Here is a 242,786-nt window from a genome sequence, read left to right on the forward strand (position 1 = left end):
ATTGTTGTTAGTATTGTTATATCAATTTTCTTATTACAAATTAAAAGAAAGAAATTTTGAAAAAAACTAAAACCATTTTCTTATATAACTACAAATAAATACAATAAAATTAATACAACAAATTAAAACAAAAGGTTCATTATTATTATTTATAATGGAACTGCAATAAAATTTCAAAAAACATAAAAACAATTTATTATATATTGCTTGCAGATCATATTGCACAAGATACATACCATTAATTATAACAATAACAAAAAAATATACAATTTACTTTAATATTATATAACTATTAATTTATTATTATTTATAATAATTGTGCTATTAAATGTATAATACATTTATCTCATTAATCGATCTTTCTATAATAAGTAATATCATATTATAGAAGGTAAATGACTATTTAATTTATATAATAATTAAAAATGTCTTTTTTTAAATCCTTTAATTAATTGATATTTTTATAATAAGAAATATTATACATTTTATAATTATACCTAATAATCGTTTTAATACCTGTATAATACATTTCTTTTATTAACGGAGTGTTCTATATTAGTTAATCTTATAGAAGGTACATTTTTATTTTTATAACTATTAAATTAATCATAATATCACATGAATATAATTTAAGTATGGAAAGTAAAATAAATTTATTATGGTTAATCATAGTTACACTTCATAATAAATAACTTTAAATTTGAATAGAAGGATTTATAATTGATTTGACCATATTTTATCTTGAAAAGAACTATTTATAATTAATTTCAATTAATTTCATAAAAAATTATAATGGAACGGAAAAAAAAACTACTTCAATGAAATAACCTACCTATAATAAACAAATTAACACAAAATATTATACTATCACTGAACCAACTTAATAGACATATTGGACCAAGATAATAGACATACTTTGTATCAATTTAACATTTTCAAAGTGATAATTAATTTATTTTGAAATGGGATTGAGAACATTTAAAGGATTAAAACATTTATTTTTACAATCAATTTATATGATCTATTTCTATTTTTTTTTTATTAATTGACCAATTAGTTTTAATAATTGTTTTTTATTTTCTAACTACGGATTGATTGTTTTTTATTTTATAGGTTTTGAAATCTTTTAAATTTATATATTTATAATTAATAATTACATATTTAATTTATAAATATTTTTTATCAATTAGTTAATTTCTTTAATTATTTTAAATTTCTTTGATTGTAAATGAAGATTTTAAGTTCACACATTCTTATTTGTTGACTTATTTAAATATTTTAAATTTCTTTAATAATGTTCAGAAACTATTTGTAAAATTATATTTTGTAAATATATTTAATTATATTTACGTTATGTTCCTCACTTTGTAATATATTTATCATTAATATTATTGATATTATAATTTTATTCAATAATTTTATTTCATTTTAATATTTTTTTTCAATTATTAACGTTATTTTTATTATTATTTGTTATTATAAATATAATGAATTGTTCTATTTTTGTATTTATTTCTTTATTTATTAATATTATTATTTTAATAGTCAGTGAAAGTTGAATTTGTATTTATTAAAGATTGGAAAGATTTATTATATTTTATTTTTGTACCGGATCATATTATAGAATATGCTTACATTATACCTCACATTTCATTTTTAATATAATTTTATTTAAAAATTATCATCAATTTCACGTTTATTTATTTTATACGGAACCATATTACACGGTTTGTCTAATTTTTACTTTAACAACAATCTATGTATATGCATTTCAAAAACTATTTGTAGAATTATATTTTATCAATATGTTTAATTATGTTTACATTGTTTTCCTTAATTTGCAATATATTTATCATTATTGTTATTGATATTATAATTTTATTCAATAATTTTATTTCATTTTAATATTTTTGTTCAATTATTAATGTTACTTTTATTATTATTATTTGTTACTATAATTGTGGAGAACTGTTCTACTTTTTTTAATTAATTTATTTATTTATTAATACTATTATTTTAATACTCAATGAATGTTGGATTGTATTTATTGAATATTGGAAAGATTTATTATATTTTATTTTTGTACGTGATTATATTATACAATATGTCTACATTTTATTTTAACAGCTACCGGTGGATACGTATTTTATTTTAATATAATTCTATTTAAAAAATCTATTATCAATTTCACACTATATTTATTTTATACAAGACCATGTTACATATTATGCCTAAATTTTATTTTAACAACAACACATGCATATGCATTTCATTCTAATGTAATATACATATGTTTGTATCTACATGTGTTTCTATTTAAAGATGTTAACATCAGATTCATGTTATATTCTTTTTTGTATTTGACCATATTACATAATACAACTAGGGATGTCAACGGGGCGGGTAGGGTACAGGTAGTAGTTCCCCCGTACCCTACCCGCCCGCTGAATAAATATTCGTCCCATACCCGTACCCATATCCGTCGGGTATCCGTTATGCGGGTACCCGTCTATTTTTTTCATATCCGCGGGTATCCACGGGTACCTGCGGGTATTTACAAATATTTAAAAAAAAAATTATTTAACCATAATTATTGTTTGGATCAACAAATCCCCTTTCTCCGATTGATTATTGAAAAACAAACAAATAAAAAATCACTACCAATTTATATTGTAGTTTATCTTTGAATAAAATATTAAAGAAATTACTAACTTCATCAATGTCTACCTCTTGTAACATTGTATAAAGTTTCATGTTGTCCAATTTTAATCTAGAGGAGCCTTAAAACATAAGGAATTCAGTAAAAATTTCTAACAATCACTTAATTAAAATATCTAAGTAGAAGTGTTAATTTCATTACCTTCCATGTTGGTCCATAACTAGTCTTAGAGACACATCAATACCTCCACAGTATATGGAAGTAATTTACTCATTTGTGAGGTAAGAATCTGACCACCATTACTGAATGAAGACTCATAATATTTTTACTAATATATATATATATATATATATATATATATATATATATATAATTTTTCTGAATTAAAATTTTTACTAATATAATGAAGACTCATAATGTTTTGACTCATTTGTGGGGTAATAATTTTTCTGAATAAAGTTTAGCGGGTACGGGTATCCACGGGTACGGATACTATGATACCCGTACCCGCCCCGTTAACATGCGGGTATCAAAAATACCCATATCCACGGGTAGCGGGTATCCATTTTGAATATTCATTTCTTATCTGTTGCGGGTTTTATCCGTGGATACCCGCGGATACGAATTTTTTTGACATCCCTAAATACGACAACATTTGATTTTAGTAGCAATTTGTGCATACGTATTCCATTTTAATATAACATTCAAGGGTTTTTATGTACATGTGATTCTATTTTAAAATTTTATCATCAATTTCACCATGTATTTATTTTATATAGGACAATATTACACAATATGCCTAAATTCTACTTTAACAACAACTCATGCATGTGCATTTCATTTTAATGCAACATACATGTGTTTGTATCCACATTTGTTTCTATTTAAATATGTTAACATCAATTTCATATTATATTTATTTTCTACAGAACCATATTACATTTTACTTTAGCAACGATTTGTGCATACTCATTTCATTTTAATATAATATACATGTGTTTATATCAATGTGTGTTTCTATTTCAAAATATTAACACAATTTCATGTTGTATTATTTTATACAGGATATTATTATATAATACGTCCACATTTTACTTTAACAAGAACCCATGATTCACATTATATTTTAATATAATATACATGTGTTTATAAGTGTTTCTATTTAAAAATTTTAACATAAATTTTATCTTATATATATTTTGTACGGGACCATATAACATAATATGTATACATTTTATTCTAATGTAATATACATGTGTTTATATCTACATATATTTCTATTTAAAATTTTTAACATCAATTTCACATTGTATATATTTTGTACATGACCATATAATACCATATGCCTATATTTTATTATACACATTTCATTCTAATATATCATACCAATTATGCATCTTATTTTAATATAACATACAATGTTTCTTTTTAAAAATTTTAACATCAATTTCACATTGTATATATTTTGTACATGACCATATAATACCATATGCCTATATTTTATTATACACATTTCATTCTAATATATCATACCAAGTATGCATCTTATTTTAATATAACATACAATGTTTCTTTTTAAAAATTTTAACATCAATTTTATAGTATTTAATTTATACATGACCATATTACATAATATGCCTATATTTTACTTTCACACCGACCTATTATTATTACAAATTGTTATGGTTAAATAAATAAATAATATATTTAAACAATAAAATCAATCTTGTATAATTAAACCAATAACAATAATAATTATTCAAATCATTGAAAAAAAAAACACAACCTGTGTGTATGCACGGGTCTCCTGCTGGTGAATGTTAACAAATGATCAAAAGACCAGTATTTTGGACACGTGCCCGAATAGTAGATATGAGTTTTCGGGTAACATCTCCGGTAGTTAGTTTTCTTAGTTTTTACGTAGATAATTAAAGTATAAATCATTTCATTAATCTCACACTCTTGAAAATATTTAACAAATGCTTGAGTACAATTCATGTGATACATGCATTATGCTAGAAAGACATTAACAAACCTCAACACAAAGAAAATTTTCACTACTTTCGGTTTCAACTTTAATCATTTCATCTCCTTCGTGGGCTCTCCAAAACCCCACCTGCTAAAAACCTACAAAAAAAAAAAAAGAATTAAGGACACATAATAAAATCCACTAAGTTATGATATTCGTTTTCACACTAATTTACTCAAACTGATATTTACATATATTTGTTTCTTCTGTTTAAAGAGCTTACCTTCTTAATGTCAAGGTCATTACCATTACTTGAAGAATCAATATGCTTAAAGGCACAAAATTTCCATGAATCATTGTAAAAGAAATTTCTGTCTGATCCATTAACCACGTTGCTGCAGAAAAATACTTTGATGAAGGACACCGATAAAAACGAAACAAAAATGGAGTTCGGTTACAAAAATATAAGAAGAACCTTTTGTGAAGAAGGTAAAATCAAGCTACTGAGTTTGAATGATACCTACCTACCGTCAATCCGATGTATTTGAATGATACCTACCTACCGTCAATCCGATGTGAACTAATTAAGAAACAGAAAAAAAAACTCTTAGATCAAGATGAAGAAGGAAAGTTCATAGAAGAAATAAAAGAAATAGAAAACTATTTAATGAATATCGAGAAGGAGATCTAAAAAACAAAGTTGAGTTATTATTTCATCAACAGAAAAGTAAACGAAGAAGAACCTAGTAAAAACCAAGACAAATATCTTACCTCAACAGATGAGTAAACAAATAAATTTTCTTCCTTCCACAATTTGACATAAAAGAAATATGAAGCACAATATTAAAACTATTTTGGAAACTGGCTCTAAGAATGAATAAAAAAAATATGCAAACCAATGACAAAGTCCAATATCTCTCTTACACAAAATAAACTTGGAATTTCTAAGAATTTTACAAAAAAAAAAAGAAATCTAAAATATCTTTAAGACACTTGAAAAATCTCTCAATGAAAATAAAAATATAAAATGTGAAGACTTAAGATTCCAAAGATACGAACTTTAATTTAAAAAAAAATTATAATAACATTAAAATATAATTATTTTATTATTTAATTTATATTTAATTATTTTGTTAACTTTTTATATGTTTATCATTATTTTTTGTTATTTGTTCTATTAATTTAAACTCTTTTTATTTTTAATTATATTTTAATTTTTAAAAACAGTGAAATATAATTATTTTTTTAAACTTTTTATCATTGTGCATTAAAATATGAAACACAATTATAAATCCTTATAAGTATTTTTTATCTAAATAAAATAAAATAAAATAAATAATTATTAGATCAGAATTTATTTAATATTTGGTATATATTAATTATTCTTAATTAATTTAATTAATATGTCATAAAATTACACTTAGGCACAAATTTGTTCAATAAATAAACTAAAAATTAAAATATTTGATAAAATATAATTACAACAACAAATGCAACGTATACACTATAACTTATTTTTGTAGATTAGCATAACACAGTCCATTTCCACTGTATGGTTTTAACCTAAATGTATAAAAGAACAATTTGATTTAAAATAATAAAATAATAAAAAAAATAGAGGGGAGTAAGTTGGAAGTGATGCGAAAAGGTGGTCTGTCTGTCTTGGAAACAAAAGAAAGAACAAAGACTTTATAAGAAAGAGAATCAATGTTGGGTCACACAAGAGTCGTCAGTGGCCGTGCTTACCAAGGTAACTCTTCTGGGCTGACGACTCCTTAAGAAAGAAAAAATATTGGGAATTGAAAGTAAGTCTCTCTCTTCAGTTCTTTGATCCCGTGAACCCTCCCATCATAATAGGGTAATGCCTGACGGAGAGTCCTCTGTGGCGGTCGGCGACCAATCCTCCATGGACCCTTCTTTAAGTCTCTCTGAGCAACAACTGTCCCTCAGTCTTTCCCAAGTTAAACTTGACGATGACTCAGTCAAGAAAGATCCCCGGAAAATTGCAAGAAAGTTAGTATCTTTCGCCACCCCTTTTTTCTTTTGATAATGTTCTTCACCGGGACATGCAAGTGGGTTAGTGGGGTTTAGTTCTTTAGATTATCTTTCACTGGGGTTTATCGGATTTGTTTGGCGGTGTTTACTGTTGTGGTGAGTTGGTTGATCTTTGTTTGGCTGATGAGAGATAGAGTAAAGTAAAGAAAAACTCTTGTTTCATTATTCTACTAGGAATGTGACTATTTAATTGCGTCAGCAAGTTTTATTGTTTATGCAGTGTGACTTCTTGCTTCTGTGAACTTTTCATCTAGTCATTTTATTTTGAAAAGTAATTGTTCTGTTAAAGTTAATGCATGATGATCTGATGTATGAAGAATGGTTTTGACTGTGCTTATGTTTTTTATTCCTCACTTGTCTTCTGAAACTCCAAGACTCTTACGAATACTTTTCTTTACGAATACTTTTTCTTTCGGAAGGTATCAGTTGGAGTTGTGCAAAAAAGCTATGGAAGAAAATATAATTGTATATTTAGGGACAGGGTGTGGGAAGACTCACATTGCTGTGCTTCTTATGCATGAAATGGGCCATTTGATTCGGAAACCGCAGAAAAACATATGTGTCTTTCTTGCCCCTACTGTGGCTTTAGTTCAGCAGGTGAATTGGTATTCATATTCTACTAGATAAATATATTTATTTGGATGAATTGATTTGTTCTTGTGTTAATCTTCCACCAAATTTTAGTTTTATTATGTTGGTCAATTCCACATAATGTGGTTTCTGAAGCCTATTTTTTGTTTATATAGCAAGCAAAGGTTATAGCCGACTCTACTGATTTTAAGGTTCAAATTTTCTGTGGAGGTTCCAAGCGCTTGAAACGGCATCAAGACTGGGAGCAGGAGATTGGACAATATGAGGTGACAATGCTAGTTAGATCAAGTTGAAATTAATCACGTTTCTCTCATAATGATTTTATTGTGCATCTGGAAATTCTGTTCAGGCAAAAAATTAAAATTGTCTCCTGCTGTGTTAGAATCTTAATTTCAATCTAGTGGAGTTTGTTGTTTCTAAAATTGCACCTCATGTTTTTTTTTTCCCCTTCAGGTTCTTGTTATGACCCCACAAATATTACTTCACAACTTATCTCATTGTTTCATCATGATGGAAATGATTGCACTTTTGATATTTGATGAATGTCATCATGCTCAAGTCAAAAGCAACCATGCTTATGCAGTAATCATGAAAGTATGCTGTACTTTTGCACAACTTCAGACATTCAAAATGAAGTTACACAATTTTCTCCATAAAATCTCTCCATTTCCATAGTTTTTATTTTGACAATATTTAGTTTGACAATATGTCAGATGTTCTACAAAAGTAATTCCTCAAAGGTTCCTCGTATATTTGGCATGACCGCATCCCCTGTTGTTGGAAAAGGTAATATGACAGTTTTAATTTCAAAAAGTTGAGTGCCAACAAGAGCAAAGATTGTTAATACCTTTCAATATTATTGAATTACAAGATTTTGGTAAAGAACGGGAAAATAGAGAATAGACTTTTAAAATTGAACGGATAAGATGTATTATGGTGTCATGTGACTCAAAAGAGCACAGAAATTAAACTGAGCATTATTAGGCTCCTACCTCAAATCAAATAAAGAACAAACAACTTACTAGAGATGTGAATAAGATAAGGTTCTTAAACAGATAAGATCTGTAATGTGAAGTTCTCTTTAATATTGTATAGGTTATCCTGGGTTTCATTATCTCCTTCTAAGATATTCAAAATTGATACAAAATTTTCTCATCTACACAGTTCTTCCCATTCCTTGCCTTTTAACAAACACACCAGTGAGAAACCAAACCAAAACAACTAACTAACTGATTAGAAAGTAAGTGGGAGTTAAACTCACAAAAGCCTACCCTTGTGGAAACTTGTCCTTTAGCTATGGAGGGACAGCTTGTGATGACTTCAATATGAGGTCTCTCCATATGATTTTAAGGAGGGAAGGGACGAGGGAGGAAGAGAGGTCCGCTTGTTTGCTATGGTTTAAGGGGCAGAGTGGAAAAGGTCACTTTGTTTGGTTCATTAGGTAGAGTAGCTAAATTTATTGTTATTGGATGAAAGATAAAATGAAATCTTTGGACAACTTAGTTTGTGCAATGCAAAAATTATAAACTGCTTTCCATTCCCTCCAGACCCCCCTAATGAAACAAAAATGTGCTGGATATATAAAATTGATTCCAAGTGAAACACTTTTTGATTCCAAATGGCTAACTTGACACACTATAAAAAAATAAACAAAAGGAAAACGGTGGGATGGAGAAAGGGAATTTGTCAGCCACACAGAGGAAGGTCAATATTTCCTTCTACATTTTAATTACATGATTAGGAGATTTAATTACATTCCATAATTAGGAGTATTAATAGGCTACTAATATATTTTATATTTATGGTATAGGATCATTGATCCTGAATTGTAGGAATAGATTATATTCACCACAAACTTGGATTTTCAGTTATTAAGTCTTTGTATTCTATTTAAGAACAATTGCTCCTCTATGAATAATATTAGAAACAAATTTTCTGACATGACAATGTGTTAAATATTCCCCATTGAGTTTATTATATTTATGTTAATAAACCTGTTAGATTAACAGGGCTTAGGCCCATCCATCTGTATTTTTCTATTTATAGATACATAATCCTGTGGGAACGGATTCAGTGACCCTTTCCCAGGAGAAGTCACGTAACTTTAATTAATTTGCTCAATTTTTAACTAGTTTCATTTATACTTTTTTGTTTTGGAAAATTGAAGTTGGTCATTCAAGATATAAAAATTAACTAAATCCGTTCCCGTGTTCTATACACATTAGGGATTCATCTTATGTCTCTTTCTTTTTATTTCAACATGGTATCTAGAGTTAAAGTTAATCCTTGCCTCTCCAGGGAACCCACTGTTCGTTGGTGCTAATTCTTTTCCTAAAAGCTTTGTTATTTCTGGCACTGTTCTTAGTTTCTTTTCCAGCCATTGTTTTTCACCACCACTGAGTCTGGTCTCCCCTCTGTGTTGCAACAATGGCTGTGTTGCGGATAATTCAGCTTAAGATTATAAAACCAAGCATGTTGAATTAGACAAACACTTTGTAAAGGAGAAATTGGATAATGACCTCATACCATTTGTATCTTCTGGAAAGGACTAAGTGGTGTTACATTTCAGTCTATTGTTGGCAAGTTGGGAATGGATGACATCCACTCACCAACTTGAGGGAGAGGGTCAGAATCCAATGATTTATGCTGCAAATAATATTTCCTTGTACAATTTTAATTACATAATTAAGATATTTAATTACAGTCTATAATTATGATTAATAGGCTGACAATATATTTTATATTTATTGTACATAATCATTGATCCTGAATTGTAGGAATAAATCATATTTATCATAAATTGGGATTTTTGGTTATGAAATCTTTGTATTCTATTTAAGGACAATTGCTCCTTTATAGATAATTAGAAATAGTTTTTCTGACAGGTTGTGGTCTATTAATTCAATTTTATACATGGCTGGAAAAGCATGAAGTATCTCAATTTAAAATTGGAAGGTTTTATTAATCCATTATTGCATATAGTTGAACTAGATTTTAATCCAATTTTATACTAAATGAAAATTTTTATACATGGCTGGCAAAAAGCATGAAAGGTACTATTAGTCCATTTTCCATATAATTGGATTAGAAGCCATTGGTTAACACTGAAAGGTTAAAATGCCGCGAGAGAGAAAAATATATAATGTGGGGGACCTTTTTTCTTGAGTGTGGGACAGGAAGGTAGTGAAAGGGACAGACTAAGGTCCCTGACATTTTATATAAACTTTATAAGTATTGACCTGAAATTTTTAAGGAAAAATTTAGTGTTAGTTAATTTTTCTTTTTGTAAAACTCATTAGTCATCTCTATTTACATTGGCCATCATCACATGAAAATTTATTAAATAAAAAGAAAAGTGAAGGAGCACAAAACATTGGGAGACTAAACCAAACACCCATGTAAAACAAATGAAACAACTTCTCAAAAAAGTATTTGTTTAGATTTTACCTTTAACTTTGTTTATATTTCTTAACCAGGACTGTTCCATCTGGTCCTTAGAAACAATAAATGATATGCATGTCTGTGCAGTTTCGAATGTATCCTTGGGCTTTCTGTTTATAGATATAAATGAACTTATTTTAATATTGTATTTAAAAAAGATTAACTGTTTTCTTATCTGGTGGTTCCTCCATATTAATGTTTTTTTTTTTTTTTTTTTTTTATATATCCCATTTTTGTCTGTTTTCCATGAGTGTTACCCTAAATTTTCCTACATTGTTGATAATTGATCCTTTCATATTGTCTATGCTTATTTCAATAAGCATAATAACTGAGTTCTTGTTGTAGTTTATTACAAATATGTCAAATCCTTGTCACAATTTCATAATTTGCTGGTTCTTTGCATTTTCAGGAGCTTCTAGTGAAGCAAATTTGGCAAGAAGCATCAACAGTCTTGAACATATGCTTGATGCTAAGGTAGGTCTATTTTGTACAACATGTTGAAATACTTAAATCCATGTGCATTTGTTGTCTGTTAAAAGATATTAAAACTTTTGCTGTCCTTTCCTGGAGAGAAAATCTTCTTTCCAGTATTTGATCTCCATAGAAAGATACTGGTGTCTGAACTCTTCTGAATTCTTTATATTTAACTTGTATGCAAAGTGCAGGGTTCTTGTGGATAATTACCTAGTTGTGCTACTGGTTAGATACCAGACATGGTTACCAATCTCTCATGGTTTAATCTGATTTGTAGGTTTACTCTGTTGAAGACAAGGAATTGAAATCATATGTGACCACTCCTGTGATTAATATATATCGTTATGCTTCAACTGCAAGTGGGGAAACTAGCATGTACTTAATTGAAGAGATTAAACGCCAGGTGCACTTTTGCTATGAGTTTTGAGATGACTAGATAAATAAGGTTTATTGATCACTTCATAATTTTATTTCAATAGTGCATAGCAACCCTTGGTAGGAGTTCAGAAGATCACCAGAAACGGATGAATACAAAGAAACTTCTGAACCGAATGCATGATAATGTGGTTTTCTGTTTACAGAATCTTGGCATTTGGGGAGCACTGCAAGTAAGACTCTTGATTATAAATTTTAGTTCTGTAGGAATTTGACTAAAAATAGATTATTTAGTCTATATATTTTTTAGCATAATCTATATATAATACATAATAGTTTGCTGTAATTTGTTCCATTTTGTTGGTTCCCCCCTTTACAACTGATTTTGCTAGTATAGATGTGATATCTAAAGATAAGGGAATGTTATTTAGAATTCAGTTAGACAAGTCTTCTGATTACATGTTTTCCTTGGTTTTGGTCTAGTCCTAATATATCCTTTTGCATTTAGTTATAGATCTCGGAATATCCGTTTTTTCTTTTGTCCATTCCTGTGGTTTTCCATCATATTTATTGTTTTCTTCTCTAATATGCGTTAACTTTCCAAGGCTAGTCATATGCTTCTGAGTGGTGATCGTTCTGAGAGGCATGAATTAGTGGAGGCAGAAGGAAATTCAAGTGATGACTCTGTGTGTGACACTTATCTAGCTCAGGCTGCCGAACTATTTACTTTACAGTGCATTAGAGGTATTTTTACATCAACTGGTGTTTTTTAATCACACCGCAGCTGTTAGTAGGTTTTCTCTTTTCTGGTTGCTATAGCCATCCATTTTGCTCGATATTAGGCTAACCTTTATCTAGCACTAAATTAGTTTTTTCATTGTTAATTTTTACTATATGTTTAAAACAGATTTCTTGTTGGATAGATGATTCATTTTATTGCAACTAAACATGTCTTTTGTAGGTGACAATGTATCTGATGATTTATCTTCTTCAGAAATATTGAAAGAGCCATTTTTCTCAGCTAAGCTCTTGCGACTCTTTGGGATACTTTCCACCTTTAGGTTGACAAATCTATGCTGTTTAATGCATGTTTTTCATATAGCACATGTCTCATTGTTATTAGGTTATGAAGCTAATACATTTGGGCAAATTCTGATGTCACGTTCCAACTTCAGGTTGCAAAAGAACATGAAATGTATTATTTTTGTGAATCGAATTGTGATTGCGAGATCCCTGTCATACATACTTCAGAAGCTCAAGCTTCTAAGACAATGGAGGAGTGATTATCTAGTAGGAGTACATTCTGGGCTGAAGAGTATGTCCCGAAGAACCATGAACATGATTCTTGACAAGTTTCGCTCTGGAGAGGTACTACTGTTGGATTTCTCTTTATTTTGGGAATGTAGAAGCCATTACTATCCTATATGCTAGTTTTTGTTTCAGTTGAGATTAAAACAGAAAAAGATATGCTTGAGGGCTTGTTGAGACCCCTCTACTGTTCCTGATATTTATATAAATGATAAAGGAGATACAAAGGAAGTTGAAACATTAAAGACTACAACTAGGTGCTAGGTGTAGAGGTTATTCAACACTCAACCTCCTAGCTTACACATAATGATTGCCTGGATATACTAACTATTTCTACAGTTTCAACAACTGAATTAAGCTATACTTGTGTGTACAAGTTGCTAATTGTCATAGGATATTCTTTGATTTTACCTGATTATTCATTATAGTGAGAAGAGTGTTCATTTACGGTCTTTGCTCACTTTAGCACCTTTTCCTGGAAATGATTTCTCTAAACTGTCGTAGCTGATCCCTGGATGCTGCCGATAGAAGTCTTGACAAAACATAGTGCCCAGCTAGTTTTCTTTGGGAAGACAAACATCTTGGCTAAAGTTGATTGGATTCTTATTGATAAACTCTAGGGAAGAGAGAAGTATTGAGTTGAAATCACGTCTTTCTAAGACAGCAAGAGAGCTTTATTGTTATTGACAAAAAAAAAAAATGAATACAATAAATAGAAGAGATTTGATATCATCTAGTAACAAAGATATGATACGAGTATAACAAAAAAGTTCATAATAATACATATATGTTGTGGAATAGTCCAAGCATACTCACTACAAGATCCTCTACTAACACAAACAGAATTTGATAACAAAGAAACAAGCTGCAAAGAATCCGTAGAAGGTTAACAATGGAAGCACCAACACAAAAAATTAACTTTGCTCAATTGAAGTGTGAACTTCAATCTATGTCCGTGACATAATTCACTATCACAGATTACATTTCGAAAATTTTCTCTTTACAACGAACTCTCGCTCAACTCATTCTCTTAGTCTTTTAGTTGACAACAACTCTTAAGTTAGTTTTAACTACCGATACAGGTTCCTATGTTAGTTCATAACTATCGTAACTAACTTTCTTGAAACATGCCTAAACACGTAGAGAAAAAAAGTGAACAATGCTTCACACTTCTGAGTAAAAACGTCACTGAGATAGGTGGCTTCACTAGACGCTCATTAGTCACTAAGTACTAGATGCCCTACTCTGGCAATACAAGATGCACGCCTTCTATAAGATGACTTGTATGAGGTTAGACATTTCTCTGGTTACATAGGATGAACTGTTTATTTTTATAATTAAATAGTCGTAATTATACATGATCAATTACTTATTATATAGAATTGAATATCTGATAGATATCGAAATTACAATAGGAGGAAATTCAGAGAGGAAGCTCTAATTACAATGGAAATTGCAGGAAAAATTGTGAAAACTGAAAAGAAATAAATTAAGAATCAATGCTTCTCTGCCCTGTGCTCACTGCCAAAGTACACCTTCATCCTAACTCCCGTGCATATCCCTATAATCAACTCCCATCAATGCGAAGTAGACTTTATTAATCTTAGAAATTCAATTATGTAATGCATGTGGCAAAGTTTTGTAATCATTTGCTATTATAAACTAAAGAAATGGTTATTTGATTGTTTATTAATATACTGATGTGGCATTAAACGTATTGTGGGAATGTTAAATGTATCTTATATTGCAAAACTATGGAATGGTTGGGAGATACTGGGGGAGTTTTGTAAAATATATAATGCCTAACCTTTCTGCTCATACTTTTGAGCCTTATTGGTGTTAAAGGTGGTAGATGGTATACTGAGGAAAAAGATAAATGTGATCATGGCTTAAATATGTAAATATATTTCCTAGCTTGTCAGATAGTTAGTTCCACTAATGTGTGTGCCGATGTTTCTCATGCTGTTAACAGTTGAATTTATTGGTTGCAACCAAAGTTGGTGAAGAAGGACTTGACATTCAGACATGTTGCCTCGTCATACGGTTTGATCTTCCAGAAACTGTTGCCAGCTTTATACAGTCAAGAGGCCGTGCACGCATGCCTCAGTCTGAATATGCTTTTTTGGTGGACAGGTACTCTTGCTGATAGATTTCAGAAGTAATTTAAACAAACCCATCCATTTGGTTATTTTTGAAATCTTCCTCTTGTTGCAGTGGTAATAAGAAGGAGCTTGACATAATTGATGGTTTTGAGAAAGATGAACACCGAATGAATATGGAAGTTACTTTTCGAACATCTGATGAGACACACATCATCCCTGAGGAAAGAATTTTCAGAGTTGAGTCGACTGGTGCTTCTGTTAGTTCTGGATATAGTATCTCATTGCTTCACCAGTATTGTTCAAAGCTTCCACATGATGAGTATGAGCTTATTTAAACTGGACCTTGTTTTAATTTTTTATCCAAATTATATACCTAATAAGGAGTTTCAAGTAAATAAAATACAAACACTGTTTTAAAATATAATAATCTATCTTTGCAGGTATTTTGACCCCAAGCCAAATTTTTATTTCTTAGATGATTCAGAGGGAATTGTTTGCCACATAAGATTGCCTTCCAATGCACCAATACACCAAATTTTGGGTGCGCCACAGTTGTCTATGGAGGCTTCCAAACGAGATGCTTGCCTGACAGCAATAGAAGAACTGTATAAATTAGGCGCTTTAAGTGATTGTCTCTTGCCAAAGGAAGATGATGCAGAACCAGAAGAACAGGTTTCTGGCTCTACTGATGAAGATGAATGTGAAGGTCAAACTTCAGCTTCATTCCTATTAGCCAATACTTTCATTGTCTCAGTGGGTTTTCAAAAGTTTACCATTTAAGTTGTATTTTATTACAAACTGTCGAGCATATTTAGTGGTCAATGAGCGTATTAAGTAGAATGACTTATCCAGCATGTTGCCATACAATTCACTTCCTGTCTTTTGAAATTCTACACAATCCCATTTTGGTAATTATTATTGTAACATACATGTCTATGGATTTAGTGTTAATCATACTGTCAGTGTATAAACTCTTTTGGTGATGCAGTAACACATGATTGGAAGATTGTGTAAAGTTTTTCATACCAAAATGGATCAAATCAAATTCTTCGTGCATCTTTACCTGTTTATAGTCTCTAATGGGAAGATTTTTATCTGTTTTCAGATGTAATACTATTACCAAGTGGATTTTTATCAACTTATGCCTGTAAATGTAACTATATCACTATGTTGTGTTCTACTATATTTAATTTCCTTTTTTTGCAGATGCCATCTCAAGAGGAGAATTACATGAGATGCTAGTTCCTTCTGCCTTTGGTCAGTCATGGACTAACGAGGATGAAATCACCCATCTCAACTCGTACTACATAAAATTTAGTCCATGTCCAGAGGATAGGGTCTACAAAGAGTTTGGTCTTTTCATCATGGCCCCTCTTCCAATGGAGGCTGAGAAATTAGAACTTGATCTCCATCTTGCTCATGGACGATCTGTGATGACAAAATTTGTCCCATTTGGAGTTGTAGAATTTGACAAAGACGAGGTAAATGACATTTTTTTTATCAAAATAAAAACAGAGAATTTAAAGTTAATGCTTGGAGTTTTCCATCCCGCAGATTAAGATGGCAGAGAAATTTCAAGAAATGTTCCTCAAAATTATTCTGGATAGATTAGAATTTGTTTCCGATACTGTAGACTTGGGTATGGCTGCTGCAGCTCAGACAAGCTCGTCGACCTTCTACCTTTTGCTTCCAGTCGTATTGCAAGAATATGGAAATGCCATGAAAGTAGATTGGAAGACAGTGAAAAGATGCCTTTGGTCACCAATCTTCAGGCATCCAAAATATACTATGGACAAAAGAAAAAGCCCTTTTGATATTCCCCTGCAACTTGCCAATGGTTACAGAAGTGTAAGAGATGTGGAGAATGGTTTAGTGTATGCCCCACATAAAAAGACATTTTATTTTGTCACAAATATTGATTATGAAAAGACTGGATATAGTCTTCATAAAGAATCAGGCACTTCAAGCTACGTGGATGACTTAATTGAAAAGTGGGTATCTGGTTATTATTACGGCTTTATTCTTATTCCATTTTAATTTTGAATACCCAATTCTTCTATATTGGTAAAAACATTCATATTTATGGGCATCTTTCAGATTCCTGATTAACTGATTTAGTTAGATATCTGAATGTGTATGCATATAAGTTGGAATATCATATATTGCTTATGCTATTTGACAAAAAAATATGTGCATGCTTGATATCAGGTTTTCCATTCATCTCAAATACCCAGAACAACCGCTTCTGCGTGTAAAACCACTCCCCAATTTGCACAACCTGCTACACAACCGAAAGCGTGAGGATGCAGGTACTGAATATGTTATCTTGACTAGAACTGTTTTAATTAAAAGGAAAAATTGTTAACACTTCTTACAACCATGAAATATTTTGAAATACATGGAATGTTATAGCCAGCAACACTAGGAAATAAATCTAACTGAAAAAAACAGACCAGGAAACTCCACAAAATAAATCATGATGCACCAAAACTGTCTTGAATGATCGCATCATCCCCTGTTTTTCTTTTGTGGTCCTCTTGCTGCAAGTGCAAATCTTTCAATGAACACATGCCATCAGTTTCTCCACTCAACATAATTTTCTCCTGATTTCCTCTCTTCTAACATCAACAAAAACCTCATGGATATTAGTAACTTAGTGCCCAGAATTCTTCCTCTGACCTCATCCAAATTCTTGTTTAGTTCGAGCAGGATGGTATATATGGTGCTTGTTCTCCGGGAGCTTGTACTGCTTGCTATCTCCAAGACACTACCACACCATGTGTTCATAAATGTTCAGTTGCTGCCAGTGCCTTGTGAGAGAGTGGTAGTATTCAGTGGTAGAAGTGTCTCCTTGTCGCAGTTCATGTGTTAGAGGGGTAGTATTCTCCAGGAACAGTTTGTTTTTACAATTCAGGAAGTTATTTATGCCATTTATATCACCCATTTCAGTATATGGGAATAAACTTAGTTGTTACAATTCAGAAATTTGCTTTGATACCATGAAAATAAGTTTATTCCCATATACTGAAATGGGTGATACAGATGACATAAAAATCAGGACCTTAATTAGGGATATTAAATTATCTACTTTACAGACACGGAAACAAATCAAAACTGCTATTACTCCCTTAATTGCATGTGTATAATTAATTAGAATGTTTGCTTTGTGAATTATTAGAATTATAATTTTAAATCCTAGACCTGAATTCACCTAATCTTTTGTTGGGATAGAGTGGGCTAAATTTGTCCACAAAAGCCCATTTTACAACATCATAATGGTGCAAATGCATCAGATTTTTAGTTCGAATTAATATTTTTTGCTACCTAATTGCATCTATATTTAACCCTTAACTTCACTGGTCTAGATTTATAGCTTCAAATTAGATTTTATGGTTTCACTCATCTTTTGTGTGCTGATCCTCTTTATTCTTTGTTGCACCACTGTGATGGGCCATTACTTACTACTCCCCTTCACCCTCTTCTCTCCCCTTTCCCACTAGTCAAGCCACCTTGACAAAGCCTCGCATCACCGTGACGAGGGCATCACAGTACATTATGTCATGAATGTATCATTGCAACTTGTCTATTGCAAAATGAAGCAGCACCCTTGTGCCTCTCCATCCTTGAGCTTTTGCCACAATCTCATCTGCATGTCTAGATATTATACATTTATTGGAGGAAACTTGGTAATCTGGAGAAGTAAAAATCAAAATATTTTAGCTATATCTAGTGCTGTAACTGATTTCTTAGCTATGGCACATGTATTTGTGATTTGCTTAGGCTGGATTATGTCGTAGAAGGCTTGAAGATTAATTGGGTGGGATGGACCTATGAAGCTCTTTTGTGATAATAGATCAGTAATCAACATAGGTTATAATCCTGTTCCGTGCTATAGGGTTTTATTTGTACTCTATATGTACCTTCACAAGTCAACTTGCATATATTCTGACTAAAGGATTGCACAGTCCAAATTTTGAAAGAATAATATGCAAACTGGGAATGAAAAACATTTATCCTCCAACTTGAGGGGTATTGTTGGAAAAGGACCATTTGATGTTCTATATCTTTCCAAGTAGCTTAGTATTAATTGGGTTCAGTGTATCTTGATACCAATTCTGATTATATATAGATAAATCACTTGAGGGTATTCAGAAAATACTGACTTTGTTTCTCTCTTCTCACAGTATACAGATATAAAATCCAAAATTCATTCTTAAGATTGCTTTGAATGAATTCTTCTATAAATAATGAAGATATTCTCATTTCTTCTAACAGTGAGCTCTGTGAGGGTTTCTTTATGATTTTTGTGTTGGCAATTTAAAAAGTGTACCTTGACTATGTTCAGATTTGTATATTTGATTTTTGGTTTTTGAGTTGTATTATATGCTGATAATTCATCAGAATTTTATTTAAATGTTGGTAACTTTTGAATGTCTGACAGAACCACAGGAGCTGGATGAATATTTAATTTATTTACCTCCTGAGCTATGTGAACTGAAAATAATGGGCTTTTCGAAGGATATTGGCAGTTCCATATCTTTGCTACCTTCAATTATGCATCGACTTGGAAACTTGCTGGTGGCTATTGAACTAAAGCAATTGCTATCTTTTTCTTTTCCCGAGGCAGCCGAAGTTAGTGCCCTTAGAGTAAGTCATATTAAATTAAATGTATTATTTACATTACTTTCTCATTAGTGTATTATCTAACAATTGTGAACATATTACCAGATTTTAGAGGCTCTCACCACTGAGAAGTGTCAGGAGCGCTTTTCCCTTGAAAGACTTGAAGTACTTGGTGATGCTTTCCTTAAATTTGTTGTTGCACGCCATTTTTTTCTCATGCATGACAGCCTTCATGAAGGAGACCTAACAAAAAGGCGTTCCAATGCTGTAAATAATTCCAATTTGTTGAAGTTGGCCATTAGGCGCAATTTGCAGGTAAAACTATACTAAGCATCAAAATATGGGTATAAATATTATACATTTACTATGTACAATAAATATAGATTGATTCTATTAATAAATATAGATTTGTTTGTAGAAAATTCATAAAATTAAGGGATTGAAATTAGGAGTTTATTTGGCATATTTACTCTTGATTTAGAGTCTTTGTTTCTGCCAACAAACACACCATATTGGCGAACTCGCATGGCGGTCTGGAGCAACCATGGCAGAAATTGTGAACTGCACAGTGCTCCCTTTCAAAATGAAGAAGAATAAGCCTTGAGTTTGTGCAACCCACCCAAGGCACTAAAATCCCTAATTTTCTTTTCGGGTGGTTACACATAGTGTTGGCTCAGTAGGTTTTTTTTTTTTTTTTATATAAAAGAGGGTTGGGCAATATAATCTGAACCAAATCCAACCATCGATAGCAGAAAGTTTAACCTAATTGCATCCTAGCCTTAACCTAAAGCTGTCCTACCTAGTGACCTCCTCTCATGCTTGTGCAGTGTCGTTGTTGTCACACATTTGCTGACATCCCACAGCTCCATCACCCCATATCGTTGTGGTCCTGTAGTTGTTGTCATGCTATTGGCATTCCACACTTGTTGTCCAGTTGTATCTGACGTGCTACCACCATGTTGTTGTAGTCATTCCACTGCAAGTCTTTCCTTTTCTTTTTATTTCTATTTCCTTTCCTTTTAGCGCCATCCTACCTTCTTAATTTTTCTTGTTTTTTTCCACTCAATACTTATTCTCTGAATTTATGAAACAAATGATCTCCTACTTTTCAACAACTACAATGGCAATTGAACAGGTTTGTTCAAGAACATCCCATAGAAATGACTCGAGTTGGAAACATTGTCATCTGAATGAATCAAACTTGAACACAATCCATTTGTAGTTATTGTGGAAAAATTATGAAAGTAGAATTACCAAAGCAAAAGAACATCTAATGGCAAAGAATGTTGTAGCCTGCACTAAAACTCAAAAACATGTGAAAGAAGAGCTTTGGAAATTATTTAAAGAAAAAGTTGTCTTTCAGAAATCTTACACCGTGCGGCTGATGATAATAATGAGTGAAGATGAAGTTGAAATTTCCACAACTAGTAATGATACAGGGAGCAATAGCAGTGGAAAAAAAGAGATCAATGGATATGTGTTGTGGAAATAACTGAACAAATTGACTGTAAAAGCGTCCACCATAACAAAATCAAATACGATAACCGTAAGAAGTCACAAACTATTTGTAAATGGTAAACGAAGGAAACAACAAGAAAGAATCAAGCATACAAAAGTAACCTGCTTCAATTGAAGAGTTAACAAACTTCAATGCCTTTAAAGTTGGAATATTATTCAACTTCAGATCTCCCTTGACAAACTTCCTCCAATATACCTTTTGGTCTCCCACTCCACTTTTTCACAAAATTACGAGTCATGACATCTAGTTTTGTGATTGCTGTTTCTTGTGGCTTTCATTGTACACGTTGAAATCACCTTAACCAATTTTCTGTCATCTTTTTTCCTCAATCGATGTTACAACCATTATTAGAGTTTTAAAATAAAGTAAAGTATATACTGTATCGGGGCAAGAAAAATAGGATTGGGCTAGTCTGGAATTGAAGAAAGAAATACAATATATGAGAAGAGTATTCACATCAGCTTCATGTGTATTATTCAATCTCATGTGACAAGTAAAAGCATCATACAAGATTAAAGTTAGATATAAATTTTAAATTAGATTTGAAACACAACCTTAGATTCTTCCTAGAAGATAAAGTATAAACACAACTGCTAATACTGGATATGCTATTGTATATTAGATACTCCCAATAAATACAAACCCAGTACAAATCTTAACTGACGATTGAAGGCACTAGAGTACCCCTCGAACTGAAATATAGAGATTGACTAAACAATTTAGTAAGGCTTATAATCTGGATACCATTTTTCTATCTTGAGATCTGGCTTTAGAATGGGTTCATGTAATTAGGTTGTATTGTTATATTAGTTTGAGTCATTCAGCCTGGGTCATGATATCTACACACACAAATTTTTTGTAATCTTTCATTTTTTTTATTGATAGAACACTTTCTCTTTCAACTTTCTTAAGATTCAAAATTATGTTTATTGTCTTCAACTTTATCTCCCTGTTCTCTCTTGCAGATCTATATATGCGATCAGACATTTGATCCCTCTCAATTCTATGCATTAGGCCGTCCTTGCCCGAGAATTTGTTGTAAAGAAACTGAAGAAAGCATACACTTTTGTGCAAATTCTGTTAAGGAGCAAGGAAAAGTAACTGAAACCCGATGTAACAAAAATCATCATTGGCTACATAAGAAAACAGTTGCTGATGTGGTGGAAGCTCTGGTTGGAGCATTCCTAGTTGACAGTGGCTTTAAAGCCGCAATTGCCTTTCTTACTTGGATTGGCATACGAGTTGATTTTGAAGCTTCACAAGTTGTTGATATTTGCATGGCAAGTGCTGGCTATTTACCTCTTTCTTCTGATGTGGACATTCCTTCCCTTGAAAGTAAGCTAGGACATCAATTTTTTCATAAGGGTCTGCTTCTCCAGGCATTTGTGCACCCTTCTTACAATAAGCTTGGAGGAGGCTGTTATCAGGTTTGTGCAACTTCTCTTTTTCCTCCTGGTTTTGACTTCATAAAAGAACTAGTTTCCTTTACTTTATAGTTCTATGAATTCCAGTGAGATATTTGGTCTTTAATTTTTTTAAATGTGATAATTCCTTGCAGCGATTGGAGTTTCTTGGAGATGCTGTCCTGGATTATTTGATTGCTTCATATTTATTCTCAGCTTATCCCAAACTAAAGCCTGGTCAATTGACAGATTTGAGATCATTATCTGTTAACAACAAGGCATTTGCCTGTGTAACAGTAGATCGCAGTTTTGATAAATATCTTTTATGTGATTCAAATGACTTGTCTGAGGCGATAAAAAAGTATGTAGACTACGTTCGAGGTCCTACAACAGAGAGTGGCATTAAAGAAGGCCCAAAATGTCCCAAGGTATATAGTACAGCCTTTATACAAAGTTACTACACCTTGGTGCTGTTGCTGCTATTATTATTATACATTTACCAATTTCAGATGAAGTTAGTAAAACATCTGGATCCATTTTAAAGTTTGGTTTGGCTATTTTATCTGGAATAATGCTCTACTCTCTCTCTCTCTCTCTCTCTCTTACATGCACACACACACGTCACAACACATGTAAAGTTTTCATATTTTACTTCTTTTTTGAACACATACAATTTTTATTCTGCCATAGATGCTTGTTGTAAGGTGATGCGATCCACTAGCCCTGGCATTATGCTCTTACTAGGAATATTAAAAGAGCAAATAAATGGAATACTAAAAGAGAACCTGAGCTCTTGTTCAAGGAAGTAAACCCCAACCCATCCAAATGATTGCCAATATTTTTGAAAAAATCACAAAAAAATAAACCAGTAAATGCTGGGTAGGGAAGCCCAGGAGTCTTTTTATTGTCCAATTGAGATAAGATGGATTTAATTAATGTCATGAGTAACTCTTCTAAGAGAATTAGGAAACTTTTTACGTTAGATTCTATGCATCTCATAATTTTCTGATAGGTATGTCTTGCTTTTTTATTTTGCATAAAAAAATATGATTTATAAATTTGACATCATTGATTGCTTCAGGCACTGGGTGACTTAGTGGAATCTTGTGTTGGTGCCATCCTTCTAGATACTGGGTTCAATTTGAACAAAGTTTGGGAAATTATGACTTCGTTCTTGGACCCAATCATGAAATTCTCATCAAGCTTGCAGCTGAGTCCTATTAGGGATTTGCGAGAACTTTGCCAAGCTCATAATTTGGAGTTGGAGTTTCTGTCAGTGCCATTAAAACTGACTAAAATGTTTTTAGTTGAAGCCAAAGCGAGTGGGAACAATGTATGTGAAACAGCTTCCGCAACTGGCCAAAATAAAAAGGAGGCTTGTAGAATTGCTTCACTTATGCTTTTTTCAAAGTTCAAGGTAAAACAATCATGTTTAGTTGTATGTTTTTCATCCTCTTTTATCAACTCAACACCATAGAATTTACATTTCTTTGTTGTCTGGTGAGATACCCCAGGTGAGTACTGTTCTGAAATCAATAGTGCTTATCACCTTTAAATTTTTAAATACTCTACTGTTTTTTTAAACAAGTGTTGAAGTCTTAAGATGTTTCTTATTTCTTCGTTTGGAGCTTTACACTCTCGGAATAATGATGTCCATTACTATGGAGAAATTTTCATTACAATTTTTTTTTCTTTTTAGGTATTCCGTAGAGTCATCTAGTGAATTGTGTTTTATTATGTCTGTCAATTTCTGCTCTTTATATACTTCAGTTTGCACTGATGGAAAGTAGTATCTTCTAAGCTCATTCCTGTGCCTTAACACAATTATAGTTTTTTTCCTTTTTCAACAACTATTTTTCTTGAAATTGGGATTTAACTCTTGTACCATCTTAAATTAGATTTGTATCTAACTCAACTCCACAAAATTGGTTTTTAAGACTTTTTTCACACTCTATTGCTAATCGTTGTAGGACTTGAATTTTTCCAATAATTTCATGAGATTTTTTTTAAAATAAATGAGGTGGGGTTTAAATACAAAGTCCGGAAGCCTAGTCTTGGATTGCTGTTATAAAAAACAATTGGAAAGATGCATTTTTATCTTCCCCAGCTGCAAGCCCAGGAGCTATATATTGTTTGATTTTAAAAATTGATTTGAGCGGTAATGGGTATGGATGTGCAGGCTCAAGGCTGGAAAGCAAAGTCAAAAACTTTGGAAGAAGTTCTGGAATCAACTTCTAAAATGGAACCAAAACTTATTGGCTATGATGAAACTCCCATTGATGTAACAGATACCAGTATTGCCAAGAATATAATGGTAACTGCAGACTTGTACAGCAAATCAAACCCAGAAATTCGACCTATCCAAGATACAGATGAAATATGCTCTCCATGTGTGAAACCTATTGGCCAACTGCTTCAATCTTCTGCGAGGGAAAAACCCAGTGAAATATTTGAAAATCATTGCAGCAGTGAATCATCAGGGACAGGTAGTGTAAAATCATTGTATTCTCACTGAGCCTGTGTCTTGTTAATCCTAAATACTTTTTTATATTCTTTGCAAATAGGAACCGCAAGATCACGACTGTATGAATTGTGTGCTGCTTATTGCTGGAAACCTCCTTCATTTGAATGCTGCAAAGAAGAGGGACCAGATCACCTCAAACAGTGAGTGCCTTGTTATTTTTTTTATTGACCTAGAAATTTGTTTAGCCTGTGATGTAACTGGGATAGGAATAGGACATTACATGTTTAAAGGAAAAGATTTTTTGACACTTTTTTTGACAATTTTAACAATTCAATAGCACTCAATTGGATCAATATTTTTTTTTTTAGATAATTTATCATGATTTGGAAAGAGAAAAGAAAGGTTTGGTGAAGAGTTTGTCAAAGTTTGTTAACAAAAACTTTGTCAAAGTATCAAAATCCAATCTTCATTGTTGGTATAGGACAAGAGACACTTTAGATATTCATACTATCAGGTTTAAGCTTGTTTGGAATTTGACTCAAAATCTTTATTTCATCAAGCTTGTTTGGAATTTGACTCAAAATCTTTATTTCATCCACTGGTAGAAGTTGAGAAGTAGCTATCAACGATAATTAGAACCATAGAAAAGACATAAGAAAAATATCCATAACGTTATTATTGTTCCATTTTTAGATTCACTTACAAGATGACCTTGGAGATAGAAGAGGCCCCTGATACTGTTTTAGAGTTTGTTGGCGAACCTCGGACGAAAAAGAAAGATGCTGCAGAGAGTGCGGCTGAGGGTGCATTTTGGTACCTGCAACAGGTAGGCTACTTTTGCTAGTGGTAGTTAACATGTTCCAGAACAACTATCATGTCTCATAAGTCTGAGGTAATTTGTTCTAGTAATGTCTTCATTATTGAGGCTGTCATTTCCAATTTCTGAATGCTCTCATTCTTTAGGTAATATATTGGAAAGCATAATTTATAGATATGTATTGTTTTGGTCTCATAGTTAGATCTTCAACTTGTATGTAAACTGCACCTCAGATATAACCGTGAATTTTCTATACATTTGAAATATAAATGATCATTGTTTGACCGTTGCTCTATATGATCCTTTTTTCTCGAAGGAAAAGTTGGTTTAGAGTTACAAAAAGTCATTATATTGGCTTCCTTGTTTAGTCAAAAGTCATAATAAATTAGTCCTAAACTTAAATTTCCTTCATCTATGGATATCACTATACTACTACTCTGTGATTAATAGTTGGCTCGACTCAAAAAAGGAACCATTCTAAAAATCTCTACCCACACATACATAGAATAACAATTATGAAAATTAATAGATACGATCTGATGAGGGTTATGAATAATTAAGTACTAAATGACAATATTTTGTACAAACCACAATCGAAATCACACAAGTTTGTATTTTTTAGGAATTATGTCGAGCACGTGCTTACGTGACATTCAATAGACAAAATATTGCATACATGATTCACAAAATAAACACCCATTTCAACCTATGTTAAATATAAAGGACGGAGAAAACAGAGTGTAATCATAAATTTACCTTCGAGAGATAAGTCGCGGAAAAGGGACAAATTTGAAGAGATGAAAACAAGTTCTTAAGAGATAAAAAAAGAGGAAGAAAGAGAATAATGTTGTGATGTGATGAGTTGCTAGCTTATATATTGTTCTTTTGAGTGTGTAAGTTGTCATTTATTTAAATATATCCTAATTTCAATCTCTATTATTCATGTACTCCCCACTCCTTTGAAAATGTATCTTTATGGCCAAAACAAAATATTATGATTTTCTAATCCTCTTCATAACTTCACAAAGCTTTTATTTTGTTCCTTCACCCATATTATTATAATCTTTGACGGCTTGCTAAAAATGGATTTTTAGAAAGGTCGAGAGATAAACATAATTTATCTAGAAATGTGAGATGTGATGCTAGACAAATTGACACTTTAGTTATCAGTTTATCATAAATTAATTCTAGAAACTAAAACATTTATAAAAAAAATAAGACTGATATCTTTTTCCAAGAATTAAGAGTGTAATTTAAAAAACAAGGACTTAAGTGGTGTAACATGTTGTAGTTCAATGTTTAAATAGCTTCAAAACAGAGTATTCGAGTGTATCATCTAGGTCAGATTTGTCTTATTTTATAAGAAGATTTTTCTTAAATTCTCTTTGGATGAGATTCAGGTACTTAGAAACAAATTTTTATAACGAAAAATTTAGAGTACTGAAAATGTTAACCCTTGTTTTTTTTTTTTTCATAAAGAGATTTTAATTGGTCAGTCCACTTTGATTTGTTTCGTTCCGTTTATTAATTTGATGGATAAAAATATGGGATAGTATGTTGGCCTGCTTTTTTTTAATTAAAAATTTAAATAAAAATACTTTAAAATAATTTTTCTATATTATTTTTTTTCAAAAGTGTAAATATATAATAATATTGTAATTTAATTATTAACACTTATAAATTAAATTTCAATTATTAGTTATGTTAGAGTAATTTAACATGTAAATACAATCATTTTTAAATTATTTAAATAAAAACATTAACTATGATTTATTTATATTTTTATGTAAACAAAATTAAAAAAAAAATCAAAAGAAATAAAAAAAAGGGGCAAACCAGTTTGGCCAGTTGGTTTGCCATCTTATTCACGTGTGAATGAGAAAAGCTATAATTATTTATACTCGATATATCAAAGTTTACCTAATTTATTTTTTCCTGAGAGTACCTATCCTACTTGTATATATATGAGTAATGAAAAATAAAATAAAAAAAATATTAAAACAAGTGCACGTCCATTTTTTATTTTTATGTTTATCTCTTTATCGTGTAAGTGGATATCATTCATACACACAAACAATAAAATTTGATTTCATGTTTTTATTCTTTGTTTTGTTAGATAATGGGCCATGAAAAATGGATATTTATAACAATATTAAAATAAAATAAAAAGTTAGTTAAAATTATTTTCATGATTAGTTAAAATTTAGGCTTAATTTTTTTTTCTATTTTCGTTTTCTTTGTTAATTTAGTTATTATTTTCGTTTTATGTTTAATTAGATCCTATTTTTTGTTAATTTTAATAAATTTAGTTTTTTTTTTCAATCATATATATTAATTACTATTATATATATATATATATATATATATATATATATATATATATATATATATATATATAATTCTGATTCAAAGTTTAAATGATTTAAAGTTAGAGTATTGAAGTGTTCCGTTTATGTTAAAATTATCTTGTATTTATAAATAAATATTTCTTAAATTCTTTTTCAGTGAAATGTTGAGTAATGAAAACAAGAAAATTAAAACACTAAAAAACAAATTCATAAAGAGAAACCTTGGAATACTAAACAATAAATCCTTACTCAACTTTGTTAAATCCTTATTATTTTTATAACAAAATATCTTCCCAGAGTTGAGATGAATTATATCAAGACCAGACTAAGTTGATCTCAAAATCATTTACATTCGGATTATAAAACCACTCAGTTCCTTATTTTAAACTTTCAAACCCTATATAGGAGGAAAAAAATTAAATTAATTATACATTATTACGAATTTGGATTCTGTTGAATTTTTTTTGTGTTGGTTTCTTTATTGTCTTTACAATACACTAATTATTATTATTTTTAACGTTTTAAAATATATTAAAAGGATATTTAAAATGTTAACACAATATATTTATAATGCTCAACACAAAAAAAAAAATAATAGAGAACCTGAACTCATGTTATCGGTTTGAAATTTGTGTTTGTAAGATTTTGGGAGTATCTCCAAAAGGTAGGTTGGTTCAGTTAATAGAATATTAACTTCTAAAAGATTTTTCAATCTCTAAGTAGGTAAGAGATTTAGGCGGTGTTTACTTGCGGGAGAGTAATTGAGAGAATGAATAGATAGGTTTGAGTTAATTTAAAAGTGAATTTTGTATTGTTTTTTTAAGAAATTTAGAAGTGATAGTGATTAAATTTATAAATATTTTTTGTTAAAGTTTGTGAAAGATTTGATTGATGTGATAAATTAAAAAATGTGTTTTAATAGAAGTAATAATGAGATTACCATTTTGCCCTTAGTTTAATAAGTATTATAAATTGATCTTTGTGTGAGTAAATTTATTTTCAATTCATTTCAGTTCATAAATATTTGTTCTGTACATGAGCAAAAAATGTTGTCTACTATCATGCTCAATGAAAGCATGACAATTGGGGTCTAAAAAAGAGAGAATATGCACAATGAAAGCATGCTGCACTATGGTTGCACTATGGTATAAAAAAGGGGTTAAATTATATTGTGCGCAAAACCCTGTATCCGATCTGCATTATGTGGATCCAATCTGTATCCAATCCATGCCAAGAGGATCGAATCCTCAACACCAGGTATCCGATCCAAATCATGCATTGCACATGAAAGAGAGAGAGAGGAGAGGGTAAACTTGTAATAACGTAACATAATCTACGCAAATCAGCATATAATGGGTGAGATCACTAATCTATGCATCCCTATAATCATTGCAATGCCTTTCCCACAAAATCTCATAAACGAACATGATATTCACTCTAATTTCCATCTTCGATAATGCACTCTCCTTCAAGTGAACACAACATGAAAGATCTTTATAATAGTAGTCAAGTATAAATGACAATATTATTGAGTTATACTCCCTAATCAAGCTCTTTATATAAAAGAGTTAAATATGTTTTTGGTCCCTCAAGTTTCAGTGAAATTTGGAATTAGTTGCTGATTGAAATTTTTGACTAATTTAGTCATTCATCTTTATAAATATATGGATTTAGTCATTAAAATTATGAATATATGAAACATCCAAGGAATAATGGAAACTCCTGTTTTTTTTTTTTTTCAAATTATTATCAAATATATGAACAAAATTATTTTGTGCCTAATAACCTTATATATTTGTTCTCACGATTTTGTTTTCCCGATTATTTTTTATACTTGAAAATATTATTTGATTGAAATCCAAATAATTTATTATTGTCTATATTAATTTAGAATCTTAGATTCGGACACTGACCACAATGGTTATATAACTTTAATGTTCATTATGAATAAAAATTGTCGAACTTTGTATTTCATAAAAAAATTAAAAAATTGAAATAGTAATTGAATTTTTTTGAGTTTTTATCTTTCTTACACTTTTATAAAATTATATATTATTTATATATTTTTAATTTTAAATGTTTATTAATAATTTAATTAATGAACCAAAGATAATTTTTTATTTTTTAATATAAAATATTTTTCATTTTAATTTGTTTAAATAATTTTATTATTAATTTTTTATATATAAATATGTTTTTTTAAAATATTAACTTATTTATCAAATTATTAAGAAAATATTGTTATATAATTTTAATATTATATAAAATTATTCATCAAATTATTAAAAATATTAAATTAAACTTTATATTAATAAAATTATATAATAATATATTTTAATTTTATTTTATTAAGAAATTAAAACTAAAAATACATATATCAATTTGTTAAAAAGTTAAAATTTGTAAATATAAAAAAAACAAAATTCTAAAAATTTTAAAATAAATAATATTAACACATAAAATAAAATAAAATAAAAACATAACATATTTTGTATAAAAATATAAATCTCAATTCTTTGTTTAAAATATTTTTCTTTAAAATTGACCTATTTTAATAATATTTTTAAAATATGTTTAAATAGATAATTTTAAAATAAAATTACACTATTTTCTGTAAAAAAACCAAGAAAATATACAGACAAATAAGTTTTTTTTTTTCATATTGTCATAATTAGCCTATCGCGTTTTATCCGAATATTTTGGGATGGACTTTAAGTTTCAGACTTTTTTTTATATTTAATATATAATATACTATATAATATAAATAATGCAAATATTTATGTCATATAAATATCTTAATTTTATAATTATACGCTCTAATCACATGCCACAGACGCTTAACCCTTACACGAGGCACGTGCGAGCACCAGTGTCACCCGCCAACACTTTCCCGCTAATAGTTTCCCGCCAAAAGCACCCTTCTTCTTGGTCTCTTTCTATCTTCTTTTTACTTCATTCGAAGAAATCGAAACCGTGGGAGATTGGTTCTTCACTCTATTTGTCATTCTTTCCTTCAATCCAACCCAAACGAAACCCTAACGTGCCTCAGAGCTTGAGCGAAGATGTCAGGGTGGGACGAAGGAGCCGTCTACTACAGCGACCAAGCGCTCGCCGGAGACGACGGCGCCGGCGCTCGTGGGGAGGCCGGCACCGATTCGAACCACTCCCTCCTCCAGAAATTCAAGGAGTTCATCCGAAACTTCGAGACCGCCAACAACGTTTTCCCTTACAGAGAGAGCCTACTCCACAACCCTAAGTTCCTTCTCGTCGATATGGGAGATCTCGACACGTTCGACTCCGATCTTCCAGCCAAACTCCGCTCTTCCCCCGCCGATATTTTGCCCCTGGTACTGTTGGTTTCTCCCTCTCTCCTCAAACGCTGTCGTTTCCGATTCTGACATTCTTTCTTGCTTTTGTAGTTCGAAACGGCAGCGGCGCAGGTTCTCGTGAGTTTGAAGACCAAGGTTGCTGGAGATACTGGAGCCATGGAGGATCCTATTCCCGGTGATGTTCAGATTTTGCTCACCTCCAAGGAGGATCCGATTTCCATGAGATCGCTCGGGGTATGTGGATTAAATATAATTCAGTTTACAATTTGAAATTTTGTGCATATGATGCTTTTGGTTAAAATTGGGGTGTTTTGTTGTTGAGTAGAGTTGAATTCGTGGAGTCATAGGGGTGTTTTCTTTATACAGGCTCAGTACATATCAAAACTTGTTAAAATCGCTGGGATTACTATTGCTGCCTCCAGGACTAAGGCAAAGGCCACTTATGTTACCCTGATATGTAAAAACTGTAAGAAGGGGAAGCAGGTTCCATGTCGGCCAGGACTTGGAGGAGCCATTGTTCCTCGATCTTGTGATCATGTTCCTCAGGTTTAGTTTGTGTTTATATTCGATGTCTTTCTTTGTTTGGTGTTATATGTTAATGATTTACTTACGGGACAAGGGGCTTCTGTAGCCTGGAGAAGAGCCTTGCCCAATTGATCCCTGGCTTGTGGTCCCTGACAAGAGCAGATATGTTGACCAACAAACTTTGAAGCTGCAGGAAAATCCAGAGGTAGCAATACGCATTTATTTGTTAAAAAATATTTAAGTTCTCTTGGAAATCTAACCATATATGGTGTTGTGATCATTGAAGGACGTTCCAACTGGAGAGCTTCCTAGAAACCTGCTTCTCTCTGTTGATCGACATCTGGTTCAGACAGTAGTACCTGGCTCAAGACTGTCAATCATGGGAATTTATAGTGTCTACCAAGCTTCTAACTCTTCTACATCGTGAGATTCATCACTCGTCGTTTTTTTTTTCATTTAATTTGTTTCAATCTCTCATCCTCTCATCTCGAACTGATGTCTGGCTTGAAATATTGTGTTATATGCAGCCACAAAGGAGCCGTTGCAGTTAGACAGCCTTATATTAGGGTTGTAGGCATAGAAGAAACAAACGAGACCAAGTCTCGGGGTCCAGCTGCATTTACACAAGATGAGGTCAGTGGTGAAACATTTATGAATTGATGGTCTCTTCCCTGCCGGGTCCTGTGCAGCCGCATACCCAGGACCCTGAGTTTGCGGGGGATATTATAGATACTGAACTCAGTGGGTTCAAATAGAGTTATATTATAAAAATAGGAATATAATTTAAATTAGAGTTTATTTGGTGGTTTTCAGTATAACAACTACTATTAATCTTTCTAAAAGCACATAAGCCGTTATTCTTTAGGTCCATCAATGGTTCTGTGGTTCTTGTCAAATTTCGGTTACAGTGTAACTTAATGAGTATAGTGTCCGAAGTATTGTACCCCCTCCTACTGCATTCCAGTTATGATTTCCCAACTCTAATGAATTAAAGAATACTTTTCTTCCCCCATTTTATGAACCTTGACTAAATTTTTAATCCTACATAATGTCATAGTCCCCTCAACAATGATACTCTTTGCAGATAGAAGAATTTAAAAAATTTGCTGCTGAACCTGATGCCTATAAAAATATCTGCTCCAAAATTGCTCCATCTATATTTGGACATGATGATGTCAAAAAGGCTGTAGCCTGTCTTCTGTTTGGAGGGTCAAGAAAGGTATACCGTTGTCTGAGTATCCATTTTTTTATTGGGGGGTAAAACACAGCAATTGATCACATGACCATTTTGTTTTCAAACAGCATTTGCCTGATGGAGTCCGGTTAAGAGGTGACATCAATGTATTGCTTCTGGGGGATCCATCTACAGCTAAGTCACAGGTTAGCTATTGTGTTTCTCCACTGGATTTGAATTTCAGTCAAGTTTTGGTAATTGTATTATTAGAAATTGTTTGTGCTAATGCTGCTTGTTTATGGATAATTTTGAAACTAAAGTGGAAGAATTTTTCCATTCACTTTATAGTTTGTGTTTTCTAATGCGTGTACCATTGCCTTTTATAGTTTCTGAAGTTTGTTGAAAAGACTGCTCCTATTGCTGTTTATACTTCTGGAAAAGGTTCATCAGCTGCTGGACTTACAGCTTCTGTAATACAGGATAGCAGTACGGTAAGTTCTTTCTCTTTTAAACTGTTTGTATCAGGTAGCAAATTTTCATTATACTACTCCTTAACTTCTAATCATAAGCTTTTACCTTCACCTATCTTGTTTTAGTAGTCTCTGATTTATGTTGTGTACTTCAGCGTGAGTTTTATCTTGAAGGAGGAGCCATGGTCTTGGCTGATGGAGGTGTTGTATGCATTGATGAGTTTGATAAAATGAGACCAGAAGATAGGTATACATTTTTGTCATTTTGTTATGTAAGTCGTAATCGTAAATTTGTGATGAAACTCATATGTTGTTTTTTATGCAGAGTTGCTATTCATGAAGCCATGGAACAGCAAACTATATCCATTGCCAAAGCGGGAATAACAACTGTTCTTAACTCACGAACTTCAGTACTTGCTGCTGCCAACCCTCCATCTGGACGTTATGATGATCTCAAGGTCTACTGTAAACCCTAGTTTATCTGTTTTCATTTTCTAGAAAAAACATACTGTAGTTGTACAAGATACTGATGGAAGAAGCCTTGAATGTTTTTGCAGACTGCACAGGATAACATTGACTTGCAGACTACCATTCTTTCTCGGTTTGACTTGATTTTTATTGTGAAAGATGTCAGAATGTACAGTCAAGACAAGGTACTGTTTACTTTTTGCAATATGCATTGCGTTGCAACTATTGAATGTTCCTTGTTCAGTTAAGTCAAATTTGTTTTCTGTGTTGTGACACGGTCAAAACAAATATTTTATCATATAGACTATTTTTGTATTGTTATTCTAGTGTAACATTCAGTTGTCAACAAATGTGCTGTGTAGAACGTCTAGTTTTGCAGACCATATTCTTTACACGTAAGGATTGATTTGTCTTCAATTGTGGATGATTGGTTTCAGATAATTGCTAATCATATCATAAAGGTCCATGCATCGGCTGGACGGGCTGGTGCATTGATGGGTGAGAGCAAAACTTCTAAAGAAGAGAATTGGCTGAAGAGGTATGCAATGCTGTTGACTTTTCGTTCAGTTATTTCAACCATTTGTTCTTTCAATCATTCCAGAAAATGAGTCTTGACCTTGTTTAAATAGGTATTTACAATATTGTCGAAATGAATGCCACCCTCGCCTATCTGAATCTGCAACTACATTATTGCAGAATCATTATGTGAAAATCAGACAGGTATACATGAATTTATTATCGTTTAGTCTAAATAAATTTGTATTTGGTCTTTAAACGTAGTCGCTAGAAGTTGAAGATTCGTTCGGTCCTTTATTTGTTTCGTTTTATGTCTTGCATAAATTAATAATTTATTGCTAGTAAATGTTGCCATATTTCTCCTGTGAATGCTGATTTGGTGTAATGAATCTTTAAGGAATATAATTCACTTATTTTGTTTTTGGAAAAAAATGTTTATACAGGATATGAGGCAACAAGCGAATGAAACTGGAGAAGCTGCAGCAATACCGATAACTGTAAGGCAGCTGGAAGCAATTGTTAGGTTGAGCGAAGCACTTGCAAAGATGAAACTGTAAGTATTGCTATTATTTTTTATTTCAACGGTCCCCTTTCTCCAAAGCTCGAAGTAAAATTTCTTGGAAAAATATGACTCGGTGCATGTATAGGATATTACTACCTATGGTGCAAGAAATTTCATAATGCATGTCTAAATTTGATCAGTAGTTTTAACAATATGGGAATAATCTAAGTGAGTCAAAGTTTCATATTAGACAGAAAGCTTTATCTTGTGTTTAGATTAAAAATATGGTCAATCTCTTACAAGGGTTAGACTTATCTTACACACACACACACACACACATATATATATATATATATATATATATATATAATAACCCATCAGTCAAAACACGTTTGTTCAAAAAATCACATAAAAATGGGTGTCATTCTTTAGTAGCTTTCCTAAACTTTCTATAAATTGGTTGGATCAATGGGCCGACGAATTGAAGTTTTAGTCACCTATGTTTTCCGGTAGAAAATAATTCCATCATTACATGTGATGTTTCCCCAAATGTTTGACTAAACAATATTACTAGTGTTTGTAAAGTTAATCATTTCTTTTTTTCTTTCTTGGAGTGTCTTTTTGTTTATTCTTGTGATGATCCATGCATCTTTCATATAAAGAAATGTACCTTGATTAATTCTTGCACCAGATCTCATCTTGCTACTGAGGAAAATGTACAAGAAGCAGTAAGGCTTTTCACTGTGTCCACAATGGATGCAGCTAAGTCCGGGATAAACCAACAAATAAATCTTACACCTGATATGGCAAATGAAATAAAGGTTTGTCTTGTTACGAGGGTCATCTTGCTTTTTCCATCTTGCTTATCCTGATGGATTGATTTACATTGTGAGCAGCAAGCTGAAACTCAGATAAAGAGAAGAATTGGGATTGGAAATCACATATCAGAAAGGAGGCTGATTGACGACCTTAGCAGAATGGGGATGAATGAGTCTATCGTAAGTATCAAATATCCACTTAACTTCTCTTGGCTGGCATAATTTATCGAGAGACTCGTAGTTTAGGTATTCATTCACTTAACTACGTTTTGCAGGTGAGAAGAGCTCTTATAATCATGCACCAGAGGGATGAAATAGAGTACAAGAGAGAAAGACGTGTTGTATTTAGGAAGGCATGATATATCTATTTCTCGACACCAGTTAGTTGTATGCAAAATGCAAAGGTATATCATAATTTAGACGAAATTAGAATGACCTTGAAATTAATTAAATTCTCTGTTCTACTGTTTTCTAAAAGCAGTTAATATTTAACGTATAGCGTAATTTTGTGAACTTTTAAACAATTTTTTTATCCTGCAAACTGCAAATACCAATGGTTATTTCAAAACAAATTGCTTCCATCCTTATTACTGATAATAAATCTTACCTTGCCGTCAAATCAGGTCCCAGTATTAGTCAAGCCATTGATTGTGGATAACTCTGATCCTGTTTTATGGTAATCATATTTTAAAATAATGTATATCATCATATAAGAAATTCTAGTTGGTAATTTAGCCGTAATCAAGTATAAGATGGAAAAGTAGTGGTGGCTAAAACTTTCATATGAATTAAAAATATACAAGGATATATTTAAATGTTAATTTAAGGATCTCTTTCATTTTATGAAAGTAAAAATTTGAACTTCCCTTTTCTTTAGATTCTTAAGTTATACTAAAGGTAAACACCATTTGGTAGATAAATAGACGTTTTTTAGTATGTTAATTTTATTTTATGAAAAAACTGTTAGGATAAGTAAATTTGCCATTGTAAGAAATTGCTAATAATTTATACTTTTTTAATTGGTCTCTGATTATTGTTTGAAGAATATCTTGGTAAAAAAAATAAAGTTCATTGCCCTTTTTTTAAATTAACAAAAAAATATTATTGCTATAGAAAGATCAAACAAAATATAAACATTACACTTATAATGGAAATATTACTCTCTAAAGTAAATGTAAGATTAATAATTATAATGAATTAAAAAAATGTTACCATTAAATATTTTATATTGAATATTTCATTGTGTTCGATAAGTTACTTTTACAAGTTTATAAGAATAAATTTTCATATTACCTATAAACGTAAGTTATCTTATCAAGTTTTACTAGGCAAATAATATAATATGATCAATTGATCATTGAACCTATTATAAATAAGTATTTTCACTTTTACCATGGACAACAAAATTTTAACATTTTTTATTGAAGGGATTTTTTGTAACTTAAACTTTTATCAAAGTTAATTATTTCAAAATTACTTTATAGAAAATTCCTTTAGAGAAAATTATTTCTAATTTTAATTAAATTTATAATCAAATGTTAAAATAATATAACTTTTATAGATATTCGAATATATCCTAAACCTATTTAGTTAGCCTTGAAAATTAGACTTGAAAAAAACAAGTATAAAATTGAATAAAACACTTTCAAATTAAGTACGAAAAATGATACTTTGACACCCCAAACTTACCACTTTCATTACCACTTTCATAGGTTACAAGTTAATTAGTCTTGAGTTACAAGTTAATTTTAAGGTGGTAATGAAAGTGGTAAGTTTGGGGTGTCATCCTATCATTACCCAATTAAGTACAGCTAACAACAAATATGTCAAATCAATTCGGTATTACTATTTAATAAAAAGGTTACAAGTTAATTAGTCTTGAGTTACAAGTTAATTTTAAGGTGGTAATGAAAGTGGTAAGTTTGGGGTGTCATCCTATCATTACCCAATTAAGTACAGCTAACAACAAATATGTCAAATCAATTCGGTATTACTATTTAATAAAATCTCCTTTTATTTTTAATTGGCTAATACAAACATTGGATTAATAAAAAATATTTAAAAGGCTAAAATGATAGCCCAGATAGAACATTCACCGATCGATTTAGTTGATAACATTAAATTTATAGAATAAATTTATTATTTTTAAAATGATATTCTTTCTTATTTATTATTGTTTTTTAACCTAATTAATATATATTAGTTATATTTTTCAATGAGACAAGTAATGGATATATCTTGATAATTTATAACATTTATTGTAACATCATTACGAATAATTTGGTAAAGAGTCATGTAAAAATACAATTTCTTTTAGATGTCATAAATACAACTTAAAGTATTATTAAGGCTATGTTGTTCGTTTGAGAAAGATGAATTTAAGGAAGAGTGTGAGGATGGATTTATGTAGATTTGTGTAGATAAATATATTTTTTTGAATGGATTTAGAGAGTAAAATAAATAGATCTAAAGATGAATTTTGTGAGAATAAATGAATGATTTGAGTGATGTGATAAATTAAAAAAAAAGTTATAATAAATAAAATTTGAAAATTACCAAACTACCCTTTTGATAAAAATAAAATTAAATAATTTTTAAATAAATAAAAATATGAAATTTTAATAATATTTTAATTTTTATTATTAATTATTATATACGTATCTTATTAATAACAATTATATATATTATTAATTATTATGTTATATATACATATTTATAATTATTAATTATTATATAGATATATTATTAATGACAAGTATATAAATGAGAATAAAAAGAAATACATGTAAGGAGTAAATCAGTAAAATGTAGTTTTATTCCTCCAAATCTGTTCATAAATAAGGAAATGAAGTTTTCATTACATTTGAAAAATCCATCGTTTCAAATCACAATATTTCACCGCAATCGAACACAAATATAATTAAAAGTTCATCACTCTCAAATATGCTCATTATTCAAATCAGTTGAACCAAACATAGCCTTTTAAGAGTTGAGTTACATTTCAAGTATTAGATAATGGAGGATTGAGAAAACGTCTTGGCATTCGTGCTAGTCATTCACTCTAGGGAATTTTGTTACCATTTCTGGTTACATAGGGTGGAATAATGAAACAGACACAATGGATAGTCTTTTGCATGCAAATCAAGAGGAAGCTACTAATATTAATGTATTATTGATTTTCATGTTATTGGATTAAGAATTAACCATAATATCGAGCGAATACTTAGAGAGAATAAAATAAATGCTTATATTTTTCCATAAAATAGAGTTTGAATTTACATGTTGAACTAGAACTAAACACAATTTTTTTAGTTTGATTCATGATTGAATATGGACTTATCTCAAAACTTATCAAAAGTATTAAATCTTAGGTTTTTGTAGAGATGGAGTTCATTCTAAAAGTTCAAATTAAATGAGTTTTTCTGTTAAGCCAGATTCATTACAAATCACAATTCGAATTAAATCACATCTGGTTTTGTAATGACATTATAAGATTTCATGTAAGACATCTCATTTTCTCATCTTTGTCATTGCTAGGTTTTAACAAGCTAAAAGGTTTTTCAATGGTGTACAAGGATTTACTAGAAGGTTTAGACACAAAGCTTGTGATATCCTACTGTAATATGTGAGAATTAGATCTTGAATCTGTAAGGCTAAATCTTGTTAATTTTCATGCTAGACAATTGGTTGAGGGGATTAAAAGGTATCCACCCTTTAATGAATTTTGTTAAAATAATACGTGGAAGAGCTTAATTTTCTGTTCCTATTCAAATGTGGCATTGGAAAGTTAAAAAAAGATTAGGATAAATCTTAGTTTATCTTCATTCAAATAAATTTTCTCCATAAAACTATCCTTAACTAACTAATTTTTATATATAACTATAACCCAAGAGTATAACACAATCCACAAACCATGACTAATTATGGCCTGGCAAAAGAACAAAGCACATGAAATCATGTCTACTCAATTATAGCTCATAACTGATAATATACGACCTAAAACAATCTACAATCAGAAAATGTAGTAGTTCCATACCATACACAAGAGAAATCATGTTAAATAACATCCTAGCGTGATGTCCATACATAAAGCTGCCCTCCACTTGTAGCTCCTACAAGCATCCCAACCTCATAACAGTTTATATCGAATCTGCAAGGAATGGCTGACATGTGTGGGCTCTCTAACGTCATAACTATTTTCCTTTGAACTGCTGAGACCACATCAACCCCTCTATTCATATTTCCAATGAAGAGATATTTGTCATCCCAACCCCATTTCGCTCTGCAACAGTAAGATCACGCTCACAAAAGTTAGCCTTTTCAGAATAAATAGGCAATTTATAAGGTATATCAAGTTTAAAGTGGCATCACAAATTCGTATTACACACATGTTTCAGTTCATGCCAAATAAAAATTCCTCTCTGCGTGCTAAGAGTTTAAGCGTATTTGAAATGTAAAAACCAGCTCTAAAGAGTTTGAAATACCAGGGTTTGATTTGGAAAAAAACTTTTGCATAATTGAAAATGAGAAGCATGATTAGTTAACCTTCACATACTTCCCAGATACCATACCTGAATGTAGAAAGCCATCTGCCAGTCTGATTAAAATGAGAAATAAGAGCCGTATCCTCCAAGTTAACTCCACTGTGAATACCAATAGTGTTGTCCAAGCTGCATCAAGGGAAGAGATTATATTAACCTCCGGCCAAAATCACAATTACATAAACACCAGGTTCGATACAATTGGATAAAGAAAAAATTGGTATCAAATTGACATGTGCTTCTAAAGTTAGTACAACAGCAACAATAGTCTTTTTCCACTAGGTAAGATAGAGAGTAGTGTACTGAAAATAAAAGATTGCACGATTAAGAACACACAACATAGCACATTTTCAGTATCGAAAAGTCGTAATTTATTTAATGGAACAAACTCCATACCTTGTAGTTGCAAGGCTACTTCCAGAAGGAGAGAAGTAAGCAGATTGGACAGATCTTTTGTGGGTAAATGTCCTCAAGGCTGTGAGATCCTTCCTATTAGTATATCTCAAATCCCAGGTGCAGGCAGTTGCATCAGAGGAACTAGTAGCTACAATGTGAGGGTTTTGACAGTTGAAATCTATGGTGTTAATCCTACTGTTATGCAAATCCCAGTGCGACGAACGTTTTCCCACCCTGTTATCCCAAATAGTCAAACCTCCAGAACCCTCGGCAAGATATAGGCAGTTTGTGTCATTCGGTGGTTGAGAAAGAGCATATATTTTTTCATCACTCTCAAACACCAGATCAAAGATTTCCTTCTCAGCATCCATTAGCCGAAGAACTCCATCATAACAACTTGTGTATATCTGCATATAAAACAAATGACAACATCAGACAATCCTACAAAAGAGTAAGATGTAAATCGTATGAAGTGATTAGAGTGGAAAAGGGGTGAGGACAGTATACATCTGAAATAAAAACATGCCACAGAAACACTGTTAAAATGCATTATATGTTCATGGCAATTGCGAAAAGAAAACAAATATACAATAAGAGAGTTTGAGTCTCAAGTCAACCAATAACGGGTAGAGTTACAAAACAAACTTAACAAATATACAATAATTGTTGCAAAATGAGACAGATCAATACATCACGGTACCTTGGAACAACAATGCGGTTGAATCAAAATCCCAGAAATGGGAGCATTATGAGGACGGTATAAATGAACCTCGCTTTCTCCCATATTCCAAAACCCAATATTCCCAAACTTGTTACCCGCGGCAATCATGTTGACACTACTTGAAGGGAAAAACCTGACATTGGTTATCCTTCCAGAAACAACCCGCGCAATATTCTCGGGATCCAAAGACAGAGATTTCAATTCAAGGGAGCCCCCCACATCCCCTTTTGGAACATTGCCATCTTGGGCCATACCCATCAGCGATTCAATGAAGGAACTATCAGAGTGAGCACTTTCACGAGCATTGGCCATGGAAAGGGGACCCAAACTTACGACGGAAGGTGGATCTTCTTTGGAGGGAGCGGTGGGGGCGACGGAATCTCCGTCAAGACCTTCAAAATCTGGTGGAATACCCCTGGTTCGCAGGGAGCGCCTGACTCTGATGACAATTGGGGTTTCGGTTTTAGGTTTCTTTTCCAATTTCACGCGGGTGGATTTGGCTTCAACTCTGAGGATTTCAAGAAACACAGTAAGTCACAGAAATTGAACCCTTTGATCATTGGGAAGTGAAATAAGAGAGAGAAGAGGGAAGAGTGAGTACCTTTGACGCTTGAAATTGGAGAGTTGGGTGGCTCTGGAATGGAGTTTGAGGGCTGCCATCATCTCATCGTTGCGGCGAATGTTCTCGAGTCGCTTGAGCTCGTAGTCGGTGAGTTTCTGTGGCTCCATTGAAGAGAGAGAAAGTTAGGGATTTAGTTTTCAAATCACTCTTTTGTATTTCTTCCCTTTACTGTTACAGTTTCTTTATATATAGAGGAGAGAGATTTTGGCGCCAACTCATTTTGGCGGGAAAGTATACCGTGTAATAAATAAATAGTTTATTACATTTGTTTGTGTTTGAGTTAGTAGTAATGTGGCTTCTCAGTTTCAAAATTCAAACCCATTTTATTAATTTTGTTTCAAATTTAACTAATACTCCAAATTGAATCAGATTAATATGTGCTAATTGGTTTTATTCATGGGATATGTGACTGTCATTTTTCATCAACTTTAACTAATCGAATGTGTGTGAACTTTTATATTATTAATTATTATGCTTCAAATTTTAAATATAAGTACATGTTTTCACAACTTTTATTATTATTATTATTTAGTTTATATGAATCAATAGCATTAAAATAAATTGTTGATCAGATTATATATAAATTTTAAATAAATAATATGCACTGTTTTCATATATAATTTTATACTCAATTCGTATGAATAGGACTAACTTATTGTAAGGAACAAAAATTAATTAAAGGGTAAAAACTGTAATTAAGAATGGAGCTTGAATATTTTTATTAATAGAAGTCAAACCTTTAACCGCATCATCAATTAATAAGTTATGTTCACGTGACATTTAAGTACTCAAAATAAATATTTATTCGGTTAAAATTGTTAGAATATGAACAAATTATTATTCTTAGTTGTTTGTAAATCATTATTCTTAGTTGTTTGTGTGAAAATAATGTTTTATGATGTATAGACAGATATTTTGTGTTAATGACTTGTAATCTAAGTAAGAGAAGCTAATATTTTGACTTTAATAGACATTTAGTCTTTACTGTTCAATTTAATCTTTATTTTGGTGTTTAATTAGATCATAATTTTCATTAATTTAATATTTTTTCCTAATGATATTTAAATAATTAACAATACATGTTACCTATCGATTCCTAAAAATATGAAATATGAGTTTTTACCTTGTGCATAATTAAAAATGATAATCATCATGTTGAAAACAATGATACTTAAACAGTTAATTTTGAGCTTCAATTTTAAGTTTTTGAATTTAAATGTAGTTTTTAAAATTTATAGAACAATATTTTCATAATCTAATACTATATACAATTCTAATACTATATATTACTATATATTAAGAATTAACAAATGAAAACTTTTTTAATAAAATAATAATTTTGCAAAACAAGATTTCAAATTTCTATTGTCACAATAAAAAAACACTGATGTGTCAACCATTCAAAATTTTGAGATTCAAAAAAAAATCAATAATCAATACACAAAACTATCTCTTTCTCACCATTCAATCACAATTTCAAAATCAATCTCTCTTTCTTTCTCTCACACTCCATCTCACTTCCTCTCTTGTTCACTCTCACCGTCTCAAACTTCTTTTCTGTTGAAGATAGAAGATTTTCTTCTTTTGTGCAATATTTTATTCTTCTTCTTCTTCTCCTTGATGTGTGTAAGTATTTTCCTCTGTTGAACACATTCACTTTCTTCTCTTAGAAGCTTTTCTTCTACGAGATATATGTATTTTTTTCTAAATTTTGATTTTATTGAATGACTACATTCGTCTATTCTCTTTAAGCTTTTCTTCTTCTACTAGAGTTCTTTCTTCTACAAAAGTATGTATTCTTCCTCTACCAAAGTTTTTTTTACAAGAAATATGTATTTTTTTTCTTCTAGAGTTCTTGTACAAGATATCTGTATTTTTCTATGATTTTTTTCTCTGAAATTTTCGATTTGTACTTATTGAACCCATTCACTTTCTTTTCTCATAAGCTTTTCTTCTACAAGAGGTATGCAGTTTTCGATGGTTTTATTCTCTAATAAAAGTTTTGAGATTTATTCGACAAGATATATGTATTTTTTTTATTTTTTTCTCTGAAATTTTCGATTTGTACTTATTGAACCCATTCACTTTCTTTTCTCATAAGCTTTTCTTCTACAAGAGGCAGTTTTCGATAGTTTTATTCTCTAATAAAAGTTTTGAGATTTATTTGACAAGATATATGTATTTTTTTTGAGTTTTTTTTTCTTTGATGAAAGTTTCGATTTTTATTGAATGAGCACCTTCATTTTTTTCTCTAAAAGCTTTTCTTCTTTTACTTCTACTAGAGTTCTTCTACAAAAGTTATGTATTTTTTCTTTTTTTCTTTGATGAAAGTTTTGATTTTTATTAAATAAACACCTTTTTTTTTCTTCTTTTGAAGCTATTTTTCTTCTACAAGATATATGTATTTTTCTATAATTTTCTTCTTATGAAAGTTTCAATTTTTTTCTTTGATTAAAGTTTGGATTTTTACTAAACGAACACATTCATATTCTTTTCTCAAAGCTTTTCTTCTTTTATGTGCTACAACATGATTTCGTCTTTTCTATTCAAATTAAAAAATATATTATGTTGTGATCATTCAATAAAACTCATAGAAAAATCAAAACTTCAATTTGAGTGACAAAAATCCATAGTAAAATACATATATCTCGTAGAAGAAAAGCTTTTAAGAGAAGAATTCAACAGAGGAAAGTACTTACATACACATCAAAGAGAAGACAAAGAAAATATTGGATAGGAAAAGAAAACCTTTTGTCTTCGACATAGAAAAGTTTGAGACAATGAGTGTATGAAAGAGGAAGTGAGATAAAGTGTAAGAGGAAGAAAGAGAGATTGATTTTAAAATTATGATTGAATGATTAACAAAATATGATTTCGTGTATCAATTATTGATTTTTTTTTAACTTCAAAATTCTGAATGATTGACACATCAGTGTTTCTTCTGATTATGAAGACAAAAATTTGAAATCTTGTTTTACAAATATATTATTTTATTAAAAAAATTTCGTTTATTAGTTCTCGATTGTATATAAATAGTATTAGATTCATTATGTACTCCCATAGAACCCATAAATCCAATATTACTACTTTTTAAAAAATGAGTGGAAACCTAAATCCTCATCCCATTCATCCGTTTTGGTTGGTGAGAAGCTTTTCTAATATCATCCCATTCACCGTGAGAAGCTTTTCTAATAAGAGGTAGTTTTTTTTATCCGATTTGGGATTAGAAATCCAATTATGCAGGGTTTTTGAAATATATTCCTTCTGGAATATACATTTCGTATTTCCATATCATTTCAGAATAGATGTTTATTTTGAAAGCATATATATCAGTATGCAACAAATGTTATAATGGGCAGAGTTATAACTAGGATGAGAGGTTGTTGAAAAAGCCAAGGTGAAGGCAGATAACTGCAAAAAGGAATAATGCATATCTAATGGCTAATATGGAATGAGTTACAAGAATGATGATCATTAAACCCTTATTTGCTACTTAATCATACTAATTATAAACATGTGACATGTAGATTATAAAAATTTAACTGTAATTTTTATGATGATTTTATAATTTACATAGTATAACACAAAAGTATTTGTTAGGATGGAAAATATTTGAAATTGGTCATTCAAGCAGTAACTTTATCATATTTAATTATGATTTATTGCCTTTTTACTCTATAAATTGTGAACAAGAATGACAAAAATATCCAAGAATATATATAGATAAAATACACAACGAATAGTTAAGTACTCACAAAACGGATAATTTTCATTTTACAAATTGGTTTGTAGTGATTCACTTAAGACAAAAAAAAAAACTCTACTAATTTTGGACACAAGTATGCCCGTCTAGCTCAGTTGATAAATTGTAGAGCGTAAGGCTCTTAATCTTGTGGTGGTTGTGGGTTTGAACTCTACAGTAGACGTTTTGTTTTTGAATCTTTGAATAGAGGTTTGATAGATTTAGACAACGATTTGTTTTTGAATCTTTGAATAGAGGTTTGATAGATTTGGACAACGTTTTGTTTTTGAATCTTTGAATAGAGGTTTGATAGATTTAGACAAAAAAGGTGAAGAGATTTTAAGTTTACCCTACCTACTAGTGAAAAAAAAAATTAGGTAAAAAAAAGAAAGGCAGCTTCAATGTCCTACCATAATGTTCACCAATATGCATAAAACCACCAATCTTTCAGTGTGATAGCATTATTTACGCATTATTTACTGCATGCAAGTCTCCCTCACTATTGCTTTAATTCTAGTGAACAGACTCAACCTCGCAAAAAAATAAAAAAGATACAACAACCAACTTCAATAACTACATCATGAAGAATGAATGAACACGTACAAACCTTTTTGACGTTGTATTCCCTAATGCATAACCTTGTCTACTTGTATTCCCATATGCATCACCCTGTTGTCCAGCCTTAATAAACTTTTTCTTTTCAGGAATGATCCATGTCATTCTCATATTCAACATAGCAACAAATGACTTTAGAATTTGCACATGCTCCATAACAACTTCCATGCCTCCAAAGAATCCACTCACATTTTATTTTTAACATTTTCATTAACGTGGAACCACCACACCAGGTCATAAACCTCAAGAAACACAATGTTGATAACATTTATCAGAGCCTATCACCAACAACTAGAGGGAACATATCAGATCTCAAAATGAAATTGTTTTTTTTTTTCACTTGATAGTAACACAAAAGTTGAACAAAGTCAATAATATTGATGTCACACCTATTATCTCAAGTAACAAGAGTATTTCTTAGTTTTGTAGGTGTTGTCCATCAATAACAATAATACAATATTAAATGCATTCAACAATTTAATTATACTTATGCATTCAACAACTCCTCTCACTAACAAATGAGAATATAAGATTAATTTGATGAGTTTAATAAGAAAGGTAAGAGAAGTTGTGACAAATACTAAAAATTAACATTGTCTATAAAAATAAAATAAAATTAGCTGATGCATTTCAACTTTAGACCCTCTTAGTGATCTTTGGTTTGCATATCATTGTACAGTTACTTTATTGTTATCACATTGTCGTGATTGTTTTCTTTTAGAATAAGGAATATGTTTACTAACTTCACGAGATTGTTGTACAATATGCACGGGGAACATCTGTATTTCAACAAAATACAAGAATAAAATCAGCATTTGAAAATACCTCTATATTCCAACAGAATATTTGACAATCATATCCCATATTTCAAACCGTTGGTACTTGGACAATCCTAATCCAAAAAAACCAGACCTACGCTGTCAAAACAACGATCAAGAATGATAGCTAGACAAAACGAGCATACATCAACACAATGATGTTTTTTCATACTTGTACATACTCCAAATGAGAGCTAAATAAAAGGTGGAACCTCAGATGAAATTAGGTTATCATGAGCTACTGCCGTTTATTCCAGAAGAATTTGTCTACAAAGGATATCCAATTAGAATAGGATATACCGGTAGATCATATAAAAAATATTATTTAATACTAAAAGGTAACTTCAAAGTTTCAGGGTAACAAAGTTGTCTCATACAGATCCAACTTTAGAAACTTAATGCCTTAAGATTGGATCAATTCCTGATAAACAACAAGGAAATACCTGACAGCTTACCAACCAACCCAAAACTCACAGAAGATAACAAGTCCAGAATGACCCCATAAAACCAAGGTAGCCTTAGTCGCTCCTAATAATAAATTAAGATCGGTCATCCCGCGCTATCATATATCATAAGCCGTTTTAAACTCTTCCAGTTCAATCAACACCTGGATTTGGTAGAGAAATAGAATATTTAACAAAGAAAATTATTTTATCCGGAGTTGTTAGCCGTTCTAATTCGTTATATCACTACAAGAATCCATCCTGAAATTAACATATTCTTCTCCAAAACTCTAATATCGCTCTTGCTTGTGAATGGAAAGATATGGAAAACCAAGAAGCAAACCATCAAATCAAAGACTAAAGCCCAACAGCACTTGTCCCATGCTCATCCTACAATGCCTTTCATAAACCCAGAACTCGTAAAATAGTAACAAACAAATCCTCCAAAAATGTCAGTTTGTGGTAACTGTTACCAACTCCCACACTTAAGGCATACACCATCAATACAAACAAGATCAGAACCAAACCAATAAGTTCAGCCAGTTAAAAATTAATGCAGAAGAACACAACAATGTAAAGGTAAATAAAAACCTTTAGCTTCACAGATTGCAGTATTTCAACACACCATTTGCACATCTACACCACAATTCATTGCTTGGCTTCCATGTAAAGTCCATGTGTAAAGTCCATGAATTCAAGCAAAGTATAATCAACTGGGTAGACAATGAAGGACCTGGACGATAAGATGAATTCGTGAATTCAAGAATTAAAAAACTATAAGAGAAATTTCCATAACAGGCTCAATGATCATAATGTTCAGTGATCAAGTACCGCTCATGCTCAGACCACAATGACTGATACAAGTACCTCCCTATAGCCAAAAAAAGAGACTACAGCCATTCCATATCGTAGAAAAATAGTGAATGGAAGCATAATAAAACGAGAGAGTACTACCATTCCAAACAGAGCCATTTACCTTCACACTATTCAACCAAGGAGAGAGACTACGGCCATTCCAACAAAAATCTACGGCCATTGCCTCCACGACCATAGAAAGTCTAGTCTTCACTGCAAAACTGGCCATTGCCTCCACGACCATAGAAAGTCTAGTCTTCACTGCAAAACAAGCCAAAGATCCAACAGTACAAATCCCAAAGCCGGGCATAATCATAGTGCGTGTTTACAAGAACTACCATTCCACAAGTTTAGCCAGAAGAATAACCAATGGTACAAATCCCGAAGCCCCCTCATAATCATAGTGCGTGTTTACAAGAACTATCACTCCACAAGTTTAGCCAGAAGAATAACCGCAAAGGAAATAATGAATGCAAAGATAATAAAACTTAAAGTTTCCCTGAATCTCCTCCCCTGTTTCCCAAACCTGCACCCACATATCTATAAGCAAATTAACAAACTTTTGGGATTAAAAAAATCAACATGTGACTAAGATTGAGAAATATAGTCAGCATAAGATCTGAAAGGAATAAATAGGGCTGTATGATATGTTGGAGTAGTGAATAGTGCAACATATTTAAGATCCAGTACTAAACTCCCTTCTAAGTTTTTAAATGCTCTATTTTAGGTTTTTAACTCTTCAACCGGGCAAATGAAAACTCAGACTCGAAGACATGCTAACAAGAAAAGAACATAAACATGTAGCAACCAAGATCAGATTCAAACAAACAAGTTTAGCCAATTAAGAATTAATCCAGAAAACACAGCACTGTACCAGTAAATGAAAACCCTTAGCCTCACAGTCCACAGATTTTCCATGCACCATTTGCACATCTACGCAATAACAGTATTGTTCCTGACTGATTGACTGATACATGTACCTTCCGACAACCAATTCCAGAGACTAGAGCCATTTCAAATCGACCACATAAGAACAATAGTGAATGCAAACGTAATAAAAGGAGAGAGACTACAACCAATGAGAGACTACTGCCATTCCAAACAATAATCTCCCGCCGTTGCCTCCACAACAGACATCCATAGCAAGCAACTCTTTCGCTGCAAAACGAGTCAAAGACACAACTTTTGAAATGCAAACGAGTCAAAGGCACAACTTTTGAAATGCCAAACCCTTTCATACTCATACAGTGAATGTTTCCAAGAACTCCCACTCAAAAAAGAAAATAATTAATGAAAAGATAATAGAACCAAAAGTTTCCCCGGATCTCCATCCATTCCTTCCAAAATCCGTCCCCTATATCCTTCCAAAAGCTTTTGAGATTGAACAAAACCATAAGGGACTAAGATTGATCAATATAGCCAGCCTCCACATCCTATCACAAATAGAGAGACCCAACCAGAAAGGCGTTGTGATGTTGAGTAAACCCCAATCACAGAACATATTTCAAACTAGTACGTACACTGTTGGTACTTGGAAATATCCTAATCCAAAAAACCCAGAAGACTTCTGACTCTGCTCAGAACTGCTGTCAAAACAACAATCAAGAATTGAGGAAACCATCCAATCAAACGAGATCTACAGGGTTCTACATATGCTGGATATTGCTCCTTTAAAAAAGGTCTTTTGGTCAAAGAAAGAATCAGAGATTCATTGGATTATCAAGCCAAATTATATGTATAAATATATACCTAGAAAACAAGTAAAACCCCTAAAGAGGCTCTCTCTAATCAATTTTACGACAAATTTTTGTTCTAGGATAAAAAAACTAATTAAATCCTTTTTCTTTTACCAAATCGCTCTTTTTGATTTTGAAAAAATATCTTCATCAATATAAGAACAACAAACCTTGTCAATAACGCTCATCCCAAAATGCCATTCATAAATTCAGAACTAATAAAAAAATAGCAGACAAATCCTCCTCAAATGTCAGTTTTGTGGTGCCCGTGACAAACTCCCACATTGTCGGCATACCACCATCAACACAACCAAGATCAGAATCAAACTAACAAGATCAGAATCAAACTAACAAGATTAGCCAGTTAAAAATTGAATCAGAAGAGCACAACAAAATGACGGTAAATAAAACCTTTAGCTTCACATATCACAGAACTTCAATGGACATTTTGCACATCTACACCACACTTCATTGCGCTTGGCTTCATAGGAGATAATAAATTCAATAATTATAAAACCAACCGAGAGATTCCCATAACAGACTCGATGATCATCATGTTTAGTGATCAAGTACCTTCCTACAACCAATAAGAAAGGCTACAGCCATTCCAAATCAAGCGCATAAGAAAAGTAGTTAATGGAAACGCAACAACACGAGACGCACAATTATACATCTTCCCACTATTCAACCATTAAGAGAGACCAGTCGTTCCAAACAAAAATCTACCTCCATTGCGTCAATCACCAACCAGACATCCAATTTAAGTATAGTCATCACTGAAAAACGAGTTAAAGGCCAAACAATACAAATACCAATGCCTCTTATATACATATAGTGTCTGTAACCACTCCACAAATGTAGACAGAAGAATACTTCAGAGAAATAATGAATGCAAAGATAATATAAACCTAAAGTTTGCCTGGATCTTCCTTCACAGCTTCCAAAACCTATGCCCACGTATGTATTAGCACAAGTTTTCAGATTGAACAAAATCAGCAAGGGCCTAAGATTGAGTAAAATAGTCTGCAACAACATAGCATCTGGTTCCCACATCCTATCACATGCTAATAATAGGCTAACAATACAAGAAACAAATCCAAAATACCAGAGAAATATATAGAGAGCAAACTCAGATATTAGGTTCCATGTCGTAATCCTGACTGAAGATTTTTTATACGCAATCAGCAAAAGAAATCTTAAAGGCTAAGCAGCGTGTGCTGAAAAGGGATGAATGCAATCATTTCAACCAACTCTTGGATTTATTAAGAAACAAAGTAACGTCCAATAATCTACCGTCATAGTGTCAATGACCCAACATACATTCACAGTAAGTCTTCACTGCAAAAAAAGAATAGAAGATAATCAAATCAAATCAAAAGAGTCAAAAGTCTAAACAACACAATGGACTATGGCTCTTACTACATAATTGCATAGAAAATAATGAATGTAAAGATAACAAAACCTAAAATTCACAACAGGCACCAAGATTTTTAGATTTTTAAGTGTTTAAATTTTTAAATCCTCAAGTGGCAAATGAAAATAAAGGCAACATATTATTGATAGTCTGAAATACATTTGAAATACAAGGCAAAATTCATTTGTCAATGCTGCAAACAAAAAACCACAAAATGAAGTTTCGAAATCAAATTGTCCAATGCTCTTAATATTTAGTAAAATGAAGTAAAAACTCTAAGAAACTTACTTAAATTTTGCTACACCTAAGAAAATAAATAAATAAATCAGCACTACAAAACTAAAGATCAATAATATCTCCTTTCAATATTCAATTGCATCATTTAAAAGGGTCAAATTTCACGATAAATCCTGAACTCATGAAAGCTAAGAGAAACCCAAATTACTTAGAAATGTGCAAGAGTCCAAAAGAAAAAAGAAAAAGAAATTGGAAACATATGTGGCAATAGAGAGAGAAGCAAGAGAGCACTCACAACACGAGAAACAGAAACCTTAATGGCCATTATACAACGATCATAAAAATTTTACAAAAACTACTGCAATATCCTTTGTTATGGAAAGGGATTAACGCAATCAATTCAATGAACACCCGAATTAGGTAGACAAATAGAATAATTAAAAAAGAAAATTATTTTATCCAAAGTAGTTAGGAATTCTAATTCATTATATCATTTCTTGAAGAAACGTTTTCCAGCTCAACTGAAATTAACAAATTCTCCTCCAAAACGCCTACATCGCTCCCAGCCCAATTCAAACAATTGCAGAAAACAATGAATAGAAAGGTTTTGAAAAATTATAAAAAGAGTCAAAGATCTCAATTACAAAAAGTTATTGAGAGAGACGACACCAAAGATCATAGAATTTACACCTACCATTTGCACCCCTTGCACCCACTTCAAATCCTAGTTTCCTTGTAAAGCCCAGGAATTCAAGAAAACAAAAATCAGTCTGGGAAGAAGTTGAAAGACCTAGATAAAAGATAAGATGAGTTACAATAATTGAAAAACCGATGGAGAAGTTTCCATAACAGGCTCGCTGACCATATTGTTCAGCAATCAAGTACTGCTCTCGCATAGACAATCACCATCACTGACAAATGTACCTTCTTACAAACAATAAGATAGACTACCTTGATCACATAAAACAGTAGTAAATGAAAACTTAATAAAACATTTAGTAATAATAATAATCTACACCTACTGCCTACACGATCCAATAGACATCCTCTTCACAGCAACACGAGTAGAACATAATAAGTCCAACAACACAAATGTCAAAGCCTCTCAATCATATAGTGCCTACATGCAAGATCTACCATTCCACAAGTTTAGCCTAAAGAATAACAGAAAAGAAAATATTGAAAGCAAAGATAATAAAACTATGTTCAGTTGTATTGCTCTTGCTTAGACAAACATCATGGCTTACACATGTACCTTCCTACAACAAATATGAGAGACTACACCCATTCCAACTCGAACACGTAAGAAATAGTAAATTGAATCATAATAAAACATAAAGCTTCCTAGTAAGTTAAATAATCTAGAGTTGTTGGCTGCACAACCCAATAGACATCCTCTTTGCTGCAACAACAGTAGAAAAAGATAATTAAAATCATCAGTATCACCTGTTGCAACGAGACAAATGTCAATGCCTCTCACTCATACAATGAAAATAATAAATGAAAAATAATTAAACCTAAGTTTTTACCAGATCCCATACACTGTTTCCAAAAGTTGTCCACCACCCACCATTTGCACTCCCTGCACCCATTTCATTTCTTAGTTTTCCTGTAAAGCCCAAAGCCCATGAATTTAAGAAACGTAAAGCCCACAAATTTAACAAACTACAATCAATCAACGTAAAAGAGAAAGGACATAAATGATAAGATGAATAAACAAATTCAAGAATTAGAAAAACCAATTGAGAAATTTCCTTTACAGGCTTGATGATCATAATGTTATGTGATCAAGTATTGCATTTGCTTAGACAAACATCATTACTGACACATGTACATGTACCTGCGACCACCAATAAAAGAAACTACAACCATTCGAAAACGAGCTCAAAAGAATTATAATAAATGGAACGTAATCAAACTTAAAGCTTTGTAGCAAGTTCAAAAATTTACAACTTTTGCCTCCCCAATCCAACAGACATCCTCATTGCTGCAACACGACTAGAAGAAGACAATCAACATAAACAGAGTCAACAGTCAAACAACAGACATGTCAAAGCCTCTCACTCATATAGTGCGTATTTATAGCATATCTTACTACACAAGTTTAGCTTGAAGAACGACGACAACAAAATAATGAATGCAAAGACAATGAAACTAAAGGTTTCACCAAATGTCCATCCACTCTGTTTCTAAAACCTGCAAACCACCCTCTATTTGCATACCTTGCACACACTTCATCTCTTAGTTTCCCTGAAATGCCAATGAATTCAAGAAAAATATAATCAATCCGAGTAAAAGATGAAAGATCTAGACAATAAGATGGATAACAAATTCAAGAATTAAGAGATCAGTGGAGAAATTCCCATAACAGGAAGATTGAGTACTGCTCTTGCTTAGACAAAGGCCACGGCTGACACATGTACTTTCCTAGAACAAATGAGAGAGACTACAACCATTCCACTCGAGCACTTAAGAAAAATAAGAAATGGTATCGTATTAAAACATAAAAAAGCTCCGTAGTAAGTTAAATAATCAACAACTAGTAATAAGTTAAATAATCAACAGCTATTCGTAAGTTAAATAATCAAGAGCTATTCGCTCCACGACCCAATAGACATCCTCCTCACAGCAACACGTGTAGAAAATGATAATTAAAATCAACAAAGTCAACTATGCAAAAAAAGATCATTGAAATCAACAAAGTCAAGTCTTGTCAAAGCCTATAACTCATACAGTTTATAGTTACAAGATCTCCCACTCCAGAAGGTTAACATGATGAAAAACGACCCAATAGACATCCTCTTCGCAGCAACAAGTGTAGAAAATGATAATTAAAATCAACAAAGTTTATAGTTACAAGATCTTCCACTCCTGAAAGTTAACATGATGAAAACGGCAATGAAAACAGTGAATGCAAACGGGATGCCGATCCAAAACCTTCCCACCACCCACCATTTGCACAACCTGCACCCACATCATTTCTTAATTTTCCTGTAAAGCCCAAAGCCCACAAATTTAAGAAACGTAAAGCCCACGAATTTCAGAAACTAAAATCAATCAGGGTAGAAGAGGAAGGACATAGACGGTAAGATGAATAAACAAATTCAAGAATTAGAAAAATTAATAGAGAAATTTCCTTAATATGCTTGATGATCTTGATGATCATGATGTTATGCGATCAAGTATTGCAATTGCTTAGACAAATACCATGGCTGACACATGTACCTGCCAACAACCAATATGAGGGACTATAGCCATTCAAACTCCAGCACACAAGAATGACAATAAATGGAGACGTAATCAAATATAAAGCTTTGAAGTAAGTTCAATAATTTATAGCTGTTCCTCCATGATCCAACAGACATCCTCATTGCTGCAACACGACTAAAAGAGGACAACCAACATAAACAGAGTCAATAGTCGAAAAACTCCCATGTCAAAGCCTCTCACTCATATAGTGCCTATTTATAAGATATACCACTGCACAAGTTTAGCATGAAGAACAACGACAAAGAAAATAATGAATGCAAAGATAATGAGACCTAAAGTTTCAACGGATCTCCATCATCTCCATCAAGAAAATAATGAATGCAAAGATAATGAGACCTAAAGTTTCAACGGATCTCCATCATCTCCATCCAATGTTTCCGAAACCTACGAACCACCCACTATTTGAACACCATGCACCCACTTCATTTCTTAGTTTCCAAAACCTGCCAACCACCCTCTATTTGCATATCTTGCACCCACTTCATTTCTTAGTTTCACTGTCGCATCCTCTGTTTACAAGATCACCCATTCCACAAGTATGCCATGAAGAATAACGACAATGAAAATACTGCATACAAAGATAATAAAACCTAAAGATTCACCGGGTCTCCATCAAACTGTTTCTGAGACCTGCCCACCACCATTTGCACACTCCGCACCCACTTCATTTCTTAGTTTCCCTGTAAAGCCCATGAATTCAAGAAAACTAATCAAACTAGGTAGAAGATGAAGGACCTAGATGATAAGATCAATAAACAAAATTAATAATTAAAGAAACCCAATGGACAAATTTCCAAAACCAGCTCGACAATCATAATGTTCAATGATAAAGTATTGCTCTTGCTTAAACAAACACCATGGCTGACACATGTGCAATCCTACAGTCAATAAGAGAAACTACAACCATTCTAACTGAAGCACACATAAGAAAAATAGTAAATTGAATCGTGAGAACCGTGATAAAAAATAAAGCTTTGTAATAAGTTCAATAATCTACAGTTATTGCCTCCACAATGAAATAAACATCATTTTCACTGCTACACTAGTAGAAGAAGATAATCAAAATGAAGAGCCAACCGCCCAACAACAAAATGACAAAGTTTCTCACTCATATAGCGAGTATTTACAAGATCTCCCCACTCCACAAGTTTTGCCTGACCTAAAGTTTCAGGGGATCTCCATTCACTGTTCCCAAAACATGACCACCACCACCACCCATCATTTGCACACTATGCATCCACTTCATTTTGTAGTTTCCCTATACAGCCCATGAATTTAAGAAAACTATAATTAATCTGGGTAAAAGATGAAGGACCTAGACAATAAGATGGATAAACAAATAAACTTTCTAAAAAACCAATAAAGAAATTTTCTGAAGAGGCTCGATGATCATAATTTCAACTATGAAGAATGACTCCTCCTTCGACTAATACAATGGCTGACCATGTACCTTCCTACGATCAATAAGAGAAACAATAGTCATTTCAACTCCGAACACATAAGAGAGCTACTAAATGAAAACCCAATAAAACATAAAGCTTTGCAGTAAGTTCAATAATTTACAGCTATTGCATCCATGATCCACTAGACATCCTCTTAACTGCAAGAGGAGTTGAAGATAATCAAAATAACAGTCAAACAGCATATATGAAATGGCCACCATATTTTATCCTCTTATCCTTTTTTTTTCACTATGAATCCCGTACTACATATATGAAATTAGAAATTCAAATCACTAAGAAATGACAAAAAAAAAAAAAACAATAAAATGACCAAAAATCTGAAAGAAATTATTTAAGAGAAGTTTCCATTTAATCATCTAGTTGCCAGACAAATCCTCCCCAATTTATTGTGCCTCCAATAGTCTGATAGTGCATACAGAAAGCCACACTGCAAGGTCAGCAATGAATCCAACCAAACTGCAGAGACATCTTCGCTATTAATATATGCTCAATGAGACAAATGTTACACTAAACAAATCCCCAAACATTGCTGCGGAAAAACAAGATCAGGTTCAAAGAAATTAAATAATAGAAATGAAACTCATCCAAGAAATTATATTACCTTGGATATTGTATTATTATTTAATCCTCAACTGCTAATGTGCTGAAAAGGAATTAACACAATTGCAGATCACACCTAGATTTGACAGATTTCAAAAATCAAATAAGAACTATATTCACATTTATAGTTTTTCAAAAATCCGAGGAACAAATCACAATTCAATCCTCATGTTTGGTAATCAAGTCGAGAGAAAGAAGATAAGAGAGAACATTCATCGAGAAATTAGGATATTGAGAGCTACAGCGGTCAAAACTCGATTCTACATCCTCAGCCGCCAAAAGAAATCTCAGAGATTCGGGACATACTGCAAAGGAATAAACATAAACAACAAATCTGATAGGTTCCGAAATCAGAATGTCTTAAGAAAACATAAGTGTAACAAATCCTAATACTTACATGATCTCCTACACCACACATCCATACACTGTCCTGTACACACCCAAAATTCAAAAAAACGATAACGGGTCTTAATTCCGGATGTTACAAAATCATTCCAAATACCACTGCAGATAAGCACATCATGGTTCAATCCTACATTCGATGATCAATACCAAAAAGCTTATATTATAACAGAAAGGAGGCACAAAGAACACTTAGGTTATGCTGAGCCCTTGCTGTTCTGAACTATTATGCTTTCCATATCATCCATATGCAAAAGAAATGTCAAAGAAAAGGCGACAAAGAAAAGGCGATCACTAGGTGTAAAGAAAATACGCAAAAAATCCAAAACTCGACATTATCAGAAAAAGAATTATCTTCAGAATTTGCGTATAATTATTGTTCTTCAATCCAACAATCCGACAAAGACACTGATAATGCTTGCGTTCTTTAATCCGACAAAAACACATTCATTCCGACAAGAACAAATTGATCGATCGTAAATTCGAAAACCCTGAAAAAACTTGATCGAGGAGGGAACCACAATACCCAAAGCCATTCACGACAATCATCGAAACAAGAAACAAATAACATGTATGTCAGACAGAATATGCCAGAAGGAACTTTGGCACTGCAATAACTACGAGGGCAGTGGAATATATATAGAAAGGGAAAGTCAACATTGGCCGCTGAGATTACGCGGTGGGAGGAGATTTACACGGTTATGATGCAATTAATATTTTGGTCCTTATCTTATCTTTTGGGTTAATTATAAAGAAAAATATTTTTTCCACAATTTTTTTTGAAAAACTTAACAAAGTTTCTAAAAATATAATTAAAATAGATTTATTTTTTATTTTTTAATTAAAATAAAATAATAAATTAATATTTTTTTACTTAAATAGGAAAATTTGTCTTAAAAACATTGTTAATCTATCGTAACTCTAATTATAAATAGCTGTTAACCGAGTTATAACAGAACAAAACATTTTAATTTATTTTAAGGTACTATCTCTACGATTAACTAAAAAACCATTTTACTCATTTAATTTTATTAACTGAACATTTATCAATATTTGCTTTTATTGTGATTTTGTTAATAATTTTTTCCGTTAAATATATTTATAATTTTTAAATTAAATAATGGAATTAATCTTTTTGACCACATAAAATATTTTCTCTGTATGTTTATTTTATCTAATAATATAGTTAATAAAAATAATTATTATTTAAAACTATTGTTATAAATACTACTCATGAGTGCAATATATCTTAATACATTACCGTAAAATTTAATTATTATTATATTAAAATAAGACAAAAGAAAATCTAGAAAGTAGGAAAAAAAAAACCCGAAGGATTTAAGGAAGGTTTGATGTTCTTCTAATTCTAACAACTCTCACTATCCACACACAGCCTTCAATAGGTTTGCAACTTTCCTTCTCACCCTCTCCTTAACAGTAGAATCCCTCTAACAAAATCACTATGTTTTCATCACTTTATCTTCCCAACCCCATTTTTTTTTCCTTCCTCTTATCCAAGTAACATATTAACACAACAACAAAATAAATAATGATGGAGAGTATATGCTAGAAACAGAAGAAGAATGACTATACATCAAATGCAAAACAACTATCTACAATAAGAACCTGTAGACAAAGAATAATCAACATTAATCAAAATACCAAAGATTGCTTCAACTATGAGATTAACATTTATTCCACATAGAGGTGTTAAAAGTGGATTAGAACACGTGAGTTAACCTAATTTATCATTGGGTTTGGGTTGGGTTAAAATTGTTTACAAATTTTATTACCGGTTAATTTTTGATGCGGTCTACCAAGAACTCGATTCGCTTTAGTTGAACCTGTGGTGAGCCAGGTTAGTTTGTATTTGGGTTGAGTTGGGTTATTTTTTTTAGTCAACATATTGGGTTGGAAAATTCAAACCTAATATTTTTGTGGTTTTGGTTTGTATTTGGGATTAAACATTATTTTAGATTGTATTAAAGTTTATTTAGATTTTAATCACAATTATAATTTAGTTTTTTTTGTACCGAAGAAAAGGAAATTGTACTTTTTTAAAAAAATTAAGTAAGCCAATGAATCAACCTGTTTAACTCATCAACCCGTGGTAAGCTGGCCAAAAACAAATTTTTTTAACTTGCTGATAAGTTAGTCAGGTTGGATTGACTCACTAAGTGATTAACCCGTGATGGGATAGGTCAAGCCGGGTCGAATAGCCCATTTTGTTAACTCTAATTCCACATGTGGTTTGCTCAATAAATAATTGATTAAATATGTCTTTGGTTCTTCAACTTATAGTGAAAATTAGAATAGTCATTCTTGGAAACTAACCAATTTAGTTCCTCATCTTTAGAAATTCGTGAATTTAGTCCTTTAAATCTTTTTTTTTTCATTATAATACTTTAATTTGTTTATATTCTTTGACACATGATCGCTGTAACATTAGCCGAGAAACGTGTTTGAAACCTCAAATAACCTTAAAAAATATTGATTTAAATGACTAAATCTATATATTTACAAATTTGATGGACTAAATTGATTCAAAGTTTTCAATAAAAATTAATTCTAATTTTTATTAAAAGTTAAAGAATAATAACATATTTAATCCATAAATAATTGAGGTACGATACAAAAGTAATATTACCAAATATTATTTCAATATTATTCTCTTATTTTTGGTTATAATTATTGTCTTCATTTATAACATCGACTATCTATTCATCTATATATATTTCCCTTATTCAACAACTTTTAAACAATTGAAATTCTTTCTTAGTAAAATAAATTTATAACACAATGGAATGACGAGTATTTTTTCTCGCATTCATTAGGCCAATTGATAATAAGGTAGTAAAAGTAATTCAAGTGTGCTATGCGTAGGGATGTCAAAAATATCCGTATCCGCGGGTATCCGCGGATAAAACCCGCAATGGATAGGAAATGTATATTAAAAATGGATACCCGCTACCCGCGGGTACGAGTATTTTTGATACCCGCATGTTAACGGGGTGGGTACGGGTATCATAGTATCCGTACCCGTGGATACCCGTTTCTTTTATATATATATATATATATATATATATATATATATATATATATATATATATATATATATATATATATATATTAGTAAAAAACATTTTGATCTAGTTTGTCTTTTTCCAAGTACACCCCTTGACATTCTTCTCATTCCCTTCTTTGAAATTGGGCATATACATCAAATCTTATATAGACAATGACGTTTATGGTATGTGTGTTGTTAAATGATAGAATCAAAATAAGAATACTTGACACGTGGCATTTGGGGTTTATTATTTGATTATTTTTTAGGAATCAATACGAGAAAGTGAGTTGGTTGATCAAAACACTAATTAAAGAATATCCATTTTGTTTAACGTCATTTTATATTTATTTTTATAATTATTTGGACTTGTATAGATTTGAGTTTGTTTGAACTTTATTTAAAATTTATGACAGTGATGTATTTTATTTTATTTTATTTGAATTTATGATTAAATATTTATTTTTTAAATAATTTTGTAAATACCCGCGGGTATCCGTGGATATAAAAAAAACAGACGGGTACCCGTATAACGGATATCCGACGGATATGGGTACGGATACAGGACGAATATTTATCCAGCGGGTAAGGTACGGGGGAACTACTACTCGTATCCTATCCGTCCCGTTGACATTCCTAGCTATGTGAATGTCATTGTTATACTTAGATATATGCTTTTTCATATAATGCTTGTATTCAATCAAGAAGATATTGTCATGTCTTTTTCATTCGGATCTTATTCTTCATATTGCAAATTTATTTATTGGTTGAGCTTCCACACTCGTAATACATAAGACTCAAATTTCAAGTATGATAACACTAGAAATTACTCTCGCAAAGCTTATACATGTAATATCCACATCCTCAATTATTTTAATTGTTCACATTTACATTAGCCAAACATGAAATATTTATGTGTAAACCATTCCACCTGGAAGTAGCGGACCTTCAGCATGACACACGGCTCCCCCAATTTTTTTTTTATTTAATTTGTTATATATATTTAAATTTTTATTTATATATATTTATATATTTATATATTATTTATATTAAGTTTGTAAGTTTTCTTTTAAAATATCATACATAGTTTCTTTCTATTTTTTTTATTTTGTATCTCTATCTCTTTTTTTTATGTCAATTTTTACTTTCAATATCACTTTTTTTTTAAAATAAAACTGAAACACGATAAAATTGATGAGTTAAAGAATATTTTAAATCAATTAATTTATTTTTTTGAATTGATTTATTTTGTACTTTTTTTAAGTATATGTTTTTCTCTTGCATGTGATAAATTTGTCTAGTGTGTACTAAGTGGTGACAAATTCATATTTTTCTAAATAAGTGAGAAATGATAAATTTATATTAGAAAAATTATGACAGAGTAAAATAATTGATTTTTTTTAAGAAGAGTTATTTATGTACATCAATCAAACTTGAAAAATTTCATGAGAATCCAAAAATGTCCTTCTGTTCGGACAGGATTAGTGAAGTATTAGCAATTATTACACCTCCAAGCATGACTTTTTTGTAACTTTTACTTACATGTGCAAACTAATTAACGTAGGTTAGCAATTATTTAGTGAGAACTTTTCAGAATTAGTACAAGTGGAGGTCGTTGAAGTCACAGTAATAACATTATCACAACAAGAGATCCATCCAAAAATAAGTCCTGGCCAAAATCGATTCCAACAAACGAAACACACCTTTCATAACGTTGGTAAGAGAAAAACCTTTCCACCAACACAAAAAATGAGGAAAAAAAAAATAAGCGAACTCAATTTTCGTCAACGACAAACACTAAACCCACCACTTAACGCCACTATATTCACCGGACCATTACAAACTCCACAAAAAATGAGTCCTTTTTGCCAAAATTGATTCCAACGGCCAAGCATATACCTTTCGTATGTTGGGTAAGAGAAAAACCTTTCCACAACTAAAAGAGGGAAAAAGAAGAATGAAACAATTTTTCATAAAAGTAAAGCCTTTGCACATTTTCCAAACCTTAGAGAAGACGAGAGGTCGAAGGAATGAAAGAAAACAATTGAAGATAAAATTTTTACAAAAATCACTTCTCTTTTTCTTTGATGATTTTTTAGTTTCTCAGTAGTTTCATTAAATATTTAATAAATAAAAAAACTGTCACGTCACATTGTGAGAAAAGTGGTTATTTTTTAATTGTTACTGTATCATTAATAATGGCCAAAAAAAGTCTACATGACCGAAACAGTTCACAAAACCCAAAAGACCTGCACAAGAAAAATCTAAAATATTAAAATGTCATCAATTTGATTAACATGACCGACACCTTTATGTAAAGTATGCTCATGTACAGTAAACATTTATTAAAGGAGAGGCTTGGTGTCGGTCAATAAAGGTGTCGGTCAATAAGGAAATTAAACAAATTTCAGGTTGATATCAATCCAATGTAAGGCAATCTTTTAGAAAGGAAGATCATTTATTAAAAGCTAACAACTTTACATATTCTATGAAAGGCTAAATGAGAGGCTTGGTGTTATCAAGGTTATTAAAGGAAAAATTAAAAGATTTGAAAATATACTTTTCCAGATCAGGAAATACATTCCAAATTAAACAATTAAAAAAAATGACTTTCTATTAAACAACGGCAATACAAATAACTTTCTACAAATAAATTTGAGTGCATACAAAGCATTAGTTCAATGATTACTAAAAAAAATTTTATGAACCAACATAAAATTTTTTTACAAAAATGAGAATCATCAGGACTTCTGATTATTTTTCAAACAGAAAAACTATTAAAGACAATACATCAATCACAATAATTTTATAAAAACCAGTGTAACAGCTTAATAAACAAGTAATATAAAACATCTATATACCTAGAAAATATCTGACAAGCACATCACATTTAAAACTTGCACATACCATTTAAAATATCTTCTCCAAAACTCCAGTATCGCCCATGCTTATAAATACAACAATTCCCATCCAAATCAAACAAAAATGAAAAATAATGAATGGAAAGGATTTGAGCAAACCATCAAATGAAAGAGTAAAGCCCAAAAGAACGACAAGTCCACTTCAAATGTCACTTTGTAACAGTTCTCTTGTAGTGCAAGTTACAGCCAAGATCAGAATCAAACAAACTAGTTTAGCCAATTAAACATTAATCCAGAAAACACAGTACTGTACCTGTAAATAAAACCTTTAGCGAGCACAGAATTTCATGCATCATTTTCACATTTACACCACACTTCAATGCTTGGCTTTCATGGAAAGCCCATGAATTCAACAAAAATATAATCAACTGGGTAGAACATGAACGACCTACAGGAGAAGATGAATTCATAAATTCAAGAATTAAAAAAGCAACGCAGAAACTCCCATAACAAGTTCAAAGATCATAATGTTAAGTTATCAAGTATTCTTGAATAGAAAAAAAGTGACTGATACATGTACCTTCCCACAACTAATACGAGAGACTACAACCATTCTAAATCGACCACATAAGAACAATAGTGAATGGAAATGTAATAAAGCAGTCATTCCAAACTCACAATCATGTACCTTCCAAGTATTATTCAAGCAATGAGGGAGACTACAGCCATTGCCTCCACAACCCAACAGACATCAATAGCAAGTCTTCACTGCAAAGCTAGTCATACGCAGAACTATACAAATGCCAAAGCCTCTCATACTCATATGGTGTCTGTTTACAAACTCCCACTCCACATGTTTAGGACGAAGAATAACTGTGAAGAAAATAATGAATAGAAAGATAATAAAACCTAAATTTTCCTGGATATTATCCATCCACTGCTTCCAAAGCCTGTCCCACACACCAATAGCAAAATAATAAGCTTTTGAGATTGAACAAAATCAGTAAGGGACTTCGACTGAGAAACATAGCCAATAAAAGATAGCATCTGCCTCCACATCCTATCACAAAAAGTGAGAACCCAACCAGAAATAAGTAAATAGGTGTTTATGAGGGTGAAGAGTGCAAACCATATTCAGAATTAGAATAGAACTAGTACTAATGAAAACTCAAGAAAGAGCACAAATACCACACATCGATTGCTTGTCTTCCTAGTACATGTTATGTTACTATAGAAACTGAGGTGAGTTTAAAAATTCAAGAAGAAAACCAATGGAGAAACTCCGGAGAGAAACAAGTAAGAAATCAATCCTTATGTTTGGTGATCAAGTCCAAAGGAAAAGAAATATGAGAGTAGAGCCAACTTAGAAGAAATTAGGTTATCATCCAAAGCAATGATCAGGTTTTCCAATCCACCCCGTAGTGTGCTGATGAAAGAAAATGACAAACAGTTCAACACACAGATTGATAGATGTCTATTGTCAAATAAAATATCACATCCAATTGACTTAAGCTGACATACTATTAATTCAAGACTTCTTCAATCTGGGCACATTCAATTTTTCGCAAACACCATATACTTCACCCAAACCCAACACAACCTTGATGAAAACAGAAACTAGGAATATAAAATCACCAAGTCATTTTATTGGAGAGCCAACTTCTTCCACAAACGCCCACACTTACTTGAGTTCACTGTGAGAACAAAACCAAGCACAACAAATTGATGAAATGAGATCATGCTACACCAATAAAAAGAAGAGAAAACCACTTCTTCTATATAAAAACCCACTTCAACTGCATAAACACCTACAGAGAGGCAAATGGCAGCTAAATGCTTATGTTTATGATCAAATGCCAAACCCGAGTTGTTCAATCAACACGTGCTTAAAAAAATTAATCAAAACATCTCAACACCTAGATCGGATCAACAAATTGTTGGCCATAATTGCATCCTTATGATTGGTTATAAAATCCAAACACTTAACACTTTTGTTTTTCATTCCTCGCATGATGAAATGGTATGAACAAAAATGAACACTTTTGGTAGATTTTTGTCATAAAATATTTGGCCACGAATAACCCATTAGATAATGTACGGGTAAAAAACCAAAACACCAAAACGTTCACAGGATCTCAGAGACTAAATGAGATGCAGATCATTGCACAAAAATCTATCTAAACACTGGCTGCAGAAAAAACAAATCACAACTCAATCCTAATCTTTTCTGATCAAGTGCAACAAAGCGAAGAATGGTTATTGAATCGTTCCATAAATTTTGAATCATGAATTTGAATAATAAGATACATAACTTATATAATATAAGAAAAATTGTACATTAATTAATTTTTTTATAAAAATATTAAATGAAAAAGTTCATAAATAATGATTAATGTAAATAAAAAAATAAGAAAAAAACATTAGAAAAATATAAGAAAAAAATTAGAAAGAAAATATTAAACAATAATCGAAGGATACAAGAACACTTATATATTAATTTAAATAGAACTAAATTTTTCAGTGATAATATTATTTTTTTTATAAAAGTTAGAATAAAAAATTAAAATATAAATATAAATGATTACTGTCACTTTAAATGATAAGAGTAGGGAAGTATGATTAAAATTGTTAGATAAAAGAATATGAGAAAACATTTTATATTTAAAATATTATCTCTCACTTTTATGTTCATCTCATGACTTCATCTTCTTCCCTTCTCACTATTCATCTTCAAATTTCTTTTTACTTTGTATTCTGCAATTCTATTAGTTGATTATCTTTTTCTTTACTGTTCATTTTCTTCACTGTTTATCTTTTTTCCTGAATTTTCATCTTCTTTGAATTGTGACCCAGACCGAATCGCGAATCACACGATTCACATCTGATTCAGCAATTCATGTTACGATTCAGGTTACAGAATGATTCATTAAACGATATATATATCGCTGAAGGAGAATTTTGATTCGGATCGTACTATTCTTACGATTCTAAGTACACTGCAACAAAGTTAAATAACAGACAGAACTCTTAGAAGAAATGAGCTTATCTAGAGCAAAACGTTCTAAAGTTAAAAGATAAATCAGAAGAGCACAGCAAGCAATGGTAAATAAAACATTTGGCTTCACATATCTAAGAACTTCCACGCACCATTTGCACATCTACACCACACTTCATTTCTTGGCTTCCTTGTAAAGCTCATGAATTCAAGAAAAATAAAATCAATTGGGTAAGAAGATGGACCAAGGCCATAAGATGAATTCATAAATTTAGAAATTAAAAAACAAATGGAGAAATTCCCATGACAGGCTCAATGATCATAATGTTTAGTGATCAATTACCTTCCTACAACCAATAAGAGAGGCTACGACCATTCCAAATCGAGTGCATAAAGAAAATAACAAAACAGAGACAACACACATTCCAGATGCACTATCATATACCTTCCCACTATTCAACCATTAACAGAGACAACAATCTACCTCCATTGCCTCCACCACCCAACAGGCATCCAAAGTCTAGTCATTACTCCAAAACGAGTTAAAGGCCAAACAATACAAATGCCAATACCTCCTATACTCAAATAGTGTCTGTCACCACTCCACAAATTTAGCAAGAATCAGAATGCATCCATGTCGCACTAAACTCTCTTTCAAGTTTTTAATTACTCCCTTCTATGTTTTTAACACCTCAACTAGCATATTAAAACTCAAACTCGAGGGCACACCGACAAATAAAGAGCACAAACACCAAATCTGATAGATTGAGAAAACCATATACTTCACCCAAATTAATACAAAATCACCAAATCATTTTATAGGATAGCCCATTTCTTCCAGAAAGGACCACACTTACTTGAGTTCAATGTGAGATGAGCTCATCCTAGACCAAGGAAAAATTGAAACAAAAGTTAGTCACTTCTTCAATAACAAGCCCAACTTCATCAACTGCATAATAGAAAATCCTCTGCAGACAAACAAATGGCAGTGGAATGCCTATGTTTGTGATCAAACAAAAAAACACAAAATGAAGTTTTGAAATCAAATTGTCGAATCTTCTTGATAAATGAAGTAGAAAATAAAGAACCTAGACAACAAGATGAATTCATAAATACAAAAAGAATTAAAAAGCCAATGGAGAAACTTGCATAATAGACTCGAAGATTATAATATTCAGTGATAAACTATTGCACTTGTATAAAAACACGGTGACCGATATATGTACCTTCTTACAGCCACATTCCAATAGTGACCGATATAAGAACAATAGTGAATAGAAACGTAACAAAACAAGAGAGACTACAGCCATTCCAAACACAATAATGTACCTTCCCACTATTATTCAACAAATGAGAGAGACTACAACCATTCCAAACAATAATCTACCACCATTGCAACCCAACAGACATCCATTGCAAGTCTTCACTACAAAACGAGTCAAAGGCGCAACTATACAAATTACAAAGCCTCTTAGAAGAACTCCCACTTAATAAAACAATGAATGAAAAGATAATACAACTAAAAGTTTCTCTGGATATACATCAACTACTTCCAAAACCTGTCTCCCACATATCAATTAGCAAAGTAAAGAGCTTTTTCAGATTGAACAGAATCAGTAAGGGATCACAACAGAGAAATTTGGCCAGCAAAAATAGCATGTGACACCAAATCCTATCACAAATAGTGAGACCCCAAAAGTAAATAGGGTGTGAGAGTTGGGGTACTGAAGAGTGCTTCAAAATTAGAAAAGGTATCGTTGCTAAAGACTTTGGCAAGTGTACCAAGTCGCGCAAGTAGTAACCGGTAAGACCGGGATATCGTTTCCCAAGAGACTCGTGTATACTAAATAATTGTGTAATTAGTGACTAATTTAAACTAATGAATAAATTCATGATTTGGGTTTTTATATGCAAGAAAGTAAATATTTCATAAACAATTAAAATTGAACTTGGATATTTGAAGACTCTAGAAAATGGTAAAGGCTAGAAATGCAATGGATTGATATTGTTGGAGTTAGACTTCACCTACTTCACTCTCATGTATATTAAGCAATAAAACTCTTCTCCATTAATTACTAATGTCAACCCACAAGTTTACTCAAACTCTAATTCCTTAGTTGAATGAGCCTAGGTTTCCTTATTTAGAGTCAATTCCTTGAATCCCTAAATAAACAAACCCGCTTTACAAATTAGGGTTTAAGACAACTAATGGGTCAAGTTCCATTCCTAGATACAAGTTCCATTAGGTATCTTGTTCCAATTCAAGGTTTCAAGAGATATTTTCCAATACCTAATGACCCAAATATCATGCAATGAATGGGTAAAACAAAGCAAGCTTTAAATGCATAAACAAAGATACTAGAAATCAATGGAAGAAACATATATATATTCAACCCATTTGAAAATACATAAGAGTTCAGTGGCTACATCTAACCCCAACAAAAATGGGTTTAGCTCTCCATTGTCATGGAGAGCTCAAGCTTACAAAATGGAAATGGAAGAGGAAGGAGACACAAAGAGGAAGATGAAGCTGTTCCCACAAGCCCTAGCAGACCTCCAAGCGCTCCAAGACGTGTTGTTCGAGCTCCAAAGTGTCCAAGATGCGATTCCCTCCGCGAAAACAGAAGAAAAAGGGGTCACTTGACACATCAGCAAAAACAGGCGCCTGGCGGAAGGGTCTCACCGCCAGGCGCAAGCCACCAAACAGGGGGCAAGTCTTCCCGCTACCGCCCGGCGGTGACTAAGTGCCGCCAGGCGATGACTAACAGTAGAGCCTGTCTGGCGCTTGGCTGGCGCGTGGCTGGCGGTCTGTTCCGCCTGGCGCTGGCTTCGCGTCGCCAGGCGCTTCCTGTTGACATTTTTCTTCTCTCTTTGCTATTCCGGGTCACTCATTAGTCTGGATTTTTGGAACAAAGCTTCCCATCTACAAAAAGGACACAAAAATGGGGATTAGTGATATATTTAGATCAATGTAACCCACAATGTATTTTTTTACAAAAGTAAGGTAAAATTGAGGATTAAGTAGGTTAAAAGCTTTGGAAGAGATGATTTTGCTAATGAAATATAGCTTGGATAATGGTAAAAATTAACATTATCAACTCCCCCAAACTTAAAACCTTGCTTGTCCTCAAGCAAAAAAAGGTAACTTGGCCTAGATGAACAACACAAGTGCAATGATCTAGCAAATCAAGAAAACATATGTCAATTGTGCTTGCTCTTATTTGAAGGATTGTGTAGCACATGTGTTTCATTAGCAAGGCAAACTAAAGCTATGGTGTTCACAAAACAAAAATATCACAAGTGCATGCAAGAGTTTATAAGGGATCAACAATCATGGCAAAATGTTTCCTTGATCAATGGGAACCACTTCTCACAAGAACAAGTGTTTCACTCAAGCCCACTAGTGTATGAATATAAACAACATTCTCTCTACCATCACAATGTCACACAATTTAACTTTGCTTTTTGTTCAAAATGTCTAAGACTTTCACAAGCATGCTATCATCACAAGGTCTTTTATGACTTGTATCGTGGCTAGGCTAAGAAGGAATTTTGATTTTTCAGGATAACAAAAGTACTTTGAGCTAAGAGAGCAACTAATCAAATCATGAAAGTATTTTTCTCCCTTCTCTATTGAACCAATGAAACCAATTCCCAACCTGCTTTCACCAATTTCCTTTTCTTTTCTTTTTCTCTTTTTCTTTCTTTTTTTTTTTTAGCAATTGAATGAACCAAAAACTTTACAAATTTTCTCATGCTCCCTTGTATTAGCAATAATTCCCCCAAACTTGAACCATACTCATGACTAACAATCATTTGCTCTCTCAAGCTCAAAGTAAGGTAGTCAATATCTTCACTATGCTCAAGGTTCAAGGAATGACACATATTATCTTTAAGGCTCAAATAAGACTCAAAGGAAAGGATTGACTCAATTATGTAAAGAAAAAGAAAGATGGCCTTGATCACCTGTAGCATGCAAGTAAATGAATAGCAATTGAACTCAAGCAAAGTCAATTATGAGTTCACAGTGATAGCATTCACACAAATCAACTCTGGGGCACAACCTCTCACAGGGTATTTGGGTTCCACAATTGTCAACATATGCCAAAATCATTGATCACAATTAAACTCAAGCATCACTATATCAAAATGAGAACAACCACAAGCTCATGCTCACAAGCTCATTCAAAATCATTTCATAACAAGCACAAAAGATGATCATAAAAAGTAGTAATTCAATGCAAAAGATTAGTTCACCACAACCAAGTTACAAAGTTCTACACTAAGCTAAAAAGTTCAATACTATCAAAAGAAAGTTAAAAAAAACTGAAATCTAAAAGCATAAAATAAATCAGGACTATCAACAAAACAAGTCCTGCAAAAAGTGAATCACTCTCTCCAAGTGCTCAGGCGTCATTCTCGCCCTCTTCATCTAGATCCTCCTCCTCATCCTCTGCAGCAGCTGAGGCTCCACCTCCCCCAGTAGTAGTGGCCTGGGCCCCAGGCCAAACAACAGTGGCAGCAAACTCCTCAGCTGATGGGGTGTGCAGCTCAGGAATAGTTAGGGAGATGCCCCTAAGCATGTCAGCATTGGTCATCCCCATCCGGTATAAGGCTTGCATCTGGGGTTCCAGGAGCTGAAGGTGGTCGAGCTTGGCCTCCAAAGCCTGCAACCGCATGTCAATGGTGGGTGTTGCCTCGGGCTCGAGGTCTGGCTCAGGCTCTGCCTGTGGCTGATGGCGCCTCTTGGGTCTAGGAGCAACTGAGCAGAACCTCTGAAAATATGAAAAGTCCAGGTCCTGCGTTGCTTTCTCCAACGGGGGTACAGAAATATCCACCCCTGCCAGGCTGCAAAGATGGGTGATGAGAGAGGGATGGCCAAGAGCGGCCTTGCCAGCAGCGTTGGCACACCGGTGGATCTCATTTGCAATAAACTGCCCTACATCCATCACCCGCCCTGTCAGGATAGTGTATAAAATGGTGGCGCGTCCCTCCGTAAGATCAGACACATGGGAGCACGGGGAGATGTTGGCGTGCACAAATGTTGACCAGAAGCGGGCCAAGGGGTGAAGGGAACCTCTTTGAATCGTACCCCTGTGAAATCCTTCACCCGCCAAGCAGAGTGCTTGGAGCAGCTCTCCAGGCGCCACGCCCTCATCATCCAACACTGAAAATTGGCACTCCACATCATCAGCCAGCTGGGTGCCCAAAAACTCATTGATCGTGTCAGCATCAAAGGACACCCTTTTCCCCCGCACATAACTGAGAAAGGTAGGGGCTGTTGAGGTGGTAACCTTGGCGTTAGCATAGAATTCCTTCACCAAGGTTACACTAAAAGTGCTAGGATAGCTACCCAGCCTTTCCTAGCCACGCCTGATCAACTCCAGCTGAAATTCGTTGACCTCCCCTGGCTTAAGAATCACTTTCCTCTCTGCCACCAACTTTCGTTGCATGACTACTTGGAAGCGGTCCTCATTATCCTTTGTGAGGAAGTAATGAGAGTAAATTATCTCCTTTCGCTTTGGCCCTTTCGAAGGGTTGCCAACGGGAGGTCACTAGCCGCCAGGCGGCGTATCAGCAAAATGCCACTGGACCAATTTTTCTGGTGTGGCGCCAGGCGGGCGCTAGGGAGCCTCCCGCCAGGCGGTAGCGCTGTGCGAGCTATGGTTGGGCCTTTTAAAATGTGTTCTGACCTGGCCCAAACCCTTACCCCTTATTACTCCCGCCTGGCGCCTTGCTCTCATTCCTCACCACTCTCATAACCCTAACTCTCAATCTCACTCTCTACTTCCCAATCTCTCTCAAACTCAAACCCTAATCCCAAATTTGAACCCACTCTCGTTTCCTCGTGCCTTAATCTCACTCCCATTAGCACTACCGCCACACTCTCGCCAGGCGGGCACTACTCTGCAACCTCTCCACACACCAACCCAATCTCACAGACTCCCCAGTTTCTCTTCTTGCAACATTCTCTCTTGCATTCAACTCAAGTAAACTTCCTTTTTGTACTATTTTCGTTCTAGCATCTTGTTTTGTTACTCCATTGTCGATTCATTAGCTTAGGATTTACGTTGCCTTCATATACATGTTGTTTCTGTTGTTTTTTGTGGTTATAAACTCGTGTTTGCTTTTTGGGCTGCCATTGTAGTTGGTTTTTCTGCTGTTCTGTACTCATTCACTGCAATTTTTGGCTGGTCTGTTATGTACCGCCTGGCGGTGACCTTTTTGGCCTGTTTTACCGCCAGGCGGTAGCGCCCAGCAGTACTCGCTGCTGGAAGCTGGCGCCTGGCGCACGTATTGGAGGGGCCAGGCGGTGGCCCCTGTTTTTGCCTCTTTTTGTGCTTTTCTTGTGATTGTAGCTTGGGTTGTGAGGCACCAATGCTACAAGGGTTTTTGCATATGAATAACTTGACATTTTGTTGTTCTAGTTTAGTCTTTAGATGAAATTAACTCTCTTTTTGATTGAATCTCTCACTCCAATGCTAACTTTAAATTCCCTCTTTGTACCAATGTTTATTTTGCAGATGGCATCCTCCTCAAATCCCAAAAGAATGAAGACCACCGTTGGCAACCCTTCGAAAGGGCAAAAGCGAAAGGAGAGAATTTACTCTCATTACTTCCTCACAAAGGATAATGAGGACCGCTTCCAAGTAGTCGTGCAACGAAAGTTGGTGGCAGAGAGGAAAGTGATTCTTAAGCCCGGGGAGGTCAACGAATTTCAGCTGGAGTTGATCAGGCGTGGCTGGGAAAGGCTGGGTAGCTATCCTAGCACTTTTAGTGTAACCTTGGTGAAGGAATTCTATGCTAACGCCAAGGTTACCACCTCAGCAGCCCCTACCTTTCTCAGTTATGTGCGGGGGAAAAGGGTGCCCTTTGATGCTGACACGATCAATGAGTTTTTGGGCACCCAGCTGGCTGATGATGTGGAGTGCCAATTTTCAGTGTTGGAAGATGAGGGCGTGGCGCCTGGAGAGCTGCTCCAAGCACTCTGCTTGGCGGGTGAAGGATTTCACAGGGGTACGATTCAGAGAGGTTCCCTTCACCCCTTGGCCCGCTTCTGGTCAGCATTTGTGCACGCCAACATCTCCCCGTGCTCCCATGTGTCTGATCTTACGGAGGGACGCGCCACCATTTTATACACTATCCTGACAGGGCGGGTGATGGATGTAGGGCAGTTTATTGCAAATGAGATCCACCGGTGTGCCAACGCCGCTGGCAAGGCCGCTTTTGGCCATCCCTCTCTCATCACCCATCTTTGCAGCCTGGCAGGGGTGGATATTTCTGTAACCCCGTTGGAGAAAGCAACGCAGGACCTGGACTTTTCATATTTTCAGAGGTTCTGCTCAGTTGCTCCTAGACCCAGGAGGCGCCATCAGCCACAGGCAGAGCCTGAGCCAGAGCCCGAGCCCGAGGCAACACCCACCATTGACATGCGGTTGCAGGCTTTGGAGGCCAAGCTCGACCACCTTCAGCTCCTGGAACCCCAGATGCAAGCCTTATACCGGATGGGGATGGCCAATGCTGACATGCTTAGGGGCATCTCCCTAACTATTCCTGAGCTGCACACCCCATCAACTGAGGAGTTTGCTGCCACTGTTGCTTGGCCTGGGGCCTCATCCATATCTTGTTGAAATGCCGAGATTTCCTGTTTTCCCTTATTAACCTTGGACTGGGGAAAATATTTGCTCAAGAACTTTGCAACCACATCATCCCAGTTAGTGAGGCTATTTTCAGAAAGGAATTCAACCAGGCTTTTGCAGGTCCTGCTAGTGAGAACGGGAAGAGACTCAGGCGTATGGCTTCATCAGGAACTTGATGGATCTTCACAATATTGCATATCTCCAAGAATGTGGCCAGATGAGTGTAGGGATTCTCATGAGACAGGCCATTGAACTGATTACTCTGCACCAGATGAATAAGAGCTGGCTTCATCTCCATGTTGGTGGCATTGACAGTTGGCCTAGCAATACTGTTGAAGTTAATATGGCCTATGAACGCTGCATAATCTTCCAAAGTGCGTCTTTCACGACCTCTACCATCACCATGAGGATTGTCTGTCATTTCTTCTGGAAAAGGATTATTCTGAGAAGTAGATGAAAGAGTGTCTAAATCAGAAGAGTGATGGGCAACTTGTTGTGCTTGAGCTCGTCTTCTCCTTGTGGCACTATTGTTTCTGCGGGCAATTTTCTCTATCTCGGGATCAACAAGGAGTGGTTCTGAAGATGCAGTCCTCCTTGTACGGATCCTACCCTGCATAAACTATAGAGCAACAACAAAAAACAAGCTCGAACTACAAGTTAGCCCAAAAATAATGTGCGTATATAAGTAAACAAAAACAGTAAATATGCACAAAAGAATTTAATCTAAATAGGTCAAAAATCACACAAAAGTCTAGTATTAGACACGGATCCCCGGCAACGGCGCCAAAAACTTGTTAAAGACTTTGGCAAGTGTACCAAGTCGCGCAAGTAGTAACCGGTAAGACCGGGATATCGTTTCCCAAGAGACTCGTGTATACTAAATAATTGTGTAATTAGTGACTAATTTAAACTAATGAATAAATTCATGATTTGGGTTTTTATATGCAAGAAAGTAAATATTTCATAAACAATTAAAATTGAACTTGGATATTTGAAGACTCTAGAAAATGGTAAAGGCTAGAAATGCAATGGATTGATATTGTTGGAGTTAGACTTCACCTACTTCACTCTCATGTATATTAAGCAATAAAACTCTTCTCCATTAATTACTAATGTCAACCCACAAGTTTACTCAAACTCTAATTCCTTAGTTGAATGAGCCTAGGTTTCCTTATTTAGAGTCAATTCCTTGAATCTCTAAATAAACAAACCCGCTTTACAAATTAGGGTTTAAGACAACTAATGGGTCAAGTTCCATTCCTAGATACAAGTTCCATTAGGTATCTTGTTCCAATTCAAGGTTTCAAGAGATATTTTCCAATACCTAATGACCCAAATATCATGCAATGAATGGGTAAAACAAAGCAAGCTTTAAATGCATAAACAAAGATACTAGAAATCAATGGAAGAAGCATATATATATTCAACCCATTTGAAAATACATAAGAGTTCAGTGGCTACATCTAACCCCAACAAAAATGGGTTTAGCTCTCCATTGTCATGGAGAGCTCAAGCTTACAAAATGGAAATGGAAGAGGAAGGAGACACAAAGAGGAAGATGGAGCTGTTCCCACAAGCCCTAGCAGACCTCCAAGCGCTCCAAGACGTGTTGTTCGAGCTCCAAAGTGTCCAAGATGCGATTCCCTCCGCGAAAACAGAAGAAAAAAGGGTCACTTGACACATCAGCGAAAACAGGCGCCTGGCGGAAGGGTCTCACCGCCAGGCGCAAGCCACCAAACAGGAGGCAAGTCTTCCCTCTACCACCTGGCGGTGACTAAGTGCCGCCAGGCGGTGACTAACAGTAGCGCCTGTCTGGCGCTTGGCTGGCGCATGGCTGGCGATCTGTTCCGCCTGGCGCTGGCTTCGCGTCGCCAGGCGCTTCCTGTTGACATTTTTCTTCTCTCTTTGCTATTCCGGGTCACTCATTAGTCTGGATTTTTGGAACAAAGCTTCCCATCTACAAAAAGGACACAAAAATGGGGATTAGTGATATATTTAGATCAATGTAACCCACAATGTATTTATTTACAAAAGTAAGGTAAAATTGAGGATTAAGTAGGTTAAAAGCTTTGGAAGAGATGATTTTGCTAATGAAATATAGCTTGGATAATGGTAAAAATTAACATTATCAATCGTACATTTGAGGACATGCTTACAAAGAAAGAGCACAAACACCAAAATTTGATGATACAACATCATCATCAAATACTTCACAAGATAAGCTACACACACATGGCTTGTCTACCTAGAAGATGGAACTATAGAAACCACATGAATTCAAAAATTCAAGAATGAAAACCAATGGAGAAACTCTTCAAAGAAACAAGCAACAAACCAATCCTTATGTTTGGTGATCAAGTCCAAAGAAAAAGAAATTAGAGTAGAGAGCAAACTCAGAAGAAATGTGAACCTTCACATGATTTCAGAGACCAGATGAGACGCAGATCATTGCACAAAAAACAATCTAAACACGGCTGCAGGAAAAACAAATCACAATTCAACCCAAACCTTCTGTGATCAAGTGCAACAAAGTTAACTAGGAGATAGAGCTCGTAAATTACTTTGGTTCTTAAGAAATTAGGTTATCTAGAGGGAAACGTTCCAGCTTGACGTAGATTGTAGTGCTTAAACAAATCCTATTCCAAAAACATTGTTGTTTATAAAAAAGATATCGAATTAATATTGGAGATACTTGTAGAAAATATAAATAACTACCAAAGTAGTTCTCCAAATTGCCGAGTAAGAAAATTGGGACAATTCCTGATACAGGAACAACAAGGAAAACATCCAACCCAAAACCCACACAAGAAAATAGCAGGTTCATATAAAATAGCAGTCACTCATAGCAGGCTTGATGAGATAAAACCATGCAGTTCAATAATTCAAAAACAAGGCTTGAGGAGATAAAATCATGAAGTTCAATAATTCAAAAATCAGGGTAGACGTCAATGCTAATAACAATCCAAGTCAATACATCAATCATAAATAATTTTATAAAAATCACTTCAACTCTGTAATAGCCAAATGATCAACAACACATCTATCTATGTAATCCAATGCAATAATAAAAGCAGCAATCAAAAATACATAAAATTCCTAGAAAATACCAAATAAAACTACACAGACAGACATATATATATATATATATACAGACATATATATATATTATATACATATATATATATATATATATACATATATACATATATACATATATACATATATATACATATATATATATATATATATATATATACATACCAGAGCCTGTCTTGTCAAAGCAAGAGTCAAGTAAAGGGAAAATATAGCTAGTCCAAACCTGGAAGCTCAGATAAATTAGATTATCAAAAGAGCTGCTGTCTTTTTAAGTTAGCTTCCAGCTTCATTCTGATAGTAGTGCCCAAACAAATCCCATTCCAAAAGGAATGATGTCAACAAACGATATCCAATTAAAACCGGAAATACTTTTTCGTCAAACAAAAAAACACTACCATGTAATAGTAAAGGGTGACTTCACATTTATGGAAACAAGAATATCAAATACTGCCAACCATACATTATTGAAAATTGAAAACAATCAACCTAAAACCCATAGAACATAGCAAGTTCAGAAAAATCACATAAAACCAAGGCAGCCTTAGCCACTCGTAATAATAACAATTTCAAAATGCCCTCTAATCGGTCACATGCTTTCATGATCAGTTTCAAATTCTTTCATGATTTTTAAAACTCAAAACAGGAAAAGAAGTATCAGCCTCTATGTGATGGACAGGAAAGGGATTAACGCAATCAGTTCAACAAACAACCGGACTTGGTAGAGAAATAGAATAATTAACAAAGAAAAATATTTTATTCAGAGTAGTTAGCAGTTCTAATTCATTATAACATTTCTCGTAGAAAAAGGTCTTCCAACTCAACTAAAATAAACAAATTCTCCAAAACTCCATTATCACTATTGTAAGAAACACATCATTACCATCCCAAATTCAAACAAATAAAGAGGTCTTGAAAAATTATTAAAAGAGTACAAGATCTCAATTACAAGAAGTTATCCAGAGAAGACGTCAAAATTGAGTAAAACCTTTCAAAGCAAGAAAACCATACCATCAAACCAGAGAGTAAATCCCAACCGCACTTGTCCCAAATGCTCATCCTAAGTGCCTCTTTTGAACCAGAAACCATCAATAGAAGCATGATGATGTCAAACAAAACAAGTCCACCCATTAAGAAAATAAATCAGAATACACATCCGGGAACCGGTAAATAAAACATTGAGATAGAAAGGTCAAAGCCAGATACAAAGATCATAGAATTTCCACCCTCCATTTGCACACCCTGCACCCCCTTCAATTCTTAGTTTCTCTGCAAAGCCCATGAATTCATGAAAACTAAAATCAATCTGGGAAGGAGTTGAAGGACCTAGAAGATAAGATGAATAAACAAATACAATAATACTCCATTTGCACACCCTGCACCCCCTTCAATTCTTAGTTTCTCTGCAAAGCCCATGAATTCATGAAAACTAAAATCAATCTGGGAAGAAGTTGAAGGACCTAGAAGATAAGATGAATAAACAAATACAATAATTGAAAATCCAATGGAGAAGTCTCATAACAGTCTCGATGATTCATCGATCAAGTATTGCTCTTCCATAGACAATCACCATCAGTAACAAATGTACCTTCTTACAAACAATAAGAGAGACTACCTTAAGCACATAAGAAAAATAGTAAATGGAAACTCAATAAAACATAAAGCATTGTTGTAAGAAAAATAATCTACACCTGCCTACACGATCTAGTGATAATCCTTGCGATAAAAAGTGATAATGCTTGCATTATTCAATTGATAGTTAAACATCTTACAAGAGCACACCATATAATTCAATCCAACAGATGCACATCGATCAATCTTTAAACACCATATAATAGATCTTTAAACACCGTATAATTGAATCCCTCCCACAAAAACACACAATATAATTAAAAATCAAACGTTAAACTGATTCTGTGTGCTTTTTGTGCTTTTGTGGGATTGAAATCAATCCAGAATTTCCTTCACTCCCCGCATGGGCTTTGCTTGAGATAAGGAAACTCATATCTAATCAGGTCTACTTTTGCTACTGTAGAAGGAAAGGATATACGGTAACCCTGTCTCGAAAAAAAACTTAAAAATATAAGAAACTAAATTAAGCTTGCACAACACTGTCAAAATAATTTCAGTATTAGAACCTGTGGAAGAGTGAAAAAACAGAATTGAAGGTTTGGTTATGCCTCGAAATAATGACCTTCGTATGCTACTAATGACCCCGCTGCATTTTTTCTGAATTGTGATATATACTTGTCCAAGAACATCTCCTCAGACAAGCATAACACATGAATATAACTGGGGACTTTCTTGCAGAGATTTTTTTATTTCAACAGCTGGAAAACTTCATCAAGAAAGCATGCGACCGTCCATGGTGAATAAGGACAGACTTGGGCAACGTACCTGTATGCAAGAAGAATTTCATCCAACTTTCGACTTCTTCTCTGAATTTCTAAACAAAGTCGGGGTTCTTTTGAACTTTTGCGGGCCCTCATCCTTGAAAAACCCAAAACAATTAACTAGTTTCAGCTTTCACTCAAAGGTTTCATCGCTCAAACAACTTAATGTATGAATTGCAAGGACAACCATTCTTGAATTGCAAGGAAAAGCCTTGGATGAAGTTTGAGTAGCAAGGCAAGATGAGTCCCAAGAATGCCACACCTCTCCAAAAAGACGACATCCTCCATAAACCTTTTGTACTTTGGGAGTATCCAGCCACATCTGTGTAACACAAAAATGAAATCTTTCTGGTCGCACACAATTTTCCTAATAGCTTCAACTGAGGGGACAAATGTTCTTTTGAAGCTATGAATCAAAATGGAGGGATTCTTTGAAATGAAGCTGCATAACTCGTAACCCTGGAATCCAGACATCTGAAAGAACTGAATTTTGGTACTCAAGATTTTGTCACTGCAAAAAGTAACTGGGATCTTTGACGAATCAGGGAGTGGCCGACCTTAGAACAATGATAAGGGGCCCCCTTCAATTTTTTTCTCCTTCTATATAATATTAATATATATATATATATATATATATATATATATATATATATATATATATATAATATTTCTTTTAATTTTAATGTATTTTATGTATTTAATATTTTCAAAACTTTTATATATTTATCCTGAATTGTTTTAATATTGAAGTTTTAATTCGTATGTCTAAAATTTTAATATATTTTTTTTGTAAAATTTAAAAACTAAATAAATATAATTCCTTTAACCTAATTACTAACCTAATTAGGTTAATTTTTTTAATGTGTCAAATGTATTCTATGTTAATACTTGAACTATTTACATTATTTTTGTAAAATTTATTATTGCAATGTATTAAAATTTTAGACTCACAAATTTCAATTTAAATGTCAAAGTTCAGAAACAAAAAATAAAATATACTTAATCCTTTCTTTTGAAACCCTCTAAATTTTGTTTGTCTCAGGATCCAACACTGTGTAATTGTCTCAGGATCCGACACTATGTAATTCAAAGCGATTAAAAGTACATTATGTACCTAAAAAATATCTGACAAGCACATCACATATTTCAAAATTACATACGTTGTTTCATTATATCAAACTCCATAAACATTGTTCCTAATAAGAAAACAAGGAAATCCGATACTGCCAGCTTACCAACCAACTAAATCAAAACTCACGGAAGACGATCCCATAAAACCAAGGTAGCCTTTAGTCACTCTAAATAACAAGCTAAGATCGGTCATCACGTGCTGTTTTAAACCGTTCTACTCAAAAACAAAGAGAAGTCTCAGACTCCTTGGTGTGTGCTGAAAATAAATTCATGCAAACAAAGAATAGTTATCTAGAGTTGTTAGTAGACTTAATTCCCCATGCCATTTCAAGAATCGCATCCTGAAATTAACAAATTCTTCTCCAAAACTCTAGTATTAGGCATGCCAGAAATACATCAATTCCTATCCAAAATCAAACAATAATGAAAATAACGAATGGAAAGGAATTGAGCATACCATCAAATCAAAGAGTAAAGCCTAACAGAACTTGTCAACCACGCTCATCCCAAAATGCCTTTTGTAAACCCAGAACACAAAAATGTAGCAACCAATATCAGATTCAAGCAAACAAGTTTAGCCAATTAAGAATTACTCCAGAAAACACAGCACTGTACCGGTAAATAAAAACCCTTAGCCTCACAGTCCACAGATTTTCCATGCACCATCTGCACATCTACGCCATAACAGTATTAATCAAAACATTTCAACACCTAGATCGGATCAACAAATTGTTGGCCATAATTGTATCCTTATGATTGGTTATAAAATCCAGACACTTAAACACTTTTGTTTTTCATTCCTCGCATGATGAAATGGTATGAACAAAAATGAACACTTTTGGTAGATTTTTGTCATGAAATATATGACCTCGAATAACCCCATTAGATAATGTACGGGTAAGATACCAAAACGTTCACAGGATCTCAGAGACTAGATGAGATGCAGATCATTGCACAAAAATCTATCTAAACACTGGCTGCAGAAAAAACAAATCACAACTCAATCCTAATCTTTTCTGATCAAGTGCACCAAAGCAAAGCATGGTTATTGAATCGTTACATGAATTTTGAATCGTGAATTTGAATAATAAGATACATAACTTATATAACTTAAAAGATAAAATAAGTAAAACTCTAAAAAAATCACTATTTTCTTGTAAAAAAATAAAGAATATAACAAAAATTATACATTAATTAAAATTTATTTTTTTATAAAAATATTAAATGAAAAAGTTCATAAATAATGATTAATGTAAATAAAAAATATAAGAAAAAAACATAAGAAAAATATAAGAAAAAAAATTAGAAAGAAAATATTAAACAATAATCGAAGGATATAAGAACACTTATATATTAATTTAAATAGAACTAAGTTTTTCAGAGTGATAATATTATTTTATTTTATAAAAGTTAGAATAAAAAATTAAAAAATAAATATAAATGATTACTGTCACTTTAAACTGTAAGAGTAGGTAAGTATGATTAAAGTCGTTAGAAAAAAAAATGAGAAAACATTTTATATTTAAAATATTATCTCTCACTTTCATGTTCATCTCATTTTCATGTTCATCTCATGACTTCATCTTCTTCCCTTCTCACTATTCATCTTCTTCAAATTTCTTTTTACCGTGTATTCTCCAGTTCTATTAGTTGATTATCATCTTCTTTACTGTTCATTTTCTTCACTGTTTATCTTTTTTTTTTTCCTGAATTTTCATCTTTTTTGAGTTTCTTTTCCTGTGTTTTTTTCTAACTTTTTCAATTTTTTTCAAACATCATGAATTTTCCTGTAATTCTTTCTAGTTTTTTCAATTTTTTTCCTTCATCATAAATTGTGATGCAAACTGAATCACGAATCACACGATTCACATCCGATTCAGCGATTCGGGGATTCATATTACAATTCAGATTACAAAACGATTCATCACGCAATATATATCACTGAAGGAGAATTTTGATTCAGATCGTACGATTCTAACTACACTACAACAAAGTTAAATATTGCGCTGCTCAAACAAACCCTATTCCATGCTGTTTATAAAAAGGATATCCAATTAATATTGGAGATACTTGTAGACAATATAAAGAGTACCCAAGTAATTCTCCAAATTGCCGAGTAACAAAATTGGAACAATTCCTGATAAGAAACAGCAAGAAAACAATCAACTCAAAACCCACAGAAGAAAACAGTAGGTTCATATAAAACCAAGAAAGAACCAGTCCCTCGTGGCTAGGTTGGACAAAAATAACTTAATTGTATTGTACTTAAGTTAACTGTATTATTTTAAATTAAAAATAACTGAATTATTAATAGTAAAATTAAACTGTATTATTTTTAAGTTAAAGATTAAAATACTGTACTCAAAACAGTTAACTGTTTAGACCAAGCATATCTAAATAGATATTATGTTTACATATAGATTTCTGCGTCCATCCTATTTAGGATTAGGAATAGGCGTAATCGAACCTGTGAATCAGCAAGAACCACCTTGCAAGGCTAAATGCTCCTGGGTGACCAATAGTGAAGTAGTTAGATAGCTCTCTTCTCAATCTCTAGATCCCACGGTCCACACTCCATCACGCCTCCATCTTAATCGCACCTCACTGATGCATTTTCTCCTCCGCACTCTCTCTGTATACCAACACTTTTTCTTTTTATTTGCCTAAATAATATATTTAATTATTTATTTATATAATAACGCAAAAAAATAATAATCACTTCTGCTTCAACTTCTTTCTTTATATACTCAACCTGTGTAATATATTCATATTAATCCTTTTTCTCTTTCTTTATACTCACAATTTAAATCTATTATATTTATTAATGAAACATGATTCATGTCTTCATTCTTTTTCTTTTTAAATTTTAATTCATAAAATATGTTATTATAATAATTGAGAAATTACGATAAATATATTTTGTTAAGATTTGATGATTCAAACCAGTGATATAGGTATATATTTTGACTCAAGTTTATTTTTTTATTATTATTATTATATATATACAATATATACTTTAAGGCATAATCACATAAATTATTATTGGTATGGTTTTCATGATTTGAAATCAAATTAATAAAACCAGAATATATTTTGATTCAGATTAATTAATAATATCTGTATGTTTTCTAATACATGATTGGATGGAAAATAGAATTTAGAATAACATATATAATTACTTTATCTGTATTAAGTAATAAATATTTTATTTGATTGGAATGTTTAAAAATGGTTTAACTATTTTTATTTGAAACTTATTGTTTTATTCTTTTATCATAAATGATATTTTCCATTTTTTTAATACTAAAAGAACTATATTAATATAGTTAATAAGAGGAATATCTTTTTTCTCTATAATTTGTAATGAGGATCCTAAAAAGATGAATTTGAGCAAGAGCAAGTGAGTTTATATAAAAACTTTATATACTTTTTAGTTGATATTTTATATGAAAGTTTAAAATATATTTTTTTTTTATAGATATAACTTATCAAGACGAAGTGGGAGCTTCAAATGCAATTAATTTAAATGATTGAAGATATATTAAGATTTTGATATTGTTTATAAGAGAACTTACTAAAAAACCTATATATTAAGATGTATAAATATTTTGATTTTGGTGTATTAAAGTATGATGCATATTTCAAGTATTATTTTTTAAACACTTTTAAATTATAAATTTATATTATTATTGCGTATTACAATCATATGTAATTAGTGTAATTCCGTTCAAAATAATGTAATTCAGTTCAAAAATAATACAATTCAGTTCAAAATCAATGCAATTCGACTAAAAAATAGTACAACTCAATTTAAAAATAGTGTAATTTATTCAAAATCAATGCAATTCGATTAAAACATGATTCAAAAATATTGTAGTTAAATTAAAAATTAATATAGTTCAGTTCAAAAATAGTGCAGTTCAATTAAAAAATAGTACAATTCAGTTAAAAAATAATTCAATTCAGTTCTGATGTCGTACAGTTCATAAAACAATTCAATTTGTAACAGTTCAGTTCGTCTGAATTGTTTTCTAATTCAGTGCAGTTCATGCATTTTTAGTTCAGTGCAATTCATAAAAACCATTTTTTAATTCATAACAATTTTTGGTAAATACTATTAACCATCGGATCAATACATCAATCAAATAATTTGATAAAAGAACCCTTCTCTGTAACCAAATAATCATACTAACAACACATCTCTGTAATTCAATGCAAGAATAAAACTAGCAATCAAAAATACATAAATACTCCTAGAGAATACATTAATACCTAACAAAACTGCACACAGAATTATTTTATGCAGAATTATTTTATCCGTTCGTTCAAATACCATTTCTCAACAGTTCTCCAATTCAACAGAAATTAACAAATTCTCCTCTAAAACATATCATCTTGTTTAGAAACACATCAATTCCTGTCCAATTCAAACAAAATCAAAACAAATCATAATAAATAGAAAGGTCTTTTCGAAAACTGATACTCATCAATACAACTTTTTAAAGCAAGAAGAATGTTCATCCGACACTACCTTTTAAGAACCATACTCCATCAATACAACCATGATAATTAAATCAAACCAACAAGTTTAGCCAGTTAAAAACAAAAATTTTAACTTCACAGATAAAAGATTTTCCACCCACCATTTGCATATCCTGCACCCACTTCATTGCTTAGTTATTATCTGTAAAGCCCATGAAATCAAGAAAACTGTAATCAATCTATGTTAAAGATGAAGGAACTAGACAATATCATAAATAAATTCAAGAATTAAAAAGCAAAGGAGAAATTTCGATAACTAAATTAGACAATAACAAAGGTGTAGGTCAATAATGAAGAAAACAACAATAAATAAATTTCAGCTTGACATAAAATCAAAGAAAGACAAACTTTTAGAAAGGAGGATTATTGAATGAAAAACTAAAAGATTTGAAAGTTGAATTAAAACAATAAAATAACCTGTAATTAATAACAAAAAAATTGAACAAAATACATAATTTTACGAGCAAGAGAAAGTTGAAATACAAAAAGTAAAAGAAAATGAACGGAAAACAATAGTAAAATATTTACACATTTATTAATTGCAAAAGAAACAAAATTCAGTTTAGAGAGTTAAAAAGGAGCTCTTGCTAAGACCTACCTTAGATGAAGTGGACTTCGTGGGTAGTGATGCCTCATATGAATCTAGAGGTAGTTTTGACAGATAATACAACAATATTTTCAAAATATTAAGAGTATGTTTTTACAAATCATACAACAATATAAAAATACGAAAGAGATAAGAGTATGAATTAAATTTTTTGTTTTTGAATCTAGAGGTAGTTTTGGCAATAGTTTTGACAAGAATATAAAAAAGATAAGAGTATGAATTAAATTTTATGTTCTTTAATCCAAGGAAAAGATTTAGGAATGAAAAACAGAGAAAAGATTTCCTGGAAAAACATACCTCATAAGTTCATAACCCTTGATAACACATGTAATCTTCTAGAAATTACGCCCGAAACAAAAATCTCATTCAGATGAAAAAATATTAGACATCTAACACAGGGAATAAGATTTGTCCAACAGCTAAATATGAATGAATACAAAGCATTTGTTTATTGATTACTATAAATAAATATTTCAAAAACCAACATTAAAATAAATCATTCACATAATCTACATTCTAAATGTAGAATGTAAAATACAACATTTTTTTCCAGGACGTCCAGATCATTTCACAAACAACAGTAACTACTAAAGGCAAATACATAAATCACAACAATTTTATAAACCCACTGCAATGCTTTAATAATTAAATGATCATATTCCTTGAAAATATCTGGCAATCACAGCACATATTTCTAACAAGTACGTACACTGTTGGTAGTTGGACATATCCTAATAAAAAAAAAAAAACAGAAAACTTCTGACTCTGCCCAGAACCACGCTGTCAAAACAACAATCAAGAAATGAGGGAAAAACTAGACTAAAACGTGCATATATCAACAAAAGTATATTTTTTACAACTTTTACATAGCCCATATGAGAGAAAAATAAATTCTTCGCCATAAAAAAAACTAGGTTCTCATTAGCTATTGTGGTTTCAAGTTGAACTTTAAACATTCTTCCCCAAGACTCCAGTATCGCTCTTGCATAGAAATACATCAATTTCTATCCAAATCAAACAAATATGCAAAATAACGAAAGGAGAGGTTTTGGAAAACCAAGAAGCAAGCCATCAAATCAAACAGTAAGCCCAGCAGCACCGTCAATAACCCCACAATGCCTTTTATAGGCCCAGACCTCATAATAACGTGGCAGACAAATCCTCCTCAAATGTCAGTTTGTAAACAGTATACTTGCAGTGACAGTGACGAACTGCTGGCATACCACCATCAATACAACCAAGATTAGAATCAAACCAACAAATTTAGCCAAGTTAAAAGATAAATCAGAAGAGCACAGCAAGCAATGGTAAATAAAACATTTGGCTTCACATATCAAAGAATTTCCACGCACCATTTGCACATCTACACCACACTTCATTTCTTGGCTTCCTTGTAAAGCTCATGAATTCAAGAAAAATAAAATCAATTGGGTATAAGATAGACCAAGACCATAAGATGAATTCATAAATTTAGAAATTAAAAAACAAATGGAAAAATTCCCATGACAGGCTCAATGATCATAATGTTTAGTGATCAATTACCTTCCTACAACCAATAAGAGAGGCTACGACCATTCCAAATCGAGTGCAAAAGAAAAATAACAAAACGAGAGACAACACACATTCCAGATGCACCATCATATACCTTCCCACTATTCAACCATTAACAGAGACAAAAATCTACCTCCATTGCCTCCACCACCCAACAGGCATCCAAAGTCTAGTCATTACTCCAAAAGGAGTTAAAGGCCAAACAATACAAATGCCAATACCTCCTATACTCAAACAGTGCCTGTCACCACTCCACAAATTTAGCAAGAATCAGAATGCATGCAAGTCGCACTAAACTCTCTTTCAAGTTTTTAATTACTCCTTTTTATGTTTTTAACACCTCAACTAGCATATTAAAACTCAAACTCGAGGGCACACCGACAAATAAAGAGCACAAACACCAATTCTGACAACATCAATAGATTGAGAAAACCATAATCCGAACTAATACAAAATCACCAAATCATTTTATAGGATAGCCCATTTCTTCCAAAAAGGACCACACTTACTTGATTCAATAACAAGCCCAACTTCATCAACTGCATAATAGAAAATCCTCTGCAGACAAACAAATGGCAGTGGAATGCCTATGTTTGTGATCAAACAAAAAAACAAAAAATGAAGTTTTGAAATCAAACTGTCGAATCTTCTTGATAAATGAAGTAGAAAATAAAGAACCTAGACAACAAGATGAATTCATAAATACAATCCCAATCGACCACATTCCCAATCGACCACATAAGAACAAAAGTGAATAGAAACACAACAAAAACGCAACAAAACTAGAGAGACTACAGCTATTCCAAACACAATAATGTACCTTCCCACTATTATTCAAAAAATGAGAGAGACTACAACCATTGCAAACAATAATCTACCACCATTGCAACCCATGCAAAACCCAACAGACATCCATTGCAAGTCTTCACTACAAAACGAGTCAAAGGCACAAGTATACAAATTACAAAACCACTTCCAAAACCACTTCCAAAACCTGTCTCCCACATATCAATTAGCAAAGTAAAGAGCTTTTTCAGATTGAACAGAATCAGTAAGGGATTACAACAGAAAAGGTATGTACATTTGAGGACATGCTTACAAAGAAAGAGCACAAACACCAAAATTTGATACATACATCATCATCATCATCAAATACTTCACAAGTTAAGCTACACACACATGGCTTGTCTTCCTAGAAGATGGAACTATAGAAACCACATGAATTCAAAAATTCAAGAATGAAAACCAATGGAGAAACTCTGCAGAGAAACAAGCAACAAACCAATCCTTATGTTTGGTGATCAAGTCCAAAGAAAAAGAAATTAGAGTAGAGAGCAAACTCAGAAGAAATGTGAACCTTCACATGATTTCAGAGACCAGATGAGACGCAGATCATTGCACAAAAAACAATCTATACACGGCTGCAGGAAAAACAAATCACAATTCAACCCAAACCTTCTGTGATAATTACTTTGGTTCTTAAGAAATTAGGTTATCTAGAGCGAAACTTTCCAGCTTGATGTAGATTGTAGTGCTTAAACAAATCCTATTCCAAAAACATTGTTGTTTATAAAAAAGATATCGAATTAATATTGGAGATACTTGTAGAAAATATAAATAACTACCAAAGTAGTTCTCCAAATTGCTGAGTAAGAAAATTGGGACAATTCCTGATACAGGAACAGCAAGGAAGACATCCAACCCAAAACCCACACAAGAAAATAGCAGGTTCATATAAAACCAAGGGCGAGAACCAGTAACTCATAGGAGGCTTGATGAGCTAAAACCATGCAGTTCAATAATTCAAAAACAAGGCTTGAGGAGATAAAATCATGAAGTTCAATAATTCAAAAACCAGGGTAGACGTCAATGCTAATAACAATCAAAGTCAATACATTAATCATAAATAATTTTATAAAAATCACTTCAACTCTGTAATAGCCAAATGATCAACAACACATCTATCTATGTAATCCAATGCAATAATAGAAGCAGCAATCAAAAATACATAAAATTCCTAGAAAATACCTAACAAAACTACACAGATATATAAATATATATATATATATATATATATACATACATACATACCAGAGCCTGTCTTGTCAGAGCAAGAGTCAAGTGAAGGAAAAATATAGCTAGTCTGCCAACCATATCAAATACTAAAGGGTGACTTCACATTTATGGAAACAAGAATATCAAATACTGCCCTCTAATCGGTCACATGCTTTCATGAGCAGTTTCAAATTCTTTCATGATTTTTAAAACTCAAAACAGGAAAAGAAGTATCAGCCTCTATGTGATGGACAGGAAAGGGATTAACGCAATCAGGTAAACAAACAACCGGATTTGGTAGAGAAATAGAATAATTAACAAGAAAAATATTTTATTCAGAGTTGTTAGCAGTTCTAAATCATTATAACATTTCTCGTAGAAAAAGGTCTTCCAACTCAACTGAAATAAACAAATTCTCCAAAACTCCATTATCACTATTGTAAGAAACACATCATTACCATCCCAAATTCAAACAAATAAAGAGGTCTTGAAAAATTATTAAAAGAGTCCAAGATCTCAACTACAAGGAAGTTATCCAGAGAAGACGTCAAAATTGAGTAAAACCTTTCAAAGCAAGAAAACCATACCATCAAACCAGAGAGTAAATCCCAACCGCACTTGTCCCAAATGCTCATCCTAAGTGCCTCTTTTGAACCAGAAACCATCAATAGAAGCATGATGATATCAAACAAAACAAGTCCACCCATTAAGAAAATAAATCAGAATACACATCCGTGAACTGGTAAATAAAACATTGAGATAGAAAGGTCAAAGCCAGATACAAAGAGATCATAGAATTTCCACCCTCCATTTGCACACCCTGCACCCCTTCAATTCTTAGTTTCTCTGCAAAGCCCATGAATTCAAGAAAACTAAAATCAATCTCGGAAGAAGTTGAAGGACCTAGAAGATAAGATGAATAAACAAATACAATAATTGAAAATCCAACGGAGAAGTCTCACAACAGTCTCGATGATTCATCGATCAAGTATTGCTCTTCAATAGATAATCACCATCACTAACAAATGTACCTTCTTACAAACAATAAGAGAGACTACCTTAAGCACATAAGTAAAATAGTAAATGGAAACTCAATAAAACATGAAGCATTGTTGTAAGAAAAATAATCTACACCTGCTTCCACGATCTAGTGATAATCCTTGCGATAAAAACTGATAATGCTTGCATTATTCAATCGACAAAAGCACATCGATTGATAGTTAAACCTCTGACAAGAGCACACCATATAATTCAATCCAACAGATGCGCATCGATCAATCTTTAAACACCATATAATAGATCCTTAAACACCGTATTATTGAATCCCACAAAAACACACAATATAATTAAAAATCAAACGTTAAACTGATTCTGTGTGCTTTTTGTGCTTTTGTGGGATTGAAATCAACCCAGAATTTCCTTCACTCCCCGCATGGGCTTTGATTGAGATAAGGAAACTCATATCTAATCAGGTCTACTTTTGCTACTGTAGAAGGAAAGGATATATGGTAACCCTGTCTCGAAAAAAAACTTAAAAATATAAGAAACTAAATTAAGCTTGCACAACACTGTCAAAATAATTTCAGTATTAGAACCTGTGGAAGAGTGAAAAAACAGAATTGAAGGTTTGGTTATGCCTCGAAATAATGACCTTCGTATGCTAGTAATGACCCCGCTGCATTTTTTCTGAATTGTGATATATACTTGACCAAGAACATCTCCTCAGACAAGCACAACACATGAATATAACTGGGGACTTTCTTGCAGAGATTTTTTTATTTCAACAGTTGGACAACTTCATCAAGAAAGCATGCGACAGTCCATGGTGAATAAGGACAGACTTGGGCAACGTACCTGTATGCAAGAAGAATTTCATCCAACTTTCGACTTCTTCTCTGATGTTCTAAACAAAGTCGGGGTTCTCTTGAACTTTTACGGGCCCTCATCCTTAAAAAACCCAAAACAATTAACTAGTTTCAACTTTCACACAAAGGTTTTATCGCTCAAACGACTTAATGTATGAATTGCATGGACAACCATTCTTGAATTGCAAGGAAAAGCCTTGGATGAAGTTTGAGTAGCAAGGCAAGATGAGTCCCAAGAATGCCACACCTCTCCAAAAAGACGACATCCTCCATAAACCTTTTGTACTTTGGGAGTATCCAGCCACATCTGTGTAACACAAAAATGAAATCTTTCTGGTCGCACACAATTTTCCTAATAGCTTCAACCTAGGGGACAAATGTTCTCTTGAAGCTATGAATCAAAATGGAGGGATTCTTTGAGATGAAGCTGCATAACTCGTAACCCTGGAATCCAGACATTTGAAAGAACTGAATTTTGGGACTCAAGATTTTATAACTGTAAAAAGTAACTGGAATCTTTGACGAATCAGGGAGTGGCGGACCTTAGAACAACGGTAAGGGACCCCCTCCAATTTTTTTCTCCAATGACCCAATAGACATCTTCGCAGCAACACGTGTAGAAAACGATAATTAAAATCAACAAGGTTTATAGTTACAAGATCTTCAACTCCTGAAGGTGGAGTTAACATGATGAAAAACAGCAATGAAAACAGTGAATTCAATCGGGATCCCGATCCAAATCCCACCACCCACCATTTGCACACCCTGCACCCACTTCATTTCCTAATTTTCCTGTAAAGCCCAAAGCCCACGAATTTAAGAAACATAAAGCCCACAAATTTAAGAAACGTAAAGCAATCAGGGTAGAAAAGGAAGGACATAGACGATAAGTTGAAGAAACAAATTCAAGAATTAGAAAAATGAATCGAGAAATTTCCTTAACAGGCTTAATGATCATGATGTTATGCGATTCGAACTCGAGCTCACAAGAATGATAATAAATGGAAACGTAATAAAACATAAAGCTTTGTAGCAAGTTCAAAAATTTACAGCTTTTGTCTCCATGAACCAACATACATCCTCATTGCTGCAACACGACTAGAAGACAATCAACATAAACAGTCAACAGTCGAACACGTGTCAAAGCCTCTCACTTATATAAGGCGTATTTATAACATATCTCACTCCACAAGTTTATATCAAGAACAACGACAAAGAAAATAATGAATGCAGAGATAATGAGACCTAAGGTTTCACCCCATCTCCATATTTATAACATCCTCATTGCTGCAACACGACTAGAAGACAATCAACATAAAATAAGTCAACAGTCTAATAACACACATGTCAAAGCCTTTCACTCGTAACATATCCCACTCCACAAGTTTATATCAAGAACACCGACAAAGAAAATAATGAATGCAAAGATAATGAGACCTAAGGTTTAACCCCATCTCCATCCATTGATTCCCTGAAAAACCCATGAATTCAAGAAAAATAAAATCAATATGGATGGAAGATGCAGGACCTAGAGATTAAGATGGATAAACAAAATGAAGAATTAAGAAACCAATGGTCAAATGCCCATTATAACATTTATCGAAGAAAAAGGTTTTCCAACTCAACTGAAATAAACAAATTCTCCAAAATTCCATTATCACTATTGTAAGAAACACATCATTACCAGCCCAATTCATACAAATACAGAGGTCTTGAAAAATTATTAAAAGAGTCCAAGATCTCAAAATTGGGTAAAACTTTTCAAAGCAAGAAGAAAACCATACCATCAAACCAGAGAGTAAATTCCAACCGCACTTGTCCCAAATGCTCATTATAAGAGCCTCTTTTGAACCATAAACCATCAATAGAAGCATGATGATATCAAACAAAACAAGTCCACCCATTAAGAAAATAAATCAGAATACACATCCGTGAACTGGTAAATAAAACATTGAGATACAAAGATCAAAGCCAGATACAAAGATCACAGAATTTCCACCCTCCATTTGCACACCCTGCACCCCCTTCAATTCTTAGTTTTCCTGCAAAGCCCGTGAATTCAAGAAAACTAAAATCAATCTGGGAAGAAGTTGAAGGACCTAGAAGATAAGATGAATAAACAAATACAATAATTGAAAAACCAATGGAGAAGTCTCATAACAGTCTGGATGATTCACCGATTAAGTATTGCCCTTCCATAGACAATGACCACCACTGAAAAATGTACCTTCTTACAAACAATAAGAGAGACTACCTTGCACGTAAGAAAAATAGTAAATGGAAACACAATAAAACATAAAACATAAAACATTCTTGTAAGAAAAATAATATACACCTGCCTCCACGATCTAATGATAATTCTTGCGATAAAACAACTGATAGTCTCTCTTGGCCCATCGATTGATAGTTAAACACCATATAATTAAATCCAACACTATTCAATCCGACAAAAGCACATCGATTGATAGTTAAACACCATATAATTCAATCCAACACTATTCAATCCGACAAAATCCGCCATCGATTGATAGTTAAACACCATATAATTCAATCCAACACTATTCAATCCGACAAAAGCACATCGATTGATAGTTAAACCATATGATTCAATCCAACAAAAAGCACACCATATAATTCAATCCGACAAGTACCCATCGATCAATCTTTAAACACCATATAACTCAAACCAACAAAAGTACATTTATCGATCCTTAAACACCGTATAATTCAATCCCGCAAGCACACCATACAGTTCAAAATCATCGATCGTGAACAAAATTTTGGGTCTCCTCAAGATTTTGTCAACGTCTGTAAACAGCAAGGGATCTTTGACGTTACTAGTTTTTAAATATCTTTGAGGTTACTAGTTTTTAAATATCTTTGACGTTACTAGTTTTTAAATATTTTTCACGTTACTTACTAGTTTTTAAATATTTTTCACGTTACTAGTTTTATTATATTATTTTATTATTATAATAATAAGACTCCTGTGTGAGTCTTATTTATGATTTTTTGTCATTATTTCAGATTTTACAGTAATATAGTTATGTTTAATCTTATTTTAATTTTCTAAATTTTTTTTCTTAAGTTTTCTTACATAATTAACTTAAAACTTTTTTTCTTACATAATATTTGACTCATTTAATTTTCATAACTGAAAATTGATTCAATTTAAAATAACATCATATCATCGATGGAGATGGATTATTCCGTATAAATTTTAAATTTGATTATAAGTTTAAATATTTATCGGTTATAAATTTTAAAAATATTTATCCCATAGTAAGAAAATAATTCATTTTTTATTTTTGGCAGAAAGAATGAAGTTTTGTTACTTGATGATTGAATCAGTACTAGTATATTGCAAACATATAAAGTCAAAAATTATGCTATCATACCATGAAATGAATGCAGGGAATCAGCAGTAAAATGGGAAAAATGTATATACACTCATCCAAAATAAACAGTTGAAAGACCATACAAATACGGCAAAGACAAGGAAATGCAGAATACAAGACCAAGAAAAAAAGAAGCGCACCTAGACAAAAATGACAGCAAGGAAAGGGCAGGGAAGAAGATGAAAGGAGCAAAAATCTAAAGAGGATTGCGAAAAAACACAGAAGCGAAGAAGAAACATTTTAGAGAATATTTGAAAATGAGAGAGAATAATAACCAAAGTTGAATCACAACCGTGGATGCAGGACGCGTGTCATGAAGCTGTACGCTGAGGAAAATTGTCACAATGAGCCTAGGAGATGTTACAGAAGACAACGATACTTTAATAATTAATTTTGAATTTTAATAAACAAAATGATTGATGAAACCTAGACAATGTAAAAATGAAAATCATATTTGTGACACCCTAAGCATCCATTACAAATCACAAACGAAAAAATAATTTGAAAAAAATTGAATAAAAAATAAAGCAGAGTCCATAAGAAAAGAACTATTGCAGAACTAATTGTAAAATACATCTTTGAAAATAACTACGAAAAAAAATGCCATAGAATTATTATTATTACAATAATGAGAATCATCAACAAGGATCTTCAGTGTAATAACTATTAAAGGCAATCCATCAATCAAAATAATTCAACTGTTACAATCAAAAAGATCATATTAACATAACACCTACGTAATTCAAAGCAAGAATAAAACTACCTATTAAAAATACATTACATACCCAGAAAATGTCTCACAAGCACATCGCATATTTCAAACTTGTACAACAAAACATTACATACGTTGTTTCATTATATCCAACTCCAGAAACATTATTCTTCGTAAGAAAACAAGGAAATCTGATACTGCCCAACTTACCAACCAACTAAATCAAAACTTACGGAAGATGATCCCATAAAACCAAGGTAGCCTTAGTCACTCTAAATAACAAGCTAATACCGGTCATCAGGTGCTGTTTTAAACCGTTCTAATAAAAAAGAAAGAGAAGTGTCAAACTCCTTGGTGTGTGCTGAAAATAAATTCAAGCAAACAAAGAATTATGTTATCTAAAGTTGTTAGTCGACTTAATTCGTCATACCATTTCAAGAAACTTATCCTGAAATTAACAAATTCTTCTCTGAAACTCCAGTATTAGGTATGCATAGAAATACATCAATTCCTATCTAAAATCCAACAATAATGAAAATAATGAATGGAAAGGATTTGAGCATACCATCAAATCAAAGAGTAAAGCCTAACAAAACTTGTCAACCACACTCATCCCACAATGCCTTTTGTAAACCGAGAACACAAAAATGTAGCAGACAAACCCACCTCAGATGTCAGTTTGTAACAGTTCTCTTGTATTGAAAGTTACAACCACGATCAGAATCAAACAAACAAGTTTAGCCAGTTAAAAATTAATCCAGAAAACACAGCACTGTACCGGTAAATAAAACCCATTAGCCTCACACTCCACATAATTTCCAAGCACCATTTGCACGTCTACACCATAACAGTATTGCTCCTGACTGATACATGTACCTTCCAACAACCAATTCGAGAGACTACAGCCAATCCAAATCGACAACATAAGAACAATAGTGAATGGAAACGTAATAAAAGGAGAGAGACTACAACCAATGAGAGACTTCTGTGTCATTCCAAACAATAATCTCCCGTCATTGCCTCCACGATAGACATCCATAGCAAGCAAGTCTTCGCTGCAAAACGAGTCACTCCCAAACGAGTCACTCCCACGCAAAAAGAAAATAATGAATGAAAAGATAATAGAACCTAAAGTTTCCCTGAAAATACATCCACTGCTTCCAAAATCCGTCCCCCACATATCAACTAGCAAAATAAAATGATTTTGAGATTGAAAAAAACCAGTAAGGGTCTAAGATTGATCAATATAGCCAACAAAAGATAGCAACTGCCTCCACATCCTATCACAAATAGTGAGAACACAACCCAAAAGGGGTTTTGATGTTTAGTAAACCCCAATCGCAGCACATATTTCAAACTAGTATGTACACTGTTGATACTTGGACATATCCTAATCAAAAACCCATAAGACTTATGACTCTTCTCAGAACTTCTGCCAAAACAACAATTAAGAATTGAGGAAACCATCAAATCAAACGAGATCTACGGGGTTCTACATATACTTGACATTGCTCCATCAAAAAAGTCTTTTGGTCAAACAATAGAGATTCATTGGATTATCAAGCGAAATCATATGTACAAATATATACCCAAAAAACATGTAAAACCCATTAACAGGCTCTCTCTAAACAAGTAAAACCCATTAACAGGCTCTCTCTAATCAATTTTTCATCAATTCTTTTTCTAGGATAATGAGCTACTTAAATACTCTCTTTTCTTTTGCCGAATCGCTCTTTTCGATTTTGGAACAAATATCTTTATCAACATAAGCCCAACAACACTTGTCAATAATACTCATCCCACAATTCCATTCAAAAAAACATAGCAAACAAATCCTCCTCAAATGTCAGTTTGCGGTGCCCGTGACAAAATCAGAAGAACACATCAAAGTGATGGTAAATAAAACCTTTAGCTTCACATATCGCAGAACTTCAACGCAGAATTTGCACATCTACACCACACTTCATTGTGCTTGGCTTCATAGGAGATAATAAATTCAATAATTAAAAAACCAACAGAGAAATTCCCATAACAGACTTGATGATCATAATGTTTAGAGATCAAGTACCTTCCTACAACCAATAAGAGAGGCTACAACTATTCCAAATCATACACCTTCCCACTATTCAACCATTAAGAGAGACTAGTTGTTCCAAACCAAAATCTACTTCTATCGAAGTCTAGTCATCATTGAAAACGAGTTAAAGGCCAAAAAATACAAATGCCAATGCCTCTTGTACTCATATAGTGCCTGTCACCACTTCACCAAAGTAGACAGAAGAATAACTTCAGAGGAAATAATGAACGCAAAGATAATTTAAAACCTAAAGTTTGCCTGGATCTTCATTCACAGCTTCCAAAACCTGTGCCCACATATGTATCAGCAAAAGTTTTCAGATTCAACATAATCAGCAAGGGACTAAGATTGAGTAAAATAGTCTGCAACAAGATAGCATCTGGTTCCCACATCTAGTTCCCACATCCTATCACAAATTGTGAGACCCCAACCTGAAGGAAGTAAATAGAGTTGTGATCTTTGAGTACCGAATAGTGCAAATAATATGCAAGAATAAGAATAAGAGTCGTACTAAACTCTCTTTAACAACAAAATCTGACCACATCAATTGATCGACCACACCATTTACTTCACCCAAATCAATACAAAATCACCAAACCATTTTATAGGATAGCTAATTTCTTCCACAAACGACCACACTTGAGTTCACTGTGAGAGCCAAACCAAGCACAAAAAAATGGTGAAATGAGCTCATCGTAGACCAAGGAAAAGTAAAAACAGAAGATGACCAGTTCTTCAACAACAAACCCCACTTCAACTGCATAATAGAAACACCTCTGTAGAGAAACAAATGGTAGTTGAATGCCAATGTTTGTGATCAAATGCCGACATTTCAAAAGCTAAGAAATTAGGTTATTACGAGTTCATAGTCATTCCTAACACTTTGTTGTTCAATCCTCACATGCTTAAAAGTCATGCAGTTCGGTAATTCAAAAACCAAGGGAGACGTAATTGCTAATAATAGGCTAACAGTACAAGAAACAAATCCAAAATACCAATGCAGAGAAATAATATAGAGAGCAAACTCAGATATTAGGTTCCATGTCGTAAACCATTCCTAACAGAAGATTTTTGATACGCAATCAGCAAAAGAAATCTTAAAGGCTAAGCAGCGTGTGCTAAAAAGGGATGAATGCAATCGTCTTGGATTTATAAGAAACAAAGTAACCCATTAAGTCCAATAATCTGCCGTCATAGTGTCAATGACCCGACATACATTCACAGCAAGTCTTCTCTACAAAAAAGAATAGAAGATAATCAAATCAAAAGAGTCAAAAGTCTAAACAACACAATGGACTATAATAAATGGAAATATAATCAAACATAAAGCTTTGTAGCAAGTTCAAAAATTTACAGCTTTTGCCTCCAAGATCCAACAGACATCCTCATTGCTGCAACACGACTAGAAGAAGACAATCAACATAAAATAAGTGAACAGTCGAACAACACACATGTCAAAGTCTCTCACTCATATAGTGCATATTTATAACATATCCCTCTCCCCAAGTTTATATCAAGAACAACAACAAGGTTTCACCGGATCTCCATCCATTGTTTCCAAAACCTGACAACCACCCACTCTTTGCACACCTTGCACCCATTTTATTTCTTAATTTCTCTGAAAAACCCATGAATTCAAGAAAAATATAATCAATCTGAGTAGAAAATGAAGGAACTAGACAATAAGATGGATAAACAAAATCAAGAATTAAGAAACCAATGGAAAAATTCCGATAACAGGATAACAGGCTCGATGATCACAATGTTCAAAGTCACAAATACAGACCGACAAAACTTTGATCAAGAAGGGAACCACAATCTTGATTGATCGTAAATTCACAAAACCTCGGCAAAACTTTGATCAAGAAGGGAACCACAATCTTGATCGATCCTAAATTCGCAAAACCCCAGCAAAACATTGATCAAGAAGGGAACCACAATCTTGATCGATCGTAAATTCACAAAATCCCGACAAAACTTTGAGCAAGAAGGGAACCACAATCTTGATCGATCGTAAATTCGCAAAACCACAACATAACTTTGATCAAGAAAGGAACCACGATCTTGATCGATCGCAAAACCCCGACAAAACTTTGATCAAGAAGAGAACTACAATCTTGATCGATAGTAAATTCGCAAAACTCCGGCAAAACTTTGATAAAAAAGGAACCACAATTTTGATCGATCGCAAAACTCCGACAAAATTTTGATCAAGAAGGGAACCACAATCTTGATCGATAGTAAATTCGCAAAACTCCAGCAAAACTTTGATCGATCGTAATTTCACAAAACTCCGGCAAAACTTTGATCGATCATAATTTCGCAAAACCCCGGCAAAATCCCGGCAAAACTTTGATCGATCGTAATTTCGCAAAACCCCGGCAAAACTTTGATCAAGAAAGGAACCACAATTTTGATGGATGTAAATTCGCAAAACCCGCAAAACCCGCAAAACTTTGATTAAAAAGAAACCATGTCAGACAGAGAACGCTAGAGGGAAATTTGGCACTGAAGTAACCACGAAGGCAGTGGGGTATATATATAGATAGAAAGGGAGAGTCAAGATTGACAGCTGAATTAGGCGGTGGAAGGAAAATTACACTGTTATGATAAGATCTTCGTTCTTATCTTTTGGGGTTAATAAATAGCTGTTAACCGATTTATAAAAGGAGCGAAACATATTTAGTTATTAATAATGTTTTATCAGCGAAAAATAATGTTTTAGTTATTATTTTAAATATAGTTATGATATTTAAAAACTTCTTATAAATATTAACATGATTTTATTGAGATAATTCGTTATCTTTTCTAGCGAAAACAATTGAAATTTTAAGATTGCTTTAATCTTGAATTCGATTTCTAACATTTTAAATTGTACGCACTATATACAATTTTAATATATTTTTATGTAAATAAATATTTTCGTAATAATATTATCAAATTTTAAAAAATATATTTCTTTAATTATTATCTTTTTAAATATTTTTCACGATATTAGTTTTATTATCAAATTTTAAAAAATATATTTCTTTAATTATTATCTTTTTAAATATTTTTCACGATATTAGTTTTATTATAATAAGACGCCCGTGTGATTCTTATTTTTAGAATATATGACTTTTTATTGCTATTTCATATTTTAGAGTAATATTTTTATGATTAATCTTATTTTGATTTTCTAAATGGTTTTCTTAGAATTTCTTACCTATTTTACTAAAAAGGTACTTTAAAATCTCTAAGGGGAAATAAGTTTTTCCTAAGTATTTATTCAAATATGAAATCGGAGTCAACAAATTCTTAATTAACTATTTCTTAAATCTCTACAATTAACTAAAAAAAAACATTTGACTCATTTGATTTTATTAACTGAGCATTGATCAATATTTACTTTTATTGTGATTTTCTTAATAAAACTTTTTTCCCGTAAAATATATTTGTAATTTTTATATTAAATAATAAAATTTATTTTTTTTATACCTTTCTATATGTGTTTATTTTAATAATAGAGTTAGTAAAATTAATTGTCTGTTATCGTAACGATTTTTATTTTTTTAATAGAATATCACAATGTTATAAACACCACTCATGAGTGTAGTACATTACCATAAAATTTAACTATTATTATATTAAAACAAGACAAGAAATTTTAGAAAGTGAAAAAAAAAATGAGGAGAGAGGAGAGTGTTTCAGGTTGTGTTTTTATGCGGGGTGATGATTTAAGGGAGAGGGAGATAATTAATTTGTGTTGATTAGAAGGTGATATTTATGTTGTTCTTTTTTATGAATTTGAGAGTGATAGAGGAATAGATTTAAGAGTAATTTTTGTCAAAGTTTGTGAAGGATTTGACTAATATGACTAAAAAAAATTAAATTTAATAGATGAAAATGTAGAATGACCTAATTGTCCTTAGTGTTAAAAAGGTATAATTAAATGATATTTAGATAAACTATAATTAGTTTTCCATATATTATTATCATAAATAAAAATATTATAAATATTTATGAATTGAAAAAAAAATATTAAAATATATTTGAATTAGAAAATTTAATATTTAATTTAGGAAAAAATAAACATTGGATACAAATGTAATGTGGAATCGGATACAAGTAACATGTATCCGGATATTGAACCATTTGTAACTGGATACAAATGTGGTAAGTGGAAAGCTGGAATCGAATACAAATGTGTGCATTAGGAATCTTGTTCGCAGACCTCGAGCTCGTGCCTATGAGTGCAGTAGCGACGTGATTTTTTTCATATATAATAACATGGACAATAAGGATATTGTGGTAATTTGCCATATTTATCCCTCAAATCAAATTTCTTCGAAAAAGAGAGATCGATTTATGTAGTAATCTCACAATTCTTCACCTTTTAGTCACTTCCTTTCCGCAAAAAATAATAACTCCCCAAAAAACAATAATTGTTTCTCTCCTTATTCATCGCTCTCCATTATACTACTACAGTATTTCTTCGCATGAGAACATACCCTTAAAAAAGGTTTGATGTTCTTCAAATCCTAACAACTTCGTCTAAGGGACTAAACATAGTTATGATCCTATAGAGTTACAGCTTTCCAAAGAAAAACTTATTTTATTTGTTATATATAATTATATATTTTTAAAAATTATATATTATTATATTATTTATATCCATTATATATCGTGAAAAGTAATATGAAAAATTATATTAACAAGTAAAGTAAAAATAAAATAAAGATTTCAAGACCTTGGTTATTAAGAAAATTATGGTTCCATATCAATTCATAAAATTATTTTATTGTAAGTCATCGTTGAATTATTGAAAGAGTGAGAGGAGAAAAAAAAGTCAAAAAGATAAATTAAAAAACTAAAAGATTAAAGTACATATATGGTTTCTTATGGATCAAGAAGTCAATATTCTATCATAATTTATATGTGTTAGATTTATGATACTTATATTACGGTTTTTTTTTCAAATAAATTATTTTCTAAATTAGTATGAATTGTAATTATAATTTTAGGAAATATTTTATGAAATTGGTATAAACTTTAATTATATTTTTCCAAATTAATATGAAATTTATAGATTTTTTGTCTTCGGCTATATGGTAAATTTTATAAAGTTTTGAATTTATATAATGTTGCTTATTTAATTAAAGTGGTATGAGTTTTGTTGCAATAGTCCAATGATTTTGGATTTAGCAACAATCTTTTAAAAATTCTGTCATTCCTAATTACACTTCTCTACAAAAAATAATCTTTTAAACCAAGTAAATGTAGTAGCAATCACACTTAATAAATCTGGAATAAGAATATAAGAATTGCAATTGTATAATTGCATTGTTGTTCCTTGTTATAAGTTTACACTTTAAGCTAACATCATATTTTATTTCTGCAGTTATGTTGTTGATGTTGTATTGACCTTGATGACTTGCAGAGAGCAAAACATCATATCATTTATTTATGTTTTTAATATTTTCAATTTGTTTGGACTTTGATCCTCATTTTTAGGTTACATTAAATCACGGTGCATGGACTATTGTACTAATGCATTGACTATTATAATCACTAGTGGTAGATTTATGTTTCATGCTTAGTTGTTGAATATGAACTTGTTTTAGGAAGATTTGCTTGGCTTCGTGAACACCCCCATACCTCATCATCATTGTTTGGACTGAACCAGTTATATATTGCAGCGTTGTTTGTGTTGTGATCATTTTTCTGTTTAATAGATCATTTTTGTATTTTTCATTGAAGGAGATTTTTTTTCTGGTAATATAACATTGGGACAATGTTCACTGAACTCAATCTGGAATGAAAAAAAAATTCAAATCTAATTTTGGACCTCAAATTAAACATCTGGGAAAAAAACTGGCAGGTCAGCCCGTGGGTCGGGTCCAAAAATTCAACTTATTTTATCCTAGTGGGCCAATCCGGCCCGACCTGTTTAAAATGGGTCAAAATTGGACAAGGTCAAAATGGACCGGACTGGCATGTTTTGACAATTCTAATTTTACAACGTGATAATTATGATTTGTAAAGATATGTGATAATTTTATATTAAAAAAATAATAATAAAGAATAATATAATTGATTATATTTTGAAGTGGAAAACTTGTAATAAAAATGAAAAAAATACATTTATCTCAACTATGAGAAATTTCATGACAATTCAATAATGAAAAAAAAATGAAAAACAACTTATAAAGTTCATGAATTACATATGATAAATTTTAAAATTCATTAGTTTGAAAAAACATCATCGAATCCAATAATACTCACAAAATCAAATTAATGAAGCATGATTAACTTATCTAAATTGGAATTTATATCAAATACATCTAAAAAGTTATTCGAAGTCCAGTATTATGATATGACGGTCAATAAATATAAAGTGTTTACATTCGTAGCAAATAAATTTAAAAAGAAAATTATAACCGATATAAAAGTTTATATGATGGGTGTAATCGAGTCCATCATACGCCTAGATAAAGCATAATTTACGAACAAACAACAACTATTACTTCAATTTCGAAAACGATTATATAGTAAAAGACACCAAACATCAAACACTTAACACTTTTAATAATATTTGTTCTATTATTTTATTAGAATAAAAAAAATTCAACATGCCTCCGTACATATTAGTCAAGTCTCAGTTGTAGCAAAGAGCGAGCATACAAACACTATACATCGTGAAAGTATAAACCCAAGATACTTGGTTTTGCTTATATGCTCTAAGAAGCTTTGATCCCATTTTCATCGATTTTGTGTTCCTTAAGATTCTTTCAGAGAGTGTAGTGTTGCTGAATGGTATCAATATCAAGACCCTTCAACTTCACCACAGATTCAACATGTCCCTTGAGTGTGTGGAGCTCCTTCAACCTGCAAATTTTGACACCTCAAATTAAGCACATGCATATAACACTACACTGCGTATGTATGTTGAAATTCAGAAAAAAGAGGCTATGTTATTTTCCTAGTACATGCCCACGGAATCATTGAGATGCATGCATTAAGTTTGGGAGGAACTGAACCTGGCAGCCTCAGCACGTCTTCTAGCTTGCTCTGCTATTTCAGACTGCTCGTGGTTGACCATGGTTTCTCCTACTTGGAGACCATGAAGTGTGCGCTGAGCCATGGCCCATTGAGCTTCCCTTTCTCCCTTTCCGTAGTCCTTTTTGGTAGTGAAAGCAGTCTGCACCAACACGAGCATTGAAATGAAGAGAGAAACAACAACGAATGACGTGACAAGTTTGTAAAAAGCAAATGTTTCTGGCTAGACCTTGTTCTCAAGCATGTTGTCCCAAGCCTTGCCTGACAGTCCCAAACGGATGATGAACTTAAGGATGTCAAGAGGAATGTAGGTAACAATGCTGAAGACCCAGATTGTTCCTGCCCATCCCCAACCAATTCCATTGATCCTCGCAAAGTCCCAGTGTGCATACACAGCAATCACAGTTGCCACCTGATTCACCAGTTCCCAGATCACAAATAACTATTTATATAACTTTTAATTAGATACACTATGATGGAACTACTTTTTCTTATTTCTTCGTTGATGATTGGTTTCTGCCGGAAGTCTCGTATCGACTAGATATATGATCGATTTAAAGTATATAATTGGGTGCAAACTTCGTCCCACAAGTCAGCCGTTTTGTGAGGTTGAATTAAGTTTAAAGTTCACTTCTTAACATGATATGAGAACCGTAATTTAGAATCTATCCTAACGAAATTTGTTATTTGTTGGACATATTGTTCCATTTGTTATTGAACACCTATTAATATATAATCTCACGCTGTATATATCTCGACACGAAGAAAGTATGTAGAGTTGATTAAAGCTTAGGGTTAGAAAGCTATAACTTACCAATTGAGCAGCAAAGAAGGCTGTGATAAGAAAAATTCCAGGGAGTTCAACATAAGACCAACTCCTTGACCTGGTGACAAAGATGAGTGCTTGACTAATGATACTCACTTGAAGGTAAAGGGCTGAGTTAAGCTGCTCCTCACTGTCTGCAATTGGCTTCACACCGAAGGTTCTCTGAAGGGAAAAAAACATCATGGCATGTCATGTCAGAGCAATATGTGATAAGTTGTCTATTATTTGAATAGAGAATAGCACTTACAGTGAAGAAATCAGTGTCATGAACCAAAAAGAAGAAGACAACAGTGATGACGGCCATGTATGCTCCAAGAACAATACCAGTGGCGAAGATTTCTTTCAGCTTCCATGAGTCAGGAAGAGGAGAAGGCTTCACTCTATCCTTGGAAATGGTCATGATGGTTCCATCGTTCAAGATGGCGATAACAAGGACCATGTAAGGGGAGAAGTCGAATTTCCATATCAGAGCAACGAGCATGAATCCAAACACAATACGGATGGTGATGGAAACAGCATAGATTGTGTAATTCTTCATCCTCTGGAAGATGGCTCGGCTTGTCAAAACAGCACTCACGATCACACCGAGTCCTGGCTCGGTCAGGACAATGTCTGAGGCACTTCTCGCTGCATCAGTGGCATCAGCAACAGTGATACCAATGTCTGCCTTCTTCAGTGCTGGGGCATCATTCACACCATCACCAGTCATTCCACAGATATGCTTTCTATCTTGCAATCTCTTCACAATCTCATACTTGTGCTCTGCATGACACAAGAAAACCAGTTTGTTGTTGTTTCCTTTTACTGTTTAATTAGAGTTTACTGATGCAACCATACAACAACAAAGGGGAGCTTGGTTACATGGATCACATGACACCATTCCACTTTGTTTCAGTGATGTTCTTTACGATGATATTAATCATATATAGATTGCCATATAGAGAAGTCCAAAAACATTATGTTTTAAACTCTTTGTTATTCTGTGGTTTTTGTTAGATTAACATGAACTAGGATGTTAGAGTAACATTACCAGGAAAGACTCCGGCAAATCCATCAGCCTTCTCAATGAGTTCATCAATTGGGATTGCTGCAATGGTTGGATCCTTGCTGTCACCAAGAAGAGAGGATGAAGGGTACATGTTGGTGCCCATTCCAAGCCTGCGACCGGTTTCTTTTCCAATGGCAAGTTGATCACCGGTGATCATCTTGACATTGACTCCAAGGTCAAGAGCACGTCGAATAGTCTCAGCACTATCATGCCTTGGAGGGTCAAAGAGGGGCAAGAGACCCAAGAACTCCCAGGGTTCTCCTTCACTCTCCTTGCTCTTTCCCGAAACAGTCTAAAAACCATGTACAAGAGTTTTTAGGGAATTTCCTAGTGGTTGTTTTAAATGATCATTTTGTTTTTTAACAGTGAATTCATGGCATGTAATATTTTTATGCACTTTATTCACCTGGCGTGAAACACCCAATGAACGCAGACCACGGTTAGCATACTCATCAATGACTTTATGAGCCTTTTGCAAAATCTCTCCCTTGAGTCCACAGAGCTCAATAATCTGACATACATAAATTTGGTTAGTCAAATATCAGTAGGTTCATATATGTTACGTTCTATAAGAAAACTTATTTCATGGTTATGATGCACAAGAAAAGTAATGGTGAATCCCTCACTTGCTCAGGAGCACCCTTGCTGCTTCTGTGCCAATTGCCTTGGGCATCAATGTAAGTGATTGCTGTGCGCTTGTCCACTGGATTGAAGGGCAAGAAATGCACCTCATTGATTCCTGCTCTTGCCTGAGATGCCACAAAAGAGAGCAGTGACAATGATAAGCCAATTTACATGAATGTTCATAAAAAACATCAATTTGAAACTCAATAAGCACCTCCTTGGGATCACTCAACATTCCAACGATTGAAGCATCGATGGCATCCTGATTTTCTGTCCTAGAAGCCCTGGCAGCATACAAGACAAGGGTATCCTTGTCCATGTCAGTGGGGAACACCTACATTCACAAGCAACCTTAATTAACATAAAATTTGAAGCTTTTGGTGCAAATGCAAGGATTCATTATCACATTGATCGTTCACCTCAATCAAGTTCTTGTCCACAGTGAGCTTGTTAAGAGTGAGAGTTCCGGTCTTGTCACTGCAGAGAACATCCATGCCAGCCATTTCTTCAATGGCTGTCATCCTCTTGGTGATGGCTCCTTGCTCAGACAAACGGTGAGAGCCGATAGCCATGGTGACAGACAAGACCGTTGGCATGGCAATTGGGATACCTCCGATGAGAAGAACCAACAAATTATCAATGCCATCTCTGTAAGCCCTTTCCTGGATGGGAAACATCACAATAATCTCAATCAACATTCCCACAGCAATTGAGCAGATACAGAAGTTTCCAATGGCAGTCAACACCTGGTAGAAGCCAATCCAATATCCAAACATTAGTCCAAAGTTGTCAAACAAAGAAATCAATTAAGAAACAAGAACTTAGTAATTTGTAAAGAAAAACATATACCTTCTGGAAGTGACCAACATTGTTGGTGCTGTCCACAAGATGTGCAGCCTTGCCGAAGAAGGTGTGAACACCGGTGGCAATGACAACAGCTTCTATCTCACCTTGTTTGCAGGTGGAACCAGAGAAGACCTCACTACCAGGGTTCTTGGTGACGGGCAAGGACTCACCGGTGAGGGCAGATTGGTCAATCTTAAGGGGATCTCCCTCCAAAAGACGGGCATCTGCTGGGACAATATCCCCCAACTTGATGCTGATCAAATCTCCTGGCACCAATATTGCAGCTTCCTCTTCGCTCCATTTTCCATCCCTCAACACCTGTGTACAAAATGCTTCCTTCCTTTAGGTTCTGAATGTGAAATTTATATGAGAGTTGTCATAGTAACGCGATTGAATGAGATTGGTCACACCAAGAGAGAAAGAGAGAGGTTTTCAATGATTGTTCCAAAATCCTTAATCTTTAGAATAAACTCCGTGCATGAAAATGGATGAACAAATGCTGTCACCTTTGTTTTGGGTGCAAGACCAGCCATTAAAGCTGCTGCAGCATTGCCTGCGTTGTTCTCCTCAATGAAACTAATGGTTGAATTGATGAGCAGCAACACCACAATACCAACGAAATCTTGCCAATCCGGTGGCTTGTCCTGATGAGTTCACAAAGAAACTGCCAAAAATGAACACAAGAACAGAGACAAAAAGATGCAAAAGGTTTGTGTTGTGATTACCCCTCCATTGGCCAATGCAATGGCCATGACAGCAGCAGCTTCCATGACCCATGAAAGTGGATTCCACATAAAACCCAAGAACTTAAGAAACTTGCTATCTGTTTTCTCCTCTAGCTTGTTGGGACCAAATATTTGAAGCCTTTTTTCTCCTTCAGCAGATGTGAGACCATCTTTGGTACATTTCAGTAGCTTGAAGACCTCTTCAACAGGAATGTGTTCCTGCATGCACACGCATACACAAAAGTCATCTCACAGAAAAGGATCATATCTGAGATTCAAAGCATCATGGTCACAGTTTTTGTTTCTTACAAGATCCACATTCTCGTTTTTGAGGTCTTCAAACGAAATGTCGGAGGACATGTTGTAATAAAGATGAACGTGTCCCTTTCCTACCTAATTAATGTTTTTTTTATTAATTTTTAGGTTTTAATGATTTATTATCTCCTCTAATATAGGAGCTCCTAGAGCTCACTCCCTTTAGGCCTGGAATACCATGCCAAAAGGGTGTAAAAATGAGAAGAAAATTATTGTGGAAAGGGACAGTTAGGTTGTTCAAGGTTTTCCCAGGCTTTATAGTGATAAATTTTGCGACAAAATAGGCAATGCATGGTTGCTTTTGTTTTCCACCACAAACTTCCTATTCTTACGGAATGTTTGTCGAATGTGAACTGCATATTTGCTGCAAACTCACACCACTTCAGTTTCTTTGTTACAATATCAGTTTTTTTTTTTGTTAATGTTTTATTATGAGTCTAATTCGGGAAATCAATGAAAAACCATTGAACTTGTGTTGAAGTTCAGTTCGACATTACAGTTATGATTTTCACAGGTTGTATAGTGGTTACAACAATTATGATTATTTGTGTTTTAAAAACGTGGGTCTCTTGAAATAATATTATTAGTTGATTAAAGATACCATTGATTTTGAAACTTAAAACTCTAATAATTTTATTCTTAAAAAATATTTTAAAAAGTTATACAAGAAGATGTATCCAAAATACTCTTAACTTTGAGTTCTACTTTCCGAATGTATGATATTAACGAAGGATTCAAAATAAAATTTGACCGGTTCGTTCCTGTATATGAAAAAAAAAAATTACTTGATTAGGGTATAACTTCTTGTAGTGTCACTACTATATTAAAGAGTGGATATTTGGTCTAAAAATAGTTGTAAGCTGTTATACTTTCACTCATTTTTAAGTCAGTATACACATCTTAAAATATTTATTGAAATTTGGAAACTATAAATATATTTGGATCCACACTTTCATAAATCTAAAAGGAATCAAAATACAGTCAACCTAAAATGCTTTCGATTCGCAATTTTATTTGAATAAATAATTTAACTTTATTAAACTTTTATTTCATTATTTAAAGGAATCTATCAATTACAATTAACTATAAAAAAATTAATTTCAGATCATATTTAATAAAAAAAAATATCAGTTTAATTGAGATTGTTTATTTTTATTTAAGTTTGTCGATATATTTCTAATAATGCTGATTTATTCATTTTCTATCGTTGATATGAATATTCATTAAAGTCATAATGGGTTTGAAATTTCAAGAAAAAACCTTGAAAGTTGAATGTATGATCTCAAGATACTCTTAGGGTCAAGGAAAAAACAATCATACATCTAAAGTATTATCCATTTTGGAATGTGGCTTCGTCGTGATTTTATCTTTAGAAAACATCTTAAAGAATATATCGTCTTAATCGAGATTGTTTATTTTGATTTAAGCTTGTCAATATATTTCTAATAGTGTTGATTTATTCATTTTCTATCGTTGATATGAATATTCATTAAAGCCATAATGGGTTTGAAATCTCAAGAAAAAACATTGAAAGTTGAATGTATGATCTCAGGATATTGTTAGGGTCAAGGAAAAAACAATCATACATCCAAAGTATTATCCACTTTGGAGCGTGGCTTCGTCGTGATTTTATCTTTAGAAAACATCTTAAAAAATGAAAGGAGGAAGGAGTATTTAAACCGCCTTAGGCCACAACTTCTGAGCAATGTGAGATTATTGAGTGTGGTAAGAACATTAAGTCCACAATCGAGGTCCAAGAAGAATGAGTGGATCATCCTCAATTGAGGGCTTAAGGAACCAATGGTTCGCATGTAGAACCTCTTTATTGACCTCACGGTGGACGCCAATGTTTCGATTCCATGACATCATTAGGGTCAATCATCCTTCATTTGAAGTATTGTCCCCAATCAATGTCTAAGGAGAATGAGCGGATCATCCCCAATTGAGGGCTTAAGGAACCAATGGTTCACATGTAGAACTTCTTTATCGGCCTCATGGTGGGCGTCAATATTTCAATCCGATAACATATCATTAGGATCAATCACCCCTCATTTGAGGTATTGTCCGCTTTGAAGCATCAATTTTATCATGGTTTTGTCCTTAAAAGACATCTCAAAGGATGAAAATAAGAAAGAGTATTTAAACCGTTTTAGGAGCACAAAAGGAGAAAGGGATATTTAAATCATTTTAGGTCTCAACTTCTAAAAGATGTGAGACTATTGAGGGGTGGGATAGGAACACAGGAGTTCCACAAAACATGTGTAAGTTTCAATTTTAAGACTCATTTAATCTGTTAATCATGTGAACTCTTCCAAATGAATGATAAGCATCTAGCAACGTACTTAGAAGGGATTAAAATATTGAAACGTTAAATATTAAATATTAAAGTTAACATTTTTGTACATAGACTTCTCATATTATTAATTTTGCTTTATGTTACTTTTTCTAATATTTTACCACAATTATTTCAATTCACACTAATCAATATACTTTTTTATATAATTGATAAAAAAAAATCTACTTAATAAAAAAAAAACCTTATATATTTTAATCATTAAAAGTGTAATAAACATTGCCAAAAACCCAATTTTATATTGGTAAAAAAATTAACTTCGATCAACATAAAAAAACATTACAAATGAAGTATTACTCTGTAAATACAATTAGTTGAAAGGAATACATTTCTCAATTTTTAATATGAACTATAAAACGCTCAAGAAATTTGAGTTAGGTAAATTAGTGTCAATATTCTACATAATTTTGTTTTACAATAATTTTTTAGTAAGTAATGCAATATTTTTCTTTTTCTTTTTAAAGATATTGTCACCACAGTAAAGAAAATCATTGACTCTTATCAATCTTAATGTTAGAATATGATTAGTAGTACTAGTAAGATACCTGTGTTTTTCCCCCTAATGTTTTATTGATATTCTATTATAGATATTCCAGAAAAATGTTGATTTGAGATCTTTGCCGCAATATTCGCTCCCAGATGGATCTACATCCAAGACTAAGTAAAATTAAGATTTTGAAAATCGTATTTGTTGTCTCCTTTAATTAGCTCCGTGATGAATCTATGTATTTGATTTCATTGAAAAATACTCAATCATAGGAAAACTACGAGAGAGAAATGCTAACAAATTGATTGAAAGTCCAAAAGTATTTGCACTGATAAAAATGGATTTTTTTTTACAAATTGACAAACAAAGAGAGGCGCAGAAACTGAGCAAAATAGCTTGGTCGGTAAAATAGTAGTTTGATTTTTATTTTTTTTTACATTACGATTCAATTCTTTTAATGTAAAACTAGTCCACTAAACTTATAAATAGGTTGGTTTACGCTTTAAAGCAAATAATTCGGACTTGAAGATCCCATTGAAACATGTTACAACTGTTGTGTTTTCTATGAAATTATGCATAGAATGTGGTAGTTTCTTCCTCTAAGAGATTAGACGTCAATTCTAACGATTTCGTGATCCCCCCAAACACATCGTTAGTTCTAGCATTACAACGTAAAGAACAAGATTTGACGTTGTCACTTCTACATTCTCAACCAGTTCACCCTCTAATGCACCCTAAGAAACATGATCCATTGGAGTAGATTTTGTATGTAGAACTTTTTTAACATGAATGTACTAAGTAGAAGTGTTCAAATACCAATACCAGTAGTATCCTGACATTAAAACATAACATTCTACACTAATTTTCAGATATTTATACTAATCTAAAATTTGAAACAGAAAATCTTTAAAAACTGGATTATTCCAATTCCTGATAATCAGACTTGGTTCCCATGTTCTGATGGAAAACCCACGTCCACCTGATGGAAGCAACTTCAGCTTCCATCCCTTTCCTCTTGGAAAAAATGTTACTTTATTTTCAAGTGCATTCCAACAAATTATCAGTGTCCCTAAAGAAAAAAAACACTTTATTCCTGTCATCATCAACTATACTCGAATGACTGCATTCCTTAAACAATCAAACACAACGGTTTCTATAAGGTAAGCCGTTTGACACTTAGCCATAGAACAAACCACTCCCCGAATGAATTATTCCAAACCATCTCACCAGTGCTTTCAATACAATCACGCAGTTTACTTTTACAAAAATAATATCCATGGATATCTATTGCTCCATATTCTCCTAAGAAAGAATATACATATATATATATAGAGAGAGAGAGAGTTAACATAACGTAACAAGAAGGGAGAAAGGGAGAGGAATTTAAGAATACTAATGAGGTGTTTACATTGTAACAGAGGTGTCATAAATCATTACTTTCACAATAACTCCAACAGACCCTTCAGACAAAATAAACAGCCTCCTAGATTCTGTCATTGTGGCATACAATGAACGATCAATAATCCAACCAATTTTCCATGTTTTTCCTTGAAAAAATAGCGGTAATTGAGGTTTTAACCCTTCACTACACAACTAAGCAGACCCCTGGCATCAAGCATATTTCAAGATTTTCATGAAACAGGTAACAAGGTTTTCATCACTCGTTTGAATGGCAAGGAATAGAGATGAAGAGAAAAGACGGCAACACATTAAAATCTAAAATATCCATCATAGTTTCACATTAATAGCAAAAATCATAAGTAATTGTAAGATGAGAAATAACCGAGGACAAAACACTCAAAAGCTACAATGTTTCGATATAAAGGATTGCACTAAAAAACCTAGAACGCAAGGTTCATCCATCCACCTTAAAATCCGAGTTTGGTCCGGCGCCAGTGCCTGCGCTTAGCATTATACCTGAAAACACACACAAAAAGGAGAAAAGAATGGCAGGGTGTGAATCCACGGAATCAAGAAACATAATCCTTAAAACCCTAGGATGTTGTTGGAAACTGACCTGATAGTGTTGTCGGTCCTCATTCGGATCCAGTAAGGGATGGGCCTGTTCTGCCTCATCTTCTTGGCAAGCTTCTTCTTGATCCTGAACGTCTTGTGGGAAGGCTACACATCAAATCAATAGCTTCATATCAAAAACGATAAACTTAGAACAATTCACAAACGCAAACGACCATGGATTCAACTCTTACCATTTTCGCTGTGGACGATCCAAAGCAAGAACAAGCCGCTGCACTTCTATGAAAACTAAAGAAAACCCTAGCCAGTTCCAGTCTTTTACAGAGTCACCACACGGTCCTGTGGATTGGGCCGGTTCTGCCCTTCTAGTACTTATGGGCTATGGCCCATCTGTCAAACTCTTAGGCCCATAAAGCTCGTTAGTTTACCTTATTTTTCCCTGTGAGTGAACTTTTTTTCTCTCGAAAATATATTTCAATTACTCTAAAAATACTTTTTTAAAGTTCTTCTAGGATAGTAAAACTTATTTAAATTTAATTATAAATTATTATCTATGATATCCTCGTTAATTTCTACTAGCGTACACACGAGTGCGATCTGTGTACGCATTTTTTAAATATATGTAATATTATATTAATACGTGATAATAATATAATGTTTTTAAGTTAATATATAAAATAAAATTATATTAATTAAAAATTAAAAATAAAGTGAAATATATCAAAAAGGATGAGAAAATAACTCTTGATAAATAGAAAAAAAGATAATAAGTAAAGATAGACAATTTTTTTAAAAAATCTGGTAACCGTCTATTTTCAAAAAATTAATAAATAATTATATTTTAAAGGATAAAATTGGTATTTAGAAATGTGGACACAAAAGAGGAAATCTCTTTATACATTGTTATAAATAATGATTGTTATACAAATTATACTAATTGACATTATGAGGATAAATAATACATGTATTTTCATTTCTTTTAAATGAAAATAATCTTGTAAGGTTTTTTCTTTTATAGTAAAGTTCAACTATTTGTGGGAATGGCATTAGAGATCGGTTCACTTTGTATTTGGCTTGCAAGAAGTTAATTGGGTGAGTTGGCAGGTTACTTTTATTGACTTTCTTAGTACAATGTATGAATTGCAAACTTATTGGCTAATTTGCATAAGCAAAATTTTAAAGAAAAAATAAATATAAACATCAAAGCAATAGTGTTTTTTTTATGTTTTAAATTTTTTTTACGTCCAATCAGTATATAATTAACCATGTAAATTAAATAAGTTATATAAACATAATATTAACAACTTCATTAAATAAATATATAACTAATTAGAAATATATTATTGTCTGATTTACTGAAAAAAAATATAGTAATGAACTATCATGTTGTCTTGACTTCGAAAACGTCACTGTTGTTTTCCTATTTTAATAACATGGAATTCAACTATGGAGTAATTTTTATCCTCCACTTTTTCAGAATTATAATGTTTTCTATTATTATTATATACATTTGAAAAGTAAAAATGACAAAATTTAAAATAAAAACAATGCAATAAAAATATGATAACTTAAAAGGGTTTTATTATTCTAAAAATAATCATATTTTAAAATAAAAAGGTCTAAAAGTACTTTGCACATTTTCAAGCAATAAACAATTATTATATGTATCAATGATATGATGATTAATGTAAAATGCGCGCAACACAATTAACTTTGAAATACAAGCACAGAGTGAAATAATAACAAATATCAAATTGAAAAAAAAAAGGACAATTGTAGATTAAAATATACTAAATTAATTTGTTACGAGTATGCACACCAACTTTACCTATCCCGATCTCCACAAATTGTGGGTTATACAAGAAAAACTTATATTGTGTTTGTATATATCAGTGAGTACTTTTGAGACAAATGGATTTGAAGGAAGGTGAGTTGTTTATATTTATTTATTTGATTATAATGACTCTAAAAATGCAAAGAATGGACGCTTTTTCTCTAGTAAGTATAAAGAGATATAATTAACCATGAACGAAAGACAAAATTGTTCTTCTAAACTGATTTTGTTTATGGTGTGTAGAGTTAAACTGAGATGATAATTAATTATATGAAAACAAAATTGATTATGAGTATGAGAATCAATTATGTGTACAAAAGAAACTATTATACACACAAGGAAACCAATTCTTTATTTTTAGATGCATTAGAAGTGAGAATTTATTATTTACATGAGATAATCATTGATATTGATTAAAATATATTATATTTTATCAAATATTTCAATTTCTTAAGAATAATACTTTACATGTTTTACATCTGGACAGGTGAAATGATTAAAAAGAATAAAAATGAAAATGACACCAATACAAAATATAATAGATAATTTGAAGATATAAAATAGTTTTAATGAACTTGCATAATCATCAAACTTTTATTATATTTCAAAGCCAACATCTCTTGAAATTTTCACTAACACAATTGTATATTATTCTTGAAACATGTTACAATTTTGAGTTTTTCTCGTACTTTATAGGGTTTCATTATCACTATATTACCTTGTTCCTCCTCATGTGCTTGCTATTATTATGTATTATGACTATAGTCTCGAATTTCACTTCAATTTAGTGATCATATTTTGGTAAAGGTTTTTTGACCCATACAACATTATCTACATATATATACTTTATTTTAGACCTTCAATGATGTTATGTTGTGAGAAAGCCTCATTTATTGAAAACATGCAAATCTAATAAAACACACACACACACACACACACACACATATATATATATATATATATATATATATATATATATATATATATATATATAATATTAAACTTGATTGAAGTGATTGAAGTGATTGATATTATACCTACAGGACCAGAACTTATTGTTTCAGAAGGTGAATTTATCAAAATTGATCAGCCATTAACAAGTAATCCTAATGTCGGTGGATTTGGTCAATGGATGCGGAAATAGTACTTCAAGATCCATTACGTGTTCAAGGTCTCTTGTTCTTCTTGGCATCTATTGTTTTAGCACAAATCTTTTTAGTTTTTAGGAAGAAACAATTTGAGAAGGTTCAATTGTTCAAAATGAATTTTTAGTTCCGCGTATTTATCAACATATCAAACTTGTAAAAATAACTCAATTTTATTCAAATCATTGTTTTTCAACCTATTGATCACATTAACCTATCAACCATATTTACCTATTAGCCACATTTACGTGAAGTTCATTGTCTTTTATAGAATGACAAATTATTATAAATCTCTAATGACACTTATTATCTTTTGGAAAAGACATTTCTACTTGAAAATTGACATTTTTAATTTTGAGAGAGTGGATCAATCTTCCAAAAGATGGAATGTCTTAAAAAAACAAAAGTATATAGGAAATTATGTTTTATATAAATAAGATTTGTTTAAAAAAGATTTAATTAACTTTTAATTACTTATAGAATATTTTTAATTGAGTTGGTATTAAAATTTTATTTGTTATTATTTTTTATCTAAGTAACAATTGAATTTTTTTTTAAACGTAATTGTGTTATTTTCATCTCCACTTTTCTAACTCATGTATCAACTCGTTCATCTCCCCTTTTAATTTCTCTCAACTCTGGTATCAAGTTTTCATAACCACAACAACAAATTGAAATTAATTAAATAAAATCCAGACCAAAAGACCTTTTTTCCGGTAAGATACTTGCCATACAAATTAAATTCAAGATATAAAGCATTTTTTTTATTTATTTCATATATATGTACATTTGTTAACTTTTATAACAATCACTAGAAGAAAAGTTACGACAAAGTGATTTCTAATTAACTCACAATCTAATAATTAAGTTCATACAATTAATTACCAAAGGAAAAAAAAAAAGATTGATGGAAGGAGCACTAATTCCAAAGCTATAAAACCTCGGTTAAACCTTGAATCTGTGCTGGTTTCTCTTGTTCGTCATCATCCTCCGTGAATAGGGTTTACTTTCTCTATTTTTTTTTTCGAATCGATTCCATTGCGTCTCTCAAAGATTTGACAGTGTTTGATTGCACAATTTGTGAAGATGCCTCGTCCCAAAAGAAAAGCGGCCCCACCAATCACTTCTTCTGATGTTGATTCTTCTCTTCGTACCGGTACTTCTATTTCTCGTTTCCGATTGGTTCTACCCCGCGAAAATCGAATCACAATATTCACTAAAAGAACAATGAATATTGAAAATTTTAATTGTTTTTTTTTGGTTGTTTTTTTGTGGGGCAATGAGTTTTTCTGTGACGAAGTGCCAAAGTTGGCAAATTTAATCGATCTCTGTGCTGATCGAGGTCAAGTATTTGTAATTGGACCATGTTTTCCTGTTGTAAAGTTGTGGGTACGATATTCGATTTAAACGCTTCAAAATTCAAAGCATGAATACACAAGATTTTAAGATTTCAAGATTTTGGTGTTGTGGTTTAATAATTCGGACAGATTTGATCAGATTCAGTGCGGCATATTGGATTATTTGCTTTCATTTTTTTTACGGGTTAATTTGGAGAGAGAGGGTGGTGATGGTGCTAGGTGTCTATCTTGTTTTTGCAATGCTACCCATCAATTACTCGTTAAGCCTGATTTTTTCGGCTGTTTATGAATCATTTACATGTAATGTTATTTGTGAAATACTCAGGAAATTTGTTATTAGAATGCCCCCGTGCCCAATTATGATCTATATTATTTGCAATGTGCAGTATACCTTGTTTATTTTTAGTGTGTATCCGGTTACCTTCTGTTATGCAAGCACATAATTTGAATGGTACTTGTCAAGCACATAACTTGAACGGCATCTGTATCTTACATGGTGGTATCTATAAATTCAAAAAAAACACACCTGTGCTGATAAGAGGTTGTATGTTTCGTTATTAAATAGTTAATCATGTCATAGCGGTTTAAAATCCAGAGTACATATCTTCTAGGAGGCTGCTTTTCTGTTATCTGTTGCAGCTTACTACAATAGTATGATGCCAGTTATCAAGACAGCCGGCATGTTTATAGCCAATACAATCTGAGAGCAATTTTAGCTTAATACTTCTACAGTTTATGAGGATTGATTGATCTATTTATGAGGGACATTATTAAAATGCTGAGGTAAAAGCACTACCATTGTGGTGAGACCGAAGATGTTATTAAGAAAGCAACTGCATTCCAGTAGACAAAATAATTAGTGTCCTTTTGGTTAGATTTGTGTAAAAAAAATATAACTATTTGCATTTCAAAATAAATCATTTGGTTTTTGCTGAGCTATTCTTTCGAATAGTATCAGCATGAAAGAGTACTCTGGAAGTATATCACGATGTGTATTGTCCTGAACCGTAAGCCTTAATTATGCATGATTGTTTCTAGTTTTTTCGAATTAATGTCGAAATATTTCCTTTCATCTTTACCTTTTCCATCTAATGCTGACTCTAATTTGCTGAGTTGTTGATAACAATGATTTCATTTCATGTTATTATTTCAGAACCAAAGAAATCAACCACAAAGCAATTTGATCGAATAGATAACCTATTCGAATCGTATGCAAACAAGTCACTGGGTTTGATTGAGTAAGTACGTGCATGTTGAAATTATTGTGGCATGCTTTAATTGTTATTTGATCTGGTTTAGGATTAGAATATATGATGCTTTAGTTAAATTGAGTTATTTGCTTGGAACTTAGCTTATATTTACATAGCATGCGGTTTATTTATTTTTCAATGCACTTTTTAAGTAAGGAATTAGACAGGGCTTAGGTCTCTTATTTTTTTTATATAAATTTAGTTAACAAACACGTGTTCAACATATTATGCATGTTTAAGTTCAATGCTTCTCTTTTATGTTTTAAGATTGTTTCCCCTCTTCGTTAAAGATTATGTGACTCGTCTTGATGCAATCTCTATACTTTTTGTTTGGTTGGTCAGCCCAGACGGGATTGTGGCATTTTGTAAAGATGTGCATGTGGATCATACAGATGTTAGAATGCTGATACTTGCTTGGTAAGTAATGGACTAGATTAATCTTTCCTTTTCCTGTATATAACTGTTTTTTTGACTTATATGAAAATATGTTTTTATCTTGTCAGGAAAATGAAAGCTGAAAAACAAGGTTATTTTTCCAAGGTTGGTAGAGAGTATTGCTTTACAATTTTAGTTTAGTTACACACTGCTGAAATTAGTGAACGACATTTCAATACTCATGTATTGACCATGGATTTGTTCTCTTGATGTAACCCTTCATTTAATACTTATGTATTGATGTATTTCTACATTTCAATGTTTGATGTATATACTTGCATTTATCCTTTCTCTCTCTCTCTATATATAGATATGTGTGTGTGTGTGAACTCGCAATGATGAAGAAAGGAACCTCACATTGGGAGAAAAAAGGAACTTCTCACTTAAAGAAAACTCTTATTTGTTTATTTAGTTTGTGTGTAGCTAATAATGGAATCAATACTAGTGAAATAGATAGGTTGGCACTGTCAATTCCAAGTATGCTCTGATGCTGGTCTTTTCTTCGTCTCTTCTCCGCCCTTCAGTCTGGAGTAGGCTTTTTAATTCAATAAGAGCTAAAGGGAGTTAATAGTATGGTATGGCTCTGTAGCTCAACTTTTTTGTATTGAGGTCATGATATAAGAAATATTATTGACAACAGTGGTGTGGGAATTTTGTTCGGGGGTGGGCAGAGGGCGGGATTACTGCAGGATTGATAGATTTTGGTGTATGTGGTGGCAATTGGCTTCTTGATGTCCCATGAAAGATATATTACCCGACGAAACCTGTCTCTAAGGAAATTGCTCAATTTGTGAGGATGTATATATGTGAACTACACAAATGGTCTTGTAGGCCCATGTTTGATTGGAAGTTGGATGATTTTGCTTGTAGAGTTTCTTTTGGTCTTTCTTTTACCTTATCTGTATTTTATCTTCTTTTTCTTTTTTTGGTACAATGGAGGTGTGAACACCTGGGTTGAGGAATGAAGCTGGGCTTTTTTGTTTGAGGTTGATGTTTCTTGTGGTGCATTTTTTCATTGGCCTGGTGAAGGACTGAACCTCTGACAACATCATTACATTCAAATCTTCTAGACTTGGGCCCATGCCATTTGGGCTTATCAGCTCGTAGTCAAGGACTTCTCTGGTCTATCTGTTATATTCATGTTGATTACTGAAATACTAAATTCTCCCCAGTAAATGGAATTTTCTTTTATACAAATACTTGGCCGAATCATGGTCTGAGATATGATCCTTTTTGAGTGTCATTCTCAATATAGTTAATAATTTTTCATTTGTTAAATGTTGAAAACCCTGTCACATTTGGGTATATTGCGCCTGAGTGTGTGTGAGAGAGAGAGAGAGAGAGATTGATGGCATCTAAGGTCTTCAAACCAAAATCTTCGTATACTGGTGCTATACACTCTTGTCATCATAAGTATAGGCGGCTTGAATTTCTTCACCATAATGTTAGTTTTTGGACATGTTATCGTCATCATTTTTTTCCTATTCTTGATAGGATGAGTGGCGAAAAGGGCTCAAATGTTTAGGGGCCGACACACTCCCAAAGTTACGAAAGGTCGTTGGTGGACTGAAGAAAGAGGTATTTTATTTTTCTGCTTTAAGTTTCTTAGTGAAGTTTTCTTGTATTCTTATTAAGGTTGTCATTCAAAAAGTATTTTGGTGTATTTATTTCTTGTGTCTTGTTTAGGTGATGGTACCAGAGTGCTTTGAGGATTTTTATTCCTATGCATTTCAATACTGTCTGACAGGTAAAAGGATTTCACTTATTTTAGACTACTTGTTCTACCTTTCGAGTTCTTGTATGTAACTAATGTAAATAATAATACTTTCAGAAGATAAGCAAAGGAGTGTAGATATTGAGACCATCTGTGAGCTGTTGAATGTCGTTCTGAGATCTGAATTCCCTACTCAAGTTAATTTATTAACTGAGTATCTAAAGGTAGTGTAGGTTTTTATATAATAATATGTTGTGATGTTATGCTTATCTGCCCGTTGTGCTTAAACCTTTTCAGTTGCATGTAATAATGACTCTTGATAACAACTTTCAGTGATGTCCAGCAAATATGCTAGATTGTGAAGGATGTTAATACATTATTTTCTTGTACTTAATTAATGTTCCACATTATAACTGTAGCTATTTGATTATATAAAGTTTTGTTTTCTTGTGTTTTCATGATCTAGAAGTAGTGTACATTCTTGAAATATTTCCCATGGAGTGTGTATAATAAAACTATGGTAATTTCCCTTGGTTACTCCTTGTGTATGATACACAATAAAGTTGTGTTGTTTAGGTGGAAGATGTTGAAATGACTTTTAATGCCCGTACACATTAAATTATTTTCTGATAGTTGAAATACTTATTTGACAGGTCCAAAACGACTACAGGGCACTAAACATAGATCACTGGAGAAATTTTTATCGGTTTTTTAAGGAGGTAATGCTGTTTTTATTTTTTTTCTTAGTTTGCCTTTAGGATTTTATATCATACTCATTTTTCACTTCTGGTTAAGTTTACTGTCTGTTTGTGAGGTTAATTTGACTATTGATAAATATTATGAAGCTCTTAGTAAGTTGTAAAAAATAAAAATAGTCAGTTAGCGCTCCGGAGGAAAATTTCTCTTGGAATATTAGTTTACATTTTATGATGATAACAAGGATTTTATGGATCAGTTACTTCCTTCTATCAGCAAACATAACATACACCATTGGAAATCCATTCGCAAAATTCACAAGTCTTTTGATTTTTGAATTGGGTTTACTTCATGCTAGTCATCCTTTTCCCCTTTTAATTGTTAAACAAATTCAAGTTCGTCTTGTTTATACTGGTGTAAACGAGTCAGAGTTAAACCAAATTCTTGAAACTAAAGCTTGTTTTTTGGGTAAAAAGACTGCAGAATCTGGACTTGATTTAAACAATTCATAGTTAAAGCTTAGGGTTGACTAGTTCAAAATATGACATTTGCTTAATTATTTTACACCTTGATTATCTTCTTATCTATTGATCAAATTCAAAGATCTTATCTTTAATTTTTAATTTGGTATTTAATAGACATTTAATAGGAAGAGAAAGAGTGCAAAAAATATTTGAACATAGAAATCAGGTATTATAACTGGTCTTGCTAGCTAAACCAGTGAACTAAGGAATACTGCACATTGATTAAAAAACTTTATTAAATCAAATAGAAGATAAAAAGCTTTTATTAGAAATGACATTGGTTCAAACGAGGTGTGCCAATTGCTTCACGAGTTTAACTCATCATTCTAGAAAAAGTCAACCCATCTATGCGCATGAGGTCAACTGCTGTAGGGATAATGTCTAATTATCCATGTGTATGAATTGTACACTAGTACATTTGATGGGTGAAATTTGGTGTGCTTCATATTTAAAAGTCGCAAGCAGAAAAATATATCTGATGTTTTTTTGGTGGCAGGTAAGCTTTAGTGATCTTCGAAGTTATGATTCCAGTCAAGCATGGCCCGTGATCCTCGACAATTTTGTTGAATGGTTAAAAGAAAAACCAGAGAAAATATAGTTCTCACCTTTCTCAAGTTTCTGTTCATTTTTAATCTGCCAACTCCGAACGAGAATACTGTTTGAAGCGGATATACAATTGTATATGGCTGATCTGAGTAATCAGTTCGCAGTTTTTCTGCAGAATTAATCCCATGTAACAACAACTTCATACATTGTCAACTGTCAAAGTTATATTCACTTTTCTTCATCTGGATATACTGTTTTCTAACATTCATACGTGGCTTAACCATTTCAGTTACCAAAGTTCCAATTTTGGAAAACAATTGGAAGATTTAAAAGGGTTAATTCAAAGCCTTTCGTGAGAGGAAATGATTCTTTTACACGGGGATTTAAATTGGAACGTTAACAGTGTAGTAAAACAATTTACAAAAGCTCATGAATATTACAGTGGTTTTTGATTATGAAAAAACAATCGAGGAAGGATGATTCATTCTTGATTTTAAGATTCTTAACATTTGCTTTAGGTGGGATAAATATGTAATCTTTTCTAAATGAGAAAGACTAAATGTAGTATTGGTTTTAGGATTGTGATCAATTTTTTAAGAAATTGGATGGATATCCAATCACTTATAAGAGTGGAAACCCAAGTTTTGAATTTTGATTTTTTTTATAGCAAGAAGCCTTGATGAAAGAGTTTGTGATAGTTGAAATATTATAACTGAACAATTTTACTATATAACATGGGGTTATTGATTCCATTGTTTGTTTTAGGGTCCAAAACACTGAGTTGTCAAGTTATACATTCAAAAATCAAAATTAACACTAATTTAGCACTAATTTATATTTAATATAATAAAATTAACATATTTTTCAAAATAATTTATGTTATGCTGTCTTTTTAAGCAATAAAAAAAGGAATTAATGTTATACAACAAAATCAAAATGTTGAACAAAGATAATCACAAGGCATTTAAGGAATGAAGTGAAAGGTCAAAAGTTTCGACTCGAGTAGAGATGACAAATAAATTCATCTCCGTGGGTCTTATCCGAATCTGTCTCTGTTTTGATAGAGAATTCTCGCATCGACTGAGTATGAGTATGAAAAATTCCTGACTATTTCAATTGGGTATGAGGATGTACATATCCCGTCATAATACCCGTCTCCGTCATATTTCTAACCTCATTTAAATTATTAAAATATTCACAATTAATTAAGTAACCCTATATATATATATATATATATATATATATATATATACTTTTTATTTTTTATTTCTTCTAATTATTTGATTTGTCATGAAACTCATTCACATTTCCAATATATTTTTTTCATCTTATCATAACCTTTATGTAATTATGTTAAAATGATATATGTCAATTATTTTTTTTTATGTCTCACATGTAAATATTTCTATTATTTTTTAATATTTTTATTTATTATATATTTTCCTTTTATGTGAGAATGTTTAATACTCTCAATTTAAGTGTTTAATAACATAAACATTTTATTTACTAGGTAATATAAAAAAAATATTATTTACTTATTATTATTCATTTTTATTTCATTTGAAGAACTCTTTTATTTCGCTAAAACAATTTTCGTTATTTCTAAACCATTGGGTATATATGTTGATATTTGAAAAGTTTGCTTAGATCTCTAAGGTATTTTTCATCTTATCATATCCTTAATTATACATTTATTTTTCTTTGTGCGATTTCTTTCGCTAGTCTTTCAAATTGTTTCTAAGACACACATTTATTAATTTTTTAATATTTTTTTTTGTTTATTTCATCATGTATAATACAATTTCAATATATTTTATCTAATTATTTTTTATTTTCTAACTCATTATCAATCATACTGTAATTTTTTTCACTATAATTGTATAAATAACTTTTATTTACTACAATATAAAAAATTAATGTAATTGCCATGAATATTTTTTATCACCATCCAACATGTATTGGAGTTCAAAAGATACAAGATCTATGTCAAAAATTTTATTATTATATTTATTATTTGTTCTTTACGTCATTTCGATCAAGTGATGTATTATAACTTTTATTAATTTATAAAAAAAGAGACTCATTAGATTTAAAAATTGAAGTAAACAAACATTTAAAATATATTTTAATTTTAATATTTGTTTTTCTTTTATATTTTTTTAAAAATATTTTAAAATTTTATCAACTAGGTTTCATTAATGTTTACAAATTTAATAAATGTTTTGGTTCTCATGAAATTTTATTTGCTATTCTAATCTAAAACGTAAACAATTATAATTTATTTCAAAGTATTTTATATCGAAGAAACAATTATTCTTCTAATATTGAATATTTGATAATATTATGTTTCTTTTACCGTAATTTTTTATTATTTTATAAAAATTAATTAAAATTAAAATTAAAGTAAGAAGATGGGTACATGTATGGATACCAGATTATACCTATTACCTAGTGGGGATGAGGATAAGACAAAAATTTGATACTCGGTAGATTTCGGTATGAGGATGATAATGAATTTTTTTCTACGGGATGAGTATGTAATAGCGAAACTCGTCTTTGTCCCGTTGCCATCCCTAGACTTCGGTTTCTCTAATGAGTTTTTTGGTGATGTTCTTTGAGCATTAAAAACGCACTACTTTGGTACTTTAAAAATATTTTTAATATATTTTAAAAATTTAAAATAAATGGCCATTCGTATATTTTGAAGACACAGTAAATATACGTGTTTGTGTATAACTACGACACTCCAAGTGTCTAAATTAATCGTTTGATATATTTCAATACAGTGGAAGAAAGAACTTAATAAGGATTTTACACATAGGATATAAGTTAGGTGGTTAAAAACAAATGATCATTTCTCCTCCCAAATACTTAAGGAGCTTAATAGGATTTGTATGTACTAATATATGTCCAAATATTTATTTTATGGAAGTCAATAATGAAATTCAAATGGTTAGTATGTACATAATCCATATAGTTAATATGGACTAAACTAATTAGGTAAAATTTTGTTATAGTATTTATAGGTTTATGAAGTCTTTTATTTTTCTTCTTCTTTATGCCTTTTTTTGCTTAATCCGGTATATATGCTAATTTTTACTAATTTCTGAATTTATATGTTATTTTGAGGTATTTGGTTTTGCATGGAGCAGATCAACAAAACCTTAATTTAGCCAAATTTTATGAGTGTAAAAATATAAGATAAAGATATGCAATTACTGTGTTATAGAGTCTGACCAATTCGCACTATTAATTACTTAGAAATCAACTGAGACATCTCTTACTGTTTTACATAAATAGAAAATGTTTTACATAAAAGCAGGGAAATTTTTCCCTTTCATTTTATGTTGTACATGGAATATAGGTGAAAAATAATTCATTTTCTGAATGAAGGCATTGTCACCTACCTGTGATTCAATGAATTCAATTACTCGATGTTGAAAGACCAATAAAATCGTCCCTGTAAGATACAAAATGATAGCAGAAACACGAAGTGACAGGCTCAAGTTTCAGTTCACACTTTTCCTCTCATTTATGCACAGCATCCATGAATTTAGAGCTGCATTAATGGCAATAGTTTCAGTTCACTCTTCCCCTTTCATTTTATCATTAACGCTGTTACAGAGGAAGAAGAGAAAAAGAATGCTACAAAGAAAACAAATGCAAAATAAAATGATGATTTTGAAAATTTGGAAGTTGCGAGATGAAATTGTGAAGGTGCAGAAAGTAAAAACCTATGAATGCATGTAATTTTGAAGCAATTTCCTTTACCTTGTGTTGAGATTTTCCAATCGTTGGTATCGAGGCCTGCAGCCCAAAAGAAATATCCACCAAGATAAAGAGATTGAGCAAACCCAACCTTAGCCGCAACCGTTACCGGGTCATCGTACCCGACCCAATTACTACCACTGTAAGAATAAACCGACGCCGTTTTCTTGTCATACACCACATTCCCACCCGTTTCGTTATTAAATTCCAACACCTGAAACAACGCCATCGCACCATCAATCCCGGTACCCGCCCCAACAGCCGGAGCTCCGATTCCATGAACACTCGGGTCAAGTAACTGCCATGTCCTCCCATAAAGCGGCAAACCCATCACCACCTTCTTCGGAACAACCCCGCCCCGGATCCAGGACCGTAACCCGTAGGACACACTGGCATTACTTTTCGGGTCAAAGAGCCCAGCAGGAGGCCCAGTGCGGTTACTCCACGGCCCATTAAGATCGTAACTCATGACATTGATCCAATCTAAATTATCGTTAATGGAACGCACCGGGTATCGCAACGACGTCGTGGTGGAAAGAAAGTAATCGACGGAGAAGTACACGGCGGCGGTGAGGAGGAGCGGTTTCCGGGCAGTGGCGGAGGCCTCGGAGGCGATGGCGGCGCGCCACTCTTTGAAGAGCTGGCCGAGGTCCTTCATTTCGTTCGCGGTGCGGGGAAACTCCCAATCAAGGTCAACCCCGTGGAAGCCGAATGCGCGCGCAACGGCGATGGTGGAGTTGATGAAGGCGGCGCGCGCGGCGGCGTTGGATGCAATGGCGGCAAAGAGGTCGGGGTTGGAGTTGGCGCCGCCGATGGATATGAGAGTGGCGACGGAGGGGCGGAGAGCGGCGGTGAAGGTGGCGAGGGTTGCGGCGGTGGAGTCTGGAACGTCGAGTTGGTAAGTGGCGTTGTTGGGTGCAAGGAAAGCATAGTAAACGTGAGTGAAGAGTGATGTGTTTATGGCTGAAGGAGGGAAAAGCGGTTGTTGAAGCCAGTATATAGCTTTGATGTCAGAAGTGGAACTCGTAACGGTTATGACAAAGAAAATTGATAAAAACAGAAATCGTAACATGTTGGGAAATGCCATGAAGAAACTTTGGTTATTGAAATTTTTGAAGAATAGAGACTATGCAATTTGGTTATTGATTCCTTAGGTTTTATGCATATTTATAATTGGTAATGCAAGTTGGTCTGAGAAAGTGTGAGGATCTTAAAGAAAAGATTGTGAGCATAGCCGTCCATGGTTGGAGAGAATGTTAATGGATTCTCTTGCCGTCGAAACAAGTATAACAACGTGTTTCTGCACTCCAATGGTTCAATGTCAACTCAATTTTATTTTCTAACTCACATGATTAAAACTCAGCAATGTCATAAACCTTTGTCAACACTTACTCAAAATAATGTATGGCAAAAAGTTCTAATAAAGTATGTAATAATGCTCATTCCCATACAAATTGTTTCAATTGCCCAGCGACCTTTGTAACCGCAGAGAAGGTGAATATAAATATTTTAGAATTGTTATATTTGACTTTTAGGGAGCCCTAAATAAAATTAATCATACAATACATGATATGGTACATACATGTAACCTAGAGTATAAAATTAAAAGATTTTCCTTGAAGAAAAAAAACATTTCTTCCTTAGCTGGCTTACATGTGAAATAAGGTAAACCACTTGTACAAAATATCTATTTTTAATTTATGAAAAATTTAAATAAATAAGGCACTATATGAGAAATATCAAAACAAAGGGTAACTACAAATCTTCACCACATAATAATAGGTTCAAAATTTATATATTTTATTATTGACGATACAACAAAAATAAATATATATTTTAATATAATTATAACTCCAAAAAATTGTATATATCTAATATATAGACGATTCTTTTTCTTTTAAATTATTTGAATCCATCAATAATTAAATCAAAACTAAAATTTAAAATTATTTCTTTTTTAATATAAATAATCATATTGTCTGCATGAAATTATCTCCCATTTCATTTTGAAATCATATTTTGATAAATTATTACAAAAATATAATTCAGATTAAGTAAAATGTATTTCTTATTATTGTAAAAAAATTGACGTAATTCAAATATGATCGATGTACTCTTCAAATTTAAATAACTAAGAACACCAACGTTAAACAATAAAATTGAACTTTAAATCTAGTTTTCTCTTGAATAGAATATTAGTAACTTAATAACAAGCAAAAAAGTAAGTAAAAAAATCATTATAAATATTTTCATATTTGGTTATATTTTAAATTTAATAGTTATTTGAGTTTTGTTATTGAAAAAATAATTTTTTATTAACAATTTTATAACAATAAAAATATCTTATTATATTGTAATAAGCATTGTATATTAAAATAATAAAACTATTATTACATATTATGTATTAAAAAAATATTTAATTATATATTATATATAAAAGAAAAATAAAAGTATATAATGAATATTGTGAAAACAATTAGGGGCAAAGGTCCCCTTGGACCATAACTAAGGTCCGCCACTGTGGGCTGGATTTAAAAATTAAAATTTTTGTTTATTATAAACGAAAACGAGTTGAGCTCACTTAACCCACAAGTTATATGGGTTCAAGCAATTTTGAACTCAGTTAACCCGAAATCAACTTATTTTTTATCTTTGAACTAGACAAAGAATCTTTGATTTCATTATATTTATTTCTATTTTATGATATCTATTACATCCTAGAAATTTTAATATCCGACAAATGTCATAGTTGTTTCATCCTACAAATAATATTTGAAAATGATTGATTTTTTATTTTTATTTTTATATGGATTAGTGAGTCAACCCACTTAATTCACCAATCTATGGTTGGTTGAATCGGGTAGTAAAATTTCTGGGTTAAAGTGAGTTGAGTTGGTCTCACTCACTTTTAACCCAACTGGTGGTGAGCCAACCCTTCTGAATCAGGTTGATTCACTTTGAGACCCACTAGACGATATTATGTGACACCTGTATGCATACATACATGCATGCATTGATTAATCATAAAGACCTACACGTAACCTTCCACTACTAGAAATTTTCATATTACATGGGATTTTTCTTGCAAATTTGTTAAAAAATTTTGCAAGAAAAGACTTTTTTCTACCATTTTTTCTAAGAATTTTATTTGACAGGTAATTCTTTTGTGGATAATAATTTCTTACAAAATTATAAAATTTGCAAGTATTTCCTACAAAATTTGTTGCGAAAAGTGTTTTACACAAAATATTTTGCAAGAAAATTGGTAGCAATTTCTTGCAAATTTTTTTTCTCAACAAAATTTGTAAGTATTTCCTATGAAAAAATTTTCAAAACAAAATTGACAAGAAATATGAGTTTTTTTAGCAGTGTTCATTCTCCATTATAAATGGAGATACTACATAGGAGCGTTGATTAATCTTTGTTGGACCCAAAAACCAACACAATTACTTTTTGTTTCTTTTGTACATTCTTTTATTATTATTTTTTGGGAAAAACAAACATTTTGAAAAACCACATCTTTTTTAGAATTTAATTAAAGGGATTGTCTTAGGACGAACGTTGTGAGGATGTTAATACCTTCCCCACATGTAACCAACTCCCTACCTAAACTATGGTTTTTTGCAGACCTTGTCTTATCTTGTTGATTTTTCCGTAGTGTTCTAGAATAAACTATGGCGGTGACTCCAAACTCAATTTTTCAAATTTTATTTTTGATTATTCACCGTGTCGCGATTTTGGTTGCGACAATATCTTTTATCTGTTATATGTTGTCTTTTATCTTTTATCTCTTATGTCTTATCTCTCTTATATCTTGTTAGTTACCATTTATCACTTATCACATATAACTTATCATTTATCACTTATAACTTATCTCTCTTCTCTCGTGTTAGTTACCATTTATCACTTATCACATATAAATTATCATTTATCACTTATCACTTATCACTTACTACTTATCACATATCAATTATCACTTATTACTTATCACTTATCACCTATAACTTATCACTCATCGTTTATCACTTATCGCTTATCGTTTATCACTTATCGTTTATTGTTTATCGCTTATCGCTTATCGCTTATTGCTTATCACTTATCCCTTATCACTTATAACTTATAACTTATAACTTATCACTTATCACTTACCGCTTATCACTTATCGTTTATCACTTACCACTTATCATTTGTCACTTATCACTCAACACTTAGCACTTATCACTTATCACATAACACTTATCACATATCCTTTATCCCATAGCACTTATTGCTTATCGTTTATCACTTATCACTCGTCACTTGCTTCTTATCTGTTATCTCTTACACTTATCACTTAACCTTGTCGGGTCCCTTAAAACCAAAAAAATATTTTTGTTCTTTCTTATCTCTTATCTTTTATCTCGTATGTTTTATCTCTTATCTCTTATATCGTATATCTTATCTCTTACATCTTATATGTCATCTCTTGTCTCTTATCTCTTATCTTTTATCTCTTATTTATTGTTTCTTATCTCTTATCTATTATTTCTTATCTCTTAATCTTTTATATCTTTTATCTCTTGTTTCGTATCTCTTATCTCTTATCTCATATCTATCAACACCCAATTTCGTCTAGGTGAATAAAAAGAAATAAAAAATAAAGAATGTTTTTTAGTTAATGATGAATAACAAATCGTGAAATAAAATTTTCTTCAAAGATTTTCAAATTTTAATTTTAGTAGAAAAAAGACAAAAATGAGAGAGACGAAAAAAGAAAAAAAAAAGGAAAAAAAATATATCTTATCTTCTTACCTCTTATATCTCATTTTTGATATTTTATGTTTTATGTTTTATCTCATATTTGTCAACACCAACATCCAATTTTGTCTAGGTGAATAATAAAGAAATAAAAATTAAAAAAATGTTTTTTAGTTAATGCTAAATAAAAAACAATGAAAAAAATTTTTCTTCAAAGATTTTCAATTTTTAATTCTAGCACAAAAAAGACAAAAAGAGAGAAGAAAAAAAAATGAAAAAAAAAGGAAGAGCTCAATTTGTTTTTAATTATCACACCCCTTCTTATGAGTCTAACAACCCAAGATATTTTCACTCTTATTTTTTTATTTTCAACCTTTTGTTCATGAAATAGTGATATGATTCTAATACTTAGAAGCAACATCTCTTATAATGATTAGAATCAATATTACTGATGATGATAATTATTGTGTCTTGATTTGCTATGATTTGATTCTCGTAATATGTTGCTATCATGACCAATTCATTCTTTCTATTGTTCATTATAAATAAGAATAAGATTACATTATTACAATGCAATGTATGAATATAAATACTCAGCATATCATATGAGAAGGGATAAAAAGAATAATTCCTACACACATACGTAATTCTTCTACATTCCCACTCACACATATACATGTCATTTTTATCTCTCTTCTGAAAAAATAAAACCATGTTGAAGGAGGTAGTAGAAAAGAAAAAAAGAGAGGAGAAAAGATAGTTGTAATGTAAAGAAAAAGAGGAATTCAAGAGTTTTCAAGGTACTCCTATTTTTGTTTTTCTTTTGATTTGTGAATTCTCAATTTTTATTATATTTTTTTTAATAGTTTACATGTGTTTTTTTTCACATAAATTTGGCATTTACTGTTAAGGACATTATTTTCTAATATTTACAAATATTTTGCTCTAAAAATCATAAAAAAAATATTTTTTCTTATTTCTTTTAGTGTGGGTCTAAACGTCACGTAACGTCCATTATCATGTTTTTCTTTTATATATATATATATATATATATATATATAATATAAAATAATTTTTTTGTTTATTTTTTGTGTTTTTCCGACTATTCGTTTCACATTACACCTATTTCCAAATAATTTAAAATATTAAAAAAACATAAAAAGGTTTTCAATATAATAAAAAAATAAAAATCAAATATTTTCTCAAATATGTTTTTCATAAAGAACTACAAGTAACATTCATTCTCCATTATAAATGGAGATACTACGTAGTAAGGAAGATTAATTTTTATCGGGTTCAAAAAATAAAAAAATTCTTTTTGTTGTTTTTTATACTCTTTTATCACTTATCTTTTATCTTTTGTCCTCTTTTGCGTCTTGTATATTCTCTCATGTTAATTACCATTTCTCACTTATCTCATACCAATTTTCAGTTATCACAAGTTATGAATCTGACTAACAAGTACATATGAACAGTGCCATTTTTTTTTTTTTTAATTTGACACTTTAATGAAGTGTCTGAGCAGAGGGAATTACACCTATTCTGTTCTTAGTTTATAAACACTAAACTTTATAAGTAATTCTAAATCTTCTTTCCCTGTGTCAAAATAAGAAAGTTAATGGAATTTGATTCTACATACACGTGACCACGAGCTCCATGGAAGACAAGTGCCAAGTTCTTTTATGAAAAATATATTAATGGAAATCGTTTTCTAGAGGATATGAACTACTGGTATGAGTTAATTATGTTTTAAAATATAATTTATAATGAAAAACATTGTTTTTAAATACCACTGCTTGTATTATTACTTCCTAATAGTGACCTTTGTTCAACACTTCCTAATACTCAAATTTGTTCACTAGGGGCAATCCATTACCAGAGAAATGGGATGATGATTTTCCAATTATAAAACCACTAACACTTTGATTGTTAGTGAAGGAGCTATATTTTGCTTTTGGGTTCATATATCTCACTAAAATCATTTACAAGTCGTATATAGGTAATTCTAAAAAATGTCATCACTATAAATTTTTGACTTTAGAATTAGTGATGAAACCTGGTTGGGTTATAAACCATAGATAAGTTCCATGCTTTGAGGAACAAAGTCGAATAAACATGACTTGTTTCGTAAGTAGTAGAATGTCCTGCTCCATCATCTTGGTGCCAGTTGAGAAATTGTAACATCATTGATTGAATAAAAGTTGATTCCGCTGTGAGATCTTTCTTCCTCATCTCCACGTTTCTGAACTGAAAAAGCAGGAACTTTGGGAGTACCAATAACTGCACTTTCATTCTTCAACAGTGAATCAACTTCCAACATGGAAGGTCTATCCACAGAGTTTTCCTGAACACACAGTAGAGCTACCTGCATGCATCTCATGATTTTACAAGGAGATGATGTATCATCCAATGAAGGGTCAACAAACTCTACACCTCTTCCTTCCCTCCACAGTTCATATGCCTGAATTAATAGTTATTTCAACCTCAACCAAACCATAAAGTAAATAGAACAGTCAGAAAAAAAAAATGAGATAACTTACATATTCCAAAAGGGTTATATTTTCATGCATGCCATAATAACATGAAGTCCTCTTTCCACTTATGATTTGTAAGAGAAGAACTCCAAAACTGTAAACATCGTACTTCGTTGAGTATATGCCTTTTCTCACGTACTCAGGAGGTACGTATCCACTGCAAAGACAACATGAAGTGATTAGAGAGATAAAAGGAACAACCATAACACATGACCATTGCTAATTCACTTACTATGTTCCAACTATCCTTTCTGTGTTTGCTTCGAGGTCATATTTTCTGAAAATTCTAGCCATGCCAAAATCCGATATCTTCGGATTCATATTGTCATCTAGTAAAACGTTACTAGCTTTAAGATCTCGGTGAATTATAGTAAAATTTGAGTACTCTTGGAGATAAAGAAGGCCTTGAGTAACGCCTTCAATGATATTGACACGTTTATTCCAGTCTAAGAGAATTGATTTCGTTGGATCTGCATCAAGTTCAACCCTGAATTATTAGTCACATAAATGTGTAGCTGAACAAAACAGGACATTCCGGAATTATTGCTAATTTGAAGTTTAATTGAACTTAGCAATAGTAGGTTAAGAAGAAGCTTAGAAGAAATGTAACAACTTAAATGAGGGACAAGTGATGTAGCAACTGACCAAAGAGGAAATTATCTAAGCTTTTGTTTTGCAGGTATTCATAGATCAGAATCTTCTCGTTCTTTTTTGTGCAGTATCCCAGAAGTCTAACTAAATTCACATGTTGTAGTCTTGCTGTAAGTGTGATTTCGTTCTTGAATTCTTCAGGGCCTTGATTTGAGGTTTCTGAGAGTCTTTTCACAGCTATTTGCTGACCCTTCCGTAATTTTCCCTGACAGAATCAAGTCGTAATTTTATGTGAACGAAAAACACTGTTATCTATCCCTAAATTTACTGTATCAGATTTGTCATTACAGCTAAAAGTAGTGTTGCCTAACCAGAGACCGAATTGTATGAATAAATTAATACCTACAAAAAGCATGTAAAGAATACATCATCACTATCTTACCACAGAAATAATGGCGCTAGCTTTCAGTTCAGATATTTTAATTGCACGAAGCATATTTCATTAACAGATTAGTTTCCAAATCATACCTTGTACACTGTGCCAAATCCACCCTCTCCAAGCCTATTGTCTTTTGAGAAGTTACTTGTTGCCGCTTTAATAGTGAGATAACTGAATACTGTCAAATCAGAACCGTTTGCATCGATATCCTTTTCTGCTTCTGGTAAATATCTCAGTTTATACAATAGATTGGTAACACTGGCTACAGCCCCTGCCAAAAAGGTAGGACATAAATTATAGGAAAGATGTATATGTTCCAGTCTCTATATAGATAACTAAATTTTTTCCTCCTCATTACATCCTTACCTCTGTTGTAGTAGCAAAATACTATTCCCAACAGGAGGACCAAAGTTAGAACAGCAAGCAGAACAATTATCAGCACTCTCCTCTTGTGATGATCTTCAATTTCTTCATCTACAACTTGAGCTGAAGGATTATTTTGTAAAGTGATGCATATGATGCATAACAATATACTTACATAAACATAGTCCACATCAACCAATTGTGCTGTAACTCACCTGCACCTATTGAAAGTTCCCAATTTTCGTCATTGCCTACTTGGAACACGTTGTAACCAAGTAACCCATTTTCCCTTGCATAAAAAACTTTGGCCCTGATGACCTCCACATCATCAAAATTAACCCAAGTGGTGGACGCAACAGTGAACTGGTTCACCACAAAACTTGCATTGTAGCGTGAAACAACTCCATTTCCAAAGCTTTTGATGTAACTCTTTATGAACTTGTAACCCATGGAACCATCCATTGTAATGGCAGGTCCCGAAGCTGGTGTTCCCACGCCACCGTTTGCTGCAGGAGTCACAAGTTTCCACGCATATCCATGATAAGGCAACCCAATTAACAGCTTCTTAGAAGAAAACCCCCTCCTCCTCCACTCTCTGATGCCGGAATCAGTGTTATCCCAATCAGATGAACCATACAAAGCCGCATGAAAAGCCGTGGCATTGGCCATCTTAGGGAGATAGTAATCATAAGCCACAAAGTGCACCCAATCCAAATTCTCCTGCATCGAATCAAAGGGGTAACTCAAGGAATCCGAAGCTTTAAGGTAGTAACCTGCCATCACCAACAACAGCTCTGGCTTGGTAGAGTTTCTTGCCTCAGAAGTTATTGCAGCACGCCATTCCTTCAAAAGGGTTCCGAAATTGGCAACCTCGGAACTTGGCCTCGCCCCAGTAAGGTCTATGCCATGAAAGCCATAGAACCTCGCTGTTCTGATGGAAGAATCAATGAAAAGCTTCCTGTGAGAAGATTCATTTAGCATTGAGGTGAACACCGAAGAGTCCTCCCTGCCACCCCAGATGGATAAAAGCGTTGAAACAGATGGGTTTTGCAGCTTCACCGTTTTGGTGAAGGTGGAGAACTTCTGCTCCTCCGAAGAGTTGATGAAGATGTTGTAATTGGTGGGGTTTATGAAGGCAAAAGCACATAAAAGGTGAGTGAAAAGCGTGGCTTTGATGTCCGAAGCAGAAATTTCATTGCCGGAATAGTAATACCCGGCTTTCACCCAGGAAGGGTTATCTGCAAAGGAATGAGATTTGAAAGAGAATAAGGTGAGAAAGAAAGTGCAGAAAACGATGAGATTAGAAGGCATCTTAATGATGGTGAGAATTGAGAAGTGTTGAAGAAAATATTGATTTATTAGGTTGCCATGTGCTGACACTAGCACCGCTCTCTTTTCTTCATTTTTTGTTGGAAATTAGGAATAAATACTGATCTCACCATCATCATCATCACCATTTCCAACAACAGTACTGTTAATAACCAACTTTTTCACATTGGAGAAAACCAGAGGACTCCATTGTTGCGTAAAAAGAACAAAAATTGATGGTTCTAGAATGCACTATAATCAGTTACAATACAAGTGCAGAGTCAATGCGTGTGGAAGAGGTGCAGCTACTTATTTTGTAACCCTTTAAATTCAAAGAAGACCAGAAAACAATCTCATTCTCTCTTATTCTTTTTATTTTTTCTCTGCTTCCACCACTGTTCACAAAATTCTTCCTTGAATCCATCTCCATCACATCAATGTGGGTATCTAATCACTACTACACTGTGTTTCCTAGTTTTATCCACCGAGAAAAATTTAGTACATACAAATTAGATAATTTTTTTCATAAATATTTGATAAGGTAGTTTTTTAATAATTTTTAATACATCCAGATATCAATATTATGTTATATCCAAATCTGGTTTATAGTTATTGTTCTTTTGCTGTTATATTTTAAAATTATTCATCATCGTTTTAATTATTCGATTATTTTTATTAAATTGTGTTTTTTACTGCTAAATCATAACTATTTTACATTATGGAAAACAAGTTTTTTACGCTAATAAGATTTTAACTTTAATATATATACAATTTTTAAGTCATATAAAATTAAAATAATTTATAATGAAAAATTTAAATTATTTAATATGAAGATTCGAGTTCTGATTTATATTTTCTAACCTTAAACTAGTGATTAATTAGCTCAACTAAATATTTTAATTTATTTTTTAAAGTTCTTACTAAATTTCATTAATTTTATCAATGCATACTTCAAAACCTATTTTGTTTTACCATCATGTTCATACGGATAATTTTATAATTTTTAAAATATTAAAATATATTAAATTTGAATTAATCTTATTTAAATTATTTTATTTTAAAATATTTTATTTAAATACAATTTTTTTTTTATAAATTATAACCAACTATTATAAATTTTAAATGATTTTAAATGATTTAAAAACATTAATATTGATTATATTTTTAATTAATAAATATTAATATTTTTTTCGGTAAAAGTTTGTAATTTTTTATTAGGCTGTGTTCGTTTAAACATATTGTTAGAATTTGTTGATTTGGAAACGATTTTAGCACAAAAGTAAAGACAGATCTGTGGGATAATTCCCAAACCCCATCTTTTTATTCTTGCAAAGATTTTAAATAATAGATGGTAATTTTACTTTCATAACCCTGTTTGTTAAACATATTATACACACATATATATATATATATATATATATATATATAATTTCATATTATTTTTACCATAAAAAATAATTTAGTAATTTTTATATTCTATATATTATAACTTTTTATTTTATTTACCACATTAATCAAATCACTCACAAACTCTCACAAAATTAATTTTCAAATTTGTTTACTTTAAGCAATTTTTTTGTATAGATAGTACTATAGAAACATATTGGAAGTAAAAGATTTGTGCAGACGGATTTAGAAAAAGTTATCACAATTTCGAGTTCAGATTCTCTACTAGTTTTTTAGGTATTGTTCTCCGCTGAACATTAAAAATATACTGTGTTAGTATTTTAAATATTTTTTTAATATATTTTAAAACATCAAAATTAATGATAATCAGTGTATTATGAAGATACAGTAGAGGAACAACACAAAAAAAAAACCAACAGAAAATCCAAATTCCACAATTTCATCTCACCATACCAGCAAAAATTTGTATGAATATATCATTTTTGACCTTTTTCTCCTCACATTTTAATATTCTATTATATGTAATAAATAATAAATAATGATTATTATATTAATTATTAAATATATATTATTTCTTATATTTATATATATATATACAATAATTTATAATAATAAATAATATAATAATATAAATTTAATAATTATTTTTAATAATATATAATAATTATTAATAATTGTAATATTTATAATTGTAACTATATATAATAATTAAAATATTATTAAAAATATAATTTATAAATTCTTTCAAAAGAACTGACAAATTCATTTATATATATTCACTTGAATCCATGTTCACATTCTTCCTCGAATCCATTCATTCAAAGGAATACGACCTTATGTTATGTCTACTTACACTCATTTACTGGGTAAAGGGAATAAAGAGGCATGATTTGAAAGCGAAACATGCGTTCATTTTCTGATATTTGAGAGCAAGAGAAAAAAGAAGAATAACATGATTATCTTATTTTTCCATCTCTTATCCACTGTGCTAATTTGGATGTGATTGCTAGTATGTAAAAGGCTCTCGTACCCTTATAACTATGATAATAATGTTTTTAAATTCACGCTTACAACAAAAATTAATATATCAAATTTCTAAATTGTTTATCAAAAAAAATATAGAATATCTAAATATACTGTATTTTTAATATTTTTATTAAAATAATTATCTTTTTTTTTTAATTTATTCATTTAAATTTTTTTATATAATAAATTTAACTTATCTAAATATAATTTTAGATTACTTTCAACATAAAAAATAATTTGGTAATATTGTTTTTCTTTTAATTAAATTTAATTTTTAATATATCATATCAATCAAATCACTCACAAACTTTCACAAATTTTACTTTTAAATCTACTCCTTATCCTTTTTACACTAAGATCCTTTAAAAATAACGACACAAATATCTCTTTCAAATCCAGTCAAATTTATTATCACCCTCTCTTACAAATTAATATTTCCAAGTGAACAAGTTAATGCCAACTACTATTTAAAAATAAGTTGAGAGTTGAGGATTTGTGGTTGACTTTTCTTATCAATATTAACCGGAAATTTCTTCAATGGGTTAATGTTGTGAAAGTTGTTCCACTTAACATTAGAAAAAAAACATATTAAAGAATAATACTTGTATCAGAAATGAATAAAGTTATTATAACTATAAAAAAAGAAAATAATTACAATAAACGTATGTAAATAACGTTTAATTCACATCTTCAAAAAAATAATTTCTTTGACGATAACTAAAAAAATGCAAATTATTATCAAATAAGTGATAAGAGTGATATATACTAACAAACTAAGATTATAACAATTTATATATGTTTTCATTCTTTAAACTAATTTAAAATTGAAATTCAAAATTTGTAATATAACTTTATAAAAGAATAAATATAATCTTTTAAATAAAATGACATTCATGTATTGTTTTAACATAATGAGATTCTAAATTGACATTTGTGATGAAACATATCAATTGATGTAAACCAATTAATGTTTACACGATAAAAAAATTTCACATAAGATTAGAAATATTATAATTGTTTATTTGTAAAATTTAAAGAGTAGGTTATATCAAAATTTGGAAAAAAACAAATTCTATTTTTATCTTTAAAAACTAAAAATATATTTAGCTCATTGAAAAATAATCAATCTAATAGCTTCTTTAGTCAAGTGGATTACAACCAACCGAAATTAAACTAAGAAAAATATACAAATAAAAAATACATGTAAATTTGAGAAAATAAAAAATTAAAGTTCAAACTCTTTTTTTAGGTGAAATTTAAAATTGTTTCTTTTTTAACTTAATTATCCTAATCAAATTCTAGGATGTAAATTTCTTTCAAAAACATTTACCTGAACAACATATTTACTATAATGAATTTTAAATTATTTAAAAAATAAATCATCTCATTAACAAAAAAATGTTAATTACTATAATGATAAATTTAGGTGTAATTTTACAAAATAAAAAATTATTGATTCTAAAATAGTTACTATTATAAATAATAAATATAATTGGTCTCTAAAATTTAGTTACCAAGGTTTTAACTACAAAAAAAAATTATTTATAGATTTGTCACTAAAATATTAGATACCAAGGTTTTGATTACTAAAAAAATTGATTTATAAATTGGTAACTAAAATATTAGCTTTCAAGATTTTGACTACCAAAATAATTAATTTATAAATTAGTCTCTAATTAATTATGATCAATTTAACGATCAATTATATTTTTTATTTATAATAATTATTTTAATAGCCAATAATTTTTTATTTTATAAATTGATAACTAAATTGATCATGTGATTAATAAATTTTTTTATCACTAAATTAATTATTATTTAAGAGTTTTATCGTGGTCTTAAAATTTTCTATCTTTTTTATAAACTAAAATATGTATACAATACAAGTGAAAATATAGAAATTTCAATGTATATCCGCTATTTATTCGGTTTACAAAAGTTATAAATATATATTATTATTTTTATTTTATGTAAATTTTTATTACATAAGAATAAGGTAATTAGATATATTATTTATTATATATCTTATATTAAAATTATGCTATAACAAAAGTAATAGTTTTATGGAATTTAACAATATTAGTAATTTATTGAGTATAGAATACGAGGAGTTATATTTTTAGAATTTAGGTGGAATCATTTTCACGTTATGTCATTTTTTCTTTTTTTTTTCACTATGTTTTAATTTTTTTTATATTAATATATTTATTGTAAAATTTATATTATAATTTAAAATATAATTATAAATAAAATTTTAATTTTTATATCATAACTTTAAAATATAATTATGAATAAAATAGAAAAAATTTGTATATACTAAATGAAGATGGTATTATATATTGTTATAGATAATATCTTAAATATCTTCGATATATTGTAAATATCTGAATTTTTTTAAAAGAGATTTTGAAGGTATGAAACAAACAAAACTATATTTAGTAGAAAACTATTCAACCATGTTGAATCGAAAGGTCTAACTTGTGTTTATATACTACTTTTCAAAAAAGAAGTATTATATCACTGTGTAACAGGTTTAGAAAAATTGACTGGTACAAGTAATTAGTTGTTAAAGGAAAAATTGGCTATGTTCAGAAATGGGTAATTATTGTCTTTCGTATAACTTTTAGGAAAATGTCTTAATCCCGTTTGCCATTTTCTTTTGAAGTACAATGATGACAGGTTTAGAAAATGGTTGTGTTTATATATATGTATTATGTATCGATTATAGATAAGATAAATAATATATATATATATATATATATTATTTACTTGTAAATCTTATTTTATAAACTATTTTATAAAATTGAATTTTTTTTAAAGTGTTACTGTTCTTATAAGACAAAAAAATGTTTATTATTTATGAATTTTTTTTCTTAAATAATTTTGTTTTATCTATCAAAAAGTTTTGTAGATAACATTAACATACGTGGTTAATCAAATTTGGAATTGTTATGAGGAGGAGGTTCACTTGTAAAATTTTTTTTACCTTCAAGTCATTACGAGAAAAAGAATGGATACGAGAGTAAAATAAATATTAGATGATCATACTTTTTATGATAGTATGTATTTAATAAATTATTATTTTAATATTTTAGAGATATATAATAAATTATTATATCATAATGTATTAACATCAATAAATGATTTAATTTTGTGTCCAATATGTATATATCTTGACATTTGAATATGTCTCCACTAAAAACAAAATAAATTTATTAAAAAATCATAGTAATATTTTCTGTAAGTATGACGTGAAATTTTTAATATGGGATCAATGCCTTAATGGTAGTGCTAGAATGTTGCTTCTACCATTTATTTAAAAATAAATAAACATAAAATGTAAATCATTCATATAACAGAGTTTAACTATTGTGAAAGCAACATCTTTTTACTAGAAAAGAGTGTGGTTGTTATGAGTTCAGAACACATCTGAATTTTATGTTATGAAGAATGATGCTATCTGCCAACAATTTGAGTGATGGTTCCATCGTCGACTGAAACATTTTGCAACGTTTGACACTCATTCACATCGTCCTTGTCTTCCACTCTTGAAAATGCTGGTTTTTTGGGGATGGCATGAGATTTATCTTGGTTTCTCAACATTGCACAAACTTGTAGCATTGAAGGCCTATCACTTGCATGTTCTTGGACACATAACAAAGCGATTTCCATGCATCTCACTAGTTTACACTCTGAATTTCTATCATCCAATGAATCATCCATCACCTCCATACCCTTTCCTTCTTTCCATAATTCATATGCCTGATGGCACCCATTCGTTTCATAGTCAAACATCATAATATATAAATGCACAATAATATTTTGACAATTTTTCCTTACAAACTGAGGTGACATCTTCTAAGTGATTTTAGAATAGGACAATGTTACTATAATTTTCATTTTTTGACTTTCATCCTTTATTCCTTGAGGTGACTTAGTGTGAGTTATTGATTAATGTACCATTGTCGTTTCTTTTGAAAGAATCAATGATCCTAATTAAGTCACATCAAGGAGGTAAAGTATAAGAATCAAAAAATGGAAGTCATAGGATAATTTTTCTTTGGAATATAAAGAAATGAGAAAATGATAAAATGAAAAGCAACTTAAAAGATGTAACCTCATATTATAAGAGAAAGTTGTTAAATTTAGTTGTTAAAAAATTATTTTCTTGTATAAATATATAAATCTTCAAAATTTGACCAATTAATTAATTGCTACTTACATACTCCAAGAGCTTTAAATCTTCCTTCTCTCCGTAAAAACCATGTGTCTTCTTGCCACTTATAATTTGTAGAAGTAGCACCCCAAAACTATACACATCAGATTTGGTTGAGTACACACCTTCTCTTACGTATTCGGGAGGAACATAACCACTGCATAATTAATGGGAAGAACTTAGTAAAGCTTTGCTGTAAAATATGTAATTATGAAAAGCTCAAATGGAGGAACCAGTTTTATGTGCTCACTATGTTCCCACAATCTTGTTTGTGTTGGCCTCCTGTTCATTTTTTATGAATATTCTTGCCATCCCAAAGTCTGAAATCTTTGGCTTCATCTCTGCGTCTAACAAAACATTGCTAGCTTTTATGTCTCTGTGAATTATGGTGAATCTCGAATATTCTTGAAGATAAAGAAGACCTTGCGTAACTCCCTCGATGATATCAACGCGCTTATTCCAATCCAACAAATGTCGTCTCATAGCATCTGTGAGGAATTTCATGACAGAAGGTTAAAAAAAATCATACCAAGAGGTTCAAATTTGATTCTTAGTTAACAAAAATGTTTAATTGTTGAATCATATTAAGAGTGATAGGAAATGAACTTTAAATCTAACTCAATCTCACAAATCCAACTTATAATTTACACTAGTTTATATACGTTGGAAGTCTCACGTCGACTAGAGATAAAGTCAATTCACAATATATAAGTGAGGTGCAAATCTCACCTTACAAGTTGGTTTTGTGGGATTGAGTTAGGCTTAAAGTCCACTTCTAACATAGTATCAGATCCAAGTTAGAGTCTATCTAACGAGCTTTTGTGGACATTCTGTTTCACCCGATATCGGATCGCTAACGAACTACCAACTAATTTCTAGTCCCACACACGAGATGAATATATCTCAACGGTGCAAACCTCACCTTACAAACCGATTTTGTGAAATTGAGTTAAGCTTAAAATCCACTTCTAACACTATATTATAAAATTATCTCCAGTTAATTTGTGACTTTAAAACAATAATATAAAAGATAAAAAGAGAATCAAACCAAAAAGGTAGAAGTCCAAGCTCTTATTAGGCATGTACTCATACACCAGCATCTGCTCCCCTCGTTCAACGCAGAAACCTAACAACCGAACAAGATTCACATGTTGTAGCTTTGCCGTTAGTGTTACCTCATTTTTGAATTCCTGGAATCCTTGTGTGGAAGCTTTTGATAATTTTTTCACAGCTATTTCTTCATCATCAGGTAGGATGCCCTGAAGGAACAACACACAGACACATTATTAGGATCTTCATCATCTGACAAGACACTCCACAGGAACATTATTTCACCAACCTTGTAAACAGGACCATAACCACCTTGTCCTATCTTATTTTGAGGTGAAAAGTCACATGTAGCCGCTTTAATGTCAGAAAATCTATAGCCATGTAAATCTGGAGTATTCCCATGAAAAGGTTCTGCAGCTTCTTTGTTATTCAAGGTTTTAGTCCAACAACCTTTTGCAGCATTCAGCATTGTCCCTGCATATTAAAGTAATAATATATAGTGATTTAATTCATACTAATTCTAAAATCGCAAATAAATATAGATAGCTGAAAATTTTACCAGTTCTTCTGAATATTCTCTTCTTTTGAAAGTAGAATGAGATACCTAACATGAGAATAACGGTAGCAGTTACGCTCAAAATTATCACTAACAATTTCCATTGCTCCTCTTTGCCGTCTTTAACCTGTTCAGCTGAGAACGTAACAGTTAAGTTATATATATTTCAAACAGTACATATATTACAAGTTATTAGGTCAATTATAGTAATTATATATACTATAATTATATTTCAAACAGTTAATTATTTATTTTTACACTTAAAATCATATTTAAAAGTAATCATTCATGTTATAAATATTTTTTATTTTTATTAAAATAACAATTTTGTAAATATGGTTTTTTTATTCTTTTTTATGAGAGAATTTATAATTAAGTGAAAATATAATTGCTTTTTAGATATTTTTAATATTTATGTTTTAAAACTCGAAGTTTTAATTCTAGTACTTGTTATTTAATATATTACTTTTAAATAAAATTAAAAAAAAAAGACATTAAGTGTCTTGTAATAACTAAAATAAATGTAATTGTTGTTTTATTAAACCTTAAAAAGATATAAATGTGTATTTTAAAATCAGAAAGTGTAAATCGTGATCTTGGAAAAAACAAAGGTAACAGAAGGTATTTTATGCATGGCAGTTCATTTAGGAGAAACCTTTGGAGAAAATTGATTAGTTAATTTTTCAACAATGATATTTTGACAATTTTTTTTATAAATAACATTTTACAAGTGATTTTGAAATATAAAGAAGAGAAATAGAAAAATGAAAAAATAAAGAAATGAAAAATTATTTTTAAAAATGTTATCTTAAATTATAAAAAGAAAGTTTTCAAAATTTAATTGTTAAAAATTTATTTTTCTTAATTTTTATATCCCATCTATCACAAATATACCGTAATTAACACATAATGGAAATCCAAAATCTGTCTACCTAAGGATTAGGCCGAAAGACCGACCTATTAACTCATCAAATTTGAAACACTTCATTTTTCTAATATAATAGTAAAGACGCAATTAATTATGTAAATATTTACTAGATTTAATATTATTAATTAAATAAATAAATTAGTTTTTATATTAAATACACAATTTAAATTATTAGTTAATATATAATTTAGTAACTAAAACTATAATTGTCAAAACGGGTAACTCGGCTCGACTCGACTCGACCCACCACAGAGGTTGATCATACAACTGTCAAAATGGGCCGTCTGGCCCGGCCCAACCCACCACGGGTTAGTCACTTAGTAGCTCAACCCAACCCGACTCACTTATTAACGAGTCAAAAAAATTCGAATCCGGTCCGGCCCACCACGGTTGGTGGGTTAAACGAGTTGGCTCACTAGTCCACTTAATTAAAAAATATATAATTTTTTTCTTAACTCAGAAATTATATTTCGGATTAAAATTTAAATAAACTTGAATACAATCTCAATATAATCCAAAATGATGTTAAACTCCAATACAAACCAAAATAAATAAATAAAAATACAAATTACTATCTAAGATCAAAGCATTATTGTGACTTATCCAATCTTTTATTGAATGCAATACTTTTTTCAACAAACTAATTATACTTTTATTAGTTGAAGTTAGGTTTCCATTTGTCAATCCACCAATGTGTTTGGTTAAAAAAACAGTAAAGTCCAACATAATGTGTGTCACCATGCAGGTTGGTGGGCCAACCCGGGTGAGTCGGGTTCTTGGTAGGCCGGGTCAAAAATTGACCCGTACTGAAATTTGTAAAAAGATTTCAATCTAACCCGACCCAAACCCGTGGTGGGTTGGATTGGCCCACGGGTTCTGACCCACTTTGACGGCTCTAATTGATCAATTAATGAGCCAATCCAACCCGACTCACTTATATATTAACGAGCCAAAAAAATCCAATCTGACCCGGCCCATGGTGGATTAAACAGGTTGGCTCACGAGCTTACTTAATTAAAAAAATACAATTTATTTATTTATTTTTTGAGTCAAAAGTAGATTCTAATTCTAATTAAAATCTAAATAAACTTTAATACAATCCAAATATAAACCAAAATCATAAAAATACAAATTATTTATATGTTAGCTAAAAAAACCTATAATTATATTTCTTGCTTCTCTGAAATTAAGTATAAATGAATTAGTGTCATATTTTTTTATATGGACAATTCATGTGTAGAATATGCTAAAATAAATGATGAGACAAATATATCATTATAGAAATTTTGTGAAATTCAACTCACACTTATAAAATATAAAGATGAATTGAAAGTCTCGTATTATTAAATAGAAATGAAAAGTTATATATATATATATATATATATATATATATATATATATATATATATATATATATATATATATATTAACGAACCCATAAATATTAAAACTTAAAGTATTTTAAAAGTGATATCAAATTTTTATAAAAAATAATTTTTTAACTATTAAATTTTGGCAACTTTCTCTTATAATCTTAGATAACATCTTTTAATTGGTTCACTAGTTTTCCATTTTTTTATTCTAAATATTCCAAAATCATTAAAAGATATCACCTCATATTATAAGAGAAAATTATTAAAATTTAATAATTAAAATAACACTCTTGAATTCCTATATAACAACTCATACATCCACAAGGATTAATCTTTTTATTTAATAAAAACGGGGAAAAAATGTGTCTGACACTCTCCCAAAAATACATTCTTTTGACACTTTTTTAATAATGTAATAACGTGTAATACACTTCTAAACTAAAAATTAATATAAATATAATTAAAATAATATCATTATTGAGCGTCAAATTAATGTAATATTTTAGTGTGAATGTATCACCACCCGTAGAAAAAATCCAAGAGAGCTTTATACCTCTAGTGGCAAAAGAAATAAAATAATAATAATATTAAGAGTGTTGTTTGTGTTGTGTACCTGCTGCGCGAGCGAGTGTGGAATTGTGGTCATCTTGGGAAATTTGCCAAACATAGTAACCAAGCAACCCCATATCTCGGGCATACAACACCTTCCTCTCAACAGCCTCAACATCGTCATAGCCAATCCATGTCGATCCAAACATGCAGTAATTTGTAACATAACTCTCATTGTAATGTACTGCAACCCCATTTTCCCGAACCTTATCTTTAATGTCCCTGTAGCTTATGAACCCTTGGTCGGTATCATCTGCCGGACCAGTTGCAACTGCTCCTATTGTGTTGCTATCATGATTTTGGAGTTTCCATGCACACCCGAAGAAAGCCAAACCCAAAATCAACTTCTTCGCATCTAAACCCTTCCCAATCCAAGCCCTGATATAGTAGTCCGTGTTGATGTGAGTAACATCATGAGGGTCATACAGAGCTGAAGGTGCAGCAGTGAAGTTCTGCGACATGGGTGTACGGTAGGAGTAGGTATTAACATGTACCCAGTTGAGGTTACTTCTGATCGAGTCCACTGGGTAGGACCCTTTATTCAAATCTGGTGAAGCTTGAACTGCAGCAGTTAGGATCAGTTCTGGGAGTGAAGAGTTATTAGCTTGGGCTTCAGATTTTGCCGCAAGCCGCCATTCTTGGAAAAAGTGTCCGAGGTTGTCTGCGTCAGAGGATGTTTGGATGGTGGACCAGGAAAGGTCGAGGCCCTGAAAGGCGTAGAGTCTGGCCATTGTGATGGAAGATTGGATGAAGGGTTTCCTGGAAGAGGCGTTGGAGAGCATGGATCGGATGGCGGCGGTGTTTTGGTCGCCGCCGGTGGAGAGGAGAGTGGTGATGGAAGGGTTTTTGAGTTTGACGGTGTGTGTGAAAGTGGAGAAGGGTTGGTGGTTGGTTGAGGGGAGGGAGATTTGGAAGGTGGAAGTGTTGACTTGTGCGAAGGCGCATATGAGATGAGTGTAGAGCGCAGAGTTTATATCGGATACTGCAGAGTTGCTGCCGCTGTACCAGTAACCGATTTTGAACCATGATTCAGAAGCTTCTTCTGATGAGGATTGGAACATCAGAAAAGTGATGAGGAGAACAACTTTTCTGGGCGACATTGTTTTGTGCAGCTTCTTAGGTTGTTACCTTGGAGAAATTCATAGAAATACATCACATTACATGTAGGCCCAACATGCAGAGAAATTAACGTGTGAACCCAGATGAGTAGGACCCGAGGAGATAACACAGAACAGCCAATTCTATGTATATACCTAACTAACGATATTTTAACACACTTTGACGTAGTCTTCGTGACTTTTTTAAATGCAATTTTTAACAGTCTTTGAGACTTGTTTTAAATACAATTTTTAACAGTCTTTGTGACCTGTTTTAAATACAATTTTTAATTTTTTTTAGTCGCTAACCAAGAACGAATTGTCTAGATGATTACAAATCTAAATTTGAAATGTTTCGAATACATTTGAACAATACAAATGAATTCTAGCTTGGCACTCTTTTTGTTTTAGTGTGCTTTTTTTGTATTTTAGGGTTGGTTTGAATTTAAATTTGTAAATATGGATAACCAAGGTGAAGTGTGAAGAGTGAGTACAACATCAAAATTGAAGTCCTTCTGATACAAGTTGGTTTTCTTTTTTTTTTTTACGACTTCACTTCTCTGGTATACTGAAATAACTGTCATGACTTATGATGACTTTTTTTTTTTTTTTTAAAGACCAATATGTATCATGACGACTTCACCGATAAAATTGTTTTAAAAAAAAACAAAAATAAACCAATCCATATTTACAATTTCCACTTCAAACCAACTCCAAATACAAAAAAGTCGTGCCTATCATTCTTGGATTTCCTTGCTCGGGTTGTGGCTCCATTCTTTTCTTGTGGGTTGTTTTCTTTCGTTGCATTTTGTGGTCGTTGTTGTCAGTTTGGGTCTGGCTTTTTTTGCTAGCTTCCATTGGGGCGCACCTCATATGTGTTTGGTCTTCGTGTGAGTGAAGCCCATTTGAGCAATTTCGAGTACAATACATATAATCCTATTTCGTTGATGATAAATAGTTATATTAAAGACAGACTATTTGAGTGGTTCATCGTCTTGAACAATTTAGTGAAGATAAGTAAAAATCTTTTATTTGAACTATGTAGAAGGTGGGTTGAAAGGAGGGATGGTTTGCAAATTATCAGACCTACCATGTCTGATAACCGGTGCACATAAAAAAAAATAACTAGGATAAGGATTTTGAAAATTCTTTTTTAGTCAATTTTGCGCATTGTATTTGTTTGATATTTAAAAATTTGACTTTATGGTTTCAATTGTTATAATTTATAGATATAAAAACGAATTTAAAAACTTTTCTTTCAGTTTTCTTATTACAAAACTCTACTATGAAAAAGTAATATCTAAAAAAGAAACTTAATTTCTCATAATACTTCTACATAAAATATGATTTGAAAAAAACTTTTTGAAGCATGAAATACGTTTTGGAAATAAGTTTTCGAAATGAATTTTTTTTCGTATTTGTTTTTTCTTATTTTTCCTTTGCAAAGGCAATGGTGACGGATATAACGACAATTGCGACAACAACAATAACGGTGCAATGGTGAAATTTTTTCAAGTCTTCTCCTATTATTGAGAAGATAAATATTATTAGCAACCTTGGAAAGTGACAGAGTAATTATATTGAAGATATTACAAACATATCTATCTGCAATATTATTTGACAACTGAAGAACACAAATACATATATTTATTTTATCTTTGTAATAACAGAACATGGCACCTGAGTTTTAATTATGAAGTCAAACCATGACTTTTTACATTTGAACTCTTCATATTATACCTACATCTTCCACGTACGGTAAGCTGCAATGCAATACAACAATAACCCACATATATATATATATATATATATATATATATATATATATATATATATATATATATATATATATATATATATATAAATAATATTTTGACAAAAAAAAAATTGACAACTTTCTTTTATAACTTAAATAATATTTTTAAGTGATTTTGAAATATAAAAAAATTAAAAAGAAATAAAAAATCACTTAAAAATGTTATCTCAAATAATAAGATAACGTTGTCAAAATTTACTTGTTATAGTATCATTTTTCAACAAAATAAGACATTATTATGTTTAATTAGTCAAATGGTATCCATTTTCGTTTAGGTGTCAGTTTGGTACCCGCTTTTAAAAAGATGTTAAGTTTCAACTTTTGAAAAAAATGTCTCAATTAGGTCTCTTTTAAAAACAATATCAAACTTACACATCTAAACAAAATTTGATATTATCCGACTAATTAAACCATATTATTATTACGTATCAACAAATGGAATGAGGAATTTTTGACAGTCACCTGTTTGAGAAAGAGCCCAGTTGTTGTCTGAAGCAACCTGCCAAACAAAATGGCCAAGCAAACCATTGTTCTTGCAATAATTAACCTTGGCAGCTACACTCTGGACATCATCATAGCCAATCCATGTTGTTCCAGCATAGCAATAATCAGTGACCAGAGTTGAGTTGTAGACACACCGTGCTCCATTCTGGCTCACAAATGCCCTAATCTGGTTGTACCCCATGGACCCATCTCCACCAAAGGCAGAACCATTAGCAGGAGCATACAATCCATTGTTACTCCCATTCCTCAAACGCCACGCATAGCCATAATAGGGTATACCCATTGCTAGTTTTCGTCGAGAAACACCGGCGGCAATCCAAGATCTGATTCCTTGATCTCCACCCACTTGGTATGCTCCGGAATTTGTCTGATAATTCAACGAAGCCGGTGCTGCTGTTCTGTTGGGGAACCAATTTGGACCGTGGAAATCATAAGACATTACATTTATAATGTCAAAACTATCATTCATTGCCTTAGAAGGCATTTCCAATGAGTAGTAGTCGGAAGAGCGAAATACTGCACAACTAAGGAGCAAAATCGGCTTCCCTGAGTTTCTAGCTTCGCTGATCAGAGAAGTTCTGAATTCTCTGGAGAATATGCCAAAGTTTTGCATGTCTGAGGGAGTTGATGGATACTCCCAATCGATGTCAACGCCGTGGAAGTTGTTTGATCGGGCTAGTTGTATTGCCGAGTCGATGAACGATTTTCGCGAAGTGGGTTGACTCGCCATTGCTGAAAAGGTTGATGGATTGGAAGCTCCACCTCCTATGGATAATAGGGTTTTAACAGAAGGGTTCTTCTGCTGAACGGTTTGGGTGAATGATGAAAACTTAGCAGAGTTTGAAGAGGAAATTGTGACTGTGAAATTGGTAGGGTTCGTGTCGGCAAAGGCACAAAAGAGATGCGTGAAAAGTGTGGAATTGATGTCTGCTGCTGGGGAACCACTATCTGCGAACCAATACCCTCCTATGATGTTTTGTGCAGTGGATGCGTGGAGATGCAGCATGAAGAGGAAAAAGGAAACCACAAATTGAAACTTGTTAGAGTAAACCATTGCCATTGTAAAGAAGATTATGTTTCTGTTCTCTGGTTGTGAAGTACTTGGTTGTTCTTGTTAGCCATATTTATAGTTTAATTTTGAAAAAATTATTTTTTATTTTTTTACTCTCATTTTTTATTTTTTCATATGACCTAGTGTGAGTTATTTTTATTTTTTTTAAAATAGTGATATATTAATTAATAGTCAATACTAAATCACTATATAAAAAATAAAAAAAAAATTAAAAAATGAGAATGATAGTATTATTCTGTTAATTTTACACGTTGTTGATCAATACATTGAACTTGCACCACTTACGTACGTTGCATGCAATTGCATTTATAGAGAGGTCCAAAGCTTAAGTAGTTGACAAGAAAATATAGTTTGACATATTCAAGAACACTATTACTCGGACACATCAAATTTTTACATCCACTTGATATACACTCATTTATCTCTATTTTATTTATTTCTTTACAAATAAAAAAATATTTTTTTAATTATTATTTTACCTCTAAAAGTGGATTCTCAAGTAGTTGTTTTGGTGTCAAATAATCATTTTTCATATTTTAATTAAGGACACATAATTTTATAACTCAACAAATTTTCACACACATTTTACGTCTATTATTTCATTCTTCAATTTTATTTTTTTTACAAATATAAAAATTAACTTTTTTAATAATTAAAATATTTCTTGAAATGGATTTTCAAGTTGTTAAAGAAAATATTTTCCCCTTATTGAAATGAAAAATATGATATACTTACAACTCCATCTCGTGCATTCTCATTTTAGACCTCTACATTATTTATTTTACCACAATACGTTATTTAAGCCCATACAATATTTTGTTTAAATTTACTTTAGAATTAAAATATCAATTGACATATTCAAAGACTATATAATTATTTGAAAGAACTTTTCAAATTTTCATAATCACCACTAATTGTGATAACATGGATAATTAATTATATAGCTGACCTAAATTTAATTGGTTAAAGAAGTTAAAATAATTTATTAAATAAATTATTATTATTTTTTGTAAATTATTAGGTATGCAACTTTAAAAGAGTGAGTCAACATGACGTGAAAGATTTATGATATATCCAATTTTTTTTTTCAATACCATTAATATTATAATTACATTTAGGATGATAACAGGTTATGTTACTCATTACCCGTCTCGTTACTTGTGTGAGTACTAGTTTAAGAAATATTTGTGGGTATTTTAAAACTTATGGGTACCCGTGAATACTCGAAAATATTTAAAAAATATATTTTGTAAATTTTTAAAATTAAATTTAAATAAAATTAAAAAAAATGAAAAATTAAATATAAATTAAATTTCATATAAATTAAAATTAAATTTAATCTAATAAAATATAATTTCAATTTTAATTAAATTTAACTTAATAAAAGATAATTTTAATTTTAATTTTTTTTGCATGTAACAGGTACCGAGTGACGGAACATAAGTGTGATTCCCCCAATGATTTTTTTATATATTTAAAAAAATATTTATATATTATTACTTTATTTATATATTAATTTAGTTTGAAAAGACTTTTTTAAATTTATAAATCACGTTTTCCCTCTCTACTATAATTTCTTATACTTCTTTGTCTTTCTCTCTTCTTATTTTCATCTCAATTTTCACATCAATTCCTTATTATTTTCAAAATCAAATTGCACTACGGCAAAATTGAGGAGTTAAAGAACATTTTGACCGAACAATTTATTCTTTTGAGTAAGTTTATTTTTTATCCTTTTTTTTCGAAGCAATATGTTTTCCTCTTGTACGTAGTTTTTCTACGCTCTAGGCATATTTCTATCTGTTAGAGATAATCAAATCATGCTCTAATTGTTGATCAAATTTATTTAGATACAACTATTTTAGGCTTTGAAGTTGTTTAAAAGAAGAGAAGATTAAGAATCTACTCTAAGGTAAGGGAAGCTAATCATTTAGAAGTTATTAGCTTTTTTAAAATATTGAGTCTTGTTTTTAAGATTTAATTTGGGGTATTCATAATTTTATCTTTTCTTTTTGTAAATATGTGAGAGGTGACAAATTTATATTAGAAAAATTATGGTAAAGGGTAAAAAAAATTATTTTTTTTAAGAGGAAGGTTGTGATAAAGATGAAAAACTTTTTTAATTTCTTTCTTAAATTATGTGTGTTTTATTTTTTTTTAAATATGTATAATTTTTTAATTTTTTTCAAATTATATTTATCTTTTTAAATCAGATAGTAATATATTGAAAAATAAATGAAAATTAAATTAGGTATTTTTTTATTTCTTTTATTTAATGTTAATAAATAGTAAAACATAAAATAAAATATAATAAAGAAAAAAAATTATCAAGGTAATTTTCATTTTCTCTTTCCATTTTTGAGTTTTTCATATGTTGTACTCATCTTTCACCTTAACCTAATTTCTTTTGTTACCGAGAAGAAAATTAGTTAAACAGAAACTCATTATTTTTTCCTCATGTTTTATATCTTTTCTTCCATTCTTAAAGGAAAAAAAATAGTAATTTTATTTTGTCTCACCTAGTAGTGAAATACTTGTTTAATATTTAGCACTATTTTTTTATCTCATGACATTTTATATATTATTTTTTATGAATGTAGAAGAGTAAGTAATGTATTATATGATTTTTTATAGACAATTTTTATGTGGACTTGATTATCATAATTCTTTTAGTAATTATGTCTCTCATTTTTTTATTAGATCATGATAAATTATTTTTTAGTCTTAAACTTATTTTTTAAATAGATATATTGATGAAAAGCAAAAGAATAAATTTATTTTTTAAAATTGATAAAAGAAAAGTAAAGATCAAAATAAGACAATATTGTTGTTCATCACATAAAAATGAAATGAAATACATGACTATTGAATCGATACGTGCACATTAGTAAAATAGAAAATGAATATTTTGCAGGTAATATAGTTATTTATATTAAAAAAATAGCTGAAAAATTTAGCTATGATATGTGCAAATTAGTAAAATGAAAATTAAATATTTTGTAGATAATATGATTATTTATATTGAAAAAAAAATAGTTGAAAAATTTAGTTATGATTGAATTATTTTATATGGTCAAAAATATGAAAAAAACAATGGACAATCCTTTAGATATATGTATAGTTTCTTTTATAGTTATATCTATACTAAATTATGTATTCAATTTTATTGAATTAGTGGTAGTAATGTTAAATATATAAATTTTAAGTGTATTATTTTAGCTCCCTCATAAATTTTAGTCAAGATCCCCCACTGGTCGTGCTATCTTTTTAGTAAAAAACTAAGCAGACGATTTGACTTAGATGTTTTTATTGTTATAGGTAATTGAGTTGATTTTCATGGAAAGTGATATTGCAACTAGCTTTAGTTCTGATTCAATTATTGAAGATTTTAAGTCATTGAAAGAATGTAGAGGAACACTCTGACTAAATATAATTTTTTTAATATATTATTGTTGATGATAAACTTTATGTTACTCTTTCATATATATATATATATATATATATATATATATATATATATATATATATATATATATATATATATATATATTATTGTCATATTGTGATTCTAATGCCATGAGTGCTTCTTTTGAATAGAGAAAATGATGTAAAGAAATGAAAAAAAAATGTAATTAAAAAAATATTTATATATAACAAATATAGTTTGGTCCCCTAAAATTTTCATTAAAGTTCTGCTACTACGGGTACTCACGGCGCATAATATGATACTCACATTCAACCCATTTATAAACGGTATTTAAATACTTGTTACTCGTGAGTAATAATTACTCACAAGTACCAACTATCCATTGTGAATTTTATTGGCGGATATCTCCAAACACAAATATTTTTGTCATCCCTAAAATAGACGGGTACAATGTTTTTATTGAACTAACACAATTATTAGTTAAATTTCTCTCTAAACCATTATATCAATTATAACACGTATAAGCAAATCTAAGAAAGTAATGTCAATGTGTATACAATCATGTAAGTCTATTTGAAATACAGCTATCACATACCATAACATATATAATGAATTTGCAGCATGTTTTTCTTGACTATTGAAGTTGCTAATTAAGAAGTATAATGGACTGTACTACTGGTAAGAGAATTTTGGTGGACGTGTCTATAAGCCTTTGATGATTATTTTTCTCACCACTTATTAAAAAATCATTGACCAAATCTTATAAATAAAGAAATATTGAATAATTTTGATTTAGATGGTACTTTCACCAGAAGTAGTTACAATTATAAAATTTACTACTTTTGTAGTTTCTTTTTTAATTATTCTTTCAGAATTAATATAATATTTTTCAATATTTATAACCAATGTTTTCAATTTTTAGGATTCAAATGAAAAATTCAAAACATCATTTAATGTTTTGGTTGAATTATAGTTTTGATCTTCTTTAATATTTTTACTCGTTATTTTTATCTTTATTTTTGTTCTACTGTTTTAATCTTTATATTTTAGAAAACTCACAATTTTAATTTAATCTTTAATTATTTTCACATGTTTTATTGTATTTTATTTTTAACTAATTTAAAATCAAGACTTAATATATTGATTCAAGGCGTCTTTGAACAATAGTTTCACTATTAAAAATATAAAAAATAAATGAATACTGTATGCAAAATCGAATATTTGATCAAATTTATAATTAAAAATAAATAAAACTAGGATCATACAAATAAAATGAAAGTATTGAAATGCATATGAAACATTAAAAAAATAAAAATTACAATTTAACCCAAAGAATTAACTTGATGATAATGGGTGAGTTTGTTTAAAATTTCCCTTTACAGAATAATATTTTTACAAATAAAAAAGCTTATCATATTATTGTAAACATTTTATTAAACTTTTTTTTTAATAAGAATCTAGAAATGAACGGAGACAATATCATGTGGTTAAAAGGTGTCAGGAAATGAAACTCATTTAAGACAATAAAATCCTTAATTTAATTTTTTTTCCAGTTATCCTTATAGCTTAGGTTTGTGGACGGGGTGTTTACTTAAGTTCATAGCTATATAAATTTTAATTATAAATAAATTGTTAATTAGTATAGTCTGAAATTAAAACAAATTTTACCAAAAACCTTAAACTCACAGCCACATATAGGTTAGGCAGGTAAAATATCCAACTTTAGTTAATTATGTCTTCATTCAATTCCCTCACAATTTTGCATCACCATGCACCATACCTTATTCTACTAATTGGAAATTGTGGCTACCAACATCAATTATTCATCTTCATCCCCTTTTCACTTATAAATGGTAGGAATGCTAAAACAAAGTCTAATTTATGTAAAAAATAGGATGTAGATGTTTGGATACACATCAAAGATAAAAAATTTCGAATGTTAATTTTTTTTTTTTGTGATAGTGTCAATTTTGTAATAGAGATGACAAAAAAAACTATTATTGTAGTTATTATTTAAATTTCTCTTAATTTTGACAAATTTTTTTTGAATTATATATATATAATATCTAACTTTTTAAATTGATTATTGAGACGAAACAAAATATATATATATATATATATATATATATATATATATATATATATTTGTATATTAATACTTTATTACTAAAATGATTTTAATTTATTAGGCAATCTAAGGAACATAGGTTGACTTTTTTATTTAGTGTAGAAACTTATTTTTAAGATATAATTTATTATTTATATTATTTTTATAAATTATTTTATTTTTTATCTAATTATTATTTGATATTTTTATTTAGTATTTTTAAAATTATAATTTTTTGAATATTTAATGTTGAAGAAAAATAAATTACATATCTTTTTATATTGAATACTTCATGTTTTTTTGTTGTTGTGATTTTCTATTTTTTTGTAAAATAAGTATTTAAGTAATATTTGAAACGGTAAAAAGATGTGTATAATGATATTGACATATTCAAATCTTAATTTTTTTACAATTTATTTTGAATAACATCTAAGTCTTACAAGTACTTTAAATTTGTATTTATATTTTAATTGTATATTTGATGTAACTATTGAAATAAAAATTAATCATAAAAAGTCATTAAGTTGTTAAATTGAACAAGGACTATTATTTGTTCAACTAGACCAGATCTTGATGAAAAAGAAGTCAACTTTAAATTATTCATGTCAAAGCAGGTCAAACCCGCTAACCCGTCAAATAAATGGCAGGTTGGATTGATGTTTTCAATCCGTTTAACCCGCTTTGGTTTGGTCCGTCTAGTCCGTCAAACTCACGAGTCAAAGGCGGATCAGTCCACCATAACTTACTAACCCTTTTTTTTTTAAATTATGTTTAAAAATTTAAAAAAATTAAAAAAAATTCTATATTATATAAACAATTATATATAAAAAATTATAAACTATAATTTTAAAACATTTAAAAAAATTAAAAAAAAGTTGCGGACTAGCCCGCAGACCCGCCCTTAGACGGGATGGATTGCAGTGTCCAACCTGTTGACCTAATCCGCTTTTGATGGTCCAAAGGCAAGACAAATAAAAATGGGCCGGACTAGCCCGTTTTACCACCCCTACTTTAAATAAGTTTATTTGTATATATTTTTCTAAATTACAATCAAACTAAATCAATCATAAAGAAGAGATCGATTCGATTCAAATGAATTGAATTAAATTTTGTAAAAATATACACAAACCTTTCTAGAGGAAAAGGAAAGACAATATACATAGTTGAATTCATAAATTCACACATAATTTTCTCATTAAGAAACGAATAAGCATTTCTATTACAACAGAATTACCTAAACCAAGTAATAAAAAATATTAATAATTTATTCCATTGTATCGTAAAATTTTATATATTATAAAATTTCAAATTTATTAAATCTACGGATTTCAAATCCGATGTCTAAACCAATCAATTTATTTAGTTTACTTCAAACTGAATTAGATTAAATTAAAAAATTGAACTTATTAATTTATTTAGTTTTGAATTCGTTAACTTCTACTGATAGTTTACCTCGACAAGTCTAAATCTATATATTATTTCATAAGTCAGTTTCACTTTACATACAGATAGAAGGACAGAGTTAAAAAAATAAATATTAAATTGTAAATAAAAAAACAAGGATATACTTAAAATTTTTCAAATAATTAACGAAATAGTTTTTTTTTATCAGCTAACGAAGTAGTTGAGGGGACATCTACTTAGCTTTCTATTTAGTGCTTTCATTCTATATTTTTATTTTAATGATTTCAAAATTTTGTATGAAAAAGGGTTATTAGTAAATAGAAGGTATTTAATTTAATTTTTTCTTTTGAATAGTCAAAAAATCATTTTTTTTTTCACTTCCTTAAATAGGAAAATGTTATTTTGGTAACATACATTCATTTAAAAAATTATTTTAAGTGAAATCTAATTATTAAAATAAATATATTTATGTAATTATGAAAAAAAAGAGAGAAGAAAAAAAAATGGTAAATATCAAGTGTAATTTTCTTTCGTTGTAAAAGTATCATTGATCCTCAAAATAATATTAAATAAAGAGTATGATTTCTCTTCAATAAATAAACAAAGAGGTAATTGGTCACTTTATTAAATATATAAAAAAAATTAGAGTAAGTACGAACGAGTGTCACGAGAAAATAAATGATTTTCTAAAATGTAAATTTGCTTTTAATACATTGAATTTAAGTTTACCTTTTATTCTATACATTTAAAATTTAGTATTTCTAATTTATGCAATTAAAAGTTGTTTTTTAACCCCAAATTTCTTATACTTAAAATTTGTCAAGATAAATATTTTGAAACGGAAATGAATATTATTAGATATTTAATGATAAAAATGAAAAAACACTGTGATATAAACCTCCCGTAATTGTAAAAAATTTAAATAAATGTTTAATCATATTTAGGACAAAAATGCTAAAATGTATTTTTTTTAAATTAAAAAGCGAAAAAATTAATTTGAAGTTTGGAGAAATCAAATGTATTCACAAATTTGATACACTAAAAACATGTAAAGGAAAAGTTCTCTTTAGACGAGGTAGTCCATCATGCCCATGTTGAGCGCGTGCATTCACGCGTCTACCGTATTTTCCTCCTTTATGAGTCACTGTGTGAGCCCGAAGCTCAACCTCTCTTGCTCTTCAATGGCCGCGTCGTCCTCGATTCGAATCGCCGTCGTCGGTGATGTGGTAAAGTAGCTTCTTCCCACTTTCCAAACCCAACTTTTGCTTCTCATGTTTGCTAATTTTGGGACAATGCCCATGACCTAATTTGGGGTTTTCTGAAGCATGATTGCTGGAACTTTGAACAAGATTCCAAAGCGCTTGAGTTCTTGCAGGTACTTTTCTCCATTCTCCTGTTTCCATTTTTGTTCCCTGTTAATGAAAAAGCTTATGCATATTCTGCTGCCAACCCACGTGCCATTTGATTCAATCCTCGGTGCGGTGGGGTTCTGTGCTCTATGTTCTCTTTCCTATTCCCATTTCCATGCTATATAAGCTTACAAAAAATATTATAATTATGATAAAAGATTATAGACCAGAGTAATAATTTTGGTTATCCCAGTAAAAGGGAAAAAGGCTGAGGCTGTTAGTTTTCGTAGAGTGTTAAAAAATCTTACCTTGTCGTGAAATGCACCTTTCGTTTCTAGTATTACAAAGGAAAATTATTGTCTTGACTCTTGTCACTTGTTTGTTATTATTATTTTGGTCTTGGTTATTAATAAACCTTATTTGGAAATTTTATTATGCTGAAGTCTGAAGTAACCCGGTGCAGAGACTCCTACCTCCGAACCCCATCAACACAAATACTTAAGAGAGGTTGCTACAAATGGATGGATGTCTCTGTAATCTGGTGGAGATTGCTAAATTGGCTGTGTAGATAGACATTGAGCGTGTTTGTATAGAAAACTAGTAGTGTTTTTCTCACTGAAAAACAAAACTATATTTCCATTAGAGAAGCTCTAAAAACTCCTTCTTACTTGTATCCAAACAAGCCCATTTTTCCAGGTTAACTTTATGGATCAAAGTACAAATTTTTTAAACTCCTGTTTTCGGCCACTTGGTCATAGAACAAGTAATAACAATGGAATGTGATCAGGTTGGGATAGATTCCATTCCCATCTAGACCAAAATAATTAATAAACAAAACCCCTATTTCTGGAGTCCAAGAGTCACTTGGAATCGTAAAACATGGTACCTGCTAAAATTATTTGGCTAGTTGCTCTTTGATGTAGAAAGGTCGTGTAAGATCAAATCTTGGTTAGAGATTTAGGAACAAAATGATAAATGAAAAATTATAAGGAATTAAAACTAGAGAAATCAAAATAAGAAGTAAGAAAAAAAAAATCTTGTCCTTTTTGCACGTCATGAAGGGGAAAGAAAATGAAGAGAAAGTTGTGATATTGCATATTCATCTATTATTAATTTCTGTTGAGTTGTTGCAACTACGTAATGTACAATACTATAGTCTTGTTTTCCTATATCTGATTTATCAATCTAATCTAGTCCTATGTTGAAGTGCAGCCAGATTTGGTGCTGTTTACAGGCAAGCTTTGCTTTACTGCTGATCAGCCTATCACACTACAGTGATTTTTCTTAAATGCATTTAAGTGTCTTTGCTTCCTCTATGCCTATTTTAATTGTTATGGAAATAGCTGGTGTACACCTATGAAAAATCAGTATCCATCTTTAAAATTGAATGCTATGGCATTGATCTGTTTAACTTCTAAATAACCTAGGAGTATGGTTTGCATCAATAGCCAGAGACCTGTACAAATCAGCATGTGCCAGGTTTATGGCCTGTTAATTTATCTTGGTTGTATATTGTTATGATTAATTTGTTATATGATTCATCTGTCTATTACCGTTTCAATCCTTTATCAACTGTCACATTCAATCTTGTTAGGTGATTTTGGTGATGAAAATCTTGAAGTCGTTCAGAGTGTTGCAAATGTTGAATTTGCTAAAGCAGTTATATTGGGGAACCACGATGCTTGGTTTACTAGACAGTTTTCTAGAAGGTGAAGTTTACAAGTTTGTTCCTGGAATCATTCTTTGTGTGTGTGTGTGTACTCTGTGAAAAAGGTTAATGTTGTTTGATTATTCCACAAGGCTTAATGAAAATTTCATTTTAGAAATAGATAGAAAACTAGGAAAATAAACTTTCAATTTATGTGTACAGTATATCTTTTTTGTCCCACCACCCTGATAACAAAATGCAAACACACACCAAGATAATCCCATCCGTCCAATCTTTTTGACAATACAAGTTTTTTATTATGTCAAAAGGGTAATTTGTTTGTTTTGTACCCAGTGGGTGCTAGTTGCAAATGCTGATTTCTGTTCAAATTGTAAATTAACACTTTGATTCAAATATTAGCCAGGAGAAGGATAAAGTCCAGCTTCAGCTAGAATGGTAAGCTTATCTATAAGTATTTGATTTATTCTGAGAAAATTTTCTCTGATTTATTAATTTGAATTATGCATTTCAAAAGCATATTTGTTATTTCTGTTTATGTGCTTATATAATACTATAGGTGAATTAACTTGTGCACAGGTTTAACAAAAGAAAATGTGCTATATTTCATTTTCCATTAAATGTTTAAAATGAGATTTTAAAATATCTATGATGAATTTTTTGTTGTTCCGGAAACTTGTCAATTCTAGAGAAGTTACCACTTACTGAAAGGAAAGTTGATTACTTTAGAGTTCTTGTTGACACCTTTCCCAGCTTAGTTTTATCCCCAATCTCAATCACTATCAATTTCCATTGACTTTACTTATTATGCTTTTATTATTTTATGGAGATCCTTAGAAAATTTACTGATAAATGAATCTATCAATATAAATTCAGCCTTGGTGAGGAGCATGTGGCTTATCGACGATCAGACTTCCCTCTAATAAAAGTAAGCGTTGTTGGTGGACGGCCATTTTCTTGTGGGGGTAAATCATTGTCCCAGAAAAAGCTTCTTTCTGCAAGGTGTGTATTGTAATGAAGCAATCAGACAATTCGATCCTCAAAAGGCTCAAAATTTATTTAGTATTTTCGGCTTTCCACCTTAGTTTCTAATGCCTACAAAAGAGTTAAGTTCACCAATCACCATTTTGCTCCCATCACATTATCACCTTGAAGGAATGCTGTACGATCTTTCCAACAGTTACTCATATTGTTAACTTTTGATGCTCTTAATGTATTTCTCTGCCCAATCCTGCCTTGTCTTGCCTCGCCTCATTTAATTATCCATTATTATGACAACAGATAATCCGCAATAGAAGTAGAGTTAAGTGGCCTTTTATGATTTGTCTAGAAGATCATATATGTTGTATTTTACTATTACTATAATTCCATTGTAGTTCGAAATCATTTTATCAGTTGAGCTTTGTCATAGATATGGAGTCAAAGACATGGATGAGAGTGCTAAGAGAATCCAGAAAGCTGCTCTTGGCACACCGGATGATCATTTTCTTATATTACTTGCACATAACGGGCCCACAGGTGACACATGACATTTCAATTTTGTTGTCAGCTCTAGTGGTACTGCTTGTCTATCATACACACCTAATACACTTCCTGATGTTTAAATTTTAATTTTGTATAGGCCTTGGTTCTGATTTGAATGATATATGTGGAAAGGATTGGGACTTTGGGGGTAATGGCGATTATGGTGATCCAGGTGATACGTATATGTCATAACTTACATTTTTTATTAAAATCTTATCTTTTTGTGGTTTTGGCACTCAGCAATAATGTCAGTTGTCAAGGCCGTATTCCAGCCTCCCCCTCCCGCTTATTATTATTTGAATCATAATCTTTCATTTCATTTCAAATGCTTCTGTATGTTATTGTGAATAATCATTTCCGTTTTAGTGGATTTGTACCTTAAGGTGCCAATTGCCAAGAGCGATGGAGATAATGCAAACACAACAAAACTGAGATACAATTTTTACCTAGTTTAATATGTTTATATGACAGATCTAGCACACGCAATATCCTTGCTAAAAAAGGATGATCAAGTATCAATTCCTTTGGTTGTGTTTGGTCACATGCACAAAGAGCTGGCATATGGCAATGGCTTTAGGAAAATGATTGTGGTTGGCGCTGATAACACCATATACTTGAATGGGGCAATTGTTCCTAGGGTCAAAAGGTTGAATGATGAAGACAAGAGAAGCTTGGACGAGGAAAGTGCTCTTTCCTCTTCAGAGGCAAAAGGTACCAGAAGAGCCTTTACTTTACTTGATATTTCAGAAGGAAGAGTTGCTAAGATTGCAGAAAGTTGGGTCTCAGTTGTTGAAGATAGGACCACATTAGAAGAAGAGCACATACTATATGAGGTCACCTAGGATCCTCATCCTCCACATTTAGGTTCCTGCCTCTGTCAACGATTTTAATGCGTAGATGAATAAAGCCAAGGGTGAAATATGCATCGATGCTGATTCCTTATCCCGATGAATAGTATTTAATTTCATTGTTAATAACTACTGTATAGACTACACAAATGGCATATGCTCTGATACTCATTCCTTATCTAGCTGGTGTGATTTATTGCTTGTACCTCTCCTCTATTTCATGTGGCAAGTCAAATGTGGAGGGTTCGTATCATATTATTTTCTTCCTAGCATAGAGGACTGAACTCACGTAACCTGTTTGTTTTGGTTGTCCTTGCGCATTTGGATTCATGTTGAATGATATGGGTGGGTCTATTGGATTGCACAGGCTGTTCCATTTGCCGTCATGGTGACTAATCTTTTAACCTGGCACTGTCTGTGTGTGGTGCAATTGTATTGTCCAAATTTTACTCCCTTTTGCAAGCACTATACACGGATTCTGCAGCTGATAGGTTTGGAGTACATCATTTTCACGCTTTGGCAGATGGCTGTGATCCCATTTGGTTATGAAATGACTCCCCTGACTTTTAGCTCCAAAGTAAAGGTTAAAGAGGCTGTGATACTGAAGGTTGACCAAACTTTTAATGATTTGATGCTGGCTTGTTTCCTCTTTTTATTAATTTTTTTCTCTTGATGAGTTGAGAAAAAGTTTCATTCACATGAAAGAAATGACCCATTTCCTAGACTTCCTCGATTAACCTTGCTGTTGGTGAATGACACATTACACGAATACCACTTACAATCATATACAGGTTCCTTAATTTCTTATGTCATTTGTCAGCACTAACCAATCATCTTTCCCTTCTATATAATAATCTCTTTTTTAAGCTTTCCATTCTGCAAAAGTATGCAGTAATATTATTTGGCACTGTCTTTTCTGTTTTGCTTTCTTAAGGTTTGGTGCACCGAATTCCAAGCAGTCTACGGGCTGTTTTTGACTCGTCCGGTTCCTTTACAGCCATAGGATAACAGAAAATAAAGTGAAAAAGAAAGCTTAAAGTAACTCCAAATACTTTCCTTGGTAAAACATTGAGTTGATTCTGACCCTGCTAAAAATTGCTATTAACTTTATTGTAAAATCTGGGGGCACCATTTTATAATTGTGTGGTGAACATGACAGCAAATACCCCACCCTATTGGCCTTATTTTAGTGTCCATACATAATTTGATAGAGAACTCTGATTCATTGATCTCTACATGTTTCCCTCATCACTTTTGATATAGTATTAACATCATTCCTTCATTTATTAGGGTTCCTACTTTTCTTCTCCAGAGGCCCCTCTTCTTAAAGATCAGTCAATTAAGTTTCTCTAGTTTTTCTACCTATCTAGTTTTTCTACCATAAAGCCAACACTTTAGTCCATTTATTATTTCCATTTCTTTGACAACTCATTTATGTTTTCCAACTTAGCCTAAGGTCTTTCTAGATAGGGTTAAAACTTGCAACTTCCTGGCACCATACTAAATGCGTATTTTACTTTGCTTCGTCATCCTCATAATTAGATTACTGCAATTAAGATTCTGAATTTGGTACATCATATTTTGTTTCATCAGTTTTAGAGGTGGCTCGCTAGCCTTTATAGGGACAATCACTGAAATTCTATCTCAAGCTTAAGGGAGAAAAATATAGGTCTGCATATGTCTAACTGTTCCAAGCTTAAATGAATATTAATTGAGGCTCAGCTGCATGATTTTCTAGCTATGCACAGTGCATTCTAATCCTTCAATTTTCAAAAAATACTTTAAAAGGTTGAACATGGTTAAGTACTTGGTGACAAACAAAACCATTCACTTTACCTGTTCGTTTAATTTTTTACTCTTCAGCCAAAGGGATTCAGCTTTTGTACCTTTTTGAACATGAACTGCTCATAATAATAATGCCATAATTTATCAGAGAGTAAATATAGAACTTGCTCATTATGTCAAAGCAGTTTCCTAACAGCATGTAGAAAGTTGCCATAAAAAGGATTAGTTTGGTCATTATGAAACAACATATCAAGAATTTGGTCAAATTTTCTTTCTTTTTCTTGGGGGTGTTGAAAGTTGTCGAATGTCAATAGATAACATTTTTCATGATAAATATTTAAAGGTCGTCCAATAATGCACAACTGATAAATAATTAACAATCAACTAAAAACAAATAAATTATTGTCAACTAATTAAAGTACACTGAAAAGTAAAATCCTCATGTCCTAAGATATGTTCAAATTATACAATTATTTATCCTTATTTTAAAATCACATTTTTCTTCATTCATACGAATCATAAGTTAACCTATTTCAGTGAAAGCAAGCGTTTCAGAGTCAATTTTTTCCTACTTCTTTAATTTTCAGCATTACTGTTGAATCTTTATGAAGCAACATGAGAGATATTAAAAAACATGTTGCAGAGGAATCTGAAGAGAGGAGTCCATTATATAATTGAAAAAAAAAAGTGTTTTGTGAAGAGAACAAATTGTATATTTCTGAAAAGCAAAAGATAAACATAGAATGTCTACTCTGACATGTTTGACCCCTTCTTCTGTTACAGTTGGCCCTCTTTATTTGAAGATCCTCTGCTACCTTTGACCGAATCTAGACCCTCTATGACTCTGTACTCTTACGTCTTCATCTTTCCTTCTCGATCCTCTTATTAACCACAGATCACACACTGTTTTTAGGATTAAACAAACAACCCAACAAAGACAATATTTAAATAAATTAATGTAATTGTTTAGTGCTACACCTATTTTATTCTTATCTGTTCATAAACATAAAAATAAAAATATGTTATATAATCGGAGAATGTTCCAACTACCTTGTTTTTTCTGATATATGAACGTAAGCTGGTTTAAGGGTGACTTTGTAATGTTCACAGTTTGTCACAAGAATCATGTTAAGCTGTTAACGGTGTATTGTTTAGCACAGCTTTGGAAAATGAATAAAATATTTAACGAGGAGAATGTTAGAACTTTGAGTAAACTTTTAATATATTATAAATCTATCAATAAATAAATATATCATAAATAAGTAAATATATCATAAATCTATCAATATTTTAATATATTAATTTTTTATGTAAACTTTTATTAGTGATAAATCTTTTGTTTTATTAAATGGCAAAAGTATGTAGTTTATTTAGTCTTATCTCATTGTGTTGTCGTTGCTGTAAATGACATGGACCCAAACTTTCTGAATCATAATCTTTGAAGGGTAATTTTGTCTTTTCATTACAGTCCCTAGATAAGAGGTAAACGACTTCAGTTATAGACGACATCTGTTCAGTGCACCAATCAATATCATAACATAGTTCATTGTGATCATTAGAATATATTTAAAACTTTCAGTAAACTTTCAATTAATCTCTTATTTACCCTATTTCAAAATAGACTTATAAAATAAGTTTTTAAACATTCACAGTTGAATCACAAGTGTTTTTAACTTAACTCATTTCTTACATTAAGTTATTGGATTAAAAAGATTAAAACATAGAACCACTTGTACTTGTTATAGAAGGACAAAACCATGAATTTTTGAGAAATAAATTATAGGAAGCAAATAAAAAAACATTAAAAGATGTTTAAGCATTTAAGTAATGAATGAATTGATTTGTTGTGTGATAATTGAATTTGAGATAGGTGAAAGGGTGAGAGAGAGAAGAAGAAGAAAAAAAAAAAGAAGATGAATGGTCCTGCCCAGCACTTCCAGCTCACCCGCTTAGGTCGGATCTATTTTCTTCCACTCTTCACTTTCCTCACATCACAACCCACTTCCAACTTCAACAACACTTTTCCATAACACAACACAACATCCTCTTCATCTTCCTCTTCCTCAAAAAAAAAAAAAAAAACCAAATTTTGTAAGACTAAACTCAAACAAACACACCTTCTGTTTAAAAATTCATTTTTTATTTTTTTATTCTCATTCCCACACACAAAATAAGAGAAACAAGAAGTGCCCAGAAAGCCAAATCACCATTGCTGAGTTGGGTTGGTTCATGCTGAAGTGGGTTTCAGTTTGCGCGTTAAATGGGCAATGTGACGGGAACAGTGGCGGCTAAATTCGCGTTTTTCCCGCCAGAGCCACCGACGTACGACGTTTTCCGAGAAGGAGATGGTAGGGTGGTGCTGTCGGGTGTCGCCGCCGACAAAAACGTCGACATTCACATTCTCGACACTAAGAGTGGCAACAAGATCGTTGCCACCTTCTGGAAACACCCTTTTGCTCGTTTCACCTTCTTGTACTCTCACGGTAATGCCGCTGACTTGGGTCAGATGCACGACCTCTTCATCGAGCTCAGAGCTCACCTGCGGGTCAACATCATGAGGTCAACCATAATTTCTTCTGTTCTCGTTTTCAATTGAGACGTCTTTTTTATGTCTGTGTCTGTGTTCTGAGGAAGATGCTTGGTATCTGATAAAGATGATTATTATGTTGTGTCCTAACCTTGAACAAGTCTTGTACTCTGTATGTAAGCTCATGCACAGTAACACATATACTTGCTTGATTCGACTAGGTTCTATTTCAGAAAACATTTTTGGAGTCCGAACAGAAGCTCTTTCTGAATTTTGTTTCAACTTTGTTTTATGTTTGCAGTTATGACTATTCAGGATATGGAGCATCTACGGGTAAGGTATGTATATGTATTCGATTTTTTCCTCTTCTGTTTTCTCGTTTTTGTTCTTTGTTTCGAACTAAAGTTTCTTGGGGCTTTGTGTGTGCATTTGAATTGGTTTTCTGCAAATGAATGTGGTGATGTTTTTGGTGTTTTTGAACTGTGGCAGCCATCTGAGTTGAACACGTATTACGACATAGAAGCTGTATATCATTGTCTGAAGCGTGAATATGGAATTAAGCAAGAAGAATTGATTTTGTACGGTCAATCGGTAGGAAGTGGGCCCACACTGCACTTGGCTTCTAAGTTGCAGAAGTTGAGAGGTGTTGTTCTTCACAGTGCCATACTTTCAGGGATAAGGGTTTTGTACCCTGTCAAGATGACATTTTGGTTTGACATATTTAAAGTCAGTTTTTCCCTCTCTGTTCATAATTCTCATCACTCTACTCTAATATTTTCTGCTCAGCTTTGTAGTAACGAAAAATTTCTCTTTTAACGTTTCAGAATATAGACAAAATTCGACATGTCAACTGTCCAGTGTTTGTTATACATGTAAGTATCTATTTCCATCCATGTTTTTTTTTAATCAATCTCCTTCTGCTCTTCTATTTCTTTTCAGCTTCTGTTCTCAAGTGATTTTCTTTCTCCTTGTTCCTACGTTTAGACATGTTTGTTGTTGCATTATTGAATCATTCTTTGATTATGTTACCCAGATGGTAAATTCTTTTATCAATTCGTTCAGCTTCTGAAAAGAAATAGATTTGGGGACTACACTTGATATAATTCCATGTTTTATTTGTATTACTCTATTTTTCATGTTGACTTGAATTTACAAGAGCAATCAGTACTCCCAAGACAGACATAAAATGGGTAAAATGATGTTCAATAAGATGTGTATGTTCAGCAACTTGAGATTCTGATTTTCTGCTTTTCTACATATCCTCTTTCTACTGTTTATATTCATAGGTAGAAAACAAAGAACATGTGTTAACATAAGCCCTAAGCCCATGTTCGGTTGTTTTAGGCCCATTTAGTTTTGCTCTTATGGTTATCTTTGTATGTATATATAGCACATCTCTTGTAATATTTTATACACATTCAATAAACACAATTTTCTTCTCAATCATAAAATTTGCAAAAAAGACTTAGGACGTAGGACTAAGAGTTTAAGAAAGAAGAATTACTGCCCTTCTTAATCATGGATCATTTAGGACTCTGGGATACGATGTAGAAAACAAAGAACAAATAATTGAGTGTGTATAAAATGTTTATGTGCTATATATACACACACAAAGATAACCAAAAAACAAGTAGATGAACCTAAAACATGGACTTCTAATATATAGAAAAGTTAACTGAACTTTTTGGTGTTGTAATAGATATAAAGAGAGTTGAAGAGTAAGAAAATTAGACATCGTTTAGAACTAGTGATTGTTTTCTGCAACTTGTATGATACAGTTTTGTGTCTGCTAATGGAATTTTTGTGCAGGGAACGAATGATGATATTGTTGATTGGTCTCACGGGAAGCGATTATGGGAACTGTCAAAGGAAAAATATGATCCATTGTGGGTAAAGGGTGGTGGTCATTGCAACCTTGAAACATTCCCAGAGTACATCAAATACTTGCGCAAGTTCATAAATGCAATGGAGAAACTCGCACTCACAAAACAGTCAAGCAAACAACTCTCTCAAAATCCTAGTATTACTGAATCCAGACATAACAAATGCTTAAGATTTGTTTGATAGTTTTGAGGCTTTGGATGTAAGGAATCAGAGTCATGCATACTACTTTGATTCATGATTTGGCAACTACTCAGTTAACTAGAATTTAAAGATGTCTAAGACCCTAACCCCTACTGAAAAAAAAAAATGATGTTCCTCATCCAAATCTTGTTTACCTTGTTTCTGGATTTCTGCCAAAGTTGTTGAGTTTGTGTACAGGCCAAGACCATTATCTGGAGAAAACAATGTTATTATTTCCACTGCTCTGTCATTATAATCATCAAATACCTTATTATGTGCTGTCGTAAGGTTTTGAAACCAGTAATATTTTTTTATGTGCTGTCGAATTTGAAGCCATAGAACATGTGATGCATGGTACATTAGTAGTTTTAAAACATGTTTAAATATATGGCACATACATTTCCTACTATTTTAAGTGTTCTTTTTGTCGTTTGTTTATCAAAGTACTAGACAGCTGGTGTTTCAGTCTCAATGTTGCACATTTATTATGAAATTCATAATACCACATTGTACTTTGGCTTTCAAAAAAATACATATTGCTACAGAGAATTTGGTACTTCAATCAACCATGTAGTTTCTTAAACTTCAAAGTAATGCCTATCCTTATATATTAAAGTGGAGTTTATCCTCTTAAAACTGATTAAATGTTTCAATATTTTCTTCCTTAGAAAAAGACATTGTTTTTAACTTATTCTCAAAAATTAAATCATAAATATTTCTAATTAGTTGTGCACATTCATAGTAATTTAATTTTTACTCCAAATAGTTTAAAATTGTATATTAATATTAATTTTAAGCACGTTTTTCAATATTTTGTCTGTTTCAAATAATAGGTAAAGACATATTTTTTTGTTAAGCTAAAGCAAAACCTTAAAGAAATTAATACTAACTCTGAGAAAGCAGATAGTTAAATAACTTCCAGAATGCATAAGTAGAAAGTTTTTTATATGAAGTGATATGGAAGTGCAGAAAGAAACTACCCTCTAAGAAGTTTGTCAAGCCCATTGTCTTTTTATTATTAAGAGTTTTTTATCCATACGAATAAGAGTAAAATATTCAGAGTTTGTCAAGCTTTAGTTTTCCGATTATTAAATCTGATTTTCATTTTTTTAAAGTAGTCCCCCATCATAATTTATCATTGAAGTATGTATAATAAATAATGATACATTTGGATGAATATTAGGATTAATAAAGGTTATTTAGAAAACCGGTATGCGTTAAAGATTAAGGATTTCAACGGGTTGGGTCGGATAGTGTCTAATCGTAATTTAATCCAAAAAAAAAAATCATCTCTTATCTTATCCGTCTATTTATTTGTCGGGTATCAGTTTAAAAAATATATGCAGATATTTTAAAACTTGCGTACTCGTGAATACTCGCAAATATTTAAAAATATATATAATTTTTTTAAAATAAAATATAATTAAATTTTAATTATAGTTAAATTTAATCTAACAAAATATAAATTAAATTTTAATTTTATTTAAATTTAACTTAATAAATATAATAAATTTTAATTTTAATTTTTTTGCGGATAACAGATATCTATGTGAATAGATAGTATGATACCTACATCCAACCTATTTATAAACGAATATTAAAATATTGTGAATATCAATTATCCATCGCAAATTTTTTTATCTACAAATATTCATAAATATATGTAATTTTGCGATTCCTAGTTAAGATCTTCTTCGGCTTACGTGGCTAAAATAGGAAGGTAGAAAAGCCTTTATTTTTTTTTTCTGTCAAAAGAGATTCTCCTTAAGAAAGGTTCACGTCATGTTTTGGATGAAAGCCTATTTCTTGCTAACTTTTGTTCAAATCATGATTTACCGGATGTTAACTAAAGAAATAAAAAATTACTATCACTATAATATATTGCAAAAGTTATTTTTTGTTAATTTATTTCTTACTAACAAATAATTGTTACTTTTTTTCTACTTTTTGCAAATACATTCTTACTAAATGTAAATTTATTGGTATATTCATGGAAGAAGTTAATTAAAAATGATTGACAGAGGTAGTTCACCCATAGTGTAGAATGGAATCTTATCATGTGTATGGTAAAAGAAGGATGCTACTATCATGTTGATTGTTTAGTTTCAAGTTACAACACATTAAAATTCTTTTATCAATATTAGGAGTAAAATAGTCATTTTCTCGATGTTATTTGACTTTTCTCAGCAAATTGGAATAGATGATAGCTATAGGTAATCTAACAAATTCTCCATTTCTTTATTCACTCTTTTTTGAGACAAACAAAGATGATATTGTCATTCCTTCCACATGAAACTTGAACCATACATATCTTAAATAGTAGTTCCTTGTCTCAATTGTTTTCAATAAAAAACAATTGACTTTACAAATGTCATATTGGATCTTGTTGATGAAAATGTTGAAGTTGTTTAGATTGTTGCAAATGTTGATTTTGCTAGAGTAGTTATATTGGGAAACCACAATGTATGGTTTACTAAATAGTTTTCTAAAAGATGAAGTTTACAAGTTCGTTCTTAAAATTATTTTTTTGTGTGAGTGTACTTTGATAAAAAATGTTCATGTTATCTGATTATTCCACAATGCTTAAATAATCGTGCTAGATTTTGTTATTGGGCAGTTTAAAAGTGAATATGTGCTAAATTTATAGTAATACCTAGGGATGTCAACTGGGCGGGTAGGGTACGGGGTGTACCCTACTCGCTGGATAAATATTTGTCCCGTACCCGTATCCATATCCGTCGGGTATCCGTTATGCGGGTACCCGTCTATTTTTTTCATATCTGCGGGTATCCACGGGTATCCGCGGGTATTTATAAAAATATTTTAAAAAATAAATATTTAACCATAATTAGTGCTTAGATCAACAAGTCCCCTTTCTCCAATTGATTCTTGAAAAAACAAACAAATAAAAAATCACTACTAATTTATATTGTAGTTTATTTTTGAATAAAATATTAAAGAAATTACTAACTTCATCAATGCCCACCTCTTGCAACATTGTATAAAGTTTCATGTTGTCCAATTTTAATCTAGAAGAGCATTAAAACATAAGAAGTTCAGTAAAAATTTCTAACAATCACTTAATTAAAATATCTAAGTAAAAGTGTTAATTTCATTACCTTTCATGTTGGTCCATAACCAGTCTTAGAGACACATCAATACCTCCACAGTATATGAAAGTAATTTACTCATTTGTGGGGTAAGAATCTGATCACCATTATTGGATGAAGACTCATAATGTTGTTTACTAATATATATATATATATATATATATATATATATATATATATATATAAGGTAAAGTTTAGCGAGTACGGGTATCCACGGGTACGGATACTATGATACCCGTACCCGCTCCGTTAACATGCGGGTATCAAAAATACCCATACCCGCGGGTAGCGGGTATCCATTTTTAATATCAATTTCCTACTCGTTGCGGGTTTTATCCGCAGATACCCACGGGTACGGATTTTTTTGACATCCCTAGTAATACCTTATAAATTATAAGCTCGAAGTTGAAAGTGTGTAGATCCGACATAGTTAATGGATGATGTTTCTTAACATGTATCTTGTATGAGAAAAGTGAAAATAATGTTAGTGCTCCCCAACATTTGGAATTTGGTGATGCAATGTCTAATTTATAGAGAGGTAGCATGATGGTAATGAGAAAGAAAAGAAGTGGGTTTGGATTGTCTATTTCCTAATTTCCTTCTCCACCAATCACACTTTGAAATGTCATTGCCCTTTCCGATTCTCCACCTTCCTCTATTCCATTAATGTCCTTTCTGCTTCCTTATTCCTTCTACACGACATGACTATCCATGTAAAATATTTCATTTCTTCCTGCTTATTTTCTTCACCTCTAACAAATTGCCAAGTACAATTCATCACTCATCTAACCAGTATGTTCTTGTCCAAGTGTTGTTAAAATATAGATTTTAAGTTTAACTCAATTTCACAAAAATTATCTTATAAGGTTAGGTTTGGATTCATTTATTTACAATACAATTATTTTATCTCTAATAGATGTAACATTTTTAATACATATTCTCGTACCGAGACATATATATATATATATTGTGCATGGGAAGGAAAATTGCCCACTCATCTAACCAATATGGTTAAACAAAAAAATATTCTCTGGAGAAATCTTTTGATTACCAAAATATAAACTAAGTTAAATCTGAACCGTAACCTATACCTTACTGAAAGTTAAAAGATGTCACATGTTTTTATAGAATACATTTTTTTTTTTTTGCGTTAGTGTTGTATTATTTGTATGTCATATCAAAATTCATATTATTTGTTTTTTTTCTCTTTCTTTACTTCAAAATAAATTCGTTTTACATGTAACATTGCGCCATTGCCACCTTTCATGGTCGACCATAAAATTAAGGTTGCAAAAAATTGATGTACCACTATAGTATGGTACAACTATGAGTCTAAGACTATAAAAGTGCTTTAATTCACATAGTGCTCAACTTTTTCTTTTGGAATTTCCAGATATAGATTTGATTTATAGTAAAAATCAAGAATCAAATTATGCTCTGTTATAAACTTATAGCTAAATATAGTAGTATGTATTCAAAGTTAATTAATAATTAGTAAACATTGTTTTAGAATGTTAGTGTAATTTGCTTACAGTTATATTTATCAAGATATTATAACAAATTCATACTATAACTTTTAACTATATAGTTATATAATTTTTTCAACAATCTTATTGCAACAAAAGGTAAAAAAAGAAGAAGTTAATATGAATTAATTTAAACGTTATATTAAATTAAAAAAATAATCGTATTATACCTTTATATTTATTTTAGTCATTTTGTAATAAAAAAATAGCCAAATTGGCACCTATACCTAATAGATAACACATTGATCCTATAATGTCGGATACATTAAACGAAATGATTTAATTTGAAATAAGAAATTTGTCTTGTATATCAATTACAAGATTTAGTCTTTATTTGTTTTTGAAGAGAAAAGATAAGTGGGCCATGACCCACACGATGCTTCAATTACAAACCGAAACGTAGTGAGAGGTGTTCGGATAGATTCTGTATTCCGATTTTGAAAGAGAAAGATAAAATATGTTGGAAGGACGTCTTTCTTATCATTGTATACTTGAAATAAGATTTAGTTTAAAAGGTAAGATATTTTAATTATATATTCTTAATTTTTAATTTATTCAAATTAGGTCATTTTATCAAAATTTAAGATTTATATTTTAGTGATAAATTATTAGTTTTAAGCAGAATCCTATTATACTATTTGTTACCATTTAAAATATAATTTATATAAATAAAATTAATTGATAAATGTAGGGATGACAACAAGACAAATGTAAGGATGATCACGTAATAAAAAGTATATACGAATATGTATTCTATATGTTTTTTTGCAGTTTAAATATTTATTAATTATTTTTTATAAAAAAATAAAAATCACGAAAAAAATTATTGTTTTATCAAATATTTAATATCAAAATAACATATTTTCTTTGTTTCAATGTTAAATCTTTGGAAAAATTTGGTACAACACAATGATTTAAGTAAATTTCAATGTGTACTTGAGGAAAAATATACTATATGAAAGCTTCTAATCCTTGCGGTTATTGTTGAGAATAATCCAAATGCGAGTCTAATTTTTACATTAGATAAAAATAACAAAGTTAAACACCATATAAAAAATAGTTATAACCCCAATGTCTTGAGATTTTGGGTTAGAAGGGGTGTCAATTTCTTATATGTGGGTTATGCTTAAGTCAAGTATATTTATCTCCCTAAAGAACCACCTATAAAAACCCAACACTTGGAGATTTGAAAATACTTTAAAACCTATTAAATTAGTCAAACCTTTGAGATTCAACTTAGTGAATGAAGGGTTTTCGAGATTTGAAATTAAGATTCAAACATTCTTTGATAACAATAAATGAAAATAAGATTGTGATGAGATAAAAAATTATTGAAGATACAAATAGTTTTTTTGATATAGAATCAGTCAAACAATTACAAAAAGGAGAAGCTAAATAAAAATAATAATTCAAAGACCACAATTATTTTATATTTATTAATACGTTGAAGTAATGTCAATATCTTGAATGTGAATTATGCTCAAGTCAAATATATATGATATATCCATAATGGATTTCCTAAATCATCAACCCTTGAAGATTTGAAAAAAAATTATAAATATTAAAGTAGTCAGATAGTTAAGATTCAACTTAGTGAATGAAGAGTTTTACGTGTTTTGGAATTAAGAAATTAAAACTTAATCATTCTCTTATGTGAAAAAACATATAACAATAAATAAAAATAAAATTGTCATAAAAGAAGAAATGCATGAAGATATGAATATATCTTGTGATATAGAAATAGTCAAGATTTTGTGGTATAGAACCGGTAAAACAATTATAAAAAGGAGAAAACAACTGCCTACTCAAAAAAAAAAAGGTTTAAATACCTTTTTGGTTCTCATTTTCGTAGTGTTTGTTGCGGATGATCCTCATTTTGACAGAATGTTTAAAATGGTCCTCATTTTCGCAATTCGTGTTTTATTTGGTCCTTTTCTGTAATGTCGTTTAAATCATTAACGGAGCATTATACAAGTGACACGAATTGCGAGATGAGGACCATTTTAAACATTCTGTCAAAATGAGAACCATCCGCAACAAACACTACGAAAATGAGGACCAAAAAGGTATTCAAGCCAAATTTTTTTTAAGAAACTACAGTTATTTTCCATTTATTATAACTAAATTGATTTATAATTGTTGTTTATTTCAATCTTTTGTAATGTATTTGTTCCGTGTATGTTTTGTGGAATTCATTTCATCATAGTTTCTTAATGAGACTCATGTTTCTGCAAGTAATGAATAAATCAGATCTTTCATTATTTTGTATATTTATGTTCATTTCTCTCTTCAAAATCTAATATGGTATTAAGAACAAGTTACCAATCCACAATGGCTAATATTCTCACATATCTCCTAACCCATTCATTTTACATTCTTCTTACAAAAAATTGGATTATAATAAATTATAAATATTTTAAGAATTATCATCTCTAGAAGGTTACATATTAAAGGTTAATTGTTGTTTTAATATACACCTGACAATTATTACAATAATTATTCAATTAACTTAACGTTATAATAAATTTGAAATAAAATTAACATAATTAAATTTTGTATACTAAAATTGTAGTTTAAAAATTAAATATATCAATATTTATTATAGAGAAACAATTATTTATAGTAAAATAATTAATAAGGAGCATCGTTTTTGAATCAACGAAAGGTTGGGATGGTAAGGTTTAGACTTTTGTTATATTAAAATAAGGAGTTTAGAAAACGAAGACAAATGAGGATTGTACTGAACAATTCGTACCAATCATGAATCTTGTAGAAGGTTTTGTTGAATATAGAAAGAACTCAAAAGGAGCATTGTTGGATTCAGCGCAGCTATTAACATATATAATGATGATTAAAGACAAAGACTAATTATGTTTTGTTTTGTTGGTCCAAAAAGTTAACGACATAAAGAGAACAATTCCATTCTTAGCCGACAAAGAGAATGATAACAAAATAACAAAATTAGTATTATTGGCATCATCATGACAAATAATAAACATGATTTTTTAACAATTGATAATAATTTTAGTACATTATACGTATATATTAAATCTAAAACTGGAAAATAAAATAAGAAATGTTGAGTATAGTATATAGACTTAAATTTCGGCATGTATGAAGGTTAAAAGAAGAAATAGATGTAAATAAAATAGATAATAATACTGATAATAAATGTAATGCAATAAGGGGCATAGTTGTGTTAATAAAAATAGTCATATAAAACCGTAATAGGAAAGAAATGAGAAAAAAAGAATGTGATTTAATTAATATAATTACCTACCGAAATTAGTTATTTTTTTCTGAGCATATTTTACACATGGAAAATATCATATCAATCAGCTGTTGGTGATTTTATGTATAATAATTAATAGAGAGAATACAATTTCTTACTAAAATATTTCTTTTTTCTAAGATATAACTCTCACTCGTGTATGTTTTGTTTCATACTATAATAATGCTAATAATCTCTGGACAGACAATGACATATGTTTTCTATTGTTGAATATAAAAAGGGTAACAAGGAACCTAATAATTATGGTGTTTATATTCAACATTCACTGTGACAATTAACAAATAATAATGCTATTAATAATAATAATAATAATAATAATAATAATTAAAGACATAGACTAATTTTGTTGTGTTGGAAGTAAAAGTTAACGACAGGTGACAGAGCGATGCCATTGGCAGCAGACACAGAAAGACACTTTCACTGAAATTCTAAAAGAATAAAGATTTGTGTTTTGTATTTTTTTATTTTTATTTTTTATGTTTGAATTGAATCCTTCATTGGTTCTTGGTAGTCACTATCATTGCCTATTTCTACTGTTTTGTTTGCATTACCCTCCCTTCCACCCTTTTCTTAATTCCCTCTTTCTTCTTTTTCATATTTTACTTTGTTTATTTGTCTGTTGCGTCAAAGAGGCCCTGAAAACAAGGTTTCTGTTGTCAAGATTGAAGCTTTTTGCTCTGTGACTCGTTTGTTATCCTCATAATGCTTTATCCTTATCTGGGTATTTAGTTCTTGTTTAAGATGGTGGAAGAAGACCATTTTCCTGTGGGTTTGCGTGTACTTGCCGTTGATGACGATCGAACTTATCTCACAGTGTTGGAGAATCTGCTTCGCAAATGCCAGTATAATGGTTTGTCATCTTTCTGTTTTAATTCAAAATTCTGCATTGGTTTTGCGTCTCATGAATTCTTGCATTTCTTTTACTTATTGTTATTCTCTTTCCATGTCAAGTTTTGGACTCATGAGACATGGATACCTTGTGGTTGACAATTGCAAGACCGGGATGTTCTTTCTTTTTTTTCTCCAGAAACTGTTTCCTTTTTTTCAAAACTGGTTTTCTTGCGTTGCTGCATTAATTTTATAGCTATGGATCCTGTCATAATAAGTCTGATTAAGCGCTTGACAATTGAGTCTGCTTTGGTTTATCTCACATCAGATTTATGTTTGTTTCTTTGTTTGTTCGTTACAGTTACTGCAACTACTCAATCAGTGAAGGCGCTAGAAATGCTGAGGAAAAACAGAAACAAGTTTGACCTTGTTATCAGTGATGTGAATATGCCAGAAATGGATGGGTTTAAGCTGCTTCAGCATGTGGGACTTGAGACGGACCTACCCGTTATCAGTAAGCACAAAAACTTTTTGTCTTCACATTCATTCAAATTGAGTATATTTTGTGTTTTCTCAAAGCAAAGTCTGAGAGAAAATCAATCTCAGAAACAGGTGTTGTTGTCTCACAATAATGTTATGAACTTAAACTCTTGCATTTTTGTGTGTGTTTGTGATCTAGTGTTGTCAGGGTACGGTGATAAAGAACGGGTGATGAAAGGTGTCATATATGGTGCTTGTGACTTTTTAACAAAACCAGTTCGAATTCAAGAGTTACAGAACATATGGCAGCATGTAGTGAGGAGGAAGATTGATAGCAAGGATAAGAATAAGACTGCAAGTGAAGAAAAAGACTGCAGTATGGCACATAAGTTTGCAAATGAGGAGGAACCATGCACTGTTGCTGGGGAATGTAGTCAAGCCTTGGCACCAAAAACTTATGCTAACCAGAATATAAAAGTGGATCACAAAAGGAAAGAACGTTGTGAGGCTGAGGAAATTGAAGAAGATGATAAAGAGAACGATGAAACCTCCAATCAGAAGAAATCTCGTTTAGTTTGGGATACTGAGTTGCACAACAAATTTCTTGCTGCCATTAATCAGCTCGGAATTGACAGTGAGTGTGATAAAGAGATGTTACTTTTCTAGTTTTTCTTGACTTAAGAATTTGGAACTTAGTTAGTGTGCTCCTTTGTCATATGGATTTCATAGCTCCTGATGTAAGCTTTCTACAACTGTTAATGCAGAGGCTTTCCCCAAGAAAATACTTGACTTGATGAATATCGATGGACTTTCAAGAGAAAACGTAGCAAGCCATCTCCAGGTATGTGTGGACTCTAAATTTCCACTTTAGCATTGTGAGTAATTTTCCTTATGAACAAGAGAATTAATGTTATGAAAATCTTTCAGATCTGATGATTCATTAAAAATTCAAGAATCAAAGTTTATGAAATAACAACTCTGCTCTATATCCTTGATGATTGTGCTTCTTTGTTTCACAGAAATTCAGACTCGGTCTCAAAAAGCCTAATCCTTACCACCGTATGGGTTCAGTTGATTGCTTTCGCACGTCATCTGAATCAGGAGCAATGTTAAGCACCACATTACCATCATATGCATATGCACATGGTGGAAGGTTTAGTGTGTTAAACTCTCCATCCAGCTTGAACACGAGAGGAATGAACTCATCTGCATTTGTTCAGGCTTCTGAGTCTCCAAACATTAACAGCAGCTCCATAAAAACACATGGAAACATGCACTCGTCTATATTTTCTGCAAACCAAGCCTCAAGCTTATTGCAGGGCATTCCAAATCCAATGGAGGCTAACCGATTTAAGCCGAACAACTCAACAGCTGGTATTAGGAGGTTTGATCTACTTGATCACTCAGCTGCACTTAAAGATTTCTCTAGTTTCTCGGAAAATAGAGCCACTGTTAGAAATGCAGCAAATATATCTCTTCCTGGTCTCTCCAATAATCATTTACTTTTTCAAGGAATTTCCCAGCATAAACATCATTCTGAAGCATTCAGAAATCATTCTTCTCTTGGAGCTGCTGCTGTGAAAACACAATCTTTTGATCCAAACTCCTGTGGTTCTTCTAAAATGGGGGATGATTATGACAACAAAAGGTGGCGGGGAGCAGCTCCGATATCTACCTTTCCTTCCAATACTTCTGCTTTCAGTAACGTTTTCAGTAATGATCAACTACTTCAGCATAACTTCAAATTGCCCTCATCCACTTTTTGCAGTAGGAACAGTCCAGTTGGTTTTTCTTCCAGTGTTCCTTTGGAGGATGATATCCTAGGTGAGATGCTGCACCAAGAAGGCTTACTTGGGAATATCTTACTAGCTTCGTGTCACACCCAGCATAACCAGGGTGGTTGCAGCAAAGACATGAATCAAACCTTCAATTCCATAAATCCTGTCATTTCTCCTAATGGAGGCACTAGTTCCTTGGGACATAGCTATGAACAAAATAGTACAATTGACAATAAGAGAATTGATGCATCTTTGGTCGGCCAAATGAATGGGGTTAATCCATCATCAATCACACAGTGCAGTGAAGGTGAGAATTTCTATTCAATGAAGTCAAATGATGCGTATGTTTTGCAGAGCATGAAATCCGATGAAGCACTGGTGCAGAATAGTTTGGACTCCTTGGATGACATAATGAATGAAATAGACGAACAGGTATTTCATCAAACATTCTTGCAATATCAAGCCTTTCAAACAGATTATATTTGTGGTGGGGTTGTGAATTTTAATGTTTCCATAATCTAGTTTGGTCTGATTTAAGGAATATAAGTGTTGTTAATTTGCATCATTTCATGAAAGACTACTTTTGATTCAGGACCTGAATGCGATTATGTTGATGAATGGAGACATAGAGTTTGATGCTTACCATGATGGACTATGCAACTGACTCCTTCTGATTCCTTCCTTGAGTCATTTCATCGTGTGTAGTATCGCATTCATGTAATTTCCTATTTCTCTAATGGACACCGCACGTGCTCTAATTGTACAGCAGTAACCGCATCAAATTTCTCCACTTTCTCAATCATATCTTTATATAAAATAAACCATATATATATGAATTAACTTTTTAGTATTGGGTTCAGTTATATAGTTTGATTTGAGTACGTGGAAGAATAAGAATGGAACTTGGTTTACGCTTATGTTTCATGATAAAACTGTGGCATTTTTCATTTATACTATATTGTGGACAAAATCTCTGTATGAATAGAATATTCTTGTTTTTTTTTTTTTTATATTACTGTATGAATGTAATGTGACATGAGAATTAGACTTAGTATTGGTCTTCGGGATAATTTATTGTATCTTATGCCACAGTCAGCATAAAATAACATAAGTGTGTCTATCGTGCTCTGCTACGTAAACATTATAAAATTTGGTGAAGTAGACATAACTTTTAGCAGAAGATATCATTGTTTATTTCACATAGCATAAAAAATTTAGATTCATGTGAAACACAGTACCCATCAAACTTTATTCGTCATTTGTTTCCATGAAAGGTAATTGCGTAAAATTGTGCACGTCCCGTCTCATCACAATTTCTTGAGAATTCTCCATTTAAAGTTTGTTTACTCGCGCTTGCGTTTCTATAAAAAAGAATTGCTTGTTTTGAAGTATTTGATTTTTCGTCAAAAATATACTAATCGAGGAGTTTCACTAACTTGTCTCATATCTCTTTATTTCACTTAATGGAGGATAACACAGAGTGCAGAAAATGAAGCTTAGTGCAAATAAAAGGTTTACGTTCACAAGCGGAAATATGTGAAGAACGAAATCTCAATGTCCCGTGGCGGAACATAAGTGTGACGGGTTTATTTTATTTTATTTTTATATATTTCAAAAAGTATTTATATATTATTATTTTATTCACATTAATTTAGTTAATTTTTTTTAAGAATTTAAAAATCACATTTTATATCTCTAATATAGTTTTTTATATTTTTTTATTTGATTTCTCTCTTTCGTGACTCTATCTCTTATTCACCTCTTATTTTCATATTAATTTTTATCATTAATATCTTATTATTTTCAAAATCAAACTGCACTACGGCAAATTTGAGGAGGAGTTCAGGAATATTTTGAGTCGAACAATTTATTTTTTTGAGTAAGTTCATTTTTACCTTTTTTTTCAAAGCAAGAAGTTTTCCTCTTGTATGTAGCTTTTCTACGCTCTAGGCATATATCTATCTATTAGAGATAATAAAATCATGCTCTAATTGTTGATCAAACTCTTCTGTGTGTAAATAGAAATATTTTAGGCTTTGAAGTTGTGTAAGGGAAGAGCAAGATTAAGAATCATCTCTAAGGTGATGGAAGCTAATCATTTAGAAGTTATTAGTTTTCTTAAAATATTGAGTCTTGTTTTTAAGATTTAATTTGGGGTATTCATAAATTTTATCTTTTTTGTAAATAGGTGAGAGTAAAAGAATTTATTATTTTTTCAAGAGGAAAGTTGTGATAAAGATGAAAAAAGTGCATCTACGTCATCTAAAATTGAGAAACTTCATGAGAATCCAAAAATTGAAGAAAATGAAAAACAATTCTCTAAGGTTCCTAAAGTTACATGTAGTGGATTTGAAAATGCTGTAGAACCTAATCCGGGGAAGCGTATTCAAATTTGGCAATACCCACTAAATCAAATTGATAAGATATCATCTAAAATGGGATCCATATCTAATGCATTTAGAAAATTATCCTTTGTCTGGTAAAGATGATCATCTAAGAAGATTTCAGTATACATGGTTTAACTTATTTTCTTCATGGTTAGAGTATTCGCCAACCATTAAAAGATGCTACATATTACTTACCGTGTTATCCTTTTGTAAGAAACCAAGTGGACGACCTGACTCGGATGTTTTCATTGTTATAAATTGTTATAGGTAATTGAGTTGATTTTCATGGAAAAAGATATTGAAACTAGCTTCTATTCTGATTCAATTATTGAAAATTTTAAGTCATTAGAAGAACGTAGAGGAACACTCTAACTAACAATAACTTCTTTTTTTAATATATTAGTGTTGATGATAAACTTTACTTTACTCTTGCATATATATTATTGTCATATTGTTTGGATTCTATTGTCATAAGTGTTTATTTTGAATATAGAAAATAAAGTAAAGAAAGAAATATTTTTATTAATTAAAAAATAATAATTTATATATAACAAATATAATTTGGTCCCTCAAATTTTTATTCAAGTTCCACCACTTGCATCATATAAGAGAAGGCTTTTGTGCTTTAGGAATGTTGAGAAATTTTTTTATATATTATACAATTATTTTAAGTTTTATATTAAATAAATATAAGAAAATTAAATATGTAATGTAATGTAATGAAGATGGTTTCTAAATTTATTATTTTAAGATTTTAAATTTAAAATGCTATTGATTTTTATATTAATTTGACACATGTCTTGTGTCTTATAGCTAATTCTTCATTAAAAAATCTATCAATAATTAGTTAAAATAATGTAAAAATAATACCATTTATAAAAACATGTATAATTTTGTAAAAATTTATTGGTTGATTGATTATTTTTAGGAAAAATATTATTACACAATGACATTTACTTAAATAATAAATAATAGAAAAAAAATGTTCAGGAAAATAGGATGTACACATGTCAGGTGGAAGTGGTCTTTGTATCCTCTACTCTTCAGTAAAGATATAATAAGATGTTAATTCATTTAATACTAATAATAATAAAAAATCCGTTTTAAAGAGTATACAAGTTACTTCACTCTGTGGGTGGGTGGTAGCAATGACATCGATGGATTACATTCACTGTACACGTGTACGGTCAAACCTCATCCCCGCTCGCAACTATATCACACCGGCAAGATCAAGATCAAAATCCAACGTTGGAGCGAAGCTAACCTTGAAACCTTGTACACCAACACTGAAAGAACCGTTGGTGGTGTTTTGTTCTGACGCTGTTGTTCTTGTGAAGCGGAACCCATTAGCATCATTGACATTGTTGTGGATGGCGACCAAAGTGATGGAGGTGATGAAAGGTCTGGACTTGAAGCGGTACATGGGGCGGTGGTACGAGATTGCGTGTTTTCCGTCGAGGTTTCAGCCCAGTGACGGCGTCAACACCAGAGCCACCTACACTTTCGGCGATGACGGCACTGTCAGAGTTCTGAACGAGACTTGGAGCGGTGGCAAAAGAAGCTTCATCGAGGGCACTGCTCACAAGGCAGATCCCAACAGTGATGAGGCCAAATTGAAGGTCAGATTTTGGGTTCCTCCTTTCTTACCCGTCATTCCTGTCACTGGTGATTACTGGGTTTTGTTCATCGATCCTGATTATCAGTATGCTCTCATTGGCCAACCTAGCAGGAATTATCTTTGGGTAAGAACCCCATTTCCCTTTTCATTCATCTCACAATGCCAAACCTTGAAAATTGTAGCCAAAGAACAATTTTTTAACACTCTTGGTATAAATGTCTCAAATATAAGGTTTGATTTTGAGAAATGTGCATATATTGGTTTGAACTGTGATGTCTGAAAATGTGAAATTGGTTCCTAGATATTGTCGAGGAAGAATGATATGAATGATGAAACCTACAAGGAGCTTGTTGAGAGAGCGAAGGATGAGGGTTATGATGTGAGCAAACTCCATAAAACTCCACACACCAATCCTCCACCTGAGGGAGAAGGTCCTGAAGACACCAAAGGCGTGTGGTGGGTCAAGTCCCTTCTGGGGAAATAGTTATTATATCTGAAGCTGAAAGAGAGTGTTTCATATCAGTAATAAAAGTAGATGCAAAATAGACCAAGCTGATGATGATGATGATGATTATGATTATGATGTGAACTTTTGTAAAGTTTACCTTTGATGCTCTGATTGTGTTTGTTTTTAGTTGAATCCATTGTCTGAACTTGAATACTTTATGCCTCTGATTGTTTGTTTTTAGATGTTCTTGGTGAGAATCCAGTGTCTGAATGAACTTGAATACTTTGCACCGATTTTCATTTTGCTTTTACTTGCTATTTGTTGAATTTTGAATTATCTTCTTTGCAATTAATCCATTTTGGTGTGGGGAAGATGATGATATGAGAATTCATTAGTGTCTCAATGAGAAGTATGAGATTGATCATAGATTCAGATGGTTTTTATGGAAGTAGCTACAGAGAAAAGAAAATAATTGTTTCTGCGGAATTTCAGCTTTTTAAAAAATATCTACCAAAGAAAAAGAAAAAAAAAATTGTTATTATTTCATAATGCCAAACTATTTTTGGAAGATTTTTTTTTTCTGAATTAGAATTGGGTTAATTTATAAAAAAAAAATTAAAACTAATAGTGGAGGTAGTACTCGTCTTCAATGTGTTGTTATTAGTAACTCTCTAAATCCTTCCTTTTAAAGAGGGTTTTTCAAACTTACATCACTTTAAGTTAAGAAGAAAAGCGTACTCAACTAATAACAGATGAGGACAAGTTAATTCAATAATATCTCTTTTAATATTTTCAGTTTAATAATTTTTAAAAGGAATTCATTTTTTTATTTAAAAGAAATGAAACGGGATTAAAATATATAATTAAAATTGGCTGAGCTAAGGAAACAATTGGGGTGGCCATTTTGCAGAAAGAATGATAAATAATGTTAGAAAATGAGAGAAAGTGAAAATAAATAACTCTTAATTATCTAAAAGATGATGGATAATTGGATTCTAACATTTCTCCAATCATTGGATTTAAAGCACACCAAGAATTGGAATGATAGAGACAGAAAAGACTATAGAAAAATAATGGTTTGAAAGTTTAAGCAGAAAATTGTATTATAATAATATAACAATGCCAATGAATGATAAGTTAGAAAGCTGTCTGTTGTCGTTTCTCTGAACTATATTAGAGCGGTTTGATACCATTAATAAAACACTCGAAAACTGTTATAGTACAATTTAATATTTTTTTATTAAAATGGATTATGAGATGGATTTTTTTTTTGGAAGGTTTCAAAAGTATATTTTTGGAAGGTTTCAAAAGTATATTTTTGAAACTATTATTTCCTTCCAAAAATTGTGCTATGTATGATGTTGAAAACTATTTTATCCTGTATTTAAGAAAGAAAAAAAGTGCAAACCTCTACTAAATTTACCAGGGTTATATAATTCATACTGAAAGTAAAAGTTTATAACAAAGAATTCATGTTGTAACTCAGCAACTTTTTTTTTGAAAAAAATATAATAATCATATAAGTGACAAAGATACACAAATATTCATATATGAGACTTTGAGCTGGTTTTAATTATTTTAATTAAAATAATTCATGAAATTATTTAATGAATTTGAGTTAATTAAATATTAAACGTATTAGATGTAACAGATGGAAAAGAAACAAAAACAGGAAACGATCCCAAAAATAACAATGTAAGGCTGGCCAACGATTTATGCGCGAAAATGTGTGGAAATAGATAAAAAAAATAATATTTGTGAGTCAATCTCACTCACCAATTCGTTTTCCTCTTTTCCATTACATTCCCTCGAGGATTTTTCTCAGAAAAACTCGCAGGGAATGCCTGTTTCATCCATTCAATAGATCGAGGTTCGAACATCACTTTTGGGTATGCCATCTTCAATCACCTTTCTTTGATTCTTCGTTTCTATTTTCCTTTTTCCTGTTTCAGAACATGAAACTCAAATTATGATCAACTTCTGTTTCCCAACCCTTTATGCTCTTCTGATTCACACAACACAATTTCACAATTAGGTTCAATAATATGAGAATGAAATGGGATTATTGCAGCAGCCATGTAGCATCATCCAAAAGGAAGTTATTAAGACAAATTTGAAACCATTACTGTATGAGCAGAAACGTAGGAATTTTAAACGTTTCATTGATTGATCCATCCATCGATCCATCGTTTTACTTCACACTGACTCGGTTTAGTTTGGAATGTGACAGGAAAAGAACAAAATGCTCAGAACCTTGTTTCTGATTTCCTTGTTGATTCATTCGATCGTAGCCCAAAAATCTGCACTTCCACCAAAAGCTGCTGCACCTGCACCTGTACCTGTACCTGCAACTGCAACTGCACCTGCACCTACACCTGCAACTGCACCTCAATTAACGAAATGGTCAACATTGAGTGGTGGGTATCCATAGGAGTTATTGTTTCTGTGAACAATGGCTTCCATGGTTCGTTGATGTGATTGTTTTGTTGGTGTTGCAGGTAATGAGCCTCTTGTAATTGCGCGTGGTGGTTATTCGGGACTCTTCCCTGAAGGCACTCCAGACGCCATTGCACTAGCAAGAGATATAAGCATTTTATTGTGCAATCTTCAGTTGTCCAAAGATGGCGGGGCTTTTTGTATCACAGGATCTACACTTGACAATGCAACAACTATAGAATTCTTCGATACTAAGCAAAGTACCTACAATATTAATGGGAAGGACGTGAAAGGACACTTTTCAGTGGATTACAATTCAGAACAGATTGCCATGAATATATCAGGTGAATGAGTTAATAGATTATAGGTTGAAATAGGAGCAATAAAAAAAAATATAGTGTTAGGAGGTTTTGAGGTTTGAAATTGAAGGTTTGGTCTGTTATGTGCAGTGATTCAGGCCATATTTTCACGACCCAGTGCTTACGATGGTCTTGATCCAGTTCTGAACCTTGATGCTCTGATGAGTGGGAAAAACCCTCCGAGGTTTTGGTTGAATGTTCAGGTCTGAATTCCTTAATTGTTTGTGTTAGTAGCAATTTATTATAATATTAATTGCGTGTTGTGTTGTTGCAGAATGCAGCATTCTACCATGAAAAGGGAGTAAAGGTGGTAGATATTGTTTTGGAATTACTGAATGCGTATCAAATAGAATTTGTTTCAGCTTCAGATATGGGGTTCTTGAAGAGTCTGATTGAGAAAACAAATAGGCAACCGAAGGTGGTGTTTCAACTTCTTAATGCTAAGGATGTGGAACCTTCAACCAAGAAGCCATATGAAAGTGTTATAAAGGATATTGCTACAATAAAGTCATTTGCAACAGGCATAATGGTCCCAAAAGAATACATATGGCCCCTTAAAGCAGACAAATATCTGGGAAATCCCACCACACTTGTGGCTGATGCCCATAAATCAGGACTAGAAGTCTATGCTTCTGGTTTTGCCAATGATTATTTTACTAGCTATTCTTATAACTATGATCCTACCGCTGAGTACCTTCAATTTTTCGACAACGGAGATGTTGTTGATGGTGTTGTCACCGATTTCCCATCAACAGCATCAAATGCTATAGGTGAGATGTCAAAAAATCTTCCACTTAAATTCACAATCGCCTCTTCGACTTTCTAACACATTTTTGTTTTACAGTTTGCTATGCACACAATAATACCTTGACCAAAAAAGGTATATTACTAATCTTAATACGTTATCGATCATATAATAATTAGAGATGAGAAATAATTTTTTTTTATATAAATATTGGTCAAACCTAAGTTCCATCCTAATACATATTTTTTGTTTAAATTACTATAACGCTAATAGTTGATTAGATAATCTAATTGATATATTAATATATATATATATATATATATATATATATATATATTGTTATTTAGTTTTGTAATTTTTGTTTTCTTTTAGTTGCATAATTTTATTTTAATTATGGATTTTTCCATGAAATCAATTCGTATTTTTAAGATATATCCTAATTTTTATATAATTATATTCAAATAATATATTTATTAATATTTTCTTTTTTTGAAGAATTGTTCTTGTTTTATTAAAACAATTTTTACTATTTTTCTCTATTTCTCCGGTTTAACTAATTTGGTATTTAAAAATTTTTGTTGAGTTTTATAATACTCTTTATTTAACATTTGTTCTTTATATGATTTGATTTATTAGTATATCAAATCATTTCTAATATATATTTTATTATTTTTACTTCTTAATATTTTTATGTATTATTTTTTTTATCATATGATTATTTTTATTTTTTATTTCATTAGTAATTCAATCACTAAATTAGTAATTAAAAAAATTCATTTATTATAATATAATAATTTACTATTGTTATTATTAATTTTTTTCACCATTCAATATTATCATTAATTTTTTTATTACCATTTAATAAATATTAAAATTCAGAAGAAGAAAATTTATGTTAAATTTTAATTAATATTATTATTATTATTTTTTGTGATTCCATTCAAGTGTATTATAATTTTTATTAATATATAAAAAAATATTTCATTAAAATTTATAGAATGAGTGAAGAACTATTTTTAAATTTCAAAAAAAAAATATATATATATATATATATATATATATATATATTTGTAATCTTTTAAAAATATTTTTAAATTTACCTTATAAATTTGATTTTGTAGGACCAACTTTGGTCATAAGCAACAATGGTGCAAGTGGAGTGTATCCAGGCAGCAGTGATCTTGCATATAAGCAAGCAATAGATGACGGTGCCGACATTATAGATTGTTCAGTTCAAATGACAAGAGATGGCATTGCCATCTGCTCAAATAGCTCAGACCTAGGCCCAGATACCAACGCAATGACTAAATTTATGTCTCGATCTTCAAAGGTCAAAGAAATTCAACCCAAATCGGGAATATTCTCCTTTGACCTTTCCTGGGGCGAGATTCAGACATTAAAACGTAAATACTTATATAGAACTTCAAGGATTCAAGTTCAGATTCAACCTTTGAGATTTCAACAATGAAATTACAGTACAAATTTCTTGTTTCAGCTCATATTGTTAAAAACGGCGATTTCCAAAGAAACCCTGCAAACAAAACCAGCGGTAAAATGGTCAGCCTCCAAGAGTTTCTGGAGATAGCCAAGACAAAGGATGTTCCTGGCGTTTTGGTAAACATTCAGGTAAGCAATATCAGTAGTTTTGGATTTCTCACAAAAATTTAAACCAGTTATTAAGGTGAATGTTAAGAAGGAAATGTGTTACTGCAATCGTGTTCCTTCTATTTGAAAATTTTCTATTACTGCGAACTCCAATTGCCTCACAGAATGCGGCGTACCTTGCATCAAAAAAGGGTCTTGACATTGTAGATGCTGTTAGCAGTGCCTTGAAAAATGCCAGCTTGGTCAACCAACAAGTCCTGGTTCAATCAGACGACAGCTCCGTCCTATCGAAGTTCAAAGATAACCAGTCTTACAAAAGGGTAATGTATTTGACTGAAAAGATTGGTAGTGTACCCAGAAAAACAGCGGACGAGATAAAAAAGTATGCGGATGCAGTGAATGTTCCAAAAACTTCTGTTATCGAAGTATATGCCTCTTACTTGTATCGATTGACCAATGTTGTAAAGGAGTTGAAAGATGCAAACCTCACAGTATTCGTTCGTACTCTTAAAAATGAATACACATCACTGGCATTCGACTACTGGTCAGACCCTAATATCGAGATTGCTACTTACATCCAGACTGCTATGGTTGATGGAGTAATCACCGATTTCCCAGCCACTTCGAGTAGATTCGTCAGTAAGTCATTCCACTCTCAATGCCTTTCTTCATCTAAGCAAACAATACTGCCAGTTACTACGAGTCTAGCTTAAGCATTTCTATTATTGTCATTCATATATAAGCAAATGCTTGAACTCCATCTACCTTTTCATAACATTTGCAGGGAGTCCCTGTAGCGATATTAACAATGAATTTTCTATCTTACCGGCCAGACCTGGTGAGCTACTGAAAACTACCCCACTCCAGGACCAGCCACAAGCGCAGGCACCACTTCCTCCTCTTGAGGTTGCAAACGTTGTTGACCCACCTCTTCCTCCGGTCAACGAGGCTTCCAAACCGGCTGAATCTAGGGCTGCCGATGAAACTCCACCTGCTGCTGATGATGCTACACCTGCTGCTGCCGACGCTCCTGCAGCTTCAGATGCCAGAACAGAGCTTGCTAACTGTGGCTTCTCAGCGGCAGCCATTTTGGTGCTTGCTACGCTCTTGCATAGAAATTAATGTGATTAACCCAGCAAATGCTAGAGAACACTAACATAACCCTAACATTGGTTCTACAATTACATTCCATCTTGTATCATAGAAACAACACGAGATTGGTTCTACAATTCTTATACATGGGTTATTCTTCAGGCAACCAACCCATTTGCCAACGCTTGCATTTGGATTATTAGGAATGCAAAATCCGTGCCAAATTACCAAAATTTATAGGCGTGCAACGCAATGCACTGCGTCCGGTATTTAAAAGGCACAATCTTGAAAGACAGTGTATAGATTTATAATTATTGAAACCATTGCACGAACAGTAATTAATCTTCTTCCTTCAAATGCAGCCGTGACAACTTTAAATGAACTCCGCAATCATACAATTACACAACAATTTTAAAATTGGATTCTACTACAATCTAACTATAAATATATATATATATATATATATATATATATATATATATATATATATATATTGTTTACATAAATGGGCAAGTAGCTTCAAACTCTTACATAAACCGTTGACTAACATTACATAGAAAATCATAACTCTACACCCTAATATAGAATATATTGTGACTAGTAATTCCGTGAAATGTACACCAAAACCGTGTCTTCTCAGAGAGCTCGAAGATAACCGAATAGCAGAACTTCACTTCTGATGTTCAAAGCATCCAACCATAAGAAGTCCTTTGTTAAGCCCATCCTGCGGTCAGGTTGCATAAAGTTTAAATACATCAGGTCACATAAGTTTAACATCACAGCATCAAGAAAATCCAGAAATTAAAATTTGTTAAGCCCATCCTCCAGTCAGGCTGCATGAAACAACTTTAAAAACATCAGGTTACATAAGTTTAAGAACATCACAGCATCAAGAAATAGAGGAATTAAAATGCAGCAAAGAAATCCATCATATGTCACAATCTATTCAAACAGTACCAAATTAAAATAAATTAGGGTTTCCAGGGTGAATACAAAGGAAAACAAAAACCATACAGAACCGATCAACGCTACGTTCGTCAGACGATGTATGGAATGAGAGAGGAAAAAAAGAACCGATGAGATCGGCAAAGGCGTTTTTCCCTTCTCTCACTCCATACACCTCTGCCAAATACTACGTTGAGAAATTGCCGCCGAGGAATGTTCGGGTGCGAATTAGAGAGGCTCAGATCTATCACAACGACAGATCGGAAGTCGAAAAACAATACCACCACCGATGGCTGCAACAGATCACAAAAGCGATAACGTTGCCTCGCCATCAGCGAGCAATGTTTGACGGCGACCGACGCATCGGGTCCACACTCCCAAACAATCTTCACAGCCTCTTTTGGTTCAGAGAAAGAGAAGAGAACTGGCATGGCCACAGATAGAAAGGATATGAAAAGAAAAAAGGAACAAGAAGCATAGCGTTGTCCATTGAGAGAGAGAGAGAGAGAGAGAGAGAGAGAGAAAGAGAAAGAGCAAAACCAGTTATTATTGTTATTATTATTATATAGAAAGTTTGGAGGTGCAGGAAGAAAGAAATGGCGACGAGATTAGGGTTTTGAAGAAGCATCAAAGCAGAGACATCTCATTCAGAAAGGGAGTGTGGCAGCAACAGAAACCCTAATCTGCTTGAACATATGCAGTGGCTAGTATATTTATACAGGGAACTCCAGCAAAGGTTGTTCCATATTTTCCAATTCTACCCTGCTAGTTCCATGTGGTGCAGGGTTAGGGATGAGGTATTTTAGTCATTTAATAGTCAAGATTTGGGTTTTCCTGCAAAAACTACTAATTCTATTTTGTAAGAGGAGATGAATTTATTTATCATTGTTGTTTTTATTATTTATTGTGAAATAAACTATATAAGTTATGTCTTTAACTTTTTTACCTATAAAATGATTTTTATGAAAATAAAAAAGTTATAATAATAATAATAATATTTTTATAACAATAAAAAAGATGGTAATATTTATGAGAAAAATTATCAAAATGTTACGAATAAAGATAAAACTGTAAAACAATTGTGTATATAAAAATAGTTAAAAAGTAGTATATATTAATTAATACATATTAAATAAAAATAATATTTGGTTATACATTTTGCTTTTCAGACAATTTTAATCTAGTTCTATAAAATTAAAATGTTTTTTCAGTTCCAAAATATTATAAGAATTTATTTATCAAAATTTTCAATTAGAATAAAACATTTAAACATAATGTTACCATTTTCAAAGTTAATATCGCAAGACTACAAATATTTTTAAACGGGAGAAATTAAAATACTTTTTAAAAACTTTGAAACCAAAGAGAGTTATCTTTTAACCAAGTTTTAATTATTTGGATAATTGTTTGCAAGACTTATAAAATCAAACAATTAAATTAGTTTAATTTAAATCAAGACGAGGATATATTTAACGCAGTTACAACAAGTATCGAATATGTTAATATGTTTATTTTGAAAATATTAATATAAAATACGTTATATATGTATATTGAAAATAAATTGTAATTTTTAAAAATGTGATAAACATATAATTGTTATTATGTGAATACAAATTAAAATCATGTGCTCAAGTTGTTAACATAAAAAATCATAATTTATTGTTATTATAAAAGTTTTACTACAATATAAATTAAATATTTCATCGACAATACTAGTAAAATATCCTAAAATATTGAGCATGAGGACCAAACTCATCAAAACATACATTTTAGTAAAGGTTGGGTATCCAAGTTGCTAATCCATTAGGTAAGAGCATCTCTGATGCTGCAACAAGATAATGATTGCTCCATCTCGAAAAGGAACTTGATGCGTGAAATCTAATTCGAAGGAAGGGAGTTAACATTGATCGTGATGGATGAGGATGATTTGAAGATAAAAAATGGAGCAAGAGTATGGCTAATTCATGATGAACATACAAAGGAAGAGTCAAATTGAGTAAGGGCATTGATAAGTGGTTTGAAAATCACGAATCTAGTTTGGGACAAGAGGAATCAGGTTAGGTTAAGTTTTTTTAGTTTCTGTTCATTTTACTGAAGGGGGTTTTAAAGGTACAAAAATGTAGGTTTGGAAGGGAGCCCTAGATTGAGCGAAAATAGAGAAATTTGGAGAACTAAGGTCTGTGTTCTTCTTGTACACGCGAGAGAGAAACATTTGTACAGGGGTTTTCACGTCCCGACGAGCACAAAGCAGCTGATAGGATTGAGTTTCCTCTAGTATGTTAGGCAACTTACTTGGTTTAACCACAAACACAAAGTGGTCAGGATCGAGTAAGATTTCATTCACCATTTTAACTTGTTTAACTCTTCTTTATCTTTGTACCCTTCTTATTTTGGCAATGAATATACCTGCTTCAGTTTCAATTTTGCTTTATTTAATTTATAGTTCTACTCATTTAATCTTACTTGCAATTTTATATTTTTTCGGCCATTGATTTATGATGTTTTTAAATTTTCGCTTGCTACTTTCAATGTGTATTGCTCAGTTTGTGTTGCTATGATAATGCTTGAGCTTCGTTCATGTGTGTTCATAGTCTTGATTTCTTCTTAGAATCCAATGACTCCAAAAGTGGACATAACTTACCGATATGCCTTCTTAAATGCTAAAGGATCATAGTTCAAATACTAAATCTGTTCTTACTTTCACATTTTCAACATCCGATTTTATTCAGATAAATAAAATATATTTAATATATATATATATATATATATATATATAAAAAACAAAATAAAATTTGTAAAAAGAAAATTAAAAACTTGAAAAAAAATATTTGGTTAAATTAATTAAGATTAAAAAAATATAATAAAAAAAAGTCATTTTAACCCAATTATTTTAATCTATTTTAACAAATCGAAAAAAATAGACAAAAAGTAGTGAAGGAATCCCTTTCAAATCTATATATAATTTTTCTTTTTCAGGTGAAGAACAAATATAAAATATAATAGATATTTAATTCAATTCCATAATTTATTAGATCTAAATTGGTCTTTGGAAAAGATTTGTTAAATAGTCTTTGAAAAGTATAGTTTTTGAAACATTTTAGTTTTTTAGTAGTATTAGTTGAAATTTGTAACATTGATATTTTTCAGATACGTATTTAAAATCAATTTAAATTATTAAAAGAAAAATAGATGGACTTTATATTTGGGTTTTGAAACTAATGTGTTTTTCAAAAAGAGGCTTTTTGTTTCTTCTTTGGCCGTCTTCTATTCTCTCTGTCGTGCCTGGTTCCTCTCAGGCCGCCCCAGCAGTCGCCGGCGCCCAACGACGCCGCCACCACTGCGAAGCTGTCAAAGCCGTGAAACCAGTGGTTGCCGTCCAGGTTGGCCCTCCGTTCTCTTTTCTCACATCAAATCAGTGACTTAGTTTTTGTTTTTTGGGGTTGATTTTCAATGTCTGGCATTCCGAATCTGATCTTTAAACTCTGATTCGGTATTATTTATAACTGATTTGATTCTGAACTTTGGCAGTAGGTTGGTGTTGAAATTTTGATTCCATTTTTATTTTGTCTGGTGACCAATCTGTCATTTTTGACAATGAACTCTTGCATATTATCACAAACTCATACTGTTATTTGCATTGCACCTTGCTGCTTATAAGATTTGCCCTAGATTATAGTGCTTTCTTATATTATAATCCAATTTCATGTTAGTCCAACCCTCAAGGTTCATCTATATTTGGAAGTGAAGAAAATGCTTAAACATCAGAGGGAATTCTTATAGTATTTTTAAGTACTGTTTTTTGCATCGTGTGTAGTTAAGATTGAATTACTCTTCAGCACAGAAATTGTCCTTATCTCTCCAATTTCGAAGCAGGATTGTGCAGGAAACGCCGTGACTAATGCTAACTGTATCATCAGTATAAAAAAAAGGATCAGAAAGCATTATTATTATTATTATTATTATTATTTCGGAATTGCTGTTTGCACACATTTTTTTGTTATTCAATTGTTAAACGTGATGCACCGAAGAGCCCCATTTCCTCGTCTCCTCCTGAATAATGTGTCATGTATGAGAAATGCACAGCAAATTCTGCGTCATGTGAATGTCTCTCTTCATGATGGAGGGGCGCTTGTGCTAACAGGCGCAAATGGGTCGGGGAAGACAACTTTCCTGCGCATGTTAGCTGGGTTTTCTCGTCCTTCTGCAGGCCAGATCCTTTGGAATGGCCATGACATACAACAATCTGCAATATTCCATCAGTATAAGCTTCAACTTAACTGGCTTTCTCTCAAGGACGCCATTAATGATAAGTTCACAGTTCTTAACAATGTACAGTGGTTTGAAGTTCTTGAGAACAAGGAAGGGAAGGCTATGGCTGCGGTGGAGTTGATGGGACTTGGAAGATTAGCTAATGAAAAACCAAGGATGCTTTCTATGGGTCAGCGTAAAAGACTACAACTTGCCAGGTTGCTGGCAATTGATCGTCCCATATGGTTGCTGGATGAGCCTTCAGTTGCATTAGACGAAGAAGGAGTAAAGTTACTTGAGTATATCATTGCAGAACATAGGAAACACGGAGGAATTGTGATTGTGGCCACTCATCTACCCATTGAGATAGAAGATTCCATGGTTTTGAAACTTCCACCAAGGTTTCCCAGGAGGATGACCCATGTGGATATGCTTGATCGGGCAGATATGAGTTAAAAATGAGGTTTGGATCTATAATTTGTAGGTTTTGAAAAAGTCCAAAGCTCTTAGTATAGCTGATGTAGTTTACTTATTGGTTTTAATCAGGAGCTGAATAATGTGAACTATGTATCTTGGTATATGTGCAGCATTTGAGAATGCAATTGGATATGGTTTTCCAATAAGCAGGTTTTGCCTTGTTCATGCTTTCTTAATTCATGTAGTTAACACAGTACAGTGACGAACACAGGTTTATCTGTCCCTAACTTTTTACTACTAGGACCTCTTTCACTTGACATTTGGAATCCTGAACCCGCTCATTGAGCTTCTTCAACTTATCAACAGTATGAGGATTTTGATCCTCTAATTCTTTGGATTTACCATCCTTAATCTCCATATCTACAAAATCCTTCTCCTCAACATATAACAGAGGTTGGTTATTGGTATAAACTAAAGTAAAACTGAAAGAAAATCAGAGCAGAACAACTAATTCAGTAAAAATAAGAAGCCTAACAGTAATAAATGTACTAATTCAAATACAAAAGCAATATAAATAGATGTAATAGTCACTTGTTAGAGAAAAGAAAAAAAAAAACAAAAAGAAGGTTACAAACATGGAGAGAGCTGATAAGAGAATGGAGAGTGATCTCTTGCATCGGTTGCTTGTTGCTCTCTGTGAATGTTCTTTCCATCGTTGAGAACGTGTGATCCATATACATTTTTCTCCACCTTTATCTCTCTATGTGTTCTTGAGTATTCAGATTAAGGTTTTCAAGTTTTACAATAGAAACAAGAGCTTGTGTGTGCTTATTGAACTCTACTTTGCTTTCTATTAAAGTTCCACCTCTTTGTCCATAGTTGTCGACTTTGTGGTAGTGGAGATTTGTGGTAATGGTGATGCAAATATTCATTAACCATGCATGATCATATATAATGTAATATTTGATCTAAAAATCAACCTCTAATATCTAATATAAAAAAAATTATATTTTAAAGAAATTTATATAACATTTTACTTAATCTGATTTTGAAATTTAATTTAGAGTTTGAATAACACTTTAATCACAATTTTTTTGTAAATAAAATTAGTTCATACATATTATTCCATTTTTTAAGTATTCACAATCTCATAATGAAAAAACTGAAAGAAAACCGAAGCAAACATAGTTGGCAGTGGTTCTTCTGTCTTCACAAACAAAGAATCGTCAGATACAAACACAGCGTTAGTAAGAAGAAGCTTAAGATTAATAAATATACTAATTTAAAAACGATGGGAGTTACTTACCAACCAAAAGAAAAATAGAAAACAAAGAGACAAAAAGAAGGTACAAACATGGAAGATCTATACATATAAGGTAGTTAGTTGAGGTGATGGAGCTAAAATAACTAACTATACAGGATGTACATTTGTGAGAGAGAAGCCTTTGTATCCTTGGTAAGCGTAATATGCAATCCGCATATGGTACAAACCCAGAATCAACAAAATTAATCCCAGTATCGTAAAGAACATACCTATAAATCAATTATTCAATTAACATTAAATTAAAAAAAAAACACAATTAACTAGTTTTTCATTCCGAAAAAGGAGATGTTACCGTGAGCGGTGTCGCCGCCGACGTGATTGTAGGACATGAGAGAGCCGATGATGATGCCGACGAATCCAAAGCCGATAAGAGAAACGGCGAGAGCGATATCTTTGATCGGTTGCTTGGTGGTGTTGCTCTCCGTGAACGCAGTTTCCATCATTGTGTCCTCATCAGAAATCGAGAAGGCGTGATCCACGTACATTTTTCTCCACCTCTCTCTTTCTTTCTTTCTGTGTTCTTCGATGTTCAAATCTGGCTAAGGTTTTTCAAGATTGTTGGTAGAAATAAGAGTTTTGAATGTTTATTGAATTTTACTTTGCTTTCTGTCAGAGTCCCACCTCTCTCTACACTTGTCAACGATTTGTTAATGGTTACGCAAATGTTCATTAGTCATACGTGATCGTCTTATATAATATTTCTCATAAAATCAACCTCAAATTATAATTTAAATAAATTTGTATAATTTTTTATTTAATTCGATTTTGAAAATTAATTTAGAGTTTGAATAACACTTCTATATAAAAAAATAGAGCGGTGAACCGGTTGACTCACCAACCCGCAGAAAATGGTCACACAAATATTTTTTATTAAGTTAAACTTTATATCTAGATCATGTTAGGTTGTTTTTTTTTAACCAACACATAAATAATTTGTATTTTTGTATTTTTGTTTGTATTTGGATTGTATTAAAGTTTATTTATATTTTAATTAGAATTATAATTTAGTTTTGACTGAAAAAAATAAAAAAATTATGTTTTTTCTTGATTAATTTTTTATTTAATTCGATTTTGAAAATTAATTTAGAGTTTGAATAACACTTCTATATAAAAAAATTAGAGTGGTGAGCCGGTTGGCCCACCAATCCGCAGAGAAGGGTCCCACAATTATTTTTTATTAAGTTGAACTTTGCATCTAGATCATGTTAGGTTGTTTTTTTAACCAACACATAAATAATTTGTATTTTTTTTTATTTTTGTTTGTATTTGAATTGTATTAAAGTTTATTTATATTTTAATTAGAATTATAATTTAGTTTTGACTGAAAAAAATAAAAAAATTATGGTTTTTCTTGATTAATTTTTTATTTAATTCGATTTTGAAAATTAATTTAGAGTTTGAATAACACTTCTATATAAAAAAATTAGAGCGGTAATCTGCAGAGAAGGGTCACACAAATGTTTTTTATTAAGTTGAACATGTTAGGTTGTTTTTTTTTTAACCAACACATAAATAATTTGTATTTTTTTTATTTTTGTTTGTATTTGGATTGTATTAAAGTTTATTTATATTTTAATTAGAATTATAATTTAGTTTTGACGGAAAAAAAATAAAAAATTATGTTTTTTCTTGATTAAGTGAATCCTAGAGTCAATCCGTTTAACCCGTCAACCCGTAGTGGGCCAGGCTGGGTTCGAATTTTTTTGGCTCACAAAAAAGTGGATGAGATTGAGTTAGTTCACTAAATGATCAACCCATGATGTGTCAAGTCAAGTCACACCGAATTATCCGTTTTGACATCTCTAAAACAAAATCACGAATAAAAATAGCTTACACATATTATTGCATTTTTTTTTTCATCTTTGTTTAAAGAGAAAAAGTTTAACACTCACTCTTAGTTCTATTTAAGCTAAATACTTACTTGCATAAAAAAATTACTGCACCAATCACGTTTATATAAATATTTATATTTTATTTTTTGTTAATTTGCTTTGTATATGAATTTATTACTTGAATTTTATCTTTTTCTTTCATATTAAACATTGTTTGTCTTATATTAAGGAATATGAGATTATTGATGGTGGTTTACTTCAATATTTTAATGGTATAATGCGATTGCATCTTTAAGAATTTATTTGAGTTTTGCTTAGGTGGAGAAGAATATGGCAGTGTTAAAGGTGGTTTATTCCGATATTTAATTAAAAAATATAAATGTTTATTTTATCTTATTTTATGGATCATGTTTACAACGGGGTAAATGATACACAATTGTTTTTTTACAATATTAAAAACAGTACAATAAAAAAAGAATTTGTATTTTAAATTACGAGAAAATTATTTAATTGAAAATTAAACAATGTAAATTATTAAGTGGGTAAGATTTGTCCAAAGTTTGTATTAAAATAAGGATTGAATTTTTGAATATCTCACAAATTAGATTTAAATGATCATTTAAAAAATATATTTATTGAATGTATACAATTTTTATGGTTAAATATATTTTTAGTTTCTCAACTTTAGCGCAAAATTAAAATTTATTTCTATTTAAAATTTTGAATAAATTTTGATATTCAAATTTAAAAAATAAATAGATATGGTCCTTTTTAAATATTTTGACACATAAAAAAATTTAATGTTATTAGATTAAAATGACTATATTCATTCATTTTTCAAGTTCATGAACTAAAACGTATCAAAGTTTTATAAGAAACAAATTTCAGTCTCATGTCAAAGTTCAAAAGCTAAAAATCAATGTTAACTGAAAAACGTATTTGACATGTGAAAAAAGTTTAACACGTAATTAAGTCACAATGACTATATTCAATAATTTAAAAATTTAAAGACTAAATTATATCAAAGCTCATATAGAGATAAAGACGATCTTCAATCTCATATCAAAGTTTAATAAACAAAAATATGTTTAACTTTTTTATATTTATGTAAATAATTTTCTGTTTAATTTTTTTCATTGAAAAAGAAAAAAAGTTCTTATATAAAAATGAAATATCACACACACTCAATAGAACAAATTTAAACTATTCTATAAAAATTTAATTTAAAATATCTAAATTAAAAAATAACCGAATTAATTTTTTCAAACAAAATGGTATTTGATAATTAGTTTATAAATAAAAGAATTTCCTTAATCATTAGTGAAATTTAATTTATAGACCACATTAAAGAAAATCCAAATTATCTTTCATCAGATTCTAAATAGTGTACATCCGTGAAAAGATTGAAAAATACTATCATTTTTTTTTTTGCGAAGGTAAGATTTAATTGCATCAAAATAGCATAGCATATGAAAAATAAATGAATCTTCTACCTCTGAAATACATACAAATGGGAAAAAGCTCGCCTGAATAAAAAAAGGAATTTCGATCCTCTGTTAGATTTGTCTGTTTTTCTTCTCTTGCATCTTTAAAATGTATTAATGACTACTAATTTAAAATTTTAAAATATATTAAAAATATCTTTAAAATACTAAAATAATATATTTTAAATACTCGACAGGGAATAACATGAAAAAATTCAAAAAAAGAAACTGAACTCAGGAATTTCAAACTTATGTGTTTTGCTAGTGTTGTTGAACTTTGTGCTGTAAAGTTTTCGTAACGACCATACAAAGAATATTGGATCCTAATAATCGAAAAGAGATATATTTTAAGTGTAAAAAAGTAAGATAAAAACTTCATTAGAGATAAAACAAGGCTTGCTTGTAATAATAAACTTTGTTGTGGATGGCATTTAGCATCACCATTGCCACAAGATATGGTATTAACAGAAACCCCCTTCCTACCAGTGTTTTTCATATAAATTTATAAAAGAACATACATGTTATTTTATTAAAAAAACACTTTTTCATGAAAAACAAACACAAATAAACCAACAAAATATATTCACCCTTTTAGTCTTTCAAGCTAGGCAAGTGCAAAGTCTCGATCCTTATCCATCAGGATGAACACCTATAGCTAGCATATGTAAAATATGAAGATATAAACTTGTGGTTCTCAGATTGAAAGATGCCTTCTTTTATTACTACTGAAATTCATGAACTACATTTCATTAACATCTAGATACAGCCAAGCTCTGAGCTAAAATTATATAATCCTCTTATTGGAAAAAAACAGTAATTAATATTAACTAACAGTCTACAATAATAACAATCACATTCAACCACCAAAGAGAGGTTAGGAAGTTCTTCACCAGGATGCCCATGGTTTCTGACACTTGGAACATCTCGCTCACATGAGGAACACTGCCAGTATAAGGCTCGTGCATTACCAGCAATAATTTATGGGTGTCATATTGCAACAAGCCTCAGTCATGTTAATCCCATAATTCTCATAACCCAGATCAAGTTACGATATGGATCACATTTAGACACAGAACAACGTGCCTGTGATGTGAAAGTTCAAGTTCTACATTTTACCAGTATATACAGTGTATAATAATGTATTGGGTGCGTGGTTACAAAAATGGTCCAATTACATATAATCTCAAACACTAAAAATGTTACTTTCAACAAATAATTCAAAATCACAATGTACTAATAAACCTGAATTGGGGTTATCCGTCAAGAATTATGGTAAAGGAGTTTTGAATGTCTTAATGGGTGGAAGGGGTGACAAAACTAAACGAGAATTGTAGTCAAATAATAAGCTCCCAGATTTCTCATCTAGTTACCTATACACCTCCTCTTCCGGGGTGGTAGCTCTAGTTTGACCTCTGAATCCATTGGATTTTCAGATTTTTCGGCAGAAGGCTGAGGTTCATCCTCTAACTTCTTGACAGCTGCCTCTTTCTCACTTGGCCTTGGAACCCTGAAACGCTCACTACGCTTCTTCAACTTACCAACAGTATCAGGGTGCTGATCCTCTAATTCTTTGGCTTTAGCATCCTTGATCTCCACATCTACAAAATCCTTGCCCTCAACTGATAAATGTGGTTGGTGATTGGTATAAACTAACTTAGTAGATTCGTCAACAGGTTTCCGAGATTCAGAAGACCTATCATTGTTATCCTTCTCAAGGTCCTTGAACTTTAAGGAAGATGACGACTTGCTGCTGATACTCAAATCTCTTTCCTTAAGGTTTGTCCGGCGTTCATATTTAGAACGTCCTCGTTGAGAATCTTGCTGTTCATCATCTGAGTTGGCTTCCCAGTTCCTTTTTCTGGACAGCCGATGCCCTGGGATTTCATCCTCTGGGTGATCTTCATCGCCAGATCCTTTCATGCCCTTCATAAACGGAAATGAAAGACCGTATATAAGTTAGTTCCCAGTAATTGTTTACATCAGCTTGAGCTCAAATTCAGAAGAATGAATAAAAAGTTATTCCAGTCAATTTTTTGGTTCGAAAGAGACAGAAGGAGCAAGGAAAAATGCATTAAAATCGGTGTCTAAGGCTTACTAAGAAATATCAAACCACACTCTTGTTAAATAAGCATCAAAATTTCATTTTCCCAAGACTGATATTTCACAGCCCGAATCCTGCTGACTACATTAACCTATCCTGTCAGATACAATGACGCGCAAGGGAATTTGAAAACCTGGTTAAGGTCCAACTGCTGACCATGGCGAAAAAAGAGAAGAAAGAGAGAGATGTTGAGCTTTATGTGGAGATACTCCAGTAATAGCAAGATTTCTTCCAAAAGTTAATCACATGAATGTCATTTCCACAGGGATCAAGCTTAATACGACGATGACAGATATATCAGTCAAAGAAACAATAGCAATCTCTTGTGCAGAAACATTAAGGAGTAAATACAGCCAGTAAAGAAAAAGAAACTTGTAACTTAAAATAATAGATTGGTTCTTAACTGTATAGATACTTAAGCATGGCCCATATTATGCACTAAATTATAAAGCCTAATTGGAAAAGGACAAAATTTTGCTAAAAAAGATCATATCTTCTGCTTTCTACCTTTCTCCCTAGGCATTAAGTTGGGGAAAGAGGAACCATGTGAATGAAATTAGATACCCGATGCCAAGCCTGCTTTCTATGGTTAGGCACTAATTTACCCATTATTTTAACCATTATTATAGACCCATTCTCCTACAAGTCGCGCGTACAGATGGATAAATCCAGATAAATCTCACATTTTAAATATATAAGCATCAAGTATACCTTGAAATTGGCCTGACCACTTTGAGCTTCTGGACTTTTGTTGGACGTGCCTAAACTGCCAACAATGGGTTCTTTGCTTTTCCTAGAGCCCTCATCACGCTTTCTCTCGTGAACTCTTTGAGTATCTAAAGAATTAGAGGCACAATAACCTCGACTACTTGATTTTTCCTCCCTGGATCGCCTTTCCTCACTGTTGTATTGATTTCCACGGACAAAAGCATCATCATGCCCCTTACGATGTGGGCTTTCACCCTTAATTCGATCCGTTGTTTTCAATTGGTCACTGTGTCGCATTGCTTCTCTATGTTGGTGTTCTTTCTCCGAAACTTTATGTTCATCCTTAGCCCTAACAAGGCCAGTCAATATCTTTTCTTCAGCTCCTCGTCCCCTTCTTGCAGAATCCCTTCCTCCTCTTTCACGCTTGAATGGATTTTCTTCGCGAGACTGTTTCACCTGATGCCAGTCCTCTCTATCTCTCTTCCTATTACCCCTCTCCCTCAGTAGCCAGGCCTCATTTTTTGGTCTGGCAGCATATTGAACATCAAGGTCGATTCTACTTCTTTGATGATCATCTCTCTTCCGTGGATCCAATACTGAATTCTTTTCTGGCTTGTGACGACTGACATTTTCTCTATACCCACGCACAGCTTCTTTGGCTACATGCTCCCTCCTAAGATATTCCTCATTCTTCCTCCTCTTGTTACGGAAATCCTCCAAAGCTTCATTCTTATCTTTCAAGCTATCATCTCTTTCTTTGTGTCTTGAGACTCTTGACCCGACATCCTTGTCATAGGGAACCCTGTAGCTACCATTATCCAACTGTTTTCTTGATCGAAAGGAATCATCATTGTCGCTTCTATCATTTTCACGAACTCTACCCTTATCCCTCTTTCTTGGCTCATCATGTTTAACCCTTCTTCCATAGAGATCATCATTTCTACATTCCCAATCCATGTCAGAGCTAACCCTATCTCTTGGACTTTCAAATCCATCAATCCTTATGTGTGATTGATGTGCCGAGCTAGAGTGTCGATCCTTCTGAGAGTATGAATTCTCTCTACTTTTAATCACCATACCATTTGTCTCTGTTTTTTTGCCCCCGGCTTGCTCTCTTCTATGGAATACCTGCTCATTATCATCAGATTGCATTCTGATGCTACCCAGATGAACAGCATGTGGATCCTGAACTACTTCAAAACCATCCCATTGCTTATGATCCCTGCTGCTTTCTGATTTTGCTTTGCTGTTATCACTACTTCTTACAGATTTTGAGTCCTCCCAATCACTTCCATCCCCAAGCAAGGGTTGCTCAACTTTAGATGTTATATTCTGTCTCTCTGCTACCCCATCCTTAATGTTATCTCTGTCATCCACTGCATTTAAATCTATATATCCCTTTTCCAACCTGGAAGTTCCATCAGCTATCCCAGCTTCATCAAGCTGATTGTTTTCAATGCTGGATTCCTTCACATCCCCATCGGCAGGAAATGACAAGTGTGCACTATGTCTTCCTTCCATGCTTTCAACTGACTCTTCTTTTTTATTGTCAACAATTGTCACTTCTTGACTGCAAGTAAAACGGGGAGACTGATCACATGCACTTCCTTGTATTTTCCTGCAAATAGAAAACTGAGATGGTGTTCATGAATTGCAGATTAAAATAACTGAGCACATTAGTTGGACATGCAAAGAACAATAAAATAAGTTGTTGTCCTTAAAAATGAAAATTTTAACTAACACGCCAACACACCTCTACAATAGAAAAACCATCCCTTCCTGTAAGGACTCCAAGCATCTAAGTTGTTGGACAATCCTTTTTTTTTCATTTTAAATATAAATTTGAGAAATATATTTCTTTACCAAATTATGTTCTACATTGAGTGGTTGCATGAGCTTGAACTTAGATTCAGCATTCTTTTTCTCTAGGAGTTTGATATTTTTCATTATGTTGCATTCAATGTTTTGATAGGATATGGAATGTTAATGTGAGAAGGAATAAGAAGACGACATAGACCAATTTGGCCTGAACTAATACTGTGCTTGCGTAGTCTTTAGGCAATTCTTTACGGATCTGAATTATCACTTCTGGGTCCTATTTCTCTCGTTATGCATTTGTTTAGGCAGTTATAGCATATTGTGACAGTTAATGTGTGTATGAGCGTTGTAGGTGGTTCCATTGAGTAGTTTTACTAATTGCTGAATGGCAAAGCGTTGTTAGGGTGAAACTGTGTTGCCTATGTCTTGTACTATAATCTGGCCTAAGATTTCGTAACAAAATACGTTGATTTCTCTAATAAAAAAAAGCACAATTCAAATTTAACTGTTTAGACATGGAAAATTAATGCAAAGTAACCTATCAGCAATCAGTAATCACGCTGCCCAGTTGTCTAAATTACTTTTATTAATTACACCAAATCTTGCATGAATTAACTAGTTAATTGTGATATCTCATGCGGTCCATGTTCACAATGCATCATCATACACACAAACTTCGCATAAAAAGGATCAAAGTGGAATGAAAGTCAAGAATGGTTTAAATTTAACTGGGATTAGCTGAATTATGTATATCTATCCAATGTAAAGAACATAATAGGACTCAAAAGTTTGGTACCTAGAATCAGCGTAATCAATTGTCTTTTTCTGGGGGAAGGACAAATTTTTATCTTCTATGGGTGTGCTAGTAGGATCAGCTTTCATATTGGGCATTCTTCTTCCAGTCAGCTCTCTCTTTTGACCATTAAAATACTTGGACTCTAACCTTGGAATTTCGTATCCAGATACATGGTCATCACTAAAATCCTTTCTCTGGGGCTCATCACCCTCTTGTTGATCTTGAACATCAATTTTTGCATTGGAAACATCATCTGCTGGATCCTGTAAAACAATCTGTTCATAAAAATATGGTGAGTAACAGAGAAATTGCACATGCAGGATGCAACAATAAAAGACAAATCTAATTATGACACATTGTTAATGACAATAGCTCAAAAACCTCAATGATAGCATCAGAATCACGGATTCGAGGAGGTCGGGTGTCAATGGAAGGAAGACGATCACCAGAACCACTTTCCACCTGTATTGCTCTCCCAGTTGGCTGATTAAAAATGAAAAGCATCAAGAACTTCTAGCAAGAGAATAAATTAAAAAAGCAGAAACTTCTACGAATATTTTGTACTCCAGACACAAGCTGGCCAATACAACAGAAAAAAAAAAAACAAGTATCTGGCCATAATATAATAGAGGAATTCAACGAATGGTAGAAATACATACAATGGGTGGTCGCATAAGTCCAGAACCTTTTATTAGATCATTTTGTCCAGCCTCTGACTTTACATAATTAGCATTATTATTAGCAGGAACATCATGAATACCAGAAGCTGCAGCTAATTCAGGGGGCAAATCTGGATCATAGTCCTGGAATGAAATCAAGTAGATGATTTAATTTATTTCAAGATAAGCACTGGACCAAAATAGGTCCGGACAAATGTGATAAGGAACTGTTCCTAGCCTACACTAACATCATTACCTGCTCTGTTCGACCCCTCTCATAAACATGGATCTTGCTTTGCATCGTAGACTCCAGACGTAGTTGTTCCTAGAAAGTCAAAAAATGATTTTCTCAGTCTACACTAAATTTCTACTGGAAAAGAATATAAGCAAAAATATTACCAGTTGTTTGCAATAATCTTTCCAGGTATCGACATTCAAACCGAAGTTGAAAAATTCTGATGCATCAACACCAGGATATTTCCATGGTTTCTCCTCAAAACTATCAATATCAACATCAAATATTGTCCTGAAAAAGTAGGTGGCAGGTTAAATAAGTAAACGGTTAAGAAGATTTCCCCCACAAAAACGTCATTCCAAGAAAAATGAATAATGATGACCTCGGTTAACATATTGATCTAACAACTTGTTCATGCAATATAAAGCTCGTTTACTAACCATATCTACACTTTATACTTCAAATTGAAATTACCAAAAAACTATAAAAGTTCGTATAGATCAAAAGGAAAACAAGAAAAAAAAGAAGGATTATAGCCTCTTTCCATTTAGAAACCAAATGTTTCATATTCCAAACACTTCTCTTCCAAATGCAATGCAACTCAGATGCTTAACAAAAATAATTTCCAGTTAGCAGTTGACATCAATCTCTTCATTTGTTGTCTTAACACAGCTAGAGACAAATAAAATTGTCAATTAAATTTTACTTTTGAGAAGGAAGCACGAATTCCAAGCCACCACCAAAGCCCCGTCCTGTTGTATTGTGTCCCCGCATAGGTAATCCAGAACCTGCTTGAAAACCCTTTTGCATGGCAGCAGCACCTTTTATTCCAGCTGGTCTCCAGTCCCCTCTGCCATGACCGGCCACAGCATTCATGTTAGCTTGTGGACGAATCTGACCAAGAGGGCCTCCTGGAGTAGAACTAGTTGCTGCAGGTATGGATGCTGCACCTGGCCTGACATACTACATTACAATTAAAACAAAAGTGAAAAATGCAAATCATTAGATACTTAATTATTTTCCATTTCATAATCCATAGTTCACATCTTTATATACTTAAACGAAGGAAACAACTATACGGATCCAGAGTAAATGAAATATTTTTAACTGTCTGATGAATGGAACAAACGATAGTTTCTTCTCTTCCACAAAAGATTAGTTTTAAGATCAAGATTAATCAACCAGCAGAGAGGAAGTATAACAACCAGCCAAATTTAGAAGACATAATTACTGATAGAATCTATGGAGACACAAGTTCTTTTGGTTCAACATGCATAGAAACACAAATTATAGAAACAAACAATTGTTCACAAGGCTCCACTAGAATGTGCTAGGAGAGCCCCCAACTCACATTTGAAGCTTCATAATGCAATTTTGCTTCCAATCCGCAATGAAAATTTTTAACTTTTGCAGTGGAATAGGAATTTTATACCAAATTCTCTCACAGGCTTACTTTTTGGATAAAAATTACAGTACATAAACCACTTCGGTTGACACTCGTATAACCAAAATCAAGTTCATCTAAAACAAGTTGGTAAATGCTCACCCAAATATAATTAATAACCAATATAGTTTGAGCTCATAAGCCTTTCAGTGAATTTTTTTTGGTTCTAATGTATTTAAAGGTTTATTAGAAGAAACAAGCCACATAAATCAGGTAAAGTAATTTCATGATTGCGAATAATGTAGACTTATTGAAGTGAGACCCACATAAAATTCGTCCAAAAATACTAAATGAGGGTATAAGAGTGTGTCAAAGAATATGATTCTGAAATTCTGAAAACAGAATCCAGTTAATTACCTGTGTCTGCAGCATCTCAAACTGGATTTAATATACATGTCATGAAGGATTCTTTAAGCCAATTGATATAGAAAAAATTGCCTCATAATTTTATATAATACACAATTTTTAATAGGTGATGCAGGCAGAGCAGCATCAGCATCCCACATAATTGAAGGTACATTTTCCGTGTTCTTTTACTAATCCTTTTATGCTATGATTACTTGTGCTGAAATTATTTATAAGGATGGGGCTAGTCAAGGTCAAACTCAAGCTCATAAAAACTATAACACTGTAGTCCTACTTAAATGAATTTCTCTACAAAATCTTGTAGAAAAGAAAATGAAAAGGTAAAATGAATTGAGTTATTTTTCTATAATCCAAAATCAACTTATGCATTTCAGTTTTTAGAGAAGTTAGACAAGACAGTTTCTATTAAAAGGCACAAAATTTTACTTGAATTTTAAAATAAATTTAATTCATTTTTCCTTCTCATTTTCTTCTTTTACAAGTCTTTATATATATAAAAAAAAAAATATCCTATTCACACAAAGACAATGTCTAGAACCAAAATATTCGAGAAGCTTGATGTGCCAGGTGAAGGCTTGTGCATGATTTTTACATTTACGAATTATTAGTTAGATCTCAGACTGTGCAGTATGGCTTCCAGTTTTAGCTCATGCGTATCTGGAATTCAGTTACTCAATTTCCATATCTTTTTCAATTCATTAAACAAAACCAGACAACGTGGTTAGGACATGTACAAAAAAGGCAACTATAAACATTAGTAAGAAGAGTAGATTGCATACTCTTATTTTTGTGAAAAAAAGATAGAAAAAATCCAGCAAGACATTGAAAGTAGTCGTGAAAAGGAATTCTATGGTAAATAACATCTCAAAGAATATGATTTTCAATTGAACTTAATGATGTCGTTTGATTCATACAACCAACCAGCCTAATGGGGTAAAAATTTTGTTGTTGATGTCTTCGTCTCAATTCAAGCAACAAAATTTTTACCCAAAGTAAAAAAAAAAAAAAAAAAAACCCAAAGGAATAAAAGGAATAATTCATAATTCAGTGAAACTGTTCTGTAGTCTGCACCACCTGGTGGAGGAGCATTTGTTTGATAAGTTGATTAAAGTTAAATATGGAAACCCGTAAAAATAATTAATGTCAACATGGTTTAATATTTAGATTATCCGTTCATTTTCCTTGAATACAAAGCTCGATACACCACCGAGAAGGAACGCAAAGGAACTGGATTAACAAAATGGAGAAAACACTATCACTGAAATTTTGTAAATGAATGTGTGAATAAACTAAGTTTAGTTTATGAGAGAGACTTATTACATCCTTCCATCTTATTTTATTTTTTTCTATAAACCAGTACCATAATCATTTGCTCTTTTCATTCACATTTAACAAGAAGCAAGGTTACCAATGTATGTACAAGTTATCCAAATACCATACAGAACATCATCCATATGACAATGTCATTCTCGATATATGTTCTGTAATCTGCATGTGTCAACTAAGATCCATGCTGGTTTGGTCCTTGAATCCAAGACTCGGCCAATGTACACAAAGAAAAGGATAACAAAAAGATAACTTCAACTAAATTTGTTCCCTTGGTGTAACTGTGCAAGTCAAAGTATACAATAACATTAATAATAACATAAAAAATATTACAATTTTTTTTTGCATTGGCTTCTTTCTATTTTCACTGCCTTTTAAAGCCTTTCTTCGTTTTTTTCAACTATTCACAACAACAAAGCACAAAAGAAACACAACACCAGCTGAATTCTATCATCAAACTTTATTTACTACTATTCTTAAACGTACAATTACAACGACACTGACCTTAAACTGAGAATGAAAAGGATGATGATAACCCTGATTGCTGTACCCAATTTTCGGCGCAAGTGCTTTCACCGACTCTCCCACATCCTTCTTCTCACCATCAACCGGTTGTTGCGTCGAATTCTCGCCCCAATCGCGCTCCTTAGTGTCGCCAGCTGCCGCCGCCGCAACATCGAGGTCACCGTCATCGGCATTCGGAAGGCCACCGTCGTCCAACACAATCTGCAGGTCATCCTCGCTGTCATCGCTGTCGTCCCAATCATCACCCTCGCCGACTCTTCCGGAAGCTTCTACGGTGTCCACGGTTAGTCCCGGGATGAGAGGTTCGTCCTCGATTTCCTCATCCTCGATGTCGAATTTGACGTCACTGTCGATCAAATCAACGGGAGGTTCATCGGCGACGACGTTGGAATCAGCGATTGCGGGTTCCGCATGGCACGGTGGTTGTTGAGGTGATTGCTGGCTGTGAATGGGTTGAGCTTTAGGAGGAGAAGGAGCGAAGGACTGAGGAAGATCGGTGTATAAACCACCGAAGTCATCATCGTCTTCCATGGCCATGATGTTGGAGAAAAGTGTGTATTGAGGTTAGAAGAAGAAGGGTTTTGTTTTGTTTAGTTGCAAGGTTTGGGAGATGGCAGAGTGCCAAAGCTTAAACGTTTTGTGTCTTTTATATGTTTACATGTGAATGATTGGGAATTTAACACCAAATTTTATTTTAACGAAAAGATATTGAAAAACTCCTCTTAAGATAGATTATATTATTATAGATTGAAAAGATATTGAAAAACTCCTTTTAAGATAGATTATAATATTATCCTAAACACACATTTAAAAAACTGTTCAAGTAATTAATTGACAAAATTGTATAATTTTTAATTATTTATTTTATCACTATAAAATATACGAATTTTTATTTAGTGCATTTTGGAATAAGGAGAAATATATTTCCTCCTAAAGGCATGAGAATCTTATAATGAAGTTTGAAATGTATCTACTTTTTTTAAAATATTTTAACCTTTTATCTTTGATAGTAATTTTATCTATAAAATACATTTAAATGATATAGTATTATATATCATGGACAAATTTTTAACTCAAATGACCAGTCACATTAAATCCTTACAATTCCAATAAAGAAGTTGTTGATAATTAATGCTATTTATAGTTACATGATTGTTAAAAATTGTTTCTGGTACTTTTGTATATTTATGGAAAGATATATTTTTTATTTTTTTAATTAAAATAAAGTATTCCTGCAAATAAAAACAGATTTGTTTTATTTGATGATAAAGTTTATTTTAACCTATATGATAATATGACCATTTTATAAATTCCGAACACTTGGCACCATTAATATGTTTTCTTTAATATTAATATTGTTAACATAGTTAGTAATATTAATATGTTATTTTAATGTGTAAATCATTGTATCTCAAGTTTATTCACATAGTTCAATTACTACATTCAAAATATTGTTAAATTATTTTTATTCTCAATAAGTGTCTCAAAGGATGAAAGGGTAAAAGGAATACTTAAATCATATTCTTTTAAGTGAATTGCTAAAAGATTCTATCCCACTATTATTGAAGAGATTAGGAGATAATGGATAAGAAATTATCACTTTATCTTTGTTATATTTATTTTTAATAAAATTTTCATTAAAATTTTGTTTTCAATTATTTTATTAATCATTTAATGAAATAATAAAAAAATGATTTTTATTTATTCTAATCTTTCAATTTGATATTTTTTTTCACTTGCCATGTGAAAATATTTTTTACTTTAAAATTTTTAAATAACTTAATTTATTAATGTTTACCAATTTTAGTTTTTTAACAAATAAATATATGTAATTTTAGTTTTAATTTATTAACAAAAATAAATAAAAAAATTATTATTAATAAACATATAAAAATATAAAAGTTAAAAATATATAAACAATATATAATTCTACAAAATTTAAAGAAAAAAAAATTATTTAAAAGTGTTACCTATATTATTAACAAACATAATCAAATTAAAAAATATGTTCATATCAAATAAACAAAAAATTGTATACTTCAAATACTTAAAAATAATATATATATATATATATATATATAACGTAAATAAATTATATTTTATGTAAACATTAAATTGATAAATGTCAAATTTAATTTTATTATTCATTTTTTTATAATTTCACACAGTCAATAAAAAATAAATAAATTATTCTAAATTATTTATATAGCATTTTATATTACTTTTAACATTAGGGATATTTTGGTAATCTCATTTTTTTATCTATTAAATTTTATTTTTAATATATCGCATCACTCAATTTAATCACAAACATTCACCAATTTCACTCTCTAATCTACTATAAAATCACATCCTAAGCCCTTAAAAAGAATAATATCATTCTTCTCAAAAGAATTCAGCCTTAGGATCTATTTGTTTTTAGGAATGTACTGTTTAGGAGGGGAATTAAAGGGTATCTCTAGTTCGTTTCAAAGCATTTGTGGGGATTTGAGAGATGGAATGAAACTCATTTTCTCACAGTAGTAAAGATTTTCGGGGAAAATCACATCATCACATGTTATTTTACCAGTTTTCTCGTAACTTTAATCAATTGTCTTTTTGTTATTGTAGTCTCATTTACATATTTAAAGTATAAATATATGAAATATTTTAATATTTACAAGTTATAAATTAAATTAGTATATACATAAATTTAACTATTTTTCATATATTAATAATAATAATAATAATTAACAAACAACTTTCATCTTTCTATCATTTGAAACAAACAACTTCACTTTCCTCTCTCAATTCCCTCAAATCCATCTTCCAAAACAAACAAAGCAAACACATACAGTGGCAGATCTTGACAAAAAATGTCGGAGGGGTCAAAGTAATATAATTTTGATATAATTAGATTCGATCATTAGTATAATGCTTTAAAAAATAACTTCTCTAACTGAACATTTTTTATCATTAGTATAATGTTTCAAAATATGTGAAGAAGTAGAAACTATCTTGTTTTAGTCAATAATTTTATTTTCATCACTCTTAAACGATTAATTTGTTCTTCCATTTTTATCAATATACTTTTTTTGTAAATAATACTAAAAAATAATTGATCATAATCTAATAAAAAATTAAGACACGTAATTATTAAAAAAAATATATTCATTATTATTAATACATAATATTTTTTTTTCTATATTCATAAAAAAAATATACAAAAAGCTCATGAGATAAAAAAATAATGTTTTCATTATCAACTAAGACAAGAGACAAGAAAGGAAGAGGATAAATGAAAAATATAATGAGTTTATGTCTAACTATTTTTTTTTTTAAATAAAAAGAAGACATATGAGAGTGAGAGATTATTACAATTTGTGAAAAACTAAAAAGATAATGAAAAGAAAAATAAAAATTATGTTAATAAATATTTGGTTTAATTACTTTTTTGATTCATGCTTTCCTTTAAAAATTTTAAGTTGGTCCTCCAATATTTTTTTAATCTCAATTTGGTCTTGATTTTTGAAAAACTAATGTAATCCAATCTTTTACTATCAATTTCGTTAAATTTCTTGAAACAGATCAATGATCTTTTCATTAAAATCGAGACTCTTAATATGAATGATTTGCTTTGTTGGTGTAATTAACCTAATCCTATTATCAATTTTTAAATAAAAACAGGAACCAAAAGAAAAGTTAAACCTGAATATATATTTTTATTATATTTAATTTTATATTTTATTATGTATTTACATTAAATATTATGTTTAAATCAAAAAAATAAGAAATAAGAAATCTAATTTTTATTAATTTTTAATATATATTGCCTACAATTTAAAAAATTTAAAAATTTAATAAATTATATATATATATATATATATATATATATATATATATATATATAACTAAAAAAAAAATCAAAATCTTAGGGGGGGCTAGGGCCCCTCCCTACCCCCAAAGAGGTCCGCCTTTGAACACATATTTAAATTACATTTGATCCCAACTTCTAAGTAATGTAAGACTATTGGGTGCCATAGAAACAACTTAATTCAATAAATTGACATTAACTTTGTTTAAAGGTGTGACCTCAAAAATTGATCTACGTGTTTAAACATAAATCATCTTTCACTTTGAAGGCATCACGTAATCAAATGGTTTTGAGATAGAAAACTACTCAAATTTAACACACGACATACTATATTTTGTCACGTGACAAACCTAAATTTTATCACGTAACACTCCTAAACGATGTTAACGTTAATTTAACCTAACATACCATATTAAATTATTTAACAAAAATGAATGACTATGACTAAATTAGTAACTAAGCAATTATTATATTACAGTGACATAATTGTATCTTTATGTAAGAGAACATAAGAGACAAACAAAAATATTGATTTAGACAAGAAAATAATAATAAAAAAAAATGTGGCACGCATGGCGGTAATAATTTTTGTTTAAAAGGATCTAATTGAAACATTTTTCAAAAATTGATATGCAATTAACGCTTCTACCAAAGTGGATATCATATAAGTAATTAAACTAAGGCTTAAATATACATTTGGTTCCTATTTTTGTTGTTTTTATTCAATTTGGTCATATTTTCGTTTTGTGTTCAATTAGCTACTCATTTTTGTCAAATTATGGTCAATTTTGTCATTTTCACTAACCGAGTTTAAATAGTTAACGTTTTTGAACAGTACATGCCACGTTTGGGACTAAATTAAACAAAAATAACGAATATAGGAACTGAATTGAAAAAAAAATAATGAATATCAGACTAAATTAAAAGAAAAAAACATCCACAAACTGACACGTGACACAAGCATTGACACGTGGCACAATTGTGACTTGACACGTGGACAATTTTTTTGAAATTAAAAAAAATTTAAAAAATTTAAAAATTAAAAAAATCATAAAAATTAAAAAAATCAAAAGCTGATACGTGACATGTACGGTTTAAGAACGTTAACTATTTAAACACGTTAGAGAAAAAAACCAAATTGACCATAATTTAACAAAAATAAGGACCTAATTGAACATAAAATGAAAATAGAGACAAAATTGAATAATAAAAAAAAAACTAAATATATATTTAAGCCTTAAACTAAATAAAATATACATGTGAAATAATATAAAAATATACCTTTAATGTAAATTAATTAAGGTACCTAAAATCTTAATCCTTTAGATTAAGGATTGATATATTTTTGCTCTCGTTGTACACTTAAAAGTCACAGACGAACTAATGGGACGTATTTAGAGCATATCGCCAACCTATTTATCTGGACGAGACATGGTCGGTATGTGATTTATAACTATACGCATATAAAATTATGGATTGTTTAATATAGAGGTCACTTCTGAATCTAAAATCATTTTTTAATTCATAAATTGTTTTTAAAGAAGGCTTTCTAGATTATGTAATCCAAAATACAATATTAAATTATACAATATTAAATTATAGATTACACCATCAAAATTGAAATTGACTTTCAATTGGTATATATTTTTAAACGGATTTCGAAATCCGTTTCATACTTTTGATTAGGGTCAAAAAGGTAATTATTGGGGATACAGGAGAAGGTTTAGGGTGCAGAGAGAAGCCCCAAAATCGTAATAGGTCCGAATGGAACAAATCAATGGCGCATGTCTAGTTTGTTTGTTGGGTTTTTCTTCCTACACCCTGAATTTTTCTTTCTACACTTCCATGTTTGATTGTGAAGACCATAATATCCTTCAAAAAAATAAAAATAAATTATAAATTAAATGTCTTTGCAGCCTGCATCCCCAAGAAAAAAAGTCGGTAACACCGGTTTCTGAAAGCCGGTAACATCGGTTTCTGAAAGCTGTTAACACCGGTTTCTGAAATCTGATAATCCTAATTTTTGTTTTTTATTTTTTTATATATATTTTTATATATTTTAAAGTTATATTTATATAATTATATTATTTATATTAAGTTTAAGAAAATTTATAATAATTTTATTTATATTTTTTAGTTGTACATCTTTATTGTTTAAAAATAAAAATTAATTTGATGGATGTTGGTTGATAAAAGCGATTATGGTTCTATCTCTAGTCATAATAAAATTATTTATCAATAAGTTATCAAGAAAGTATTAAAGTAAAAAAGAAAAGTAAGGAGATGAATGATTATGAATATATTTTGAGTTACATTACAAATTATGCTACACATAATGAATTAGTTGGATAACTTTGATTTGGATTAGCAATTAGAATATCTCTATTGCGTGAATTCAATAATTTAGAAATATTAGAAATTGAAAAATGCATACGTGAATCACTCTATAAAAATGATTTAAGTAAAGAAAATGAAGAACTTTTTATTTAACTAGAAAATTAATTTATGTATAAAAATAAATAAATTTGACATTCTTAAAATTTTGATTCATGTTTCATCACTGTTCGTATCTTAAAAATCGACAAAATTAAATTCTGAAAGCCGAAAATTCCGTCTTCTAAAAATTGGTAACTCACGTTTCTGAAATCCGGTAAGTATAAACCAAAAGGATAACAGGGAAATTATGAAAAAGTTCGGGGTGCAGGAAGAAAAATCGGGGGTTGCAGGAAGAAAAACCCTTGTTTGTTAAACTTGAAACGAGGGTTTAACATTTGTTGCATCTTTTTCGCACACACGTTCTCACTCTGCAGTTCAACCCAGCAACCATTCTCAACCGTTCTCTCGCTCATTCCTCTGGTAATGCCTCTTCTGCGCTCATTGTTTCATTCTCATATTCTTTTTCTTCTCTGAAAAATGTGATATAATATTTAGGTGCCATTTTTTTTTTCGCTTTCATCGAAATGATGTGGATTTTGGAGTTTAAGAAAATCTCTTGCTTTTTTGGGTAGATGTTCCCAAAGATCTTTGAATTTTTCCCATCTATTTTTATCTGATTAGAATGCGGTTTCAATCATAAATCAACTGTTAACATCAAGCAATTCTTTGTGTTGGTAATTCTTTGTTCTTTCAACTTGCTTGCTGCAAAACATGAAAAGGCCCTCGAAAAGTAGAGATAGTTGTGATTAGTCGAGTTCTTTAAAACTTCAAGAAATTGAAATTGCATCCAGAGCCGTGTGTGGAAACTATAAATGCACTGAAAGAGCCTCTTGTATAGCATAGGACTTGATCATTTCTGAATTAATAAGTCAAATTGTTGTTTAGGTATGTGGCCTCATGCTGGTGTCAGTGATTTGGTAGTAGTTTTTCCCTGGCCTGGCCATTGACTCTCGAGTCTTGAGCCAGTCCCTTTTTCCGGTTGTTGAACATTCCAGATTTTAAATCATTGACTTCTACCAGTCATATTTTCTAAAATATGGAAAACCCAGATACAACGTTGACAACTTCATCCCTGCCTCCACCACCTCCATTAGCTGCGGACGAGCCAGAGCACAAGAAGCTGAAGATGTCCACCACAACTTCTGATGATGAAGAATGCCCAACTGCCCCAGGCACCAAGAAACGATACAAACGACGTAAGGTTGCCATTTTCTTTGCTTACTGTGGTGTTGGCTATCAGGGTATGCAGAAAAACCCTGGTGCAAAGACCATTGAAGGTGACCTAGAAGAGGCCTTATATGTGTCTGGAGCTGTTCCTGAACATGATCGTGGAGTTCCTAAACGATATGACTGGGCTCGCTCAGCTAGAACTGATAAAGGTGTTAGTGCTGTTGGTCAGGTAGTCTCCGGTCGTTTCTACATTGATCCTCCTGGCCTTGTTGACCGCCTTAATTCAAACCTTCCCTCTCAGATAAGGATCTTTGGTTACAAGCGTGTGACAGGTTCTTTTAATGCCAAGAAGTTCTGTGACCGGAGGAGGTATGTATATCTCATTCCTGTGTTTGCTCTTGATCCAAGTTGTCACCGTGATAGAGAGACTGTCATGGCTAGTTTGGGATCTACAAACGAGCTTGTTAAATGTTTGGAGTGTTCTGAGAGAGGCCGAAAGGTGGTAGGATTAGTTGGTAACCGTAAGCACAATCTGGAACTTGAAGCTATCGATGTTGACACTGGTATTTCATCTAACAGAGATGTTGTGCTTGATTCTGTAATTACAGAGGATGTGGAAGTTTCTCTGAGCAAAGGTGACGATAATCATTTAAATGGGGAGTCTGGGATTGATACTAAGGGTGGAGTTATAGTTGATGGCACGAACCCTGAAACTGGTATTGAGAACGTGATTCTTGTTCAGGATGAGGATATACCTTTGAACGGTGAATCTGTTAATAATTCAGACATTATTGAGGAAGAACAAATGAATGGAGAGGATAAGTCTACTGGTGGAAGCAAGTTCTATTATGGTGAGAAGGAGAGGGAGAGATTTAATAGGATTTTAAATTATTTTGTTGGGACTCACAATTTCCATAACTTCACCACCCGAACAAAAGCGCAGGACCCTGCTGCTCGTCGTTACATTATTTCATTCAATGCTAACACTACTGTTGTAGTTGAGGGCATTGAGTTTGTAAAGTGTGAGGTCGTGGGACAGAGCTTCATGCTTCATCAGATACGGAAGATGATGGGGCTGGCTGTGGCAATAATGAGAAATTGTGCACCAGAATCACTTATCAGTAAAGCTTTGCGGCAGTGAGTACAACTTCTATTGTTTGTGTTATCTGTTAGTTTTCAAGTTTTCATTTGAAATGCTGTGATTCTCATTGGATGCACTTTTTTTACTTGTGTTTTCCTAAACGCAGGGATGTCAACATTAACGTGCCTACTGCTCCTGAGGTTGGATTATATCTGGACGAGTGCTTCTTTGCTTCATATAACCAGAAGTGGAAAGATAGCCATGAAGAGGTGTCAATGAAAGCATATGAGAAAGAAGCTGAGGAGTTCAAAATGAAGTACATATATTCCCATATTTCTTCCACGGAGCAGAAGGAAGGAACTGTTGCTCTTTGGTTGCATTCTTTAAACCATAGAAATTATCCAGATCTGCGTGATGTTAATGAGGAAGCCATCACTGATAACAAGAGTGCAGATCCTGAAGAAGCCATCTCCGATCACAAGACTGCTGATCCTGAAGAAATCACCGATAACAAGAGTGCTGATCCTGAAGAAACCATCATTGATAACAAGAGTACTGATCGTGAAGAAGCCATCTCTGATAACAAGAGTGCTGATCCAGAACAAGGCATCACTGATAACAAGAGTGCTGCTGATCCTGAACTATAGTAGTGACTGAGTGAGCTGTGTTTCCAATTGTTTATTGTCAACCTCTTCTTTCTAATTGATTTAGGCCTGACTTTTCACTGCATACAATTGACTGTTACATGTCTATCTCCCCTGCTTCGCAACATATACAATCTACAAAGTATGTAATTTGGTTCTGAGTCCATCACTCGGTAAGACACTAAAAAGAAATGAAAGGATATATGTTGTATTTTGTTATTTTTTTAAGTCTACATTATGATATTTACTTATTAAGCCATGGCTGAGTAATAATAACTATCTACTTGTGCTGTAAATTGAGATCCATTGCAAAAGAAACGCCTATGTCATTGCAATTCTAACTATGATGATATGACTCGTGAATTCTGTTCATTTTCCTTGATTTAGTTTTACTTTTCTGTAGTAGTTTGGTTCTTGAGTCAGTTTAGTGATCACGAATTCATGTTTCTGCACAGTTTAACGTTTCCTTTTGGAAACCAAGTGACTCCAAAGTGAGCACACATTATCGAGATGTCTTCTAGAGTGTAGAAGGATTCTTGTCCACTCACTGCAATTGATTTCAGCTTCATGCTTATTCTGCAGTACTTGAATCTGTTTTCTCTCTGTTGTCATTCTGTTCTTAATGTCTGACCCTGCACCAGTTTATATTGTTTGTTCCAGATTTAGTTTCCTTGAGCAGTTGTATTAGATTCTCATGTTCTAGCTTTTGTTAGCATTAATCCTGGTAGTTTCTTTTGCATAGAGCGTTTGTGCATCATGATTAAATTATCCAACCAGTGCTTCTGATTTTACATGGTAATTTTGCTGCTGTGAGTCATGTACTAGACCTGTCTTTGGCATTTACATTGTATCTTTATACAGGTCTGAGACTTGATATGAATTAGATGTGTGCTGAATTGCTTTGCTTCACCTGAAAGCATCATGGTTATGGATACTTAAGTACTGTTATCGTGTGAGATAAAATCACATTGGCCGTAATCCTCTTTTCCTCTAGCAATTTAAAACTGGGCTAAGTACTTGAAGAATTCTGCATTAGTTTTCTGCATAACCACGTGTTGCATTTACTGAATTAGTTCATTCCATGCATACCAATTAATCAATTACCTATTTTAAAGTATTAATTGCACATCAATCTCAGTGGCAGATTTGGGATGCAGAGTTGGACTTGTCTTGGTTGTTGCATTGTCTTGAGTTTGTTTGCATTATTCTCATCTTGTTTGGCATCTTTCAGATCTGAAGTTATATGCTAGCATTGCATTCTGCATAGATTGGGGAATCTGTCATGATGTGGCAAGTGGAACTCTTCATATATATCTTAGGTTCATGCATCTGTTTTGCATTTTTAAATTTATTCAGTTCCTAGAAAGTAGAGCTGAAACAGGTTCTGTATGGGTCCAACAGCTAATTCCACAATGCATTCACGTCCTTTAGTTTCCAGGGTCACCATTTTGCATCATTTTTATTTTTACCTTAGCATATCATGCATGCCACTCACCTATAGTTTCTGGTTTTGAGCATTAAATACATATTAGTTTTAGGGGATAACAATACATTAAGCATCTGCATTGCTTACAGTCAGCAGGTTCATTTGATAGTCACAGCTTCACAGCTTCACATCATTTGATACCCACGTAGATTCTTACTCATTTCATTTTAGATTCAATTCATCCTCTCATTAGGTTTCATGCATCTACAACGAAATATAAGTTCATTTACATTCACAGTCTAAATATGGGATCGTTCATTCAAAAGGACGAAAAGGAAATAAAGTACAATATAAGTTCAGTTTTTGAATTACATTCCTCATCTACAACGAAAATGCAGTAGTGCTATACAAAACTGATGAACAAAAGCAATCAACTGCTATGTCACAGTTCAACCGTTCAAACCCCAACTTAGATTATGTCTCACTTTATATTAACTACGTGATATGTTGGGAAATTCTGCCTCCCAAATAAGAGGCCAAATAAACAGATTTCATCAACAAAACCTCTTCTAAAGCAAGCTTAGCTACACTGATATGTTGGGAATGAAATCGCTAAAACCATCACTTAGACAGTCAATTTTTTAGAGCAAGAAATGTTTTTGAAAGGATACAATTTTATGCAATTCTTATCTCTAATTCTTCTACTCTCATACTTTTACCGATTAATGAATCTAACTTTTTCTTCTCTTTGGTACCTGTATTCTTTATTATCATAAGAAAAATAAAATTGAGCGAGTTGAAAAGAAAATTAAAGTTTTAGATACCTATAAGTGTAATTTCATTATTTAATAAATTCAAGTTATCTTAATCAAATGTTTTAAGAAATAATTTAAATTAAATTAATTCATATTTTTGTCCATAAAATTATAAAATTTCGTATTCAAAGACATATCTAATTCCTCCTATGTTTACTAAATATTGTCAAATGAAGAAGTATTGGAAGATAGTTAAGCTCTTTCCATATTTGTGATTTATTAAAATTAGTTATTTTCATTCTTTAGTTTATATCATTATAATAAGACATTTGATAATGTTTTAAATTTTATAATATTTGAATGGTTTTACTCAGAATGATTGTTGATATTTGATTAGTTTGATTCAATTGAGAATTTAATTACTTAATTTATGATTGGTGATAAATTTTCATTTATTTTAATTAAGTAGGTATCTAACTGTTTAATTTATGACTGTTCAACATTGATTTGCCATTATTGATTTTTTTAATAAAGTAGGTATTGAGCAAATAAAAATACAAATAATGAATTTTATGGTATAACAAAATTACCGACTGTAGTTTTTATAATGAATTTGTGTTATATATTCAGCACATTTTTTTTTTATAATTACATGTGAAAAAATATTTATAGGAAATGTTGTCTAGAGACATTAAAGAGTTATCAGTAGAAAAAAAAGAGAAAAAGAATTGGTAATTACTTATATTAATTGCTCCCCGAAATATCCATATCAATAATTATTGACATAAATATATCATACATCTGAATTTTTTAATGACAAAGAAATTATCAATAAGATTATTATAATCGAAAAATAGATATACAAACAGATTTTGATCCTAACAACAGATTCTTCTTCACTTTCTTCGTTTTTATTTTTTCCTTATCTTTCCACTATCAAGACATTTTAATTACAAACATTTGTATCAGTTTATTTTCCTTTGTTATTTTAGTATCTTAATTATATCTTTTTGTTATATAAATTTGCATTATACAAAGACTCTAAATAATAATAAATTTTAGTGATTAAAATTAGTTTTAAATACTAATTTATAAAATTAAAAATTATATTTTATTATAATAATTAGTATTATAAATAAAAAATTATAATTAACGATTAAAAATTGATTTAGAAAATAATATTTTTATATTCAAAACTTCATTAAATTTGATTGATCAATATATAACTAATTCTTTTATAAATCGATAATTTAATATCTAAATTCATCATTATATCAATTAATTATTTTTAATTAGAGATTTTTTTGTCTGTTTATTATTATAAGTTTATTAATGTTAGATTAATTTAAAACTTGTTTATTGTCTCAATTTTATTACAATAAATGCAGTTTTTTTATCCATCAGTCATTGAGCTGGCTTTTTTAGTTCATTATTCTTGTTAGCGAATTCGACTAGTTGTAGTAAAGACGGTTTACTGACTTTATTTTTTAAAATTAAAATTTAAAATGAAAAAATAGTTTTAAAGAGTAATTTTTATGTTATATTATTAAAATATAAAAATAAACAATATTATTATAAATTAAATCATTAAAAAACAAGTTTCGATATTGTGTTAGAGATTAGTAGTATCTGTAGCACAAAATCTTAAAACAATAAATTTAAAAGTTTTTAATTTTTAAAAGTTTTCAATTTTATATAGTTATCAAATTTGTTATTTTTATTTAGTGTGAAACTTAAACGCTCACTCAAATTTTCAATAAAGTATATATGTAACTATTTTTTTAACTTCATTAAATTAAAAATTATTATTTTTTATATATATTTCTTGAATTATAAAAGAACTTTAAAATATATTCACAACAAATAGTAAATAGAATAAGAATTAAAACAAGAATTTTAAAATTATTAGTTGTAGAAAAGCTTATCATAGAAAATAATTTCAAAGAAAATAATATGGGTAAGTGAATTAATTTATCAGCGGACAAAAATAAATAATAAAAATATAAATAAATTGAAAAGAAATATCTTGTTGATAAATAATTAAATAACAAAATAGGAAAAGAAATAAAAGGACCCGCACATTAATAAAAATATAAATAAATAAAAGGAATAATATATGGTTGTAAGTGAGTTAAATAACGTAAATATAAATTAAAATATAGCATTAGTTTATAATTGCAAATAAAATTTTGAATGTATAATATTATATATCAATAATTTCTATACAAATGTTAAAATTAATTTAAAAATAATAATTTTATAAATTAAAAAATGTAAAATTTTAAAATAATTTTATAATAAATTAAAATAATTTAAAATTTTAAAAGACCACATTGCTAAAATCATGTTAATGTTATTGGAAGAATGAGAATGTACCAAAATAAGTATCTTTCATGGCTTGGGAATCCAACAACTTAAAAGGAAAATTGCAACAACTATGGAACATGACCAAAATTTGTTGGGACACAAATAATGTTGGTGATTTCAAAAAATCACAGGTTGCTTGCACACTATAATCATATAATCGACAACCATCTTTTTTTACCGTCTTGAGTTTCTATTTGTCATTTTCTCAGTCTCGTTAAATAAAACTTGAAGAGGACAAATATATTATTAAAAATAAATTCAATAATATAAACATAAAAATAAATTAAACAAATAAAATGTTAATAAACATGATCAAATTTATTAAAATCAATATAAAACGGTTCGCTTTCTCTTACATTACTAATTGAAGTGACACTACACTTAGAACAAGAAATATTTTTGAAAGGATAAAATTTTATGCGATTCTTAACTCTAATTCTTCTACTCTCATACTTTATATCTTTATTATTTTTTTTCTCCTTCTTTCTCGTCTAAATTTTATTTAGATTAAACATAAATAACTTACTTTTAAAATATAAATTTACTTACAAATTAAAGAGTAAGGTTTTTTAATTTTGATATTTAAATTAAGGATTCAATATGTTTTTAGTGCATGAAAATTAAAATTAGTCTCTCTTAGAAACCTTGAACCAATTCAGTTCCTCAATTATGTACATGCATGAATTTAGTCATTTTAACTTAATTTTACTCACTTTATTTGATGTTTAAAATGTGTTTCTCAAGTAATATTGAAACGAAAATATATGTGTCAAATGGTGTAAACAAACTAAAATATTATAATGAAATATGTTTAAAATGTTAAATAAACTTAACAAAATTTGGTTAAAGAATTAAATTTACGCATTTACAGAGTTGAGAGACTGAATTGATTCAAGATTTACAAGATAGACTAATTCCAATTTTCACTCAAAGTCGAAAAATCAAAACCATATTTAACCCTTAAATTAAAGATAAAATAAAAATATAATCATTTAAAAATAAAAATAAGGGACAAATAAACAAACACTCACACATTGTACATTATTACATCAATTGAACCAAATCTTTGTTTATTTTTTTTTAAAAGACATATTAGGTTTAAAAGGCATCATTCTTGCCCTAATTTAACAGTTTATGGTTCTCCAATTCCACAACCAGTCAAAGCTGTGGTATAAAGGGATATTCTTTGAGCACATTTTTTATGACAGTGAAATATTACAACTTCTATATCACTGTGGTAATAACAGAGTGAATGGTTAGTATTTGAGATCGATGAAGCTTTTGATGAAAACTTTTAACACTTGTTTTGAATGCTGTACAGAATTTCAGCACTAAAAAAGTTGTTGAAGCAGTGACCATGAAAATTTATTTTGAAAAACGAAGCAATGTGAAGGTGGTCCATACCCTTTTTTGGAACATATCTGCAAGCTCATCTCAAATGGTTCTCAGCCATAAAATCACCATATATGGTTTCAGCCATTGATGAAACTAGTGGCTCTTGCTTCATCTCAGAAGAGATAGAGTTCATCTTATTATCAACTATCTACCACACGATACTCCCAACAACTCTTTCTTTTCTTGTCAGCTTTTGTGTGGTCTTCAATTAAATCACACACCTTCTAATAATGTCTTGCTTTCTCAACTATAAGACAATGTTCTTCAAATTTTTTCAAAGTTTCAAGCACACTTTGCTTCAATATTGGACCATACTTTGTTGAGATATTACCACAAAAGCTATTCCATCTCTTTACTTGTCTCAAGGCTTACGACATTATCGTTTTCATCACTGTCAAATGGTTACAAAAAACTTTGAGAAATCATTGTGTGGTTCGTAGAGTGTCACGTATATGACTTCATCAGTTGATGAAGGTAAAACAATTACTTCGTTCGGTTAAATATGTTTTTATCTCTCAACTTTCAGTTTTAGTCTCTCTTCGAAACTTTGGCTCAATTTAGTGCTTCAACTTCAAAATTGCGTGGATTTAGTCATTTTAACCAGATTTTGTTAAGTTTATTTAACATTTCAAATACATTTTATGATAGTTTATTAGCTAATAGCCTAATATTGAAGCAAAAATGTGTCAAACGGTGTAAACATCTCAAATGCTATCATGAGATGAAACGTTAAATAAACTTAACAAAATTTGTTTAAAAGGACTAAATTCACGCAGTTTTGAAATAAGAAGACTAAATTAGACCAAAGTTTCGATGATGGACTAATTCCAATTTTTACTAAAAGTTGAAGGAGAAAAACATATTTAACCCTAATTTAAAATTTTAAACATGGAATATTTATATATGACAACAATAATATTGTACATCAAGTGAGCAACATTTTCCATTACATTAATTTTTTTCTAAACATAACTCTCAATCAATTCGGTCAACGAGGAAATGAACAAGTAAAAAAAAGAGTTGATAAAAGGAATTATACCTCTCAAGTGTTTCAATTTTGATCATTTGATGTATATTTGAATGAAATTACAGAGAATATTTGAAGATGTTTGGTAAAAAAAATATTATATATATATATATATATATATCAATTGCAATATTATAACAACATAAACAAAAATGATAGAAGTTAAATTATCAAATCTTGTAACATGGTAGAAAAAATAAGGTGTACTAATATTTTGAGACACACAAAATTTCTACATTTGTTTGGCATCGTCCTTTATTACTCTTTAACTTTTTTTTTCTTTACAAATATAAAATTTATTTTCCTTAAAATGAATGTAAATGTGTGAAAGTATCATTTTTCAAAAGAGTCACAAACTACCTTGGATGTGTTCCACGTGTAATTTCCTGTTTATAAGAAAGTTCCAATTTTGGTCCCCTGATTTAGGGCATGTGTAAGTAATTTATTAGGAAAGTTTCCTTTCTCTTAGATTAATAAATGCCCTGGTTTATCTCCTAAAGTTCAGCTCACTCTGATGACTGTTTCTATTGCATAATTAACAACTTCACTGTAACAATTCTGAATGAATTACCTTCATTAAACAATTTTCTGATTTTCCCTTTAATATGATGTCTTCAAAGACATCATGCATCAGCTTCAAAAGTGGGAACAGTTTAGTTCTGAATAAGGTGCCAAGAAAGAAGAGTGAAAATATATTTGTATTGGGGCAACATGCCAACTGCATGCGGTCTACGTTGAACTCTCGATGTTCTGCAGTGAAAGGTGTCTTGGTTTTCTTTTCTTCATTATTCACTGTCACAAAAAAACTGAGTTCTTCGTATTATTTTTCATTGTGAATATGCATGAACACTTAATTTAACTCTTAGAAACAAAGATGATTTTTTTGAATAATATAAATGTTTACCACTCATTTTAAGCTTTCAAGACTCAAAAAAGGTAAAAAAGAAAAATGGCCTTAGGTAGCTGGATGTAGATATTCAAAGTTTGGATCCAAGTTATATGCTTTCCCCTCTTTTCAGGGCACTCTAGAACATGACACCCCCAATGAGTTGGACACTGTTTTCATTTGGAGAAAAGCCTTTGAAACTTTGATTAAACCAAATCAGAATGTCTTGAATTTAGTTGAGGTATTCTCCATATCAGTCACATGTGAGATTTTGAACAATACCATGAACATGTACAAAACTACCACTAAAATAACTTGGACTAGTGTATTAAAAGTGTTCCAAATAATCCATTAGGATCAATCTGTTGTTAGTACAAGGTTGTTTTTGGGTTTGGATTAAATTTATGAAACTGAACATGTAAAACAGATCAGTTAAATATGTTGTCACAGTTCAGCAAAAGTTCTAGCTCCAATAACTCACCGTTCCATTACCACCACAAAAAGATACACTCCAAAGCCAACCACCTACACCTGTTTTTTCTTCTGCAAACAGCATTTCTCACATGGGGAATTAAACATATCGACAACACCAATGATTTCACTTCATCCACTTTTTTGTGTGATAGCTAGTTTAACTTACCATAAATTTTTCTAACTTTTTCACAATACATGAGATAAGTGAATGCTAGTATGCCACGTAGTTAACAGGTATATCCATTCATCCCACGTGTGTTTTCTTTTCTATCAGAAAATAAATACAGTTAAATACTAAAATTTATTTTAAGAAAGTTTTTGTATTATTGTGTATTGTTTCTGCTGCAGTAGCACTTTCTTACTCTCCCAACTGTGATGTTATATGTCTCTCTCTTCCTCCAAGAAAAAAGGAGATACTAAGTTTGAATATTTTCCATTGCCACGCCATGATGAGATACTAATTACGACTAAATTATGAGAGTTTAAAGATAGAGAGGACAAGGTGATTAAGATAATGAAACCACACATGGCAATCTCAGAACCATACACCTAACAAATTCTTGTTTGTCCCAATGTCACAGGACACGTACGACAAAACCATGCGTGGCTCACCTTCTCCTTACATATACGACGCATGTTGTCACTCAACACCAAACCATCACCAGAAAAAAGAAAAACCAGACCAACCATACTACACCAGACACTCCTCCTAACCTTCAAAACCCCTCTTCCTCTTCATCAAGCCGTTATAAAAACTTCTCTTGGTTCGGACTTTTGCATTTCACCTGCATATCTGTTCTAACATGGCTCCCGGGACTGGTGTCTTTGCAGAGATTTTGGATGGAGATGTGTACAAGTACTATGCCGATGGGGAGTGGAAGAAAGCTTCTTCTGGGAAAAGTGTTGCCATCATCAACCCCACTACAAGAAAGACTCAATACAAAGTTCAAGGTAAATCACCTAATTAAATTATCTCATATGCTAGCACTTTGCTCATACAGTGATTTCCCTTCTTGGATATGAAGCCCTTTACGTGTGGATGTTGCTAGAAGCTTGAGAATTCTAATTCTAGATGTCAGCTAAAGTTAGTAGCGAAACAATTAATGTTTAATTTTTACTAGTGAGGAGAAAACAGTGTCTGTTACTAAATTTTGTATTTTTAGGGCTCAAGTTCTTGTTTTGTGTGACCAAACTAAATCTTGAAAGCAAGGTTCTTCTTTTTGTTTACTTTTACAGTAAGTGAAGATAAGTGTGTGTGATAAGCTCTAGAATAAGGTCTAAATGGTGTTCATGCAGCTTGTTCACAAGAGGAGGTTAACAAGGTGATGGACTTGGCAAAATCTGCACAAAAATTATGGGCAAAGACCCCACTGTGGAAGCGGGCTGAACTTCTTCACAAGGCAGCTGCTATCCTTAAAGAGCACAAGGCTCCAATTGCAGAGTGTCTGGTGAAAGAAATAGCAAAGCCAGCCAAAGATGCTGTTACAGAGGTGAATATTGTGTCACGGGTTATGTGAATCAAGTTGAATTATTGTTCTGGACTATTACTTTGAAGGATGGAGATAACTGGTTTTGTATTTCCTTGAAGGTTGTAAGATCTGGTGATCTGATTTCTTACTGTGCTGAAGAAGGGGTAAGGATTCTGGGAGAGGGAAAGTTCTTGGTGTCTGATAGCTTTCCTGGAAATGAAAGGACCAAATATTGCCTCACATCCAAGGTTTATCTCAACACTTCTTTCAAACTTAAATTTACACATAAAAGACTTCACAGCTCAAAATTCACCTATTCCTGGCTTGTCATACATTTTTGCATTGAAGCTTACATTTTAACATAAAAGATTCTGTTCAGGGTGAAATATCAAAGAGAATGGATAAAACAATTCTCACATTTAAAGGGGGTGATGGAGTAGGGACATTATAAGCAATAAACAGTAATATCAGAGAGAGAAGGCACGGTCTCTTAAACTCATGTATATCATGTATTGGTGGATAAAAGACAAAAATAATCAGGTCAAGGATAAATACACATTATCTTTTTAAAATAAACTAGAGGAATCAAGTTCTTGTTCATCTACAAAGTTCTTTTCTTTCAAGATGTCTACGTGTAAGAAAAATTTATAGATCAAGAAAGGTTTAAGTATAACTAGAGCAAAAATCGAGGGAGGTCAACTTTAATAACACTGATAAAGCAGAACTTGCATACTGGACAGTGGACACCATAGACCTTAGTCATTCCAGAAATATTTTATCATGGAAAAGTTCTTCTGTAATTCCTGGACACAGTCAGCTACATCTGGAAAATAAATGTAATAAAATATTTTTACCAACTCACACAAACAAAAAGACACAATATCAAAACCCTGAGTTCATATTGTTGTGTAATGCCTGCATCAGATTCCATTATCTTAGTAACTTTCAATGACTAGCAAATTGAATGATCGTGATGAGGTGAGTAGCCTAGTGTCTTCATGCTTTTAGATTTGGTTTTTTATGTGATCTAAGAAAGTTTCATTTGATTTTCAGATTCCACTTGGAGTGATTTTAGCTATTCCTCCTTTTAACTACCCTGTCAATCTTGCTGTCTCCAAAATTGCCCCTGCACTGATTGCTGGAAACTCCATTGTGCTCAAGCCTCCAACTCAGGTAATTATATCCTTCATTGTGAAACCCTCCAGAGATACCACTACTTGAATAGATCCACACTCTCACAGTAACAACTAGCTCATGTAAAAAAAGTGCCATGGCAGCGTTAAGTTAAACAGATCACAGCAACAACCGTTCCATTCCAGGATCTTTATTTCCTTAGTTTCTTCCCTTCTTTCTTTTGTTGCTCCTTCTAAGGTTTGTTTAATGATCCATTTCAGGGAGCCGTTTCTGGTCTGCACATGATTCACTGCTTTCACTTGGCTGGTTTTCCCAAGGGCCTAATCAACTGTGTCACTGGCAAAGGTTCAGAAATTGGTGACTTCCTAACAATGCATCCAGGAGTGAACTGTATAAGGTGACAGTTTACTCCCCTTTTGATGACGCTGTGATAGTATCATACTACACATCCTCAATTTCCATGTGCTAGAAATTTTTCCTCCACTGACTTGTGACTATGGTTTTCAGCTTCACTGGTGGAGATACTGGCATTGGAATTTCAAAGAAAGCAGGAATGATTCCTCTGCAAATGGAGTTGGGAGGAAAAGATGCCTGCATTGTTCTTGAGGATGCTGACCTGGATTTGGTTGCAATAAACATCATAAAGGGAGGCTTTTCATACAGGTAATGTCACAACTGTATTAGTACTTCTGTGACAAGGGTTCCTTTAATGCACTGATTTGGTAGAACTGTGAGGTATTGCTTCTAATATCAGTGTATTCTACCACATGAGATGAATGCTAAATGGTTAGAATTTCAGCATCATGTGCTTTTCCTTCTGGTATATGTCAGATATAATTCAGCAACAACAAAAATCACATTCTTAAGGAATTTTACTTGAATTCTAATTCCATATTTTTTTCAACAAAAGTGGGCAGAGGTGCACTGCTGTTAAGGTTGTCCTGGTAATGGAGTCTGTAGCTGATGCTTTGGTTGAGAAAGTGAAGGCTAATGTGGCAAAACTAACTGTGGGAGCCCCAGAGGATGACAGTGATATCACTCCAGTTGTGTCAGAATCATCAGCCAACTACATTGAAGGCCTGGTCTTGGATGCTAAGGAGAAAGGAGCAACATTCTGCCAGGAGTACAAAAGAGAAGGCAATCTCATTTGGCCTTTGCTATTGGATCATGTGAGGCCAGACATGAGAATTGCATGGGAAGAGCCATTTGGCCCAGTTTTGCCAGTAATTAGGATCAATTCAGTTGAAGAAGGAATCCATCATTGTAATGCTAGCAACTTTGGACTTCAGGTAACAAAATTATAGCCCTCAAACTTTATACAATGCTTTCTTATCATAGATGTAACTTGTATGAACAAATTGAACTTGTGCAGGGATGTGTCTTCACAAAGGATGTAAACAAAGCAATACTGATCAGTGATGCAATGGAAACAGGAACAGTTCAGATAAATTCTGCCCCAGCTCGTGGACCAGACCATTTCCCCTTCCAGGTGAACCCAGTCTAAAACCAACCAAATTCTGAAAATTCACGATTGCTATTTCCAAAACCTAGAAATTATGAAATTGTTTATCCAAATGTGAGAGCCATTATTAACAACAAATGCTGTCTGACAGGGTATAAAGGACAGTGGCATTGGATCTCAAGGGATTACCAACAGCATAAACATGATGACCAAGGTTAAAACCACTGTGATCAACTTACCCAGCCCTTCCTACACCATGGGCTAGTCCTGTAATAGTTATTCATTTGAGTGGCAGAAAAACAATTTATAGTGAGTTCGTAAGTCATGGTGAACGTACAAAGTGTGTGAATTTAGCATCTGCTTCTGTTCTGCAGCTGTGAATCAGAGATGAATAATGAGTTTGATTGATGGGGTCACATACCTCTACTTCATGTGACTCTTCTCATACTCATCTTTAGCATCATACCAATCTCAGTTATTGTCTTCTACCTTGTCATCATTTTGTAAGCAATTCCTGTTAAGTTTAATGTTAAATCAGTGAATTCAGGAGAAAAAACTCTGCTTTCTCTTTCCCCATTTCTTCCCCAATTATTTTCTCACAACCCCATTTTTGTTAATGCACCAAATGCAACTCCAAATCCTGGATTTCACTTTTTCATCCACTAAATGAATAAAATGTAAATCATAACATTCAGAGAAACTCACATTCAGAGAAATTAGAAAAAACAAAAGTTGAATACAAGACTGACAAAAAATATTTTACAGAAAATTTTCTAAAGAAAAGATAACCAGACATACACAAAATTGGGCTTTCTAGTGATTAGGGACCAGGCTTGAGCCCAAGATTCGATCTTTATTTTGAAAAAAAAAACAATGTTCTATTTAAAATAATAAAAACAAAGTGCTATTAAAAACACTAATATATATAAATACATATATGGAAGAAGCAGGCTTTGAATGGATAAAAAATAGTAGAAAGAAATTGTAGTAAATATGAAAAATTTCCGAAAGGGTCTTAGGGATTTCCATAACACTAAGTGGAGATGGAGGTGTAAAGAGAGTCCTATGATCTGAAGGGATTTGGGGATGTGATTGGTACAGGAGAAGGACATATACCTACAACTTTCTTTTGTCATTACCAAGCTACCTTTAATAAAGATTTATTCATGTCTAGTATAACATATCAACATTCTATGTTTTTTCAAGTTTCTCTTGTCTCACTTCAGAATAATTAACAACCCAATGCTGGGATTTTATTCTATTCAACTTTCAACTTATGTAACACATTTTTATACGTTATCAACGGATTTCGACTTTCTTGACATCACCTAATGACCATTGCTACTTTCAAATTCATGTTATGTCACACCCATAAAGTATATGCCTTGTGGGAATAAATGTATGATTTGAATCAACAGATTAGATTCTTATACATCAAAGTTTTTGTACTTTATAGAGTTTTAATACGAAATCCGTAGATAATTTATCTGTTACAAACACACAAATTAAACTTAATGAACTCTTATATATATATATATATATATATATATATATATATATATATATATATATATATATATATATATATATATATATGATATGTTTGAATATTTTTTTTCTTTTTATTAAAAACAAAACAACGTTAGTTCACGTCTTTTACTATCTTCTATTATTATTCTTTGTCTGAGAAAAAGTCGTACCTTGTTGGGACGCGTGTAACCGTTTCAAAAACAGGCTGTGTCCACATTTATGTTGTTTAACAAATTCAGATAAGAAGCAACAGTGACCAAATATTTCTATAATGAAAGTTATATATTGGATAAAATAAAATCAGTTATAGATTATTTGTTAGTTATGTTATTAACGTTAAAGTTTTACAGAGAAAGAAAAATAATGAAATTAGAGATATTAAAAAACTTGATGGGCAAGTCGCAGGTGAAACGCAACGGTTTTGTGAGAAATGAAAAAAAGAAAATGTATAATAATAACAGTATAGGTTGGTGTTGAGGTACGTATTTAAAAGGTAGCACTGTCTTGCACTCACTCTTGTGTTCTTCTTCAGAGTTTAAACCCTCTTTTCTTTTCTTCTCTTCTCTTCTCTTCTCTCTGGTCTAAGCTTATAACTGTGATCTCATGCAACCTTGTAGTAGAGAAATGCAAGGCGCTAACAATAACTCTCTCTTTAACAACAACAATGGTGGTAACAATCAGCAACAGATCCACTTTGATGCAACTTCCAACGACGATTTCCTCAAGCAAATGCTCTCCAACCTCCCTTCGTCTTCTCCATGGACACTGGACCCCAAACACAACCCCTTATGGGACCCTAATTCCGACGAGACCACGCCGGAAAACAACGTCGTTTTCCCCTACGACCTCGAACAAGCCAACTTGGCCTCCAAGTTTCGCAACCACCAGATCACCGATGACAAAGCCTCCGCTCTCATGCTCCAACACCACCATCAACTCCTCCTCTCCTCCGCCGCTGCCAATTCCCCCCTCCTCCAAATGCCCGTCTCCTCGCTAAACGACGTCGTTCACGCCTCCTCCTTCAAATCTCCCGCTCCGGTTTGTACCTTCTTCATTTAACCACCCCAAACATTTTTCTCCTCTCATTACCCTGATTTTCTGCTTAATTTTTTTTTCTTCTTTCGCAGAACGCTGACCCTTCTTCTGTTCAACCTCTCTACAACGCCTTCTCCGCCTCTCTCCAAGGCGCCGCCCAACCCTCCAACCAAACTCACCATTTTCAACTTCCTCAACAGGTTCTTATTTTTATTCTTCTTCTTTTATTATTGTTAATAATCAAATTAAATAAGAGTCTGATTTTGTCTGTGCTTGGAATTTCTAGGGGCAGAGTTTTGGAGCTTCGGCTCCGGCCAGTGGTGGTGGTGGCGGTGCTTCCGGTCAGCCGAAGCAGAGGGTTAGAGCGAGGAGAGGTCAAGCCACGGACCCACACAGCATCGCCGAAAGGGTACGTTTCTCTGTGTTTCGACGTAGCAGTACATTTTTTCTGTTCTGTTAAAATTGAAAAACAAATCAATGGAAACTCCGGAATAGGACAGAATCGCTTTGGTTTTCGATCTTTTGATGGTCATTGTCTTACTTTTGTTGTTCTGAAGTTGGGTTGGGAATTTTGTTGTGTGTGGCAGTTACGGAGGGAGAGAATCGCAGAGCGAATGAAGGCCCTGCAGGAACTGGTTCCCAATGCCAACAAGGTAAATATCAGTTGATTGATTAAAGTTATGTTAAACTTAATTATGTTGTCTTTTGTGGATTAATCAGAGTATAAAATGAGTAATAATTAAACTAAGCAGTTTTCAAGTGCCCAGTAGTTTTGGTATGTATTGTTGCGGCAACACCCTCCCATTATTATATATATACACATATATCTTTCCGTGCGTGCCTGAAATATGAAGCTGGAGAGCACTAAGGTTTGGTAGTTGCAGCAAGTGGGATTTGTGGTTTTGTTGTTATCTGTATGAAGAATGAAGAGACTAGACGCAACACATGAAAACAATATACAATAACAATAATAATAGTACTATTATATGCACCATTGCACCATCCAATGCAAGGATCAATCCTTGGTAAAAGGAGTCCTGCACTGTCTTTTTACAGTACAATCCCTTTTCTCTGATTCTTTTTTTCATACAGACTTCCTAAATTATTTTTCTCATTCACTTTACTTTAAAAAAGTATGAAATGTAAATTATAGAAGCAAATATAGTTTCCTTGTTCATGAATTGACAGACTGATAAGGCCTCCATGTTGGATGAGATCATCGATTATGTGAAGTTCCTACAGCTCCAAGTCAAGGTGAGATTCCCTCAGTTTCCTTCCACATTTTCTTAATGAATGGAGGAATATTATATACTGTCATAAATTAATTAATTAATTGGATTACACAGGTTTTGAGCATGAGCAGATTGGGAGGTGCAGCGGCTGTGGCACCCCTTGTTGCTGATATATCTTCTGAGGTAGACTACTCCACCTTACACTATTTTTTTTTTCTTCCACTTTGATTATCCCAATTAAAAGATTGTTTTTTTTTTCTCCTTTCATGTTATGAATTGTTAAATAAAAAAGGAGGAGACAAGAAAATGAGGAAGATAATAAAAAAAACATGGGAGGAATTCCATAAGAAGAAATAGAACCCATAAAATATTGTCGGAGTGAGTGAGTATGAGTAGTCTTTTTGTGTTGGCTTTGGCTTATTATCCATCCATCATCAATCAATCAATCAATCACCACAAAACGACAATCCAAAAGCAGCACGCGTGGCCACTTTCTCAGATTCCTCTTTCTCTCTCTCTCTCTCTGAACCCTATTGTAACTAACGCTGTCACATGGTGTCGTCTTTTTCACTGCAGGGAGGCGCTGACTGCGTTCAACAAAAACGCAACAACACCAACGGTAACTCAAACGGCAACCATGGTTCTTCAAACGACACCCTGACGACGACGGAGCAACAGGTGGCGAAGCTGATGGAGGAAGACATGGGATCCGCCATGCAGTACCTGCAGGGGAAAGGTCTCTGCCTCATGCCCATTTCTCTCGCCACCGCCATCTCCAAAGCCACGTGTCACACCAGAAACCCTTTCGCCAACGGCGATGGCCCCTCCTCCCCCGGAATATCCGCGCTCACCCTGCACTCCTCCACTCTCAGCAACGGCCTCGTCAAAGACACCGCCTCCGTTTCCAAGTCCTGAACGCGCCGTTTCGTTGACTTTCGAGTCAAACACTACACCAAACCAAACGACGTGACCACCACCACCTCAACCAAATCGAGAACAACCTCAACAAACCAAGTGACGTGGATTTTGTAAAGTCTAGGAAAGGCCGTCCTTCACGACGTCGTTTTTAACTTGACTTTCGCACCCACACGCTAACTTTCCAATCCTATCCTCTCTCATTTCTTTGTTTTTTTCGCCTCTTTTTCTTTTACTTTATTTATTTATTTCGCAACCAGTTTGTTATTTTTATTTTTTTTTAACACCTATATGCTACTTTTTCTTTTCTCTCTTTCATCCCACTTTCCTGCATTTACCTTATATCTTTTCCATCCAGAGGGGAAAATATCGGTTCTAAATAAATATTAACTAAAATTAACTAAATGAAAAGAAATATGAAAATTAACTAAAATTAATTAACATTTCTTTTTCTCTCTTCCGAAACAAATATTGTAATGTACTCACTCTTTGTCATTTGCACGAAGGCATTGTTATATGATTTTTATTTGAGTTCGCATACCATAATAAATTTTTAGAAACTGTCACGGATCAGACCAAGTACTTTTTCTGTAAGTACTTTTCTTTTGACAATCAAAACGTGGCCACGTCACCAATTGGGTTTAGATCAACTATTAGGTCAATTATAAACTGTTTACTATCGTTATTTGATTTAATCACGTTTGATACATGTAAAAGTGATTTTAAAAAAATAAAAAAAATAAAGTGAAGTTTGTATAACTGGTAGGGCTGACTCTAATATAAAGTAAAATCGAATCTTATTCAATGATCCTGCAAAGTTGCGTAGTAGCTTAGTGCCTCCTCTTATAAACGAGTAATTTCATCATAAACTGCACAATAACAAGCGCATAATACAACAGTTATGATACGAGGAAATATAAAAGTTATGCTCCAATATTGAAGAAAATTGTTAATAATTGATCGAGTATTTTTATAGTTAAAAATGAATAAGTAGTTTCATTTTCACTAGAAAAAGTAAACTATTTTTTTTTCGGAAAAAAAAAATCACTTTAGAATAGCCGATATATATAGGTGGTTGAAAAAAAAAATCGAAATATAAACTTGTGGGTGAAAATGCAGGACTCAAAAAGGTACACAACTAGATCTAGAAACTAAAAAATAAAGTGCTCTAACAATGGTTACCATTGAATAACATAGAATCCTTTTATGAATATTTGATTATGGTGAGAAGGGTGAGAAGGCAGAAAGAGACAAAAAAAAAAGTGTGGAATTGTTGAAATAGGTTTGTGAGTAGATATGAATGGGAGTGAATCTTGGAGACATGAGTCCATAAGTGAAATAGAAATGGTTGAATGTGACGTAGATGCGTTGAAAAACTTTCTTGTGCTCTATAATGTGTTTTAGTGCATTTTTTGTGTGTGTTTTCGTGTTTATCCAATTGTTGTGTGTAGTTTTATTGTACCAAAGACAAAGGTATCTCGAACATAGTGGCCACCAACCTACAACAAATCAACTTACTTTAATATTTCACACTCGGTATGCCTTCCACGTTTACACACTCTTTCTCCTATCTTTAACTACAATATTAACATTATTGTCTAACTAAGTTAACTAAAAAAATTGCTATACTTCTTTTTATCAAACACAGTTAATTATAATGGTCTTATTTCTTAAAGATTCTGGTAAAGTTGATTAAATATCTCTGGTTGAATTATGAGACCTAAATGTGAAAAATCAGAAATGATGGAGTTGGACATATCTCCTACAATCTCTTTATGTAATCTTTCATATAAGAATTTCATTTCTTTATGACGAGTTTTCATTCTCCCTTCACTGGATAACGCGGGTTGATATTTTCTGCCACATAGAATTTGTTTGATCATAATTTATTTGTTAAGAAAAAAGAAATACACATTTGTAATGGAATAAAACAAAAAAATATCCTGAAAAAAAAATTAATCCATATTATTTATAAATTCAAACATTGTCATTTTGTTATTATAAACTAAGGCTCCCTTTGATTGGCTAAATTTTAAATACAAAATATTCATCCCATTTTGTAATGAATAATTAGAAATGACAAAACAGAGTAATATATAGTAATTTTTTTAACATACTATACATCACAGAAAGAACAGAAGTATCAAGTTAGATACTTTAGATTGAGATTAACTATTTTTAAGCATGGTTTTATGGTTACAAAGTGATTTGTTTGCTAAACCAGAACCAGTTTCTGAAGATTGTACTGATGAAAGATGGAAATAGTATAAGGTAATAAATTTATTAATAAAAATAGAAATAAAAGATGTCTCACCAATATATTTATACACAGATAGTTATTTGACTATTTCTTTCTGAATCTTGTATTAACCTTTTAAGATGCTTAGAGAGCTTTAGATGGGACTTATACAACAGTGACACCAAGTGCTTTTGTTAGGCACAGATACCAAACAGGGTTTTTGCAACAAATGTCCTTTCTTGTTGTTAATTGCATAACTTCATCTTCAATAACATGGATTTAGACCAAAAGAATTTACTACAATTGCTATAATTTCTACACTTATCACACTCACGAGGGTGCAACTATACTCATGATTAAACCTCTAATGCAACTTTTACACCAAAGCACTCCTAATTCCATGGACGAATCTTTGATGCCATTCATACACTTTAACACTTATCTGATTGCAACCATGTTTCTATGGAGTAAATGATGGTTACTCTAATAGGAAAACATCCTTGAAGAAATGGATTAAGGAGTACATCAGACATTAACAGACCAGTATCTGAATTTGATCAGTTACCCATGTTTTTTTTCTAATATTAAAAAAGAGAAACAGAAGATATAATGGTAAATTCCTCACTATAACATTTGTCTAGTACCACATTACCAATCAGAGTTTAAATATCATTTTGACCAC

General features: G+C 31.7%; 22 protein-coding genes and 2 long non-coding RNA genes across 93 annotated transcripts; 13 read left to right on the forward strand and 11 right to left on the reverse strand.

Annotated features, from left to right (window-relative positions):
• Positions 1–6,311: 6,311 nt before the first annotated feature.
• On the forward strand, positions 6,312–26,095 carry DCL4 (dicer-like 4). The gene is made up of 25 exons (XM_028063253.2): positions 6,312–6,641; positions 7,103–7,280; positions 7,430–7,540; positions 7,728–7,868; positions 7,988–8,060; positions 11,125–11,189; positions 11,467–11,592; positions 11,669–11,797; positions 12,170–12,308; positions 12,526–12,625; positions 12,740–12,932; positions 14,845–15,005; positions 15,087–15,293; positions 15,415–15,680; positions 16,181–16,455; positions 16,529–16,965; positions 17,183–17,283; positions 19,416–19,621; positions 19,703–19,912; positions 22,082–22,543; positions 22,675–22,947; positions 23,601–23,936; positions 24,699–25,005; positions 25,084–25,183; positions 25,677–26,095. Exons 1-25 carry the CDS (start codon positions 6,490–6,492, stop codon positions 25,825–25,827), a joined length of 4,899 nt encoding a protein of 1,632 aa, XP_027919054.2. The 5' UTR covers positions 6,312–6,489; the 3' UTR covers positions 25,828–26,095.
• Positions 26,096–31,094: 4,999 nt separating this feature from the next.
• Positions 31,095–36,522, forward strand: MCM5 (Minichromosome maintenance (MCM2/3/5) family protein). The gene is made up of 18 exons (XM_028061221.2): positions 31,095–31,495; positions 31,568–31,711; positions 31,844–32,023; positions 32,109–32,207; positions 32,289–32,425; positions 32,530–32,635; positions 33,087–33,221; positions 33,305–33,382; positions 33,563–33,667; positions 33,802–33,893; positions 33,972–34,104; positions 34,204–34,299; positions 34,552–34,652; positions 34,744–34,834; positions 35,074–35,183; positions 35,824–35,953; positions 36,029–36,130; positions 36,226–36,522. Exons 1-18 carry the CDS (start codon positions 31,211–31,213, stop codon positions 36,307–36,309), a joined length of 2,208 nt encoding a protein of 735 aa, XP_027917022.1. The 5' UTR covers positions 31,095–31,210; the 3' UTR covers positions 36,310–36,522.
• Positions 36,523–39,845: 3,323 nt separating this feature from the next.
• Positions 39,846–58,451, reverse strand: DRS1 (DROUGHT SENSITIVE 1). Of its 11 annotated transcripts, none has more exons than XM_085671723.1 (8): positions 57,821–58,451; positions 49,042–57,728; positions 48,825–48,964; positions 42,210–42,325; positions 41,588–42,116; positions 40,888–41,294; positions 40,522–40,620; positions 39,846–40,232 (listed from the first exon to the last, which is right to left on the reverse strand). In XM_085671723.1, exons 2-8 carry the CDS (start codon positions 49,103–49,105, stop codon positions 40,019–40,021), a joined length of 1,569 nt encoding a protein of 522 aa, XP_085527849.1. In that variant the 5' UTR covers positions 49,106–57,728; positions 57,821–58,451; the 3' UTR covers positions 39,846–40,018. The 11 variants fall into 11 exon arrangements, with proteins under 11 accessions (XP_085527849.1, XP_085527844.1, XP_085527847.1 ...); XM_085671718.1 differs by having other exon boundaries at positions 49,042–55,632; positions 55,697–58,451; XM_085671721.1 differs by having other exon boundaries at positions 49,042–53,492; positions 53,620–58,451.
• Positions 46,075–46,363, forward strand: LOC146887996 (uncharacterized). The gene is made up of 2 exons (XR_014994094.1): positions 46,075–46,182; positions 46,277–46,363. It is a non-coding gene; the product is annotated as an uncharacterized LOC146887996 (long non-coding RNA).
• Positions 58,452–63,779: 5,328 nt separating the features above from the next.
• On the reverse strand, positions 63,780–100,386 carry LOC114175798 (uncharacterized). Of its 50 annotated transcripts, none has more exons than XR_014994121.1 (5): positions 99,164–100,357; positions 95,161–99,043; positions 65,386–65,444; positions 64,439–64,810; positions 63,780–64,198 (listed from the first exon to the last, which is right to left on the reverse strand). XR_014994121.1 is itself a non-coding variant. In XM_085671738.1 (5 exons), the coding sequence occupies exon 5, from the start codon at positions 74,999–75,001 to the stop codon at positions 74,432–74,434; it is 570 nt and encodes a 189-aa protein (XP_085527864.1). In that variant the 5' UTR covers positions 75,002–76,342; positions 76,796–78,747; positions 91,612–92,414; positions 93,407–99,043; positions 99,164–100,386; the 3' UTR covers positions 74,288–74,431. The 50 variants fall into 50 exon arrangements, 20 of the variants coding, with proteins under 20 accessions (XP_085527876.1, XP_085527864.1, XP_085527865.1 ...); XR_014994123.1 differs by having other exon boundaries at positions 64,439–64,623; positions 99,164–100,356; XM_085671738.1 differs by lacking the exons at positions 63,780–64,198; positions 64,439–64,810; positions 65,386–65,444 and adding exons at positions 74,288–76,342; positions 76,796–78,747; positions 91,612–92,414 and having other exon boundaries at positions 93,407–99,043; positions 99,164–100,386.
• Positions 100,387–104,371: 3,985 nt separating this feature from the next.
• Positions 104,372–109,447, reverse strand: LOC114177226 (ATPase 8, plasma membrane-type). Its single transcript, XM_028062492.2, has 14 exons — positions 109,226–109,447; positions 108,917–109,135; positions 108,698–108,835; positions 108,195–108,509; positions 107,765–108,091; positions 107,560–107,679; positions 107,348–107,470; positions 107,128–107,232; positions 106,704–107,013; positions 105,921–106,435; positions 105,662–105,835; positions 105,077–105,259; positions 104,829–104,989; positions 104,372–104,676 (listed from the first exon to the last, which is right to left on the reverse strand). The coding sequence occupies exons 1-14, from the start codon at positions 109,274–109,276 to the stop codon at positions 104,580–104,582; spliced, it is 2,838 nt and encodes a 945-aa protein (XP_027918293.2). The 5' UTR covers positions 109,277–109,447; the 3' UTR covers positions 104,372–104,579.
• A 4,333-nt stretch (positions 109,448–113,780) lies between these two features.
• Positions 113,781–114,431, reverse strand: LOC114176885 (large ribosomal subunit protein eL39). Its single transcript, XM_028062071.2, has 3 exons — positions 114,279–114,431; positions 114,089–114,192; positions 113,781–113,988 (listed from the first exon to the last, which is right to left on the reverse strand). The coding sequence occupies exons 1-3, from the start codon at positions 114,279–114,281 to the stop codon at positions 113,940–113,942; spliced, it is 156 nt and encodes a 51-aa protein (XP_027917872.1). The 5' UTR covers positions 114,282–114,431; the 3' UTR covers positions 113,781–113,939.
• A 3,484-nt stretch (positions 114,432–117,915) lies between these two features.
• LOC114175996 (uncharacterized) lies at positions 117,916–123,794 on the forward strand. 3 transcript variants are annotated; one of them, XM_028060872.2, is made up of 9 exons: positions 117,916–118,180; positions 119,536–119,620; positions 119,975–120,049; positions 120,136–120,172; positions 121,562–121,645; positions 121,754–121,814; positions 121,899–122,005; positions 122,435–122,500; positions 123,498–123,794. In XM_028060872.2, the coding sequence occupies exons 1-9, from the start codon at positions 118,111–118,113 to the stop codon at positions 123,597–123,599; spliced, it is 687 nt and encodes a 228-aa protein (XP_027916673.1). In that variant the 5' UTR covers positions 117,916–118,110; the 3' UTR covers positions 123,600–123,794. The 3 variants fall into 3 exon arrangements, with proteins under 3 accessions (XP_027916673.1, XP_085527879.1, XP_027916675.1); XM_085671753.1 differs by lacking the exon at positions 117,916–118,180 and adding an exon at positions 118,231–118,366; XM_028060874.2 differs by lacking the exon at positions 117,916–118,180 and adding an exon at positions 118,295–118,413.
• A 3,006-nt stretch (positions 123,795–126,800) lies between these two features.
• LOC114179195 (nod factor hydrolase protein 1-like) lies at positions 126,801–128,587 on the reverse strand. Its single transcript, XM_028065439.2, has 2 exons — positions 127,319–128,587; positions 126,801–127,106 (listed from the first exon to the last, which is right to left on the reverse strand). Exons 1-2 carry the CDS (start codon positions 128,400–128,402, stop codon positions 127,057–127,059), a joined length of 1,134 nt encoding a protein of 377 aa, XP_027921240.2. The 5' UTR covers positions 128,403–128,587; the 3' UTR covers positions 126,801–127,056.
• A 5,337-nt stretch (positions 128,588–133,924) lies between these two features.
• On the reverse strand, positions 133,925–137,623 carry LOC114175227 (cysteine-rich receptor-like protein kinase 19). Of its 4 annotated transcripts, XM_085670685.1 has the most exons (8): positions 137,419–137,623; positions 136,195–137,217; positions 135,983–136,102; positions 135,706–135,887; positions 135,232–135,442; positions 134,819–135,056; positions 134,593–134,743; positions 133,925–134,513 (listed from the first exon to the last, which is right to left on the reverse strand). In XM_085670685.1, the coding sequence occupies exons 2-8, from the start codon at positions 136,958–136,960 to the stop codon at positions 134,205–134,207; spliced, it is 1,977 nt and encodes a 658-aa protein (XP_085526811.1). In that variant the 5' UTR covers positions 136,961–137,217; positions 137,419–137,623; the 3' UTR covers positions 133,925–134,204. The 4 variants fall into 4 exon arrangements, with proteins under 4 accessions (XP_085526811.1, XP_027915795.2, XP_027915794.2 ...); XM_028059994.2 differs by lacking the exon at positions 137,419–137,623 and having other exon boundaries at positions 133,925–134,417; positions 136,195–137,407; XM_028059993.2 differs by lacking the exon at positions 137,419–137,623 and having other exon boundaries at positions 135,983–136,090; positions 136,195–137,404.
• A 5,446-nt stretch (positions 137,624–143,069) lies between these two features.
• On the reverse strand, positions 143,070–150,048 carry LOC114175226 (putative cysteine-rich receptor-like protein kinase 20). The gene is made up of 7 exons (XM_028059991.2): positions 148,457–150,048; positions 145,546–145,677; positions 145,276–145,460; positions 144,985–145,195; positions 144,187–144,424; positions 143,943–144,093; positions 143,070–143,482 (listed from the first exon to the last, which is right to left on the reverse strand). Exons 1-7 carry the CDS (start codon positions 149,550–149,552, stop codon positions 143,177–143,179), a joined length of 2,319 nt encoding a protein of 772 aa, XP_027915792.1. The 5' UTR covers positions 149,553–150,048; the 3' UTR covers positions 143,070–143,176.
• A 196-nt stretch (positions 150,049–150,244) lies between these two features.
• LOC114174919 (class V chitinase-like) lies at positions 150,245–152,976 on the reverse strand. Of its 2 annotated transcripts, none has more exons than XM_028059651.2 (2): positions 151,828–152,976; positions 150,245–150,485 (listed from the first exon to the last, which is right to left on the reverse strand). In XM_028059651.2, exons 1-2 carry the CDS (start codon positions 152,927–152,929, stop codon positions 150,397–150,399), a joined length of 1,191 nt encoding a protein of 396 aa, XP_027915452.2. In that variant the 5' UTR covers positions 152,930–152,976; the 3' UTR covers positions 150,245–150,396. The 2 variants fall into 2 exon arrangements, with proteins under 2 accessions (XP_027915452.2, XP_085526989.1); XM_085670863.1 differs by lacking the exon at positions 150,245–150,485 and adding an exon at positions 150,498–151,312.
• A 7,927-nt stretch (positions 152,977–160,903) lies between these two features.
• On the forward strand, positions 160,904–165,630 carry LOC114178265 (Calcineurin-like metallo-phosphoesterase superfamily protein). Its single transcript, XM_028064076.2, has 9 exons — positions 160,904–161,105; positions 161,204–161,254; positions 162,441–162,462; positions 162,823–162,937; positions 163,297–163,332; positions 163,771–163,896; positions 164,306–164,412; positions 164,516–164,590; positions 164,890–165,630. Exons 1-9 carry the CDS (start codon positions 160,965–160,967, stop codon positions 165,258–165,260), a joined length of 1,044 nt encoding a protein of 347 aa, XP_027919877.1. The 5' UTR covers positions 160,904–160,964; the 3' UTR covers positions 165,261–165,630.
• Positions 165,631–168,929: 3,299 nt separating this feature from the next.
• Positions 168,930–171,916, forward strand: LOC114176867 (uncharacterized). Its single transcript, XM_028062047.2, has 5 exons — positions 168,930–169,610; positions 169,880–169,916; positions 170,068–170,304; positions 170,403–170,450; positions 171,388–171,916. The coding sequence occupies exons 1-5, from the start codon at positions 169,312–169,314 to the stop codon at positions 171,640–171,642; spliced, it is 876 nt and encodes a 291-aa protein (XP_027917848.1). The 5' UTR covers positions 168,930–169,311; the 3' UTR covers positions 171,643–171,916.
• Positions 171,917–180,144: 8,228 nt separating this feature from the next.
• Positions 180,145–183,706, forward strand: LOC114177568 (two-component response regulator ARR12-like). 2 transcript variants are annotated; one of them, XM_085670946.1, is made up of 7 exons: positions 180,145–180,420; positions 180,760–180,912; positions 181,078–181,512; positions 181,643–181,719; positions 181,898–182,526; positions 182,647–183,088; positions 183,249–183,706. In XM_085670946.1, the coding sequence occupies exons 1-7, from the start codon at positions 180,312–180,314 to the stop codon at positions 183,318–183,320; spliced, it is 1,917 nt and encodes a 638-aa protein (XP_085527072.1). In that variant the 5' UTR covers positions 180,145–180,311; the 3' UTR covers positions 183,321–183,706. The 2 variants fall into 2 exon arrangements, with proteins under 2 accessions (XP_085527072.1, XP_027918762.1); XM_028062961.2 differs by having other exon boundaries at positions 180,147–180,420; positions 181,898–183,088; positions 183,249–183,703.
• Positions 183,707–186,159: 2,453 nt separating this feature from the next.
• On the forward strand, positions 186,160–187,402 carry LOC114177065 (temperature-induced lipocalin-1-like). The gene is made up of 2 exons (XM_028062295.2): positions 186,160–186,785; positions 186,963–187,402. The coding sequence occupies exons 1-2, from the start codon at positions 186,192–186,194 to the stop codon at positions 187,143–187,145; spliced, it is 777 nt and encodes a 258-aa protein (XP_027918096.1). The 5' UTR covers positions 186,160–186,191; the 3' UTR covers positions 187,146–187,402.
• A 1,453-nt stretch (positions 187,403–188,855) lies between these two features.
• Positions 188,856–193,512, forward strand: LOC114175976 (glycerophosphodiester phosphodiesterase GDPDL7-like). 2 transcript variants are annotated; one of them, XM_028060848.2, is made up of 10 exons: positions 188,856–188,998; positions 189,340–189,526; positions 189,608–189,889; positions 189,995–190,107; positions 190,179–190,674; positions 190,749–190,784; positions 191,771–192,052; positions 192,145–192,275; positions 192,419–192,893; positions 193,039–193,512. In XM_028060848.2, the coding sequence occupies exons 2-10, from the start codon at positions 189,352–189,354 to the stop codon at positions 193,374–193,376; spliced, it is 2,328 nt and encodes a 775-aa protein (XP_027916649.1). In that variant the 5' UTR covers positions 188,856–188,998; positions 189,340–189,351; the 3' UTR covers positions 193,377–193,512. The 2 variants fall into 2 exon arrangements, with proteins under 2 accessions (XP_027916649.1, XP_085526691.1); XM_085670565.1 differs by lacking the exon at positions 188,856–188,998 and adding an exon at positions 189,017–189,250.
• On the reverse strand, positions 192,086–193,159 carry LOC146887997 (uncharacterized). Its single transcript, XR_014993368.1, has 2 exons — positions 193,020–193,159; positions 192,086–192,926 (listed from the first exon to the last, which is right to left on the reverse strand). It is a non-coding gene; the product is annotated as an uncharacterized LOC146887997 (long non-coding RNA).
• Positions 193,513–197,514: 4,002 nt separating the features above from the next.
• LOC114175748 (ABC transporter I family member 1) lies at positions 197,515–199,355 on the forward strand. 2 transcript variants are annotated; one of them, XM_028060536.2, is made up of 2 exons: positions 197,515–197,671; positions 198,165–199,355. In XM_028060536.2, exon 2 carries the CDS (start codon positions 198,309–198,311, stop codon positions 198,993–198,995), a length of 687 nt encoding a protein of 228 aa, XP_027916337.1. In that variant the 5' UTR covers positions 197,515–197,671; positions 198,165–198,308; the 3' UTR covers positions 198,996–199,355. The 2 variants fall into 2 exon arrangements, with proteins under 2 accessions (XP_027916337.1, XP_027916338.1); XM_028060537.2 differs by having other exon boundaries at positions 197,542–197,671; positions 198,106–199,355.
• A 789-nt stretch (positions 199,356–200,144) lies between these two features.
• LOC114175749 (uncharacterized) lies at positions 200,145–200,926 on the reverse strand. Its single transcript, XM_028060538.2, has 2 exons — positions 200,573–200,926; positions 200,145–200,489 (listed from the first exon to the last, which is right to left on the reverse strand). Exons 1-2 carry the CDS (start codon positions 200,763–200,765, stop codon positions 200,368–200,370), a joined length of 315 nt encoding a protein of 104 aa, XP_027916339.1. The 5' UTR covers positions 200,766–200,926; the 3' UTR covers positions 200,145–200,367.
• A 3,444-nt stretch (positions 200,927–204,370) lies between these two features.
• Positions 204,371–214,208, reverse strand: FIP1[V] (FIP1[V]-like protein). The gene is made up of 9 exons (XM_028062617.2): positions 213,554–214,208; positions 210,620–210,876; positions 210,078–210,204; positions 209,935–210,003; positions 209,679–209,822; positions 209,401–209,502; positions 209,020–209,294; positions 206,409–208,023; positions 204,371–205,519 (listed from the first exon to the last, which is right to left on the reverse strand). Exons 1-9 carry the CDS (start codon positions 214,109–214,111, stop codon positions 204,959–204,961), a joined length of 3,708 nt encoding a protein of 1,235 aa, XP_027918418.1. The 5' UTR covers positions 214,112–214,208; the 3' UTR covers positions 204,371–204,958.
• Positions 214,209–220,132: 5,924 nt separating this feature from the next.
• On the forward strand, positions 220,133–222,977 carry LOC114178632 (Pseudouridine synthase family protein). Of its 2 annotated transcripts, none has more exons than XM_028064646.2 (3): positions 220,133–220,283; positions 220,749–222,170; positions 222,281–222,977. In XM_028064646.2, exons 2-3 carry the CDS (start codon positions 220,900–220,902, stop codon positions 222,759–222,761), a joined length of 1,752 nt encoding a protein of 583 aa, XP_027920447.1. In that variant the 5' UTR covers positions 220,133–220,283; positions 220,749–220,899; the 3' UTR covers positions 222,762–222,977. The 2 variants fall into 2 exon arrangements, with proteins under 2 accessions (XP_027920447.1, XP_027920448.1); XM_028064647.2 differs by having other exon boundaries at positions 220,138–220,283; positions 220,913–222,170.
• An 8,748-nt stretch (positions 222,978–231,725) lies between these two features.
• ALDH11A3 (aldehyde dehydrogenase 11A3) lies at positions 231,726–235,649 on the forward strand. Its single transcript, XM_028060953.2, has 9 exons — positions 231,726–232,039; positions 232,385–232,578; positions 232,677–232,805; positions 233,611–233,730; positions 233,952–234,088; positions 234,199–234,354; positions 234,602–234,980; positions 235,064–235,180; positions 235,305–235,649. Exons 1-9 carry the CDS (start codon positions 231,892–231,894, stop codon positions 235,416–235,418), a joined length of 1,494 nt encoding a protein of 497 aa, XP_027916754.1. The 5' UTR covers positions 231,726–231,891; the 3' UTR covers positions 235,419–235,649.
• A 1,540-nt stretch (positions 235,650–237,189) lies between these two features.
• LOC114176049 (bHLH transcription factor RHL1-like) lies at positions 237,190–240,183 on the forward strand. The gene is made up of 7 exons (XM_028060954.2): positions 237,190–237,721; positions 237,811–237,918; positions 238,005–238,127; positions 238,306–238,371; positions 238,907–238,972; positions 239,065–239,133; positions 239,527–240,183. Exons 1-7 carry the CDS (start codon positions 237,287–237,289, stop codon positions 239,863–239,865), a joined length of 1,206 nt encoding a protein of 401 aa, XP_027916755.1. The 5' UTR covers positions 237,190–237,286; the 3' UTR covers positions 239,866–240,183.
• The last annotated feature ends 2,603 nt before the right edge of the window (positions 240,184–242,786 follow it).

The sequence above is a fragment of the Vigna unguiculata genome, chromosome 3, assembly GCF_037176805.1.
Source record: "Vigna unguiculata cultivar grain cowpea cultivar isolate G323 ecotype 2 chromosome 3, ASM3717680v1, whole genome shotgun sequence".
Classification (NCBI taxonomy): domain Eukaryota; kingdom Viridiplantae; phylum Streptophyta; class Magnoliopsida; order Fabales; family Fabaceae; genus Vigna; species Vigna unguiculata.

What these genes read in the sequence shown, in the direction of transcription:
- DCL4 (XM_028063253.2), top strand. Translation starts at nt 6,490, where the DNA reads ATGCCTGACGGAGAGTCCTCTGTGGCGGTCGGCGACCAATCCTCCATG. An exon ending in TAGAATTTGACAAAGACGAG is followed by an intron (nt 16,456 to 16,528) that starts GTAAATGACATT and finishes TCCATCCCGCAG; the next exon opens with ATTAAGATGGCAGAGAAATT. An exon ending in CCGAAGTTAGTGCCCTTAGA is followed by an intron (nt 19,622 to 19,702) that starts GTAAGTCATATT and finishes ACATATTACCAG; the next exon opens with ATTTTAGAGGCTCTCACCAC.
- MCM5 (XM_028061221.2), top strand. Translation starts at nt 31,211, where the DNA reads ATGTCAGGGTGGGACGAAGGAGCCGTCTACTACAGCGACCAAGCGCTC. An exon ending in TTTCCATGAGATCGCTCGGG is followed by an intron (nt 31,712 to 31,843) that starts GTATGTGGATTA and finishes TTCTTTATACAG; the next exon opens with GCTCAGTACATATCAAAACT. An exon ending in TAATACAGGATAGCAGTACG is followed by an intron (nt 33,668 to 33,801) that starts GTAAGTTCTTTC and finishes TGTGTACTTCAG; the next exon opens with CGTGAGTTTTATCTTGAAGG.
- DRS1 (XM_085671723.1), bottom strand. Translation starts at nt 49,105, where the DNA reads ATGATTATGAGGGGGCTTCGGGATTTGTACCATTGGTTATTCTTCTGG. An exon ending in CTGGCTAAACTTGTGGAATG is followed by an intron (nt 48,965 to 49,041) that starts GTAGTTCTTGTA and finishes CTTGTTTTGCAG; the next exon opens with TGAAGACTAGACTTTCTATG. An exon ending in AGTAGCCTTGCAACTACAAG is followed by an intron (nt 40,621 to 40,887) that starts GTATGGAGTTTG and finishes CCCTTGATGCAG; the next exon opens with CTTGGACAACACTATTGGTA.
- LOC114175798 (XM_085671738.1), bottom strand. Translation starts at nt 75,001, where the DNA reads ATGCAGGGTAGGATCCGTACAAGGAGGACTGCATCTTCAGAACCACTC.
- LOC114177226 (XM_028062492.2), bottom strand. Translation starts at nt 109,276, where the DNA reads ATGTCCTCCGACATTTCGTTTGAAGACCTCAAAAACGAGAATGTGGAT. An exon ending in TTGCATTGGCCAATGGAGGG is followed by an intron (nt 108,836 to 108,916) that starts GTAATCACAACA and finishes TGAACTCATCAG; the next exon opens with GACAAGCCACCGGATTGGCA. An exon ending in ATTTGCCGGAGTCTTTCCTG is followed by an intron (nt 106,436 to 106,703) that starts GTAATGTTACTC and finishes TGTGTCATGCAG; the next exon opens with AGCACAAGTATGAGATTGTG.
- LOC114176885 (XM_028062071.2), bottom strand. An exon ending in AGGACCGACAACACTATCAG is followed by an intron (nt 113,989 to 114,088) that starts GTCAGTTTCCAA and finishes GTGTGTTTTCAG; the next exon opens with GTATAATGCTAAGCGCAGGC.
- LOC114175996 (XM_085671753.1), top strand. Translation starts at nt 118,252, where the DNA reads ATGAATATTGAAAATTTTAATTGTTTTTTTTTGGTTGTTTTTTTGTGG. An exon ending in TTGGTGGACTGAAGAAAGAG is followed by an intron (nt 121,646 to 121,753) that starts GTATTTTATTTT and finishes TGTCTTGTTTAG; the next exon opens with GTGATGGTACCAGAGTGCTT. An exon ending in TTTATCGGTTTTTTAAGGAG is followed by an intron (nt 122,501 to 123,497) that starts GTAATGCTGTTT and finishes TTTTGGTGGCAG; the next exon opens with GTAAGCTTTAGTGATCTTCG.
- LOC114179195 (XM_028065439.2), bottom strand. Translation starts at nt 128,402, where the DNA reads ATGGCATTTCCCAACATGTTACGATTTCTGTTTTTATCAATTTTCTTT. An exon ending in TTGGAAAATCTCAACACAAG is followed by an intron (nt 127,107 to 127,318) that starts GTAAAGGAAATT and finishes CCATTAATGCAG; the next exon opens with CTCTAAATTCATGGATGCTG.
- LOC114175227 (XM_028059992.2), bottom strand. Translation starts at nt 137,290, where the DNA reads ATGCCTTCTAATCTCATCGTTTTCTGCACTTTCTTTCTCACCTTATTC. An exon ending in ATTTTGCTACTACAACAGAG is followed by an intron (nt 135,888 to 135,982) that starts GTAAGGATGTAA and finishes CCTTTTTGGCAG; the next exon opens with GGGCTGTAGCCAGTGTTACC. An exon ending in ATATAACCCTTTTGGAATAT is followed by an intron (nt 134,514 to 134,592) that starts GTAAGTTATCTC and finishes CTATTAATTCAG; the next exon opens with GCATATGAACTGTGGAGGGA.
- LOC114175226 (XM_028059991.2), bottom strand. Translation starts at nt 149,552, where the DNA reads ATGTCGCCCAGAAAAGTTGTTCTCCTCATCACTTTTCTGATGTTCCAA. An exon ending in GAGAATATTCAGAAGAACTG is followed by an intron (nt 145,461 to 145,545) that starts GTAAAATTTTCA and finishes TTTAATATGCAG; the next exon opens with GGACAATGCTGAATGCTGCA. An exon ending in ATTTAAAGCTCTTGGAGTAT is followed by an intron (nt 143,483 to 143,942) that starts GTAAGTAGCAAT and finishes GGGTGCCATCAG; the next exon opens with GCATATGAATTATGGAAAGA.
- LOC114174919 (XM_028059651.2), bottom strand. Translation starts at nt 152,929, where the DNA reads ATGGCAATGGTTTACTCTAACAAGTTTCAATTTGTGGTTTCCTTTTTC. An exon ending in CTGGGCTCTTTCTCAAACAG is followed by an intron (nt 150,486 to 151,827) that starts GTGACTGTCAAA and finishes TCAACGAAATAG; the next exon opens with GATTATATGTATTGTACTCG.
- LOC114178265 (XM_028064076.2), top strand. Translation starts at nt 160,965, where the DNA reads ATGCCCATGTTGAGCGCGTGCATTCACGCGTCTACCGTATTTTCCTCC. An exon ending in ACTAGACAGTTTTCTAGAAG is followed by an intron (nt 162,938 to 163,296) that starts GTGAAGTTTACA and finishes TTCAAATATTAG; the next exon opens with CCAGGAGAAGGATAAAGTCC. An exon ending in AAAAAGCTTCTTTCTGCAAG is followed by an intron (nt 163,897 to 164,305) that starts GTGTGTATTGTA and finishes GCTTTGTCATAG; the next exon opens with ATATGGAGTCAAAGACATGG.
- LOC114176867 (XM_028062047.2), top strand. Translation starts at nt 169,312, where the DNA reads ATGGGCAATGTGACGGGAACAGTGGCGGCTAAATTCGCGTTTTTCCCG. An exon ending in CTGCGGGTCAACATCATGAG is followed by an intron (nt 169,611 to 169,879) that starts GTCAACCATAAT and finishes TTATGTTTGCAG; the next exon opens with TTATGACTATTCAGGATATG. An exon ending in GTCCAGTGTTTGTTATACAT is followed by an intron (nt 170,451 to 171,387) that starts GTAAGTATCTAT and finishes ATTTTTGTGCAG; the next exon opens with GGAACGAATGATGATATTGT.
- LOC114177568 (XM_028062961.2), top strand. Translation starts at nt 180,312, where the DNA reads ATGGTGGAAGAAGACCATTTTCCTGTGGGTTTGCGTGTACTTGCCGTT. An exon ending in ACGTAGCAAGCCATCTCCAG is followed by an intron (nt 181,720 to 181,897) that starts GTATGTGTGGAC and finishes TTTGTTTCACAG; the next exon opens with AAATTCAGACTCGGTCTCAA. An exon ending in TGAATGAAATAGACGAACAG is followed by an intron (nt 183,089 to 183,248) that starts GTATTTCATCAA and finishes CTTTTGATTCAG; the next exon opens with GACCTGAATGCGATTATGTT.
- LOC114177065 (XM_028062295.2), top strand. Translation starts at nt 186,192, where the DNA reads ATGACATCGATGGATTACATTCACTGTACACGTGTACGGTCAAACCTC. An exon ending in CTAGCAGGAATTATCTTTGG is followed by an intron (nt 186,786 to 186,962) that starts GTAAGAACCCCA and finishes ATTGGTTCCTAG; the next exon opens with ATATTGTCGAGGAAGAATGA.
- LOC114175976 (XM_085670565.1), top strand. An exon ending in GCGTTTTGGTAAACATTCAG is followed by an intron (nt 192,276 to 192,418) that starts GTAAGCAATATC and finishes ATTGCCTCACAG; the next exon opens with AATGCGGCGTACCTTGCATC. An exon ending in CACTTCGAGTAGATTCGTCA is followed by an intron (nt 192,894 to 193,038) that starts GTAAGTCATTCC and finishes TAACATTTGCAG; the next exon opens with GGAGTCCCTGTAGCGATATT.
- LOC114175748 (XM_028060536.2), top strand. Translation starts at nt 198,309, where the DNA reads ATGCACCGAAGAGCCCCATTTCCTCGTCTCCTCCTGAATAATGTGTCA.
- LOC114175749 (XM_028060538.2), bottom strand. Translation starts at nt 200,765, where the DNA reads ATGTACGTGGATCACGCCTTCTCGATTTCTGATGAGGACACAATGATG. An exon ending in CGGCGGCGACACCGCTCACG is followed by an intron (nt 200,490 to 200,572) that starts GTAACATCTCCT and finishes ATTGATTTATAG; the next exon opens with GTATGTTCTTTACGATACTG.
- LOC114178632 (XM_028064646.2), top strand. Translation starts at nt 220,900, where the DNA reads ATGGAAAACCCAGATACAACGTTGACAACTTCATCCCTGCCTCCACCA. An exon ending in ATCAGTAAAGCTTTGCGGCA is followed by an intron (nt 222,171 to 222,280) that starts GTGAGTACAACT and finishes TCCTAAACGCAG; the next exon opens with GGATGTCAACATTAACGTGC.
- ALDH11A3 (XM_028060953.2), top strand. Translation starts at nt 231,892, where the DNA reads ATGGCTCCCGGGACTGGTGTCTTTGCAGAGATTTTGGATGGAGATGTG. An exon ending in CCAAAGATGCTGTTACAGAG is followed by an intron (nt 232,579 to 232,676) that starts GTGAATATTGTG and finishes ATTTCCTTGAAG; the next exon opens with GTTGTAAGATCTGGTGATCT. An exon ending in AATATTGCCTCACATCCAAG is followed by an intron (nt 232,806 to 233,610) that starts GTTTATCTCAAC and finishes TTTGATTTTCAG; the next exon opens with ATTCCACTTGGAGTGATTTT.
- LOC114176049 (XM_028060954.2), top strand. Translation starts at nt 237,287, where the DNA reads ATGCAACCTTGTAGTAGAGAAATGCAAGGCGCTAACAATAACTCTCTC. An exon ending in TGGTTCCCAATGCCAACAAG is followed by an intron (nt 238,372 to 238,906) that starts GTAAATATCAGT and finishes ATGAATTGACAG; the next exon opens with ACTGATAAGGCCTCCATGTT. An exon ending in TCCTACAGCTCCAAGTCAAG is followed by an intron (nt 238,973 to 239,064) that starts GTGAGATTCCCT and finishes TGGATTACACAG; the next exon opens with GTTTTGAGCATGAGCAGATT.